The sequence below is a fragment of the Bubalus kerabau genome, chromosome 17, assembly GCF_029407905.1.
Source record: "Bubalus kerabau isolate K-KA32 ecotype Philippines breed swamp buffalo chromosome 17, PCC_UOA_SB_1v2, whole genome shotgun sequence".
Lineage (NCBI taxonomy): Eukaryota > Metazoa > Chordata > Mammalia > Artiodactyla > Bovidae > Bubalus > Bubalus kerabau.
The window spans coordinates 4,603,770-4,873,326 of record NC_073640.1 but is presented as its reverse complement, the minus strand read 5'-3'; the positions used below and the strand labels follow the sequence as shown (position 1 = coordinate 4,873,326).

The following is a 269,557-nucleotide window of genomic DNA, read 5'->3' as shown; positions in this document are numbered from 1 at the left end:
GAAAAGGACTACCCACTCCAGTATTCTTGGACTTCCATGTGGCTCAGCTGGTGAAGAATCCACCAGCAATGTGGATTTGATCCCTGGGTTGGGAAGATCCCCTGGAGAAGGGAAAGGCTACCCACTCCAGTATTCTGGCCTGGAGAATTTCATGGACTGTCTAGCCCATGGGGTCACAAAGAGTCAGACGTGACTGAATGACTTTCACTTTGCACATGAGCCTGAAAGATGTCCCAGTCCTTAGCCTTTAGCATTCTCTTCAAAGCTGGTAAGGTTTTCTGTTCCAAAGGGGAGTTGTAGGGTATACCTGGTACTACTCCCCAAACTATGGATGCAAGCCAGGGGTTGAGATCTCAAACCTCTAGGATAGGGTCAGCTCTGTAGAATCCTCTGCTTCCAGGTGTTCTATGACCTATAACAGGCTAGGGGATTGAGAGGTGAGAAGGTGGATTCTTGACTTGTCAGGTATCTGAAAGTGACTCTCACACCACACCTACCTGGGTAGACCCTTAACCACTTGCTATCCTGATGTTCTGGGAGCTATAGAAGTCCAAGAGGAAACTTGGTGACCTTCACTCTCCGGCACGATCTCAGACCCTTTCAGCTGTGAGATGATCAAGTTCTCTGCTCCACCAAACTCTAACCAGGCTCCTGTAGGCCCTCTTCTCCAATATGTCTCAAGCTTGGCCTATAAAAACTATACACTTGGTTAGGACTCCACTGGTCCACTGCAGTTCAGTCCCTAGTCAGGGAACTAAGATCACATCCCACATGCCACACAGCACAGCCACAAAACCACCCCCCACCCAAAACCAAAAAACTGTACTCTCAACACAGATGACTTTATCCACCCTTCTCCCTGGTGGTTCAGACAGTAAAGCCTCTGCCTGCAGTGCAGGAGACCAGGGTTCGATCCCTGAGTTGGGAAGATCCCCTGGAGAAGGGAATGGCTACCCACTCCAGTCTCCTTGCCTGGAGAAATCCATGGACAGAGGAGCCTTGCAGGCTACAGTCCATGGGGTCACAAAGAGTTGGACACGACTGAGGACTAAGCGACTAACACACACAACCTCCCCCCACATTAAAAGACTTAACACAGTAACATAGTTTCTAACATCTCAAGGCCGCATCCCTGGGATGGCTCTACCCACCCTAAGTGCCTGTCTGATAAAGCTCAAACATTCACTGTTTATTCTAGCCAATACCAGTTGTAAGTACCCCCCCACCCCTTCTTAGAGCGTTTACTAAAAAGGCTTACAGTTGTGACTTCTTCCTTTCCCTTTAAGGTGTGCAGTAAATGTATATGTATTATGTGTCTTTCTCAAGGACCTGAAAGCCATTCCTTTGAAATATAATTACTGGAAAGAATAGGGCCTCTGTGGGAGAGTAGAATCCTAACTTCAATACTTGCCAGCTAACAGATACAGCTGACCTAATCAGCATTTACACTGACCAACCCTTTGTACTTTTTCACTTCTTGCTCACCTGCCTCCATACTTCTTCATTCTCCCTTTAATGTGCCCAGTCACCTCTGTGTAAATCCAAGGTGCAGTGTTTATCAATAATATATTGGTTAAAATCTGTCCTTACCACTTTAACTAGTGCCTGCTTTGTCTATTTTTCGGTCAATTATAAAGATGTTTTGTTTGTTAACTATTAAGATGTTTTTGTTTATCTCTGACAAAATGGATATGAGCGGTGAGCCCTGGGGCCCCAGGCTCCAGCCTCCCTCCCATCCACCAAAGGCCAAAGGGTGAGTTATTGCTAGGTCCTTGGGCACGTAGCCCAGAGGACACCAGAGGCATTGGACCCTGACTAATGTTGACCTCTCTGGTGAATGCTTGAATGCTTTTCTGTTTTTTAGTTTTTTGATTTGCGTCCCTGTCACAGACTATAGTGCGTGCGTGCTTTGTCACGTCTGACTCTTTGCAACCCCATGGACCGTACATAGCCCGCCAGACTACTCTGTTCATGAGATTCTCCAGGCAAGAATACTGGACTGGGTTGCCATTTCCTGTTGCAGGGGATCTTCCCAACCCAGGGATCGAGCCTGCATCTCTTGCATCTCCTGCATTGGCAGGCAGATTCTTCACCGCTGCGCCACCTGGGAAGCCTGTCACAGACTACAGGGGGTTAGGTAATCCACATACAATTCCACGCTCTGCCCCTAAGCCCAGCTGCCGGCCCTTCCTGTAAGGACTTTGCCTCTGCACCTGAGTCACGTGCAACTGCGGCTTTCCCTCCCAGGCAGAAGGGAATGAGTCTTTTTGTGTTGACACCCATCACCCAAATATCTGTTAGCAGAGTACCCGGAAGATGTCATTTCATGGGCAGCGCAGGGAACCTCTCTATCCCACAACTCCCACAGGAGCTCCCATCATCACCCAACTATCTCCCAGTTAGATGTCAAATTGGTTTTTACCCATTTCCTCTTGCTAGTTGTGATTTCCTATCCTCTCCACCCATCCAAATTCTGCCTGACTGTTTGAAGTCTACCTTGAGTTTTCCTTCCTCCTCAAGGTTCTCCCCAGCTGCCTCAGCTGCACAGCCACCTGCGAACGTCACCCCTCATGTCGCACTTGAATTCGTGTCATTGACTTAAAAGCCTACCTTTGCTGTTGACCATCCACAGCAAGGGAAGCAGTGGACCAGGAAGTGAAGGACACAGGAGCCATAGGGCTTTGGAGGCAAACTGCAACTAAGTAGCAAGATGCAAAGAGGAGGTGGCTCCCTCCCTCCCCTGCTTTCTGGTTGACCCAGAAAGGTCAGCTCCCACACCTAATGGTCTGTGTGACCCCCAGCAAACTACACAGTTCTGTGATCTGTAAAATGGCGATAATAATAACAGAATGGCCATAATAAGAGACCCTTCTTGTAGAGCTGTTATAAAGAGTAAATGGAAAAAAAAATGATGTTGGATAGAAAGACTGTCAAAAGGAAATCAAGTCAATCTGGACATTTAATGCGATCACAGTACAAATACCAGCAGCATTTGTTTTGGTTTTTTTTGGAGAGGGAGGAAGAGGAGCAGGTCAGTTTATTTTAAAAATTCATTTGGAGGGCTTCCCTGATAGTCCAGTGGGTAAGAATCTGCCTTGCAATGCAGGGGACATTGATTAGATCCCTAGTCAGGGAAGATCCCACATGTTGCTGAACTAAGCACAAGCTCTACAACTGTTAAGCCAGCACTCTGCAGCCTGCAAGCCACAGCTACCGAAGCCCGCATGCCGAGAGCCGTGTTCTGCCACAAGAAAAGCCACTGCAATGAGAAGCCCGGGCACTGCAATAAAGACCCACCACAGCCAATAAATAAATCTTTCTTAAAAATTCATTTGAAAAAATAATAAGCAAGATTAGTGCCAACAATAAAAAAAAAATCAATCGTCAAATCTAAGAAAGAAATGGAAAAATCTATTTGAGTCAACCTGAGGACTGTTCTGCCCATCAGAAATCAAAGCACAATTATATAAGTTCTTGAGACAAAAGGTTATTCATCAAATGACATATTGACAGACCCCAGATGTTCACATACAAAGCAACTGGGGTGTCATCATGACCACTTACAAGATTAAGGAAGGTTATCTCCTAAGGAGGTCTGGTTTATGCAAGTACACAATACACTCTAAAGGAGAGAGAGGAGGCCCAAATGGGCAAAGAAACATGAATTTTATTTAATCATGAGTCAGGAAATTTTTGAAAGACTAATAATATGAAGTAGTGAATGTCCTCTCAGATATTAAACATATTGTAAACATACCTTTAGAATAGTGTAATAGATCAATACATAGACCTGCAAGTCTACAAATAAACTCAGATACTCACAGAAATTGACATATGGTAAAGATACATTTCAAATAAGGGAGAGGAAAGATGAATTATTCTATAAATGGTATAGGGACAGTTGGAGAACCATCTGCTCAAATATTAACTTAGCTCTGGATCTAGTAAAAAAAAATCACCAATGGCTACCAATATGAAAAATGAAGACAGATAATGGACCCCTGATGGAAGTAAAATATTCAGAAAGTAGTGGTGAAAAAATAAATCACCCCAAATCTGACAACTACCAATGTACAGAAAGTACAGGTATTTGAGAGGAATGTTTTATTTGGAACTATGGGGATGCAATCTAAAAAATTCAGTGAGAAACTCTATAGGACAAATGACACAATTTCTTCAATGAATACATTGAAAAAAATTTTAAGACAGAGGAGAATCTGTAAATTAAAACAAGCTATATTAACCAATTGCAATGTGTGGACTTTGACTCATAATTCCAACAAACTGAAAAAAATTGCATGAGAAGAGGGGAAGTTTGAACACAAACCATTGGATATTGAATAATTATTATTCGTTTTAAGTGTATTAATGGTATTATAGTTAGTTGTGTGTGTGTGTGTATGCTTAAGAGATTTCATTTAGTGATATATACTGAAATCTTATTTATGGAATGATGTCTGAGGTTTGCTTCAAAATAATTCGGGGTTGGGGTAAAGGTATAGACACAAGGCAGGCTAAAGTGGTAATTATTGAACCTGGGAGAGCAGATGGTCACTTGGACAAGTTCATTTTAACATTTTTTTTCTACTTTTTCATGTGCAGTATTTAAAGTTTCACATAATAAAATGTTTTGGGGTTTTTTTTGCTGAAGTATAGTTGATTTACAATGTGTTAGTTTCAAGTGTACAGCAAAGTGATTCAGTTATGCACACATGTGTGTGTGCTCTGCTCAGTCATGTCCAACTCTTTGCAACCCCATGGACTGTAGCCCACCAGGCTCCCCTGTCCATGGAATTTTCCAGGCAAGAATACTGGAGTGGGTCGCCATTTCCTTCTCCAGGGGATCTTTCCAACCCAGGGATTGAACCTGCATCTCTTGTGTCTCCTGCAATGACAGGCAGATTCTCTACCACCTCTCCCCTTCAGTTCAGATCAGTAGCTGAGTCGTGTCCAACTCTTTTCGACCCCATGGACTGCAGCATGCCAGGCCTCCCTGTCCATCACCAAGCTGGAGTTTACTCAAACTTATGTCCATTGAGTCAGTGATGCCATCCAACCATCGCATCCTCTGTCATCCCCTTCTCCTCCTGCCTTCAATCTTTCCCAGCATCAGGGTCTTTTCCAATGAGTCAGTTCTTCACATTAGGTGGCCAAAGTATTGGAGATTCAACTTCAGCATCAGTCCTTTCAATGAACAGTCAGGACTGATCTCCTGTAGGATGGACTAGTTGAATCTCCTTGCAGTCCAAGGGACTCTCAAGAGTCTTCTCCAACACCACAGTTCAAGAGCATCATTTCTTCCGTGTGCAGCTTTCTTTATAGTCCAGCTCTCACATCCATACATGACCACTGGAAAAACCATAGCTTTCACTAGATGGACCTCTGTCAGCAAAGTAATGTCTCTGCTTTTGAATATGCCCTCTAGGTTGGTCATAACTTTTCTTCCAAGGAGAAAGTGTCTTTAATTTCATGGCTGCAGTCACCATCCACAGTGATTATGCAGCCCCAAAAATAAAGTCAGCCACTGTTTCCACTGTTTCCCCATCTATTTGCCATGAAGTGATGGGACTGGATGCCATGATCTTAGTTTTCTGAATGTTGAGCTTTAAGCCCACTTTTTCACTGTCCTCTTTCACTTTCACCAAGAGGCTCTTTAGTTCTTTGCTTTCTGCCATAAGTGCGGTGTCATCTGCATATCTGAGGTTTTGATATTTTTCCTGGCAATCTTGATTCCAGCTTGTGCTTCCTCCAGCCCAGCGTTTCTCATGATGTACTCTGCATATAAGTTAAATAAGCAGGATGACAAAATACAGCCTTGAGTACTCCTTTGTCTATTTGGAACCAGTCTGTTGTTCCATGTCCAGTTCTAACTGTTGCTTCCTGACCTGCATACAGATTTCTCAAGAGGCAGGTCAGGTGGTCTGGTATTCCCATCTCTTTCAGAATTTTCCAGTTTCATGTGATCCACACAAAGGCTTTGGCATAGTCAATAAAGCAGAAATAGCTGTTTTTCTGGAACTCTCTTGCTTTTTCGATGATCCAACAGATGTTGGCAATTTGATCTCTGGTTCCTCTCCCTTTTCAGTTTGAACATCTGGAAGTTCACAGTTCATGTACTGTTGAAGCCTGGCCTGGAGAATTTTGAGCATTACTTTACTAAAGTGTGAGATGAGTGCAATTGTGTGGTGGTTTGAGCATTCCTTGGCATTGTCTTTCTTTGGGATTGGAATGAAGACTGACTTTCCCAGTCCTGTGGCCACTGCTGAGTTTTCCAAATTTGCTGGCATATTGAGTGCAGCACTTTCACAGCATCCTCTTTTAGGATTTGAATTACTTCAACTGGAATTCCATCACCTCCACTAGCTTTGTTCATAGTGATGCTTCCTAAGGCCCACTTGACTTCACATTCCGGTTCTAGGTGAGTGATCACACCATCATGATTATCTGGGTCATGAAGATCTTTTTTGTATACTTCTTCTGTGTATTGTATATTGTCACCCTGGTTATTTAACTTCTATGCAGAGTACATCATGAGAAACGCTGGGCTGGAAAAAGCACTTGCTGGAATCAAGATTGCCAGCAGAAATATCAATAACCTCAGATATGCAGATGACATCACCTTTATGGCAGAAAGTGAAGAGGAACTAAAAAGCCTCTTGATGAAAGTGAAAGAGGAGAGTGAAAAAGTTGGCTTAAAGCTCAACATCCAGAAAACTAAGATCATGGCATCTGGTCCCATCACTTTATGGGAAATAGATGGGGAAACAGTGTCAGACTTTATTTTTCTGGGCTCCAAAATCACTGCAGATAGTGATTGCAGCCATGAAATGAAAAGACGCTTACTCTTTGGAAGGAAAATTATGACCAACCTAGATAGCCTATTAAAAAGCAGAGACATTACTTTGTCAACAAAGGTCTGTCTAGTCAAGGCTATGGTTTTTCCTGTGGTCATGTATGGATGTGAGAGTTGGACTGTGAAGAAAGCTGAGCACTGAAGAATTGATGCTTTTGAACTGTGGTGTTGGAGAAGACTCTTGAGAGTCCCTTGGACTGCAAGGAGATCCAACCAGTCCATTCTAAAGGAGATCAATCCTGGGATTTCTTTGGAAGGACTGATGCTAAAGCTGAAACTCCAGTACTTTAGCCACCTCATGGAAGAGTTGACTCATTGGAAAAGACTCTGATGCTGGGAGGGATTGGGGGCAGGAGGAGAAGGGGACAGCAGACGATGAGATGGCTGGATGGCATCTCACCGACTGGATGGACACGAGTTTGGGTGAACTCTGGGAGTTGGTGATGGACAGGGAGGCCTGGCGTGCTGTGATTCATGGGGTGGCAAAGAGTCGGACACAACTGAGCAACTGAACTGAACTGATCTGTGTATTCTTGCCGTGTGTCTTCTTAATATCTTCTGCTTCTGTTAGGTCCATACCATTTCTGTCCTTTATTGTGACCATCTTTACATGAAATGTTTGTTCCCTTGGTATCTCTAATTTCCTTGAAGAGATCTCTAGTCTTTCCCATTCTGTTGTTTTCCTCTATTTCTTTGCATTGATCTCTGAGGAAGGCTTTCTTATCTCTCCTTGCTATTCTTTGGAACTCTGCATTCAAATGGGTATATCTTTCCTTTTCTCCTTTGCTTTTTGCTTCCCTTCTTTTCACAGCTATTTGTAAGGCCTCCTCAGACAGCCATTTTGCCTTTTTGCATTTCTCTTCCTTGGGGATGGTCTTGATCCCTGTCTCCTGTACACTGTCATGTGGGGGCTTTTTTCAGATTCTTTTCCATTAGAGGTTATTACACGATATTGAGTATAATTCCCTGTGTTATATAGCAGGTCTTTGCTGTTTACCTATTTTATGTATAGTAGTGTGTATATATTGAGGAGGAAATGGCAACCCACTCCAGTATTCTTGCCTGGAAAATTCCATAGAGAGAGGAGCCTGGCGGGCTACAGTGTACGGTCACAGAGAGTCAGACACAATGAGTGCACACATGCGCGCGCGCACACACACACACACACACACACACAATGTTAATCCCAAACTTCTAATTTATACAATGTTTTTTTAAAGTTCAGTCAGATGTGTACCAGAGAAGGCCATGGCACCCCACTCCAGTACTCTTGCCTGGAAAATCCCATGGACGGAGGAGCCTGGTAGGCTGCAGTCCATGGGGTCGCTAAGAGTCGGACACGACTGAGCAACTTCTCTTTCACTTTTCACTTTCATGCATTGGAGAAGGAAATGGCAACCCACTCCAGTGTTCTTGCCTGGAGAATCCCAGGGACTGTGGAGCCTGTTGGGCTGCCGTGTATGGTGTCGCACAGAGTCGGACACGACTGAAGCGACTTAGCAGCAGCAGCAGATGTGTACAGCATACCTAGCTGAAAACCAAAACCACAACAAAAACCAAGTCAATAGACAAGTGGAAGACAATTTTGCAATTTATATCAGGTAGAAAAGGCTAATACAAAGTGCTCTGTAAATCAGTAAAATTACCAAGGAACAATGGGACATGTGAAAAGAACACAAACAGTTCACAGAGAAGGAAGCAAATGGCTGTGACGTGAAAACATGAGTAGCTCCACCCTTTTTAAAAAAAATTAGGGTAGGGACTTCCTGGTGGTCCAGTGGTCACGGCTTCACCTTCCAGTGCAGCGGGTGCACGTTCGATCCCTGCTTGGGAAGCTAGGATCCCACATGCCCACAGCCAAAAAGCCAAAAAATAAAACAGGAGCAATACTGTAACAAATTCAATAAAGAGTTTTAAAATGATCCACATTAAAAAAATCCTTAAAAAACTGTAGTAAAATATACATAACATAAAATTTACCATCTTGACCATTTTTAAGTGTACAGTTCAGTGGCATTAAGTACATTCAAGTTGTCATATGGTAAACACTACCATTTATCTTCAGAATTTTTTGGTTTTCCCAAACTAAATCTAGGTATCCATTAAGCTATTACTCCCCACGGTTTCCTCTCCTCCCAGTCCCTGACAATCACCAGTCTACTTTCTGTCTCTATGAATTTGACTGTCAAGGCATGAAAGTATGAAGACAATATTTGTCCTTTTGTGCCTGGCTTATTTCACTTAGCATAATGTCCTCAGTGTTCATCCATGTTATGGCATGCGTCAGGATTTCCTTCTTTTTGTAGGCTGAATAATATTCTATTGTATACACTGATATGTACCACATTTTATCCATTCATCTGTTGATGGACACTTGGGTTGTTTCCATCTTTTGGCTATTGTGAACAAAGATGCTCTGAACACGGGTTTACAAATATCTCTTTGGGTTCCTGGTTTCAGTGCCTTTGGATGTATACCAAAAGTGAAATTCCTGGATCATATGATAATTCCGCCTTTAATTTTTTGAGCAACCATCATAATGTTTTCCATAGTAGCTGTACCATTTTATATTCCCACCAGCAGTATACAAGGATTCCAGTTCTTCCACATTCTGACACTTATTTTCTGAGTTTCACTTGTAATAATAAAAGAAATGCAAATTACAACCACACCGAGATATCATTTTTCACCTATCAGATTGGCAAAGATCAAAAACCTTGATAGCTATCTTGGAAAGAGTACGGGGAACAAGGATTGTCGTACACTGCCAATGTGGTTGGAAATCCATATGGCCTCTGCGAAGAGCAACTTGGTAATGTCTTCAAATTACACACGCACACACTATTTGACCTAGTAATTTCTAAGGAGGTATCCTATCTGCACATGTTCTTAATTACATATAGAGATGGATATTTGTTAAAGCATTGTAAGAAAAAAGATTAAAGATGATCTAAATGTTGTTGATCCAGATTAAAGATTAAATGAATGGAACTGGGGAAGCTTCAATTGATGGTGTCAATTGTTATCGCTCCTGCTTACGCACTTCAGTTATCTCCAACTCTTTGCAACCCTATAAACTGTAGCCCGCCAGGCTCCTTTGTCCACTGGACTTCCCTGGCAAGAATACTGCAGTGGTTTGCTATGCCCTCCTCCAAGGGGATCTTCCTGACCCAGGGAATGAACCCATGTCTCCTGCATTGCAAGAGGATTCTTTACCACTAAGTCACCAGGCGAAGCCCTTTTGTTATCATTACTTCACTAGATAACAGACTTTTGGAGAGTAGAGGAGGGGCTTTTGTAGGTCCAAACAGACCTTCCAGAAATACTGATCAGATTAACTATTTCTTGGCCTCTGGCAGAACTAGATCGGCAGACAGCTCAACAAGATAATGTGGTTTATCCAAAGTCATCCACAGAATGTCTGCTACACATTATGTACAAAGCACATTGGCAGGCATTGTGAAAATGACTGAAATTGAAGAACTGAACCCTGTCTTCTTGGAGCTTGAGACCTTGTGAAGCACTCTGACAGACCTTAAAAGTATTTAACTTTTTAAAAAGTGTACTGTCAATTATATCCATGGAGACCATTGATCTGGCATATAAACTAAGGCTCAGCTCAGAGAAACTATATATAAACAGTCCCAGGGATTGAGACTCTAAGCTTTCACTGCCAAGGCTCAGTCCCTGGTCGGGGAACTAAGATTCCCACAGCCACAGGCATGGCCTGAAAAAAGGATTCCTTAACATGTTTGTGAAATGCTTTATAGCTTAGCCTAGAGGTTCCCCATGCATATAGGAATTGTTTTTCCCTAGCTCTGTACCTGTCCACTGAGAAGACCTGGGAGCAATGACACCCCATTAGCAACAAGCACACTAAACGTGTCATTGTTTGTTTGATTGTTTTAACATTTTCTGGCTGTGCGGCATGTAGGATCTTAGTTCCCCAAGCAGGGATCAAACCCATGACCCCTGCACTGAAAATGCAGAGTCTTAACCACTGGACTTCCACGGAAGTCCCTCAGTGCTGTTTTGTTTAAATTGAGGTGAAATTCACAGAACATAAAATTAACTATGATAAAGCATACAATTCAGCGTATTTAGTGCATTCACAATGTCTAGAAACCAGTACCTCTAGTTCCAAAACCTTTTATTCACCTCACAAGAAAACCCTGTACCCATTAAGCGATCACTCCCCATTCTTCCCACCCCCAACCCCTGGCAACTGAGCTTGCTTTCTGTCTCTATGGATTTAACTATTTTGAACACTTCATATAAATGGAATCATAAAATATTTAGTAGTTTTTGCCTGAGTTCTTTCATTTTGCATATTTTCAATTCATCCGTGTTGCAGTATGCATTAATATCTCATTATTTTATGATTGAGTAGTATTTCATTGTATGCATATATATATACATATATACACACACACACACACACACACACACATATACACATTTTGCTTACTCACTCTGTTTATTTTAAAGTTGTGGGGATAAAATAAACCCGTTTACCTTTATTTAGTGGATCTGTAGCTCTTCTGAAGCAACACTTGTTAACATCCTGTGTTGTTGTTTAGTTGCTAAATCGTGTCTGACTCTTGGTGACTCCATGGATTATAGTCCACCAGGTTCCTCTGTCCATGGGACTTCCCAGGCAAGAATCCTGGAGTGGGTTGCCATCCTACTATATCCTACTATTAATATATAACCACATCCTATAGAATATATATACATATATATGTATATATGTACATCCTATAGCATGTATATAGATATATACACATCCTATAGCAGCACTCTTTGGAAAATGCTGCATAAGATATTTGGAAAAGGCAAGTCAGGCTTTGGGGAAGATGGCCACTTAATGATAAAGTACACTTAATAGCTCTCCAGAAAGGGTTACCTATTTTGTTATCCTATCAGGTCTGGATTTCGATTATTTAAAACCATACCAGAGACTTCCCTGTCAGTCCAGTGGTTAGGACGCCACGTTTCCACTGCAGCGGCACAGGTTCCGTTCCTGGTCAGGGAACTAAGGTCCCGTAAGTCACATGGAATGGCAAGGAAAAAAAGAAGAAAAAATAATCAGCTGTTTCAATTTCTCCTTGAAAGGCTGGTAGGAGAGTTTATTATCCTCTCCTCATTTTCATCATCTAGCTCCCATCTCTTCAGCAGTTCCCCTGCAGTAAATGCTCTTGGTTATACGCTTTCACAGGGATGAACCACCCATTCTCCAGCTGTCATGAGTGCTGGCTGAAGCATCTCATAGCTGACTCCTTCTCCGGAGAATTGTTATCAGTCCCTGTGAACTGCTTTGCCTGGAGATGCCCAGGAAATTTTGCTCCTCTTTTCCCTACCTCCCCCTGGCCCACCCATAGCCCAAACGACTGATGTGGGGTACAAAGTCCAGATCCCTTGTTTCTAAAATAAGCCCTGTGGTGCATTTTATGCTCCTGAGATCTCCAGAGGATGAGACTGAGGCTCAGTCAGTCAGTTCAGTCGCTCAGTCGTGTCCAACTCTTTGCAACCCCATGAATCTCAGCACGCCAGGCCTCCCTGTCCATCACCAACTCCCAGAGTTCACCCAGACCCACGTCCATCGAGTCAATGATGCCATCCAGCCATCTCATCCTCTGTCATCCCCTTCTCCTCCTGCCTCCAATCCCTCCCAGCATCAGAATCTTTTCTAATGAGTCAACTCTTCGCATGAGGTGGCCAAAGTACTGGAGTTTCAGCTTTAGCATCATTCCTTCCAAAGAACACCCAGGGCTGATCTCCTTCAGAATGGACTGGTTGGATCTCCTTGCAGTCCAAGGGACTCTCAAGAGTCTTCTCCAACACCACAGTTCAAAAGCATCAATTCTTCGGTGCTCATCTTTCTTCACAGTCCAACTCTCACATCCATACATGACCACTGGAAAAACCATAGCCTTGACTAGACGGCCCTTTGTTGGCAAAGTAATGTCTCTGCTTTTCAATATGCTATCTAGGTTGGTCATAACTTTTCTTCCAAGGAGTAAGCGTCTTTTCATTTCATGGCTGCAGTCACCATCTGCAGTGATTTTGGAGCCCAGAAAAATAAAGTCTGACACTGTTTCCACTGTTTCCCCATCTATTTCCCATGAAGTGATGGGACCAGATGCCATGATCTTAGTTTTCTGAATGTTGAGCTTTAAGCCAACTTTTTCACTCTCCACTTTCACTTTCATCAAGAGGCTTTTGAGTTCCTCTTCACTTTCTGCCATAAAGGTGGTGTCATCTGCATATCTGAGGTTATTGAGATTTCTCCAGGCAATCTTGATTCCAGCTTGTGCTTCTTCCAGCCCAGCGGAGGCTGCTGCTGCTGCTGCTGCTAAGTTGCTTCAGTCGTGTCCGACTTAACCATCTTTGCTTGGCTTCTTCCTCTGCCTTATTCTATCTCCCTTACTACCCTAAAAAATCACTCCCACAAGAATCCCTTTGTCTGGTTCTGCATCTAGGGAACTCAGCCTAAGATATCCCTGGGTAGCCCTGACTCCCAGAGGGATTTCCTGCCACCAGCAGCAGCCACTCATCTCATGCAGAAGTCCTGCAGATTGCAACTCCTCCAAGAAGGCTTCCAGTCTTGCACCCTCACGCTCTAGCAACATGTTTAATAAGGAAGTGGGATGCCTACTTGGACTACCCTCATAGCTCAGTTGGTAAACTATCTGCTTACAATGCAGGACAACCCAGTTTGATTACTGGGTCAGGAAGATCCCCTGGAGAAGGGAAAGGCTACCCACTCCAGTATTCTGGCCTAAAGAATGCCATGGACTGTATAGTCCCCAGGGTCGCAAAGAGTCAGACACAACTGAGCGACTTTCACTTCACTTCACTTCTGGGTGCCTACTCTGTGCCAGGGACTGTGCCAGACCGTTAGGCAAATACTATTGTATTCTTACAGAGGAAGAAACTGAAGCTCAAAGAATTTGAGTGGTTTGCTCACACGGTCAGAAAGTGATGAGAACTGGGGAGGATTTGTCTGATTTCAAACCCTAGAATCTATCCTATATTATAACATCAGAATTTTTTTTTTTTTAATGGCTCTGTCTACCCCAGATCATGGGGGTAGAGAGCTACACGTTTTTGTGTCTGCTGCTGACAAGCTGCACTGAGGACTTGAGCTCATTAAAAAAACCTCTGTGAATATCTTTACTAGTGGCCTTGGAGCCCGACCCAGCGAGCCTGCCCGCCCTAGGATGTAGGGGGAAGCCCTTGGCCTCTGACCTCCTTGGAACTCCCTGTTTTCCTTGAGCCACCCCCAGGGCTGCAGCTGCAGGCACCCCTTCCTTCTCCTCCACTGCAGAGCAGGGTCTGCAGTGCTAGGAACAGCTTTCCTGGAGGCCTCCTGGGTTCACAGGAGAAGGAGCAGGGCGCTGAGGTGAAGGAAGGAGGAGGAGACCTGGGCCAAGTGAAGAGAGGGGGTGACTGCAGGGGGAGAAAGGGGGATGGAGAGAGGTTTGGGGGAGGAAGTGGGGAAGTGGGAGCTGAGCAGGGGATTGCTCTTTATTCATTCCACCATTTAACACATTGTTTTAACCACGGATGATGTCCCAGGCATGTTCCCTTGACTGAGGATACAACAGGGAATAAACCACTGATCCAGCTGTAAGGGGGCCACGTGGGAATAACAGCAATAGTCATAACAAGGGTTAGTAATTTTGGAGCATCTACTATGAAGTCAAGAATTTATCTCATCCTCATAATAATCTCAGACATTTGATACAATTATTACCCCATTTCACAGATAAAGAGTACATGACACAAAATTGCCACGTGACTGGCCAAGGTTACAAAAAGTGAGCAGAATGTCACATTTTTTCTGAAACCCACTACTTGGGCCTCCCAGGCTCCCTATTAACGACAGCAGTTTTGTAAAGTACATTCTCCTAAGAAAAATTCAAGTAGTGCAAATGAAGTTCAAGGTCTCCCTGCCCATGCCCATTCCCGGCAGTATCCTCCTTCTGGCGCTCTCCTTCCAGTCCTGTTCCTGTCCATATGTACCATTATGTCCACAGACATTATTTCTGACATGAGTAGCTTCCCATACATAATATTCTTTAACAAAATGTCCTGAACATTTTTCCCTATTGCATATGTCGACCTAGCCCATTATCTCTGTTGCATAGTATTCCATTGTATGGATGTGCCTAATTTATTTTTCCAGTACCCTGAGCATCCGCGCGTTTCCACTTTTCCGGGATTACAAACAATGCTGCCATTCATAACTTTTCCGAAAGAGCCACACATCTTCTTTTCACTAGAGTTGTGACGTTTCTACCCGAAGGACCCACGTGACGAACCCGTGCAAGCCTGGTCAATTGCCAATCGGACGGTGGTCGCTTACGCTGGGACAACGCCTGTGGGTTGTTTCTCCGAGTTTGATTTCTGCCTCTGCGGAGCAGAGGTGCGGCCCGCTCCGCCGCACCCTCAGGACTCCCCGGCCCCGGCGTTAAACAAATGGACACATCCCAAGCCTAGAACTCGAGCCTCAGGAAACGCGTTCTGTCTTGGAGACGCCCTGGCTCCTCTGGGAGTTGTAGTTTTGCTGCCCCGCGGAGCTACCGTCTCCTCTCCACACCCCTTCTCGAAGAGATGGCTCACTGCCCTTTAGGAAGGAGTTGCTCGGACCATGTCTGAAGACCCGCGAGGTCGCTCGGAGCTGGGAATCAGGGAGGGACCACCCCGGGCGGGGAGAGCGCTGAAACTACACTTCCCAGGACGCGCAGCGAGGCATGCGCCGCCCCGCCTTGGAGAGCTGGCGGCGCGGTGCGCCGGGCGCAGGCACGTATGTGGGTGTGCGCGGACCCGGCGCCGCGCGGATTTCCCCAGCCGTTTCGCCGACCGCTGCCCACCTCTTGCGCCCTCAGGACTGAGGTGGGCCACTGGCTGCCCGTTTCCTTACAGGGAAGAGTCTCTCCGAACTCTGGCGGCGCCCCCGAGCGCCCGCTTGCTGTGGGGTGGCTGCAGGCTCCTCATCCCATTGGCCCAGGTCTTCTTACAGGAGCTCTGAGACTTGGGGACACCCAGGACAGGGACTCCAGGCGGCTGGGCCGCTGGGTGCTGGGCTGGTGACTTTCCCTTTGAGGTCACTTTTCCTGCCTCATTTTACCCCGTCGGGTCTCGTCATTATCCGCTTATCTCAACTATATTTCCTTTGTGTGATTTGCAATGTAATCTCTACTTCCATGGAGAAGGCAATGGCACCCCACTCCAGTACTCTTGCCTGGAAAATCCCATGGATGGAGGAGCCTGGAAGGCTGCAGTCCATGGGGTCGCTAAGAGTCGGACACGACTGAGCGACTTCACTTTCACTTTTCACTTCTGTGCCTTGGAGAAGGAAATGGCAACCCACTCCAGTGTTCTTGCCTGGAGAATCCCAGGGACGGGGGAGCCTGGTGGGCTGTCATCTCTGGGGTCGCACAGAGTCGGACACGACTGAAGCGACTTAGCAGCTCTACTTCCAATCACCTTCCTTTTTCCCCAGAAGGCAAATCAGATCCCTCTGTGAAACTTTTTCTCCTTTAAAATGCAAAATCACTGCCCTACTTCTCTTCAAGAAGCAAATATGAAGAGGCCTTATTTTATTCTGTCCCTGACTCCCCTTCCCTATCCTAATTTTGGGCAGCGTGTGGCTGAGGGCATTAAACACCTTTTCAACTTGACCTCAGTAGGTGAAGTTCTATTGGAAGTGTGTAGAATGTTGGAATAGAGAGGCCTTGCTATCTAAGATCTCCGTACAAATGTGAAGTATGACAGAGGACAAAGACTCCAGGAGAGAGGTCTTGTTTCTGCAGGGTGCATAAGGACATGAATCTTGGAGCTGGACACACCTGACCTGTCTGTACACGCTCTATATGACCTTCATTATCCCCATTACCTAAATAAGAATCTGAGCGACTCAGGCCCCAGTCATGACTGCAGTATCAACTAACATTTGTGAATTGGACAGAATGCTTCCCTGGCAGTGGTGTTGTGAGGATGAAAAATCAGTGTCTTAACTGTGGGTCGGAGTGAGTGGGTGAGCTGACGCTTAACAGCTGCCATCTTTAATGTCATCTGCCGGGAACCCGGCATATTGAGTGCATATTGCATATTGAGTGCAGCACTTTCCACAGCATCATCTTTCAGGATCTGGAATAGCTCAGCTGGAATTCTATCACTGCCAGGAGCCAGCGTGAGGAACTCCGCCCATGACAAAGGTCATGAGGAAGGAGGCTCGGCATACGCAAAGGTGGGATCGAGCCTCAGGAGTCCCCCTGGAAATTCTCGAGCATCTACCCCCAAAACCAGAGTCTGCCTACTTTCTGCTTTGTGCTTTCACCTACACCTCTGACTTTACGGGGGTCTGTCCCCCACTACCTCTCTCTGAAAAAAAGAGTTAGCTTACAGCTCCAGTTAATAATTCCTGGGTGTGACAGTGTTTAACCTACAAACTCCTTTGGATATCCTCTAGCCTGCCTGAATAGGTTTTTCCGGCCACATGTGATTGTTCAGAGCTTCCCAACTGTGAGAGGCAGGAGATGTTCTAAACGGTCTAAACACAGATTCCTTTGAGTAGTTAAAAGATTGATTAGAAATTGTATTGGTGAAGGGTTTTTCACTTAATGGGCCAATGTTCGCTGCTAAGTCTCCATACTCCTTACCTACTGTGTCCTTGGCAGTGTATTGATTGATATAATGGGTGTATAGAAATGTAAGTAGTGGCCTCAATGTTTGTAACCTTGGACCCTTGAGTTACTTCTTTTCTTGATTGAGCCCACCTCACCTTTGCCCTATAGGAATGCAGCTTTGTCCAGTGCTTTTTTGGAGGCTGGTGCCTGACTTTAGAATAATCACCTTTAGAGAAAAATAAGTTTCTTAAAATGTTAACAGGCCTCCTGGCCAGAAGATGATGTAATTCACCTGAACTTTTGCATACGATAAGTTTGAAAGCCTGGCTTCGATTAGGACTAGGAACTGCTGTCCTTGCATGACTCCACCCCTTCCCCCATTATCCTCTATGCATAACTTAAGGTATAAAACTACTTTGGAAAATAAAGTGCGGGCCTTGTTCACCGAAACTTGGTCTCCCCATGTTGCTCTCTTTCTCAAATTCTGGCTGAGTCTCCATCTGGAGCGCAGAACCCGCCACGCTTGCTAATTATGCTAATTATGCCTGGGCTTCTAAGATCCGACCGGGGAGGCCTCAGTGTCTCCTCTCCGTCGGGAGAACGGAAGGATGCCTGCGGCCTACGTAAGTGGTGCAAACTTCTTGTCTTGAAGTTTTATTGGTCTCCCGCGTAAACCAAGCTACTCAGCCTCTTTTCTCCACTGAATTTTCCTACTGAGCTATCCTCATTCTATTACTCTTTATATCTTTGATAAATATTTATAAATAAATAGGTCGCCTATGCCGTCTCTCCTTCGAATACCCTGGATCAGCCGGGGCTGGACCCTGGCAGTCATCCTTGATTCATTGTCACCTTGTATTGGGCACTTTACATATATTTGGTACTTTTGTTCTATTTTCAGTCCTACAAAGCAGGTTTGGTGTAGTGGTAAAGAGAATGGACTTTGGGAAAAAGGTGTCTGGGTTCAGATTTGGCTTTACCGCTTGCTAGCTGTGTGAGTTTGGGCAAGTCAATCTCTCTGTGTCTCAGTTTCTTCGTCTTTAAGGATCAAGCGAGTACTTCCCAGATATTTAGAGGTTCTTAGAGCAATTTTTCCTTTGATGGTGCTGATAGGAAAATGATGTACTTGCCATATTGGTTCAGGTCCTCAGAAAAGCAGACAACAGGATGAGATTAAACTTGCAAGAGATTTATTGGGGGAGGAAGGAAGGGGAGGGACCTGGAGGAAGCTGGGAGAGCTGTCTGTCTGCATTCCAGGTCCAGTTCCTGTGACAGAACACTGGAAGGAAGACGGGGGTATGCCCAGAAGCTCTCAGACTGCAGTGTGATTCTGAGACAGCTTCTGTTGGGTTGAATGGGGCGTTCTGGCACTAAGGAGGCCTCCCAGGTGATCCCCATCTTGTCTGAGCGGGTCTGTCTTCTTCCAGTCGTTGGTTGATGGGTTGCCGGGCCTCCATGTGAACGAGATGGGGGGCATCTGCCATTATGCTTCCTACCACCGGAGGCCAGAGCCAGTTAGGGGGTGCCAGAGGTCACACAGGGAGTTGGTGGCCAGCCTGGAATCCCCAGCCACACCCTTCACTGGGAAGGCCTGATGGGTAACCTAGGGAATGCCTCTGACCTCAGATCCCTGGCCAAGATCTCCTGCTCGGAGTTCCCTCTGGATTCCCCTCCTGAGCTGGGTGGGGAGCCAAGCAGTTTCTGTTAGTGGCAGAGGCTTTCCCTGGAAGCTTGTGGGAGTGTGGGTGTTGCTAAGTGGCAGTATCTGTCAGCCTGAACCACGGCTTGTGGCAGCAGAGTCTGACACAGGAAGAAATGGACTGAGGTTCAGGTTCCTGTTGGCTCCGACTGGAATGCGGGTGGACTGCGGACGGAGGTGTGCTCAGGGCACCTCTGGGGGATCACACAGCTCGCCCCACTGGCCCTCCCCATGCTGAGCTTTGGGGGCTGCTGCGTGGGACCACCGCTGGCAGCACACTTCTAAGGACCCGCTATGGAGGTCTTGGGGAGGCCGAGCCTTGGCAGTCAGACCGTTTTCTTACGTGGCAGGACAGGAGTGTTGCGGGGATAGGAGTGGGTGAAGCTGTGGCTTTGGCCTCACCTTTCCCCCACTGCTCAGAGTGCTCTGGAGGAAGGTGACTGACAGGTGGGGTTGCAGCCCCATCTGGCTTGGAGTCTTTGAGAGGGGACGTCCCCTCCGAGGGCCCTGTAGTGGGTGCTGTGGGCACACTGCCCTTGAACAGACTGGTGCATCCCTCCCAGAGCTTCCCTCTTTGCAGGGAATTGCCCGCACCCTCAGGAGCCTGGACATAGAGCCTCCCTCCCCAGCCTCAGCTCACAGCCAGCGATTGGGTGATGAGGGGCCTGCGATACAGAAAGGGTGGCCCCGTGCTTTAAGCAGGGGGCCGCTGTCAACGCCACCCCCTCTCCTTTCTTCCTCTCCTGAGGAAATCTCATGTACCCAAACTGATAAAGTCAAAGATACACTGATCACGTGATCCAGTAATCCCACACCTCGGTGTCCACCTGGAGAGATGTCTTATGTTCACGTTAAATCTACACGTGAATGTTAACAGCAGTTCTATTCATGATTACCAAAACCTGGAAGCAGCCCAGATATCCTTCCTTTAGTGGGTGGGTGGAGAAACAGACTGTGGAATGTCCAGGCGATGGAGCACTGCTTGGCAAAAAAGGAGAAAGAGCTACAGCTATGCTTAGCCAACTCAGATGGATCTCAGAGGCGCTGTGTTGAGTGAAAGAAGACAATCTCAAAAGAGTGCATTCCAGCTATAGCTCTGGAGAACGGATGGCTGGTTGTCCGAGGTGCCGCATGGAGGAGGGTGTGACTGTAAAGGGTTGAGGAGTAGTTCTTTGAGATGCAGATGGAGGTAGTGACCACAAGAATCTATATGTGTGTTAAAACTCATAAAACTATTTACAACCAGAAAAATCAAGTTTAGGATATGATAATTTAAACACATTCACATATCTCTGTATCTCTGCCCAGAAAACCGTTCAACTTTGGCCAGAATGGAGCAGCCGAAGGGGGTTGATTGGACGGTCATCATCCTGACGTGTCAGTACAAGGACAGCGTTGAGGTCTTCCAGAGAGGTAGTTGACCCTCCCTCTGCATGCTGCCCCTGGTGTAGAACCCACTCCCTGATCCTTGCCACATATCCCTGGAGCCCTGGGAGCCAGGCACTCCCAGGTTCAAACCCAGATTCTGCTGCTTCCTTGCCATGTGACCTCAGACACATGTCAGTTCACTGAGACTTGGTTTTCTCATCTGTGAAGTGGGAGTAACTGTCCTTACCTCACTGAGTTGGGAAAAGATCTAATGAGCTACTAGATGAAAAGGGGCTAAGTCAAAGAAGAGAAAATAATGGCGGTTGGGAGGTTTGCTCTAGGTGCTCGGGACTGGGGGGTGGGGTGCTGGGGGGCAGGTCCCAGCCGTGTTCTGACTGCAGAGCTGGAAATACGGCAGAAGCGAGAGCAGATCCCTGCCGGAACGCTGCTGCTGGTTGTGGAGGACCCTGAGGTTCACGTGGGCAGTGGAGGAGCCACCCTCAATGCCCTGCTGGTGGCTGCTGAGCACCTGAGCGCCCGTGCAGGCTTCACCGTGAGTGGTCCTGACGTCCCCTCCTCAGCACGGCGGGGCGGGGGCTTCAAGCAGAGCTTTCCCTGGTCCCCGCTCCTCGGGCCGCACTGCCCTGCCCCATTCAGGGTCAGCATCGTGTTTGCGTCTGTAGATTGGGCAGACTCACCCAGGTGAGGGCCAAACACAGGGCCAGCCTTTGGTAGTAGTTCAGAGCCAGTGTCAGAACTCTTGAAAAATCCGTCTTGCCACCCTGGGCTCTCCTTCCCACATGGCAGTGGTTTGCTGGAGCTGGGATGCAGCAGCCCCCGAGGGTAGGGCACCAGCCCACGTCCCGCACACACCCAGTCACTTCAGTCGGTCACCCTGCTGGCGTGGCGCCCTGGCACAGGGAGGGAGGGTAGCTGCAGCTGTGGATGCAGCCTGGCACTGGGAGTGGTGCCAGCGAGCCGGGGGACCACTGTGTGGCTGCCAGCCAGCCCCACGCTGTCGTCTGCAAGCTTCCCTACAAGTGGGGCAGGGGGTGGCCCCACCGCCGGGCCGCTTTGTCCCCTCATCCCAGAGGGGCCAGGGCTGCCTTGTGCCCGCCTCTGGCCATTGGCCTTACCTGTTATTGCTTTGCTACTTGTGTGGACTGGTGCTGGGGTTTCTCCCTGGAGGGGAGGCTGCCATCCTTGGCTGCCATCTATCCAGACCTCTGTCAACAAGGCTCTCCCGCTTCTGATAGGTGGTCACGTCAGATGTTCTGCACTCAGCCTGGATCCTCATCCTGCACATGGTTAGTAGAACGCCCGGCAGGGCCCACGCAGGATGGAGCTGTTGATTCTTGGGGCTGGACGGGACTTTAGAGGGCGTCTTCCTTTGTGTGCAAGGTGTCCATCGTGCACATTCAGAAGCGTCAGGATCAGAATTGATCCAGGTGTCAAAATGGGGAACTGGGTAAATAAAAACAGCATATCCTCCTGGAGGAATATTAGACAGTGATTAGAAGGTCCATTTAACTCTCTGCACTCACCTGTGCATTGACTGACTCTGTGACCTGGCGCAGTGGTCACGTGATCATTTCTAGGCCTCGGTTAGCACTTCCTCCTCCATGTGGAAGTGTTGAGATGGCCCATTAAATGTTTAAATTGGGGCGGGGCCTGGCTCACTGTGAGCGTCAGTGAATGTATTTTCATTATTTAGTGAAAAAGGCAAGTCACACAAGTTTGAATAGAATGATCTTGGCTTTTTTAATTGAAAATTTGGTTGAGATCATTATAGATGCACATATAAGAAATAGTCCAGAGAGAAACCTCTGTAAACCTTGCCTCGATCAAAAACAAGCAAACAAACAAACAAACAAACAAATCTTGCCTAGATCCCTGCAATGGTCATATTTTCCAAAACTATAGTATAGTCACAGCCAGGATATTGATATTGATGTGGTTCCCAATCTTATTTCTCAAAGTAAGTCAAAGTAAGTTTGACTTACACTCCTATGTGTGTGTGTGAAGTTCTATTTTCTCCACCTTTTAAATTTTTGTAAAAACATAGTCTGCATATGAGGTATATGAAAGGATATACCTCAAAAATGAGGGCAATGGTTATTATCCCTGAGGGGTTCTTTTTCCTTTTGTGTATCTGCATTGTCTAATGTTTTACCATAGTCATTTCAAAAATTACATGGAGAAGTTATATGAGAAAAACCCTTGTCAAAGTCCAGAGCCTGGTGGCTTTCCACTCCGGCCCTCTGCCCCAGGCTCCTCTGCCTGTCCCCGCTCCCCCAGGGCCGAGACTTCCCCTTCGATGACTGTGGCCGGGCCTTCACCTGCCTCCCTGTGGAGAACCCCCAGGCCCCTGTGGAGGCCGTGGTCTGCAACCTGGACTGCCTGCTGGACATCATGAGCCATCGGGTGAGACCGGGCCCTTGTCCTGGTCCCCGCTGTGCCCCAGCCATGGTCTTTGCTGGCTGAGACAGGGGACGCCAGAACAATGGCTTTGGGAGCCCGCATTTAGTTACCAACAATGGCTTTGGGTGCCGGCTTTTAGTGGGCGCTTCAGGAGAGTAGTGTGCCGCCCTGGGGGAGGCGTGGCCCCAGAAGTAGGTGGGAGGGTGGGCATGGGCACCGCAGGTCAGGGGACCCCGTCCCCTCAGCATCCTGGTCCCCCGGAACAGGCGGAGGCCGTGCCTGTGGGCAGGGCTGGGCCCAGCCAGCTGTCTCTCTCCCCAGCTGGGCCCGGGCTCCCCGCCGGGCGTGTGGGTCTGCAGCACGGACATGCTGCTCTCGGTGCCTCTGGACCCAGGTGAGCTTTCGGAGGTTTGCGGCTGCCTTCCCTAGGCGCCGCTGTGCCCTCTCTGCCTCTCCTCCCTCCCCCACCCACCATCTCGGCCTGGCCCGCTGCCCCTGCCGCTGCCCCTGCGGAAGGGATGCTCTGAGGTTTTCGGGATGGAGCCTAGAGCAGGAGGCAGGCCTCTCCCGCCGCACCTCCCTCTCCTGTCCGTGGGACGGAGACACCCAGTCTGTCCCTTTGGCCCCCAAGGGCTCTGGGGACAAGCTTGGGGGTGGGGGGTAAGGTGCTGTCATTCTCCCAGAGGAATGCCCATGTTGGAAACCATGGAAACGTCCTTTCTCTAGAGGTGCCTGCACAGGCCTGCCCTGAGTACATGCCTCCTGGCAGGGCCCCCCCACCACCCCGCCACTGCCCTTGCCTTGGGTTGGGGTCCCTGGAGAGCCTCCTGACTCCCCCACCCGCAGGCATCAGCTGGGACGGCTTCCGGGGAGCCAGAGGGATAGCCCTTCCGGGGAGCATGGCCTACGCCCGGAGCCATGGTGTCTACCTGACCGACTCCGAGGTAGGGCCCTGGGCCCGCGGTCTGTGCAGCCTGGTCCTGACTCCTGGCTGGCCTGGGTTTGAGGTTTTCCCCATGGCAGCAGCTCCTGTGCTCACTTAGTCTTTTGCCAAATGCGAGTTGCTCCCGATCCTGTGCCAGGCTCTGTGCTTGCACTTTGGGCCGTGGAGACATTCAAAGCCATGGAGACGGTCTGCCGTGGGGCTGGGGGAGGTCTTGGGCACTGGTGTCTGGGGAGTGTCCCAGCCCTCTCAGACTGCATCAGAGGTTTGCATCTGGAGAGCGCCCTCCCTCTCGGTCTCTTTGCCTCCTTTCCTAACTCTGTCTCCTCCTCCCACCTAGGGCTTCGTTCTGGACATTTACTACCAGGGCACTGAGGCAGAGATACAACGATGCGCCAGGCCCGATGGGCGGGTGCCGCTGGTACGGCTGCCAGCCCCCAGGGTGGGGGGCTTGGAGACTTTATGGGATGGGAGAGGGAGGGGTTGCCTTCCTGCCCAGGGCAGAGCCCCCCTCCTTCCAGGAAGGCTAGAACCAGAATCTGAGGCAGATCTGGAACAGGTATTCAGGGGAGCAGGTGGCGCCAGAACCTAAGGACAGGGTTAGCCTTGGCATTCAGTCTTGTCCTGAATGAGAAGGGCCAGAAGCAGGCTCGAGGGATCTTTCTAGAAGGAAGGACAGAGATGTAAGAGGTGCATAAGAGTCTGGGACTAGGCCATAGGGAAGACGGAGGAGCCCTGAAAATTGAGGGGTCCCCAGAAGGTGCCTGTTGAGGGGCCCTTGGTGGGGAGCTGCCTCCAGTCAGCCTGGAGTCCCGGTGCTACAGTGGCCCAGAAGATGAAGACCCTGTCCAGTGTGGCCTGGGGGGCCCGTCTGCCCCCGCCCTCCCCAGCTCAGGCACACGCCTGGCCCCGGGGTCTCCTCCCTGACCTTTGTGGGGGTCCCTGCAGGTGTCCGGGGTTGTCTTCTTCTCTGTGGAAACTGCTGAGTGCCTCCTGGCCACCCACGTGAGCCCGCCTCTGGACGCCTGCACCTACATGGGCTTGGACTCTGGAGCCCGGCCTGGCCAGGTGCCCGGGTCTGGGGACCGGGAGGCCTTGGCCTGGGCGAGAGGCCCTGACGCTACTGGTCTGGCTGTGGGGCCTCCAGCCAGTCTGTTCCCCTCTGTGTGTCTGCGTCTCTGGGGGGGAGCGGGCCCCACTCAGCCGGAGAGCCCACTGACAGCAGCGCCCACCCCTGTCCCAGCTGTCTCTGTTTTTTGACATCCTGCTCTGCATGGCCCGGAACGTGCAAATGGAGGACTTCCTGGTGGGGCGGCCCCCGGAGATGGGGCAAGGTGACGCGGACGTCGCGGGCTATCTGCACGGCGCCCGGGCTGAGCTATGGAGGCAGCTCCGCGGTCAGCTGCTCACAGTGGGTGGGTCCTGCCTTTCCGCGCTCTGGGTAGGGAAGCCTTGGGAATGGGGACCCCAGGGGAGGCTCCTGGGCCTCTGGACCCCTAGGCCAGGCTGGCCTCATGAGCACCTGCGCGGGACAGCTACCTTCTCCCAGTCCCGAGTCCCCTGGGCTGACATACCGCTTCCCTTCTTTCTTTGTCTCATTCCTGGGCTCCCGTCCTGGTCTTGCTGCTTTGTAGCTGGGTGACTTTGGGCAGGTTGCCGAGCCTCTCTGGATCTCAGCTTCCCCATCAGCACAGTGGGCTCGTTTTCACGTCTGCCCTCCCAGGCCCTGATGAGGCTGTGTTTTCTGGTGGCCCAGCCTGGTGTCAGAGCCGCAGGAGGCAGGGCGTTGAGGCCAGTACTTGTGTCCCTACAGCCTATGTCCCTGATGGCAGCTACAGCTATATGACCAACTCAGCCAGTGAGTTCCTGCACAGTCTCACATCCCCAGGGGCTCTGGGGGCCCAGGTCATACACTCCCAGGTGGAGGTAAGACCTGCCTGGAGGTGAGGCCCGCAGAGGTGCCTACAGGGTGCTTGGTGGCCATGGGGGCTGCAGGGAGGGGCGGGAACAGCATGCTTGGGACAGACTATGAGCGTAGGTGTTATTACCTCATTTCACACAGGAGTCACTGGAGGCTCAGGGAGGTTAAGTAACTTGCTTAAGGCCACAGAGCCAGTAGTAGCCAAGTCAGGATTCTACATCCCAGTCTGACTGATTGAGAAGCTAGAGAAGAGTGCCCCCTAACCCTTTCTGAAGAGTCTGCTCAGGGAGTCAGGCAAATTCATGGTGAGGGGCAGGTAGAGTGCAGAGGCAGCACTCAGGGTGGCCGGGGTTGGACTGGCTGGACAGGTGGGAGTTTTCTGGAGGGCTGTCATCTGGTGGGACCCCCATTTCTGGGTTCAGGTTTGCTCTGGAGGGGAGCATGCCCCTGGCGGAACAGCAGGAACCAAGATGGGATGGGAGTTGGCCTAAGGTTGGGGCCAGGGAGGTGCAGAGAGGGATCTGGCTGGCAGACAGGCGTGGGGAGCGGCAGGAGTTCTGGCTGGGGCCGGGCTGTGGAGGAGGATTGGGGCCGCCCCTGCCGGGGCCTCACAGCTTTCTCCCGGGTCCGCAGGAGCGGCCGCTGCTGGGGGCCGGGAGCGCTGTGGTCAGCTGCCTGCTGGAGGGCCCCGTGCGGCTGGGCCCCGGGAGTGTCCTGCAGCACTGCCACCTACAGGTGAGGCCGGGCGTGCGGTGCGGAAACCCGCTCTGGGGCGCGCCTGGGCTCCGCTGAGCACGCAGACCCCATCCTCTCCCCGCCAGGGCCCCATTCACATCGGCACTGGCTGCTTCGTGAGTGGCCTGGACGTGGCCCAGTCCCAGGCGCTGCACGGCGTGGAGCTGCGTGACCTCGTCCTGCGGGGACACCATGTGCAGCTGCACGGTGCACCCAGCCGGGCCTTCACCCTCGTGGGCCGCCTGGACAGCTGGGAGGTAGGTGCTCAGCAACCTCCCCTCACCCCCATTTTTAGGCCTTGGGCAGCCCCAGTGTCCTCAGCGCAGCGCCCACTCCGCTGCGGGGCTCTGCGAGCGCTCACCTGGGGGATACAGGCTGTGAGGAGGATGTGGCTGGTAGGGCCTCAGCAGGCCTTTCCCTCCCTGCTCCTGGCTGGCTGGGGACTCCTACTCCCATTTTTCAGGCCGAGACTGAGGTTCAGAGAAGGAAGCAACCCGCCTTGGCTGCAGAGCCAGTTGCGGTGGGTCAGGCCAGGGGCCAGCATTTTGCTCCGGGTCCCAGGCCCCCGGGCAGGCACCTGGAGGTGCCAGGGCTTGTCGCTGGTTCGGGACCTGCTTGCCCGTGTGCGCCCATCTCTCTCCCTGCGACCCCAGTCCCCTGGCCTTATTTTCCCTAACCCCTTCCTGTGGCCCCATCAGCCCTGACTGCTTCCTTCTCTTCTCCCAGAGACAGGGGACAGGAACATATCTCAACATGTCTTGGAGTAAATTCTTCCAGAAGACGGGCATCCGGTAGGGTGGATGGCCCCATGGGGCTCTGTGGACCTTGGCAGCCGGGGTGGCAGTTGCCTGGAGGCTCAGGGCCCACCTCCCTCAATCCCTGGGGCCTGGGGTAGTTTTGAGCAGCCTCATCTGCCCTAGCATCTTCCCCCTGGGCTGTTCCAAATTCTTGACCGTGCCCAGGCTCTGGGATTTTGTTCAGCGGCCTGGGAAAGGAGGCAGGGCAGCTGGGCCTCCCGCCCTGAATTGCTCGCTTGTGCCGTCTCTGGAGGGCTTGGTCCTGTCCCCAGGAAGGAGCCAGGCCCCCGCTGACAGGTGGTCGGGGCTGGGGGACCGTGCTCTCTTCCTGCTGATGCGGCTTCTCCCCACCTCAGGGACTGGGACCTGTGGGACCCAGACATGCCCCCTGCTGAGCGCTGCCTCCTCAGTGCCCGTCTCTTCCCCGTGCTCCACCCCTCGAGGGCCCCGGGGCCCAGGGATCTGCTGTGGATGCTGGATCCCCAGGAGGACGGGGGCCAGGCCCTGCGGGCTTGGCGGGCTTGCTGGCGTCTGTCCTGGGAGCAGCTGCAGCCGTGCCTGGACCGGGGCGCCACGCTGGCTGCCCGCCGGGACCTGTTCTTCCGCCAGGCCCTGCACAAGGCGCGGCACGTGCTGGAGGCCCGGCAGGACCTCAGCCTGCGCCCGCTGACCTGGGCTGCCGTCCACGAGGGCTGTCCTGGGCCCCTGCTGGCCACGCTGGACCAGGGTGAGTGTGCTGGGCACCCAGCTGGGAAGCCAGACCCCGCATCACCTGCCCTATCTGCCCTCTGGGTCGTCAACCTCGGGCATTAGGGAGACATGAGACTCTCAAGCAGGGGGCAGACACAAGTGGAGTTAACCGTCTGGGTGCTAGGAAGCTCCATCCGAGTCATTGAAGGGTTTGGGGAGAGCTGGGGGCCTGGGGCTGAGCCTCTGGGTCCCATGAGCATCGGCAGAGCGTGCATTCTGTGCTGGGGGCCGGATGGGGTGAAGCGCTCCAGCAAGGGGCTCAGGCAGCGCCTTGTTCCCTGTTTACGGTGTTCACTCAGCCACCCAGGGGGACTGAGGATGAACTCAGGTGGTTTGCCTCCCGAGGCTGAGCTCTTACTCACTAAGGGTGTCCTGGGCTGGGACTCGCCAGGATGAGAACTTTGCCAGGCAGAGAACTGGGGGGCACTCTCAGGCCAGGATACAGGTGGGGCCACAGAGCAGAGGTGTGAGGGGTCTGGGGTGTTTGAGGGGAGAGGGCCTTGGGGACGGGCTCCTCAGCAGCTGCCCGCCTCCTGGTCCGTCAGTGGCAGCTGGTGCGGAAGACCCTGGTGTGGCCGCCCGCGCCCTGGCCTGTGTGGCAGACGTCCTGGGCTGCATGGCGGAGGGCCGAGGTGGCTTGCGCAGTGGGCCGGCAGCCAACCCCGAGTGGGTGTCGCCCTTCTCCTTCCTGGAGCGTGGAGACCTGGCGCGGGGCGTGGAGGGGCTCACCCGGGAGCGGGCCAGGTGGCTGAGCAGGTAGGCTGAGAGCGCCGGAGCCCCTGGAGGAGCCCCTGCCGGCCTTGGAGGTGGGAGCCCAGAGGGGCGGGGTGGCCCCAGGGCCCCGGGACAGTCGGGACCCAGGCCCCCCCTTCCCTCCTGCAGGCCAGCCTTGCTGGTGCGGGCTGCTCGCCACTACGAGGGGGCCGGACAGCTGCTGATACGCCGGGCTGTGATGTCCGCCCAGCGCTTCGTCTGCTCCATGACGGTGGAGCTGCCGGCGCCCGGGCAGTGGGTGGTGGCGGAGTGCCCGGCGCGGGTGGACTTCTCTGGTGAGCCCGTGGAGGAGCGTGGGGTGGGGGTCGGCACCCCAGAGCTGAGCTGGCAGCCCCCCGAGACCAGTTGGGTCTCTTTCTGTTGCCATAGGGGGCTGGAGTGACACGCCGCCCCTGGCCTACGAGCTCGGTGGGGCCGTGCTGGGCCTGGCTGTGCGAGTGGACGGCCGCCGGCCCATTGGGGCCAGGGCTCGCCGCATCCCGGAGCCCGAGCTGCGGCTGGCGGTGGGGTCCCGGCAGGACCAGATGGCCGTGAAGATTGTGTGTTGCAACCTGGACGACATGCGGGGTTACTGCCAGCCCCAGGCCCCAGGTCAGCGCGCCTGCGACGTGCGCGGCGGGGCGTGGGGGCGGAGCCTCAGAGCCTGCAGGCCACAGCGGCCGGGCCTGAGGGGCGCCCTGCCGTCACCCCCACAGCCCACACGGGTGCAGGAGGGAGAGCGGCCCGCGGGCTGTTGCCCAGAGCCCGCAGGGCCTGTCGTGACTGGGGAGGGGGTGTGCACTGCTGCTGGGCTGAGCCCCTGGCCGCGCTGAGACGGGTTGGGGTCTGTTTCCGCCCTGGAGACCAAATGCCCAGCTGGGGGCTGCTCCCTACGCAGGGGCGCTGCTGAAGGCAGCCTTCGTCTGCGCGGGTATCGTCAGTGTCTCCTCCGAGCTCTCGCTGAGGGAGCAGCTGCTCCGTGCCTTCGGGGGCGGCTTCGAGCTGCACACCTGGTCTGAGCTGCCCCACGGGTCTGGCCTTGGTAAGTGGGTCCACCCCCTGCTGCACACCGGCCCCGTCACCCCTTCAGCCTCGCTCTGGCCCCCTCGCCGGGCCCTGCCTCGTGGACCGGGAGTGGGTGGGGCAGGACGGGCTGGCGGAGCGGCTTCATGCCGGCCCTCTCCCCCGCCCGGCAGGCACCAGCAGCATCCTGGCGGGGGCCGCCCTGGCCGCGGTGCAGCGGGCCGCAGGCCGCGTGGTGGGCGCGGAGGCCCTGATCCACGCAGTCCTGCACCTGGAGCAGGTGCTCACCACAGGTAGGGGGCTGCCCCGGGGCAGGACTGGGGTCATCAGAAACGGGCTCCTCTGGACCTGCAGAGCGCCCACAGCTGCGCCGGGCTGCACAGTGATTAAGAGTTGCCTTCTTATCCCTCTGACACTCTCTCTGGTGCTTTCAAGATGAGCTATTTCTACCTCAAAGGACTTGATGTAGAAACGGATACTCTTAAAGAGTCCGTGCAACACCTTTCCTGTTAGGTATTCCTTCAGTCTGTGTTCCTAAGGGCTGTCCCTCAGGGCGGGACTGGGTTTGGAGTAGGGGACAGGCCTCTCAGCCTGCTTTTCAGCACCTTGTCCCTCCCCTGGCTGGGGCCCCCACCACCTGAGGGGGCGCCCAGCGCAGGGCCATGGTCATACAGAACGTCTAGCACCAGGCTTCTCACCGTGGTGGCCCCTTAGTGTCCACACAGTAGAGAGCAGTGAGGCCTGTCGGGCTCCAGGGTGCTCTCACCTCGGGATGCCGAGCCTCCCCTCCAGCACAGCCCTGGGAAGGAAGCTGCCACAGAGACACACAGATGCCTGATGATGGTCTCTTCCCTGGCGGCCGTGTAGCCCAACTCCTCCTCTCACTGTATTGACTCACATCCTGTAATAGGTGGGCATACCACAAAGGCCCTATGGAGAAGCCTTTGAGTTTTCTCGGAGTGTACCATTCATATCCTTCATTTGGTCAAATGACAACTGTTTATCAGATACCCACTCTGTATTGGGCCCTGGGGACAGAATGAACAAAACCAGGGTCCTTGCCATCAGAAGTCATATGGGCTGTTGGAGACGAACATTAATCAATAACCACTCAAATGAACGTATAATTACAAGCTATGTCAGGTGCCCTGGAGAGGACGAGTGCCATTAAGGAGTTCTCAGTGTTCCAGGCCTTGACACTAACCACGTTTTGGCCGAAGCGTTCCAGATGCCTCCTGCCATTTGCGTTTCATACTCGAAACCCTTGCAGGCCCTTCTCCAGATATCAAAGACCTGTGGTTTTGACATTTTTATATAGCTGCCAGAAGAAAAGAGATCCATACCTTTCATTACTGAAGCAGAATGTGAACAAGCTATTTTATATAAAGTTTGATAAGATATGCCGCAAAGCTTATTTCTACCATCAACACCCTTTATCAGGCAAGCCGGGGTGCAGGAACTGTTAGGCTGTAGGGAGAGTCCTGTGTCATCCTGCCCTGGGGGAAAGGTTAGGGTAAGGTCTTAATCCTTTGATGTGGTTTACCCCAGTTCCAAGAACACATTAGGTCTGCAGCAAACCTCAGGCTTTGGGTTAGGTTCTAAGCTTGGGCTCTGGAATGAAGCCCCTTCCCCTGGGCTTGTCTTGCACCCAGGGCTGGGGCGGAAGCTGTACAGCTCAGCTGACTCAGCGTTGGTGAGGGAAGCTGTCTTCCCAGCCTGGTCCCAGCCAGGGCCGCAAGGCTAGGAGCCTGGACTGGGAGAGGGAAGCTTGGCCAGGGAGGCCCCAGCGGTGATGGGGCTGGGGTTCTCGTAGGAGGCGGCTGGCAGGACCAGGTGGGTGGCCTTATGCCCGGCATCAAGGTGGGGCGCTCCCAGGCTCAGCTGCCACTGAAGGTGGAAGTGGAGGAGGTCGCTGTGCCTGAGGGCTTTGTCCAGAAGCTCAATGACCACCTGCTGCTGGTGTACACTGGGAAGACCCGCCTGGCTCGGAATCTGCTCCAGGTGAGCCCTGGCCCCAGGAGGGAGGAGGTGGACTGCTCAGCAAGGCTTGGCCTCACGGTTCCTGCGCTCCCTGCAGGATGTGCTGAGGAGCTGGTACGCCCGGCTGCCTGCCGTTGTGCAGAACGCCCGCCGCCTGGTGCAGCAGACCGAGGAGTGTGCAGAAGCCTTCCGCCAAGGTGAGGCGCTTGCCCACTGGAGTTCAGAAGCCCAGAGTGAGTGCCTGCTGCCGCTCGTGGGCCTGAGGCCAGGGGGCTCTGCAGGGCTTGGCACCGCCCTCGGTACGAGGCCCCTGGGGACAGAGGCCTACAATCTGTCCTCTGCAGGGTCCGACACTTAAGTGCGAATCGTGTCTCAGGACAGCACTTGCATCCTGGGGAAGGCCTCCAGCCCACCTACTGGGAAGCAGATGGGGGAAGAGGCTTGGCTTCACAGCTGGGGTTCCAGGGAGTCAGAGCTGATCAGGGCCACACAGTTAAATGATCACTGTGCTGGGTACCACGCCAGCTGCTCTGTGCTCAAACAACTCCTTGAGGGGGTTTTACAGCTCCTGTTTGCAGCCAGTACTGGACCCAGGTTCTGAACCAGGACGCCGGTTAAGCAGTGCCTCTGGGCGCCCCATCCAGCCTACAGATGACCCCCTTTCTGCCCCCACCCCAGGGAGTCTGCCTCTGCTGGGCCAGTGCCTGACATCATACTGGGAGCAGAAGAAGCTCATGGCTCCAGGCTGTGAGCCCCTGCTCGTGCGGCTTTTGATGGATGTCCTGGCCCCCCACGTGCACGGCCAGAGCCTGGCAGGGGCAGGGGGTGGAGGCTTTCTCTGTCTACTGACCAAGGAGCCGCGGCAGAAGGAGGCTCTGGAGGCCGTGCTGGCCAAGACAGAGGTACCGGGTGGTTGGAGTATGCTAACTGGCGGGGACAGGAGCCCTCCCTGTGGCCCACCAGTTAACCAGGGCTACAGCTGTAAGCCCCCTTGGCCCTGCAGCTCCAGTCCAGCCTCCTGAGAGCCTGAAACCCACGCAGAGCCCCCTAACACCTCCCATCCTTTGCTCCTAGGGCCTCGGGAACTACAGCATCCACCTGGTAGAAGTGGACACTCAGGGCCTGAGCCTGCAGCTGCTGGGGACTGAGACCTCTACCTGAGGCCCCTTCTCTTGAGGCTTGTCCCTCTGCAAGAGGAGAAAGCCTGCAGCTACAGCAGCCCCTGCTGTCCTTCCTCAGGGGAGCGTTCAGTCTTCTCTCCACCCACTTCTCTGTGAATATGCTTCCAAAGGAAAGCGACCCAAGCTCTGGCCCGGCCCTTTCTAAAACCTGGTGTAGCAGAGACGGTGCTTGGGAACAGGACTGAGACCTCCTGGTTGACAGCGGCCTAGGCTTAGCCTGTGCTCCATCTGGACCTAGGAAAGTCCCAAGCTAAGCGTCTCCTATGGCCTTGACAAATCCAATGGCCCTGCTTGGGCCTTGGCCTTCTCACTCTCCACCAGGGCCTGAAAGAAGGGAATGACAACCAGCCTTGGCAGACCGCTGGGGTCCCTTGGTAAGGCCGACCTTGAAGAGGCCTTTGGGGGCATTTCCTGTGGCCTTCCTTAGAGGTGCAGCTTTTGCCTGGGTAGACTTCCTGTTCAACACTCCCTCCCAGGCTGACTCAATGGAGGAGTGGGAACATGTCTGTGGCAGACAGCCAGTGGAGTCCTGCAGCAAGCTGCTGCTAGCTGAGGCCTTAACCAGCAGCGCTGCAGCTCTACCACGTACCTGTGGGTTCTCAGTCTTCCTGAATAAATGCACTCTGCATTCCAGGCTGTCCTCACGAAGATCCTTTCTGTTCCCGCTAGGAGTGTGGGAACCTGCCCCCGGGATGATCCGGCTTCTGGTGCCAAGGGCCAAGAGGGGATGAGGGTCTGGGACTGGGTGAGGCCCCTGTTGTCATGTGCCGCTCTGGGCACCAGAGGAGGCTGAGGAGTCAGACTTCTGCCTTCACATTTCAGTGCAGCTCGTGGACCTGTCTTGCCCTGTGGCATCCAGCCCTTCCTGGAAACAGCACACTGGCCTCTCTTCAAGGAGCCTGTTTATTCAGGGCGATCATAAACATCACAGCCTCTCCTTGGAGTAAACCTCAGGTCCCCAGATCAAGCCAAGTCCTTCGGGACCAGCAGGGAGGCAGCTCATGTGCTGCCACATCCAAGGACGAGGGGATGGCCCTCTGTGTGGAAGGCTGGCCTGCCCTGGTGTTCCCATCTAGTTAGGAGCCAAGGCGGACCTACCTCTCTCTATGGGGAGACACTGTTCCATAAAGCACCCCCACAGGTCTGAGAACAGAGAACAGCCAGAATCGAGGCCTTGTTTCCCCGCTGCCAGCAGGGGAACCGGCTGGGCTCGTGCGGCAGCTACAGGCGCAACCTCTTGATGTCCTCGCTGCGGAAGTCTATGCGCAGGGCCAGCACCTGGCGCACTTCAGCAGGCGTGAGGCGCCACGTCAGCGGGCCCGAGTTGGCGCCCCAGTAATCTAGGATCTCAGTCACCTGTGGGAAGAGCAGAGAGAGTCAGCAAGGAGGGGCCAGCCCGAGGGAAGGCCGGGGAACTCCACCAGAGGCAGTGCAGGGGCGCTCAGGAAGGAGGCGGCCTGCAGGGCTGGGCTGCCACTGGAGACCCACATTTCGTCTCTGCGTCTCCTGAGTCATCTTTCTCTGGCAAGGCCAGGGGAGCCCCACATACCCGCTCCAGATTGAGGATCGTGGCCATCTGGGAGAGCCGGGCAAACTTGTCTCGGATGGTCCAGGTGGTCACCGTGGTGAGGTAGGCAATGAGTGACCTCAGCTCCTTGTCAAACTGCAGACCGCCCAGCTGCATGGGAACATGAGTTCAAGGCCTGGCCCTCCAGCCCAGCAGCACCGGCCCCCAGCTTTGCTCAGTGCTTGGCTGCAAGGCCAGCGGGGACTCGGATGATGCCTCAGTTGGCTCTGCCGCCTCAGGGCAGCACTGAGCCTAGATGCACAGGGCCTGGGGTAGCCAGGAGGGGACAGCCTGGTCCTCCTTAGGGAAAACAGTAGGGCAGAGGCCTGCACTCTCTTCACGTTACCCGATTGAAGGTGGACTTCAGCACCACTTTCTCCAACTCAACTGCGACAAGGCTGGTCATGAGGCTGGTCAGGCTGTCGTAGATGACTGGGGACAGGCCGGCCTGCACACAGAGACTGGACGTCAGTGGGGGTCCCACCTTGCCCCTCTGCCTCCATACAAGCCGTCGGGAGTGCTTCCACAGCCTGGGGCTTGGAAGGGCATCCAGGGCTCCCAGCAGTAGTGCGATGAGAAGCCTCAGGGCTGCTGATTTGGGCAGAGGTGGCTAATTCTACAGACTGGTCCTGAGAGCCCTTGCTCACCTTGAACTCTGCCATTTGCTGCTCCAGATTAAGGATGAACTGTTGAACCCAAGGATCGTTGGCCTCATAGTCACTGAATTCCTCCTACGTCAGGAAGCAAGGTGGGTCAGCAGGGACTTCTCCAAGGACCATTCTCCCCCACCCGACTTCCACTCCTGTAGGGAAACACTTCTGTAGCTTATGACTCATCCAGCCTAAAGCCAGCTTAAAACCAGGCTGGCAGAAACTGCTGTTTCTGCATCATACTTCTGACCAGCAACTGAAGCAGTGGCCCAAACAACGTGGTAAACCTCCTGGCAGTTCACTCCCTCTTGTATCTCGTGTTCTATAGGAATGAAAAGATTGTGTATACACGCTCAGTTGTGTTTGACTCTTTTGTGACCCCCTGGACTATAGCTCGCCAGGCTCTGTCCATGGGATTTCTCAGGCAAGAATACTGGAGTGGGTTGCCATTTCCTCTTCCAGGGGATCTTCCTCACTCAGGGATCGAATATGTGTCTCCTGCATTGGCATGCAGGTTCTTTACCAACTGCATCAGCTGGGAAGCCATGAAAAGATAAAGCTAGAAAAAAAAGGTCCTAAGATGTGGGGCAAAAAGAGCCTCAATGAAAGAGAATACATCAAGGCAAACTCCTTTTAGATGTCTTTTGAAGCCCTCTGACTGCAAGAACAACCTGTTACTGGGAGGAAGCTAGCCTTCGAGGGTGAGGGAAATGAGCCTGAGAAATACGTAAGGTACAATCTGTAAGACAGCTCCACTGCCGGGGGCCGGGGAATGCGGGGCAAGCCTGGGCTTGACGGCTGCCTGTGGTCAGGCTGACCTCCTCGATATTGTGGGAGACAGAGAGGAAGGTGTTGATCCAAGGCTGCACCTGCGGCTTGATGGCTGTGCTGCTCAGCTCTGTGAGCCCTTCCTGCAGGACAAGGCAGAGACGCGTCAGACACGGGAGGCACGTGCCCCATCCCTTCCCTTTCTCCGCTCCGTCCACCCTTTGTCTGCCAGGGCATCCTCAGCTTGGAGCCTTTTCTGCAGGCCCTCTGTGAAATCTAGCAGAGATAAAACTGATCCAGGAGGTCAGGAACAACCTGTTCCTTTCGAAATCTATCCTGAATCAGGTCCAGGCCAGAGATGCGGCCATGAGGTTGGTCTGATTTCTGAGCGCCTGGTACCAGGCAGTGCCTTCAGCTAAGGCCACGCAGGTCTGCGTACCTATGTGGTTCCATTTCTTCTGAGCACCTTCCTGAGGGCTCCGGGCACTGTGGAGGCCGAGTGGAGATTCTAGAGGACCATGCTGCCAGCTTGTCAACATGGCAGCAGCACTGCTAAAAACCTTGAGTCTTCAAGGGACTCGCACAAGTTCAGTGGCGGGCACTCTGCTCCCTCACGCCTCCTCCCCACCACGCCCATTTCCTTATATGTGTGGAACCCATGATGAGCCAGTAATGAGAGTCTCAGAGCAAGACACAAGCCCAGGACTGGGGCTTACCTGCAAGAGGTCTCGGAATTTGCCGGACACGGCAGCCAAGTCAGAAAGGCAGCTGTCAAACTTGGCCTGGGCCTGCTCCCCTCCAATGCCCTGGCTGAACAGCTTGGTGCAGTCACTCTAGGAGAGAACACCCAGCCATCAGGCTTCTGAGCCCAGGGAATATCATCACGACCACAGCTAAGATTTAAGTGCTTACTGTGTGCCAGGCCCAGTTTCAAGCATTTTACTTTTAATTAAGTACTTTTCTTATGAAGTAAGTACTATTATTATTTCCATTGTATAGATGAGGAAACTAACGCACAGAGAAGTTAGTAATTGGCCTAAAGTCACACAGCACTGTCACGAAGCCAGGGATTACAGCTCCAGAGCACCTATTCATGAACTCCACACTGAGGCTGAGTAGCAGAGAACGCACAGGGACGCTGCTCCGGGTTGCCAGGAGCTGCCTGCGTTTCCTGTAGCCTCCTCAGAGTTTGTGCTGTTTTGGCTCCAGCAGGAGCCAGCAGTGAGGAAGAGCTGCTAAGGGACCAAAATCCAGCAGGCTAATTAATGTTAAAGAAAAGTCAGGAGCACAATTTAACGTGCCATGACGTAAACACAACAGACAACCACCTTGTTGAATACTTATGATGTGAGAGACTCTATGGTACTGGTCCTTTGTGACTATCGCTCTTATTTTATTCCATTTTAAGACCTTTTTGGGGTGAATTTCTAAGCTGGTCCAGTTTACAGCAGCCTCCCGAGCCTCCCTCAGGAAGCCCACCAGCGCAGAGGCCCTCTCCTCGTGTCTGCTCCTGGCCGCCTCAGGCAGCTCAGCCCTAAGGCCAGCGCTCAGCACCAGCCTCAGCGCAGAGCCCCGTGCTTTTGCAGCAAAGCGCCTTCACAGGTACCGGTGCCTGCGGGGAGGCAGGACCCTGGCTCCTCTCCTCTCCCAGAGGCAGCGTTCAGGAGTGGAGGGGAGCTGGGCTCCTTGTTTTCTGGTATTTAACAAAGTAAATGCTGCATGCTGTTGTGTGTAACTACTAATACAATCATTAACCACCCCTGCATGCTGCTCATGTACCAGGCGCTTTATATTCTTGTTTAATTCTCACAACAAACCTGCGGGGCAGAGACCATCCTTCCTGTTTACAAGAGAGAAAACTGAGGCTCAGAGAGGTTAGAGAACTTGCCTCAGGCCCCACAGCTGGCCAGTGCTCAAATGGAGATGTGAACTCAGGGGTATCTCACTTCCAAGCGCAAGTAACTTCCACTGTTATATGGCCTTCCTTTAAAAAACGATGACAACAACTGGCTCTCTACAGGGTTAGGTGAACCCTATATTGTATTTTTTTTGGCTGTGCCACTCAGCTTGTGGGATCTTAGTTCCCTAATCAGAGACTGAACCCACGCCCTCACAGTGAAAGTGCAGAGTCCTAACCACTGGACTGCCAGTGAATTCCCCTCAGAATCATTTTTATCTCAAAATTTATGGGAGACTTTATTATTTTTATTAAGTGCTTTCAATCCTGTTTTTCTTTTTTCTTTTTTTTTTTTTTAACCAGGCTACCCAACAAACCAAGAGCAGGGCCCCATGGAGATCTGTATTTCATTTCATTGATGAGAGAAGTGACACTCAGGGATTTGCCCAAGGTCACAGGCCAAGTGTGTGCTGAAAGAGCTAGCCTGAATTCTGATCTCCCAGCTCATAGGCCATAATCTTCTGTAGTTCAGAGATGCGCTGCTACCATCTCAATCACTCATGAATCTCCTCAAGTGCTCTGAGGAAGAGCTGGCTCAATGCCAGGAATGCCACGGCCCCAGCAGGAGAAGCGCACAGGGTCACTCTCGACAGGAGGCATGGGAAGGCTGCAGAGAGCCGACAGCCAGGGTCCCCTTTACCTCCAGCGTCTTTTTCAAAGTGGAGATGTTTTCGCTGCAGACTTCCACGTTGTTCAGCGTCACCTGGGAGACAGGACAGAAGAATGTCACTTCCTGCTCACTGCTGTTGGTACCCATTCCTGAGGCTCAAGGCAGCTAAGGACCACCTTCAGCACTGTCACCAGGCAGGGGGCTCAGGTCTCAGCCAGACAGCATGGTGAACTAGGCTCGCCCTATCTCCAGGGCCTGACACAAAGAGGCAGAGAAGCTGTCTGACCTCAGAGGTAGGGATCCAGGCTTTCAGGTCTTTTTGTTCTGTGTGTAGGCATACAAGTCTGGGAGAAGTCCTGGGGCTCCAAACCTCCAAGCCAAGGTCAGTGATGCAAAGGCTGTCACTGATTTAAGAAATGCTTCCTGAGAGCCTGTTACCTATCAAGTATTTTCTCAACCATTAGGTCTGCGGCTCGGCCAAATACCTTCTGCAAAACAAGTACAGCTGACCCTTGAACAACACTGGGGATAGGGGCACAGTAAAAAGTCAGCATATAACTTATAGCTGGCCCTCCATGTCTACATCTGTGCGTGCGTGCTAAGTCACTTCAGTCGTGTCTGACTCTTTTAGACCCTACGGACTGTAGCCCACCAGGCTCCTCTGTCCATGGGATTCTCCAGACAAGAATACTGGAGTGGCTTGCCATTTCTTTTTCCAGAGGATCTTCCCAAACCAGGGACTGAACCTGCGTCTCTTATGCCTCCTGCATTGGTGGGCAGGTTCTTTACCACTAGCGCCACCTGGGAAGCCCACCTGCATCCGTGCATCTGCATCCATAGATTCAACCGTGAATCATAGAGCTGTAGTATTTACCATTGAAAAAAATCCATGTATAAGTGGATCTGTGCAGTTCAAACCCATGTTGATAATACAGTCAACTGTATTATCAAGCCAGCTCGCAGGTGGAAACAAGACACCTAAGCGGGTGAAATGACTCAACAAGGTCAGTCAACTCTTGATTCAGAAAATATTTAAAGTGCCCACTATGTGCCAGGCACTTAGAAGGTACTGGGAATAAAATGGTTAACAGAAAAACTTCAGCCCCTTGTAGAGTATACATTCCTGAAGCGAAGTTGATAATAAATGTCAGGGAGTGATAAGTGCCACAAGGAAACATAAAGCAGAGGAGGATAGTGATTCAGTGAACGACAGGCCACAACGCTAGAGCCAGGGTTGGAATTTAGGTCTCCCCACTCCAGGTCAAGGGCTCCTTCCTTTGTAATTCAACTCTGTATAAGCCTGATGCATAAACACCAATCATAAAAAGCAGTGTGTGACAAAAATGATAATTAAGGTAGAAACTGCGATGGTCATTTAGAGGAAAGAAACCATATCTTGGTCTAAGGCACAACAGGAAGCTCCATGGCAGAGCTGGTACCTGAGAGGGACTTAGGAGGCTAGGAGATAATTCTGGAGAGAAAGGCGAGTGCATTTCTCCACCTCCACCAGCTTCCGCTAGTCCACTGCCCTGTTTGATATTATCGTAATGGTACTTAGGATTATCTGATATTGTCTTATTTGTTTCTTGTTTGCCTTTCCCACTAGAATGACAGCTCCACGAAGGCAGGGATCTAGTTTGTCCAAGAGAACTTTCTTGATGATGGCAATGTTCTAAATCTGAATTGTCCAGTACAGTAGCAATAATCATGTGTGGCTACTGAGCACTTGAAATGTGGCTGGTGCAACTCTGCAACTGGATTTTTAGCTTCAAGTTAAATAGCCACAGCATACTGGGCAGTGCAGCTCAAAAACCTATAACAGTGCCTGATATATAGACGTTTCTCAATAAATATTTGTTGAATGAATGAATGACTATTTTCTGGAGAAAGGATAATAAAGGCAAATGCAGAGTGGCAGAAAATCCCAAAACATATCTGGAGACCAGGAGAGTCGGGGTAGACGTGCAGGGAAATGACAGGAGGTGGGGCTGCAGAGACGGGTGACGTCAGCCTGGGGCGCGGGTGCTATGCGGTCCTGACACCGGGGTGGGGCTGAGGAATATGTAAATTGGGTGAACACTATATGAGCACAGCTGTGGTTTGGGAATACTGATCTGGAAGCCACTGTGCGGGAGAAATTAGAGTTTGAGATAATCATGCTGCCCTTGAACGGGTGTGCCAGTGCCGTGACCAGGAAGGCCGAGGTGAGGGGAGAGCAGCTGAGGTTTCAAGAGGTGAGTCAGAAACTTCAGGATTTCTGGGTGAAAGAGGCTCAGAACCCCAGGGGCTGAGATTAGGATGTCCCTTTTGTCTTTCACAAGAACATTGCCCTTGTCAGCACCCTGCAGCCAGTGCTGGAAGGTCATGCTGCTGACGGTGCTGCTGAGGCTGCTTGCACGGTGGAGGGTGACACTCGAGGCGCCCCTTCTGCGTGTCACAACGCCGGGCCACCAACACCACAGGCGCGACACAAGGCCACAAGCATCACCGGCCTCCGGAGAAGCACTGCACTGGCACAACAGCTCAAGGATGGAAGCCGTAACCTAAATGTTTCCAGGGCATTTGAGGGCATAACAAAAATCGGTCATGGGAAAATGGATTTGGGTTCAAATGGTATTGATTTCAAAGTTTCCTTGTCCTGACAGTCCTTGTAAGCACGGATTCACTGGGCTTACCCCAGCTCACAGTGACTGATATATCAGCACCGTCGGGGAATTCATATTGACAGCCAAATAAATCAAGGTGACATAAGAAATAGGCCCTGTGGTGGGAGTGATGACATTTTAAGTACTCGGCGTCAGGAAAACTAGAAAACTGTCACCAGGCATTTAGTATCACCTTTTCTTGTCGGCCTTATCTTCTGGGCCTCAAACAATGGAGCTGTCTGAATGGGAGCAGCAAATGTGTGAACACACAGCAGCCAGCCTACTGGGGACTTGTGGAGCCAAGGGATGGAAAACAGGACTAGAGGGACAGATGTGTCAGAATCAGGAGGCCTTCAGCAAAATGCCCAGGCAAAGGTGTCTACTTTTGATGTGGTAGGTAGTAGGGAGTCGTTTCTGAGCAGAGAAATGAAAGAATGAAAGTAAGTTCTGTGAAGAATGAAATAGAATGCAAATAAAAATGAAAAACTAAAGTCAGTTCATGATTATATGAAGCTGGTTGCCAGAAATGCTGGCAAAGTTCTCTAAAGGTACAGAAGCAATAATTTCTTGGACAGAATCCTGTTTTTTTTGGCAACAACCATGACATCCTAAATCGACAGGACCCGTGCTCAGGGAAAATATTTTCAATGACAAGGAGAAAGTAGAACTGCCTGAATAGACTTCATTGGATCTGTCTGAGGACTGGTTACTGTGGTTTTCCCTTGCACAGGGACAAGGTAAAAATTAGCATGTTTAGGCTTCTGTCTCTGAAAGCAACATCTCAACTTTTTTGGTGTCATAGTTCCCTTTAAGAATAATAAAAGCTTAAGAACCTTGCTTCCAGAAAAAAACACATATACATTTTTGCATCCCCTGCAGGGTGGTGTTCAGGACTCCATCTGTGGACCGCTGTCGACTGAGAGGTCCACTGTCGGATGTTTCCTTCAGGTCTCTGAACCCCAGGAGCCGAGAAGAGTCTGGCCAATGCAGGGAGGGCAGAACAGCCTCTAATAGCACCGTACCCACGCATGCCAAGACAGCAGGTGCCAGAAATGCCTGACCACAGGCCCAGCACTCATCTGCATTCTTTTGGGCTCATCACAAGTTGGTTGTTGCCTGGTATGAACCCTTTCATCCCCCCGTACTTCCTCCCCAGCTGCCACACAGCTGTCATGCTGGGTAGCAGCGCTTGAAGAAGCTCACCTTCCTGAGGAGGCTGAACGCCTAAGTGTGCCAGAAAGCAGTCTGGTAGGCCTAGTGGGTCAGCCCCCTCCCCCACTGCGGGCTGTCCTCAGAGAAGCAGTCTGGGGGCTGGCACAGATGTTATCCAAGCCTGGTACTCAGTGGAGCCCTCAACAGCTGGGGGTGCTCCCGGGAATGGGCACTGGGGAGCTCTGAGGCGCCCAGCCTTCTTGGCAGGAACATGTCCTGGCTCAGGCTGCTCTGAAAGAGGTCCCTGGGTTAAAATGGTTTCAGAACCTCTAGAACGAGCCTTCCTTAAAGGAGGAATTTTCCATCTCTGCAGACACTGGAGAAGTCTCCAGTTGATGGCTGGTTAACCGTGGCTCAGCCCAGCTCCCACGTGTGGGGCCGCCTACCAGAAAGGACAGCTTGGCCTCGTCGGTGCTCTCGATGCCTTTGGTGTCGAACTTGCCCTGCTGGAGGCTGCTGTGCATGATGCTCACGGCACTGGTCACTCCGCGCTGGATGTCCTGCAGGGTAGTGGCTGGGAAGCCCATCCGCAGCTTGTGACACAGGACGTCCCTGGGGCAGAAGGGCACACGGGGACTGGCAGCATGCAACCTGTCCTCCAGGATGGGTGCACCAGCCGGCTCACCACCCCGAGCCAGCAGCGTGACCTGCTCTTCCCAGGGAACAGGAGGCCCTGAGCAGTCAGGGCATGAGAGGCCGCACCCCCTCAAAGGCACTGCTGTGGCGAGCACACACAAAGAAGACTGGCCGGCTCCTGACTCCCTGGGCGGCTGTCACTGAGCGGCGCTGAGCTCCAACATGCTCAGGAGGAAGCACAGCTCGGTGAAGGCAGCGCCGTGTGAGAGTGGAGACCTCAGCTTGTGAAGGTCAGGCTCCACTCCGTGTTCTACCACTTATGAGATGTGTGATCTCCCTGGGCCCCGGGTTCCTCATCTACAGAAGACAGCCAGTGGCTCCCACCTCATAGGGTCACTGTTAGGACTGAAGGGGAGCAGGAAATCAGCACAGTGCCTGCCTTGTAGCAGAGGTAAGTATCACTGTTAACAGTTCCCTTTCCTCAGTCTGAGGGCCAGAAAGAATCCAGTCCAGGGAATACAGATTTGGCCTATAAGGTATCTGGGTGCTGTACAACTGCCTGGAGTTAAGGATGTGGTGCTATGGATAGGAGCTTATAGCCTATATAGAGCTGAACTTGAATCATAAGGGAAAAAAAGGAAGAAGCAAAATGGGCCCCAGGAATCCAACAGGAGGACCTTTCCGCCTCCCAGAGAGTGGAAAGGGTGGCGGCTGTACCTGAAGTCAGACTCCAGCTCTGTGGTGGCGAGGTTGATCATGGCGCAGAGGCAGTCGATGCTGGAGCTAGACAGGGCCCGCCCGATGCACTTCTTAACAATGTAGAAGACGTCATCCACCATGCTGGATGTCAACTGGCCCTTCTCGTAAGTGTCCAGGGCCACAGCCTACCCCAAAGGCAGATTGCCCAGTAAGGGCCCCAGTTCTGTCACGGTTCTAGATGGTTCTGTACTTTGTCTGTGCTTTTCCTAAAATAGCTTGTTCTGGTCACAGCTTGGAGTGGCTCCTCCTTGCTAAAACAGTTAACTTCCCTACTGATCACCAGGGTTAGGAAACTAAGTAGTTAGGGCGTCTGCCTTGAGAATATCTGGTATGCGGGATACAAGACACCAGGGGAGGCCCATCTTCTCCACGGCCCCTCACTCACACACTGCTATGGAGGCGGGGGACAGAGAGGTTCCCGAGGAGCTGAGGTGCTCTTCTATGACCCTTGGGGAAGAAGTCCCAGCTGGGTCCATGAAGAGCCCGATCACCCCAAAGATGCCCTCTGACCATTCAAAGCAGTACACTTAGTCAGCATGCCAGGGTATTCTCAAAGCAGGACCGAGAAATACGACATGCCTCGGCCATGGCTGTCAGCCTGGCTTCCTGGACAGGATGCCCCGTCTCCAAGGGGGGTTTCCTCTGTCCTACCTTGTTGACAGTCTCCCTCATGAAGTACTCCTCCATGGTGATATATAGACCAATGAGCTCCTGCATGGTGCAGCTCAGTAGGCAGTTATTGAGGAGTTTGTCCAAGCACTTCTGGTGCTCTAGGAGACAGCCAAGAAAGGAATACTCACTCTTCTTCCCCAAAGGAAATAGATCTTTTTTTTTTTTAGGTCCCTTTCTAGTCTCTGTTCAAATCTGTACATAATTTACATGGTTACAATCACAGTACCGATACAATTCTGTTATCCTGCTTACAAATTACATCATAAATATTTCACTGTTTCTGTGTAGTTTAGTTTTTCTTCTCTGTAGCTTACTGATCTTTAACGGCTGTGTGATATCTTATGTATAGTCCATATTTTTTTAAATTACTATTTTTAGACAACTGTGTTATTTCCAAACATTTTGGCATTATTAGAGATAACTGGAAATCACAGTAATTGGAGATTGCAGTTTTTAGATTTTTTATTCTATAAAAAGTGTTGACCAACAAAATTTTCTATGATGATAGAAATGTTCTGTATCTGCTGCCTAATGTAGTCGCCACTATTAAGTACTTGGAATGTGCTTAATATGATTGAGGAACTGAATTTTTAATTTTATTTAATTTTGTGACAGGTGAAAGTATTAGTTGTTCAGTCCTGTCTGACTCTTTGTGACTCTATGGACTGTATGTAGCCCGCCAGGCTCTTCCTTCCATGGAATTCTCCAGGCAAGAATACTGGAGTCGCTAGCCCTTTCCTTCTCCAGGAGATCTTCCTGACTGAGAGATTGAACCTGCAACTCTTGCATTGCAGGCAGAGTCTTTATCATCCTGAGCCACCAGGGAAGCCCTTATAATTTAAATAGTTACCTGTGGCTTGTGGCTACTGTATTAAACAGCACAACTCTGAACATACATGGTCATTATTAACAGCAATAAGTACCAAACTCCAAATGAGCTCAAATCCTCCTTTAAACACCAATTCAGGGACTTTACTGGTGGTCCAGTGGTCAGGATTCTGTGCTCCCACTGCAGGAGGCATGGGTTTGATCTCTGACGGGGAAACATGATCCCACAAATCTTGTAGCAATGCCCAAAACAAATAAAAAAACCAAACCACCAGGTCATATAAATAATTCCCTTGCTATGCATTATTGGTACAAGCCATGCAGATTGCCACAGATGCTGGGTGAGTTTCAGGTCTCCAGTTAAGAGAATTCTGCATATACTCAACCAGCAGGGATTAAACAGTCTTCTTAAAAACCTGGAGTAAGTGTGTCAGTAAAATAAGACAGTGGCACACCTTTTTAGTCAACATATTTATTCCTTCAAAAATTGTGACTGAGGGAACGGGGAGACTGAGGAAGGGAGTGAAAGGTTTTCTCAATATTATACTTCAATACTACATGAGGTGTAATTCACATACCATAAAATTCAACCATTGTATATGGTTGAATTCAATTTTTTTTCAGTAACTTTATATTTTGTAACAATAGCCACAATCCAGTTTTAGAATATTCTTATTACTCTTTAAAGTTCCCTCATGAAATTATGTATATTTTTTTGTTCTATCAACCTACCTATCTACAATGTGCACATATTGCCTACTTAAACACCACTCCTGAAATCTGAGCTGGTGAGGACACAGGGCGTGGGGAAGAGAGCAGGAGACTCACTGAACCATTCTTGCATTTAGCCATTTTCAGCTGTACAGTGATTAGATGGCCTGAAAGACCCAGTCTAATTCTAAAATCTGGAAAGTCCAGATTTCCACCTGAGAGTCAATTTGTCCACAGATCTCCCCCAGAGACTAATAAGCCCCAATTATTTCCTCATTAAAAGAATCTGTGACGTAACTAGTACAAAACAGAGCCAACTATCCCCCAACCCATCCCAGGGAACATAGGCAACACCTTTTACCTTGTTTGACTTCTTCTGAGGCCATGGAGTCCCCCACCTCAAAATCTGAGCTGATCCTTTTCCTGAGGAAGCGCAGGTACAGCTCACTGCGGGCATTCATCAGGGTGACCTCAGTCAGGATGGGGTCCAGTTCCCTAAGACACGTGGAGCAGAAAGCATAAGCAGGACACTGGATTCCTTCAGATATAAGAGCTACAGGACAAATAAGAGTACAAAGTCCCCCTCCCCCAGGCCCAGGAGGGTCAGCTCTGCCAAGTGGTCCTTCTGGCTCTGCTGGCCTAGTTGTGATCAGACACGGTGGTCAACCACATGTCCCATTTACATGTTTCACCTGAATTATTCACCCCCTAAAAATTCTGCCAGAGTTACATAAGAGATTGGGAGATGTATTTTTATTTTTAGTGTAATATGCTCAATCATGTCCGACTCTTTGCAACCCCATGGACTGTAGCCTGTCAGGCTCCTCTGTTCATGGGATTCTCCAGGCAAGAATACTGGACTGGGTTGCTGTTTCCTTCCCCAGGGGATCTTCCCGACCTAAGAATTGAACCTGTGTCTCCTGCATTGGCAGACAGATTCTTTACCATTGAGCCACAAGGGAAGCCCGTATTTTTGTTAGTGGCTCGAGTAAAAATGATCTATTTTTCATGTAAAACAAATCATGCTTCCCTAACCCCTCATGTAGCTCTGGTGGAAGTTTTTAGGGTACATCCTTAAACTATGTCCCACACCCATCACCTATCTAGATAAAAAGCCAAATCAATCTTGGAAAAAAAGTGTTGGTGGACTCACACTTTCCAATTTTAAAACTTATCACAAAGCTAACAGCAAACAAGGCAGTGTGGTTTTACTGACATAAGAACAGACATACAGATTAATAAGAGTCCAGATATCTTGACATTTATGGTCAACTGATTTGCAACAAGAATGCTAAGACAATTCAATGAAGAAAGAATATAGTCTTTTCAACAAACTACTGGGATAACAAATAGCCACTTGTTAGGAATGAAGTTGATCCCCTCCCTCACATTTTAGACAAAATTAACTCATTTTCCACACTGACATCCAAGAGACCTTTTCAGGACGTAAATCCGGTCATATCGTAATCATGAGTTTTCCACAGCTCTTGGGATACAAACACCAAACGGCCTGACCGACAACCTCGCTGGACTCACCTCATGGCAGACTCTCTCCAACTCCCTGCACTTCAGCTGTACTGGCCTTCTTTGGGTTTTCAATAGACGGAGTCTTTGCACATTTTCCCTCTCCTCTACCTGGAACACATTTCACCTCTTCTTCCTATTTATTCTTTTATCTTTTTGGCTGTGCCACACAGCATGTGGAATCTCAGAGACTGAACTCATGCCCCTGCACTGGGAGCACAGAGTCTTAACCACTGGATCACCAGGGGGGTTCCTCTACTTAACTCATTAAAAAAATAAAAGAAAACTTTTTATTTCTTTTTTGTAAGGGTATAGCCAATTAACAATGTTGTGATAGTTTCGGGTGAACAGTGAAGGGACTCAGCCATACGTATACACTTATCCATTATCCCCTTCTATTTACTCTTAAAGCCTCAGATGTGAGATCACGTCCTCAGGCTTCCTTCCCTTGCACTGCATCAGCCTAGGTTATATCCCTTTATTCATGCCTCCCTGTACTCCATGCTCAGTACACTGTAATGATTAACTGCACCAACTCTAGACCCAGACTGCAGCACTGGTAATGATCTAGTGTTCTTGACAAAACACAAACATGTTATACATATGCTTTTGTTTGTACGCTATATTCCATTCTAAAAAAAGAGTCAAAGACAAAGTATTTTTAAAATGTAAACCACACTAAGAGAGCAGCCTCTGAATGATACTTGATTACCGATTCAAACTTCCATGGGGTGAAGAAAAGAGGATTATTACCTTGGCTCTATTTTTTCTGATGTAGAATTTCTCATCAAGTTGCTCTGGACATGCCGAAACTGCAATATACCACAGAAATGAGAATACTCTTCCCCTCCCTCCTTCTATCTGCTTCCTGCTGGTCCCTCCAGACTTCTGGTATAAGAATGTTTAGATTTAGTTTGTTTAACAGGCAAGCTAAAAGGAGGCTCTCAACGTGAGGTGCCAAAGATTTACTTTTGATTTATATGCTAATGTTCACCTCTATTATTGTACTTAAAAGTGATGCTAGTGGTATTCCAATGAACTAATGTCTAGTCTCCTAGAGTTCTAGAAATTAAACTATATGAAGTTATTCCTATTTCTAAGTTCTATTCTTATTTTATCTGCTTAAAGGAATGGAGAAACAAAGTTCTGAAGAAACATATGTTACCTTCAGCCCTTACTTTGTCAACAAAGGTCTGTCTAGTTAAAGCTATGGTTTTTCCAGTGGTCATGTATGGATGTGAGAGTTGGACTATAAAGAAAGCTGAGAGCCAAAGAATTGATGCTTTCAAACTGTGGTGTTGGAGAAGACTCTTGAGAGTCCCTTGGACTGCAAGGAGATCAAACCAGTCCATTCTAAAGGAAATCAGTCCTGAATGTTCATTGGAAGGACTGATGCTGAAGCTGAAGCTCCAATACTTTTGGCCTCCTGATATGAAGAACTGACTCATTGGAAAAGACCCTGATGCTGGGAAAGATTGAAGGCAGGAGGAAAAGGGGATGACAGAGGATGAGATGGTTGGATGGCATCACTGACTTGATGGACATGAAGTCTGAGTAAACTCTGGGAGTTGATGATGGACAGGGAAGCCTGGTGTGCTGCAGTCCATGGGGTCGCAAAGAGTCAGACACAACTGAGTGACTGAACTGAACTGATTCTTATTTTATCTGCTCAAAGAAATGGAGAAACCTAAAGTTCTGAAAAAGCAAATGTTACCTTTAGCCCTTAAGGAATAAAGGAGAAATCTGAGACAAAATTATTTAACATTGAATAAGACCTTAGGAAATAAAATTCTCAGTCACCAGATGGCAATGCTAGACATTCTGTGATTGACAAGTGGTTTAATGTTTCTGTTGTGTTCCTTTTAGGAAGCCCTTTCTATTTCCTTCTCAGCCTTGTACTGAGGCCATCATCACCTTGACAACACCTTGCGTCCAAAGTAAGCTGGGGAGTGGCAAGATGCAGGCCAGTCTGCATTTGGCATTTTTCTCCTACTTGTATCTTTTTTGCACTCCCCACCCCCTTAGCCTCCCTGCCCCTGATTTATTCTATTCAGTGTTGTTGGCTAATGCTGCTTCCAAACCCCCTGTAAGCTACCCCTGCTCACCTGCTGTCGATAGTCCCTCTGCTTGATGAACTTGTCGACCACCTTCTCTACCTGTCTGTCACATTCCACCTGCAGGTATTTTATCAGGGTATAAAGTCTGCCTGGCCCATAGTATGTTTCCACTATTGGCTGATGGGTCTCCACAATTCGGGCAATTCCTGGAAGGGAGAAAGGGAGAGGGCTGGATTCCAAACGTTCTTCCCACAGATACACTCCTTTCTTCTATCCACGACTGACCTGGGGTCTAACTCAACCCTTTCTGGCTGTTTTACTTCCCAAAATGAACATAAATGGTTCTTATTGGTGTCAGGAATTGCTAAGCAAATCTGTTACCTATGCATAGTGCTTGGTAAACAGCAGGCGTTTGATAAATTATACTGACAGTTTCTACAGGAGCATCTTTGGAAATGAGCATCACTCTCTCCCCTGTCGTTTTTTAGTTAAATCCACTCTTGGAGTTTTATTCTCAAGGACTAGGGAGAATAAAACATCTGAGAGACTCTAATCTTTGAGAATCAGATACTGAAATGGGATGTTAATTCTCCAATAAGCCAGTATATAGCAAACCACAGGATTAAAGTAAAGGCATCAGGCTGGTGAGGAGAAAAGAAAAGCTAGGATACAGGTGCTGGAAGTGTCTTCAGTGGAGAAAGAGGCTTGCCTTCAAACAGAAGAGTCAGTGTATCTGCAAAGATGACTGCAGCTCTTCGATCACTCATGTCTGTGCCTAAAACCAACAGGAGGTTCTCCTCAGCTTTACTGGCCACCTGAAAAAGTAGAAAATCCACATATATTTCTTAGACCAAAAGTTAGCCTCAGTTTTCCTAAAAGACCTCCCAGTGGCTTTTCCCCCCATGTTTCCCTTGATGCTAGAAAGCCTATATGGCACAGAGGAGCGTCCCTTGGGGGCTGTGGGCTGTCCAAACCTCAGGCAAGACAAAGAACCTAACATGGTAGTTAACTCTTCTTCCATTCAGAGGGATTAATGATGTTTTCCTTTTCCTTGATAATATCTACAGCTGTTAAACTGGGGAGAGAGTAAGTTACAATAATTGTTTCAAAGAATAACTCAAGAGTTATTATTAATGGTGCTCTGTTGAGTAGGGGACAGAATCTGGGTACTTCTAAGGGAATTTTAAGGGATTAATAGTAGAAGCCCTTTCCAGGTTTCAGATAACAAAATACTGATAAAAAAACGTATTGATAGAAAAGTACCATAAAGCAGTTACATTTCATTTCTTGTTAATTTTTAGAATGGGTAAAACACTCTTAAACATTCAAAAGGAACAAAGGACTGTTGGATGAAAAGTAATTCTTTCTCTTATCTGTGTTTCTTGGTCTCCTAAGTTTCCTCCTGAGAGGTGGCCACTGCTAACTGTCCCCCACATACCCCATGTTTATGTAACATACAATCTTTACAGCCGCTCTCTCCAATTTCAACATGAATGATGGCACGCTGTTGTTTAACTTAGTCAGTCACATGTTAGGGAGTAAACTGTGTCTGCACATATGGAACTGTTGCATTTTCCTGAATGGCAAAATAATATTCCACTACACAGAACTGGCGGATGGGGACAGGATGCACTGTGACACACACTTAAAAAAATAACAACTCTGTGCTCACATGTCTACTGTTTGCTTCTCCCCAATCTGAGGCTCCAGGGGAAGGTGAGCGGAGACTAAACTGAAGCGTTTCTTTTTCAGTTTTAACCTGCTTCATCTCAATTTTTGAGCTGCAAGCCTGGGGCTTTTTTCCCCTCCAAGTCTTATTTTGAGACTCAAGCCTGGTTGGTGTTGTTCGGTCGCTAAGTTGTGTCCAGCTCTTTAGTGACCGTATGGACTGTAGCCCACCAAGTTCCTCTGTCCATGATTTTTCAGGCAAGAATACTGGAGTGAGTTGCCATTTCCTTTTCCAGGGCATCTTCCTGACCTAGGAATTAAACCTGCGACTCCTGCATTGGCAGGCGGATTCTTTACCACTGAGCCATCAGGGGAGCCCTCAAGGCTGGTTACGAGTCTAAAAACCACTAACCAACATCTCTGAATGCTCTTACAAGAAGCCAGTCCCTGGTTGACAGCTTGGAAAAGGTGATTCAACTTGTCAGAGAAATTGCATTTTAATTTTCTTATGCTTTCACTTGGTCTGTTGGAATACATCAGTAGATGTCCAGGCCATGCCTGGTACAAAGTAGACTGGTAAGAGTAAGTGCTGAATGAATGCATGTATCCAGTCCTGCCAGGATGCAGAAGAAAAGGGGATTCAAATCCAGAGGTAAAAAGTATCCACAGAAAATGGATCCATCCAGTGCCCCAGTTTGCAGGCTGAGAACTGTACCATTGTCCTGCCAAGCAATCAGGAGCCATACCTGCTTGCAAAGATATTCTGAGAACTTGCTTAATCCCTCCTCATGCAAACCCAGCAGCGGGAAGATCTTGAAGAAGCGCTCCACCTGGGGCAGATCCCCTTCCTTTGTGGCAACGGCAAACTTCTCTGTGACAATGGCTTTGAGACGCTGCTCAGCTTCCTGCAGCAGTTTCAGGTTGGCATCAATCATGCTGCCTGCACAATGGAAGAACATGAGAACTAATGTAGAGAACGGTACTGTGTTAGGTTTAGGCCACTTTGTCTGTGCATTCCAAAAACAGGTATTGAGCACTAAGTGTGTGCAAGACGCTGAACTAGCAATACAGATGGTGAAGAGCTGAGTCAGCTGCACCTCCACTGCCACAGGAGTCACCATCATCTTCAAGAAATGAGGTCTGTGCACAAATGACTGTAATAAAATCCAGTGTATGACAAGTGTCATGAGAAAGGTGCCCACAAGTCACATTTCTGGTTGAAGTAATCAGAAAAGGCTTCCCAGAGATGATACTTTGTTTCTCAAAGATGGGCAAGATTTTGATTTCTCAGTATGGGGTACATACATTCTAGGCAAGGGGAATGAAAACAGCAAAGCACTGGACACAGAAAGATGAAGAGTATTTGCAGAGAACTGCAAGCAGTATCGGAGAAGGCAATGGCACCCCACTCCAGTACTCTTGCCTGGAAAATCCCATGGATGGAGGAGCCTGGTGGGCTGCCATCTATGGGGTCGCACAGAGTCGGACACAACTGAGCGACTTCACTTTTACTTTTCACTTTCATGCATTGGAGAAGGAAATGGCAACCCACTCCAGTATTCTTGCCTGGAAAATCCCAGGGATGGGGGAGCCTGGTGGGCTGCCGTCTATGGGGTCGCACAGAGTTGGACACGATTGAAGCGACTTAGCAGCAGCAGCAGCAAGCAGTATATACCCTGGTTTAAAGAGGAGCTCAACAAACGTGTACAATGAATGGATGTATGAGCGAATAGCATGAAAAAAGGCTAGAAAGACAAGAGTGGGTGGAGGGTCATGGACAGTCCAGAACAGAAAGCTAAAAATTTAATTTTAATTGTATAAACAGGCAATATTGTCCAGTGTAAAGAACCCACTGGTCAGAGGAACAGTGGATCTGGATTGTTTTCTTTTCCATAAGGTAGGAATAACAACCTTTGCCCTGGGATGGTCTAGGACCTATACTGTGTCTAGTACCAGACAAGAAAATTTCCTGATTTTCCTTTTCCTGATTGAGACTGCCGAGTTCAGATTACAGATGCTTGTAACCAAACTAGGAAGCAGCAGTTTGGGATGCCAACCTTCTTTGCCCTGTCGGCTGAGCTCGATGACTGACTTGTCCAGGCACAAGTAGCGATGAATGTGGGCTGCAGCCTGCTCGTAATCTTCATTTCTCAAAGCAGTCTGAACTCCATCCATGCAGAACTTCAGGTCCAAGATGTCATCAGCTCTCTGAATGGCTTGATAGAGGCGATTCTGCAAAAAGATTTGTTGCTTAGAAACAACATCCTATTCTTTCAGAAGCATCTTTCCAGAAGGTAGGGAGTTTCAGGGGCTGAAGCCAAGTAACCAGAGATCCTTTACAGCCTTCACTGGTAAACTAAAAAACATTACCACTACCACTCACAAAACTTGTGGGTTGATGGTCAATACTACTGACAAGCATCAGACAATTTTATTTATGTGACCAGTCATGTACTTTAATAAGGCAGTAGTGGAGATAATCCATATTTATATTTGGCTTATATTGTTAAATTTATAACATAATCACAGTGTATTTGACATTTTGGGAACATGACATTGCAATCCAATTAATAATGTATGCATGTTGAGGTCTGGTAGAAACCAATCCAAAGCAATTATTCTTCAATTAAAAATAAATAAAATAATGTATGCAAAATATATGGAAAGTATTTTTGTTCAAATAAGCAAGAATGAGGAATTCCCTGGCCAGCCAATCCTTAGGACTCCACACGTTCACTGCTGAGGATGAGGTTCAGTCCCTGGTTAGTGAACTAAGATCCCACAAGCCACACAGCCAAAAAACAAACAAACAAACCAAAACTCACAACCCAGATCCTGTGTTGTTCAATACAGTAGCCACTCTCCACCTGTGACTACTGAGCACTTCAAATGTGACTAATCCAAATTAAGGTGTATATGCGTAAAATACACACTGGATTTCAAACTTAGCACAAAAATAAATAAGGTAAAAATGTCCCATTAATACCATTTAATAGTAATTTCTGAAATAATGGGTTAAACAAATGTTTCTAAATTGTGAAAATTATTTTCACCTGTTCTGCTTTTTAAAAAACAGTCACTGGGAAGCTTTTTAAAAAACAGTGGTTCATATTAGACTTTTTCTTTTCCCACCTAAATGACTTTTATTTCACTTTCTTGCCTAACTTCTCTGGCTAGAACCTCTAGTACAATGTTGAAAAGCAGGAGCAAGAGCTAACATCCTTGTTTTGTTCCTGATCTTTTGTGGGAAGCAACTAGTTTTTCCCCAGTAAGTATGATGTTAGCCCATCTTTAACATCATAAAGATGCCCTTTATCAGGTCGAGGGAGTTCCTTCTCTTCCAAGTTTGTTGAGTGTTTTCATCAAAACAGGTGTTTAGTTTTGTCAAATGTCTTGAGTCTATGAGATGATCATGTGGTTTTTGTCCTTTATTCTATCGATTTGGTATATTACATTAATTGATAGTCTAAAGCAGCCTTGCATGACTGGGATAAATTTTACTTGCTCATAGTATAGTCTTTTTTAATACATTGCTGGATATGATTTACTACTGTTGTTGAGGATCTGTATGTCTATATTCATAACAGCTATTGGTCTGGCATTTTTCTGTGATATCTTTATCTTGTTTTGGTATCTTGCATTACGTTTCTATTGGATGGTCCTGCTCTAATTTCTAACGTGGTGGCTTCTCTACTGCCCTCTACTAACTCAAATATCAAAAGCTCAATGGGATTACCTTGGCCAGGTCAAGCTGACGGACTTTGCTTGACACATTCTCAGCTAGGTTGCAGGTAAAGGTGATCATTCCAGCCAGCTGCTTTGCATCTCCTTCAATCAACTGTAGATTTGGACTGGAGACACACATTGTCAGTATACATATCCATAGGAGTAGATGGTAAAAGAAATGAAAAAACTTTTTTGCAGATGGAGACTATGTCTTCTATTAATACTTCTTTTGCTTGAGCATGCTTGCTTAGTCACTTCAGTCATGTCCAACTCTTTGAGATCCTATGGACTGTAAGCCTGCCAGGCTCCTCTGTCCATGGGATTCTCAAGGCAAGAATACTAGAATGGATTGCCATGCCCTCCTCCAGGGGATCTTCCCGACCCAGAGATCAAACCCATGACTCCTGCATTGCAGGCGGATTCTTTACCCACTGAGCCACCTGGGAAGTCATACTTCTTTTGTATCTCCCCACAACTCTTTGCTCCATTCACTCTATTCATAGCTTTTTCTCAAGTGCGTTTTACTGAAAACTTAGGAGAAGGCAATGGCACCCCACTCCAGTACTCTTGCCTGGAAAATCCCATGGATGGAGGATCCTGGTAGGCTACAGTCCATGGGGTCACACAGAGTCGGACACGACTGAAGTGACTTAGCAGCAGCAGCAGAAGCAGCAGGCTTATATTGAATAATAACTTAATTTAAATAAATACAAAAGACAGCCCTAAATAAGTACTGCCAAAGAACTAGAGTGCAGAATCTCCCCATTGCTAAATGAGCATAAAATGCACTAACCAACACTCTAAGAGGATGATGAAATCAAGATAATTTTTATGACTAGCGAATATACAGAATACACAAAACGGGGGCTCTCAAACTTGAGCCATACATCAGAATCACTTGACATGCAGGTTAAGCTAGAGATTCTAGAGCCCTACCCCCAGAGCTTCTGGTATAGTAGGTCTGGGGTGAGGCCTCAGAATCTGCATTTCTAACAAGTTTCCAGACAATGTTGATACTTGCTGGCCCAAGGACACTTTGAGAACAACCTAACCACACCAGTGGGTATTCACTTTACCTGGAGGTAATTCTCCTTTCCAATTTAAACTCAACTGTCACTGTATAACACAAAGTTAGGAAAAATAATAACTTATCCAGTGGACCCCGATGAAATTTAAAATAGCTCTTGCTGAACTGAAGACTCACCCCATCCGGTGGAGGGTGACCATTTTACTTTCAATGGTATTTTGCTGCTCCAAAAGAGCATCCAACTCTCTCTCCACCACTTTCTGAAACAAAGACACATCCTGTCATTAGCATGGTCAGAAGGAACCTTAAGAGTTATCTAATCTAACTACTTAGCTGAAGAGTAAATCCCATTTCAAATGTCTTCTTACCTGTCATTAAGCTCCCTAGGGCTTTAACAAATAATACTTCACTGTTGCTGTTATCACATTACATAATAACCGATAGCCTAGGCATATCTCATTCCAGCTAGGAGGTGAACACAACAAAGAGACGAAATAAACTTTTATTCAATTTCATTAGCATAGTGCCTAACACAGGGAGGCATTTAAAATATAAAGGCTCAAATAAAGAAAGGAAACTTCTAAACTGGCAGTTATAAATAGTCTCTTCTAGTGTATAAGCCCCACCAGGGGCTTCCCTGGTGGCTCAGACGGAAAAGCGTCTGTCTGCAATGCAGGAGACCCGGGTTCGATTCCTGGGTTGGGAAGATCTCCTGGAGAAGGAAATGGCAGCCCACTCCAGTATTCTTGCCTGGAAAATCCCATGGACGGCAGAGCCTGGTAGGCTACTGTCCATGGGGTCGCAAAGAGTCGGACATGACTGAGCGAAGGGAAGAAGTGTATAATCAGTACCCAGAAGCAATAAATAGAATTCTCTCTCACCCAAGTCAATTTTTGAGTTACTTTAACTAATGTAATATTCTTATGCTTGGGTTTCTTCATCTGCAAAATAGGGATAGTACTATATACCCCTTACAGATGTTAGGTAAGCCCAACAATAACATACATAAATACAGACACAAAACCAATATTATTCTGTCTGTAAGACTGACTTAATCTTTCCCCCCAAAGTATTGATTAACTCAATGAATGCAAGCTTAGTACTGAACTTTACAAAGCACATCTTGCTGAAAAACATATTAAAAACTGCTGGAGCTGTTGTAAGTCAATATTTGAAAATTCTCAAAGATACCAATGACCATCCCTGCTCCAGGCCGAAGCTGCTTTCTGTGCTCAACCTTCACAAAAGTTTGGTTTAGGGAACAGCTACTAAACTATTAGATCACAGCTTAGATCTTTCTGCTGACTGGCAAGGAAGCCGGCTGGCAGTCAAAAATGTATTCACATCAAGTCACACAGAAAAGTAAAGAAGGCTGCAAGGAATGTTAGAAAGCATAAAGCTCACACTCCTCATTTGGCATCAGGCAGGGCTAAGTACAGCTTCCCTGGTGGCTCAGTGGTAAAGAATCTGCCTGCAAATGCAGAAGATAGGGGTCAGATCCCCTGTCCAGGAAGATATCACAGGAAACAGAGCAACTAAGCCCATGCACCACAATCACTGAGCCTGTGCTCTAGGGCCTGGGAGCCTCAACTACAGAGCCCACCGCCCGGCAACTACTCAAACCCTCCAGCCCTAGAGTTGTGCTCTGCAACAAGAGAAGCTACCACAATGAGAAACTCCTGTCTCCACAACTAGAGAAAGCCCAGGCAGCAACTTAAGACCTAATACAGCCAAAAATAATCCTCCTGCCAATGCAGGAGATAGGGGTTCGATCACTGGATAGGGAAGATAATCTGGAGAAAACAGTAACCCATTCCAGTATTCTTGCCTGGGAAATCCCATGGATAGAGGAGCCTGGCAGGCTACAGTCCGCAGGGCTGCAAAAGAGTCTGACACGATTTAGCGACTAAACAACAGGAGCTAAGCACAAGGGATGAAGCGACTTGTCCAAGATCAGACAGTTGTGTCTGAATCTTAAAATCTTAAATTTCTATAAAGCCCTGAATTAACCTGAAACACTAAAATTACACTCTTAAATCATTCCCAACAGAAGGAAGTCTTAAAACGCTTCGAGTTTATTTACAATGATTTCCCGCCTAAATGAGATAACGAGGTAAAAGCATTTCAAAATTTTTAAACTGTTAAGTCGTTGCAAGAGAGCCTTTCTTCCTATTTTGAAAAGCAAGCAAGTCGGCTTACACTCCTCAAGTCTAACTTTACTCTGGCGGAGAAATCTGGCGATTAAGGGCCAGGGAAATCAATGGATGAGTGGGGGCAGATCGCCTAGGTAACAGGAAAGCATGCTTGGGGGCGTGCAAACGAGTAAACAGAGACGTCAGGTCGCTACTGCTGCTGCTGCTATTAAGTCGCTTCAGTCGCGTCCGATTCTGCGACCCCATAGACGGCAGCCCAGGCTCCCCCATCCCTGGGATTCTCCAGGCAAGAATACTGGAGTGGGTTGCCATTTCCTCCTCCAATGCATTGAAGTGAAAAGTGAAAGTGAAGTCGCTCAGTGGCTCCGACTCTTAGCGACCCCATGGACTGCAGCCTACCAGGCTCCTATGTCCATGGGATTTTCCAGGCAAGAGTACTGGAGTGGGTTGCCATTGCCTTCTCCACAGGTCGCCCCACCTACACTCAACAACACGCCTGCATCTCGCGTAGGTGCTTTTTTGGTTCCTTGGCAAGAATAGAACGTCCCACAGCCCAAATTTCCCACGGCTCCTAGGCCCACTGCCTCTGCGTCCTTCCAGAAAAAGCAGCTCAGCTCCCCCACCTCCTCGCCGCAGAGCCGTTCGTACACAGCCTCCAGCTCCTGCAGCTCGGTCAGGGAGCGAATGAGCTCGGTGGAGATTTCTGAGCAACTGCCTCCTCCCATCCCGTCAGGCGGCCGAGGCACGCCTGACAGCTTCTGAGGGGAATCGAAGTCTGCCATCTTCGTCCCAATTCCTCGCTTCCGGCCCCGCGAGGCCCCGTCCTCGTTGGCGCAACACGTCTTTGGGGCTGTCCACGGAAGTGCCTAATGAATTTGTAGATTTTTTCTTTTTTAACTGTCTACTTTAGAAAGTCAATTCATTCCATATTCTGGAAAAAATAACGGCCATAAAGAATATTTACAATGCGATGTGGAAGCAAGACAGAAGCAGTTAAAAAAATTATATATACATTCTTCAGGCGCCCGCGGGGACCTTTATCCGTCGCGCGCCAACCGGAAGGTCCCTATCTTCGGAGGTAATGGCGGACGCCGGCGGCTCGGCGTTGTCTGTAGCTTAGGCCTTCAAGGAAACTGAGGATCTGTTGGATATCTACGCCATCCTCCCTGCTACAAGGTAAGGAAGCAGCTTCCTGACCTCCTTGAATCCGGGGAGAGGGAGAGCTGCTAGGTAGGGAGCTGGGCCGAGCCTTTGGTAGGGGTTTCCGAGGCAGCTTAGGCCCGAGAGGTAAGGGCAAAGGACGAGGAGGTGGCGGAGGGGGAATGCTCGGCTCGGCTTTAGGGAATCGCCTCCCGCTTGCGTTCGCAGTGTGGGAACTAGGCCTGGCTCAAAATGAGCTTTCTAGAGACCGTACCTTTTAGGCACTGGAAAAGGTGAGAATGGCAGGAGGGACGTCTCCCCCTTGCGAAAGTAAATACGACACACAGAAATGGAAAGGTCGGCGGAATGGAAAGGTCTTGGGCATTAAAAGTGTAAATAATGGAAACAGCCTTTGAAATCAAGACTGTGTCGTGTTTATGCTTTGGCACTTGGGCAGCTTGTTTCCTTCCGTGATCTCATGCAGTGATGTTTTGGCACATGGAAAAGGGGTGGAGGGAGCAATCACAGGCTCATCTCCTCGTGTTTACAGACAGCATTCCCGGATATCAGTTTAGTATGGGAAATAAAAATATACCAAGGTTGGGCCGTTAGTGGCTCCTGGTATATTATTTTGGCTGAACTTCCTCCATTACCCAAGATAACAATCGTTGGGGAACGTGATTCCTAAAGATAGTCATGGATGGCATCAGTTGTAAAGCAACTAGAAAACAGGCCGAGTTCCTCAGTGAGCTATGAAGAATGAAAGGTAGCCTGGGGGGAGCTTTTCCAGGTTTCAGAAATGGCCCCTGGTTTCCTCTACTTGTTTTCGAAAAAATTTCATATTTTAAATTAAGTCAGTCAATCCTACCACATGAATCATATTGACAACATGATAGGGGTTTCATTATGAATTCTGTTGTTGATAACTGGAATTTTGAAATTATTTGAACCATGGTAAGATGCAAGAGAAGTTGTATCTGAGAATCACGTTTCCTTTTTTTTTAAACTTTTTATTGAAGGATGATTGCTCAAGAGAATTTTGCTGTTTTCTGTCAAACCTCAACATGAATCAGCCATAGGTGTACATATGTCCTCTCCTTTTAAACCTCCCTCTGCATCCCACACCTTTAGGTTGATACAGAGCCCCTGTTTGAGTTTCCTGAGCCACACAGCAAATTCCCCATTGGCTATCTATTTTACATATGGTAATACATTTACTACTTTTTGATAGCAATTGCAACATGTTCTCTATTTTCCACCCAGACCTTTAGCTGAGCACAACTTCCCTTGGAACTTTCTCAGTGTCTAAGCCCTTCTGAGTGTGTGTATCTATGTCTTTGTGTCTATAGTTTTTTTTCTCTTTGTAGGTCATTTTTCAACTCTGTTATTCCACCTCAGGCCTTTTCCTTTTTTCCCTACCATCCTCGGACAATAAAGATGTTCCTTGGTTTCAAGTAGGAAAATGTGTGTTTCTCAGGACCTGTTTCTAGACTGGAGTGTCTGTCTTTTCCTCTCTTTGGTAGCCCAGAGAGACAAGAGCCCTTGCTCTTGCCCAGCCCAGAAATGGTTATTATTTGTGAGGATGTTTATTCATAATTCTCTTTTCTCATTTAACAAAACCAAACTCATATGTTGTTGTTTTTTTTCCCAAACTCATGTGTTAATTACACAGCGATCACTTTGAATTTCTCTAGATCCCTTGCTTTTGTCTCTGAGTGAGGAAAAATAGGTCAGTTTATTTTCTAGCAGCAGGTGTGTATAGATGTAGTTTTTGGTGATTCTTTTATGGTAGAGGTACATCAGTTTGCGGTTTTGAGTTCTATCTGATGAGAATCCTTTTCTGTGATTGTGTACTCCTTTGGAGAGGCTTCCTCCTGAAGTGACAGTTCAGTTTTTAGTTTTTTGGTGGTCAGTAGGTTTAAATGTAAAAATTGGCATTACCGACTCAAAGGACATGAGTTTGAGCAAACTCCAGAAGATAGGGAAGGACAGGGAGGCCTGGTGTGCTGCAGTCCACCGGGTCCCGAAGAGTGGGACACGACTTGGCCACTAAACAATAGATTTAAGTTTCTAGTATTGTAAATACAGAGCTCTATAAGAGATGTAGGTGAAGTACTTTGATCTATTAGATTAGCAAAAGTCTGGTTGTAGAAAATTAGGAACTCAGGTTGCTGGGGATGTAAATTGTCAGAGTTTCTTTGAAAGGCAGTTTGTCAATATGTATCAAAATTGCAAATGTGTAAGTCCCTCAGTCCAGCAATTGCACTTCTAGGAATTAATCTTAGAAATACAGTCATGCACATATGAATGGCTTATATATGAAGATTTTTCTTTGCAGCAGTATTCATATTAGCAAGAGGTTGGGAAGAACACAATGTTCATCAGTAGGGTTTTAGCTAAGTGAATTCTTATATACCCATTCGATGGAATACTTATCCTTGTATTAATACATAGCTGTAAAAAAAAACCGAGAAAGTCTTGTTTGTCGCTCTGTCCAAGATAGGTAAAATTATTAAAAACAAAATCAGTTGCGCTATAATGTGAGTGTACAATGATCTTTAGTTTAAAATGAAGACATAGTATACAGTATTAATATGTTTCTTCTTGTGCATACAGAAAATATCTGGAAAGACATGATATAACTTGGTGAAATTGATTCCTCCAAGAAGGAAAACTGAATAGCTAGGGAATGGGTGGAGTGAGCTTTTTCCTGTGCTTTTGAATTCTGAACCATGTGAAAGTAGAAGTTATTCAAATAGAAGTAAATGTAGACCTAGTTTGTTTCCATGACAGTAAAGTTAAATAAACATTGTTGCATTAATGGTACAGAGTACAGCTCCCTAATGTTTTTAACTACATGTGACCTCAAGCAATTTATTTTCTTAGCCTAATTTTCTTACTTGTAAAATTAGTGTAATATCATGAACTTTGTATATTTCTTGTGAGGTTAGAAGCAAAGTGTATAGTAGCATAGTGCCTGCATGTAGAAAGCACTCTTAATTATTATGTTGTTACTCAGTAAGCCTTACTCTACTGGTTCTGCTGTCTTCACTAGACGTTCCCATACAGAAATATCTGTTAACAATTTCACAGCTGATATTTTTCTGCTTTTATGTGCTCTTAGCTTGCTTTGACTTGGTATAACCAAGGTCTGAATTGTGGAGTTGTGGGTGGCTCACCGTTACTGCTGCCATGTTCCTGTACAACTTGACCTTGCAGCGAGCCACTGGCATCAGCTTTGCCATTCATGGCAACTTCTCTGGTAAGTTCCTCTAAAGTTTTGTGGGGTTTTTTTTTTTTTTTTACTACACCTCTTGGGTTGCTGAATCTTATTTCCCTGACCAGGAATTGAACCTGTGCCCCCTGCAGTGGATGTGAGGAGTCCTAACCACTGGACTTCCAGGGAATTCCTCACATTTTAAATATTAATAGTTTTATGCTTCAGATTGGTTTTTCAACATCAAACCTTTTTGTAAAAAACAAATTATGAAAAAAAATTTAATTGTTAAAGAACATTGTAACTTATGTAATGCTTTACAGTTTCTAAAGTAATTGATCTTATCTCCTTTGCAAAGAACTTTTAGAAAGTAAGGTGTCTTGATAAGTGATTGGGCATTGAGCAAATGGTAATGGATTGGGATAGGTAGACGTGGTATATCAGGTAGAATGGGAGGCCATTTAGGCATTAGATAGTGAAGACCTGTGCTGGGGCAGTGAGGATAGATAGAAGAATATGAGTTTGCATCCTGGGTGGCAGAGAAAATGACAGTAACATTCATAGCAGGTTACTTGAGATCAGAGAGTGTGAGAAAGGAGGAAATTGGTTATTCTCAACATTTGAAGGTGATGACAGCTCATTAGGGTGGAGATGAGTAGCAGGGAGAGATGGGTTCAAGTTGGCTGTTTATGCATCTGGAGGTGTTGATTGCAATTTTGAAAGCAAGTGAGGTTTTAGAAATAAACAGCATATATTAGATAGCAATTTTGAAAGTTCTTTGGGACACTACATCTAACTGCACAAAAAGTTAATATGATTTCTTAGAAACGTAGCCTTAAAAATGGATTAGAAAGAGCCTTTGGAAATTTTTAATTTTACAAAGCTAAATGTTATATGTTAATATCATTTGTAGACAACTCCCAATTATGCTTATTGATGGCAAATCTTAGAAAAATTAAAAGAAGTTTTTAAAAAAGCTTGCATGATCATTTATGAAAAGCTTTTCTTTGATACCACTTTTGTTAAATGTTTTAAATTCTAGGAAAAGGACCTTTTACAGTAGAATAAATTAAAATACTAAGCCTCTAACTCATTTAGTTGTATTTATGTGTCGTAGCATTTTGATCGATGAAGGTTACTTTTTGGATTAGTTCTTATTGTTCATGATCTTTATTTTGTGTGTTTTTCAGGAACCAAACAACAGGAAATTGTTGTTTCCCGAGGAAAGATCTTGGAGCTGCTTCGCCCTGATCCCAACACTGGCAAAGTGCACACTCTACTAACTGTGGAAGTATTTGGTGTCATCCGGTCGCTCATGGCCTTTAGGTTGACGGGTGGCACAAAAGACTACATTGTGGTTGGCAGTGACTCAGGTCGGATTGTTATCCTGGAATACCAGCCATCTAAGAATATGTTTGAGAAGATTCACCAAGAAACCTTTGGCAAGAGTGGATGCCGCCGCATTGTTCCCGGCCAGTTCTTAGCTGTGGATCCCAAAGGGCGAGCTGTTATGATTAGTGCGTGACTTACTCTGTTGGCTTTTTGATTCTTAAAGAAGCTCAGTTCAGAATAGCAGTGCTGTGATCTTGGTAGCATACCAAGAAATCACTCACCTGAGTAAAATTTGTATCATTTTGGGTGTTTAAAGTTGCTTTCTCTTTTAAAACAATGGGGAAAATTGTAACACGCCTTTTCTACTTCTTATCTAGTTGGAAATGGGTCTTTTTTGGTTTCTTTGACTGTACCAAAAAGACTATGCTGAAAGTTTTCACATTATTAGGCAAAGAGTATGGTTGCTTTCATCAGCCTGAAATGATGATTTACATTCATGTCTCTTCTCTGATAAATCTCTTGAAGAAAACTCTGCATATCTGATCAGGCTTCCAGAGGGCAACCTTCTGTGAACAGTCACAAAATTATTAGATCTAATTCAGAGAACAAAGCTGGCAATTTTATGAATTTTTGTTTAGTTTGTCATAAAAATTTTTGGAAAGTTAGTGGGATGTTAAGATCCCTATTATGGGGACGTCCCTGGTAGTCCAGTGGCTAAGACTCCGAGCTCCCAGTGCAGACTTGGGTTCATTCCCTGGTCAGGGAAATAGATCCCACATGTCACAACTAAGAGTTCACATGCCACAACTAAAGAGGGCCCTCTTACTGCAGCGAAGATCTTGAATATTGTAACTAAGACTCAGCACTGCTAAATAAAAAAAAAAAAAAAATCTCTATTAGAACAAGAAGGGTAAAATTTTGCTCCTTTCTATTTTAGTGTTAGCAAAATCTTAATGCACTTGTAGAGTTTAAAGGGTTGGACACGACTGAGTGACTGATCTGATCTGATCATTTAGAAAATAATTGTGATGTAAATCTAGCTGTTCTGTAGCTTGTCTTTTCATTATCGGGAGTTTTTTTATGTTTTGTCTCCATCCACAGGTGCCATTGAGAAACAGAAATTGGTGTATATCTTGAACAGAGATGCTGCAGCCCGACTTACCATCTCATCTCCACTGGAGGCTCACAAAGCAAACACTTTAGTGTATCACGTAGTTGGAGTAGATGTGGGATTTGAAAATCCAATGTTTGCTTGTCTGGAAATGGATTATGAGGTATATCTTACTTGGTCACAATTTTTTTATTACTGTTATACTCCAAATTCCTTTCTGAAACACTTGGGAGCATCTCAGCATTTACCTGACCACATGTTAGCGCCTTTGCTCTGGTTTGAACAGTCCCCCTGTGTAAACAGGGATTTGTTGGGGAAACGCCCTGAAAAAAAGAGGTGAGGTGGTGTTTTGGATATTTTTTCATTGGGAGATAGTGAAAGATGGGACATACCATTCTTTCCCTTGAGAGGAAGGCAGTGTTTTCTGGTTCCAGAAGTAGAAAACTTGGGTTCTTGCTCCCATTCTGCCATTTTTTAGTGTCAATTTTGGCAAAGCATTTGGCATCTGTGGACCTCTGTTTCCTGGTTTGTGAAATGGAAGAATCTTGATGCCCTTTTCAACTTTGTTTGTTCATTTATTTAAATAATTTTTACTGGAGTATAGTTGATTTACAGTGTTGTATTACTGTCAGGCGTACAGCAAAGTGAATCAATTATACATATACATATATCCACTCTTCTACTTTCCATCTTTGAAAGCTTGATTTTATGGTACTGATTAGTCTTTGTGCCACTGTTACCTAGGAAGCAGACAATGATCCAACTGGGGAAGCAGCAGCTAATACCCAGCAGACGCTTACTTTCTATGAATTAGACCTTGGTTTAAATCACGTAGTCCGAAAATACAGTGAGCCTTTGGAGGAACATGGAAACTTCCTAATTACAGGTACTTTTTTCTTCGATGTGCTTTGTACCATTTTGCTTGGTCCATTTTATGCCCAAACTTAGGAGTGTTTACTTAATAGGATTTGGAAACTATAATCTATTCATAGTAAACCTGAGTGCCTTGTCTATGTTTTGGGGAGGTTAGAGATTCATGTGGTGGTTAACTCGTACCCTCTAATGGGGGAGAGAAAAAAAGAGCAGTCAGCTTGGAGTCTTGATTTCTGTTGGTTGCTCTGCTTTTGACTGTGGTCAATCTTTCACTCTCATTACAAAAATCAAAATCTGGCTCTATGAAAAGACAGATGTTATGGATGAAACAAGATAAAACTGTCCTTCAGTTTGAAAGCCTAGATGAAATAGAAATATTTTTGAAAACTGTCACCAAACTTGATAGAAGATGAAATTAAGAACCTGAGTAGACCAACATTTGTTTAAAAATGGGGCAATAATCAAAAGTTTCTTTTCCTCAGAAGATTTAAGGTTCAGAATTTTTAGGGACCTTAAATTTCTTGAGAGATCAGAAAAAGAATAAAAACCATTGTACCACTTTAAGAGCTTAATATACCTTCATACCAAAACTGGGGAAGGACAGTAATAAGAAACATTTACAGCCTAGTTATCCTTTGATGGTAGATGCAAAAATCTTAAATTTTAGCAAATCAGATTCAACAGTGTTTTCTGTGCATCATAGCAAAGTAAGATTTTTGTAGGAGCTCAAAGAGGTTCACCATGAAGAATCAATATTAGTTTAATTCATTATATTAAAAGACTAAAGGACAGCTATATTTGTGGTATCTAAATTGTATCAGGCTCATCTAAGATGGTGATCCAGTCCTTTCTGTTTTGAGTCATTTGCATTTGATGTCTAAAATGAAGTATGTCTGTTGTTGGGTAGGATTTTAGAGAAGAAAAATATAAAATAGCACTTGTCTTTGAGTGTTAAATCTTAGGAAGAGACTATATATTAAGCAGAAGCATTTTTAAAAATAGGTTATATTAATTACTTGTTATACTGTATTATGATACTTCTCATTTACAAGGGTTTCATTCATTAAACAAATGTTTACTGAACCTCTATGATCACTGTGTGCAAAGTCAATCTGCTGAGACTGCATGGTGAAAAATTTGTTGTGGTGTCTCCTTTTATACAAGATTGAGTATAATGGTGAATACATACTAGTAACACAAAATTTACCAGAGTGTGCCACATGCCATGACAGTGTGGAGGAGGGGTTCCTAACCAGGAGAAGGAAGGCAGTGCATTAGAGAAAGCTTTCAGAAGTGCTCTCAGCTGAGGACTAAGGAGTAGTTAGGAGTTAGGTACAGTGAGGGTGGAGGAGGAGTTTCTGTTGTGAGCAGAGGAACCAGAATACACAAAAGCCCAAATGCAGGAAAAAAACATGGTTCATTGAAAACTGAAAGCCCATTGTGGTTGGATCATTGGAGGTAAAGAGCTGGGGTGGAGGAAGCAGAATAATGATCTATTAAAGGTGAATGTTTTAGAAAGATCACTTGATTACATTTTGGTAATGGAATGGAAGGTAGTAAGATCAGGAAGCATTTCCATTAAACCAAAAGAGATTTGCCGCATGAGGACTGCTGAAGAGGTAGAACCAATGTGGGAGAGGAGAGAACTGAAGGATGGCATCCTTTTAGCTGGTTTGGTCAATTGGTTGATGGCAGTGTTCTCTAAGGTTGAGAACCCAGGAGATGGTTTGGTAAGGAACTTGGCAGTGGTTTATGAATGCATTCATTTTTAACCTGCTGTGGAATATCCATGTAAGAGTGTCCAGTAGGCAGTTGGATTATAGGTCCAAAGCTGAGAACTGAGTTCTGGGCTTGGAGCTAAACTTTCAGATGCCTTATTAGATATCTGGACAGGCTGAGATCACCCAAACGGTGCTCCATCCTCGTCTAGTGTAACTCTCAGGGAAAAGAAACACATTGAATGTTTAGCACCTTCAGGCACCTTTAAGTTGTGCTGAAGGAGAGAAGGAATTGAAGGTTAAATTCATAGTTGTGTCAAATCATTGCTGGTTTTTGTTTTCTCTTTTGACAGTTCCAGGGGGATCAGATGGTCCAAGTGGAGTGCTGATTTGCTCCGAAAACTACATTACCTATAAGAACTTTGGTGACCAACCGGATATCCGCTGTCCAATTCCCAGGAGACGGGTAGGTCTTTGTTTACCATAAGAGAAAATATATTTATGTTGTGAAATGAACCTAATTTTTGTTAAGTGTTTTTAATAAAGTCAGTAAGTATTTTAGCACAACAAAATCTGAGAAAGAAAATTGAAAACCAGCACAGCTCTGGGTTGTGCACCTGAAACTAGCCTGATTCTGTAAGTCAGTTGTGCTTCAGTTTTTAAAAAAGCAGATACAGTTTCATTCTTGAAGAGCCTATGAACAGTATCCATTTGAAATTCCTGAAGTTTCTAGTTTGAAGAATCCAGGTGTATTCATTGGAGATAAATTGCCTTTCATTCTCCCCTACCCCACCCTGTTCCAGCATAGAAAAAATCTAAAAGGAGCAAACAGTGAATCCTGTACACTTTTCACTTAGATTCACTTATTAGTACTGCTTTGCTACATTGGCCTTTTCTTTCTTTTGTATTTGTGGTTTTTAGGCAAGACCATTCGAAGATAAGTTGTAGGGATCATGACACTTTGTGACAGTTCCTTGTACTACCCTGTTTTAGTTAAGAGATTTGGGTATCCGTGAATTTTGGTATCTGGGGGCTCCTCAAACTAGTCCCGTGCAGATGTTGAGGGATGATTATAATGAAGTTCTGTGTACCCAGCCTCAGTTATCAGCAGCACATGGGTAATCGTCATTGATTTCTGCTTCCTCAAACTCTCTTTTCACCCCAAATTATTTATCTTTTTAATACTAATTTATAGGTCCTGGGGTTAAATCTTTTTAAGACATAGTTTATCTAGTACATGGTATTTGAGTAAGACTCCATCAATTTTAGAAAATTTGGTAAGATTAGCAAGTTAAATTTTTGGAGTGGTGTTAAGTAATTAAGTTTAGTTGATCAGAAATTTATTAAGCACCTGATTGCCAGGTGCTGTACTTGACTTTGGGACTACAAAGAAATATAAAACATGTTTTGCCTTTGAGAGAAATACAAAATGTTGGAAATTAAAAAGAAACAAACCAGCTGAGGGGGATGCCTTTTGGGATTCGGGCAAGTTGATAAAGACAGAAGAGGGATGATGTTGGTGGTTTGGGTAGTACTGTGAACGGGTAAGTCTTATTCACAGCCTGAAATGATGATTCTTTAAATTTCATGTCTCTTCTCTGACATTTTTCTCTGGAGATAGTTTTTGCCTTATTAATCTGATCAGGCTGTAGAGTGGAATTGTGGCTTTTTTTTTAACCTAAGCTTTATTATGTATTTATAGTAGACAAGAATTTCTGTTTATTGTGTTACATAATCCTGTGGCTGGCAAGCTGCTCTGGGTCACAGCTTGCATGGAGAGACTCCAGGTGCCTCTAGGCGTTTGGTGGCCTGTTTGATCCTTATTGGTAAGGTGCTGAATTCCAGAAAAGAAATCCTAATTTCTAAGATGTTGATTGTGTATTTGACTTTGCTAGAATGACCTGGATGACCCTGAAAGAGGAATGATTTTTGTCTGCTCTGCCACCCATAAGACCAAATCAATGTTTTTCTTTTTGGCTCAAACTGAGCAGGGAGATATCTTTAAGATCACTTTGGAGACAGACGAAGATATGGTAAGTAGAGCATGGAGGAGGGAGGAAAAAATGAAAAAGTATGTTAGCTGTTATTAGTCTAATTTGATAAAACTTGCTACAATTTCATCCTAATTTTAGTTAAATAACCTTATTTTGAAAACTGATGGGGGAAGGGAGAAAAAAAGAAAAAGAAAACTGATGGTTGTCTAAGGTTTACAGAGTGGTGTTATAAGCCATTTGTTCATTTCAACTACTCTGAGATAGAAAGGATAGTTACAAGTTTAAAAAACAGGAGCCGAATGCCTTAAAAAGTAGTTGCTTAAGGTGTTAAAGCTTTTAAAGTTTGGAATTGGAATATGAATGTAAATTTTCTCCCCCTGGTTAACAGATTTTTGGTCTGGTTACATATAATGTGAGAATGGGTAATGCCGCTTCTAGTGAATGACAAGAGAAGGCTCTCTGTCACCTGAAAACTGGCAATATGCGAGACCTGTCACTTTTATCCCATGGAGGAGCATTGAGCACTGGGCAATTTCTTAGATGCTGGTTTAGTTCAAGAGTTGGCAAGTTCTTTGTGTTTTTATTTTTTCTTTTTAAGGCCAGGTAGTGAACATTTTCAGCTTTTGTGGGCCGTGTGGTCCCTGTTTCCACTACTTAGCTCCACCGTTGGGGCATAGAAGCAGCCACTGGGAGTATGTGAACTGCATGGCTAGCCTGCGGGCTGTAGTTTTCTGACTCCTGGTGTGGATGTGAAGGACAGGATTTTTTTTTTGCCACTTTGTTTTATTACATTGTCTTATTATACTGCACTGTCTTCCATGTTGTGGCTTAATTTGCCTGCACGCTAGAATCTTTCTCTTTCCATTCCAGGTTACTGAGATCCGGCTCAAGTATTTTGATACTGTGCCTGTTGCTGCTGCCATGTGTGTGCTTAAAACAGGCTTCCTTTTTGTAGCATCAGAATTTGGAAACCAGTGAGTAGTCCTTTTATTATCCCATTTCACCCTGGTTACTATAAAAGTTGGTGAAAGAGAGGTAGTTTCAAGGCCTTGTAGCTTTTCCTGAGAATGTTTTACGTCCTTCAGAACAAAAGTTTTGCCCTCTTCCTTTTATGTTCTTTCTCTTGATGACTTTCTCTATTTTAGTGGCTTAAATCAATACCTGTGGATAGCTGCAAAAAGTAGCTTTAGAAGTGATCTCCTGAACTTTTTGTTGGGCATTCCTGCTGAACTACTTAGTATTAAATAGATGTTCCATAGACATGTCACTTGTACAAGTCTGAAGTTGAAACTCATTAGTACCTACAGCAGCTTCCCAGCCATATCACCAGTCTTTCCAACCTTACTATTTCTTTTTTTTTTAAACATTCTTTTTTTTTTTTAATGTTCTTTTCCATTATGGTTTATTTTAGGATGTTGAATTTTGTTCTCTGTGCTAGGACCTTTGTTGTTTATCCTTTCTGTTTCATAGATAGGTTCATTTGTGTCATATTTTCAGATTCCACATAAATGCTACCATATGGCATTTGTCTTTCTCCTTTTGACTTCACTTAGTATGATCATCTCTAGTTGCATCCATGTTGCTGCAAATGGCTTATTTTGTTCTTTTTTATGGCTGAGTAGTAGTCTGTTGTGTATATATACCACATCTTTATGCGTTCGTCTGACGATGGACATTTAGGTAGTTTCCTTGTCTTGGTTTTGCCGTCCTTACTATTTCTGTTAATGTCTTATGGGCCAATTCCAGCAACTTGAGTGTAAAGTCTCGATTTTTGTGGTACTACTCTGAATTAGTTCTCTAGTTCCTTATTGTAGTTCATTGTCTTGTAAAACTCAACCTTTATAGAGGGTCATCTCTTTAAGCAAACAAGACACAACCCTGATGAAATGATTTCCTCATCCCTATGGTACAGTCTTTGATGGCTTTTCATAGACAAATGGGAGAAGGTGATGGCACCGCATTCCAGTACTCTTGCCTGGAAAATCCCATGGACAGAGGAGCCTGCGTGGTAGGCTGCAGTCCATGGGGTCGCTAAGAGTCGGACACGACTGAGCGACTTCACTTTCGTGCATTGGAGAAGGAAATGGCAACCCACTCCAGTATTCTTGCCTGGAGAATCCCAGGGACGGGGGAGCCTGGTGGGCTGCCGTCTATGGGGTCGCACAGAGTCGGACATGACTGAAGCGACTTAGCAGCAGCAGCAGCATAGACAAATGAGTTAAATAAGTCTGAACTCTACTCTGGCCTTGAATTTAAAACCAGTATTGAAGACTCCAGATTGCTTATGAAATGAGATGCCATGGTCTTGCTTTCTAGTTCAGGTTTTGCCAGCACGTGCAGAAGACTTATCTAATGCTATTTCTGTGTGATGAAAATGAAAATGTCGTCTAAAATTCTGTGATTCTATTCCAGTTTTGCCGTTTCTTCAGTTGTTCTCCCTTTCTTTATGTCCTTAACTCATCCTCATGGAGCTTATTCCAACTGTCTTTTTATTATTCCTTTTCCCAGTTTATACCTGTTTTGTCTCACTTTTTACAACCTAGCCTATTGTTATATTTTCACCCATTTCTAATTTTTTAGTTTTCTTAACAAGGAATTTCCATTTTAGAAAAGTTAGGAAAGTGCATGTAAGCAAAAATGTCTCTTGTAATTCTGCCCAAAGATACCATTTTTGTGTGTGTGTAGCCTTCCTGTGTTATATATTTAAATCTTTGTATAAAAATGATAATGTATAGTGTTTTGTAAGTTATGTATTTTTATATAGTAGTGAATAATAATAAATATTTTTCTTTATCAATAAATAGGTCTTAAACATTCCTATTTTTTAGCACCCATTATCTCTTTTTGTAGTAAAATATGTATAACAAAATTCGTCATTTTAACATGTTCAATTTGGTGGCATTAATTACATTTGCAGTGTTGTATAACCGTTGCTACTATTTTTCCAAACTTTCTTTTATCACTCCAGACTGAACCCGTATGCCCATTAAGGAGTCTCTCCTCATGGCCCTCAGCACTGGGGACCTGAGTGCACTCACACGTTCACCCTTCTGCCTGGCTCATTTCATGTAGCATAGTTTCAGAGTTCATGTGTCAGCTCTATATTCTTATCTATGAATAATAACCCACTATATGTATGTACCACGTATTATTTACCTGTTAATGGACACCTGGGTTCTTTCCACCTTTTGGCTGTTGAGAGTAATGCAGTATTGGATGCTGGCGTGCAAATATTGGGTATGTACCCTGTTCTTAAAGATGCAGAAAACCCTAGTCAATAAGCAGAGATCTCAAACTGTAGATGCCAACTCAATATTAAAGTGATTTATGAGCATTATGTTGATGGCAGACATCTTCAGAAAAAGTACTTTTTAAATGCTTATTAGCTTTTTTTTCTTCCAGTTTTACAGAGATAAAATTGAAATACAGCACTGTATAAGTTTAAGGTGTGCAGCATAATGATTTGACTTACATACATCATGAAATGGTTATCACAGTTAATCTCATTTGGTTCATGTATAACATGTGGAAGTGTTAATTATATTTATAATGTACATCAGACAGAAAATATTTTACATGAAATCTTTGCTTCTCCCTAGTTACTTATATCAAATCGCACATCTTGGAGATGATGATGAAGAACCTGAGTTTTCATCTGCCATGCCTCTAGAAGAAGGAGACACATTCTTCTTTCAGCCAAGACCACTGAAAAACCTTGTGTTGGTTGATGAATTGGACAGCCTCTCTCCCATTTTGTTTTGCCAGGTGCAGGTCTTTCCAGTCACTCCATAATGAGCAGTGCTAACCAACTGTTTTTGAGTATGAATGAGTTTAAAGTTTTAATCCAGATTAACCTCATAGTCTAAAGAGGTTCAGCAGCATGTCTGTGGACTCGCCAGGGTATGAGGGTGAAGCAGCTGAAGGCAGTTGGGGGGTTAAAAACTTTACATAAATCCTTGGGCTTAAAGTGGTTAAGACTCTACATTTCTACTGCAGGGGGCACAAGTTCCATCCCTGTTCAGGGAACTAAGATCCCATGTGCTGTGTCACCAAAACAAAGAACTGATAAAAGCTTTTTTTGGTTGTAAAACTTGCTGCTTCAAACTGCTTGCTTTTTGGGACATTGGGTCTTTTTTTCACTCCATGTGCCCAGGGCCTGTAGTAATATTTAAGCCTAATAAACTAAAAAAGTGGTTTGTCCCCCTGAGAATAATCAAGTTTGTGTGTGGGAAAGTAGCACAAGTAGACATTTCCCCCCCTTTTCTTTGTGCAGATAGCTGATCTGGCCAACGAAGACACTCCCCAGCTATATGTGGCCTGTGGTAGGGGACCGCGGTCATCTCTGAGAGTCTTAAGGCATGGACTTGAGGTAAGATGGGAATTTCTAGATCATATGCAGGGTTGGAGGGAAGTGCTAGCAAAGCAGCCTAAGGCTTTATTCTGATATCAAAGATGTATTCAATGTTTATATGAAACAAAAATGTTTTCCTCTTTACCTGTTTCCATAAAGTTTACAGTTTAAATTTCCTAGTCTTTAACATGTTAACACAATAGGCACTTTAAAAATTTGGCAAAGGGGAAAAATACTGATTAATTCCAGGTTCACTCGCCACAATGTGTAGGTTGAGAAGTCTGCATGGCACATTTTACTGCATCTCATTTTAGTCTTGATCTTTCTGCATAGTTTTTAGATACTTAAGTTTTTAACTATGTTAAATACAGTATATATATATATATATATCACCAAGTTTATTTCTTATTACTGTGTGCTTTTAAGTCGTACAATTTTTAATGTTTTTGCAGTATACCTCCACAGTGGGTGTATCAGAATTTATTTAATGAATCCTTTATTGTTGGACATTTTAGGTGAAATGGACACTCAAAATTATCTTCTCAAATCCCATATCCTTTTCTCATCATGGTTCTTGTGTTGATGCATTTTAGCAAGCCCTGGACTTGATTTTGTTAGGAATAAAATAAATCTTCCTATGGCAGTTACTTTTAGCAGTTGGGGTTGGCAAACTCCAGGCTCTTAGAGGCCCACTGCCTGTTTTTTGTAAATTTTTATTGGAACACAGGCAAGGTGACCTTTGTTTTGAATTTTGGCTTTGCTTAATAGCTGTTACTAAGCTTTTGTTTCCTCTTCTGTAAAATGGGCTTACTAGCATCTGCCTTAAGGATTGCTGTATGAATTAAATGAGAATGCAAATGAAGCACTTGGTCAAGTTCTGGCTTATAGTAACTGTTCAATAAACGTTAGCTATTAATAGCGCTATCTCAGGGGATTTAAAAAGTTTTGACTGCCTGAATATTCATCAAGTCACCAAAATTTCAATGACTTGAACCTAATTTAGACCAATAGTTCTTGATAAGTTACTTGCTGCTCATTGGATCGCAGCGGTCATCTGGTGAAAGTAAGCACTCACACACAAAAAATGCATACATGCATTAACAAAACTTTGTGTACGGTGTTGGGAGATAAAGAACCTGATGAAGAATCATTGTTTTTGAGTCCTCTGCGGCCTCCTAATTTTTTCTATTTTTAAAAATCTGTTATGCAAAAATATTTTTTAAATTGCTGGACATTGCTTTTGTTCCTGTGTATCTGTTGAATCTTGTTCAGCTAGATTATGGTCTCAGTTGAGCAGAGTCACTGTCAGATAGTGTAGCGTACTTGACATTAGGGTTTTATTGATTGTGAAGTTTCCTGAGATTGTCCTGTACCATGATCAGGTATTCCTGCTACCATTACATAGATAAACAAACAAAAGGATAAAATAAAATGCCTTTCATATATATTCTTGAGTTCTTTCTGTAAAATGTAGTTCCACTGTTAAATTGCACATTATGATAGGCTGCCTTGCTTTTTATTTCTAGATCATTTAAAAATATTTAATAAAATTTTTATCTTAGGTGGTCTTAGATTTACAGAAGAATTGCAAGGATATTATAGACAGTTAATGTTTAGTCCACACCTTGTTTTCTCCTCTAGATCATTTTGAGTTTATCTTACATATTTTATTTATTCTCATTTGAAAGTTTATACGACATTCAGAGAAGTCTTGACTCTGACATTAAGGGGCATAAAAATCAAGTAGAAGGGACAAAACAGTTCCTCAGATTACTTTCAGATAAGTGTCCTAAGCGGTGATGATTGTGATTCCTCTGAAAACTTACAGGAGGGAGAGATGACTGCCAGCTCAGAAAATAAGGGAAGATTTTTTTCTAAAGGATGTGGCATTTGAGTTGTTTGGTGAAGAGATGTGGAATTTCGCCTTAAGGGAGCAAAGGAAAGGAATGGATGCTAATTGAGATGGACTGTTTCATTCCCACATGCTTGCTTGTTGTGGAGGATGCAGGCATGTTATACTTAAAAGGAAGCAATTTGGCCTGGCTGCAGCAGCTATCCTAGATGTTCCATCACTGCTTGCTGAAGTCAGTTTTGACAGTACCTCTGGCCTTTTGGTTCTTAATGTTCTGTTTGACTAGCTGGTTCCAGTGTTTTAATCCAGTGTACACGGAGAGCGCTGCTGTATTATAGGGACTGTATTATCCAGTGTGATTGTAAGCAAGGAGCTGGGTTTCACGCTCAGTGGGTCTGTGGTTTGTCTCCTTTCCTGTCAGGTATCAGAAATGGCTGTCTCCGAGCTTCCCGGTAACCCCAACGCTGTCTGGACAGTGCGTCGGCACATTGAAGGTAAGCAGCCCTTTCCCAGACGTCTGAATGAGGGTCCAGGTGCCACTGACAGTAGAAGCTGAAGAGGCTGCATTCATAATACTTGTATGTCATTTCATATACTAGAGACTTTTTTTGACTCAACACCATGTTTTTGAGGCTCCCAATCACAATGCTTTGACATACTACATTTTGTACACATGGGTAAGAGGCATACAGGGTGGCTGTTCACACTCAGTACATACACACTTCAGTATCATAGAGCTGTCTGTCATATGTCGGTTCTTTGACTATATTCATCATTAAGGTACTCTTTCCATATGTGTTAGAGGTATGATGTAAGGAAAAGTTTTTGCTTCTTCTGTGATGTTTTCTCCTGTTGTGTTGAAATCACAGTGAAATTGAAGGTATTCTGGATATTAAGAGGTTTGTTACTGTTCTGTTCAATAGGTGTAGTAGTTGTGTTTAAGGGAAGTGGAGGTTGATTGAAGCAGAATTTTAGGGTGAGTGGAAAAGGAGGGATGGAAGAAAGAGGAAGTCTGAGCTCCTGAATAAAAATGGTCACCTCATCCTAAAACTTTGAAAGTTATGTGAAAATGCATATTAATACAATAGCAGAAAAGTCTTGTGACAACGGAGTTTCAGTCCCTCAGAAATAAAACTCAGTTCTCATTTTCCCTTTGATTCTTTGGGGTTGTAGGTCATTTCTATTCCTAGACCTCATTTTCCTCTTGTTCCCTCAGGAATGTGAAACTGGCCAGAATACAAAGCTTTTTCAAGAAAACAGCTGGAAATTTTCCTGCTTTTTAGATGTTTTGGTTGTATGGAACAAGTTTAAGGGAGCTGGGAAATGTGTAGGAGGGAAACCTCTTTCTATTAATAGAATACACAGTGAATTTTATCTTCATGTGGGCATTGGAATCCTATCTGAGTAGAAAGAAAAAAGTTAATAGGAAATCAGTAGGTTCATTTTAGCTGAGAAGGTATTTATTGGATGATTGGTTTTAAAAGATTTCCCCAGTTTTGGTATTGTCTTCATAAAGTGGTCATAAACTGGTCAGAGTTGATATTTACCTTTGGCTTGGGGGCTGGTTGATATGAAGGCTCTTGAAAATTGCCTAGACTGTTTGAATTAGAAAGAGCCTTTATGATAAAACCTAGTGTGCTCCTTTTTTCGGTCTGTTTTTTGTTTTAACTTATTAAACTTTATTGTAAAATCGATGTAGATTTGCAGGAAAGTTACTCCTCATTTTTTTGAAAAAGGCTGAAAATCACAGTTGTTGACTGTCTCAAGATAGAGCACATAGGTAAGAGAGACTGAAAGCTTTGTCTCTCGAATCTCAGCCCAGTGTTCATTTGACTTGAGTCTGGGTCATTTTGGTTTCCTAGGACAAGTTCAGTATTCTCATCCTGCTGCCTTGTAATTAAGATAGGATTCTATTCTCAGAGCATGTGCCATCTAAAAAATAAGTATACAAAACTATTGTGTGTTCTGATACAGTGAAAGGCATGTGTGTGTTGCCAGGCTGGGTTAGAGGAGAGGGAAGAGGCATGTGTTTGAGAATCAGGAAAGGCTTTGGGGGTGATGTTTGATAAGTTAGTGATAAGTGGTATATTGCATGGAGGAACTTGTAGCTAAAATGTTTTCTCCTCTAAATACCAAAATCTAGGAAATTATTAAATCCTGATAAATTTTACTCTTTAGGAACTATAATTTGGGTTTTCACCCATAAAAGAGGTCAAGTTCTCGGTTCATTCTCTTTCCAGATTTCCTACATTACTATTCCACATGTCCACACATGTGGACATGGCATGTAGTCTTCCAGGCAACTACTAACCTTGGCTGGTACTTGGTGATGCACACTACCAATACCAAGCCTTTTTTTCTCTTCCACAGGTGGCTGGTGAAGGTGCTGATCACCACAGGTGTGTACCTATCGCTAGGGTCTACCGTGGGGTCTTAGAGTTTACCCAGGGAGAGGGAGTTGCACAAAATACTGAGGCTGCCCTCCTAGCATCTCTCAGGGGGTAACTTTGCAGTTTGCTGTCCATGTGCACTGTGGTAGTGCACACCCATCTGCCAGTGTGCTGAACAGTCTGAGGCAGGAGTCACTTTCTCCCACAGAATGTAGAACATAGGATTAATTTGCTTCCCATTAAGCCAAAAGGGCCTATAGCTAGAAAATCTTAACTTCATACTCTCCCTTGATGTTTTTATATGTTCCATGTGTAACTGAAAGACTGGGCCCTGGAGCAAGCCCCCACTTTTTTCTTTTGAGTCTAGTGAGGCCTGTGCTGAGGCAAGACAAATACTGAGTAGTCTGAATATGGAGTGAGAATGAGATGTTGAAGGCCTCGGTCATCTCGGTGGTCACTCAGTCTTCTCTTGGAGTGGGCTTTGTTGAGCCTGAGACACTAGGACAAGAGAAAAAAGGGCACATCCCCTCTTCTGTGGGCTGCTTCCACAGTGCTGAGACAGAAGTCTCACTTAACCTGAGACAGAGATGCAGTCTAATACTGAAATAGATTCTTCAGTGAGAAAGGAACTAATAGTGCTTTATACGAAACTTGAAACCTCTGAAAGAAGGCAACATAGCCTTTATAGTTCATTGGCGTTTGCCTTGACTGAATCTTTATTTTGTTCTCAAGTCCAACTTTTAACCTAAAACCTGCCTAGGACCCAAGAGCTGCTATCTACTTCTGGTTCTCCTGGTCGTAGGATGGAAAGGATAGACGTCTCAGTGTGCTTAATGTTCATAGGGAAGTGGATTTTTGCAGCTTTCAGATAGCAGTCATTGCTCTGCTGCTTGTTGAACTGCCCAGCAAACATAAGACCCAGACCACCGAGCATCTCTTTGTTTTTATACCTGAGCAGTCTGGGGCCTTGAGTCAGAGGGGGGAGGATAAGGACGCAGGCTGCTGCTTTTCGTCACTCCCCTCAGTCTCTGCATGTAGGTTAAAAATGTGTGGTTTCTTTTCTGGAGACCCTCCTCCCTTGACTGAAGGAAGAAGCTGAAATCCTGCCCAGTTTTAGCCCTTTATTGTTTGGCTTTAATTTGCTCTGGCATAGCTTTTGAGATAGAAGGTTTCAGTGTTGAGAACGTGGGAAAGGACACTATTTATATAATGTTAAAATTAAGCAATTCCTGTTAACTTTCACACCAGAGATTTCCAGTTTAAAAATGGAGCTGGAGTAAAGCTTTCAAGTTTGGTGTTGCTTAGAGACTGATGGTGGTTTTATTGTAAGCTGTTAAGACATCCACTTCAGGGATGGCCATGTCTGTGCTCAGTATTTTAAGATGATGAACAGTACAGTTTTACAGAGCAATTTTATAAGGTGTCGCAGGCATGTGAAATAATCTAAAACCAGTTACCTGCTTGTCCAGTGTTACTTCATGTGATTTGGAAATTGAACCATTCCTCTGGATTCCTGGTGTAGCCATTAAGATTATACCCATTGGGAAAGATCTTTGATTCTTGCCTTTCAGCCACTCATTCAGTGCACACGTGTTATTAATTGAAGCAAACATTTTGCAGGACAGTACTCAACCCTTAACAAATTATAAATTATATTTATTTCTATATGTTTATATTTTAAAATGCTGATTGCCATCTACTAGATTGATTTTCAGTTCAGTTCAGTTCACTCACTCAGTCGTGTCTGACTCTTTGCGACCCCATGAATTTGCAGCACGCCAGGCCTCCCTGTCCATCACCAACTCCCAGAGATCACTCAAACTCATGTCCGTTGAGTCGGTGATGCCATCCAGCCATCTCATCCTCTGTCGTCCCCTGCTCCTCCTGCCCCTAATCCCTCCCAGCATCAGGGTCTTTTCAAATGAGTCAGCTCTTCGCACCAGGTGGCCAAAGTATTGGAGTTTCAGCTTCAGCATCAGTCCTTCCAATGAATACCCAGGACTGATCTCCTTTAGGATGGACTGGTTGGATCTCCTTGCAGTCCAAGGGACTCTCAAGAGTCTTCTCCAACACCACGGTTCAAAAACATCAATTCTGGAACCGTGAACTTCCAGATGTTCAAGCTGTTTTTAGAAAAGGCAGAGGAACCAGAGATCAAATTGCCAACATCTGCTGGATCATCGAAAAAGCAAGAGAGTTCCAGAAAAACATCTATTTCTGCTTTATTGACTATGCCAAAGCCTTTGACCGTGTGGATCACAATAAACTGTGGAAAATTCTGAAAGAGATGGAAATACCAGACCACCTGACCTGCCTCCTGAGAAACCTATATGCAGGTCAGGAAGCAACAGTTAGAACTGGACATGGAACAACAGACTGGTTCCAAATAGGAAAAGGAGTATGTCAAGGCCGTATATTGTCACCCTGCTTATTTAACTTATATGCATAGTAGAGATTGATTTTACATCCTGCTAATTCAGAATGCTACTATAGGTCACACCAGTAATACTAGGTTGGTCAAAAGTTTGTTCAGATTTTTCTGTAAGATATTACTGAAAAACCTGAATGAATTTTTTTGGCCAATTCATTTGCAATTCATATGCAATTCATTTGCATATGGCCTCTTTTGTAAAGAACACTATTCTGCTGAACTTACTGAGTAATCTTAGTTAAGCAGAACCACCTTTGGAGCAATCAGAATCCAAACTGTGTCCTTGATGTGAGTGGGATGGACCAGGCATATGGTGTTGGGCTCTGACAAGGGCTCCAGCAAGTTTTCACTGCTGCTGAGAGTGAGTTAGCCACCCCAGTCTACTACCTTGCCTACTTGGCATTCTGTCCCTCACTTGCCTGTTTTCTGTGTGAAGGGGGCAGGAAGAGGGAAATTGAACAGAAAATTGAAGAGAAAATGTAGGAAAATCTCAATTCATCTTTCAAAAAAATGAACGTACATTTATTCAGCATTTATCAAGCTTTATGCCAAACACTGTTCTAGATATGGGAGACACACACGGAAATTGTTTTATGTTGTAGGGTGGAATGTGTAGGAAATAGCTTTTAACTGTGGGATGTACATGAGAAACTTTTGGGGTTGCTTATATGCCTCTGACCTCTTTTCAAAACTGATTGGTGTTTATTTATCCAAATACATTTTATTAAATGGAAAGCAGATTCTAATTGGTTGCTTGTGAACACTGAACCATTAGGATTTTAAATATGAAAAGCTAGAGAGGTCAAGGGCTGATGATATAAGCTACCTCCCCCCACCACCACCCCTCTTCCTGGTTATCCAGTGTTCTTACATCATTCCTATTGGGGCATCTTAGGATTCTCAGTTTATAACTCCGTATCCGAGAATGATTCAGTCTCATGGAGGCTAAAATAGTCACTGTTTTATTCGTTAGGTCTTATGTTCCTGTGTAAGATTCTTTCAGAAAAAAAGGGAGACCTTTTTTGGTTATAGGAAGTATTTAATGGATTGTGACTGGCATCTGAAAGAAGCTCTACCTTCAATACATATTGAATTGAATACAAAGAAATTGTGAATGCAAAAATATTGTAGTATTCAAAATTTCCTCTTACTTGGTCCTTTTGCATTTTTCTAGCAAAGTTCTCAGGAAAATATTAGTTTGCAAGGTATTAGATGTGGGCATGTGTACCCTATTAACTGTTCAGCCATTTAAGGAAGCAAAGTATATCTGTAGGCCGTTATGACCATTAATTATCTTTCGGATCACCCTACGCTGTTTGCCACATGAGTGTGATGACTCCACATGGAAGAAATGCCTTGGAAGGCTTCTGAAGAGAGCGCTTAGTGTGTCTCATCTGGCTTTGTAGCTAATGAATTCTTAGCTAACCAACTTCTTTCTTCTTTCTGCTTTTCAGATGAGTTTGATGCCTACATCATTGTGTCCTTCGTGAATGCCACACTGGTGTTGTCCATCGGAGAGACTGTAGAAGAAGTGACAGACTCGGGGTTTCTGGGCACCACCCCTACCTTGTCCTGCTCCTTGCTAGGAGATGATGCCTTGGTGCAGGTGAGGATTCTCAGAGAGCCACTTACCTGCTTCCCGTACTTTGTCCTTTCTCTGAGTTCATTGTGGTGTTGGTTGCTGGCTTCACATTAATGAGCTTTGAACTTCTTTGAAATTAATGCTGCGAAACATGAACTTTTTTGAAGTTAACTTTGCCTGGGACTCCTAAACTCACATTGACTCAACTGGTGCTTCAAATGCAGTCCCTTTAGAGCTGACAGATCCGATGGTGTGAGGGTCATGCTTGTGATCACTGATCACTAAATGGCTAAAGTTGGGGTTTTTTCTTTTACTGCCTCTAGGTGTACCCTGATGGGATTCGGCACATCCGAGCAGACAAGCGAGTCAATGAGTGGAAGACTCCTGGGAAGAAAACAATTGTGAAATGTGCGGTCAACCAGCGACAAGTGGTGATCGCCCTAACAGGAGGAGAGCTGGTCTATTTTGAAATGGATCCCGTATGTTATTTTACCGTTCACTGTGGGACTTAGTGTAGGGTTCAGAGGTGAAGATGGGAGCTGCAGTCCAGGTGTCTAGATTACATATTCACAAGAAAGAGAAATGAGGAGGGAAAGGCCTTTACTGGGAGTTGGAGGGGATACATCTTCATGTCTTTAATTCTTAAAGTGGAGTTATGAAATGCCGTCTCAGCAATGAAATGCTTTTTCTGACCTTCACACTATTTTCTACCAGATATTTGCTGTGTGTTTAATTTCTGTAATCTGATTCAGTTTCAGAAATTTTTGTTTTACTTTTATATATGGAAGGATAGGTATATTTAATTATACTCTCAAGAAATCTCTGGATGTGACCAACTTGTATAATGTAACTGTACCTATGATTGAAATGTTTTGTCTCTAACTGCCACATTTGAATTCTGTTTCACCCATGAGTCTTTTTATGAACAGATAAACAGTGATATATTTTCATTTCCTGAAGCTAGGTTGGCTTAAGAAATTTGTGGTGCATCATACTCGTCAAAGGTCTCTTGATTATCTTGTCAGTAATTTTGCTTGCCATTAGCCTGTAGAGTTCAGTCTTGGAACCTCAAGTAGAGAAATTTTTGGTCATCGGTTATAGTAAGAAGAGTGAGAGGAAGCAAAAAAGAACTTATTTAGCAAGCCCCCTTTCTTCTTCGGGCTCAAGAGTTGGGGGTGGGTGGCGTGGTCTGTGATCTCTCTCTGTCTTCAATCCTGTAGTCAGGACAGCTGAACGAGTACACGGAGCGGAAGGAGATGTCAGCAGATGTGGTGTGCATGAGTCTGGCCAATGTGCCCCCTGGAGAGCAGCGGTCTCGCTTTCTGGCTGTGGGGCTGGTGGACAACACTGTCAGGATCATCTCCTTGGACCCCTCAGTGAGTGTCACCCTCAATTTGAAGGATCTTGCAGTTGGAACCTGAGCGCCTGGCCCATTCTTGATGCCCCTGTCTGAGAGCAGCTGGGCTGGGCCCTGAAGCGGCACGTCTGCCGCTTCTGAGCACTGTAGCAGCACACCGCAGGGGTCTTCTGCTTTAAAATGACTCGTCCAAGACTGCTGAGTGTTTCTTTGGCTTAAGTCCTGATTCTCTTTTTTAGTTTAAACAAACAAAAACAAAATCCAAGACTATGTTTACAGAAAAGAGCCTTAGATGACTTTAAAGAGGTACCCTTTGCTTATTTAGTTTTACCATTATCCACTTCTACAAAAAAGAGAAAGCCCAAGCCTCTCCAGAGCTTGTTTTAAGGTTTAGTTCTCTAGTGATCCCATACCTGTTGAGAACTCATTCTTCAGGTTTTCTGTGTCCACAAAAAAGAGCTTTTCTTCACTTCTAAGAATTAGATTTTTCTGGGTAGGTTTTTTTCCAAAGTTGGTCACTTGCCGTATTTTATTTTCTCCTTCCTCTTTAGGACTGTTTGCAGCCTTTGAGCATGCAGGCTCTCCCGGCCCAGCCTGAGTCCTTGTGTATTGTGGAAATGGGTGGGACTGAGAAGCAGGATGAGCTGGGGGAGAGAGGCTCTATTGGCTTCCTGTACCTGAATATTGGACTCCAGGTAAGAGATCCAGAAACTCACTCCTGGGGTCAGAGCGTCTTTTCTTCATGATGCTTTGTTTAATGCAGGTGTTTTCTGTGCCTGTGTTTTAGTTACCCACCTTATGAAAAAGGATCAGTTTTGCTCTCTGTTCCACTTGTTTTAGCTCTAATTTAGAAGAAATCAAGCCTGGAAAAAAGTATTTTATAGAGTCTGGTAAAATTGCTTAGCAGTGACTGTTTTGGGGCAGAACTATATTGCCTCTGGTTTTCACAGTTTGCAGTTTGTGAGACTATAATCCAGTTGTCCCTCAGTGTCCTTGGGGTTGGTTCCAGAATCTCCCTTGGATACCAAAATCAGAGGATACTCAAGTCCCTTATGTAAAATGGCATAATGTGTGTATTTTTTTTTTTTTTTTTTCGTAACCTTTAATTAAATCATCTCTAGATTACTTAATTACCTAATATAAGGTAAATGCTATATAAATAGTTGCTGTACATGTGTGGCCAATTCAGGTTTAGTTTTTGGGAATTTTCTGCTTTTTTTCCCCCTGAAATATTTTTGATCTGTGGTTGGTTGAATTGTGGATTCAGAATCCAAGGATACAGAGGGCCTCACAGTTCATGATGGGCTCCATTAGCAATAAAGGGCTCCTCGATGTTCCCTGTTGTCAAAGCACCTGGGCTCTTCATGGCATGAAAGGCACGAACCCAAGAATCAGAGAGTGTCAGGGGTTTTGACCATATCTTTTTTTTTTTTTTTTTTTTTTTTTTTGCCTAGCCCAGGAGACTGTTTGCTTTTTAATTTTACTTCCTAATTTAGAAATTCTCAAACATGCCCAGGAGTTAGACTAATGAAATGAACCTCCATGTACACATCACCAGTTACCATTTTGCCTTTCCCTTTTCTTCTCGTTTAAGGCAGATCCAATATAGTGTCATCTGTAAGGACTTGAGAATGTAGCTATAACAGAGGAGTGTGTGTGTGTATTTTGAAGCTTTAATATTATGCTTAACAGAATTTAAGTTCCTTAATATCATCTGATACCCTCATTTTCTCCCTTTTTTTTTCTGTTCTGAAAAATGTGTTTACTTTTGGTTCTACTCAGAATCTGCATAAAACTGTCAGTTTTTATCTGCTTAATCTTCTCACATTATTTTATTTCATTATTTATTTGACTGGGTCAGGTCTTAGTTGAAGCATGTGGGATCTTGTTCCCTGACCAGGGATTGAAACTGGGCCCCCTGTGTCGGGAGCACAGTCTCAGCCACTGGACCACCAGAGAAGTCCTCACGTTTCTTTTAATAACTGGCTCAACTTGTTAAAAAGAAACCAGATCATTTTTCTTGGGGACCTTCCTACTTGCCATCCTACTCATGTGCTGGCCTCCCGGAAAATCACAGCGCAATTCTTCCTGGTCCCCAGGGCAGAGTGCGTGTTTCTGATTCTGGATGGTGCATCCAGTTTACTACCACCGCCGTGGGGACTGCATCACGGCCTTCAAACCCGAGTTCTTGGATAAATACTTCACTTTTCCCCCTTTGTTCGCTATTTTTAGAGTAAGAGGTTGGTGCCATAGCAATCTCCAGTGAAGACTGATGAGATGTTTGTTTTTATTTTAATTTTAGATAACATTTGCAGATTTTTATATTTACATCAAACTATCACAGTTCTTTTAGATGCTAAGTTGCCACAATTTAGAAAAGTGGGAATTTTCCTTCTGAAGTTGCCTCCTTTGTCCAATTAACAGGTGCCCACTATCTTTGGGGGCTTCCTCCTGGCATAAGAAAGTGCGCCACACACATCTGGAACATTCTTGCTTCAGATTGGAATAAGGCATTTCTCTCAGGATTCTTAATTTTTATTAAGGGAAGTGGTATTTAGAGACCACAATAGGCATGGGTATGTTAAACTGTACATGTATCTTAACATTGTAAAGGGTCTAACATAAAGGGTAAAAAATTTTAAGGATATACGGTGAAAGGAAACTGCTTTTCACTTAGTAAATGCTCAGTAACTATTTGAGTGAGTGGTTTAGGAAAATGAATGAATGGTTGGCTGATGACTATATATTTAAACCACCTAGTCATTTTCTTCCAACTGAGATAGGGTAGCTAAAGAAGCTTCCATTATGGGTAGGCCTTAACCACCTCTCTCATTTTTATTAGAACGGTGTGCTGCTGAGAACTGTCCTGGACCCTGTCACTGGGGACCTGTCTGACACCCGCACTAGGTACCTGGGGTCCCGTCCTGTGAAGCTCTTTCGTGTCCGGATGCAAGGCCAGGAGGCAGTAAGTAACGAAAGGGGCAGAGAGTGTTTCTGGATGTTAGTGTCATCACCTGAGCCCTGTGGCCTGAATCTTGCTGTCAGTAATTCACCAGTGTTGTAGTTAGTTGGACATTAGCTTTATCTTGATTGGGTTCCTTCATGCAGGAAATCTTGAGTCCTTTAACCTAGAGCTTCTTAACTGAGGTTCCATGGCACTGCCATGATTAGGTTGTAGGTGAGTTAGAATATTGATCCCTTCAGCCCTGAGGCTGAGCAAATGGAGTGAACTGAGAGTTAGCTGGAAACCTCCCATGTAGGATACCACTACCTAGGAGTAAACTGGTATAGGTATTGTGACTTACTGTGTAATGTGAAAGAGGCCAGCAAACATTGTGTTCTTTGTAGTTAAGAACATCAGTGTTGCTGAGGGACCTGCTGGTTCTTGTTACTGCAGTTGAATCCTTGCAGCTCTCCAGCTTTGTGTTAGTATTCTCACTTCACACGCGTGGAGCCCGGGGCTCGGAGATTGAATGATTGCTGTGTCATCTGGCTAGTAGCCAGCACTTGTAGCAAATACTAAGCTGTACTAACTCTTCTCTAGACCTCTTTTTCTTAAGGTAGCCTTTTAGGTTTCTAAAATTCCTTGGGATATTTCACACGCTGAAATCTGGGGACAGGGTAATTGTGTTAGTATACCGTGTTTGTTTGGGCTTTCCCCCAGCTCATTGGAGATGTTTTTCTTTCCTCAGGTGCTGGCCATGTCAAGCCGCTCATGGTTGAGCTATTCTTACCAGTCTCGTTTCCATCTCACGCCCCTGTCTTATGAGACCCTGGAGTTTGCCTCTGGCTTCGCCTCTGAACAGTGCCCTGAAGGCATTGTGGCCATCTCCACCAACACCCTGAGGTGAGAGAGTCCCTCCGCTGAAGCCCTGTTAGAGGCTGGCGGAGAGCCAACTCTGTCCTGGAGCTGGCGTGTGGTAATTGAGACCTTCATGGGCTCAGGATTTGAGTACCTGGTAGCCACGTTTCAGTGTGTGGGAGTTTCAGCTTCTGTTAAGACTGGGACCATGTTTTCATATTTGGCAATGTAGTTCAGTCTCTGAGATGTAAGATCCTTGTTTTCCAGGCCCATGCTGTTGAATCAGTGTTATAGCAGGCGTTGTTGAATCACTGATTGTCTTTTCTCACTGTGTCTTGCATTTGCAGTGTTATATCTTATATATTAAGCTCAAAATTAATTTAGACCTTTTGCTGGTTGACAGATTATTTATACTGATCACATTGGAGTGAGCACTGTCTATATTGCAAAATGGAAGATAACCTAGTCAGTTTTGACTTGGTCAAATTTTGGTGGTTGGTTTTGTTTTCTTTTTTAAACCTTTAATGTGGTTTACCAGTGTCATTCACATGTTCTAGTTACAACTATTGGTGTTTACAATGGAACTCTGGCCTCTTGGTATATGAATCACTTATTACTTAGTCAGGTGAACTCCCAGATTTGTTTGCAGAAGCTTTCAGGAACTTTATCATCACCGTTCTCTCTGTTTTTAAGCTTCAGCATCTTTGGGTACCTTTTTTTTCAGCAGAATTGTTCTCCCTGCACACTTCCATATGTTCTTCCTAGTTTGTTATCTCTGCACTTGTTCTTGGAATGCTTCTCACACACATTTCTGCCTGTTAAGCCTTAGCTATATCCATGGGTTCCTTAGTTGTTTTATTGACATGTGCGATCTCCTGGGTTCCTATCAGTTTTGACAGTGCCACAGATTTTCACACTTTTCTTTTTAAAGCAGCAGAGCATTTCCCCCCAGAACAAAATCAGGGAAGGCTGCTGTGTGCTGTGTGTCTTGTATGTGAAACATGTAAGCAGAATTCTCGGGAACACAGTTTAAACACCACTGGTTGTCGTACTTACTGTCAGAACCACTCACTTCCACTGTTGACTATTATGAGTAATGCTGCTGTGAACACTCCTATACAAGGGTCTATTTGTGTGTGTGTTTTCTTTTTTCTTGGGTGTATACCTGCAAGAATGGAATTGCTAGTAACTGTTTTAACTTTTTGAGGAACTGCTACGCTGCTTTCCCAAGTGGCTACACCATTTTATATTTTCATCAGTGAGGTATATTGGGTTATTATTATATATATTGGTCTTTTTATTATGGAATTATAAGAGTTCTTTTATATTCTGTATACAGTTGTCTTATGAGATAACATGATTTGCAGATATTTTCTTTTTTTTCTTGCAGAATGACAGTCTTTACTGTTTAGCAGTTGATTTTTTTTTTTTTTTTAACCCACACACGTTGGTAAGTTGTTCAGTTTAGTCGCTCAGTCGTATCCAACTCTTTGCAACCCCATGAACCACAGCACGTCAGGCCTCCCTGTCCATCACCAACTCCCAAAGGTTACCCAGACTCATATCCATTGAGTCGGTGATGCCATCCAACCATCTTATCCTCTGTCATCCCCTTCTCCTCCTGCCTTCAATCTTTCCCAACATCAGAGTCTTTTCAAATGAGTCAGCTCTTTGCATCAGGTGGCCAAAGTATTGAAGTTTCAGCTTCAGCATCAGTCCTTCCAATGAACACCCAGGACTGATCTCCTTTAGGATGGACTGGATGGATCTCCTTGCAGTCCAAGGGACTCTCAAGAGTCTTCTCCAACACCACAATTCAAAAGCATCAGTTTTTTGGTGCTCAGCTTTCTTTATAGTCCAATTCTCACATCCATACATGACCACTGGAAAAACCATAGCCTTGACTAGATGGACCTTTGTTGGCAAAGTAATGTCTCTGCTTTTTAATATGCTGACTGAGCGACTTCACTTTCACTGTTCACTTTCATGCATTGGAGAAGGAAATGGCAACCCACTCCAGTGCTCTTGCCTGGAGAATCCCAGGGACGGGGGAGCCTGGTGGGGTGCCGTCTATGGGGTCGCACAGAGTTGGACACGACTGAAGCGACTTAGCAGCAGCAGCAGGTTGGTCATAATTTTCCTTCCAAGGAGTGAGCATCTTTTAATTTCATGGCTGCAGTCACCATCTGCAGTGATTTTGGAGCCCCCAAAAATAAAGTCAGCCACTGTTTCCACTGTTTCCCCATCTATTTGCCATGAAGTGATGGGACTGGATGCCATGATCTTCGTTTTCTGAATGTTGAGCTTTAAGCCAACTTTTTCACTCTCTACTTTCACTTTCATCAAGAGGCTTTTTAGTTCCTCTTAATTTTCTGCCATAAGGGTGGTGTCATCTGCATATCTGAGGTTATTGAGATTTCTCCATGCAATCTTGATTCCAGCTTGTGCTTCTTCCAGCCCAGAGTTTCTCACAATGTACTCTGCATATAAGTCAAATAAGCAGGGTGACAATATACAGCCTTGACATACTCCTTTTCCTATTTGGAACCAGTCTGTTCCCATGTCCAGTTCTAACTGTTGCTTCCTGACCTGCATACAGATTTCTCAAGAAGCAGGTCAGGTGGTCTGGTATTCCCATCTATTGAAGAATTTCCCACCGTTTATTGTGATCCACACAGTCAAAGGCTTTGGCATAGTCAATAAAGCAAAAATAGATGTTTTTCTGGAATTCTATTGCTTTTTCCATGATCCAACGGATGTTGGCAATTTGATCTCTGGTTCCTCTGCCTTTTCTAAAACCAGCTTGAACATCTGGAAATTCACAGTTCACGTATTGCTGAAGCCTGGCTTGGAGAATTTTGAGCATTACTTTACTAGCGTGTGAGATGAGTGCAATTGTGCGGTAGCTTGAGCATTCTTTGGCATTGCCTTTCTTTGGGATTGGGATGAAAACTGACCTTTTCCAGTCGTGTGGCCACTGCTGAGTTTTCCAAATTTGCTGACGTAGTGAGTGTAGCACTTTCACAGCATCATCTTTGAGGATTTGAAATAGCTCAACTGGAATTCCATCACCTCCACTAGCTTTGTTTGTAGTGATGCTTCCTAAGGCCCACTTGACTTCACATTCCAGGATGTCTGACTCTAGGTGAGTGATCACACCATCGTGATTATCTGGGTCATGAAGATGTTTTTTCTATAGTTCTTCTGTGTATTCTTGCCACCTCTTCTTAATATCTTCTGCTTCTGTTAGGTCCATACCATTTCTGTCCTTTATCGAGCCCATCTTTGCATGAAATGTTCCCTTGGTATCTCTAATTTTCTTGAAGAGATCTCTAGTCTTTCCCATTCTATTGTTTTCCTCTATTTCTTTGCACTGATCACTGAGGAAGGCTTTCTTATCTCTCCTTGCTATTCTTTGGAACTCTGCATTCAAATGGGTATATCTTTCCTTTTCTCCTTTGCTTTTCACTTCTCTTCTTTTCACAGCTATTTGTAAGGCCTCCTCAGACAGCCATTTTGCTTTTTTGCATTTCTTTTTCTTGGGGATGGTCTTGATCCCTGCCTCCTGTACAATGTCATGAACCTCCGTCCATAGTTCTTCAGGCACTCTGTCTATCAGATCTAGTCCCTTAAATCTATTTCTCACTTCCACTGTATAATCATAAGGGATTTTATTTAGGTCATAGCTGAATGGTCTAGTGGTTTCCCCCACTGTCTTCAATTTAAGTCTGAATTTGGTAAAGTATTTGATTTATGTCTTCAAAGAAATGAACCTTGCTCATTACCCTCTCATAGTATTTTGGGTATTTATGGGAGTGGAATGTTGTTTAGTTGCTAAGTCGTGTCCAACTCTTTTGTGACCCCATGGACTATAGCCTGCCAGACTCCTCTGTCCATGGGATTTCCCAGGCAAGAATACTAGAGTGGGTTGTCATTTTCTTCTCCAGGGAATCTTCCTGACCACAGGGTTCAAACCCATGTCTCTTGCATTGGTAGGTAGGTTCTTTACCACTGACCCACCAGATAAGCTCTGGAATGTGTTAATTGTAGTCTTTTAGAAAATGTTCTGGTTTTTATAATGTACTCTTTTAAAATGATTCTTAATTAGTTGTTTTTTCTTTCTGCACTTTGAAGTGTCTGTATGTTTAAGAGCATCTGGGTTCTGCTTGTTTTGCACATAATTTGACTTATAAACATTTCTTTCCACTTGACAAAGGTTGTAGATCTCATAGTTGCCATGTCTTTCTGCATTGTGTAGGTTTCCTAAAGCCAAGGTGATTTTCGTTCAGGATGACATTCACTTTATTCTATGGAACACTGTCACACAAATACCACATACATATGTTTGGGTAACTGCAGTGCAAGAAGAGATTTTAATTTTTTACTATCGCTTTATCATTGGAGGCATAAAACAAATCTTTGAGGGTTCTAATGGAAATTTTACTGGGGGTAACTGGAATCACTGTGAGCAGTGATGGCTGTTGCTGAAGTAAAGGCCCTTCTCAGATCTCCTGGCTCTTGTGCATAATCTTCTAGATGAGAAAGGTATTGTTTCATGTTCCCCAGTGCTGATATTAGAGCTGTGACTGCTTACTGACCCTTTCAACACCAGTTTCTCGGCCGTGAGTGGGTGACCTATTAACTCCTTGCCTTTTGCCATAGGATTTTGGCGTTGGAGAAGCTGGGTGCTGTCTTCAATCAAGTAGCCTTTCCACTGCAGTACACACCCAGGAAATTCGTCATCCACCCTGAAAGTAACAACCTTATCATCATCGAGACTGACCACAATGCCTACACTGAGGCCACTAAAGCTCAGAGGAAGCAGCAGATGGCAGAGGTAATGCAGTTGATCTTCAGGGTTCAGTAAAAAGGCAGTCTTGTGAAATCGTGTTTAAGCCTCTGTGTAATTGATGTCTAATGCCTTTGTTGTATTTAAAGATCCAGAGTCTTTTCAGGCCCTTCAAACAGAGCCCTTTGCCACAGTTCTTTGTGTTTTAGGGGCTTTTTTATGACTTAGGACAAAAATGTTAACCTGGATTTATTCAGTATTGAGCTACTTCTCTGGAACAGTTCTTCTGTCCTGGAACTTCCAAAATAGCTTGTGTTATATCTTTCCTGGATTTGGGCCCAAAGAAGACAACTTTTGTATTCCTCACACCACCATCTCCTTCCAGAAATAATTTCCCAGCAAAAAACAAATAGTCCCCTCTATGTAAAACTGTATCTGGTCCAGAAGAGAGGAAGCAGTCAGTCTTCATGTTTCTCAAGTGTTCGCCACAGCTGATGTCCCCTTGTTTGTACACCTCTCCCTTTGATCTTCATTTTGGGGGATAATGATTTTGGTGGACCGGCTTTGCTGCTTTGTATATTGTGAACACCCCCTGAAGGTGTTCTTGTTTGTCTACGTGTCCACTTCTCACCCAGCACCCACCTCTGAACACACCAACTCTTCCTTGGTTCTTTGGATTTAGGAAATGGTAGAAGCAGCAGGGGAGGATGAGCGAGAGCTGGCCGCAGAGATGGCAGCAGCATTCCTCAATGAAAACCTCCCTGAGTCCATTTTTGGGGCTCCTAAGGCCGGCAATGGGCAGTGGGCCTCTGTGATCCGAGTGATGAATCCTATTCAGGGGAACACATTGGATCTTGTCCAGCTGGAACAGAATGAAGCCGCTTTTAGGTAAGGGGCCCTGACCATGCAGAGTTTTAAAGACTGGAATGGGAATTCTCTGGGCTGTGCCTAATGCCTGACTCCTGATTCTTTCTTTGAAAATGCAGCGTGGCTGTGTGCCGGTTCTCCAACACTGGTGATGACTGGCATGTGCTGGTGGGTGTGGCTAAAGACCTGATACTGAACCCCCGATCTGTCGCTGGGGGCTTTGTCTATACCTACAAGCTCGTGAACAATGGGGAAAAACTGGAGTTTTTGCACAAGGTAGGAACCAGACAGTGGCTTTCCTGGATCTTAAGTCCTACTTCTTGTTGTTTAGTCTCTAAGTTGTGACCAACTCCTGCGACCCCACGGACTGTAGCCTACCAGGCTCCTCTGTCTATGGGTTTTTCCAGGCAAGAATCCTGGAGTAGGTAGTCATTTCCTTTTCCAGGGGATCTTTCCGACCAAAAGATTGAACCCGCGTTTCCACATTGGCAGGCAGACTGTTTACCACTGAGCTACCTGAGAAGCCCATAAGTCCTTTAGACCTAACCAGCTTTGTATCAGTCGTGGATCAGGTCTTTCTGACCCATCTCTTAGTGGCACGTGGAAAATCTCCAGTGAAGCTCCACTGCCTGCTGGTCCCACTGGGGCCTGTGTGCTAACACCCTCTAAGGGGAACAGATGCATAATGAATGAGCCCTGTATTTTCATGTCTTACTAAGTAGGTGGCCATTTGTGACCAAAATCCAGCAGTTGTACAGAATTAAGGTCATGTTATGTGCTTTGTTTTCCATCTGTCTTCTACACTGGCAGCACATGAATGTGATTTCTCTTGGCCTCCCACAAGGGGCATGTTACTGTAGGAAATAACTATTTCACAGAGCCTTCTTTGTGCTAAAGTCACTGTGTCTCCTTTACAGCCAAGATGTGACTTGTCTCTAGCACTGCTTTCCCCTCCCTCCACACGCCCCAGTCACTTCTCTGATACTAAGGCTTCACTTTCAGTTAATGGTGCCACCTCAGTTAGCATCGGCTCTGGGGCAGTGTTCATCAGGTACCGGGACTTCTTCTCACCTGTGGCATTCATTGATCCACTTGCCGAAATGGAGTGTTTCTGATCTGTTTACCCAAACACCTGGTTTCATAGGGACTGTTGGTTATATGTGTGGGTTTATTTTCTCTGATGAGCAGAAGATGATCGCTCATTGTCTGTCTTCCTCACAGATGCCTCTAAAAGTCATTTGGGGATGGGGAAGTGTGGCTGTGTCTGTTGAAAACAGCTGCATCACCTGTGCTTCCTCCCACAGACTCCGGTGGAAGAGGTCCCTGCTGCTATTGCCCCTTTCCAAGGGAGAGTGTTGATTGGTGTGGGAAAACTTCTGCGAGTCTATGACCTCGGAAAGAAGAAGTTACTCCGCAAGTGTGAGAATAAGGTAACTGCGCTGGTGGAGGGTTCAGATCCAGCTTTTGAGGAAGGAGGCCCAGGCGGGGTGGTGGACAGCAGCTGCTGGAACCGTGTCTTTATCCGGACCGTCTTCTGTCTTCCTGGGCTAACGGTTAGGCTCTTGAGAAGGGGAAGCGTAGGTAGGTTTCTTGACTTCTTTACTTCAAGAGCCAGATTTCTGTCCTGCTTGTGTCTGTAAGGAGTTTAACTGACAATTAAGCATATTTTTCCACCACGTTAAAACCAGTTAGCTCTTTCTCCCACCTTCTATGAATTTCTTGCTGACGGCTATTCTTTGGTGCGTGCTGTTCCCTATGTATGTTGCAGTCAGGGTAACCTGGACTTTTCCTATTGATTCTGCACCCCACGGTTATACCTTGCTGTCCTTGTTTTTCCCAGCATATCGCCAACTACATCTCTGGGATCCAGACAATTGGACACAGGGTAATTGTATCTGATGTCCAAGAAAGTTTCATCTGGGTTCGCTACAAGCGTAATGAGAACCAGCTCATCATCTTTGCTGATGATACCTACCCCCGATGGGTGACCACAGCTAGTCTCCTCGACTACGATACTGTGGCTGGGGCAGACAAGTTTGGCAACATTTGTGTGGTAAGTTGATGTTTACTTGGGTTACAGGGATGTATGAAAAAAATGGCCCAATTTGTGGTAATACTGTAATCTCTAACTTGGAAAGTAAAAATGGGTATACAATTCTTTTAGCTTCCTCTGCCCCCATCCTGCTGTTCACCGCCTTCTTCCCCATGCCAGATGACTTAATAATGATAGATTTAGTTTGAGCTGAGGACTGATACTCTCACTCTTTGCCAGAAGTTGGGGTTATCTTTGTATTTAATTTTTTAATTGGAAGAAGATTGCTTTACAGTGTTGTGTGGGTTTCTGCCGTACAAACGAATTGCCATAATTATACATATTGTCTTCTCCCTCTTGAGCTTCTCTCCTCACCCTTGGCTTATCTTTTAAAGCCCAGTCTGGATTTTCTTGAATAGCTCTGGAGTTTCTCCCTCATTGGCCACCAGAACAGGTGCTGGCTCAGGTCTGCCAGATGCGGTGCCCCAAGGTTTGCTTGCAGGGACCTGGGGCAGACGTGCTGCTTGGTGACCAGGGTCAGTACATGCAGAACCCAGCTCTGTGATTTGTGTCTCTTCATTTTAGGTGCGGCTCCCACCCAACACCAATGATGAAGTGGACGAGGATCCCACTGGAAACAAAGCCCTGTGGGACCGGGGCTTGCTCAACGGGGCCTCTCAGAAGGTAGGCTTGCAGAAGCGGCCCCAAGGAGGGGCATCAGCCTGCGCGGTCCGTTCGTCAGGACCTTCACCAAGGACACATCTCTTTAGTGTTTCATCCACAGTGCACACGACTATGTGTGCAGGGTGGCTTTGACACAAGATAAGCAAGTTACTTCCCCATTTTTATGATAGAACAAATTTTTCTGAGACATTTTAGCATTGTAAATTTCTTCGGTGCATAGTGGGTTCCTTGGAAAGGGTGGTTGCACAGGTTCACTCAGGATACTAACCAGCTTTTCTCTGCAGTATGTCCTGGGCTTTCCTCTTTTGTAGCTCTGAACTTTAAAAATAGATCCATTTTACTTTAGAAGGCAAGCCTACAGATTGCAGTTTTTTAAACTTTCCTTGTTTCTTCCTTTTTTGCAAACTTGATATTTAACAAAAATGTTTTTCAGCTATAAATCAGAAAATATCTACCTTCAGCATGTTTGTGAAGGTATTAAATTCTATGCTAAGAACGATCCAAAGTACGTTTAAATTTTAATAATTTATGAAATTATCAAGGTGGTGAAATCTGCCCTTTGGAAGTGCCGTTTGCTCTTGGGAATCTAGAACAGTCTCCTGAGGGCACACATCGTGACTAGTCTGGTTTTGACTCGCAGGCAGAAGTGATAATGAACTATCACGTGGGCGAGACAGTGCTCTCCTTACAGAAGACCACACTGATCCCTGGAGGCTCAGAGTCGCTTGTCTACACCACCTTGTCAGGAGGCATTGGCATCCTTGTCCCATTCACATCCCATGAGGTAACATCTTCCACAGTCCTCTGGCTTTTCATTCCTCGGGTTGTTCCTTAGTGTTAAATTGGCCTAAGAGGGCAGTCCAGTTTGTGTCCATATGCAACTAGGAGTGTTGTGGAATTTTTGTAAGGTAACAGGAGTATCTGGGAGAAAGGAATCTTGACTTTTTTCCCTTGGGGAAAGCCATAATTTATACCATGCCAGGGTTTGGTTAGTTTTCTGATATGACTATAGGGTAGTCAGGGCTTGAAGCCCCAGAGCCACACCAGATGGGGTGGTGTGGACTGGGTACTTAATGCTTCCTAGGGTCAACTCTGGGATTGGCTAAATTTGGTGTATGTGGTTGTAGCCAAGGAAGATGGGATTAGGAATCTGACTTCACAAACCACTCTGCATATGGTGTTTTCTCTTATATTCTGCAAATACAAAGGGGTTTTCATCTGTGGTCATGAGGAACAGTTATTTCACATCTGCTTGGGTGATAAAAATCAATGGCCTGTTTGTTCACTGTGCTTTTGGAAACCGTAGACTAGTAGTTGAAATCTTTTTTCTTTAGTGATCGATTCTTTGTTTTTTTCCGCCAGGACCATGACTTCTTCCAGCATGTAGAAATGCACCTCCGGTCCGAGCACCCCCCTCTCTGTGGGCGAGACCACCTCAGCTTTCGTTCCTACTATTTCCCTGTTAAGGTAGGTCTTTCTTGGAAACTCTGGTTGCAAAGGGGGATTCTCAGCCCATTTAACCAGTCTTGTCTTTGGGCCTCCCACCCTTAAAAATCAGCAGAGTCTTTAATGAAGGAGCATTGAGAGGATGGATTTATGGAGGCAGTAATGGGGGAGGAATAGTTAGTGATAGTCAGAGACCTCTTCCCTTAGGACAGAGCATAGCCAGAGAAGAGCTCTCACCCAGTTTTGCTCAGTCAATTTTGAATAGTGTTCCTGGCTCTGTAACTGGAGTTCAGATATCTGAGGGGGAAAAAAACCTTTCCTGGCAGTTGCTGCTTTTGGCATGTGCCATTTTCTTTGGGCATCTCACCTTTTTCTTCCTCTCTTGTCTTTCCTTGTCTTAGAATGTGATTGATGGAGATCTCTGTGAACAGTTCAACTCCATGGAGCCCAACAAACAAAAGAATGTGTCTGAAGAACTGGACCGAACCCCACCTGAGGTGTCCAAGAAGCTTGAGGACATACGGACTCGCTATGCCTTCTGAGCTCTTTTCCTGTGGGGTTTATCAGAGACTTTATTTCCCTCACCACGTGACTGTGAATCTCTGTGACAGAAGGGTGGTGATAATTAATACTTTGTAATGTTAAAGCTCTTAGCTCTTCCCATCCACTCTTTTCCTGGAGTGACAGGTTTCCGCTAAAATTGGCACTGAGATTTGCTACACTTCTCCTTGCCTGGTACATAATCCACTGCCCCCAGGTTCTGGTGTGGAATACAGTGTCCCTTTTCCCAAAGCTTTCTTGCATTGATATTTTTGGCTATCCTGCCTACTTTTGTACACACCTTTAATTTTTAACTGGTTTACCTGTAAATACAGTTTTGTATGATGTTGTCTTTGTGGGGCTTAACTGAGGTGGGGACCAGGTTGGTTATAGTACAGCTCCGGAGTTCTGCCACTTTGGAACCTAACCAGGAATACAAACCTAGCTTTTGAGGTGGCTGGCGTCCGTGTGTCTGTTCTGGGGTGAGAATTTAGGTGGAAGATGGAGCCTGAGTTGGAAAACAGTATCCTGCTTCCGACCAACTTGGACTTCTGCTGCCCTGTGGCCTCGCACTCCCTGCTCTGTGCCGGCGTTTGGACTTCTCTAGTCTTCGCTGCGATGCAGATGAAGCATGGAATCAATGATAATCATGTTGTCGTCCATACCTCTTCCCATTGGATAGTTAGGAAGGGGTCTGGTGTCTTCTTCCATTTTGCCTCCCTTCTACTTTGAGGCCATAGAGTGAAGGAGTTGGTCTGAATTCCAGCTGCCTCATCTCTTAGAAGATGCTCCTTTTACTTCCACAGTTCTTGAAATAATCATTTGTCATCTGTCTACTGGGAAAGATCAGTAAGTACAGAAGAACCTGCCCTTGGGAATAAAGTCAGTACATGTAGTCACTTTTAAAAGAAAGGCACATGGGTAATGGGCTGGAGGGGGGCTGTCTTCAACATAGCTCCGAAAGGCCCTCAGGACGCGGAGTTGTGGCTGGAAGTGACCCAGACTCAAATGTTCCAGCTCACACTTAAGAATTCCGCTGTCAAGCCTTGCCACTGTCGAGCTGTATGGGAAGCCTTAACATTCCAGGCAGTCCCTTAACTTCACTGAGGCCCAAGTCACATTCTTTCCGAGTGCTTCATAGAGTAACACGATTCTCTGTGTGTGCTCAGTACTTCAGTGGGACAGATCTTCTGGCAGGCGCGGATTAGAGTCAGGAGTGAGTGTGGTTCCATAGAACCTTTGACCTCCAACAGCTGGCATTCCACAGTGCAGAGTGTTCCTGATGCCAACCCTGGAACTGTGTATCTTCAGTCATAGCTTGATAGGAGACTGTCAGTAGAGACCTCATTTTGCCAGGCATTGAATCCCTAACGGACACTTTTTCTTTTTCACTTAGCTCATGGGTGTGCTTAGTAGACCGCACTTTGGAATTACATCTGCATAGCCTGATTCCAGGGCTCATTTCCCCGTGGCCCGCACTCATTCCATGTCTCTTGTCAGACTGTGTGGCATTGATGTGCAGTAGTATGGGAAACGGCATAGATGTTTGAGCGATAGCTCCTTGTTCCCAGCCTCTCTCCTTTTCTTCCTACAATAGTAGGCAGTTATGTAAGAAAGGAAAAAAAAATTTTTCCCAAACTTTAAACTCCTTATTTTGTATTGGTATAGCCAGTTAACAATGATAGTTTCAGGTGAATAGCCAAGGGACTTAACCATACATATTTACGTATCCATTCTCCTCCAAACTCCCCTCCCATCCAGGCTGGCACGTAACACTGAACAGTGTTCCAAGGAAAGGAAAACGATAGAATCAGGAATTGCCACCCTTTTGTTGTTCTGACCATGTAGACAGCAGTTTATTGGTCCAGCCCAGGGGAGGGAGAAACCATGTATACTTAGGGATACTGCAGGCTATGCAAGACAACAGGGATTGCACTCAGGAACCCAGTAAACAATGGGGGGCTTTGGGAGGCTTTGGAATATCAGGAAAGGGCAATTCCTAGTTCCTTTGGGAAGTTGTGATTGGCTTGTTGGAATAAACCCACAGACTGCTAGCCAGAGGTGGGCAGGAACTGTGCCTGGTCCTTTGACATGGAGGATTATTTAGCAAGGGAACCTCATTCATGAAAACAGAGTGGGGAGGGAAATTTGGGATTAGGCCATTTGAAGCCCTTCTGATTTTATAGCATATGATAACTGAATCTTAATTTTAGATCTTATCCAACTGGGAATGTATATGGTCATGTGATTAGTGCCCCACCCGAGAGCTGCCTTGAAGGCCAGGCGAGGGTGAATTTCACATTGGATCATCCTGTGCTTCCAGTATGTTACAAGGCTCTCCTGTGTTCCTGGGAAGATGGTACACGCTCAGTGGAATCGTCAGAGAAATATGGGTGTGTACTGGGAAATGTTAACATGACAACAGATTATGAGCTAATATTCTGAGCGTTGTGCTAAGCATGTGAGAAATCAGGGCTCGTTCAGCTGGACTTGACATTTTCGTAGGGGAGAGAAGCCTACACGTGTGAAGTAATCAGGCAACAAGTTCGCTCTGGTTAGGTCGAATAACTGCCAAGTGAGCTTGGGCAACCCGTTTGACAATTTGGAGGCTTGGCTCCCCCGCCGTAGAAAGAAGGGAGAGATGCAGTATATGCTGCTCGGGAGTCCCGAAGAACGTAGTCACGTCTTAGTTCCTCTGAATTACAGCGCTAAGCAGCACATCAGTGACTCGGTATCTTGGGAGTACAAACTATGTTTATTTTTCCCCCCAAATTTCCTAATCATGAAAATCATCCCTTAGGCCACTCACAGGCCTGAGTTCCATCAGGTCTCTGCCTCTGATTAGATTCATGATTTTGGTCAGGCCATTGACTTCTCATGCATAACGGGGAGATAAACAGTTTGATGTCAGTAAAATGCGGGCATAGACTTCAAACACCCAGCAGTCCGCCCAGCACATTATAGGTTCTTCCTGATCCACATGTGAGCTCTCACTATGTGGGCCTAGATAAGCATGGTTAAGTCCTCCATTTTCCTCCAGGAGCTAACGAGAGTGTGGATCCCCTTCCCTTCCCACCCCTGACAAATCACAGTGATGTTCTCTTCCCCTCACACTGCCTCACGATCGCTGTCTCTGTCACCCTTGTCAGATGGGTGCTGAATAAGATCAAGAGCTTTGGAGGATGCTCAGACAGCATTTCAGCGCCATAATTGAGGGACGTTCTCTGGGCTTGATTCTTCATGAATTCTCACAGCTGGAAAGATTTTCTTTTCTCCAGTTTTGATCTAATTCACATACATCATTGTGTTTGTTTAAGGTGTACATCATAATGGTTTGATATATATAGTCTAATTCATCATCTCTTGAAAAGGCAAAATGAGAAGATTTCTGAAGAGAATTCTTAGGATTTATTGTTACCAACTATATCACATAGCAGTGTTTAGTCATCATGTTGTACACTATATTCCTAGTACTTTTTTCTCTTTTAACTGGAAGTTCTATCTTTTGACCTCTTTGTTATAGTGTCCTGTCCCCCTGTTCTCCCTTCCGCTCCTTCCCTTACAAATCTGGTCTTTTTCTATAAGTTATTTGGTTTTATAGATTCTGTATCTAAGTGAAGTTACAGGGTAATTTGTCGTCTTGTTTCTAGGTTATTTCACTTTAGCATATGGCACCCCACTCCAGTACTCTTGACTAGAAAATCCCATGGACGGAGGAGCCTGGTAGGCTGCAGTCCATGGGGTCGCTAGGAGTTGGACACGACTTCATTTTCACTTTTCATTTTCGTGCATTGGAGAAGGAAATGGCAACCCACTCCAGTGTTCTTGCCTGGAGAATCCCAGGGACGGGGGAGCCTGGTGGGCTGCCGTCTATGGGGTCGCACAGAGTCGGACAAGGCTGCAGCGACTTAGCAGCAGCAGCAATGCCCTCAAGATTTATCCAATCCTGCGAATGGCAGGATTTCCTTCTTTATGACTGAATAATATTTTACTATACATATACACACACCACATTTTCTTTTTTTTTTTTTTTTCACATTTTCAAGTTTTTGAGAGTTGTCTGTACTGTGCCAGTGGCTGTACCAGTTTACAGTCCCACCAGCAGTGCGCGAGGGCCCCCTTTTCCTCACATCCTCAGCACCATTTATCACTTGTTTTCCTCATGCTGGTTCTAACAGGTGAGAACTGATTTAGCATATTGTGGTTTGATTTGCATTTTTCTAATGACTAGTTTTGTTGAGCAACTTTTCACATACCTGTTGGCCATTCATGTATCTTTCAAAGAAAAAAGCCTGTTCAGGTCCTTTGCCTATTTTTTAATTGGATTTTTTTGTTTTTGCTGTTGAGTTCTCTGAGTTCTTTATGTTTTTGGATGTTAGCCCTTTATCAGACACCTGGCTTGCAAATAATTTCCCCCATTCCATAGGATGTCTTTGACTTTGTTTCTTTTGCTGTATGCTATGCTAAGTCACTTCAGTCGTGTCCGACTCTGTGCGACCCCATAGACGGCAGCCCACCAGGCTCCCCCCGTCCCTGGGATTCTCCAGGCAAGAACACTGGAGTGGGTTGCCATTGCCTTCTCCAATGCATGAAAGTGAAGTCGCTCAGTCGTGTCTGACCCTCAGCAACCCATGGACTAGCCTTCCAGGCTCCTCCATCCATGGGATTTTCCAGGCAAGAGCACTGGAGTGGGTGCCATTGCCTTCTCCAATGCATGAAAGTGAAGTCACTCAGTCGTGTCCGACCCTCAGCGACCCATGGGCTAGCCCTCCAGGCTCCTCCACCCACGGGATTCTCCAGGCAAGAGCACTGGAGTGGGCGCCATTGCCTTCTCCGTTTGCTGTATGGTAGTCTAATTGAGTCCCACGTGCTCATTTTTTTATTTTGTTGCTTGAGTTTTTAGGTGTCATATCCAGGAATTGTCACCATTGAGCTCCCTCTGCATGACCGTGAGTTTGCTCGTTCTCTGCAAAACAGGGACTCTGACAAATGGAAGTTTAGGATCCCAGACACAAGGAATTAGGCTTGAATATGTTGAGACCAGTCTTGTCTAGTTCAGAGTTTCTGCTGTAGGACCTAGAGAAAGTTTTTAGTAAAATGTAGTGATTGGATGAGGCTACATTGCAAACTCCATCTGTGTTAAGGGGACCACATCAACTCCTTTGGTTTAGTTGTGTAACCCGTTAAGTGGAGAACTCTGCTGCTGTGCAGAACACACATTAGAGGCTGCAACGGAACAGGAGTGTCACCCCACCAAGGCATTTGCCCTTGCTTATTAGGATTGCTCTTTTTCTGCTGCCTTTAAGTCTCTGCAACTTGGGTCTGAAAAAAGGACTCAAAAAGTTTTAACTGCCTCAGCGTTTCCCTGACCTCACGAGTAGAGGTTCCACAGATGTTGTTTCATTTGGAAGATCTTTTGCTAGGAATAGCATTCCTTGGGGGGAGGGGGTTCAAGTTGGACTGTGGGTGGAATGTCAGCTTTTATCTGTTTTTTTTTTTTAATGTATTGCTAGCAAGACAGCTGCTGGGACTGGAAAAGGCTCTTGAGGTTCACTTACTCATAGGGAAAGCTCTCATCTCCAGAACTCATGCTGCTCTCACGACTGCAGCCCCTTTTGAGGTTGTTGGTGGGAAGCCAGAAACGTTTGGAGAGTTCTGCAGATGAATCAACCTGGCTTTCAGCTTTAATTCCTAAATTCTGTTTCTATTCAAAGTAGAAATGGCATGGGTTTGTGTGAATCATCCACTTGCTCATTTGCATGTTAATATTTTATGTGAATATTTTTAAGTTTATTGCACCCTTAAAATATCTTTAAGGGCCATATACAGAGCTCTGGTGCTGAAGTGAAATGTTCAAAAAAACAATGTAGGGATACAGATGACTGGTATATGTAGGTAGGACTCAACACCTCTGCTGTCAGTGGCTGATTTATATTTGGGGATCTGATAACCCACTATGGACCTTGTATGAAGTCTGAACTGAAGTCAGTGGATGTGGACTCCACAGCACTCAGGAAAATCCCCTTCACCACTCTGCATCAACATAACCAAGAGCTGTTTCTATAGAGGCTTTAGAAGTCAACATCAAGAGACATGCCTAATCCACTAGAAGATGGTGCTACATTCATTTATTCCACCAGCGTTGCCTGAGCACCTACGGTGTGCCAGCTCCTCGAATGTCTGCTCTACTGCACCCAGGAGTCCTTATAACAGAGTAGTTTCTGTCCCTCTGAGTCTGGTGGTGAGGTGAATCTGCCAGCAAGCCTAAGGCCCATGTCACTAGTTTCCTCAGATAAAACAGTCACAGCATTGGGACTTCTGGGGGAAATCAGAGACAGCCAAAGATTTTAGCTCAGGGAACCTGTTGCAGTGGCAACATCTGTTCTGCCCCAAATTAGTCTGCTAGGGATGACTGGGCATCTGTCTGTTTTGCAATCTGGTAATAATCAGACCTGGAAATCACTAGGTGGCCTCCAGGTGACTGAGGGAACATGGCTTCTTGTTAAAAATGAAGCAAAAGAAATCAGAACACCAAGTTTCCCCTAGAGGACAAAGCTAAAGAGTCCGTACCACCTCACCCTCTAAATGCAGCAGTTCAGTCAGTACCCAGTCAGGTTTGGCTGTGATCCCTGAGTCAAAGTCACCTCAGTTCCCCACCTCTGTCTTTTAGAGTCTGGTCCTCAAAATTTTATCCCACAGGCCCACCCAGCAGAATTTACCCTTTTCTATAAAGCAAAATCTCTGGGAATGAGACCTGCTTTTGATTAGGTCATTTCAAGACAGTTTTCAAAGTTAATAATTTGGGGTCATGAGTGAAATGTGTGTGAGCTAGTGTGACGTGATGGTGAAGAGAAGTGTCAGCATTCACTGTGAGTCCCTGGGGGTGGGTGCATGCAGTGCTGTAAACACGGCCCACTGAGGAGTCTCTCGCCTTTAAGGAGCTGACGCTGCAGCCGGAGAGGGACTTCACATAAGTCAGTCTGAAACCAGATCCCATCTGCCACGTGTAAAGTGGGAGTGAAGTCCATTGCAGAACGCTGGATGCGAAGTCACATGACCTGGCTTCACCAGTCTCTAAGCTGGGCCTCAGCTTCCTTTCTGTAAAAGACCAACCTCTAGGGGTTATCATAGGAACAGTAAAGTACTTTCCACTGAGCTTCTGGGGATCTGAGGAGGTTTGGCCACTGAACTTGGGTCCAAAAGCCTTGGGAGACCTGGAGCCACCCCTATCTTGAACTGCAGTCGTATATGTGATGCCTTGAAAGAAAGGGATATCCCTCTAAGCCACGAGGTCCCAGAGAGGGCACAGAGGAGTTTTGTTCAGACTTCTGCAGGGCCCCATCCTGTGCTGTACCCCATCACTTCCACCCCATCTGTCCTCCCATGGGCTACTCAACTGCTCCACTCAGCTGGGCACAAATACAGCAAGACCTTGCTGAGGGTGTGGCCGGCGCCGTCACTGGCTTGCAGATGGGAGCAGGGAGTTAGCCATAGTTTTGGGTTGGCCAAAAAGTTGGTTCCGGTTTTTCTGTAACATGGAAGAATCCTAACGAGCTTCTTGGCCAACCCAGTACATTCCAAATGTAGGCATTATTGTCTTACTGCAAGTCCAGGGCCAAACCAGAAATCCGGTTTTGTCAGTCCAATTGAGAAACCATTTCTTGAGAAATTTTTTGAACAAGTACTTGTGCCAAGCATTAACATTCAGAATAAGACATGCTCATATCTAGGCCAGCATTTCCCAAACCAGGTGCTGTGGAATCCTAAATGTTAAATAAAGGACCTCTTAGTGAAGGATCCTGTGCTTGTATCAGGGAAACCTGCAAACTATCTTGGATAGTTTGATGCTTTGAACACAGCCCTTCCCTGATCCCTTGCTCTTTACTTGTCCACTGGTAGAGAAGCTGAAGGATTCCTTGAGGGAAATTCCGGGCAGTTCAGTGGCTAGGACTTGGCGCTTTCACTGTCATGGCCTGGGTTCAATCCTGGCCGGGGAACTAAGATCCTGCAAGGCTCCCTTGGGGAATTGGCCCACCCCTAAGCACTCCGAATATGGTCTAAGTACGTAAGACCTTGCTCTGAAAACTAGGTAGAGATGGAGCTCCCCCTTCGGTGGCCACAGAACTGCTGGCAGAACTGTTCTCAGCTCTCATTCTGACCCAGGCAAAGTGAGAGTGCTCCTTGTCCTTGGAGATGGGCTTGAGCATCTGTTGTGTCACCAGGCACTCCCACAGACACTGTGCCACACCACGCATTACACCAGGACAGGCCTGGAGACATGGAAAGAAGGAAGCCCTCTGGCTGTGTGATCTTGGTTTAGATACTTCCTCTCTCTGGGCTCATGTCTCCATCTGTAGGCTGGGTATTGATTGGTCCTCAACACTGATGATATTTATCAAAGGCCTTTTCTTCCTCTGATGTTTGTTCCCCTGTGTACACGTGCAGTCCAGACAGTACTACATCACTACGGTTAAGTTTTGTGGAAGGGTTCTTGTTGGAATAAATGTGCGAGGGAGAGGAGTTGGCATAGCCCCCTAAAACAGCCCATCCTGCCTAGGAGCCAAGACTTGGTCTGGGGACTTCCACCGTTAACTTGCCTGGCGCACTTGGTCAGAAGAGTTCCTGGCTGATCCTCTGGGCTTGTGGCCCCCTCCTACTCCACTCTCCGAGGCAGGCTGGGGCCACGTGGCCCTGCCCCGCCCTTGCTGGCTCCAGTTTCTGAATCAGTTGCAGTGGCCTGCTTTCCCCGCCCTTCCCATCAGTCGGGAAGCCTGGACTGTGCACTGGGGGAAGCCACAGCCTTTCCCACCTGGCACCCACTGCCCCCTGCCCTTGGTACCTGTTCCAAGCCCTGAAGCCCTTTAAAGCTGCCAGTGAAGCCCTAGAAGACTGTATCTTGGTACTAGAACAGGTAAGAAAGTGGTTGATTTTCTCTCATGTAGTTTTCTTTGCCTGACTTGTTCAAAACCCAACTTAGCTGCTTCCTTCACAGATCACAGCAAGAGGGATTTGAGCTAGACTTGAAAAACAGTCCCAGCAAGAAGCTCTGAATTACGTCTTAGAAAAATGGTGTGAATTCTCTGCTCTGCATTCTTCTTTAAACCTTTGCTTTCATCAGCTTTGCAGGAGAAAAGCAGTCCAAAGAGCTATAAAGCAAGTTACTTCTCTACGCATTCCCTTCTGAGTTTTGTAAATCAACAAACCCACATTCTTAAATGGTTGTCATGGGTTACTGAGGGCTCTTCCACCGGATATTGCTTTGGTTTTTAGATCTTAATGTATTACTGTGTGCGTGAGTTATGGACATGAATTACCTTATCAGAAATTGACTTAAAATTCTCTAAAGGAAAGGAAAAAATAAAATGGCATAAGTTAGGCTTCTTCCTTCAGATGGTTTTGTTGCAACAGTATTCTGAAATTAAAATGAAGTGTTCTGCTTTTGCACTTTGCATGGAAACCAACTAACTGGTTTTTAAGTCCATGTGGTGTCCTCCAGGATATGCATCCTTTGTCCCTTAGTTGTGAGGTTTAGATCGCTTCCAGGTGTTTCGTGATTAATAATTCGGCTTTTATGGACAACTCTGTGGAAATAACTTCTTTTAGATTTTTTTTTTCTGTTAATCTCTCTTTTGGATTTTATTCTCCATCCAGAATAAATACTTGGGATAAAGGGCAAGAACATTTTTGTAGCTCAGCTCATGTTACACGTGGGGTCAGCTCATTCATAAGATTTTCAGGACCGTGATGGCATGAGGGAGTGGGTGGGGAACTTGTTTTCTCTAAATTTTTCAGGAAGTGGGCTGGAGGCAGTTTAGTACAGTGGTTAAGACTTGGCCTTTGAAGGCAGGAGAGCCTGGGCTTGTATGAATAGCTGCCTGACCTTGAACCCTCACCTAATGACTTCAGTTAGTTCACATGTAGAATACAGACTTTAAAACTCCTTAGCGGTACAGGAAAGGCAGAGAGAGTATTTGTAAAACAGTGTTGGTGCATAATAAGCACCCTGGAAGGCTCTTTCAAACCTGGGGCTTCCTCTGGGCCGTTTCAGACGCGAGGCAGAATTGAGACAGTCACCTCAGGGGCATTTTTTGACCTCTTCCCCCCTTCTAATTTAGCCTCCTGTTAGAGATGTTATTTGTTTGTTTAACTTTGCCCCAATCCGTGCTAAGGCTGGTGAACTGGGCACTGGGGAACCAGCAGTTCAAATCAGCCTCTTTCTGAAGGTCACCCAGACTCTCGGCCACCAGCTATCAGACCTGAATGCCACCAGTCCCATCTCTTAGCCACCCTCCTCAGAGGTCAGGTCTCAGGGATCACTTGACAGAGTGGAGGGTTCCTCCAAAGCCTGTGGACCCACCTTTGTCCTCTACCCTGGTAGATCCCTGGGAGGCCACATCGAGGCACGGAGAAATGCACCCAGGCTGGGTTCTAATACCGGCCATACCAATTCCTGGTCAATGGACTCCTCTGAGTGTCAGTTTCCCCATCTGTAAAATGGGAATGTTAATACCTGCGCTAGAGAATTACATGAAATTATAGAGCCCGAGCGGCTGGCACTTAGTGGCCCATTACTGTGGAAGGTCAAGACCATGTTCCAGAGCCTTTGGGAAAGTACCAGAATTAGCCATAAAAGATAGGCAGAAGACTCACGTTCATTGTCAGTCAACAAACACTCATCATTCATGGTGCTGGACGCTCGGGAGAGATGTATAACACAGGCTCCCTGCTCTTGGTACAGGTGTACAGCCCATCCCAAGGGACAGAGGAAACAGTGGCTGCCTGGGCCCTGCAAGATACCCCGCTTGAAAGGGAAGAATAATCTGTGAGGCAGAGATGGGGGGCAAGGAGGACAAGATAAGCTGGTGTGGGGGAGCCTGGCTTGCGAGTTGGGCCCCAGGGCTCTGGGGCTCTGGTCCAGCTCTGCCATCCTCAGAGCCAGGGTCTTCTCTCCAGCCTCCAGTGAGATTTAAGGCACTCAGGTTTCTTCCAGCTCCTTTCTTCTGGGCGTCTGCAAAGTGTCTCTGGAGGCCACACTCCCCACCCCTGTAACACTGTCTGTCCATGGTAGCTGTCCGGGACCCAGCCTTGGTCTTGGGAGGAAGAGGCATCCTGTCTGAAGTGGACAGTCTGACTCTGTGACCCAGAGAGGCTCCACGGCAGTCTGAGAACGGCGGCCTCTAAGTCTGTGAGAATCCTGGAGCTTCTGGGCTCTGACTACTCTGCACACTTTTGTCTGACAGCCGTGTCCCACAACTGGGGAGTAGTGTACCCCGGAACAGGGTTGCAGTCATCCTGGGAATGTACTCTGGAGCTTCCCAGCAGCTGCCAAGAGTTCTGTCTGTGCATCTCAGCCAGGAAGGCTCAATAGCCACGCCTGGAGAACTAGCTAGGACTTCCCGTTTGGGGCCATCTTGTGGGTGAAGAGGTAGATGAGTGGGGATGTAGCTACAGTGAGCAAGGCTGAGGTCAGGGCGATGAGTCTAAAAGGCCAAAGAGATGTGGACTTGCTACTGTGGCCAGCTGCTCAGAAAGGTCAGGCCCTGCTCGTCAAGCTTGCTGGGTGCCTCTGGTCTCTTGTAGCATGAGAATGCCCACGTTCTGGCTCAGGATTCTCTCACCACATCCAAGCTTTATCACCCACAGGCCTCCTCAATCTTCCCCTCAAGGAAGGGAATTTGGAGCATGCTATGACATGGGTGAACCTTGAGGATATTAAGCAAAATAAGCTAGACAAAGAAAGACAGATTCTGTATGATCGCACTTATGGGAGGCAACTAAAAGGAGTCAAATGTGTAGAAGCAGTAAGTAGAATAGCAGTTGCCAGGAGCTGGGGGAAGGAAGGAATGGGGAAGTTATCGTTCAGTGGGTTTAGAGTTTCAGTTTTGGAAGATGAAATACTTCTAGAGACAGACGGTGGTAATGGTTGCACAACAAAGTAAATGTACTTAATACCACTGACATGGACAGTTAGAAATGGTTAAGATTTGCTGTTATGTGTATAGCACTACTGTTTAAAACTTGGTGTGGGGGGATAAGTAGTATATGCCTCATAGGGATTAAGAATTGAATGAAGCAAGTGAACTGAATTATTATTAATGTCAGGTTCTGGACACATCCAAGACTTTTTGCCTCACAGACCCAGCACTGGAGAAGATTCGTGTGTCCCTGTGGGGAGTGGCTGTGCTGTTCTGCATGAGATGTTCAGGATGAGGTTCAGGGGAGACTTCCTTAAGGAATGACTGAGGCCCTGCCCAGAGGGCTCCTGGCATTTGTGGGATGAGTAGGTTCCAGACACTGGAAAGTCCCTGGTAAAAAAAAAAAAATCACTCCCACTAAGGGACAGTTTGAAAGGGAGGAGATTTTAGATCCACCTGAAGAACTTGTGATCAGAGCTGTTTGAATGTGGAATGGGCTGTCTTATGGAGTGCTGAGCTCCCCGTTAGTAGAGGCATGTAAGGAGAGTTTGGGCAAGTTGTAGATGAGACTCTTGCATGAGGCAAGGGTAGGGCAGAGGGTTTCCTAGGCTCTGTGCCTCTGTGATGTGATCCAGTCCAAGCCTGTGTAAAGATGCGACCCAAGTCAGAGGAAGGGGACAGGCAGGGGGAAGGCATGCTGCCAGCCTTCCCCTAAATAACAGTAATGACAGCTGCTGCCATTCTGGGTGGAGACCGTGTTAAATGCTGAACCGGCTTCATCTGAGATCCTCACAAGCCCAGATGGTGGGTGCTACTATCGTCTCCATTTTACAGCCGGGAGCTGAGGCCCCGCTGCCAGTTCCCAGGCTTAAGTCTCCCGCCCAAGGTCAGCCAGTAGGCCACAGAGCTGGAGTTAGAACACAAGCAGCCTGGCGCTAGCCCTCTGCCTCTGCAAGCTGGCTGCTCCCTGCTCCCCTGCCCCGGTGGCAGTCTCCCTGGGTGTTGACACTCTCACGAGGCAGGGATCTAGCAGCTGCCCCACTCCCTCCATCTGGTTTTTCTATGGAGCCAGGCCCCACCTGCTTGGCTCCAGGGTTCAAGGTTAACCCTAGGCAGACAACACTGGCCTGAATTAAGAGCCAGGCTCCTGGTCACTCAACATCCCCCTTCGCCTTCTGGTAAACAGGACCCGGCTTGACAATTCTCTTCAAGGTTCCAAGTCTTTTCCATAGCTGTTGAGTGAGTTCATTCTGTCTTCTTTTGCAACTGTGTTTTTTCCAACGCAGCTGTTTGGGTGCCAAGACCTAGTCTGCATGATTCAATTTGTCCAAGTTCCCAGGCTTAGCACCCACAAGTCAATAGATGCCATCCCTAACAGTGGCAGTACCATGGCCTCCTGTGTCCTCAGAGTTATAGAGGGAGCCCTGGCCGGGGTGGTGGCCTTACAGAATGACCCAGTTCGTGGGGCTGGCCTTGACACCTTATGAAGGTGCAGGCAGCTACCATGTAAAGACATCTCTGGACTTCCCTGGGGCTCAGTGGGTAAGTCTTCGTGCTCCTGCTGCAGACTGGTTCCCCAACCAGTCTTCGATCCCTGGTTGGGGAACTAAGATTTTACACATGACCAAAAAAATTTTTTTTAAATAAAGATAAAGGCATCTTCATGCCAGTTGGTCACTATTTCACCCAATCCATACAGATCCTGGGATTCTCCCATATTACAGATGAGGTGACTGAGGCTTGGAGAGGTGAATTCATGTGTTTAGAAATCAGGAGTCTTTCTCTCTCCCCTTGGGGTCTTGGAGGCTTCACACTGGTAGCTGATCTGACAGCAGTAGAAACAGTGCCACTTGCTGTTTGGCTGCATAACGTACCCTTAAGATTTCTCCCCCACTGCCTCCTGGTCCCCCACTGCCTCCTGGCCCCTCGCTGCCACCCTGGGAGCGGGCCCGGGCAGTGCTGTTTCACGGATGAAGAAGGTGATCTGGGGCTTCCCAGGGCCTCACAGAGGAGGGGGTACACCAGGGCAGGGTGGTGACCCTTCTGGTCCTCCTTGCTCTGCAGGCCCCGCCCTGCACTGGTGTCAGGCTGTGGAGCCCTCCTGCTGGCCTCCTTGGAGGCTCTGTCCCGGGCCCCAGTGAAGCGAGTTAGGCACAGAGGCCAGCAGACCAGCTGGCCCAGAAGAGGCTGGGCTGGGGCCAGGTACTTTCCAATGTCCTCCCGCAGCTGGGAAACCTTTCTTGGATGACAAGGTGCCTCCGGGTCTTGCTTGCCCTGGTCTGCCTCCCAGCCCAGAGAAGACTCCTCTTCTCCCTGTCCACGGAAGTCACATAGGCAACATAATCAGCGATGGTGTTCTGGAACCTGTGAGCCTATGAAGCGTGACCGTTAACCCCAGAGGAGGAAGCTGAGGCTGGTTTAGAATCTGGGACTTAAACTATCTGCTCTCTGCTGGCAAAATCCATAACATTGGATGAATCATTTTCACTGTATACTTTTTCAGTTTTCAGTAATAATTGGTGTTTTTTTTTAAGGACGGTTTTAATTTACAGAACAGTTGAGGCGAAAGTGTAGAGAGCTCCATATAGCCACACCACCACAGATACACAGTGCCGCACATTACTAATATGGGTTATTAATGTGATGTTTGGTACAGTTGATGAATTATCATTAATACATTATTATTATACTGGGAAGGATTGGAGGGATTGGGGGCAGGAGGAGAAGGGGACAACAGACGATGAGATGGCTGGATGGCATCACCGACTCGATGGACGTGAGTTTGAGTGAACTCCAGGAGTTGGTGATGGACAGGGAGGCCTGGCATGCTGTGATTCATGGGATCGCAAAGAGTCAGACACGACTGAGTGACTGAACTGAACTGAACTGACTGAATACATTACTAAAATTCATAGTCTCCATTAGGGTTCACTCCGGTGTTACACATTTACAGGTTTATTTATTTTTGGCTCTGCCGGGTCTTCATTGCTGTGTGTGGGCTTTCTCTGATTGTGGCAAGCAGGGACTACTCTTAGCTGAGGCTCGCAGGTTTGCTGGGCACATGGGCTCAGTGGTTGCAGTGAACAGGCTTGGTTGCTCTGTGGCACGTGGGATCTTCCTGTACCAGGGGTCGGACCCATGTCTTCTGCATTGCCAGGCGGATTCCCAACCTATGAACCACCAGGGAATTCCCTATATGGTGATTTTTTAAAAAAAAATATTTATTTGGCTGTGCTGGCTCTTAGTTGCGGCATGCAAACTCTTAGTTGTTCTACATGGGATCTAGTTCCCTGGCCAGGGATCGAACCCTGGCCCCCTGCATTGGGATCACAGAGCCACTGGACCACCAGGTAAGACCCACTTATGTGGTGATTGACAATCTGTACAAATATAGGCAATGTGTTCTTCAGCCCTTGCATCTAATAAGTGGTACCAGTTTTACTGAGTAGGGGATGGTTCTTCATATAGCTGTACCTCCTGGGAATAGAGCAGGCAAATGCCCAGTTGGCCCAGGCCCTGTAGGAACAATTCTGTAAAGAGTCTGGGAGTCCTTTCCCTCAAGGCATGGCTTAGACCTCCTGCAAGAACTGTTCCCCAGGCCCTTTCAGGCATGTGATCCTCCATTACAGACCTCTCAGAGGTCACCTTCCTTCATCACGGGGCTTAGAGGAACGGTTGCTGTCCTGGCTTCTGCCTCCAGCTCATCTTGCACAACAGTGTTCCCTGAGTGTGTTCACCAGGTTACTCCCCTGCTCACAACCTGTGCTGGCTCCGTGATGCCTGGCACACGGAGAGGTGCGTGGCACTGAGGGCCTTCTGTAGTCTGGCGTTGTCCTGCCTGTCCAGTGTGCACTCCCGTGACACCCCGATGCTGCTCCTCAGCTCTGGACAAAGGACCTTCTCTGCTGTCCCGAGCACTTGCCCTGTAGCCTCATCTCCATTCCATGCTCCCTTTATCCCCACTTCTCCCTCCTCCGTAACGTCTCTTGTCCCCGTTTTCCATCTTCATCTTCTGGCTTGAGTCTCCTTCTCCCCGCCATGAAGCCTACTTGGACCACTTTGGCTGAATTTGATCCATCCTTTTTCAAGCACTTATTACATTTACTGTCCACACCATACAGACTAGCCTTGAATCATTCTGTACATGTTCTCTGGGCCTGCCTCCCAAGATCACCAACTAGCCTGTGATTTCCATAAGAGCAAAGAACTGAATACCCAAGAGCCTATGGTGGTTCTGGGCATATAGTGCCTGCTTACTAGCCATTAACAACAAGACACTGCATATGGAAATGGTCTGTAACTCTCAGGTAAGATAGCAAGATGCTCAACAAGGCTCTTAGTGTTACCATATTCCACTGATTCTAAAACACACCTTTCTCCCACTCCCTGCATTTTAACATCTCCTCTGAAATCAGGATCAACGGCAAATCACAATTTAACTGACAGGTTTTTTTTCCTCTTTCGCAGTGTCACATATAATTTTTGTGCCTTTTATAACCAGTTGTGCATTAGACTTAAGGAGATGAGGTGTTACTGGTTGATGTGAGAATGTGTTTCTGGAATGGACCTGCTGATAAAGCTTCTGGGAGAAATGTGGGGAGTCTAGGAAAGGTGAAGGGAAACTGGGTGAAGAGAGGATGCTGGGGGAGATGACAGACGCTGGGAGAAGCGGGGGATACTAGAAAAGGATGGGAGGGCACCCGACTGAGCCCAGAAGCTTTTCCAATAACTCTGAGTTGATTCAGCTATTCCTTCTTTTCATATTCCCATCGTCTGTGCGTATGCTACTTCAGAGGCTGATTCCCAGAGGCAACCTCTGGGTCCCTCTCTGAAGTTGCAGGGTGCTCAGGAGAAGGCAATGGCACCCCACTCCAGTACTCTTGCCTGGAAAATCCCATGGATAGAGGAGCCTGGTGGGCTGTAGTCCATGGGGTCGCTAAGAGTCGGACACAACTGAGCGACTTCACTTTCAATTTTCACTTTCATGCATTGGAGAAGGAAATGGCAAGCCACTCCAGTGTTATTGCCTGGAGAATCCCAGGGGCGGGGGAGCCTGGTGGGCTGCCATCCATTGGGGTCGCACAGAGTCGGACATGACTGAAGCGACTTAGCAGCAGCAGGTTACCCCTCCAGCTTCAGATTCTTTGGGGCTTCATCTCATATGCTGGGCCTCCCTTAGCTTCACAGTCACATTCTAGCTGCATAAAGCTGCTGGGTGGGAGAGTGTGGTCTTCTTTTGCCTTCAGACTGCCCTCTAATGTGGCATTATCAGCAAGGGCTCTGGGGTAAGACATATTCAAATTTAATACTTGCTGTCCCATTTGTTAGCTGTGTGAGTTTTGGTAGCTTGTAAAACTTTCTGAGCTTTGGTTTCCTCATCTTTAAAGTGAGGGTGAGAGAATTCCCTAGAGGTCCAGTGGTTAGGACTCTGCACTCTCACTGCTGAGGGTGCAGGTTCAGTCCCTGGTCAGGGAGCTAAGATCCTGCAAGTCGCAAAGCACAGCCAAAAAAAAAAAAAAAAAAAGGATGAGAATTTCTAACTCTGGTATTGATGTGCATGTGTAGTGGTGGAAAGGAGATTAAATGACATTAAATGATTCACATTAGCTCTTATTGTGTTGCTGCTTATCATCACTGTCCTTTTAGTCTTTTTATTCAAGCTGAGGTAGCCCTTTCAGCCCCTGAGGTAGCTTCTCACGGACACTGCCGACATTATCAATCCAGATTTTACGGGCCCCAAACACCCCTGAAGCAGAGGGAGCACCGTCTCCCTGGCCATCCCCAGCGCTGACTGGGAGCTCTGACTCTTTTCCCTCTTTCTGTTAGTTTCCTCTGAGCACCTGGCTGTTGCCTGCTGATCACCAGAGCTCTAGTTTCATTAGAGAAATAAAGAAAAAGGCCGTGTAAGGTTATAGCTAAAACCAACATAAGGAAAAAGAAGTGTAAGTGAGGCTCCTTTTCAATGAGATGTAAGATTTGATAGTTTTTCAGGGAAACTACAAAAAGATCCAGAAATTCAGGATACAAAACAATCAGCACTTTTTTTATGCATAGCTGAGCTGCATGGATGGCCCCTGGACAAGACAGTAAAGGAAGCTGGGAGGGAGCAAGGCTGCTTTGCCTTCCCTGAGGGCCCTTCACTGGTCTGGATAACCCAGGGAAGTAGACTGGAATAGCCACAGAGACTAGGGCCAAAGTTTTGAGCCTACATGAAGCAGGGAGGTAGAAATGAGAACCCCACATACAGCTGAGACTCTCAAGGGTTTAAGCCTCTTTTAAGTGAAGTAAGGCCAGAAAAAATTCAGCCACTAAGGCAGAGGAGGAAGCTTTTCTAACCTGGACTGGGTCTGGTTGGAGACGAGGAAGGCCTCTTGTTAGAAATGTATAATCACATCTGCCCTCTTTTGGATTTGCGATTATATTTACACTACTCATGTGATCCTAGAGTCTCTAGGCCAGGAAGTGATCATAAAAACTACTCCCAGCTGGAAAATTCATAGAGAAAGAAAGTAGAATGCTGGTGGGCAGGATGTGGCCAGTGCGGAGGAGGCGGGAGGAAAGGGAGTTGCTGAATGGATATAGAGTTTCCCTTTTGCAACATGAAGAGTCCTGGAGATTGTACAATAACATGAAAATATTTAGCACTCTTGAACTGTATGCTAAATTTTATGTTATGTATATTTTACCACAATAAAAAAAAAAACTGCAAAAAAAGATTTGGAGGGATTTCCCTTAAGGATTTTATTCTTGAGTGAGAAAAGTAAGAAATGGAGATGGGTGTTAATATGATCCCCTTTTGGCAAAGTGACTCCAAATAAAGCCAAACTTGACCCCAAACCCCACACTTGTATTTGCCTGTGAAGTTCTGTATAAACACACAGGAGCATGAAGAAGGTAGTGAAGGCTTCCCATCAGGGTTGCTTGTGTAGGCTGCAGATGAAGAAAGAGAAGGAAAATAAAAAGATTTTGGTGCAATTGAAAATATCTACAATACCCAGCCTTTACTCTGTCTGCTCTGACCCTGTTTATGAAAGAGGATATCTGATTGTGAGTGCTTGCCTCCATGGGATAAAAAATTAGATTGCGGACTTGCAGATATGCCCTCTGTGCCAATGGAGAAGAAAGCAAGTTATATGGATCTGGTGATCTTACTTTATTTACACAAATAAGCAAACGTCAGTTCTATGTGTGTATACACCCTCATGTATTGGTGTGAGCATGGAAAAGATGTGGAAAGACAGGTGTCGGCAACTAACGCAAAGCCAGACACTGCTGTAAAAGCAAGGCACATGACATACAGCCGGGAACGTGACGGAAAGCCAGGGCACGTGACATAAAGCTGGGAACGTGACGGAAAGGCAGGGCACCTGACGGAAAGCCTTGGCACCGGAGAAAGCCAGGGCACGTGACGTGAAGCCAGACACGTGATGTGAACCCAGGGAACGTGACCGAAAGGCAGGGCACCTGAAGAAAGTGAGGGAATGTACGGAAAGGCAGGGCACCTGACGGAAAGCCTTGGCACCTGGGAAAACCAGGGCACGTGACGTGAAGCCGGACACGTGATGTGAACCCAGGGAACGTGACGGAAAGACTCTGCACCTGACAGAAAGCCAAGACACGTGACGTGAAGCCGGACACGTGACGTAAACCCAGGGCACACGGGGGAAAGACAGAGCACCCGCCATAAAGCTGGGCACCTGACGTCAAGTCGGACACGTCACACGCCCCCGACGTTTTGTCGCTTACGGTTCTGGAAGCTGGAAGTCTAACACCAAGGCCACGCTCGCTCTGAAGGTTCCAGCGGGCTCCGGCCTCACCTCTGCCCAGGCTCGAGGCCGGCCGGGGTTTGAGGCGCGCTGAGGGAAAGTCGGGGGAGGGGAGTGGGGGTGGGGTGGAGCCCGAGGGTGCCCACCACTGTGCCGTGGAGAGAGGGACCCGCCTGGCAGCTGCGGGCCCCGCGTCCGGGCCCACAGACGTTTCTGGAAGATCTTGAAGAACCGCCCTTTCCTTGAGCAGTTTCTCGCCTGTTAGGCGGGTTTTGAAGCCCCGCCCCCTCCCAGCCTGCGTCCTCCGCCCCTCCTTCCTCCTCGGCCACCTGCTCCATGATCTGGCCTCCCTGTCAGCTGGGCTTGCAGCTTTTTGTCTTCGTGTGCCAGTCCCCGGCACGTGGGAGAGGCTTGGATCAGGAACACATGTAGAGCAGAATTTAACTGTGACCCCTCTAAGTTTCAGGGGGCGTGGGCAAGAGTAGGGGTCGTGGTGAAATCAGGGAGGGTCCTGGGTCAGACTGATGTGTGTGATGAGGGCCGGGTCGGGGGAGGTTGGTGACTGATTCCTTCTGGCCCCCGACCTCTTGGTTCCAAGTGGCTTGGGAACAGGGGACTGCCTCTGATTCTACCTTAGCTGCGATACTGATGCCTGTTACAGACAGACGAGGCCTCCCTTGTGGGTCTCTCTGCATTAATTAACACGGTGATTGAATTCTCCTCATGGTAGGCACTGAGCTAGGAATTCAGTGGGGCTTATGTTCCAGAGGGGTGGGAGATTCAAAACCACTAATGCATAGTTGTTTAATTACAGCTATGATAGCTTTTATGAAACACAGGCCCCATTGCCCTTGGAAGGTGTAACAAAGCAAGTTTGATGATGAGCCAGAACAGAGCCTGTGTGCCAGGGCCTGTGTTCCTGCCAATGGTCTTATTAGAGCAGGGCTTGAACCCAAACTCAACAAGTGTGAGGCCAAACCTTTGCGGGAAGTTGTGCCTTGTGTGACCAATACACTCCCCATAGCGGGGACCTCTGCAAACACCCCCATTTCCCTTCCACCACTCCTTCCCGACTCAGTTCAAACAGCAGTTTCTCAAACTCCATTTTTCAGATGGGTGAAGTGAGGCCTTATAGAAAGGAACTGATTTGCTCTCTAGGTCCCAAATTAGTAAGAAGCCAAAGCCAGGCTCCCTGGCACCATGCTCAGCCTGCCCGAGTCCCCACAGTCCATCCTCTGTGATGAGCCAAAAAATGAAAAACAAAGCTGCTCTGTTCACCCAGATTTCTGTTTTCTTCATTGTTCTCCACTAGGGACATTCCTGAATTGGTAAAGAAGGGACTGGCTCAGCCTCTCCTGGCAGTTGATCGGCTATGCTGTGCCTAACCAGAATTGAAAAGTCAGGAGACAGAGTTAGAAGAAGTTTGAGACTTTGAGGACCTCCCAACTAGAACAGAGACAGTGACCTCCCACCTGGCTCAGGACCCTGTGATCAGGTCAAAGGAAGAGGGGCACTGCAGGGGTGGGGTGCGCGTGTTATGGGGTGGGGATGGAAGGCATACAGAGAGACAGCTCCCTTGGAAAGGGAGCAGCTGGAGCAAACTGGATCTTCTGTGGGTCCAGGGCAGCACATGAAAGTGTCTGGGAGGGTGTGGGTGAGGGGAAGGGGAGATGGGAGGAGAGAGAATTAGGCTGGCAGGGGATGGGGGAAGGGCTTTATGCTCAGGGAACAGCAAGTGCAAAGGCATTGAGGCCAGTCAATCATCATGTGAGGGGAGGGGTGGACTCCAGGGATGAGAGCCTGACCCCTTGGTGATCCTGGCTCCATGGAGCAAAGAAAGGATCATGAGAGTCTTGTCCTGTGAGAGGAGACAGTTGTCTTTTCTCTGCCTTAGGCTGAGAAAAGCAGACAACCCTCCTCTTTCTCCGAAAATGCACATCTGCAATATTTTTTTAGTTTTTGCTTTTTAAAATTGTGGTAAAATATACATAACATAGGGCTTCCTTGGTGGCTCAGATGGTAAAGAATCTTACTTGCAAGGCAGGAGACCCAGGTTTGACCCCTGAGTCGGGAAAGATCCCCTAGAGAAGGGAATGGCTACCCACTCCAGTATTCTTATCTGGAGAAATCATGGACAGAGGAGCCTGGTGGGCTGTACAATCCATGGGGTCATAAAGAGTCAGACATGACCGAGCGACTAATACACACACACACACACACCATAAAATGTACCATTTTTAAAAAGAGGTTTTTTTTTTTTATGTGGATGATTTTTAAAGTCTTTATTGAATTTGTCATAGTATTGCCTCTGTTGTTTATGTTCTGGTTTCTGGCCTGTAGGATTTTAGTATTCCCCCCTCTCAATCCCGAATTGGAAGTCAAAGTCTTAACTACTGGACTGCCAGGCCATCCTTAAAAACTACCATTTTAAACATTTTTAAGTGTGTGGCTCATTGATATTAAGCACATTTACAATGTTGCATAACCATTATCACTATTTATAGAACTTTTTCATTATCTCAAACAGAAACTCTGTACACATTAAACAACTCTTTATCCCTCTCTCCATCCCCTGGTAACCTCTATTATACTTTCTAGCTCTAGATTTTGCCTGTTCTACATCCCTCAATATATATGAAATTTTTAAAGAATGAGTTTATTGTGGTAAAATTGACATGCAATAAACTGCACAAAAGTGCACAACTTGCTAAATTTTGATTATGCATTTGTTGTTGTTTGGTCACTAAGTTGTGTCCCACTCTTTTCAAACCCATGGACTACAGCATGCCAGGCCCCCCTGTCCTTCACTGTCTCCTGGAGTTTGCTCAGATTCATGTTCATTGAGTCAGTGATGGTATCTAATCATCTCATTCTCTGCCTCCCACTTCCCCTTTTGCCTTCAGTCTTTCCCAGCATTAGGATCTTTTCCAATGAGTTGGCTTTTTGCATCAGGTAGCCAAAGTGTTGGAGCTTGAGATTCAGCATCAGTCCTTCCAATGAATATACAGGGTTAATTTCCTTTAGGACTGACTGGTTTGATCTCCTTGCAGTCCTGGGGACTCTCAAGAGTCTTCTTGCTTACTTCAGCAGCACATATACTAAAATTGGAACAGTGCAGAGATTAGCATGGCCCCTGTGCAAGGATGATATGCAAATTCATGAAGTGATCCATATGAAAAAAAAAGTCTTCTTCAGCACCACAATTCAAAAGCATCAATTCTTTAGTGCTCAGCCTTCTTTTTGGTCCAACTCTCAACATCTGTACATGACTACTGGAAAAAACCATAGCTTTGACTCTTACAGACCTTTGTCAACAAAGTGATATCTATGCTTTTTAATACACTGTCTAGGTTTGTCAAACCTAGACATAGCTTTCCTTCCAAGCAGCAAGCGTCCTTTAATTTCATGGCTGCAGTCACTGTCCACAGTGATTTTGGAGTGCAAGAAAATAAAATCTGTCACTGTTTCCACTTTTTTCCATTTAATTTGCCCTGAATTGATGGGACTGGATGCCATGATCTTAGTTTTTTGAATGCTGAGTTTTCAGCCAGCTTTTTCACTCTCTTCTCTCACTCTCATCAAGAGGCTCTTTAGTTCCTCATCACTTTCTGCCATTAGAGTGGTATCATCTGCATATCTGAGGTTGTTGATGTTTTTCCTGGCATTCTTGATTCCAGCTTATGATTCGTCTAGCCTGGCATTTTGCATGATCTACTCTGCATATAAGTTAAAAAAGTAGGGTGACAATATATAGCCTTGACGTACTCCTTTCCTAATTTTGAACAGTCAGTTGTTCCATGTCCGGGTCTAACTGTTGCTTCTTGACCTGAATACAGGTTTCTCAGGAGACAGGTAGGGTGGTCTGGTATATTCTCATCTCTTTCAGAATTTTCCATTTTGTTGTGGTCCACACAGTCAAAGGCTTTAGCATAGTCAATGAAGCAGAAGTAGATGTTTTTCTGGAATCCCCTTACTTTCTCTGTGATCCAGTGAATGTTGGCAATTTGATCTCTGGTTCCTCTGCCTTTTCCAAACCCAGCTTGTACATCTGGAAATTCTTTGTTCATGTACTGCTGAAGCCCTAGCTTGAAGGATTTTGAGCATAACCTTACTAGCTTGTGAAATGAACACAATTGTATGGTAACTTTGAACATTTTTTGGCATTGCCCTTTTGGATTGGTATGAAAACTGATGTTTTCCAGTCCTGTGGCCACTGCTGAGTTTTCCAAATTTGCTGGCGTGTTGAGTGCAGCACTTTAACAGCATCATCTTTTAGGATTTGAAATAGCTCAGCTGGAATTCCATCACCTCCACTAGCTTTGTTCGTAGTGATGCTTCCTAAGCCCCACTTGACTTCACACTCCAGGATGTCTGTCTCTAAGTGAGTGACCACACCATCCTGGCTATCCAGGTCATTAAGACTACTTTTGTGGAGCTCTTCTGTGTATTCTTGCCACCTCTTCTTAATCTGTTCTGCTTCTGTTAGGTCCTTAGTGTTTCTGTCCTTTATCTTGCCTATCCTTGCATGAAATGTTCCCTGATATCTCCAGTTTTCTTAAAGAGATCTCTAGTCCTTTGTGTTCTATTGTTTTCCTCTATTTCTTTGCACTCTTCATTTAAGACGGCCTTCTTCTCTCTCCTTGTTATTCTCTGGAATTCTGCATTCATTTGGGTGTATCTTTCCCTTTCTCCCTCACTTCTCTTCTTTCCTCAGCTGTTTGTAAAGCCTCCTCAGACAGCCCTTTTGCCTTCTTGCATTTCTTTTTCTTTGAGATGGTTTTGGTCACTGCCCCCTGTACAGTGTTACAAACCTCCGTCGTGGTTCTTCAGGTGCTCTGTGTACCAGGTCTAATCCTTTGAATCTGTTTGTCACCTCCATGACGTAAGGGATTTGATTTAGGTCATACCTGAATGGCCCAGTTCTTCCCTGGTGGCTCAGATGGTAGAGAACTCATCTGCAATCCAGGAGACCATGATGCATCCCTGGTCAAAAAGATTTCCTGGTGAAGGGAATGGCAACCCTCTCTAGTATTCTTGGCTGGAGAATTACATGGACAAAGGAGCCTGGCAGGCTACAGTCCGTGGGCTCACAAAGAGTCAGAACAACTAACACTTTCACTGAATAGCTTAATGGTTTTCCCTACTTCTTGATCATGCATGCAGTAAGCCAAATAATGCCTATACCAGCCACTGCCTAAATTTCCTTGTGCCCTTTTAAATTCCTTTCTCCCCAGTAAACTACTGTCTGCTTTCCGTCCCTGTGGATTAGTTTGGATTTTCTTGAGTTTTAAGTACATGGAATGACACAGTTCATCCTCTTTCTTCTGGGTGGTTTGGTTTCTTTCAGCATAATTGTTTTGAGATTCAGTCATTCACGCTGTTGGGTGCCTCAGTAGTTCATTCTTCTCATAGCTGAGTAGTATTCCATTGTGTGATCTACCATAATCGTTTATCCGTTCACCTGCTGATGAACATTGAGATTGTTTCTAGCTTTTGGCGCACGTAAATAGAAATTCAGTGGATTTTTGTATGTAGATTGTGTCCTGCAGGCTTCCCTGGTGGCTCAGCTGGTAAAGAATCCTCCTGCAATGCCGGAGACCTGGGTTCGATCCCTGGGTTGGGAAGATCCCCTGCAGGAGGGAACAGCCACCCACTCCAGTATTCTGGCCTGGCGAATTCCATGGACTGAATATCCATGGGGTCACAAAGAGTCAGACATGACTGAGCAAGTTTCACTTCACTTCACTTGGGTCCTGCAACCTTGCTGAGCTCTTTTATTAGCTCATCTTGTTCTCAGTTTTAGGGACAGAGCATTCAGTGTTCATCATATAAGTTTCTCATAGACGCCCTTTTGCAACTTGAGAAAATTCCCTTCTCTTCATAGTTTGCTGAGAGATTCCTCGGGAGTGGAATGCTGGATTTTGTCAGAGGGACAAAATCTATGGCATCTGCTAAAGTAATCATTGGTTTTTCTTTTTAGTTTGCTAATGGTGGTGGGGGCGGAATTCACAACGCTTGATTTTCAAATGTGAAACCAACCCTTCATTCCTGGTACTGCCTGTGAGATTAGAGTAGGACGTGGGAATTGGTGCCTCTGGAGAATCAGGGGCCTTGTCCCTCAAGGAGACCAGGTTCTGTGCCCAGGCATGGGGAGAGGGAGGGAGGGTGCAAAGGGCAAGGGCGGGGAGAACCCGAACGTCAGACATAGCTGCCTGCACCTGCCACCGCAGGGGAGCCGCCCCAGGAGCGCCAGCGCCCCAGTCAGCCATCGGCAGCTCCCCACGGGGTGTGCGCGTGAGGCGTGTGCGTGCGGCTTGGGCGGTCCCGCTCGCAGCCTCTTTGCCGGATCTCCTGCACCGCACTTGCCTCTCCGGGAACTCTCGGCCTCTGTAAAACGGAGCCGGTGACGGCTGGGCAGCCGGAGCGCAGGGACCAGACCCAGGAGGCCAGTCTGCATTCCCGAGTGTCGTGGAAACGACCTAGCAGGCCGCGAGCTCCTTGGCACTTCCCGTCTCCGTGAAATGAAGGTAATGGTGCTTCCTCCCAGGGCTGCTCTCTTCAGTGAGCCCATGGTGACAGACCACTTAAATAAGTCGGATAAAAGTGGCCAATGGACGATGTTCCAAGCCAATGCCCCTTACTCACCAGCTGCCGCCGGTGGCTGACTCTCTCAGCCTTAATCTCCTCACTTAGAAAATGGAGATAACATTTTTACGAGATGTGGGCACTGATGACAATTCAGTGTCATCAGGCAAACGGATGAGTGAGCACCTGGCGCAGTTCCTGGCACGTGGGAAAAGCTGGGTAACGTGCAGGCGTCTCAGGCACCCAGAGCCGGGGTGGCTGCAATGGAGCCTGTCCTGGAGCTGGAGGAGCCACAGAGGCAGCCAGGGGCAGGAGGGTACCCTGGCCTGGTTTAAGTGTGCAGTGCTGTGCACTTGAGTGATGCTGTGCCATGGAGTGGCACTCTCAGTACCCCTGCCAGACTGGCATGATCCTTGTGCCCCACCCAAGTACCAGCAGGAAGGGGGAGACTCAGAGCTAGAATTGGAATCCGGATTCCCTTGGTCGTTTGGGAGGTTTGTGCCCATCTAAAAGGGGAAGGATCTCCCCAGGGCTGGTGCTAACTCTGGTCCCACGTTGAGGGAACTGGGAGAGGAGAAAGGAATCGAGTAGCCAAGGAAACCCTTGGTGGATTCTCTCCTTCCCCATCTTGGCCTTGGGCTGGGTTTTTCCTCCAGCTTCTTAGGCTGAGTGTTTAGCTGACCTAGTTCTTCTCTATTGGCATTTCAGCATCTGACCCAAATGCCCTACTCACATAGATGTTGTTCATCAGATGTTACCATCTTCTGGGTGCATTAGGCTCTGGGGACACAGTGATGAGGTCAGAACAATGCTCATTCTTATGATTACAAGATAACACCCATGTGAACACAGTTAAAATGGTGGCAGAGACCAGTGCCCTGCAGAAGTGCCACAGAGAGTGTGACGGGGAACGACCTGGGCTGGTCAGAGAAGTGTACAGTGCTGTGCACTTGGTGTACCTGTGATGTTTCAGTTGAATAAAGGAGTCAGCTGGGCAAAATTCTGGGGTGGGGCATTCTAGGCAGAGGGAATAGGCAAAGTCCTTAAGGAGGAGTCAGTCTGACCAGTAACTGGCAGACAGTGCGTGGATGGTGGGTGGAGCTAGGGGAGGGGTCACCTTGCAGTGTGGGGCGGGGGAGGGAGCTGTGAGGACTTACTCTAAGTACAGATTCTGGGATTCTTCTGAAAATGAAAAAAAATGCTTGTATTCTTTTCTTATATTCTGTCTTTTGTGATTTAGAGGGCCTCTTGTTTGGAAAGATATTTGAGAGTCTCTCAGAACTGGAAGTATTGGCGCCCATCAGGTTGCCTTTAGCCACTGTTATTTCTACTCCTGAACTGCCATGGACAGTAGACCTCATGATGTTCTCTAAGCCACCTTGCCAGAGTTACATGATGGGGTCATATCCCCTGGCAAACGGTATGAAAGCCCAGCCTTCTCGCCCTAGGCTGGGAGGACTCTGATGTTATTTTAAAATGCTTTAGACCTTCAAGACATGCCCGTCCCTATCCTCTCCCCTTGCTCCTTCACCTAAAGGTTTCTCTAGAAAGCTTGGCCTCAAAAATTCATGTAGAACTGAACCCCCGTCTCAGGTTCTCCTTCTGGGGAAACCAAACTTAAGCCACCAGGGACCATGTGTTTTTTGGACTTGAAATTGAGCTTCTGGGATTAGAACCTTCCAGCTCTGAAAGTCTTTAGAACTGTGTGACTTACTCAATCACACAATAGGTGATTGGCAGAGCCAGACCCAGGAAGGCATCGGGGTGGGGGTGGGGCCTGCTGGTGAATGTGGTGCAGAGCCAAGGTCGCAGCTGTGGTTTACCAGTAGCTGTGCTCTCTGCCTTAATTGCTCCGGAGACTTTATGTCCAGAATTCCACCTGCTTCCTCCTATGTTAGAGTAATTCACCCTGAAGTATGAAAGATTGGCAGCTCAGAGACAATGCATTTTGAAAAGAAGATGCTTGTAATAAATCTGTAATTCAGTGAACTTTTTGTCAGGGTGATAGAGTGAGTTTAGTCAGCTCAGTCTTTCAGTCATGTCGGACTCTTTGTGACCCCATGGACTGCAGCATGCCAGGCTTCCCTGCCCATCACCAGCTCCTGGAGTATACTCAAACTCATGTCCATTGAGTCAGTGATGTCATCTAACCGTCTCATCCTCTGTCGTCCCCTTCTCCTCCTGCATTCAGTCTTTCCCAGCATCAGGGTCTTTTCAAATGAGTCAGCTCTTCACATCAGGTGGCCAAAGTATTGGAGCTTCAGATTCAGTATCATTCCTTCCAATGAATATTCAGGACTGAATTCCTTTAGGATGGACTCATTGGATCTCCTTGCAATCTGAGGGACTCTCAAGAGTCTTCTCCAACACCACAGTTCAAAAGCGTCAATTCTTCGGTGCTCAGCTTTCTTTAATAGTCCAACTCTAACATCCATACATGACTACTGGAAAAACCATAGCTTTGACTAGACGGACTTTTGTTAGCAAAATAATGTCTCTGGTTTTTAATATGCTGTCTAGGTTGGTCATAACTTTTCTTTTTAGCATAATTCTGTTGGTTTGAGGTCATAAGTGAAAGTGAAAGTGTCCGACTCTTTGCAACCCCATGGACTGTAGCCTACTAGGCTCCTCTGTCCATGGGATTTTCCAGGCAAGAATACTGGAAATGGGTTGCCATTTCCTTCTCTAGGAGATCTTCCCGACCCAGGGATTGAACCCGTGTCTCCCGCATTGTAGGCAGACACTTTACCAGGGAAGTTCATTTGAGGTCATATGTGTGTGTGTGTGTGTTAGTCACTCACTTGTGTCTGACTCTTTGTGACCCCATGGACTGTAGCCCACCAGGCTTCTCTGTCCGTGGAATTCTTCAGGCAAGAACAGTGGAGTGGATTGCCATTTCCTTCTCCATTTGAGGTCATAAGGGAGCCATATATCAGGAAATTCCTCAGCTTTTCCAAGGATCAGCTTCCCCACCCCATATCTACTTCTCCTCACCCTCTTCTCCCCACAGTCAGACCACACATGTTGAGAAGCACTCTGTGGCTTCTTCAAGTTTCAATTGCAAGGCCTCTCAAAGGTTTGAGTCGATGGAGGGGAAGGTGACTCAGCTAAAGAAATAATTTGGCCAAAAGTGCATTTTGGAAAAGAACAGACTGGTGATTTGAGCTAAGCTCCCTGGCAAGTGATTGGTTTCTCAGAAGCGTAGAGGGCTGTGTATGATGTAGTAAATTTCCATACCGTTATCTAAAGGGCTGGTGTCCATTGCTGGCTGAGGCAGGCTTATGATATAGGTCTGGGGATGGCAGGTAAGGCTGCCATCCTGAGGAATGGCAGCCCCCCTGGCAGGGTTTCACTTTTCTGTCCAAGTGGCCTTGGGTAAGTCATTTACTTTTTCCCATACAGTTTCCTTGTCTAAACAAGTAGAGCTGGATAGTCCACAGTCTTGGTCCTCAAAGTGTAGTCTGCTGACCAGGAGCATTTACAACACCTGGGAGCTTGTTAGAAATGCAGAGTCCTGGGAATTCCCTGCCAGTCCAGCGGTTAGGACTCTGCACTTTCACTAGCAAGGGCCTGGATTCAAACCCCTGGATGGGAAAGTGAGATCCCGTAAGCTTCATGGCATGCCCCGCTACCCCACCAAAAAAAAAAAAAAAAAAAGAAATGTAGAGTTCTGGGAATTTTCTGGTTGTTCAGTGGTTAAGACTCCGTGCTTTCACTAGTCTGGGAGAATTTCTGGTTGGGAAACCACGATCCTGCAAGCCACATGGTATGGCCAGAAAAGAAAAAAAAGAAATGCTGAGTTCTGGGTCTCACCCTAGATCTTATAAATCTGTATTTTAAGAAGATTCCCAGGTCATTTGTATACACATCTCAGTTTGAAGAGCCCTGCTCTGGAACAGACCACTCAAATGTGGTCCTTAAACTAGCGTATCAGCATCACCAGAGCTTGTTAGAAATGCTAGTTCATGGGCCCCAGACCTACTGAACAACAGCTCAGGGTGGGGCCCAGGAGCCTCTGTTTTAACAGCCTCTCCAGGTGATTGTTAGGCACACTGACCTTTGATAAGTGCCCTTTCTCAGGTCACATTGATTCTAGCAGAGGTTTGGCTGTTGTATGTGTGTGTGCTAAGTTGCTTCAGTCGTGTGACTCTCTGCGACCCCATGGACTGCAGTCACCAGACTCCTCTGTCCACGGGATTCTCCAGGCGAGAACCCTGGAGTGGGCCTCCATGCCCCTCTCCTTAGCTGTTGTACATACAGGGCTTGTTTGGTGCCATTTTGTGGTTCTGGAAACACTCACATACCCGTACTCCATGGCATTTCTGGGGTGTCTTTAGCTTTGCTTTGCCAAAGAGAAAACTGAAGTTTAAGGGAGGTTAAGTGAGTTGCCCAAGATCTTTCTATCTCACAATGTTTTTCGATAGTATTATTGACACAAGATGTTTCTGGCGATGTGAGTTAGCTATTAACACGGTAATAAAACTCCTTGTGAATATTAAACATTACCTGTTGATAAATGACAGAGGCTGTTTTCTTATTGGAGTATAGTTGTTTACAATGTTGTGTTAGTTTCTGCTGTACAACAAAGTGAATCAGCTATATATAATACATATATCCCCTCCCTCCCACAGCCCCCAACCCCGCCACCAGATAGACGCTCTTGGAACATGAGCTGGAAAAGATTTTGTGGGTCTTGATCAAGTTTTTGGAGCTCGTGAACTGCAGCTCTTCTTTTGTTGTTTCTTGTTTTGAATAGTAATACGTTCACATGGTTTAAACATCATATGACTTTTAATAAATTAAAAGACGCTTACTCCTTGGAAGGAAAGTTATGACCAACCTAGATGGCATATTCAAAAGCAGAGACATTACTTTGCCAACAAAGGTCCGTCTAGTCAAGGCTATGGTTTTTCCTGTGGTCATGTATGGATGTGAGAGTTGGACTGTGAAGAAGGCTGAGCGCCGAAGAATTGATGCTTTTGAACTGTGGTGTTGGAGAAGACTCTTGAGAGTCCCTTGGACTGCAAGGAGATCCAACCAGTCCATTCTGAAGGAGATCAGCCCTGGGATTTCTTTGGAAGGAATGATGCTAAAGCTGAAATGCCAGTACTTTGGCCACCTCATGTGAAGAGTTGACTCATTGGAAAAGACTCTGATGCTGGGAGGGATTGGGGGCAAGAGGAGAAGGGGACGACAGAGGATGAGATGGCTGGATGGCATCACTGACTCGATGGACGTGAGTCTGGGTGAACTCCGGGCGTTGGTGGTGGACAGGGAGCCTAGCGTGCTGTGATTCATGGGGTTGCAAAGAGTCGGACATGACTGAGCAACTAAACTGAATAAAGGACTGCTGCTGCTGCTGCTAAGTCGCTTCAGTCGTGTCCGACTCTGTGCAACCCCATAGACAGCAGCCCACCAGGCTCCCCCGTCCCTGGGATTCTCCAGGCAAGAACACTGGAGTGGGTTCCCATTTCCTTCTCCAATGAGTGAAAGTGAAAAGTGAACGTGAAGTCACTCCTCCGTCCATGGGATTTTCTAGGCAAGAGTACTGTAGTGGCTTGCCATTGCCTTTTTCGTAATAAAGGACTATAGTCAAAGTTTTTCTGTCACTCTTGTTCCATAGCCACCCAGTACCCTCCTCCCCTAGAGAATGGTTTTTAGTTTATTGGATATAACCTAATTAATGCTGATCCTTTACAAAGCTTTGGAATCTCCTGATATAAGGCTACCCTCATGACCCCCCAAATCTCTGGACTTGCAGTATATGCATTTTCCCAGTTCACTTTATCATCCTGACAAAAAGTCCATCAAATTGGTTAACAAGCATCTTCTCTTAAGGATACACCATCTTGAAGAGGTTCTGAGCTGCTGCTCTTGGATGCTTGTGTGTATATTATTCTAATACAGTATTTCTTTATGCAAATACAAACGTACATAGATATATATGTGTGTTATATATAGCATATATTAGCTGTGAAATAGCGTCCGTATCTATGTCTGTATAATGCTCTGTCACCTCTGCCAACACAATTTACAAAATAGAATACACGGCACTGTTCTGAGCCGTGCTTGTTTCACTGAATATATTATGCAGCTCTGTTGTGTGATAACAGTTTCCACTCTGCTATCACAGACACTGCTGTATATGTGGCATTTTGCCGGTGCTTATTCTATATGCAGGATAAATTCCCAGAAATGAGGTTGCTAGGTGTCTGTATTTGTAGTTCCAAGAGATACTGCCAACTTGCCCTCCTTAAGCTGGTGCCAGTTTGCACCTCGACCAGCTTTGGATGAGAAGCTACTGTTTTCTCACATCTTCACCAGCTTGTTAAGTTGTCACATCGCTGGATTTTTACCAATCTGATAGGTGAAAAGCAGTGACTCATTTGAGTCTTCATTAACCTAGAATATGTTTACAGGCCATTTCTATTTCTTTTTCTGTGATTGTTAATACTCTTTGCTTGTTTTAAAAATTGGATTGTTGCCTTTTTGTTTCTAGGAACTGATTATTTATTAGGGAAGGATGGCCTTTTGCCTTTGATAAAAGTTGTATCCAATTTACTGTTTCTCTTTTATTGATGGTTTGTTGGTTCTGTTTACATATATTTTCATTTTTTGCAGTCAGATTTATCAGTCATTTCTTTTATGGTTTCTCGGTGTTGAATCATAGGTACAAAGGTCTTCCCCACTTCAAGATAGCATGTTCTTTATTTTCTTCTATGATTTTACATTCAAATTTTGATCCATTTGGAATTTATTTTGATGTATGCTGTGAGGTATAAATCAACTTTTTTTTCCAGATGGCTATCTCTTTTCTGCTGAATTGAGAAGCTATTTTAATCATAAACTGTTTATCATAAGCTTATTTTCTCATATATATGTAAGTCTATTTCAGAACTTGCTTCTCTTTTTCATTGGTTTCTTTGACTATTCATGTTCACTCATGTTCACACTATTTTGCTTGCCATGGTTTATAATATTTAAAAATATCTTTTAGTATATTGAAGGGCTGCTCCCCTTATTTTTAGATCTCTTTCAGGCTGTTCTTATTCATTTTTCTATTTGAACTTTAAAATCTGTTATATAATTCATTCCCAAGTGTTGGTGTTTTTACTGGATTTGCTTTAATAAAAACTGAAGTATAACACACATACAGAAAAGGGGACTGATTGTAAGTATGCGGCTTGATGAACTATCACACAGAAAAGCGAACCATGCTGGAGCAGTACCGGCACAGAGAAGCCCCACGCTGGCCTCCAGGCAGTTACTGCCTCACCCTCTTACAAAAGGTAGTTATCATTCTCATTTCTTATGTCATTCTTCTGGTTTTGATTAAAAAAAAAAAAACTTTATGTAAATGGATTCTTTTGTATTTGGCTTCTTTTGCTCAATTTGTGAGTTTTTTAAAATCTCTTCTCCTGATGATGGACATTTAAGTTGTTTCCCAGTTTTTGGCTATCATGAATAAAGTTGCCTTGAATATTGTAACATACTGCTTTTGGTGTCTATGCATGTATGTGTCTGTATATATATACAATTCTGTTGGGTATTTGCTTAGGAGAACTTGTGCATGGGATATGCACGTGTTTCAACTTCAGAAAATACTGCCAAACAGTTTTCCAAATAGATATGTAACCATTTACCCTCCTTCCAGTAGTGTCTGAGAATTCCAGTTATTTCGAGTTCCTGCAACACTTGATTTTGTTGGTCGTTTGGATTTTACTTACTTTGGTGGTAATTTAGTGTGGATTTAATTTCCTAAAGTAGCAATGAGACTGTGTGTGTGCTCAGTTGCTCAGTCATGTTAAGCACTTTAAAATATGAGTTTGTTGGCCATTTAAATATTTTGTTTCATAAAATATATTGGGATTGTTTTAAATGTATACATTAACTTTAGAGAATGGACATATTGATGATGTTGAATGTTCTTATCCAGGTACATGGTGTAGCTTTCCATTTGTTTAAATCTCCTGTGTCCTTTAGTATTGTTTACAGTTTTTTTTTTATGTATCTTGCACCTTTTTTGATAGGTTTATTCATAGATACTTATTTTTTGTGGAGTCTTTTCTAACTGGCTGTTGTTTGTAGTAGTTTCTTAGTTGATTCTTGTAGCCATTTTAGGCTTATAATTATTTCATCTATAAATAGAAATAATTTTATCTCCTCCCATCCAGTTCTTTTTTAGTTTTTTATTGAGATATAATTGACATATAACATTGTATTCATTTTAGGATACAAACATAATGATCTGATATATGTATATCAATGAAGTGATTACCACAATAAGTTAGTTAGCATCACAACAAGTAGCTGTAATTTTTTCTATAACAAGAACTTTTAAAGATTTATTCTTTTAGCAACTTTCACATAAACAGTACAGTATTGTTAATTAGAGTCACCATGCCATCCATTGTATCCCCTCATCCAATTATTTTCTCTCTCGTTTCTTTAGCGTGTCTAGTTGCAGTGGTGAGGACCTCCTGCACAGTGATAGTGCACACAGATGTATTATTTCTCTCTTTAGTTGGAATGTGTCTGTTGTTTTCTAGTTAAATAGAATGCTGGCTTATAACTGAGGTTTATATATTTTATCATATTAAGGAATTATCCACTGAATCCTACTTAAGGATTTTTAATCAGGATAATGTGTTTTTGTTAAATGCTTATTCAACATTTATGGATTTCCTGGGGTCTATCGTTATGTTAAGTTTCTGAGAGCTCCTTGGTGGGTTAGTAGTTAGGATTCTGAACTTTGACAGCCATGGCCCAGATCCAACCCTTGGTCAGGATCGCCCTGGACCACAGCAGTGGAAGTGTTGAGTCCTAACCACTGGACTTCCAGGGAATTCCCTCCTTTTGGTCTTTTAATGTGCGTGCCAGCCTACTGGAGAATCTTCTTTGAGTCAACAGCTACTGTGGACTCCTCTGGAGAGGATCTCTGGACATGTACAGCGTCAGGACATGTGGTACATGTGGGCTGAAGTGTCCTTTTCTAAGGACTTCCCTGGTGGCTCAGATAGTAAAGAATCCACCTGCAAAGTAAGGAACCCTTTGTTTGATTCTCTTTTAGGAGACCCAGCTCCAGATTCCTTCCTGGCATAATGGACAATAGGAACTGGGCTTTGGGGAATCCCCTAGTGGCCTGGTGCTTTCACTGCCCTGTGCAGGGGTTTGGTCCTGGTCGGGGAACTAGGGTTGTGCAAGCTGCATAATGCCACCAAAAGAAAAAAGTAAAAAAAAAAAGCAACTGGTTTTTCATCAAGTTGGGAAAAAATGCCTGATTCTGATCTTAGTATTTTTCAGTTTAGCTCTGTAGTTATTTAGTTAGCTTTCATCTCAAAATAAAACAAAACATTCCAAACCCCCCAAAACAAAATTAAACAACCTTAATCCTGTTCCACTCAGTTCTGTTTATATAGTGCTTTAGAGGATGTCCCAATGGACCTTGGGACTCACTGCTCTAATGGTTCTCAAGAAGGGGAAAAAAGCTGAAGGAGCTCTGGATCTATAACAAACCTTTGGGTTCTCAGTCGCTGGGGAATGCAGTGCCCAATCCAAAGAAGAGGCATCCACTTGGCAGTGTGGCCCGGTGGCTAAAGATTTCCAGGCCAGTTCGTCTGGGCCCAGATCCTTCCTCTGTGTACTACTGTGTGACCTCAGACAAGTTACATCACCCCTCTGGTCCTCAGTTTCTGCAAACAAAAAATAAAGATAATAGTGATTCTATCTCTAGCCTTGTTGTGTGGAATCAGTGAGCCCATGCCTGGCAAATTCTGCGGCCATAAATATGGGGAAGCCGGAATGGGTATTAGAGCATCCAGTGGGGATTGGACCAGGTGGTCTTTACATTCAGTGATCTACCTGACCTTTGCTGACCCCAATCCTCATGCAGATATCTGCTGGTGTCCTTAGACAAGTGAAAAGTTCTCAGGGTCAGGGTCTTCTAAGATGAAGCAAAATAATGAAATAAAAAGTCCCATTTTCTAAGTCTGGGCTACAGAAAGCAAAGCAATCAAAGATTCTTAAAGGTTGGCATTCTAGATAATAAATTTGTGAGTTACTGAAAAGTTGGGTTAAGGCGCTTGGCCCCTAACCAGGCTTTTCTGCAGCCTTTAATTCTGAGGCTTGGCACTCCCTAAGAAGCGGGTTGGTTCATTTTTGAATGGGGCATCTGCACGGTGGCTCTCCTGGGTAGTACTGCCTATAGTACCCAAATATTTGTGTTTGAGAGAGTGAAAGAGGCATTTTGCTGTGGGCAGAGGAAACAGATGCAGATAGTGGTTGATTGTAAAAGGAAGAGCCACTGGGAGGGAGGGACCCCTTGGGCAGTGCCTGGCTTCTCTCATTAAATGTGGATTCTGAGCAGCAGGGTCTCGCTCTCCTTCAGGTATTCTGTCTAATATGGTGAAACAGAAGCTAGGTTGGAACCCTCATCACCAACTTGCTGTTTCCAATGAGTTATTTGCAATTTTTAAAGCTATAGTAAAATTACTTAAAAGGCACAGACTTTAAACATTGTTTGATGGTCTGTTAGTTTCCTAGGGCTACTGTAACAAAGTACCACAAATTTGGTGGCTTTAAGAGTTTTCTCTCATGGGTCTGGAAGCTGGAAACCCAGAATCAAGGTGTTCCTTGACCTTTCACTGCCTCTTCCTGGCTCCTGGTGGTTGCTCGCAGCCACCGTGGCTTGTGGACCTATTTTTCTGATCTCTGTCTCAGTCACCACGTTGTATTCGCCTTGTGTGTCTCTGTTTCCTCTTCTTATAAGGACATCAGTCCTTGGACGAGGGCCTTCTGTAACCTGGTATGGACTCACTCTAATTTAACTAATTACAGCTGCAAAGACCCTATTTCCAAATAAGGTCACATTCTAAGATTCTGATGGACATGAATTTTTGGGGGACACTTTTCCTCCCAGTGCAGATGGCTTTTGACAATTGTGTATACCCAGGTGACCACCACCCCAGTCAAGAACCAGGATATTTTCATCACTATGAATTTGCTCATGCCCCTTTCTGTCCTGACTCTGTAATTGTAGATTATTCTTGCATTCAAATAAATGGAATTATGTAGCGTGTGCTCTTTGGTGTCTGTCGTCTTTTACTGGCAGTGTTTTTGAGAGCCATCCATGTTGTCGCATGGATCAGTATTTTGTTCCTTTTTCTTGCTGAGCAGTCTTCCGCTGTGTGATATACCAGATGTGTATATCCGTTCTGTTGACGAACATTTGAATTGTTTCAACTTTTGGGACTGCGTATAATTCATGATACCAATATAGTAGCAATGCATATTCTTTTTGTTGTTGTTTTTGAGCACATAGCTTTTGATTTTTCTAGGTTGATACTAGGAGTAGAATTGCTGCTTCATACAGCAGGTATATAGCTCATTTTATTAGAATTGCCAGTCTTCCAGAATGACTGTAGGCCCTCAAGGGTAGTGTGTCAGAGCTCCAGTTGCTCCATATTCTCATGATCTTGGTTACTTTCTTGGCAGTATTTTCTTTGGTGCATAGAGAGAGTAGACCTCTGCACAAGTTTCTATCCATGAGCTGTAGAGCTCAAGGCCCTCCAGCTAATGATCCGCTTCACTCCTTTCGTTTTCTTTTTTGTCGTGTTGCTCCAAGGAAGCTTTTGGGCACTAAGGTCTGCTGGAGTCCCTTTGTCAACGGTCACTTTTTTCCGAGAATAGCAGAAGTATGAGCCCTCCACACTCTGTTCTTTCACCCTTGAGTCTCTTTGCTCATCGGAGGTCAGAGTTTGAAGGTCAGAGGTTGGAGTCCTTCAGAAGGACATCAGCAGCTTTCAGGAGCTGTTCAGAATGTTCAGGGGTCCCATGTGACTAGTTCCACACTGGATTTCTTTCTTTCTTTCTTTCACAATCAAGTATTTTCCTCACAGATCTCTATTGATGGTGCTAAAGCAATAGCAATAAAGGGAATAATTCAAGAACAAAAGAAAAAGCTTTAGTTTTCCAAGACACATCTTTGCTGCCTTTTGTAATAGTGAATAATAATTATTATAGTAAGTACTGAGCTCCTGGATACCATCCCATGTTCTAAGTTTTCTATATATGGAAACTTGGTAAATACTCCCATAACCCTTTGAGGTCAGAGTTTTGTTTCAAGGCCATTCTACAGATGAGGAGTCTGAAGGAAGACAAGAACGCCCATGTTGCCCAAGGTAAGATGGCGCCCATGTTGCCCAAGGTAAGATGGAGCCAGAATTTGAACACAAGATTCTAGCTTCAGAGTCAGTATCTTACCTGCACATTTTTTTCCTTAGGGTCATTCACATTTTGGAAGCCTAGACACATTTATTTAAAAGGGAAGCATTATATCACTACCACAAATGGGAGCTCCATATCACTTGCCATAGTAGATGATAACTATAAAAACAGATACTCTGATAACAGCATTATGCTAACTTATTCCTGTTATCCTCACCCACAGCACCATTTTTTTTAATGGTTTGCGCTTTTGAGTCAAATATAAGAAAATTTTGCCCAATTCAAAGTCACAAATATTTTCTCCTAGAATTTATTTAGTTTTAAGTTTTACAATTACATCTATGATCCATTTCAAGTTATTGTATGCATAGTGTGAGGTAAAGGCTATGCTTAATTTTCTTTTTTAGGGTTATGCTTATTTTTTTAAAAAAAATAAGGATTTCCGGGACTTCCTTGGTGGTCCAGTGACTAAGACTCTGTGTTCCCAATGCTGGGGCCCTAAGTTCGATCCCTGGATAGGAAACTAGATCCCATATGCCACAACCAAGAGTTTGTATGCTGCAATGAAGACCTGACACAGCCAAATAAGTAAATATATATATATATTTAAAATAAGAATTTCCGGTAGTTTCTACAGCATTGGTTGAAAAGACTCACTTTTCCTGCCTTCTCTGAGTCTGGCTTTTCTCAGGGAATGGGAAGATTAATTCTCGAAGTTGCTACAAGGAGAGAAAGGTATAATCATTTTGCTACACAGGATGTAAACTCATTGGCACATGGTCAGGACTCAATAAACAGCAGTTAGTTCTCAGATTATGCTAAGTGCTTTCCTGTTGTTTGGCATTTAGATTGTTTCCAGTTTTCTTTCTTGAAGTGTAAACAGCAATGCAGTGGATATTCCACGTGTGCTTTTTTTTTTCTTTAAAATTACTTTAGAGTATATTTACAAATCTTAATCCATTCTACAGTTAGTGTCAGAAGCATATACCCCTACCAGAAGCCAGAAGCCATGCAATGCTTTTGAATTAGCTCTGCTTCTAACCAGACGGAGCTCCTTGGGAGGGTTAAGAACTGAAATCATCGCCTTCTCTAGCAATGAAGGGAATAATTCAAGAACAAAAGAAAAAGCTTTAGTTTTCCAAGATACATCTTTGCTGCCTTTTGTAATAGTGAATAATAATTATTATAGTAAGTACCTCACCGCACCCCCCACCACCAGTTGGTGGTTTTTCATCTTCCCTTTAGCTGAACACACTCTTCAGTGATACTGTTCTCTACTCTTTTGTTTACCTGTTTGCCTTCCCCACTGGCCTGCATCCGTCTTACTGGAATCACTCCTTGCCAGCTCCCAGCACAGCGCCGGCATATACTAGGTTCTTGGTGAATGTTGGCTGTAAGAGCAGCACGCAGTGCAGCGCGACCCAGCGGCTGGGTCTGCGGACTTGCCTCCGTTTTCTGACAGCAGCGTTCTTTTAGCAGTAGTGCTGTGGTTCCAAGGCGTTGCGTCATTTAGATAGCTTTCTCTAAGTGTGGGTTGGTGCCATTAGTTAATGTTGGATGGTGTAACAGGGTACTTGTATCCTACATTAAACAACATTGAATTTCAGAGTGAGGACATTTCTTTTCAGTTCTTTTTCAACTCTTCTTCTCTAGGACAAGATTTCTCAGTCTCAGAACTATTGACGTATGGGGGCTGAAAAATTCTTTGTTGTAGGGCGGCTGCCTTGCGCATGGTAGAATGTTTACAGCAGCCTGGCCTCCACCCATTACTAGGTGCCAATAGCGCCCCCACTCCCACCTGTGACAACCAGAGTTATCTCTAGACGTTGCCAAATGTCACCTCCAGGTTGAGAACGACTGCTCTGGGAAAAAGACTCATTCTGGTGCTATTGTATTTCGAACACCTCTACAACCCTTGCCAGGGATCTCCCTGGAGGTCTAGTGGACTGGACCAGTGGACTTAAGACTCTGCTTTCACTGCTTAGAGCCCAGGTTCAATACCTGGGTTGGGAAACTGAGATCTCACAAGCCTCACGGCCAAAAACAAACAAACAGAAATCCTTGCTGATACTTCCTTTCCAAAAAAGAGAGCACTTCCCTAGCTCAGCAGGCAATGCTTTCTCACTTGAACTTATGTTCTTTTACTTTCCTTGATGTTAGCTTCTCATTTTGGCGAGTGAGAACTGTTTTTCTCTCAGTGTTAAGTGTTGTGGAGTTTTCTTTACAAATCAATTTAAGTAAAAAGTTGAATGAATATAGAGAAACATACCTCAAATATGTAGATATGACCCAAATAGTGCTGTGCTAGATACCTGCTTCTAAGGAAACGCTGAGTCATGCATCTTCCTGTTTCAGAGCTTCTGTCGGCAGGCAGGTTTTCGTGTTTTGCTTCACCTAAGACAATACTCCAGCTTGGGAGATGCCCTAGGGATCTGGTGTAGTGCCAAGCTTCCCAGATGTGCTGACACGGATCATATACATGCAGCACCTATCAGAAGTGTACCGCCTGCTCCAAGCATTTGATCTGTGGACCCAGGAGTGAGTCTCAGTTGATAAAATCATTCAGGTGCTTTGGATCACAAGGGTAAAGGCCGTGCATGTCTGGTTGCCAGCCAATCCTTTTCTGAGAAGCCGGTATTTGAAAACAAACCACACAAGGCTGGAGACTTTCTGATTTAATAGAGATCAGATGTGGGAAGAAAGCACAATATGTCATATTGTGACATATCATATTTCATTTCAGACATCTTGGCAAAGCTGCCAAGCTGCTACTGACTCTGCTTCCCTCATGGGAAAAGGCTTGATCAGATGGCAGTGTGAGTGAGAATATCACACTTAGCAACCCTTGATGAATTAATGAGTCTAGACATTAAGCATCAGTGGCTACCAACATCAGAGAAGAGTGGACCTGGCACCACCTGTAGTTGTGACAAAGGATTTAAACTTTGTCTGATCCAGTCCGCAATGTGCAAAAGCACAGGATGGAGGGATGTGTTGGATTGCACCATGAATGCACAACCAGCAAAGCTAGACTGGGGGCGCTCTTGGACATGTATCCTGGGTTCTTTTTTTTTTTTTTTTTTTTAATTTTAAAAAATTTATTTGGCTGTGCCAGGTCTTCGTTGCTGCATGTGGGATCGAATTCCCTGACCAGGAATTGAACCCAGGTCCCCTGCAGTAGCAGCTTGGTGTCTTACCCAGTCTTACACCAGGGAAGTTTCTATCCTGGCTCCTTTAGCAGATGAATTGTAAAGGGAAGAATGGAATGGAGGAGAAATCCTGTGGGTTAAAAGAGGATTCAAAGATATATGAATTTTAAAAATGGGCAAAGCTAAAACCTTTACTGTCTAGGGAAGCACGCTTGGTTGATAAAACCAGAAAGAAACCTGACAAATGTTTCTGTAGTAGTCAGGATGGTGGTTACTTTTTGGTAATTGAGATGGGACTCATGGAGAGCCTTCTGGAGTGGCCTACTAGGTTCTATTCCTTGATTTCATGGTAGATATAAGATTTGATTATCTTATAATAATTCATTAAACTATACATTTTTTTCTGTTACTTCTATATTTTATTTTAAAATAGTTTTAAAAAAGCAAGATGTGAGAGGGGACATATGAATACCTATGGCTGCTTCATGTTGAGGTATGGCAGAAACCAACACAATATTGAAAGGCAATTATCCTTCAATTAAAAATACATACATTAAAAAAAATGCAGGGTGCAAAGGAATATGGGTAAAATGCCACCTTTGTAGGCAAAGAGAGGAAATATGAAAAATATGCTTGTTTTTTAAAAATGTAACCAATGTAAGGATAAACCAAAAACTAATGAAATTGTTTTATCAGGGAGGGAGAAATAAGAGGGGAGAAAGAACTTTCTGAATATGACTTTTATCATTTAGTTTTTACTTTGAAATGATGGCATCACCGACTTGATGGACGTGAGTTTGAGTAAGCTCAGGGAGTTGGTGATAGACAGGGAAGCCTGGCCTGCTGCAGTCCATGGGGTTACAAAGAATTGGACACAACTGAGTGACTGAACTGACTGACTGAACCTGACTTTAATGGATTGAAATACAAAAATTTAAAAATTAATGAACTCAAGGTGATAACTGAAAAATCATCATTAATTACCTTTGGAAGATGTTAGGCAACAACTCATTCTGAAAGCTGGTAAGTAAAGACAAAGAATCATGCTTTTTTAAAAGTGTTATAAATATTTATTTGTCAAAATATTTTTTTAAGAAAGTGGAGTAAGGCAAGGCTGAATTTCAGCTAATGTTATGCCACAATCACAGGTCACATAAAAAGAACAACAGCAACAACCAAAACCCCAATTGTCCTAGCAATTTCAGAGGATAAGCTTCAGTGTTCGAGTCCAGAGCTAACATAGAAGAGTAAAAGGTTGCTTGCCTCTACATGTCATTTTAAAGGGAAAGGAGATGTTGCAGGTAGACAGGGAGAAGGCTTCAACAGCTAAGGAAAGCAAGATAAGAGGGATTCTACTGTATGGGAGAAAGGGGATGCCAGCAAAATCCTTACCTAGGGCTGTTCAAAGGCTGAGAATATAAGGGTCAGAATATAAAGGCTACAGAGACTGGTATCAGGAGGAAAGAAAAAAGTCAACTTAGAAGAATTAAAGAGAAAACAAAGAGACTTCCCTGGTGGTCCAGTGGTTAAGAATCCGCCTGCCAATGCAGGGGACCCAGGTTCCTTCTGGTCTGGGAAGATTCCACATGCCACCGCAGAGCAGCTAAGCCCCTGAACCACAGCTCCTGGGCCTGTGCTCTGGAGCCCACAAGCCACTACTGTTGAAGTCTGCACTCCAGAGCCCATGCTCCACAACAAGAGAAGCCGCTGCAATGAGAAGCCCGCACGCCACAACGAAGCGGAGCCCCTGCCCGCCACAGCTAGAGAAAACCCACACGGCAACGAAGACCCAGGGAAGCCGAAATAAACAACAAAAAAAGCTTTTTTAAAAAAGAAAACATGGTTGGTCACAAACTCTTCTGTTTACTGAGACATGAAGCAGTGGAACCATGTCAGCAAGGGGGACCATGTGGAGCAAGTTCTCCTATGTGGGACCACAGTGTGAGGATCTGCAGTCTGCAGTTATCCTACCTCCCGTCTTTCAAAGGCAGTACCCAGCTCAGTGCGCATACTGCTCCGGTTCGTACTGGGCCATGTCACAGAACCGCATGCTGTAGCCTGCGACAGCTCACTCTCTAGCCCGTAACCGTAGCCCTCTCCACCTGTGGGGCGCACAGCCCTGCTGCACGATGCAGGGGCTCCGTCCCCTCCATCACAGGAGGGAGTGGTGGCAGTGGCAGCAGCAGCGCCTGAGTTTGGCAACAGCTGTTTGTCCGTCGGAATCAGCAGAAGTGGAGCTGAGGAGGCGGGCCACAGCTGTGTTCTGGACTTGAGGGGGATGGGACATGGTCTGCTCTGCGTAGTCGTGTGCAGACGCTGCTGCTGCCAGTACTGCCTCGTGAAAGTGAGCTCGGGAACGCTTACAGTAGTCGAGCGCTCTGTAGGATAGCATGACTGTAATAAATGTAGCCTGTGGTGTAAGGTGTGTGCACCGCTCCATACTGTTCATTATAACTGCTTGGTAAGTCCACCACACGACCCGTACGATCTGCTGGGCACTCTTTTGACCAGTGCCCCTCTTTCTCACACTGACAGCAGCCGCTCCCGTCTCCCATCCCAGGGGCAGTCCAGAGCAGCTGGTGGACACCTGCACATGCATTCTTTTGCCTGGAAACTTGATAGTTTCCCCTGTCAGCCTCCACTGCATCCTCTGCCCACTCCATGTGTACAAAGGCATAATCTTTCACAATGTCATCGTATTTGATGACTGGACCGTACTCCTCAAACTTGGCTGAGGCCTTGCTCTTACGCTTGCTGACCTCACTTTGATGCTCCCCGCATGCAGCCAGTGCTGCTGGTGCTGCGTGGCACCCTCAGCCCTCTTGTCCTCTGCATGCAGAAGGCCACAGGTCTTAACGCGCTCACATTCCAGCACCTTCCAACACTGCTCAACGAGCGAGCGGGCCTCCTGCCCTGTGGCCTCCCAGGGCAGGTTCCCAGTGAACAGCTTCATCATCTGACGAGAGCCTCCTGGTGGCAATAGCGGTGGGTCCCGCATCACAGAGAACTCTGCATAATGGCGAGCGCCACGCGTGGCTCGGTGCCACCGGGTCAAGAGTCAAGCTTTTATCCTGGGTTTTCTACCCAGACCAAATCTTAAGAAAATAGATGAGGAAAGAATGTTCTACTTCATAAAAGAATCACAGTAATATATATAGAAGAGAAGATAGAAAGTCACCACCTAAGAAAACAGTGGATCAAGGCCGTCATCCTGAGTATGTGATGAAAGGTAAAATGTTGATGGAAAACTTTATAATGGATGGATCATGGAGAAACAACAAAACATTCGCTCTTTAAAGTGGGACAAACAGAACTTCTGTGTCTCCTGATATAATGCGACACCTCCTATGAAAATTGTGCCTGAGCCCAGTGAAGCATCCTGATCTAAATATTATAATTACAGAGACAAATATGTTAAATGACATTACAGGGGTGCAATTATCCAAATCCAGAATGTGGGAAGTCTACAGGACAAGTGACTCAGTTTCTTCAATAAAAACAGAAAGAGAAAAATAAGTTACTATAGATTAAAATGTCTTAAAAGTGTTCAGAATATACCATAAAGCTACAGAAATCAAGACAGAGTGGTTTTTGGCATAAAGATATAAATATAGGGGGTTCTCTGGCTCTCCAAGGGTTAGGACTTGACTCTTTCACTGCCGGAGTCAGGTTCAGTCCTAGGTCAGAGAACTAAGATACCACAAGCTGTGTGGCATGACCAAAAAAAAAAAAAAAAGATAGATATACATAATAGATCAGTGGAATAGAATTGAGAGTCCAGAAATAAATCCATATCTACCCATGTATTTGTGGTCAACTGAAATATAGGAAGGGTGCTGAGACTATTCAGTGAGGAAAGAATCATCTTCTAAAAACTAGTGCTGGGAGTGCTGGATAGCAATAGGCAAAAGAGTGAAGTTGGGCTCTTGCCTCACACCATATACGAAAACCAATTCCAAATGGATCAAAGACCTAAATGCAAGAGCTAAAACTATAAAAGTCTTAGAATAAACCATGTATATCTTTGTGCCCTTGGGTTAGATAGACACTTGTTTCTTAGATATGACACCAAAGGCACAAGCAACCAAAAAAAAAAAAGGTAAATTGGGCTTCCTCAAATTTAAAAAGTTTTGTGCCTCAGGGGACATTGTCAGGAAAGTGATATTAACAAGTGTTTGTGAGGATACAGAGAAATCAAAACCCTTATACATTGCTGGTGGGAATATAAAATGGTAGAGCTGTTTTGGAAAGCTGACTGACATTTCCTCAAAAAGTTAACCATGAGTAGCCATATGACCCAACAACTACATTCCTACAAATATACCCAGGAGAACTGAAAACATACACCAACACAAAAACTTGTACACAAGTATTCATAGCAGTATAACTCATAGAAGTAAAAAAAAAAAAAAAGAAAACAACCGAAATATCCATCAACTGATGAATGGATAAAGAAGATGTGGTTTATCAATACATTTTGGAATATTATATGACAACAAAAAGGAATGAAGTTACTGGTCCTGGTGGTAAGATGGTGACCACTACTGAGTGCGATGTGGGAAGAGCAGTGAATGAGCCAGAACTGTTCAACCACAAAGAAACTAAGAGGGAAGCAGAGTCTTTCAAGGAGCAAGGAGGTGCATACCATGTCAAGAAAGATTACAGTGATGCTTATAGCTATTATACATAGATATGTTTCCTTAAAAAGGCTAGCTGATATGGGAGTTGGGCAGTCATCTAGATGATGATCAAAGGGTTCCAGAAAGCTCTTGGAGATGAACAGCAGTGAGTGAGGTTGTATGACAGTTCCGCCCAGGGACTTCTATGAGAGGGCAAATACCACCTATCTCTAGGGAATGCCTTGGTGGCACCTTGCGGTTTCTGGCGAGCACTAGAACTTGACTATGAATATGCTCAGGCACAATAGAAGTTCAGGATTGCTAATGCAGTCACAGAATATGAGAAAACAGCAGGAACAGATTTTGAGAATCGGGATTTTTGGAAGTTTGTTTCCTGTATGGACTGTGCCCTAGAATTTGCCCCTGCCTGCCACTGCTTCAGAATCATCAAAGAATATTTAGCAGTCTGAGTGGTTATCCAGAAGCCCAGTATGTGACAAGTAACATTTTGCAAATGGATCCCACCTTTGCAGCTGCTCTGTATGTATGAGGTCTTTGCCTTTATTATGAAGGTTGTATTGAGGTGGTTTGGTTTTTTGTACAGCCTCTCAGGATGGCTCCTGACCATGAGGAGACCTGCATTGTCTGTAGAAATGCCAAAGAGCACACATGAAAAAGGATGGGAATACAACATTTAAAGAAGGAAACTACAAACTAGCACATGAACTGTGCAGAGAAACTCTGGGGATAGATCCAAAAATATAAAAACATAACATAACATGTTATAAACATAACATGTTCAAAGCAACAAATGTCCAAAAACATACAAATAGTTCATACAGCTAAAAAAAACAACAACCAAAAAACCCAATCAAAAAATGGGCAAAAGACCTACATAGACATTTCTCCAAATAAGATATACAGATGGACAATAGACATATGTAAAGATGCTTAACATCACTAATTATTAGAGAAATGTAGATCAAAACTGCAATGAGGTATCACTTGACACCTGTCAGAATAGTCATCATTAAAAAGTCTATGAATAACAGATGTTGAAAAGAGTGTAGAAAAAAGGGAACCCTCCTACACAGTTGGTGAGAATGTAAATTGGTGTACCCGCTAGAAAAACAGTGTAGAGATTCCTCAAAAAACTGAAAATGGGGACTTGGTTGGTGGTGCACTGGTTAAGAATCCACCTGCCAATTCAGGGGACACAGGTTCTACCCCTGGCCTGGGAAGATCCCCGTGCACCACAACTATGAGTCTGAGCTGGAGTCTGTGAGCTACAACTACTGAGCCCATGAGCCTAGAACCCATGTTCCACCACAGGAGAAGCCTCCGTGCACTGCAGCTGGAGAGTAGCCCCCACTCGCCACAACTAGAGAAAGCCTGCTTGCAGCAATGAAGACCCAGCACAGCCATAAATAAATAAATAGAATTTTTAAGAAGGAAAAAAAGAACTAAAAATAGAACTATCATATGATCCAGCAATCCCACTCCTGGGCACATACCCAGAGAAAACTCTAATTCAAAAAGATACATGCACCCCCCAGTGTTCATAGCAGCACTGTTTACAATAGCCAAAGCATGAAAGCAGCCTGAATGTCCATTGACGGATGAATGGGGAAAGAAGATATATCACATATAGACTAAAGACTGCAGGTAGGGGAGGAAGACATAGAGTGAACAGGGAGATTGCTTGTGAACTTTAGTTTTATATATATATATATATATATATATATGTATACAATGGAATGATATATAAAATGATCTATAATGGAATACTACTCAGCCATAAAAATGAAATAATACTATCTTCAGCAACTGGATGGACCTAAAGATTATCATACTAAATGAAGTAAATCAGAAAGAGAAAGACAAATACCATATGATATCACATATATGTGGAATCTAAAATATGATATGAATGAACTTATTTACGAAGTAGAAACAGACTCACAAACATAGAAAACAAACATGGTTACCTAAAGAGGGTGGGGGGTATAAATTCGGAGTTTGGGAGTTCAAGGCATTCTTTGGTGGTCCTGGGAGCTTTGAAACTTCTGGTCCAGGGATTTTTTTTTTTTTTTTCAGTTTGACTAATGAAACTGTTTGGGACCCAGAAAATGCAGGCTTTCCCAGTTTTACCTGGAATGTGGACATAGGTCACCTCCTTCCTTCATCATGTCTCCATGTACTTAGCATAGTTTGTTTTCTTAGTTGGATACCCTGTGCCTGTGTGAGAAGGGTGACAGAAAGGGAGCCAGACTAAGCACTGCAGGTAGGGGAGGGAAAAGTGAAGTTGCTCCCTTTCAAAGAGTCGGGTCTGACTCTTTGCGACCCCATGGACTGTAGCCTACCAGGCTCCTCTGTCCATGGGATTTCCCAGGCAAGAGTAGTGGAGTGGATTGCCATTTCCTTCTCCAAGGGATATTCCTGACCCAGGGATCAAACCCAGGTCTCCCGCATTGTAGGCAGATGCTTTACCATCTGAGGAGGGAGGCAGAGAGTAAACAGGGAGACTGCATGTGAATTTTTGTTTTACTATTTAAATTTATTAAACATTTAAGAGAATAAAATGTTTTACCCTTATTTAAAAAAAATGATTTAAAGTACTGTCTTAGCCTACTCAGGCTGCCATAATAAAATACCATAGACTGGGTGGCTTAAATAACAGAAATTTATTTTCTCACAGTTCTGGGGGTTGAAGTCCAAGATTAGGGTACCGGCATGGTTGGTTTCTGGTGAGGACTCTCCCTTTGGGTTGCAGACAGCCACCTTCTGGATGTGTGCTCATGTGACTGCCTCTTTATGGGTTCATGGAGAGAGAGAGAGAGCAAGCTCTCTGGTTTCTTTTCAGGGCACTAATCCTATCATGAGGGCCCCACCTTCATGATCTCATCCAACCCTGATTATCTCACTAAGATGCATTTCCAAATACCATCACAATGGGGGTTAGAGCATCAACATAGGAATTTGCGGGGGAGAGGGACACAAACATTCGGTTTACAAGATTAATGAACCCTGAAAATATGCTAAGTGAAGGAAGCTGGTCACAGAGGATCACATAAGATTTTATTTGCATGAAATGTCCAGAATATGCAAATCCACCAACTCCAGGAGCTTACTCAAATTCGTGTCCAGTGAGTCCGTGATGCCACCCAACCATCTCATCCTGTCGTCCCCTTCTCCTCTTGCCTTCAGTCTTTCCCAGCATCAGGGTCTTTTCCACTGAATCAGTTCTTCTCACCAGGTGGTCAAAGTATTGGAGCTTCAGCTTCAGCATCAGTCCTTCCAATGAATATTCAGAACTGATTTCCTTTAGGAGTGACTGGTTGGACTCCTTGCAGACTACAAGGAGATATATCTTAATATTTTTTTAAAAAAAAGAAAGGAAAAAGACGTAGAGACACATCAGTCAGTGGGCCAAAATACCGGGCTCTTGATTCAAACAAAGCAACTTTTAAAAAAATGTATTCTAATTGGAGGCTAATTACTTTACAATATTGTGGTGGGTTTTGCCATACATTCACATGAACAAAGCAACCTTTTAAAGGTTTTAATTTTGAATTGTAGGATAATTGCTTTACAACATTGTGTTAGTTTCTGCCATATATCAGCATGAATCAGGTGTAGGTGTACCTATATCCCACCCGTCTAGGTGGTCACAGAGCATCGGATTTGAGCTCCCTGTGTCATACAGCAAAGTCTCGCTGGCTTTCTATTTTACATATGGCAATATACATGTTTCAGTGTTATAAAACAACTTTTAAAAAGACATTTTTTAAATAGCTAAGGAAAATTGAATATGGATTCTTTTTTTAAATTGATCTTTTTATTGCAGTAACATTGACATATGAGTATATGTTTCATGTGTGCAACATTATATTTCTACTTCTATAGACACCACAGCCTGCTCACCACCAAAAATTGAGTTTCACTCCATCACCAGTTACCAGCCATACAGTTACACCATAGGTCACTCATTTTGCCCTTCTCGCCCTCTCCCCTCTGGTAACCACTACTCTGTTTTCTGTATCTACATGTTTGGTTTTGTTTGTTTTTGTTTCTCCACTTGTTTTTTAAATTCAACGTGAGCAAAATCATATAGTATATTTCTTTGACTTATTTCATTTAGCATGATGCCCTGAAGGTGCATTTATGTTGTCACGATGACAAGATTTTATTTTTTTAATTTTTTGGCTGTGTTTTCAGGCTTGCAGAATCTTAGTTCCCTGACCAGAGATTGAACCCATGTCCCCTGCATTGGAAGCACAGAATCCCAACGACTGGACTACCAGGGAATTCCCCAAGATTTAATGGCTGAGTAGTATTCCATTATATATATATATATATATATATATATATATATATATACACACACACACACACCACATTTTCTTTATCCATTCATCCATGGATAGTCACTTAGGTTATTTCTGTATCTTGGCTATTTAAAATAATGGTGTGATGGACATAGGGGTGTATGTATCTTTTCAAAGTAATGTTTTCATATTCTTTGGATAAATACCCAGAAGTGAAATAGTTAGGTCATGTGGTAGTTCTGTTCTTAGTATTTTGAGAAACGTCTCTACTGTTTCCCATACTGGCTGCACTACTTTACAATTCCATTAACAGTATATGAGGGGTTTTTTCCACAACCTCCCCAAGGCTTGTTATTTCTTGCCTACTTGATGATAGCAGTTCTGACAGGTGTGAGATGGTATCTTACTGTGGTTTTGATATCTTTTCATGTGTCTGTTGGCCATCTGTATGTCTTCCTTGAAAAAATGTCTATTCAGCTCCTCTGCCCATTTTTTTTTTTTAATTCTGGCTGCACTGGGCAGCATGCAGAGTTTTTGTCCCCCTACTAGGAGATAACCCAACTCCCTATGCAATGGGAGTACACAGCCCTAATGACTGAGCAGCCAGGGAGGTCCCATCCTACTAGGGAACAACCCTACTCCCCATGCAATGGGAGTACAGAGCCCTAATGACTGAGCAGCCAGGGAGGTCCCATCCTACTAGGGGACAACCCCACTCCCCATGCAACGGGAGTACAGAGTCCTAATGACTGAGCAGCCAGGGAGGTCCCATCCTCTGCCTAGTTTTTAATCAGGTTGTTTAACTGTTGTTCAGTCATATGCATTCTGTGTAATAAATATTAACCCCTTAGTGGATATGCAATTTACAAATATCTTCTCCTATTAGGCAAGTTGTCTTTTTATTTTGTTGGTGGTTTCATTTGCTGTATGGAAGCTTTTTAGTTTGGCACAGTGCCATTTGTTTATTTTTTGCTTTTATTTCCCTTGCCTGGGGAGACATATCTAGAAGATATTGTGAAGACTGTTTTCAAAGGGTATACTGACAGGACTTACCTGGTGGTACAGTGGTTAAGAATCTGAGTTCCAGTGTAGGAGACTCAGGTTCAACCCTGGTCAGGGAGCTAAGATCCCGCCTGCCATGGGGCAGCTAAGTCTGCTCACTGCACCTACTGAGCCCGCTGTAACAAAAGATCCAGCCTGCTGCAGTGACAGCCCATGTGCCACAACTGAGATCTGATGCACCAAATAAATAAATAGATTAAAATATATATATATACTACTTATAGTTTATTCTAGGAGTTTTATGGTTTCAGGTCTTACATTCAAATCTTTAATCCATTTTGGGCTGACTTTTGTGAATGCTGTGAAATAGTAGTGTAGTTTCTCTCTCTCTCTCTCTTTTTTTTTTTTTTTTTTGCATGTGGCTGTCCAGTTTTCCCAGCTCCATTTATTTATTTCTTTTAAAAAAATTTATTTATTTGGCTGCGTTGGGTCTTAGTTGCGGCATGTGGGATCTTTCATTGTGGCACTCAGGCTTAGTTGCCGCATGTGGGAGCTTAGTTCCCCGACCAGGGATCAAACTCGAGTCTCCTGCATTGCAGGACAGATTCCTGACCACTGGATCACCAGGGTAGTCCCCTCAGCTCCATTTATTGAAGAGACTATCCTTTCTCTATTGTATGTTCTTTGCACCTTTGTAGTAAATTAACTGTGGGGTTTATACGTGTGCATTTACTTGAACATGGATTCTGTGTTAGATGGTAAGGGATTGTGCATGCATGATAAGTAGCTTCAGTTGTGTCTGACTCTTTGTCACCTGATGGACTGTAGCCCATCAGGCTCCTCTGTCCATGGGATTCTGCAGGCAAGAATATTGGAGTTGGTTGCATGCCCTCCTCCAGGGGATCTTCCTGATTCAGGGATCAAACCTGTGTCTCTCATGTTTCCAGCACTGGCAGCCAGGTTCTTTATCAGTAGCATCACCTGGGAAGCCCAGTATAAGAGATTATTGGTTTGGAAATGTGCAATAATAGTAATTTTTTTTAATCTTAACATACTGGTAAAATGGCATGTCTGGGATTTGTTTTAAAATACTCTAGGGCAAAATTTAGAGGATGGGTAAAATGGGAATGACAGAGTATTGATAATTTTAGAAGCTGAATAATGGCTATATGGGGCTTCCCTGGTGGCTCAGTTGGTAAAGAAGCCTCCTGCAATGCGGGAGGCCTGAGTTTGATTCCTGAGTTGGGAAGATCCCCTGGAGAAGGGAACGGCTACCCACTCCAGTATTCTGGCCTGGAGAATTCCATGGACAGAGGAGCCTGGCAGGCTACAGTCCACGGAGTCTCAAAGAGTCAGACATGACTGAGCGACTTTCACAATGGCTGTATGAGGGTCCATTATACTATTCTATTCTACCTTGTTTGGTTTGTTTAACAAAGCTGTAATACTGTTTCAAAAACTACATCAAATATAGCACAGGGACAAAAGTATTGATTAGTACAGAATTCCAGAGATTCATCTTCCAATAGAAGATTCTGAGCTGGGCCCTAGGGCAGTGAAAGCACAGCCTTCTGGGTTCATTCAGAGGAGAGGAACCACGGGAACCACTCCCAGAAGACGCTTTGGATTCGACTTGATGGGGTTTTTACAGAACATTTGCAGAGATGATGCACTTCCAGACTTTATCAATTGTCTTTTGTTGTGTAACAAACTACCCCCAAGCTTAGTGGTTGAAAATAAACAAACATTGACTATTTCTCACGATTCTGTGGGGTGGCTACTATTCTGGGCTGACTTGACTGGGGCCAGATGGACTAGTTTAGGATGGTCTCATTCAGATGCCTGGGGCCCCCTGTAGGAAGCTAACCTGTAATTGTTTACATGATGTGAACCCCTCCGAGCAGCAAGAGAGGACAAGCCTGAAGCCCAGGCACATCCCACTGATCAGAGCAAGTCACCTGGCCCAGCCCAGACCAAAGCAGGTAGAAATAGAGCCTCCCTTGCAGATGGGACTTGTAGTTACTGAACAGGGAATGGGAGACAAGGGGCCAGGCAGGGTCTGACTCAGCCCACATCTCTGGATGGCACTGACTACTCAGATGTGGCCAAGAGTGGATCCTGTGTAATTCATGCGCCCTGGTTCTAGAACCCTTACTCTATGGATAGAACAGAGGTGGTGGATGAAATATTATTCAGAAATATAAACCCTGGGCTAACAGAAGAAAATCATTCCTATTTCTGCTTTTGTTTATCTTTTTTTTTTCCCCCCTGTGGCCTAAACTCAGTCATGTTTTTCTTCTTCCTCCTTAAATTGAGCATGTGTGACTCACTGCTCAGGACTGCTAGTTGCTGTAATGTCCCTCCCCACATTCTCAAAGGGCAAAGTGGCTTGATTCACAGGAGGAGGTGGGGCTGGGTATTAGTCTTGGGACAGCTCCCTGCACCAGCCCTGTTTCTTCATATCTAGATGAGGGGGTTGCATGGCATGTCTCTGAGGCACTTGTGGCCCTGCCCTGCCTACAGAGATGTGGCAGGTGGTCCAGTGCTCCATGCCCTGGGTCTTAGGTCAGGCCTGGCCTCTTTGGGAAGAAGGATGCTCTGTGTTGGTGTAATAGACTTGCTGCAAAAGTGGCCCTAATTTTTCACACGCACCCCCATTCATATCTTGTTCTGCTTTTAAATTGAAGTACAGTTGATTTACAATGTTGTATTACTCTCAGGTACACAGCAAAGTGATTCAGTTACACATATGGAGAAAGGACAGACTACCCACTCCAGGATTCTGGCCTGGAGAATTCCACGGACTGTAAGAGTCGGACATGACTGAGCGCCTTTCACTTTCACATGCTCATCTTGCTCCTCTGTCTGAGGCACTATCTGTTGACTTCCCCCTCAGTGAACGTGTGGCTGCCTGTCACTGCCTCCCTCCCCTCCCCACACATACGCACCCTCCCCCAGCCCTTTGTCCTTCCACGATCCATAAGTCATGGTTCTGTTAAATTAGCATTCACTTTTGACTTGCTACTGTGACTTTGAAAATGCTGCTACTGCTAAGTTGCTTCAGTTGTGTCCGACTCTGTGCGACCCCATAGACGGCAGCCCATCAGGCTCCCCCGTCCCTGGGATTCTCCAGGCAAGGACACTGGAGTGGGTTGCCATTTCCTTCTCCAATTTGAAAATGTTATTTGTTATTGAACTATGTAAAATAATACTCCAGCTTTTGCTTTCTTGTCCAAGTTCTCTCTGCACCAGGTTCCATAGGACTGTTTTAAGCCCCTGGGTAGAGTGGGTCTGGGGAGGCAGAGGCGATTCTCAACTCCCCCTGCCTGCTTCCTCACCAGAGAGAGGCAGACGGACAGACAGACACCCCTGAACTTTCCCAGGGTTCAGCAAGGCTACTCTCTTAGGTGATTTCCTCCGCGCCGCCCTCCCCCTCCCAGAGAAGGGTCCGGCTTCTGTGTCATCAGGCAGCCCCCGCTTTGCACCTTCCTTGGCTTCCACATGTCTCTCCCATTTCCGTGGGTGGCACCCAGGGTCAGGGCTCTGTGGTGTGGCCTGAAGGTGACCATGACCCCTTCTCTCACTTTCTCAGCTTCTCCATCCCAGCCTGATGGCCCAGGGTGCATGGAAGAAGTCTTTCTGAGAGATACTTAGTGAGGAGCTGGCCGGGAGAGTTTTGGGGCGTTGGATGGGGTGCATGTAGGAGGTCTGGATCCGCAGATGTTCCGGTGGTGGGAGCAGGACAGGAGCAGGAAGCGCTGTCCAGGCCCCAGTGCACAGGACTCAGGGCTGAGGTATCTGAAGGGCTGCCGGACCGCCAGGTTACAGCGCGGGCCTGCAGAAATGGAAGTTCCATCTGTACCAAAACCTGTCCACGTCAAAAATTGGAAACAAGCCAGCTGCCTTTCAACTGGTGAATAGAGTCTACATAGTGGAGTACTACTCAGCAAGGAAAAGGAACAAATGACCAACACAGGCAGCATCCTGGCTAAACCCCAGAAGGCAGTCTGCTAAGGGAAAGGACAGAAGACCGCGCTCTATGATTGTATTTATAAGGTGTTCTGGAAACAAAACTGCTGGCCGAATGAGCAGGGGTGGTTCATTCCCACCCTGGGGCCAGGGCGGGAGGACTGGTTGACTGCAGGCTGGCAGGAGGGAACGTTCTGGGTGGATGGAGGTGTTTTACATCTTGATTATTGTAGTGGCTATGTGGCTCTGTGCATTTGTCAAAATCCATAGAATTGTATGCTAGGAAAAGGTGAATTTTGCTATGGGTAGTTATTACCTCATTAAACCTAAATAAAGCAAACACAATGACCACAAAAAGTTTCAGCCAGGTCAGTGTTTGTGGTAATACTGTAGCAGCAGAAAGGTTACCAATGTGGGTCGCAGGAGGAGGAAGTTCAGGGGCGCTCTCACACAAGGGGTGGACGCCTGTGTTCCCTCATGAGGCCCTGCCTGCCTCCTGGGAAACCACGGGTAAGAGTCGGCCCATCCATCATTCTGTGGAGGAGCCGTGGATGTCACAATGGAGAAGACTCCCAGATCATACCTACTCTCCCCTCATGCCAACCACCTGTGGCCATTCCAGAGGGAGAGAGCAAGACAATGGAACAGAACTGAATCAGAGGCTGAATTTCAGAGCCGGCTCTGTCACTTGCCAACTCAGCGTCTTAGAGCCTCAGTTTCCTCATCTGCAAAATGGGTACAACAACCCATGCCTCACAGAGCCGGATGAGGGATAAATGATGGCGACTGTATGAAAGCCCCGAGCCCCATGCCCAGCTGTAACTCATTAGCCAGCTGTAGTTGAATTCCTGTTGCTCTTCTTACAAGCTGTGTGGCCTTGGACAAGTGTCTTAACCTTTCTGGGTTTGAGTTCCTCATTGATAAAATGAAGTTTTATGGCCCCAAAAGGTTGTTGTGAGGATTTAATGATTATAAAGGCCTTAGCTGTGGGCCTACCAGATAGTGAACACTCAGAAAAAGTCTCAGCATTTTTATAATAGGGTTGCCAAATTTAGCAAATGAAGATACAGGATTCCCAGTTAATTTGGAATTTCAGATAAACAGTGAATATTTTTGTAGCATAAGTATGTCCCGTGCAATATATGGGATATACTTATACTAAAAAAAGTATTCATATGTGATGTGCTGTGCTTTAGTCTTTCAGCTGTGTCTGACTCTTTGCCACCTGATGGACTGTAGCCCGCCAGGCCCCTCTGTCCATGGGGCTTCTCCAGGCAAGAATACTGGAGTGGGTTGCCATGCCCTCCTCCTGGGGATCTTCCCAACCCAGTAATCAAACCAGGGTCTCCTGCATTGCAGGTGGATTCTTTACCAGTTGAGCTAACAGAGAAGCCCCATTCATGACATAATTATACTAAAAAAAAATTTGTATCATTTATCTGAAATTCAAATTTAACTGGGTACTCCATACTTGGGGAGGCAGATTTGGAAGGTGAGAATGGAACTAAGCCTGAAAGTGAGTAGAGTGGTGAATGATCTGCTTTAAAAAAAAAAAAATCTCCCTGCAGTCCAAGTCATTCATCTAGTTTATCTATGATCTCCCCTCAGGAAGCTCCCCGGGTTTAACCCACACAGCCCATTCATTCCTTGGTCCTGCTTTGGTTTTGGCCCCGGGCTGTCCGCCTGTATCCTTTGAACTCGCCCCTGGACTGAGGCTGCCCTGTGGATGCCCTGTGGTCCTGCGTCCGAGTGGTGCGCCTCTGGCCTTCCTGTGGGCCCAGCCGGCCGTGGCTGCTGCCTGCACGGTAGGCTCTGCGTGCCTGTGGCCGGGGGCTGAGTGGCAGTACCACGCTTACATAATCGGTTTTTCTCCTCCTTTCTCTTTCCAGAGCCAGGTTTCACACTGAGCAGCTGCAGACGGAGAAATCAGAGAAAGCACAAGCCAGCCACAGATTCCGAGGCCTGCAGGGGACTCTGTCCTCCCGCTCTGAAGAAAGACTCCGAGGCAGCCGTCTCAGGCCAGGTCTTGCTGCCATGGGGCCCACGGCCGCCGCCCGCTGGCTGCCGCCTGCACTGTCAGGCAGATAAGGGGGAGCCCTGCCAGGGGCACCTGCCGCCCCGCCCGGCCACTCCCCCGAGGCCAGCCCTTCCTCACTCCCGGCTCCCTCTGCTGACCGGGGCCATGCAGGCCCTCCTCTGGCCTCTGTGAGCAGACATACCTCTGGGGACGCGCGTCAGTGCTCTGCAAGACCCAGCGCACCACCATGCCCCAGGGACTCGCCTGGCTGCGCTGTGAGTACCCAGCAGGGCTGGGGGGTCCGTGGGGACTGCCCGGGGAGGCCTTGGCCCACAGCCGGGCTCTGCTGTAACCACGGCAACCAGGGCATTCTTCCTGGGGAGAAGTTGAGATGCTTCCCAGCTTAATGGCAGGCACCCTCAGGGACTCCCACGCTGTCTGCCCTGTCTCCAGCTCAGACAGGCATGGTGACTGTGAGCCTTGGAGTGAGTGTGCACAGTCAGTGGGTCATGGGGACAAGGCAGGCACTGGGGGTGGGAGGCAGGGTCTCACCTGCCCAGGCTCACTGGTGCTGGGAAGTACGGTGGAGAGATTTCTGGCTTCCCTCGGGGTGGCCAGTCCTGGGTGGGGGCTTATGAAACTGTTTGGCCCCCGAGACACATGAGAGGAGTGCAGGCTGTTCCCTCTGCCTCTCCCTCCGTAAAGAGCTACATCAAAAGGCAGGAAGAGAACAGTGTTGTTGGGAAAAAGAAAAATAGTTGAAATAAGGACAGAAAAGAAAAAGAATCTAGAAGCCTCTCGAGCCTGCTGGTGGGAGGCCAGACCAAGCTCCCTTCAGACTCCAGGATTCAATTTAATTGACTCAAATTCAACATATTTTTTCTGGTGCCACCCACATGCCCACTGGAGAGGCACTGCCATGGTGACAAGGACCTGGGCTATCTCGTGCGTCTCTAATACCTGGCATGGAGTTAGGTGCTGGGAACCCTGCGCTGTTTATATGAGGTCTGGGGTCTGATCCTCCGAGGGATGCGCTGAGGAGCTGGGTCCTCCCCGGCCCTTGCGGAGGGCACTGCAAAGGGTCAGGATGTTCAGAATGGGTGGGAGGGCCCAGACTTGGTGTTCTGGAATTTTCCAAGTCGTGAGGGGCAGGGGGAACAGGAGAAACAGCAGAGTGAGGTGCCACTTGGAATGGTCTCAGAGGTGGGTGGGTCTGCATCCATAGATCTGGGGAGGTGAGGACAGTGCTCCTTCCAGGGAGGGGGAACAGCGTGAGCAAACCTCAGCAGGGGGAGTGAGAGGCCAGGCTGGACATCGGTTTGGGCTCGGGTGGCTGAGGCCGTGGAAGCCAGGGTGAAGGGCGACTGACTGATGAGATAGCAGGGAGCCCTGGAAGATGCATGGTCTGGGGTGGGGGCTGGGATTGGGAGTCCCTCTGCTTTGGGGAGAGTCTCTATTCCAGCCTTCCGGGCAGGAGGTGATGAGGGTCCCTTCTGAAGATGGAGGTGAAAATGAAGAGTCCTGGCAGATAGGCACAGTGCATGAGGCGGAGCGCAGGGGTGGCGGCCTGGCTGTGGTGGGGGGCTGCGGATCAGGAGCTCAGGAGGGACTGGGTGCTGGAGAAGGAGCAGCTGCCCCAAAGAATTGCCGCAAACTTGGCTAAACAGCAGAAATGCACTCTGTCACAGTTTGGGAGGTCAGAGGTCTGAAATCAAGCTGTCAGAGCTCTGCTCCCTCCGAAGGCTCTGCTGGAGGGTCCTTGCTGCCTCTTGCAGCCTCTGGCGGCTCCTGGTGTTCCTTGGCTTGTGCCTGCATTGCCCCAGGCTGCCCTGCTCTGTGAGGCCACGCGAAGGGTCTTGCCCTACACGTCTCTGTGTCCTTTCCTCGTCCTAAAAAGACACAGTCATGGGTATTAGGGCCTACCCTAAATTCAGGATGAGTTCACCTGGAGATTCTTAACAACAGTTGCCGAGACCCTGCTCTTGGAAGGCAGATAGGCAGTGAGGCTGCGGCTCTGCTGTCCCTGCCTGCTCACCTGTGTGCTGCCCTGTTTTTCAGAGCTGAGGCAGCAGGAAAGGAGCTTAACATTGGAAATGGTAGTTGGGCTGCAGGGTTGGAGGAAGTCTAAGTCTGGAAGAAGACAGGTCATCTGGGCAGGGTTTCCGGGGGCACCCACAGCTGCCAGTCTGGGAAGCATGGGGGCTCTGCAAGTCCCTGCTGCATGCCTCATTACCAGGCCCTGAAGGCTCCAGACTGGGACTCGGATGAGGGCAGGGGTGTGCCACTTGGGGGTGGAGTGGGCAGCCAGGGGGTGCCAGCCACATTGGAAAGAAAATTCAGTGTGGACAGACACACGAAAGAAAAGACAGAAATTTGGATTTTTATGTGGCATCTCTGTGAACCAGAGTGTGGCCCCGAGGACACAAATCTGTGTCCTGTCACTTTCTGTCAAGCACAGTTGCCAGACCAGCAGCATCAGCTTGATTTCGGAATCTGTTAGAAATGTCGATTCTCTGCCCCCCACCCCACCGCCTACCTGCTGAATCAGATACTGTGGGTGGGGCCTGGCACTCTGGGCCTTTACCAGCTTCTGCAGGAGAAGGCAATGGCACCCCACTCCAGTACTCTTGCCTGGAAAATCCCATGGACGGAGGAGCCTGGTAGGCTGCAGTCCATGGGGTTGCGAAGAGTCGGACATGACTGAGCGACTTCACTTTCACTTTTCACTTTCATGCATTGGAGAAGGAAATGGCAACCCACTCCAGTGTTCTTGCCTGGAGAATCCCGGGGACAGGGGAGCCTACTGGGCTGCCGTCTCTGGGGTCACACAGAGTCGGACACGACTGAAGTGACTTAGCAGCAGCAGCAGCGGCAGGAAACCCAGATGCCTGCTCCCAGTTTCCTAAAGTGCTGAGTAACATGACCTTGCTGGGGTTCAGAGCACTGAGCATCCACACACTGGGAGCTGCCTTGTCTGCTCAAGACAGTGAGTGAATTGGACAGATGGTGCTAGAGACAGAGGCTGGTTCAGGCGGGGGAGACCCTGGGGAGGGAAGGAGTCTTGGGCTTACAGTGGGAGAGGACGCCCAGGGCAGGGGCAGTGTGTGGGCCAAAACCCCAAGGCAGGAGTGATCTTGACAGGCAGGAGCGCCCAGCTGAGGGGGCAAATGATGTAGAGACAAGGTAGGGAGCAAGCGGAAACACTGGTTTGTCTGTTCCTTGGTCTAAATATTGGTACAAGAACATGGAAAGGGAGAGAGAGACAGAAAGTGCCAGATGGATTACAAATTTGCAAGTCTGTGGAAAACGTGGGGTCAGACTTCTACGACGGGAAGGGCTGGTGGGCTGCAGCCCATAAGGGGCACAGGCTTGAGCAGACCTGAGTTCCTGGACTGGCAGGGACACAGCATTGAGCAGGCGGAGGTGGGGGGTTGGGGGGGGTAGGGGGCTGGGGCGGACAGTGAGGCCCGCAGCTCAGGCCCAGGAGTGTGTAGGAACAGAAGTGTTCCCAAGTGCCAGGAAGGTGAGTGGGGAAAGTCCGGTCAGTAATTCCTGCTTACAACCAAGAGGTGACTCAGCCTGCCTGGCTAATTTGGGGGGAAAGAAAGAAAGAAAAGGAAAAAGCACTGCTTTTGACTATAACAATAATAGATAGTAATTGTAGAATAGACCCTACAACATATAAAGAAGAACATAACAATATCCCATAGAGGTTTGGTGCATTTCTTTCTGTTGCATTTTTCTATGAACGCACACACACACACATATATAGTTAACGAATTCAAGTAATGCTTTATACTCAATGTATTGCATCATGCTTTTTTAAACTTCACTCAGAGGTTAAAGCCGAGAAGACAATGGCAGCCCACTCCAGTACTCTTGCCTGGAAAATCCCATGGATGGAGGAGCCTGGTGGGCTGCAGTCCATGGGGTCGCTAAAAGTCGGAGACGACTGAACGACTTCACTTTCACTTTTCGCTTTCATGCACTGGAGAAGGAAATGGCAACCCACTCCAGTGTTCTTGCCTGGAGAATCCCAGGGATGGGGGAGCCTGGTGGGCTGCCGTCTATGGGGTCGCACAGAGTCGGACAAGACTGAAGCGACTTAGCAGCAGCAGCAGCAGCAGAGGTTAAAGCGTCTGCCTGCAATGCAGGAGACCTGGATTCAATCCCTGGGTTGGGAAGATCCCCTGGAGAAGGAAATGACAACCCACTCCACTATTCTTGCCTGGAGAATCCCATGGGTGGAGGAGCCTGGTGGGCTATAGTCCATGGGGTCACAAAGAATCAGACACGACTGAGCGACTTCACTTCACTTCACTTAAGCATATCAAAAGTATTTTTCTTGTCATGAAAGCATATCATAAGTATTCTTTAACAATGTGATTTTTATTGACTGCATTCATTATTAATGAACATCCAGGGCGCTTATAGATGTTCGCTATTATAAAATAATACTGCGGTGGAAGTCTTTGTGTCTCTCTTTTGTTTTCCTTCACATTTATTTCCTATCACATCATTCCTAGATCACATCCTATCACATTCATTCCTAGAGATGAGTTTAATGGGTCAAAAGGTATGGACAGTTTTAAAGTTTAGTGGGTTGAAATGTGAACATTTTAAAGTCCATCAATAACAAGAACTGCCAAAGTGCTTTACAAGATGAGAGCATTTGCCTCACTACTTCACCAGCACTTTAATAATTTTGTTCTATTAAAATAAAGCAACAGCAACAACAACAAAAAAACTCAGTTTCTATTTGGTAGGTGAAACATGGATCTGATTGTTTTAGTGTGAATTTATTAATGAGGTTCATTTTCAGATATGTCCCTTGCATATCCATATTTTGTTCTTTCTGCTCTGATCCATTGAACTCTTGTTCTTATTTGTTGCAAATTCTCTCAGATACGTTTTCTAAGTCTGTTCAGTTATGCAGAAATCACAGTTTTTAAAGTCACAGTGACCCACAGTGGTGAAGGCGGGTAATGTTCGGATTGTTTGTATGGAAAGAGAAACAGCCTGAGTGAGGCTCAGACAGCATCCTAGAAGGACCACACCAGAAGGGCCGCTACACACCTGCCGGTACCAACACCTGAGAGGCATGTCAGAGTCAAACAGAGCAGGGAAGACAGTGGCGCGGGTCGCCCTGGAGTCACTGGAAGAGTTCTGACTAGAATCCACAGTTCCAGAGTCTCTACGTGGAAAATGCAGCAAAAGGCTTGGAAAACTCCTTGGCTCCAGACAAACGGCAGAGGTTGCCCTGGAAAGGAGGGTGCCTGCCCCCAGAGCAGGAGTAGGCAGGAGGCTGGTGACCAACCCCAGGGCGTAGATCTGGGGGCTCTGCCAGGCCGAGGTGGGACTGGCTGCGCTGGACCGCATGTGCTTGTCTGAGTTGCCCTGGAGCCCCCGCCCCAGAAAAAGGCTTCCCAGTGCTAGGACGGCCTCCTGGGGGCCCAGCTCCCCCACCCTGGCCTGTGAAGACATGTCCCCTCGTAAAGGGAGGCGCATGCTCGCTCTGCACACAGCTGCGTGAAGGGACGCGCGGGCTCGCTCTGCACACAGCTGCGGGAAGGGAGGCGCGTGCTCACGGCACACCCTCAGGAGCAGTGTGAAGCAGCAGGTGCTCACGTGTTCTTGCTGGGTGCGGCCCGCAGATCTTGGGATCCTCCTCGGCATGGCCTTGGGAAATGAGGGCTTGGAGCCGTGGCCCTTGACCCGGAGCGACGAGTGCGCCATCACTGGCTTCCTGCGGGACAAGCTGCAGTACCGGAACCGCCTTCAGTACATGGTACGCACGGGCCCTCGCCGTGTCCTCTGCCCGAGCCTGCCTGGCCCCCGGCCCCTCGCACACACCCTGGGCCCGGGCTGCACTGCCTGTCCCTGCTCCTGCCAGCCGTCCGCAGACCCTCCCCGCCTCTCATCTGACCCTTGATCCCACCTCCACGTGGCCCTCTCCAGGGGAGAAGGGATTGCAGGAAACCTCGGGGGAATCCCAGACACGTATTATTAACAAGGGTGATAAGGACCTGGAAATTATAATGTTTGATTCTTTTATTAGGGTGAATCATGTGGCATGTGGCTCTATAGGTCTTTTTTTTAACAGCTTTGAAGACATATTGACACATAATTCACATACCACACGATTTATGTACTTAAGTGTACATTCAGTGGTTTTTAGTGCATTCTCAAAGTTATGAAACCATCACTATGATAAGTTTCAGAGCAATCTTTTAAAGTTATCTTCCTCACCCCCCAAAGGAGATGGTTTTCCCAGAGTAGTAAGCCTCTCATCCTACATCTTGGCCTGAGACTAGGCCTGGTCAGGACCTATCCTTTCCTGTGTCCCGGAGGAAAGAGCTGTCTTTGTCCCAGCCGGGGGCCAAGCACATATTTTCTGTGGAGGAGTACTGCTATGACCTCTGCCTTAAGGGCCAGTGCTGGGTTCTTCCCCTGCATCAGATTCCTCTGGGAGGCTGGGGGAATCTGAGCCGTTTCTGACTCTGACCTCATCCTTTGTTCTTATATCTTCCTAGAAACACTATTTCCCCATCAACTACAGGGTCAGTGTGCCTTATGAGGGGGTGCTCCGAACAGCCAACGTCACCAGGCTGGTGAGAATCCCCTCCTCTGGAGTGGGGAGCCCCCTGCCTCCCGGGACACCCTGGGCGCCCTGCCTGGGAAGCACCAGGAGGCTTTCCTGGCCCCTCAGGCAAGCCCACCCTTGGCTCAGGCCCAAGCTTGCCCCCCACCCCTGGGGGCTGCCGTGGTCTCCCCCCTGTGCAGGTCAAATCTGGGAGGATGTTGGATCTGGGGGCAGGGGTAAGGGCCCAGAGGCCCCTTTCCCGGGCTTCAGTAGTTTCTCTGTTCCTGCAGCAGCGGGCCCGGGTGAGCCAGCAGGAGCTGCGGTATCTGTGGGTCCTGGTGAGTCTCAGTGCTACTGAGTGGGTGCAGGAGGTGCTGCTCGACGGCCACCCATCCTGGAAGTACCTGGAGGAGGTGCACACACTACTGCTGGACGTCAAGCAGGGCCTGGGGGTGAGCACTGCGGGGGTGCGGGCGGGGGTGTGAGTGTGCGTGTGTGTGCCTGCGGGTGAGCACTGTGGGGGTGCGGACAGGCGGGGCTGGGCGGGTGCGTGTGAGTGTGTGTGTGTGTGCGTGTGCGCGCCTGTGGGTGAGCGCTGCGGGGGTGCGGGCTGGCGCGTGCGTGCGTGTGTGTGTGCCTGCAGGTGAGCGCTGCAGGGGTGTGGGCGGGCAGGGCCGGTGTGTGTGTGTATGTGTGTGTGTGTGTGTGTGCCTGCAGGTGAGCGCTGTGGGGGTGCGGCAGGCAGGGGGGGTGTGTGTGTGTGTGTGTGTGTGCCTGTGTGTGTGCATGGCCAGAAGCGATCAAAGGAGGAGGTAAACGCGTGGAAAGTCCTGGCTTGTCCTGGAGGGTGCGGGAGAAGTGGGGGTCAGGGTGATGGACTGGGCTTTGGGGGGCAAGTGATGCAACTGAGACCCTCTTAGGCTCTGCAAACCTGGGTGAGTCATTGACCCCCCTCACTGTTTTCGCATCTAAGGAACAAGGGAAAGGCAGGAGGATAAGTGGGTGGAGCACAGGGGCTTAGGGTGATGGAAATCTTCTGCGTGATGCTGTAATTCCACTTGTCAGAGCCCACTAATGTACAGCAGAAAGACTGAACCCTAATATAAACAGACTAATTAAGAATGATAATAACAGAGGTCCATGATTGCTGCCTGTTCAGCAGTGTTGGTCTGAGGCCTGGGGTATATGTCTTCCAAAAAGCCTGAGGAGTAAGGTGACAAGATCACTGTGTTTGTGCAGGCTGTGTGTGTGCCGTGGGATCCCCTCCCCACACCCCCACTTGCCCTCCTTAGGACCCCGGTAAACACTTGCCAGGCCCCCAGCTGCTGCCCAGCAGGAACAGCTGACAGGGCGCCGACTGTGAGCTCCTGCTGACCCCAGGGCGTGGGGCCAGCGCCTGCTTTTGCAGCTGCCTGGAACTTTGTGGAGGCTCTGTTTTCCGGCAGAGGCCAGAGGGTTAGGCCGTGTCCTTGGTGGCTCTCTTGTGCCTGTGGGCAGGGTAGGTGGGGGCTGACCTGGGGAATGGACTGTGCTTCATTCTCAGTTTTCCTCGGGAGTGTCTCTGGCTCCTGGAGCTCCAGGGAGCTGCTCTGGGGGCTGGGAAGGAGACATGGGTAGGCTGAGGCCCTGCCCACCTGGGCTGTTCACAGTGAGCCAGCTTTAATGTCTCCTTTCTCAGTGGTGGTGGCCGAGGGCCCCTAACAGGTGACCCGCGTCTCTGGGGCAGTGGGTCCTCCCAGGGTGAGCCCCTTGGCTCTCCTCTCACCCTCACTGCTCTCTCTAAGCCTTTGTATGTTAGCTTTCTGGGACTGCCGTCACAGATCACTACTAACTGACCACTTAAATCCGAGCCTGCGCCTCCCCTCTGCCAGTCGCTTGGGGCTTCCCAGGTGGCACTTCTGGTAAAGAACCTGACTATCAATGCAGGAGACATAAGAGACGTGGGTTTGATCCCTGAGTCAGGAAGATCCCCTAGAGGAGGGCATTGAAACCCACTCCAGTGTTCTTGCCTGGAGAGTCCCATAGACAGAGATACTTGAGGGCTACAGTCCATGGGGTCGCACAGGGTCGGACGCCACTGAGGCAATTTAGCACACACAGTGGCTTAAAACAACAAAAATTATTGTCATGGTTCTGGAGAGCAGAAGTCTGAGATCACGGGGGCATCAGTGCCATGCTCCCCCAAAGGCTCCCAAGGACGCTCCTTCCCAGCTCTTCCAGCTTCTGGAGCTGGTGGTTCTGGTTCTGGGCTTGTGGCACGTCACTGCAGCCTCTGCCTGTCTTCACACGGCCTTTCCCTCTGTGTCCCATGTCCTTTCTCCTGTCTCCCAGTCATCGGATTTAGGGCCCACCCTAAACCCAAATGGATCTCATCTGGAGGTCCCTGACTTTACACCTGCAAAGACCCTGTTTCCTCACATTCACAGGCTCCAGGGATAAGGACTTGGTTCAGCTTCCCTTGTGGCTCAGTGGTAAAGAATCTGCCTTTAAAACGGGAGACCCGGCTTCGACCCCTGGGTTGGGAAGATCCCCTGGAGAAGGGTATGGCAACCCACTCCAGGATTCTTGCCTGGAGAGCCCCATGGACAGAGGGTACTGGCGGCTACAATTCAAGGTGTTGCAAAGAGTTGGACAAGACTGAGCGACCAACACTTTTCACCTTTTCACAGCTTTTTTAGGGGGACGTGGGGCAGAGGAGCACACAACTCCACCCAGCACACATCACTCTGAGGAAGGGCCTTGCCCAGCTCAGGCCCCACAGCCCCCCTGCTCCGTGTCTGCTCCTGCGGCTCCAGGCCCTGCTCCATCCTGAGCACGGTGCCCGTGCCCCCACACCGGGCCCCTTAGAGCAAGTGCGGTTCAGAGGAGCCCACCTGCTTGGAGCTGGAGACCCAGCCCTGTTGGCCTGCCTTGGCCTCACGATAAGACCGACCCTCCTGCGGGTCCTGCTTCCTCTTCCTGGAGTGGGTGTGGGTCTCTGCACCTGAAGGGGAGTGTCCCTGGGACGGGGACTCCTCATGCAGGGGCGGGCAGGCCTGCGCTGGAGCAGCGAGGATGCCCCCACCTCCTCCCAGTCTGGCCGCCCCCAGGAGGAAAAAGAGAAGTCTCTGTGTGTTGTGCTCGAGTGACGGGCATTGAGGGAGCCCCTCCCAGGAAAAATGGCGCCCACAGGAAGGAGAGAAGTTACTCTCGGGTGTTCTGGTCACCTCTTTCCAGGCAGGATGAGTTTGCCCACCCCGCCCTCACCCCCGCCAGCTCTCCTGGGATCTCTGCATGGGCTGAGGGTGGCATCTGTGGTCCTAAAGGTTTCCTCCCTTCCAGGGCGTGGAGGTCAGCCCCCAGGTGGAAGCAGTGTTGAACCTCCTGAGTGCACCGGGAAGCCTGAAGCTGGTGCGGCCCAAAGCGCTGCTGGACAACTGCTTCCGGGTCATGCAGCTGCTCTACTGCCCTTGCTGTGAGGAGCTCTGAGGGGCTGGGGCTGGGGCTGGGGTACCGCTGTCTGAGCCAGGTCACTGGGTAGAGCTGGGGCCCTCCTCAGCACGTCCTCTGCTCCCCAGGGCCACAGGCCATTTCTGGAAGCGGAGATGGACTTGGGTACACGGAGAGCAGTGCGGCTCGGTTGGGGTGAGGGGCTGCTGACCAGTCCTGCAGCCTCATTTGTGTGTCTGTGTGTGTCCCCGCAGGTAAAGAAAGCTCTGTGCTAAACTGGCAGGACTGTGAGGCACCTCAGCCTCAGCCTCGCAGCCCAGCCTCGGCACAGTGTGAGGCCGCCCAGCTGTACCCTCTGCCCCAGCCGCCCTCCACCTCCCTGCCCCGCGTCCTGGGACCCTCGGCTGGCCCCCCAACTCAGTGAAGCTGCTGAGGGCACAGGGTGAAGGCTTCCTTCCCGGAGGAGCCTAGGGTGACCTGGGGGGCAGCTGGAGGAGCCCCTGCAAGAGACGGACTGGGCCTGAGACTTCGGGTGGCAGTGGGGAGCGCCTCCTGGAGAGGAGGCCCCGGCAGTTTTCCTTTGAGGGACACAGAGCCTGAGAAGGGCGCAGCACCCCCTCCTGTGGTCTCGCCTGGAGTGGCGAGGGCTGGGGCACCTGAAGGTCCTGAAGGCAGAGCCTCTGGCTGCTCCTGGCACTGCCTGGGCTGACCCCTTCTCTGAAGGCTGTGCAGACCTTCTCCTGAGTCAGGCGGTGGGAGCTGTACCAGGTGGGCTTGGGGGGAGCCCAACAAACCAAGGCCGGGGAGGGGGCAGCAAAGCTGGGACAAGGGCATGGTAGCCAAATGCCACGTCTTGCCATAGTTTATTTTTTCTATTAAACACCCGCTTTGTTTTGGTTTGCTTGCATCTTTGAGGGTGAACCTGGAGAAGGCTGCTTTCCCCTCCTGCCAAGTGCAGGAGGCAGGAACGGGGGGCGGGCTGGTCTGGCGCAGGGGCCTGGGGCTGAGGATTGAGTTGGAATGGTCAGGGCCTTCGCCAGGGTCCCGGAATGGGGGATATTTGAGGGACTGAGTTCCTTCTAGCCCCGCCCCAGCCCATGAAGCCTCAGCAAGCCTGACGGAGCAACGGTGTTGGGCTCATCTCCCACAGCGTGTCCTGGACACTGCCTTCTCCCCCTCCAGCTGGCAGCTCCAAGACCACCCCCAGCAGGGACGTAACAGGCATTCAAACACATGGGTCCTGGCACGAGCCCTGGCCACTCCAGCCCCGCCCGCACGGAGCCCCCTGCCCCTCGGCCGGGTCTGGGACGGTGGGGGCGGGGTGCAGGGGGTGCGGGTGCTGGCTGCAGGCGCTGGAGGAAGCCAGGAGACAGTGGCGTTAATTACAGTACAACTTTATTAATACTGGGATCTTCACAGTGCATTTGTTACTTGTAGCAGTGACTATTTAAATCAAGGGAAGGTGGGCTGCAGGAGGTGGGTGGGGGGGAAGGAAAGGATAATTTATCCAAAACAGACAGAAAGAAGAGAAACAAAATGGTTTAGATGGCATGGGGGCTGGGGGCGGGTGGTAGAGGGGAGACAAAGTGAGTGGGAACCAGAAGGGGAGGCCTAAGGAGGGGAAATAAATTAAAAAAAGGAACAAGTTAACAACAGCACCAGAAAAGTTACTTCAGTCAAAAGACGCTTCGAATAGAATATTTCTCTGTACAAAAAGAAAAAAATGAAACAAACGTAAAGAAGTTCCCCAAACCAAAGTTTGTGACATGGGATGGTTGGCTCGGATCCTGAAGGGGCGGGCCTACTTGGCGATCACTAGAGGGATGAGGCGGTCAAGGGGGTGGAGGAGCTATGTACAGCCCTGGGGGTAGTCTGGAGGGGGGCCCCTGAAGTCTAGGTGAGGGGTGCCTGTGCCATGCCCACCCCCTCCCCCCGGGTCCCCGAGGCCACACCCCTCCTCAGGGCAAGCTCTTCCTCATGGGGACCCGGGTACCCCCCCCCCCCCCCCACTGCCCCTTACCCTGCTCACATCAGATAACCTGCGTTTTACACCAGCCCACCTGGGCAAACCCTGGCGGGGCGGGGGGCAGTGTACACTCTGCCCCCAAGCCTCCGAGTGCAGGCCATCTGCTCCCCTGGCCCTCCTCCAGGTGTGGTGAGCTCAGCTCAGTGAGGCTCCTTTCTCCGACCTAGCGACTTACAGGTACCGTCCTTCACCCACCTCTGGGGAGCCCCTCAGAGGAATCCCTGGTTCCCCACACCCTCCTGGCGGCTGTGCCTAGACCCGTTTCCGGCACAAGAACTACCAGGAGCCCTGGGTCCATCCAGACCAGGAAGAGCCAGCTCTCCTGACCCCAGGAGCCCCTGCCCTGTGACCCTGCTAGCATGGCTGCTGTCGGCGGGCCTGCGGGTCACAGGAAGCCCTCCGCTTGCCCTTGGCACACGTGCTTTTACCTGCTTAGAGTTGGCGCAACGTGCTGTGTGGGTGGAGGGGTGCACTCCCTCCACCTCAGTCCTGCCACCCGGGACCACCCTGGGATGGCATTGCCTCTGACAACAGTCAGGGCCAATCTCCCCCAGCAGCCCTCCCCTCCTTGGCCTGCAGCAAATGGGTGGGAGGCCCAGCCCCCGGCCCCTTCCCAGCGCATTGTGGCTTTGCTCTGGATGCTGCAGAGAACACCGACCCCGGCCCCTGGCCCCCAGGAGCCGTGCAGACCCTCCTCTTCCTCCCACGGGCCATCAGGCCACCGCGGGGCCCTCTGTCCCTCAGGCACTCTTGGACACACCCTGTATCGTCTACCCTGTCCCCACACGCAGTCCTTGTCCGGTCAGCTCACTTTATTATATATTCATAAAAGAACCCACCCCCCACCCTCTCCAGTTTCAGTCCCTGACCCAAAGGTAGCTGAAACTGTCACTAAAGTTAAAGTCCCCACGTGCCCGGATGACGATGGGATCTGAGCAGCTCCTGGGAGGCCGGTAGGCCGACAGCCTGGCCTCCGCATGCCTTCCCTGTTGCCCCGCCCCAGTCGCATCTGCAGGCAGGCAAGCTGTCTCAGGGTCCCCACCCTCTGCTGGGCAGGCACCCTGCACGTCCTCCCCAAGAGACTCGACTTGGGCCCCAGGCCCCCGTCCCCAGTGGGTGGGCTGGCTCCTAACTTCACTGGCCCCCCAAACGGCCAGCCGCTCTGTGGAGCCTCTGATTAACCCAGACACTGTAGCCCTCGCCCCTCCATGGCCCCCCCGCCTCCCTGATGGAGGAGAGCCTGGGAGAGGCAGAGATGAGGGGGGTGACAGGGGGTGACGGAGAGGGATGTGGGGGGGGTGCCTTGGCCAGGGGTGGGGGGGCCACCGTCCCCAGGGAGACGGGGAGGCGCTGGGCCGGGCTGCCTGAGCTGTGCACTGCGGGCCCTGCCAGGTGGGTAGGCCCCTCTGCTGGGGGCACGGGGCATAGCTCTGTGGCTCGCCCTTGTGTGGAAAGGGCAGGGCCTGGCAGGAGGGAGAGGAGGGGCAGAATAGGCAAGAAAAGGTTGAAACAGGCTTCAAATCCAGTTCAAGGCCCGCAGGCTCCGTCCTGGCACGGTCTAAGAAGTCACTTGCTGTTTAAACCATGAAATCCAAGCTGGGTTTCTCCTCCCAGTAAAGTGGCTTTGAATCGTGTGACTTAAAAAAAAGAAAAAAAGCTCGCCTGGCTCTGCTCACTCCTGACTGTGCCTCTGCTCTGAGCCTCCGCGGCCCACCGGCCCGGCCCCCTGCCTTGCCGGGCCAGGGAGGGGGGCGGGAGGCGCCATCACAAGATGCGGGGCGCCGACCTGTCGTTGGTGACGGTCCTGCGGAGCCGCACCCCGCGACGGATGGCCACCAGCATGTCTTCAGCCGGGGGCTCGCCGGGGGCGGCGGGGGGTGGGGCGGGCGTCCCCTCCGCGGGGGCGGCCGACAAGGCGGAGGGGAAGGGGAACTGGCCCTCGGCCAGCGCGTGGGCGCCCGCCACCAGTTCCCCGAGCTTCTCCACCAGGCTGTGCCGGTTGGCGGCCAGCTGCTGCTGCTGCTCCTCGTCGTCCTGGGCCGCCAGCCCCGCGTAGCCGGCCGCCTCTGGGGATGGGCTGCCCCAGGCCGTGTTGGGCAGGCTGAGCCTCTTTGGGGAGGCCTTGGCCAGGTCCGGCGCCAGGGCCGCGGCGGCCTCGTCGGTGTAGAAGACGCATTCCTCGCTGCCCGCCCGCGTGGGCCCCACGTAGCCGGGGGAGTCAGGCACTGTGGGCGTCTTCACCGGCACGATGGGCGGCCGGATGGGGATGGGCCCAGCGCTGGAGAGGGCGCGGCGCACGGTGGGCTTGGTGGACGGGGTGCGGCGGATGGTGGCCACGCCGGGGGGCGCCCCTGAGGCAGTGGGCAGCCCCGCGGTGGAGGCCGGACGCTTGGTCTGGATCAGGCGGCGGTAGTTCTGGGCGATGTTGCTGTTGCGAGGGATGGTGGACGACTTGTCGAATTCGGGGGGCCCCTCGCCGTCTGCGTCCCCGTTCACGGAGTAGCAGTCGTAGTCAGAGCCTAGGGTGGGGTGGGGCATGGGACGCAGTGGGCCCAGAGCCTCGGGGCCGAGAAGGCGCGGCCCCGGCCCAAGCCCCCCGGGCCTACCTTGGGAGGGGATGGTGTCCTCGGAGCACGAGGGCGTGGTGGTCTGCGTGCTGTAGCCGCTCGAGTACTGCAGGGAGTCCCGGCTGCTCTTCTGGTGCTCTAGGCTCAGGCCGCGGGTCAGCACCATGGCCAGGTCGCTGGCCGCAGGGGACACCTCCTCCCCGTGCTGAGGGCAGGAAGACCGCAAGCTGAAGCCTCACTCCCGCTTCTCGCTCTGCCCGGCCAGGAAGGCAGTCCCCCAAGGTGTTCCGGGCTGGCCCCGTGACCACCTGCCGGGCCTTAGAGCTGGCCTGGGAGACAGCGGGGCCCAGCCGGGCCATCCCGGGAGCGGCCCTCACCTTGGCTGCGATGGTGGCGGGGGACATGCGGGGTCGTGGGGCCTCCTCTCCACTGGGGCCCGGGGCGCCCCCGCCAGCCGGGCCCGGCTCCGGGTCTCGCAGGAGCTCCACACGGTCCTTCCTCCGCTGCAGTGCGGTGCCTGCGGGCTGCTCGTGGGGGCCGGCCTTGGCCCAGTCCTGTAAGGCAAGGCGGGCGGGTCAGGAGGCCCCTGCGCCCTGCTCCTCATGGCCGAGGGCAGAGCACAGAGGACACTGTGACTCCCCAGCCCCTCCTGGGCTCCTTATCCATCAGAAGGGAGGAGGTGAGCGTTTGGGGAACGGCTGCAGTGGGTGCCCAGGAGGTTTCTTTTGTGCGGAGCGGGTGCATACGCATACCCCTCTGGTCGAACCTGGACCCTCCCTGAGTGCCTGGGCAGGTGGGGGTTACTGACCGAGGTCGGGGAGCTGCACTCGCTAACGGACTGGCAGGTCTCCGAGGCCTCAGAGGACGCGGAGCTGGAGGACTTCTGCATGCGGAGGCGAGCGGGCAGGAGACGGGGCAGGGCGGCAGGAAGGTGGGGAGAGAACACATCCGGTCACGGCGCCAGCACGTGGGGGGCCCTGACTCAGTCCTCCCCGGCCTCCCCGCCCACACCACGCCCTGCGCCGCGAGCGCCTGCGCAGAAAGCAGCACCCAGAGCGCACCCCACCACCCCCACCGCAGATCCACCCCACCGCAGCCCAAGAACCACATTTCTCTAAGAATTAACAAGACTACTGCTGGCCTGCATGTGGCGAGCAGGGAAAGAGCGATGCTAAGGTCGGCAGTGGGGTGCTGGCTTGAGCTGCGGGGGGATTTGTCACCGTTCTCTCGGAAGGGCAGGCCTGGGGGGAACGGAGTCCAGGGTTCCATCCTGCGAGTGTTAGGTGGGGCTGCCTGTTAGGTGTCTAAGCCCAGGTGCAGTGCCGGCAACTGTATTTAACAATCTGGAGTTTAGGGAGAAGTCAGGTTTGGAGCCACAGATCCAGCAGCGTGAGACAGAACCAGGTGACGCAGGCAGTCAGGATGAGGGTGGTTAGAGAAGGGGTTCAGGGATGCCAGGCTGCCCTCAGTGCCTGGGAAGGAGAGGACGGCCCAGTAAAGAGTGACAGGACCTGCGAGCAGTGTGGGAGGAAGACCGCGAACAGGTGCCTGTCACAGAAACCGGGGAAGAGCCCTGTGCGCCAAGGAGGGAGGGCCAGTGGTATGGGGGCTGCTGGGGGTCCGGCAGATGGGCCAGAGGGGTGTCCATGGAGACCCCCAGAACTGAAGACAGGACCGAGGATGCCTGGAGGCTCCTGCTCTGGACAGTGGCAGGGACCAGGTACCCTGGGAGGCCCCCAACTGAAAATAAGAGAAAGGCTGAAGAAAAAGGAAGCAAGGGCAAAGCAGGACCATGAAGGTCCCCAGGGCAAAGGCAGCCTCAGCACTGCGGTTGAGAGACTGGGTAAGCGCCAGGTGGAGAGCCCGCCCGACTGCCGCCCGGAATTAAACCTGGAAGGGGACTGGTTAGGTGCAGCTCTGCATGTCCTGTGCCCACCAGGGCACAGTCTCTAAAGCATCCTGATTTCAACTCCCAGACTTTTTTAGTTTATGATGAGCCAAGATGACCAAAAGAAAACTAAACTGTGTAAGTAAGGATTCAAAGAAAATAATAAATACATTGAGAGTTTTACCAATATAATCGCTAAAACAAAAAAAGAAAAAAATGTTTGGAAAACTCAATGGAAAAATTCAACACCCATTCGTGGAAAACACACTAGTGATAGAAAGGAACTTTGTTCATCTGATAGCGTTATTTACAAAAATATCAATTCTTTTCTTTCTGAGGCTGGAGAAAGATAAAGATGCTCACCATCACCATTTCTATTAAGTACTGGAAGTCCTAGCAGTGCAATAGAGCATGAAAAAGAAGTAAAAAGGAGTAAAAAGCAAAAGGACTGGAAAAAAAGAAACTGTAAAAGGCCTGATTGTGTATGCAGAATATTCATTCTATGATTATCAGAACTAACAAGTGTTTTTAATGAGGTTATTGGATACAAGATCAACATACAAAAAAAAAAAATTTCTAAATATCAGCAGCTGAAAAACAAGTAAGAGACTCTGAAAAAGCCAAAATAATTTAAAATAGCATCAACAAATATCAAATACCCAGGGGGGAAAAAGCCAGTGGTAGATGTGCAAGATTCTCACATGAAAATTGCAAAATATTATTGAAAGAAGGTAAAACCATAATAAAATGGAGAGACATATGTAATCCCAGGCAGAATCCCAGGGATTGCTTCTTTTAAAGTGGAAAATAACAAGCTAATATTACAATTTATAAGGAAATGCAAAGGGCCCCAAACAGGTAATATTGAAGAGTAACATACCTAGAGGACTTTTATTACCAGGTGTCAGGATTCTGTATAAAGTTACTATAATTAAGACGGTGTCCTACTGGTACAAGAACAGACAGATCAACCAGTGGAACAGAATACAAACTCCAGAAACAGCTACACATTCAGACACCTGTTTTATGACGAAGGTAACACACTACAGTGCAGTAGAGGAAAAAGATGGTCTTTGCAATAAACTGTTCATTAGATATCCATATGGAAAAAAATGACTCCTGCAGTTCAGTCGCTCAGTCGTATCCAACTCTTTGTGACCCCATGGACTGCAGCCCGCCAGGCTTCCCTGTCCATCTCTCATACTAACACACCACACACACAGTCAATTCCAGATGACCTGCAGATCTGAGTGAAAAAAGGTAAAAGAAAAAGGCTTTGCAGGGAATTCCCTGGTGGTCCAGTGGTTGGGACTCCACACTTCCATGCTGAAGGCCCACCTTCAATCTCTGCTGGTTGGGGAACTACGATCCCACAAGCTGAGCAGCAGAGCCAAAAAAAAAAAAAAAGCTTTTGGAAGAAAACATCTTTGTGACCCTGGAGTACACAAAAATACTGCTAACAGGACAGAAAAAGCACTAACAATTGGAAAAAATGGATAAATTAGACATACATTAAGAACTTTAGAATTTTACATTTCATGCAAAGATGGGCTCGATAAAGGACAGAAATGGCATGGACCTAACAGAAGCAGAAGATATTAAGAAGAGATGGCAAGAATACACAGAAGAACTGTACAAAAAAGAGCTTCACGACCCAGATAATCATGATGCTGTGATCACTGATCTAGAGCCAGACATCCTGGAATGTGAAGTCAAGTGGGCCTTAGAAAGCATCACTATGAACAAAGCTAGTGGAGGTGATGGAATTCCAGTTGAGCTTTTTCAAACCCTGAAAGATGATGCTGTGAAAGTGCTGCACTCAATATGCCAGCAAATTTGGAAAACTCAGCAGTGGCCACAGGACTGGAAAAGGTCAGTTTTCATTCCAATCCCAAAGAAAGGCAATGCCAAAGAATGCTCAAACGACTGCACAATTGCACTCATCTCACATGCTAGTAAAGTAATGCTCAAAATTCTCCAAGCCAGGCTTCAGCAATATGTGAACTGTGAACTTCCTGATGTGCAAGCTGGTTTTAGAAAAGGCCGAGGAACCAGAGATCAAATTGCCAACATCTGCTGGATCATCGAAAAAGCAAGAGAGTTCCAGAAAAACATCTACTTCTGCTTTATTGACTATGCCAAAGCCTTTGACTGTGTGGTTCACAATAAACTGTGGAAAATTCTGAAAGAGATGGGAATACCAGACCACCTGACCTGCCTCTTGAGAAACCTATATGCAGGTCAGGAAGCAGCAGTTAGAACTGGACATGGAACAACAGACTGGTTCCAAATAGGAAAAGGAGTTCATCAAGGCTGTATATTATCACCCTGCTTATTTAACTTATATGCAGAGTACATCATGAGAAACGCTGGACTGGAAGAAGCACAAGCTGGAATCAAGATTGCCGGGAGAAATCTCAATAACCTCAGATATGCAGATGACACCACTCTTATGACAGAAAGTGAAGAGGAACTAAAAAGCCTCTTGATGAAAGTGAAAGTGGAGAGTGAAAAAGTTGGCTTAAAGCTCAACATTCAGAAAACGAAGATCATGGCATCCAGTCCCATCACTTCATGGGAAATAGATGGGGAAACAGTGGAAACAGTGTCAGACTTTATTTTTTGGGCTCCAAAATCACTGCAGATGGTGACTGCAGCCATGAAATTAAAAGACGCTTACTCCTTGGAAGGAAAGTTATGACCAACCTAGATAGCATATTCAAAAGCAGAGACATTACTTTGCCAACAAAGGTCCGTCTAGTCAAGGCTATGGTTTTTCCTGTGGTCATGTATGGATGTGAGAGTTGGACTGTGAAGAAGGCTGAGCGCCGAAGAATTGATGCTTTTGAACTGTGGTGTTGGAGAAGACTCTTGAGAGTCCCTTGGACTGCAGGGAGATCCATCCAGTCCCTTCTGAAGGAGATCAGCCCTGGGATTTCTTTAGAAGGAATGATGCTAAAGCTGAAACTCCAGTACTTTGGCCACCTCATGCGAAGAGTTGACTCACTGGAAAAGACTCTGATGCTGGGAGGGATTGGGGGCAGGAGGAGAAGGGGATGACAGAGGATGAAATGGCTGGATGGCATCACGGACTCGTTGGACGTGAGTCTGGGTGAACTCCGGGAGTTGGTGATGGACAGGGAGGCCTGGCGTGCTGAGATTCATGGGGTCTCGAAGAGTCGGACACGACTGAGCGACTGAACTGAACTGAACTGAAGGGAGTAAAACAGCAACCCACAGACTCAAGATTATCAGATGAAAAGACTTGTAGCCACAGTGTATAAGAAGTTCTACAAATCAACAAGAAAAAGACATACAACCTAGTAGAGAAAAAGAAACAAAAGATCTGAACATTTCCTTCATAAAAAGAAGATATGGCCTTTAAACGTATGAAAAAACATACAATCTCATTAGTCATTAGGGGAATGCAAATTCAAAACACTGGGCACTATTACCATAACACCCACCAGAACGGCTAACATGAAAAGAATGTCGGACACTGCAGGCTGACGAGGCAGTGGAACAGCAATAAATCAACTGCTGTGCTCCTCCTGTGCTTCTGACTACGGGAAGGCATGAGACACACCCAAAACAAGTGACATTCTACAGAACACATGGCCAGTATTCAAAAGCCATGGAGGAGGGACCAAGGAGCCATCGCAGACCGGAGAAGCCTAAGGAGACACAGTGATAAAACACAGCGCAGGGTCCTGTGTCAGAACCTGGACTCCTGGACCGGGAAAAGGATGCCAGTGAGAAAGCCGGCAACATGTGAAAAAGAGTCTGTCAGCGAGTTAACAGTGTTGTGCAGTGCTAATTTCCTGGTTTTAAAACTGCTGATAGTTACATGGGTTGCTAACATCAGGGGAGACAGTGCAGAGGCCGGGTGGGAACTCTGCTCTTTTTAGAGATTGTCTATAAGGCTAGAGTTATTTCACGATAATAAAAATAAACCTTAATGGATAGGTTAAATTGCTGTAAAATAGAGAAAAGGTAATTGGAAGACAGACCTGAAGAGATGATCCAGGGAAACAAGGAAGATGAGAGACGTGAGAGGAGAGAGACACGGAGACCAGACAGGAGCGAGCAGAGTGGGAGTGAGAATAAGGACAGAATGCTCGCAAACTCCTGGAACGGGTGAAAAACCTGAATGCGCAGACAGAGGAACACAAACACACCAAGGGAGATTAAATGAGCACAAATCCACCACCAGACATGCTGCAGAAAAACTCAAGTGACCAGAGAGAGAAGTCAGGTCACTCACAAAGGCACGGCAGCGACGGACAGCAGAACTCTCAGCCGGCAACAGAAGCCAGAACACGGGGAAATACCCTCGGAGAACACATTCTCCTCGGAGTGTGGAGACAAAGCAACTGGCACCCAGCGCTGCATCCCTGGCAAAACTAGCTTTCAAGGAAGAGGAAAAAAAATGAAGCATGTTTACAGAAGAACAAAACCTGAGTTTACTGCTACAGACCCATTCTAAAAGAACTTTAAAGGATGTATTTTACTGCAGAAAGAAGCAAAATGACCTTAAAAGGAGAACAAAAAAAGTATAAACACATATGGGTAAATCTAACAGATACTTACGTATAAGATAATGATGACATTAAGAAGAAAAATGTCAATTGTAGGGATGATAAAAAAAAAGGAGAGAATAGCATAAAATAGCTTATAAGGGGAGGGGGTAGGTGACCAAAGTTAAAATATATGTTAAGGTCCTTGAATGATTCAGGAGCCTGGGTTAGGACTTTGCTAAGGATGCATGGTAAAATTTCAAGGTAACCTGTATAAGAAAGGAAAGAAGTATAACTTAAAATCCAGTAGAAGGAAATAATGGGGGAAGAAAAAACAAACAAAAAGCAAGAGAAGAAACAAAAGAAGCACAGATAAAGCAGAATGAACAGAAATAAAAAAGAAGTCTAAGTATGCCGGTAATATCGATAACTGTGAAAGGACTTAAAAATGTCAGTTAAGAGAGAGAGATTGTCAGCCTGGATAAGAAAAGAAAACCTAGGCATATGCTGTTTACGAGAGACTCATCTAAAACATAAGGACATAGTGAGTTTAAAAACTAAGAGATAGGAAATGATAACGTAAATGTTGAGCTGAAGTAGCTGCAGTAAAATCAAACAAAACAGACTCACTCTACGCTAGAAAATGTACATGCAACAGAGGGTCAGCTACACCACGTGGGGAGACTCAGTTCACTGCGAGTTAACATTTTAAAGCTGTATGGACCTAACAGTCTCAAAAGCGTACGCACACATGGATAAAGGACACAGGAGAATGAATTATTCTAGCTTTTCTTTTAAGGAAAGCTGACGCAGACAGGACTGAGTAGGGAATGAGATGGAGGCGGTCAGTGTGGACAAGTGTCCTGAGCAGTGTTGCTGTGAAGGAGAGAAGAGGCAGCTGGAGGAGACTGTGGAGGAAGGGAGGCCTTTTAGACGGACGGTACCGGAGCATGTGTCTGTGTGCCGACAGGAATGAGCCTGCTGAGGAGGGCAGTCTGGGCATGCTGTGGGCACATCCTGGGCAAGAGGGCAGACTACAGAATGCTGGGCTCAGAGGGCCGGGCCACGGTGGGCACCTGGGTACGCGGCCTGACCTCCCTGTCTTCTGCTCTAGCTCCTCCGGTCCCTTTCACAGAGCCTGAGGATCTGAGCCTGCCTCTGAGGGTCTGAGCCTGCCTCTGAAGGGGTTCTCACGTTCAGGGTGAGAGTGGGGGAAGATGCCTGCAGATCCTGGGGCTCCTACGGACGCCTCCGTGGGGCACCCACCCCATCACAGCCAGCCCTGGCATGGGGGGTCCCAGGGTCTGGAGCTGGCAGGCTCCTCGAGACCTTCCCCCGCCCTGCCCTGGGGCAGTGGGCTCAGGCTGGTCCTGGACGCGGTGGTCCTGGGGGCCTGCAGGCCGCTCTCAGCCCCGGCACGGGGGTCACGGGGTCCGGAGCTGGCAGGCTCCTCCAGACCTTCCCCTCCCCTGCCCTGGGGCAGTGAGCTCAGGCTGGTCCGGGGACGCGGTGGTCCTGGGGGCCTTCAGGCCACGCTCAGCACCTGTAGGGGCCCCGCCCCACAGTGTGGATGGCCTGGGGCTGGCATGAGCTCAGCAGACGCCCCTCACCTGGCTGGTGATGTCTGAAGGCATGGGCGAGGGGGGCTTGGAGTAGGTGGCTTCCTGGGAGACGAAGCCGGAGTCGTGGGAGGAGACGCTGGAGAGGCAGGCGGCGGGGGCGGGCTGCGCCAGGCTGCGGTAGCGACAGGCGGGGCCGGGTGAGCACGTTTGGGCGCCCCCGGGCCAGGGGGCTCCACCACCCTTGGCGCTGCTCCCGCTGCTGGGGGCACTGGGGAGGGAGGGGGCATGGCGGCCGGACAGGGAGACACAGGGCGCGTTTGGGAGGCAGGGGGACACACGAGGGTGGGCAGAGAGGAGGGGTGGGGGAGGAAAGACAGGGTCAGACCAGGCCCTGAGGCCACGGGCCAGAGCAGCGGGGTCCCCGACTGCGGGCTGGGGGGCGGGCCCCCACTGCCCCAGGAGCCTCCGCCAGGCACCCCGAGCCAAGGCAGCCTATCTGCCTCCCGAACCGCCATTATGAAGCGGAAACAGCCTGATGAGGAGGAACGGAGTCAGTTAGGCTACAACTAGACACGAGTCTGATCCTGATCATCTTCTCCAAATCTGGTATTTGCCATCAGATCCTGACTGAATGTCTAGCGTGGGGTGCTGGTCAGCACGGGTCCTAAACTCACCATCACCCTCCCCCGCTTCACTTCTGTAGCTCATCCTCTCTGCATCCGTGTCCAGGCTGGGCAACGCTCCTGGCAGTGAAGGTCACTATCCTCCTGAGCGTGACCCGGGAGGCCCCTGGCCCCTACCCTTGGCACGGGTGACCCCTGGGATCAACCTCCCTCCTGCGTCGGTCACCCACCCGGGGTCTGAAGAGCCTCCAGCTGCTGTGGACCATTCTCTCCCTGCAGGAGCAGCAATAACTCTGCCTGGGTCACTGCCCATGGCCTGAGTGCCCAGCCAAGCTGGTTCTAGAGAAAGAGTGCCTGGTACAGAGGGGTCTCCCCACCAGTAACCTGCTCTGTGCTCAAAGCCCCCGCCGCAGGAAGCCTTGAATCCAGACCCCTCCCAGGAAGCGCCCCTGACCCCGAGCCTGCCTGCTGGTCAGGCAGGACCCCGGCCCCGCCCTGGCCCTTCACGGCCCCCAGGGCCAGCTTGGGCTGAGGGTTGGCCCTGTGGCAGCTGCCCAGGCGCAGCTCTCAGGAACCAGCCAGGCTGCAGTGCCCATAGGTAAGCTTAGAGCCTCTGCATACGCTCCTGAAAACCTCCATGGCCTTCCCCACCTCAGATTCTTCCTGCTGCCCAGACTGTGCTGGGCTTGGCTGAGCTGAGAGGTTAATGCTGGATTCTGTACCTCAGCTTCCCCCTCCATGGAACAGAGACAACATCATACCGGATAGAGTGGTGTTAGGATTCAATGAGGAAAATGCAGAAAGCATTGAACGGGCAGCCGGCACGCCCTCTGCTGCTGCTGCCGCCCCGCAGCCTGTCCCTACGCCTGCGCTAGCAGCGGTCGTGCAGTGCGAGTGTATTTTCCCTGGATTCCTTGATGATGCAGCAGTTGCATGAATTCTGGGGCCAAAAGCAATTCCTGATCCACTTCTGGGCAGGGCTTCCCCCATTCCTTTTCCCTGCCCCCTGCCCAGTCCCCCACTGACCTGCACATGCTGGACTTCCGGGAGCTGGAGCTGCTAGGCGATGAGGGTGGGGTCTGGTATGACCAGCTGTAGTCTGAGCCCTTCAGGTCTGTGATCACCTGGACAGGGACATGGATGGGGTCACTGGGGGCAGCCCAGCCCCGCAGAAAGCCTCATCACTTTCCTGAGTCTCCCTCCAGAGGACTGGCAGGGTCTTCCCAATTGAGAACCAGGCCCCAGAGGAGATCTTGGGGATATGGAAGCCCTCTGTGTTCCAGCCTTTTCCTAATGCCAGCTCCTCACTCAGGGACAAGAGGTGGGGCTGCTAGAAAGTCCGGGAATGTTGGGGAGGTTGTGCCCTCTCTGCTTCTCAGGGATGCTGGCCCAGCCAGGACACAGAGGAACCTGGTGCTCCCGAGGACTCCTTGGGGCTGGCAGAGGAGTCAGACCAGAGTGGCCGTGCAAGACCATGGGGTCCAACCCTGGCTCTGCTCTGCCCTCAGGCAAGCCGCTGCTTCTCTCTGAGCCTCAGTTTTCTCCTGGGAAATGCAGCTGATCCTTCCTGTCTTAGAGGGTGTGGAGGTGACTGAACTAGGTGACCCGTGGGAAGGGCTCGGCATAGGGCTGGGTGCACAGTAAGGCCGAGTGAGAGGAGCACCACGGTGCTGTCAGCGAGGACTGCCCCTGGTGCGGTGGGAGCGTGGTGCTGAGAGGTGGGCAGGGTGGCTACGGGGGCAGCTGCATGTGTGTGCATGGGGCTGGCGGGTGTGGGCATGGAGGCTGGAGGCACCATCAGGACTGGCTTGCTCGGAGCCTGGCCCTGTGAATCCGGGACGTCCAGCCGTCTGCTCTGTGTGAGGCCCCGCTGGGTCCCGGGCACACACCCTGCTCGTGTGGGCAGGTGCCCCTAGAACTCACGGGGGTGGACTTCTGTGCCCAGCTGATCCCCCCAACGTTTTCCCATTGCCTCCTCCGTTGTCCCCATCCAAGGCCAGCGGTCCCCGGGGCTGGCCGCACCTGCTCGCTGGCGGGGGGCAGCTTGTGCGGCTCCGCAGTCAGCACCACCAGGTCGTCGATGATGCCCTGCAGGTGGGTGATCTCCCCCAGCATGGTCAGCTCGCCGTTCTGACGGGGCAGTGAGTCAGCCTCCGGGGCCTCCCTGCCCGGCACACCCTCCCCTGCCCTTCCCCCCAGCCCACGTGGCTTGGGCCATGGTCCTCTGGACCTCTCGGGATTCGTGAGGGCCCCTCAACTGGCCCAGTCGTGGAGATGCTAAGAAGGCCTCTGTGTCCCCACGGGACCCACCACCACGGGCTGCAGGAACGTGATGAAGGTACAGAAGCGGCCGCGCTCCTCAATCAGGGCCCGGCGCACCGCCTGCTTCTCAGTCTCCTCCAGCAGCAGGTACATGTCGTTCACATCCTGCAGGGCGCTGTCCAGCTGGGGCTGCAGGTCTCCTTTCCCTAGGGGGTGGGGAGGAGAGGCCGCGCTGGGGACGCGGGCCTGGCTTGCTGCATCCAAGGCTCAGGCCCTGAGGTGGGATCCCTGGCCGTGAGGCTGGGCACTTCCAGGGGGGCCTGGGGACCGGGGAGGGCAGCTGGGATGCCAGGGCTCGTGGAAAGGCTGGTCCCCAGCGCAGGCAGAGAGGACAGACAGGCACACAGGAAAGACACCAAAGCTGCAAAGCCACCCAGTTCTGGGGAGAGCAGAACCCTGGGCAGCCCTGGGGCCACCCGGAGCAGCTGTGCTCAGTGGAGTCAGGCGGAAGGAAGCCTCCGGGAGAGCAGAAGCTTCTGCCCCCAGGGACACCCTCACTGCCTGTGGGGTGAGGCGCCTCCCCTCCCGGGCTCAGGGAGGGGGCGTGGAAGCTGAACAGAGTAGAACATGGGGCAGGGCTGCAGGCCAGGCCACGACGGAGGCGGGGTCCAGGAGCGCTGGGGCTGGGCCCAGGGCATGGGAAAGGGGGTGTCTCATGGGGGTCCCCACTTGGCTCAGGAATAATGCACAAGAACAGCAGGAGTGACACAAAGATGCAGCGAAAGAACCACAGAGAGCGAGAAGAGAATGGAGAGGAGACAGCGAGAAGGGCGTGGGGGGCGGGGCGGAGCAGGAGGGAAGGGCCCGGGGACTGCGGGGCTGGGGCAGCCGAGGCCTGGCCCCCCACCCTGCCCACCCGCCCTCCTGGCCTGGCAAACCGACCCAGCACGGCCTGGCCTCAGCCCCGGACCGGAGGACTGTGCCCCAGCCCCTCCCTTGCGGACCGACCACCTTCCTCGCTCCTCCTCGGCCTGAAGAGGCTCCTCCAATGGCCCTGAGCTGGGGGAGACAGACAAATGCGACAGGGACGACAGGGAGGGAGAGCAGCTCAGGGGACGGGCATCTGACTTACCAAGTAGCTCTACAGGAGGGGTGGGGAGAGGAGAGGAGAGGAGAGACAGAGAGAGAGACCGTGTGAAAGACAGCCGGATGGACAGAGCCGCTCCTGGGGGCGGGGCCTCCTGCAGCCTCCCGAGGAGGGGGCCAGTCAGGTGGCAGGCACCCCCTCTGCCCACCCCAGAGGTTGGGGGCCCTGTGTCCAGCACGGGGTGCCTCAGGTCGGACGCTGCCCTGGGCGACCCCACGGCCGTCGGGGACACAGCGCGGGGCTGTGCAGGGGCCCGCGGGGCTGCGCTTCTGCAGCCGCTCGGGGCTCACCTTTGCGTGCTTTCTTCTGCAGCTTCAGCGTGTCCGAAGACTTCTTCTTGATCTCGTGCCGCGCTCGTTTGTACTCTGTGCAGAGGGAGAGAGAGCGGCGCTATGACAGGGTTTCCGCCAGTGGGGAGCTGGAGGGCGCGGCCAGGCGGGACCCACCTTTTGCGTGATCCTTGTCCAGCTGGTTGGCCGACTTCTTCCAGTCCTCGATGCGCTCCTGCAGCGGGTTGATGAGGCTCTCCAGCAGTGCGCTGAGGGCAACGGCAACGGAGGGCAGGTCAGGGCCGCCCTGGGATCTTCCCTCGACCCCCGCCCCCAGCGCGGACGCACTCACTTGGTGAACTGCCGCAGCTTGGTCTCGATGCTGCGGTGGCGCATGCACATGCGCGTGAGCGCCGAGCCGATGTCCCGCGTGGCCCCTGGGGGCAAGCGCCACGTGGGCGGGGCCGCCGGGCTCCTGCAGGCCCGGCCCGGGCCACGCGGGGGCGCGTCTGGCCCAAGAGCCGAGCTCGCAGCCCGCCGGCCCTGAAGTCCCTGTCCTGCGGCCCCGCTGCCGCCGCCGCCGTGCCCCTCCCGGCATCCCCATCCCGCTGATCCCTCCTGCGACCCCGCCGGCCCCTCTCCGAGGGGTCAGGTCAGGATCTGTCCTCGTAACCCCAGAGGGGAGAGGCCCACACCAAAGATGGTTCAAGGAGCCAACAGAACCCCTCCCTCCCAGAACCCCCTCCAGATGCGCCCAGATGCAGGCGTGAGGGTGCCCGTCGCCTTGGTCTCACCAGCCAAGGAGGCAGGAGCTCCAGGTCCCACTGCTCGGACCGGAAGGCCGCAGAGCCAAGGCCAGCAAGGGAACCTTCCCCTGCCCCGTGCCCCCAGAAGGGCAGATGGGGAGAGAAGCCACAGACTCACCTACGGAGTGTGAACACCGTGGCTGAGAGGTCAACCCAGCTACCTGGCAGCGAGACAGAGCCCCCTCGCACTCTCCCCCCCGCCCCCAACATCCCTGTCGTCTGTCACCCGTTCCTGCCCTGAGAGGCTCCCTCTCTCCAGAAAGCCTGCTCCATGAGCCAGCAGGACCCAAGGTCCCGTCTCTGGCCCCGGGTCCTCTCCGGCTCACACCCACTCAGCTGTTTGGAGTGCAAGTCCAAGCTGGGCCGCGTGCCCTCCCCACCTCGGGTGTTGGTGGCCATGTCGGCCACTTTCTGGAAGGCGTCCAGGAAGGCCACAGCAGCCAGCACGGTGGTCCTGGGGAGATGGGCGGGGGGCGGTCAGTCGGGGGGTGGCTTTGCGCCCCATCTCCTCCCCAGCTGGGGCACCCTCACCTCAGCTGGGAATGCAGTTTCGTGGCCTTGGAGTTGAAGTCCTCCCAGATGGGGTAGGAGCTCTGCGGAGGGGATGGGAGAGGCAGTGAGCCGCCATGAGGGCTCCCCCTGGGCCGGGGACCCTCATGCCTGGTCTAGACCCCAGGCTGTGTCTAAGAGAGCAGCCTCACCCCTGTGGAGAGGGGGCTTCCGGGGTTCCTCTGGGGGCAGACACGGGCATGAAGAAGGCCTGGCCCCAGAAACAGGCACCTCTGCCCGCCCCGCGCTCCCTAACAGTCGGAACCCCGGCCACTGTGAGCAGTGGTAGCCCACATCCTCAAGGGGGACGGAGACTGGGAGCTGCAGGCCGCGTCTCCTTGCAGGTAGGAGGGCCTAGGGGGGACCGGGTTGGCCACACTAGGGGCACTGTGTCCCCCGGACACAGCCCTGGATGGTCCACATGGCCTGGGGGAAGAGGCACAGTGAGCCGTGGTGGAGCTTGAGACACTGGGTCTGAATGAGGGCCTCGTGACCCGGAAGCTGCTGCCAGCCGATCTGCCCATCACAGACCAGCGGCCGGGGCTCCCAGGCCCAGGGGGACCGCGGCTGCTGCGGGGCCTGGCCAGCCTGCCCGGGACAGTCAGGCCCAGGCTGAATGGGGCCTTGTGCAGCCAACAGAGCCACCTTTCTCCACCCCCGGCTCCCCGCCCCTCCTGGGGACACAGTGTGGCCTTTATCCCAGCCTGGCCCAAAGCTCTGAGCTGGCAGGGGGTTTCCCAGTAGTGAGGCCGGGCTCCTGGCGATCAAGTTGTCCAATGTGATCAGCGGGCTTTTCTGGCTAATGGGCCTCCCATGGCTGTTGGGTCCCGGCCCAATGGCCCTGTGGAAGGAAGCCTTGATCCTTGAAAAAGAGCCCCAGGTCAGTGAAGCCCCAAGGTTCTTCTGACCTTCCCTTCCATGTGGGATGGGGTGCTGGGAGCCAGGGCTTTTCCAGTGGGAAGGGGGAAGGCGGAGACCCCAGTTCCCAAGGCCTCAGAGAGAGGCTCTGCCAGGCTGGAACCCCAGGGAGGCCAGTCTGCTGCAGTGGAAAGCACAGGGCAGCTTCTGGGATCCTCAGAAGCACCCTCCCCTCCCAGCCCAGCCCAGCCAGTGCCCAGGGAAAGCAAATATTTGTGAAGTTCACACGCTGGAGCAGGAAGGCAAAAGCGGTGGGTGGGCTGTCTGCGCGGCACGGCCTGGGGTGAAGGAGCCTGGGTCTCCCCTGGCACTCCTGAGGACTTGGCACCACCCTGCTCTGCACCCCAGCCCTAGGCCGTGCTGAGACCTTGAGGAGATAACGCCATGGGGGCAGGGGTGCAGAGGCAGCGGTCCTGGCCCCTGGCGTTTCAGCCCCTCAGCAGCCTCTATCTGAAAGCTAGGGGCTGGGGGAAGTGGGGGAGACAGATCTGTACCCTGCTGTGGGTGAGACAGGTCTGTGTACTGAAGTCACACCCTCACAGCCTCCGCCCCGAGGCTCACTCCATCCCTGGCCCTCCCAGTCTCGGTCCTCCTTGGGCAGAGGGGACAGGGTGGGGGTTGGGGGGCCAGGCCCAGCCCCTCCTCAGCAGGTGGACAGGAGCTCCTGGCCTGTAAGGGCCCACTGGTAAGTCATGACGACCCCAGAGGCGAGCTTGAGGGGCCAGCGCCCAGGAGCATGTCTCCGCCCGGGCCTGTGCCCTCAGGCAGGTTGCACCCAGCTGTCAGGCAGGCTTGAAGCCTCTGGACTCGTGGTCTTGATAGTGACGGGGACTGCGATTGGGGGTCAAGAGTGTGGTGGGCCAGGCGCCTGGCTGAGCGCTCTCACTGTGGGGTCACACTGAGTCCTTACAGCAACCCTGTGAGGCGAATACCGCTGCCACCACCCCCATTCTACAGATGAGGAAACTGAGGCTCAGAGACATTAACCCGCTTGTCCATGGCTACCGAGTGTGGGGTTCAGGCTCTGATCCCAAGTCTGACTGGTCACTGCATGGCAGGGACACCCCCTCTACTTCAGGGTCTGGAAGGTGAGTATCTGGGTACCCAGGGTGGGGAGGGGCGGGGACTGCAGAACTGGGAGAGCAGCGGGCGGCTCTGGGGGGGCAGTCACACGCTCGTCACAGGGGGTGCTCAGGTGGGCGGGCCCTGGGCTGTACAGGTGAGTGGCCCAGGCTGCACCCCGGGAGAGGGGCTCTGTGGGAGGCTCCTCTCTGAGCCTGCTTGTTCCCCTGTGAGATGAGGGCAGGAGCAGGCTGGTGTGGAGATGCCTGGGAAGCACTAGGTCAGGACCTGGCACACAGAGAGCGCTCAGCTAACGCTGCGGACAGAGCGAACAGGCGGTCTCTGGGTCTGCGTGACACTCCCCACTCTCGGGGGCAGGCAGATTGTGACCCCATTTCTGGAAGGTGCAGGCTGAGCCCCGGACCCCCTCCCAGCCCTGTCATTCCCGGACAAGTTCCTGATCTTCTCTGAGCTTCGGGGGGTATCTGGGCCGCTTAAATGAGGCAGGGCAGGCAGGGAACGCTCCCGGGGCCCCCCGCCCTGAGTCGGTGCCCCTCCAGGCCCCAGGGGCAGCCCCCCTCCCCTCCTCGGCCACCCCCATGCCAGGCTCTGGACCTGCAGCCCTGGGTGGGCTGTCATGGGGCCTCGCAGGCAAGTTCAGTCTCCTCACCCTGGCCACCTTCCTCTGTGGAAACCCTGCTGCTTCTGTGGCTCAAGCCACTGAGCGAAACAGCCGGAAGCTGTCCCCCAATTCTAGATGACTGGCCTCCAGGCGGTCCGCGTCCCTGCCCTGTCCCTGGCCCAGACACAAGCCTGTGTCACAGGCTGGGGACTGGTGGGGCTCGGCATTACGCCAGGTGAAACCTCTCCCAGTTTGCCTCCCCACGTCAGAAAATCCTGAGCCGCTTGCTACAATCTGGGCCCATCTCCTTCGTCTCATCCCCAAGTTCCTTGCAAATTGCCTGGAGACGGGGGAAGGCGGTCCTGCCCGCTTCTCTGAGCGAAAGCGGAAAGCGGCTGCGGAGGCAGTGTGTGTGGTGAGGATGCCAGCGGGACAAGGTGCGGGAAGGAGCCGCTCCACCAGCCCCGGGAGTGGTTGGGGGAGGGTGGTCTGGAATGGGAACCTGGTGCCAAGGCTGCGATGCTCATGGGGCAGGAAGGGCTGCTGAAGGCAGCGGGAAGCCAGCACTCGGGGGCCAGCAGAAGGGCTTGGAGGTGGAGCTGGGGGGACGGGGTCTCAGGGGAGCACCCTGTGTGGGGCACCGAGGGGCACCTATGCACGCTGCCAACCCTGCAGTTCTGGGGAGGGTGGCCCCGGGCCTCCTGGGGGTGGGGGGCACAAGGATCTGGCGGCCCCCGAAGGCCTGCCTGGGCGCTGTGGTGTCCCTCCCCGGGGTCTGCGATGTCACTGTAGGATGCCAGGCTGTGTACCAGGGAGGGTGAGACAGGCAGGGGGCTCTGAGGAGTTCCATGTTCCCCCTAGCCTGGCCACACTGCTCCAGAGCAGAAGGGGAGAGGCACGGCCTGCCTGCCCCCGGCCTGTCATTGCGGCCGGCCCTCCTCTCTGCCCAGTCAGCTGGGCCACCCCGCCAAGCCCCAGCCTCTTTAGGGGCGAGGATCCCCTCACTCCCCGGATCAACAGTGACAGGTGAGGTCATGGGCTGGTCCAACAGTCTCCTTAGTGACCTTGAGCCATTCCCAGCCTCGGTTTCCCCACCTGGTGAGCCAGAGTGGGCCAGGAGTTGGTGGCCCGCTGAAGCCTGACCTTGGGCCATCCGGGAGAGGGGCTGGAGCTGAGAGCCTGGAGCAGCCGGCAGCCTCCCCGGGGGCTGCTCCCTCAGGCCCACCTTCGCCCTCCTACCCCAAAGGCAGGTCAGAGGCCTTGGGGCCGGGGCCACTCCTCACACAGACCGTGGAGTCCTGGAGCTGCTTTGGGGTGCGGGCAGCGGGCGCAGAGGCAAGGCTGGCAGGGAAGGAGTTAACGGTTCCCTGCTTTATTATTTTTCGCTTCTTTGGCGGTGACAGCATTGTCTGGGCTCCGGGGCCGTCGGAGTCGGGGAAGGGGGCCCCGGGGGTGGTAGAGGGTGGAGGCCGGAGAGACCCAGGACCCTTTAAAGGGCCCTGAGTCGCCCCCGGAGTCAAACCCCCATTCATGGTTTGGGGGTATGGGGCGCGGGAAGCCCGCGTGTGCGCAGACTCAGGTCGGGACCCCAAGGGGGCGCTGCGACCTGGGCGACCAGGGGCATGGACCTGGGTATCGCACGGACACCCAGACACATGAGTGCCCACACCCACCACGACGGGCGCCCGGAGACCAGGGCGCACGGCAGACGCAGGCCAGACGCGCTCAGACAAGGGCACACAGACGCGGGGCCTCACCGACACGGCGGGACGCGGCTACCCGCCGCCACGCGTCCCCAAAGGGGACACGCACCCGCGCCGCATCCGCGCCCGTTACCTTCATGTCGTTGACGATGGCCTGGAAGAGCCCGCCCAGGGCGCCGCACTCCTTCTCCGCCGTCTCCATGCTCGGGCCGGGCGGCGGCGCAGGCAGGGAGCTGGGACCCGCACCGCGGCGGCTGTCGCTCCGAGGCCGGGCCGGGCCTGCCGCCTCCGGGCCGCGCTCAGCGGCCGGCCGCGCCGCGCTCGGGGGTCGCGGGCCGCCGCGGGGCGGCGCGGGCCATGTCGCGGCGGGGCTGGCGGGAGGCGCTGGGGGCGCGGCGCGGGCGGCGGGCGGCGCAGCCTCGGCGCGGGGACTGGCGCGGCGGCCGTAACCCGAGCGCGGAGGCCGGGGCGTCACGTGGGCGCGGGGGGCGGGCCGCGGGGAGGGGTCTGCAGGGAGGCCGGGCGGGCGCCGGCCCATTCACCGCCCCTAGCCCGGGCTTTGAAATCCGAGCCCGGGCGCGGCCAGACGGGCAGTCAGAACAGGCCTGACGGGCGCAGGCGCCGCCGCGGGGGCGGTGCTGCCTGGCTTCCCCGCGGGGGTGGGGCCGGCCGTTTGGTGCCGCCCCGTAAAGGGGCTCACCACCACCCTCCAGCCTTTGGTCTGGGGATGTCTGTGTCTCCCCGCGTTTTCAGAAGAGGGGAGCAAGCTGAGATCCTGGGGCGCATCCCGTGTGATGGACCCACCCACACGTAGCAGGGGCGTACGGTGTTCCGGAGGCCGCCCGCCTTGGGACATTTTATCCCAGGCACAGGAGTTTGGACCCTCCTCCAGTTCTCTGGCTCCTTTTCCAAGCAGGGCCCGTGCTGATGTCACCTGCATGGGGTGCCCCAGGCCGGACCTCTGGGGATGGTGGGGTCCGGTCCTCAGGGTTTGGGGCCGAGCGGGACCAGCAGAGCAGAGGCAGATGTGTGATCTGTGTGATCTTATCCCCTCTCTGATGCCTGGGTACATACATAGGAGGATGCGTGTGTGCACGTGGGCCATGGTGAGTTCAGCCTGTCTTCCTGTCCTGGAGACTCCAGACAGGGAAACCCACCCTCCCAGGCCTATGCTGGGGCTCTGGGGAAAAGCCCACCCAAGGCCTTTCTCTGCTACTCCAGGGACCCACAAGAGCCACTGGGAGATCAGTGGGCCTATCTGAGGCTCCCCAAAGCCTGGGGGCATGAGAACAGGTCTCTAGGACCAGCAGCAGGGTCCCAGGGCTGCTGAGCATCGGTGGGGCGGGCACCGTGGGAAGGAGCAGGCCAGGCGTGGGTGGAGGGTTTTCTGTCACTTCTTTATTGGGGAGGGGTGCGTCCTTCGTATGGATCTCTGTGCTGGTCCCTATGTGCACACAGATGGTTTACATGTATGTACACACATCTGCACGAGGTCAGAGCTCTGGTGGGCTTGGGGCGTCAAGCTCTTTACAAGAGGGCGTTAGAAAGAACCCGATTCCAGAAAATGGGGATGTCTGAGCTTGCGGCCCCACCCTGGTGGGAAGCCAGCTCTGTCTGATCCCCAGTGCAGCTGACTATGCTGGGGGCCCGGGGCTGGGCTGTGAGAGCAGTGCGGCGGTCAGCGCCTCCAGCCCACTACCCTGCCCCGCGCTGGTGGCCAGGCCCAGCCTTGCCCTCGAGGCAGACCCTTGGGCTCTGCGGGGAGGAAGCCTGAAGACCCCCAGTATGCCATGGCACCACTCCGTGGACCCGTCTCCACGCCAGGCTGTCAGAGGACCACCCTCCGGTCCAGGTGATCCCCACGCCCACTCCGCTGGTGCCTCACTTCCAGGTGCTTCTTCTGGACCCGCTCGAAGTGCTGTAGCAGCTCCGCGTAGTCGATGCTTGGCGAGTCTGCTTTCTGCGACTTGGGTGCCGCCTTCAGACCGTCTCTGTGGAAGGGAGCAGAAGGGCTCAGCGTCAGGGCCTGAGTGCACGTGGGGATGCTGGAGGGGGAAGCACCAGCCACAGGCTGGTGGAGCGCGACCTCGGGACATGTGTTCACCTCAGGCCCGGGAAACCCCTAACTGTTGGCCCCATAGAGGGCAGCGCTCCGGAGCACCCCCTCCCCCACAGCGAGTGGGACCAGTCAACACTGCCGCTTGGATAAGGCCCTCAGCCTGTGGGCTGGCAACGGTGCCCAGAGCAGGCATCACACCGGGAAGCATTTCCTGTTTATGAGTGGCTCCCTTTGGGGTGAAAGCCAGGGCCAGCAGCCAGCCAGGAAGCCAGCTGGGGCTTGGAACAGGGTCCAGGGAGAAGGGGGAGGAGGGGCAGGGCTGAGGCCAGGGACCACAGGGATGGCCGAGGTCTACCGGCCCTCCACTTGGCAGGACCTCTGTTTTTGAGCTCTGGGGCTCAGAGGTCCGCAGTCACTCTGTGTCCCTGGGGAAGGAAAGCTGGTTTTGCTACTGGGCAGCTGACGCCTCTCAGAACTCCTCTTGTTAGCACCCTCCTAGCTGCTCTGCGCCGTAGCACAGGTTGTGCACCGCACAGCTGCAATACGAGACACGACAGGAGGAACTTGCCCTGGTGTCCAATCCCAGCCTAGGTGCCCAATGGGTGGCCACTGAGGCTACAACCATGTCCCTTTGAGGCCCAGCAGCTCACTCCGCTTGGGGGAATCACAACAGTGCTTCACGCAAATGGAACCCTCACCGATGAACCTGGCTCCTGGTGGGGCACAGCCCACCAGTGGTCAGAGCCTGGAAGGCACCTCTCAAAAAACACCAGGACCAGGGGCAGCAGGAACTCTTCCCATGGTTGGGATACCATCTGGAGCAGCCCCGTACCCCTGCTCAGCCTGTTCCCTTCCTGACAAAGGTACACGACCTGTAAACACCTTGGAGTGTGGCTATGGCCGCTTCTTTCCTGGGCCCAGTGGCCCAAAGATTCTCTGCCTAGCTGATCAGCCCACAGTTGTCAAGAGAGCCCTTCACCAGGGCCTCCAGGCTTCAGAGTCCAGAAGCAGATCCTTTCTGGACCACATGGATCTGCCTCCAGCGAGACCAAAATGAGGGAGAAAAATAAAGTCTTTGCAGGACTCTCTGCTGGGGTGAACTATTAATTCACCTCACCTGGGCCTCGGGCAACACTGGTTCAGCAACTCACAAGGAGCTGGGCTGGGTTCACTCTTGGGGGCCAGACCGCGGGCAGCATTCCGGGCTCCCCTGGGAAAGCGGAAGGGACATCCCCGGCGTAGTACTCCTGGGGCCTAGTGTCACTGCCACAAGGGAGCAGCTCCCCCTTCTGAGGAGGCTGAGGGACACCCTGGAGCCCTGGCCCCAGGGGGTGGCCAGATGCCACGCCATCCACGTAGACGGAAGAAGGGGAGACATGCAGGCTAGAGATGATGGTGAAGTGCGTCGTCTGAGGCCGGCACCCACGGTCTGCGTGTTCCTCCCCCCAGCACTCTTTGCATTAGACACAGAGGGGCTGAGATTAGGGGTTGCCAGGGAGATGCCAGTGACGGCGGTAAATCCCGGGTGCTGTGCACAGATGTGGCCGGGCGGGCGAGGGTGGGGGGCTGGGCGTCCCCTTGCTCCCGCGCCCGAAGGCAGCAAGTCCTGCCCCTCACGTGACTCAGCCCCCTGTGGGCAGGCCCTTCCCCGCCCAGGGTCTTGGGGGCAGGGAGGGCTGTGTTTCAGGGTGGGGGGGCTCCTCCGACATGGAGGCTGGGAATGAGGCTCGCCCCCGCCCCCAGTCGCCCGCTGCCAGTCCAGGGTGTGGCCGCTGCTCAGCCCTTCGTGTTCCCTGTATGTTTACGACCCTCAGGCCATGAGTGGCTGGGGGACACCTGGCCAGCAGCACAGGGCTGGGATTCCAGAACCCAAGGCCAGCCCTCTCCTCCACTACCACGCACCTGTCACCCGGCTCCTGGCTGCTAAGTGTCACCAGCTTCTGCTTCAGAGGGTCCCTCTTACCTCACAGAGGAAACAATGGCCCAGAAGCCTGAACCGGTGGCCAGGGTCCCTGAGCCCTCGGTGGGGTGCGGGGGGGGCAAGGAGCAGAGGCTCCTCCAGCTGGTTCCTGCTCATGGGCCTGCTGGGCAGCCTGCCGCTGTCTTCCCGCCACTGCCCTGTGCAGGGCTGCCTCTCCAGGGTGGAGCTGTCTCTAAGCCTAAGCCGGCAAGCGGCCGCCCACCCACAGCTGGCCCTGAGGGCCCCCTCCTCACCCGCTCTTCCCTGCCTTCTTCCAGGGCAGCTCTTCTTGGGTCCCTGCAAGGAGAGCCTGGGAACCCAGTGCCGTGAGGGCTGGGCAGACCCTCATGGATCCATTTAGTCCAGTGCTCACTTACTGATGGAAGACATCGAGAGCCCTGAGAAACCATGGGGCTGGCCTGAGGCCACATAGCAAACCCTCAGCAGAGCGTGGACCAGACCCTAGTCCAGGCCTGCGAGCCACCTATCAGCCAGAGGCCCCAGACGTGCTGACGCTAACCACGGGAGACCAGGGGCGAGCCTCCTTTTCCCAGCTTTCACCTGCAGACCTGCCTTACCCTGGCTTGGGGAGGGCTCCAACTGATCTGAGCCTTCCTTCCTTTTCATAGAATGCTCCCTATGCGAGGAGATGTAGCGGACAGAGCTCTTAGGAGGCACCGGCCTTTAGCAGCACAGGGGCTGCGGCCTGGCCCAGAGGTCACAGGCAAGCAGCCTTTCCTGCCTCCTTCTCACCTTCCCTCCTAAGTGGCTGCCAGGGCGACCCTAACACCCATCAGGTACTGGTGGCCAGCAGAGGCCAGGCCAACAAAGCATAGTACAGGTCCTGGGCCTTTCTGAGTCCCAGCAGCCAGAGGCACTCCAGCTGAGGGAATAAAACCCACACCTAACCCTGTGGCTGTCCCTGCCCCCCAGGGCACCCTGAGCGCTGAGTGCCCCTTCCTGAGGATCACCCAGCAGCGTCATGAGCAGCTGGGGCAGCACCCAGCCCTCCCTGCTGCTGTCCGGGGAGGGGGGCATGGTGCACAGGAGCTGGGCCTTGGCCTGGGGGCTCCACCCCCCCGAATGGCCTGGGGCAGGCAGAAAGCCCATTGGGGACCACATGTCCAGCCCCTGGACAGATCAGGTCAGGTGAGGGAGGGGTGGTGCCCCAGGCCCTGCAGGACAGAGGGCACAGGGGCATCTCAAGGCTGCCTGTGTCCACCACAAGGGCAAAGGCCTGAGTCCTCTTGTGGGCGCGAGGCGCCCAGCCTGCTGAGGGGCTTGCACAGCCTGGGAGGGAATTCTAGACGCACAGGGCATCTGGTGCAAGCTGGGTGCGCTCCATTCAGCGTAAATCTTCTCAGTGGCTCTGCTTGTTTCCATGGCGACCTGACAAGTGAAATTTTCCATCTCGGATGCCAAATGCCTGTGGATGAGGCAAAGCCTCCAAGGGTTACCAAATATAGACATGACCCAACAGGCTCCGGGGGCCGGGCCAGCAGTGGGTTCAGGGTGGGGGTCTGGATGCCCCCAGAGGCTGGCATGCAGGGCCTCTCCAGGCAGCCAGCCTGGGACCTGTGCTGCCTGTGGATGGGTCGAGAGCAGGGTGGCCACGGTGCGCCCTTGTCTCCCACCCCACTTGGCGATGGGGAGGGTCCGTGGCGACCCGGGACACGCCGTGGCCCAGGGCTGTCTCTCTGCTGCACGTGGGGGGAGGGCTGTCTGTGCCTGGGAGGGACCCCCTGCGGCCCTTCCACCACATGCCCCAGGCGACACAGTCTCCAAAACAGGACACAAATTCCTCACCCTGCACTTTCTGTTTGGGTCACTCCAGCACCCGCTCAAACTTTTAATAAACTCAACCCAACTACCTACCACCTTGTGAACAGGGCCAGGTCTCCCAGCCAGGGCTCTGATGTGGAAACGGGAGGCCTACAGGCAAGAGGCCGTGAGGCGAACAGTGTCCGCAGTGACAGGAGGTGTGAGGGGGAGGTCAGGGAGGGCCCAGGTCACCCCTTTCATGCCCCAACGCGCCAGGCCGTGTCCCCGAGCTGGGCACTCACTCGGTCTGCAGCAGCTCAGGGTTGGGCACGCACTGCAGCCGGTGTGACAGCAGCTGGAAAGCACTGCTCTGCGGCAGCAGCATGAGCAGGCCGTACAGGGCCTTGATCAGGTACGGGTTGCTCTTCACGTCCAGCAGCTGCAGGCGCAGGTCTGCGGGAGGGCAGAGGCAGGGGTCAAGGAAGGCGGAGGGCAGGGGTCGGGGAGGGCAGAGGCGGGGGTCAGGGAGGGCAGAGGGCCGGGGTCAGGGAGGGCGGAGGTCAAGGCTGAGGCCGGAGGTGGGGGTCAGGACGGCTCTGATGGCACCGCAGCCTGGCCAGGAGGGCCAGCGGGGTGGCTGGGCTCCTCGCAGCCTGCCCCCTCCAGCGGCGTCTGAGCCGTCCCCGTGATCACACGAGATCAGCCTCCCCTGCCGTCCAACCTTCCTGACAGTTACCTCAGCCTGGTGACCCCAGCCAGCCGCCGGGCCTTGCACACACCCACTGCTCCCTGGCACTGAGGGGCCCCAGCTGGAGCATGACAGATCCCTGGGCCCGCTCCACACATGGGCACAGAGCACTGTAAACAGGGTGAGCCAGAGAGAGGCTGGGCCAGGGCAGCTTTAAGGGAGGGCAGGTTCTTCGCTGTGTGACTGAACACACCGAGCCAGGAGCGTCTGGTGGACACTTTTGGACATCGGCCTCAGATACCAGCCCTGCTCACACTGTGCCAGACGGGAGGGATGCACCTGGGCCCTGCCCAGCATGGTCCCAACTAGACGGGACCACGCGGCTCTCCTGAGCCCTTCCAGGGAATCACTTGTTTCTTTCTTGTGTCTAAGGCCCCATCTCGAGAATCTATGGTGGAGGACAAGCCACACAGCCCTGAAGAGGCCATGTCACCCAGGAGCTCCACGCGGGCCTTGGGGCGGGCTGCGGCAGGAGGCAGGGGTCTCAAGCAGCAGCCCCTCCCCTCACCCCAGGCCCAGCGGCGCCGGTTCCAAACCCCGTCCCTGCTCTGGCCCTGGGTGAGCTGGGCTGGGGGCCAAGCTAGTCACCACAGGGCTCGAGGCCACCGAGGGTGTGAACAGGGCTAGGCAGGGCCAGCTGTGGACCACTCTGCTGTGGTCCTCGCATGAAAGCCCTGGGCCTAGAGAGATGTTTGCGGCTTCTCTAGGGTTGGGCTGGACCTGCCGTCAGGGGAGCACAAGCCAGGCTGCTCCAGGAGACCTCTGAGAAAGTGAAATGTCAGTCCAAGGACCGTCTGGGGTACGCTCTGACGCCCTCCGCTGGGAACAGGGTCTCCCTCCTGCTCGTGGGCCTGTCACCATGACGGTGGCTGTGTGGAGAAGCTGCCTTCTCTTTGGATGGGGGGGCAGCCCGCGGCCCCTGAGTCGCCTTTGGGCTCCAGGGCTTGGCCTGGGTAGGCCAGGGGTGCTGCCCAAGCAAGGGGCTTGGGTGCTGGGCTCAGGAGGAAGCTGGCTGTCAGCAGGGCTGCCGCCCGGCTTCACTTCCACACCGTAAGCACAAGGGCTGCGTTCCGAGCCGCCCGCTTTGGGGAGCAGGCACTGGATGAGGTTAAGGCGCCAAGAGCTGCGCTTGGCTCGGCCAGCCGCCACCCCGCACACTTAGCCCAGGTGTTACACTCAGGGCCTGCCGTCAGCTCCTGGCGGATTCCAGCTCTGCTCTGCAGGGACGAGGGGCTGGCTCCTAGGTGCCTGGGAAAGCACCCCCGATGGCCGCCCCGCTTACCCCAGGTGGGTTTTGCCAGCGCATAGGCAGGTTCTGATGCCCTGTTCCAGCCCGCCGCCTGAGCCCCGTCCTCCCATTCTCACATTCCTGATGTTCCAGAAGCGCCCCTGGGTGCCCGCCTGCCCCACTTCCCTCCCCAGGGGCAGAGAGCCGCTCTCCGAGTCTGGCTCCGCAGCCTCCCAGCAGGACGGCGCACGCTCACATGTGAAGATGGGGCACTCGATCAACTGCACCAGCTTGTCCACCTCTGTGAGAAAATCCACGGTGACTTCCAGGTCCCCGCTGGGAGGGCGGTCAAGGAAGCCTCATTGCTGGCCAGGGCAGCCTGCCTACCTGAGGGGTTAGGGTGGGGGTGCTGGGGGCAGCCTGCTCTCTGAGGAGCTGGGCTGGGGGCGTTGGGGGCAGCCCACTCTCTGAGGAGCTGGGCTAGGGGCATTTGGGGCAGCCTGCTCTCTGAGGAGCTGGGCTGGGGGCGCGGGGGCCCCGGGGCAGCCCGCTCTTTTGAGGAGCTGGGCTGGGGGCATTGGGGACAGCCTGCTCTCTAGGGGGCTGGGCTGGGGGCGCAGAGGCACTGGCCCAGGGCTGGCCTGGCTGCACCGAACATGCAGCCCCTGCCTCAGGCCCTGGCTCCCAGGCTCAGGCCATGTTTCCGCCTGAGCAGTATTGGGACACAAAGCACAGCCTCAGCGGCCTGTTCCCTCTGCCTTTCTGCCCCTCTAGACCGAGCCAGAGGGCAGCCCCGTGCTTCCTCTGCTCCTCTCCTCTGCGCCCACCAGGCCCTGAGGGCTCTTATCTCGGGCCTGCAGCCCACGGGGGGCTGGGGCAGGCAGGGCCCCGTTCCCGCCTGAGTGACTGAGGGCAGACGGAGGTGTGATGGCGCGTGGGCGCCTCAGGGAGCCAGGCAAGGCCGCGGCGGACCCTTAGTGGAGGTGCCGCAGGGCCCCTCTTTCCTTAGCCCAGCTCTCCGCCCTCAGAGGAGAAGGCCCATTCTGCCTCCTACGTAGCTGTCTGATCCAGGTCAGACACCACGCAGAGAAAGCTGGTTTGCTTCACAGTGTTCCAAACAAAACCTGACCGTGGATGCCTTCCTCTGAGACAGGCCCCGACGGGCGCTGGGGCCCTCCCTCGTCCCGAGGCCCCACTGCTGCTCCGCTTCTCCCGGGCACGTCCTCTGCGAGGCTCAGCGGCCCCTGAAGGCCCCTGGGCTCAACTCCTCCTGCCATTCAACCGCCCCGTCCCCGCGCCAGCACTGGGCTGAGGACACCCTGCCTCTCTCCCGGGGGACCCTCACGTAAGCACGCACCCTTCCCGACCTCCGGTTCGCGAGATGACCCTGGTTCCTCAGCTGCGTCCCTCACTGGGCCTCACGGGCCTTAAAGCCACAGGCCCGGAGGGGAGCCTTGGAGGGGAGTCCGCTGGGACCGGCCTCCATCGCCGGAGGCTGGGTGGCAGGATGGTGAGCGAAGGATACAACTTCTGGATGAGGTCGTAGGCGTGCCGGTAGTTCTGGGTGAGGAAGCAGAGGGACACCGTGGTGACGGGGTTGTGGCACCAGGAGCGGTACAGGCAGCAGAACAGGTTCCGGCTCTCCTGCGGGATGAGGGGGTGTGCGCTGTCAACAGAGCCCACCCGGGCCCCGCCCCCGCACCCCGCCGCGGGCCACGCCCCCGCCCCCCCGCCGCGGGCCACGCCCCTCCCCCACCGGGCCCCGCCCCCGACCCCCGCCGCGGGCCCCAGCTGTGCCGCCCCTTCCCCCAACGGGCGCCTCGTGGGGCACTAGGGGCCGGCCGGCCTCGGGGCTGTTTGGCAGCCCAGCCGGAAGGAGCCGTCACAAAGGAAACGCTGACAGCTCCTCCTCAGACCCTGTCATTACTCGCGCAGAGCCACGTGCTGTGGCTGCGAGGCCCGCCGGCAGCGAGCCTAGCCTGGGCGCTGGCGCTCCCAACTCGGCAGGTAACAGCAGTCACCCTCCCAGCCCTCCACGGCAGGGCCTAGGGGTCCGCGAGGGCGCTGGGTGCGGGCGGGGAGGAAGCCTGCTCAGGGCCTTGCCTCCTCTCCTGGGCAGCGCCTTCCTGTCATCCTCAAAGCCACCTCTTCCTTCCTCTGCAGCTCACCTTGCACTTGAAACCACGCCTGGAGCTGAGCCCACCCTAGGGAGCGCCCCTGCCCTGAGGAACATCCTACAGGAGGGAGGCAGGGGTGTGGCCTGGCTCATTCCCAGAGGCCAGGCCCCAATGCTCCCAGGCACAGGCCTAGACGTCCTGGAGACCCCAGAGACGGGCCAGTGCAGGGTCTGAGCTGGGAGGATGATGAGCACAGCCCAGATGGAAGCCCCGGAGCCGCCAGGCCAGCCTGTCCTGTATGACAGCCAACCCAGGGACCCTCCACAGCTCAGTCTGAATGAGGCCTTTGACCCACATCCCCCAGAGCGGTTTGGCAGAATGGTGAGCGCCTCCCTGCTCTCTCTGACCGGCCCTGGTGGGTCCTCACTCAAAACTCCTGGGCCAGACAGCACCGTTGACACCCTGGCTGACACAGACATGTCCCTCTGAGGGAGAGGGGGGCCCAGGCTAAGGAGGAGGGTCAGGGGAGCGGTGACACCCGACCGTGGTGGGGTTGTATCCACAGGCCCGACCCTGACCAGCTGGCACAGCCCAGTAAGCACGATTCAACCAGGCCTGCAATGGGGGCTCAGAACCGAGCCGCTCTGTGTGGGGTGGGGTGTCAGGGAGGGCACATGGACCCCAGAGCAGGGTCCCCAGTCTTCTGTGGGCAGAGCCCTTCGTGGCGGGCTGCTCCAAGGAAACTCATGCCCGTGGCTAGCACTCACATACAGCCCACCCAAAGGGACCCATATTTGACAGTGGACCGGGAAGCCTCGGGTCACATCCTTGTCTCCTCCCCGCCAATCTCTGGGGACCGAGGGGCAGGCTGGCACGGCCGTGCCCCGTGCACACACGAACGACGCTGGCTGGAGCTTGCGGGTGAGGAGTACCGGGGTCTTTAGGTCCTTGAGCTGGTTTCGCAGCTGGAAGAGCTCAGTGGAGGTCAGCAGGATGGTGTTGAGGGTGTGGACCATGGTTGAGGCGAACGTGAGGTCCTCCTCCCGGAGCAAGATGTCCGCCATCGAGTGGAAGATGCTCTCCGCGTGCAGCAGGAGGCAGAGCTGCCTGGGGGGGGGCGAGGGGGAAGATGCTCTCCATGTGCAGCAGGAGGCAGAGCCTTCTGGACCTGTGGCAGGACCCCCGGCTCCTGGGCCTCTGGGGGGCCAAGGGGGCCACTCACAGTAGAGCTGGGTCCATGGCTCCCGGGCACTCCAGAGTCCCACAGGCTGTGTTTATCCCGCCACCCCAGGCCAGAATGTGAAATCCCAAGAAAGACAGCTTGGGGGATAAGGCGCGGGCTTTCTGGGAAGGAGTCTCCATTTTATAAAAGGGAAAACTGGGAACCCAGAGAACAGAGGAAGAAAGCAGTTTCCCCCGGGTCTCTGGACCAAGGTGATGTCAACAGTGACACCAGGTCTCAAGGACAGGGCTCGGGGAAGCCTATTGACCTCCCTGGTTTGCCAGCTGCCCACAGAAGCCTGGCCTTGTGGGGACAAGCAGGCCTTTCTGTCGGGAGTCGAGGAATCTCACGGCTTCTGGAAGTGAGAAGAGCAAACCCAGGAGTTGGCAAAGGCTGGTAAGAAGGGTGGGGTGTGGCCCCTGAGCCCTGCCTGTTGGGGGCCGGTGCCAGCATGGTGCCCCCTTTCCTGTCTCTCATCCAGGGTCAGTGTCTGTTTGCCTGACTCCTGGTCTTTTCTCAGGCCTCAGGCTTGTGTGAACAGGGGTCTGAGGCCTCAAAGGTGCTGAACAAAATGTGCCCCACTTGGAGCCAATGAGCCTCTAACATCTCTGCTTCTGGCCACTGAACATACACTAAACTCAGCATTATCAGGGTCTGGCTTCCTGCTTCCTTCCGAATACCAGCCACGCCCTGGGCCCAGACTGGAGAAGATTCTTCTCCGCCCCTGGCTCCAGAAAAATCCCAGAGCATTTGGTAACAGAGAGGCCAAACCACGAAGTGTAAAGAGCAGGCAGGCTGTCTCCAGCCTAGGCCCAGCTGGAACCAGCAGGCTGGGGCCAGAAACCACCAAAGAAATGGAAACAAAGCTGTTGGGGGGACGGGCCAGAGGGTGGGATGGGGAGGGCTCCGCCATCGTGGGGGCAGGTGGAGCGGGTGGAGGATGGGCCATGGCTCCGAGCCTAGGGCTCCTGATTCCTGACCAGCTGTGTGACCCAGTGTGTCTGTGGACAATTTCTCTACCTTCTAATTGGGGGTGACGTCTACCTGCACTGTTGGGGCGATTCGGAGGGCAGCTACCCAGACTCCTGACAGCCTGTGTGACGCGTGGTGCGTGGCGGACGGGACCCCTGGTTGGGTCCCGCGTTGGTACCACGGGTGGCCCTTTGGCAGAGCACTGACAGCGCTTCTGTCTCCTCGGGGCCCTCCCAGTCCGAGATGCGCCCCTCTCCAGGGCCATGGGAGAGAAGCAGGATAGGAGGGCAGGCCGGGAGGAAGGAGTGCTTTCTGACAAATGGTCACAAGTGACCGTCGTCCGCAGCTGCCGCCGTCTCCATGACGGGGGCCGACAGCTGAGGCTGCTGCCAGGCAGCGCTCCCCAGGGACCACGGGCCCAGGGGGGCCTGTGGCAGCCAGAGGATGGCCAGGGCAGGTGCAGAGAGACCAGTGAGGGGGTGGCGAGGAGTGGAGGCAGGGACCACGGCCTCCTGGCATCCCTAAGAAGCTGCGAGCGCAAGGAGGCCTCAGAAGGTCAGGACAGCAGAGTGCTGAGTACGTCCACGTCACCACCACGCCCTCCTCCTTGGGGCTTTCAGTCGCCTTCGGCTCCCTTTCTGGCTGGCACCCTTGGTGGCCGTGTCTGGCCCCGCGGATGTCTTCAAAGCTATTTCTAGATGAGCAGCTCCCACACACACCTCTCAAGCCCTGGTGGCCTCTGGATGGGCACTGCTCGCCTGGTGGCTGCCCTGCCTGCTTGACCAATAGGCCCTTCAGGCTTGGCGGGGCCACAGCACACCTCTTAGTTTCCCCCTCGACTCAGGCCCCCAGCCTTCAGGGGACATCACTGCCCATGCAGCTGCTGCAGCCCAAACCACTGAGTCCTCCGTGACCCTCAGGGGCCCTCTCACCAGGGCTCTGCCTTCAGCGCACGCCTACCTCCTGGCCCGTCTCAGCCATCCTGCCCAGGGCCACCGCTCAGCCCTCTCTTGCCTGCTCAATTCCAAGCCACCTTCTAATCAGACTCCCTGCTTCTTTTTTCACCCTCCGTGCCACTACTGGGGTGCTTCTTAAAAAGTGCTAAATTATGGACCTCCCTGGTGCTGCAGTGAATAAGAATCTGCCTGCCGATGCAGGGGACACAGGTTCAATCCCCAGTCCGGGAAGATTCCACATGCCGCAGACAGCTAGGCCCGTGCGCCACAACTACCAAAGCCAGCACGCTCTAGCGCCCTCAAGACACAAGTGCCCCTGGGTGGCAACTTCTGAAGTCCATGCACCAAGAGTCTGCTCCACAATAAGAGAAGCCATCGCTATGAGAAGCCTGCGCACTGCAACTAGAGAGTAGCCCCGTTCTCTGCAACTAGAGAAGACCTGCATGCAGCAATGAAGACCCAGCATGACCAAAAATAAGGGGCCATTTTGCACAAAACCTGAGTTTGTGGTGTGACCCACACAGGCAGCCCAGCCTCCCTGACCTGGCCCCAGGCTCCCCCCGTGGGATCTGCTGAGCCAGCACCCCATGCACGCAGAGGGGCCTGGCCACACCTGCAGGGGAGGAGGGGCGGCTTCAGACCCAGGGACCAAGCTCCCTTCCCCACTCTGCCTCCTAGGAGCCCGTAGTGAGCGGGCCCGGCCGTCCCTCAGCGGGCCTGGCAGATGGCGGCCTCACAGGGCTGCTGCGTCATCACTTCTCCGTGGAGCCCCCACCTGCTTGTGCTGCCTGCCGGGCCCTCAAGCAGAGCATCAATAATGGAACACAGCTTGTGAGCATTAAACATTTGCCCGTATTTTTTAATACCCACATTAACATGCTATTCATGATGAGAAAATAGCTTGGAAAATACTTGGGGACAAGGCAGAGAGGTGGGGTGGGAGGGAGCCTGGGTGGGGTCTGGGAGGCCACAACCTGGAGGCCCCCTTAGGCCCGAGGAGAGCAGGGGTCCGCCTGCACTTGCCCCAGGGCGGCCCGCACTTGCCCTGGGGTGGCCTGCAGCGTGCGCACTGCCCCCTCTCCTCCAGCTGCCCACTGCGGCACGGACCGCTGTCCTGTGCTTCCAGGTCCAAGTTCCCGCGGGGGACCCTGTGTCACTCACAGGAGCTCTCAGGGGAGCACCCTACCTTCCGTCGGCTCTGAAACCCCTGGACACAAGAGGGACAGCCACTTTCCCTAAAGCACAGACAGAGGGGCGGCCTCAAAAGGCCAAGCCGGACGCCGGGCTGGGAAGGCTCAGGACCAGAGCTCGCCCGCCAGGGCCACACCACGCTTGCCGGGCTGGTGTGAGCCTTCTCACTGTCCCCCAAGCACAAACACCGGCCAAGCACCTGCCAGACTCTGCCCCTGAATGGCCCCAGCCATGGTGGGAGGTGCTGCCCTCGGTCCAGCCTGGCGCCCACCTACAGCCCCTGCTTCAGGTGACCATGGGCCAGAGTGGGCAGGAGGAAGACCTCAACTGGCCTGGCAGGGGCTGGAGAGGGCAGGTAGTGCCCCGAGGCCACGGGTCCTCGCTCTGTCCTGGTGTGGGAAGATCCCATGCGCCGCTTCTTTTCTAGGGACCGGGACCAAGCTGGGCAAGGCCAAGTCCTGGTGTGGGGACCAAGACCCTTCCCTGCCGGGCCGTGTGCAGAGAACGTGAGAAGAGGCCCTGCTCTTCCGGGGCTCATCCTGCAGGCCTGGGGGGGTGCATGGGGCAGGGTGCCTGGGGGAGGCCATCTTGGTAGTGGGGGTGCTGAAGGAGGGGGCCCAGTCCTTTTGGGATAGAGGGGGCTGGGGGCAGGCATGGGCTGGCACAGAGGAGGGGGGCATGGATGGTGGGGAAGCTGGGGGCCAGGCCCATGTGGAGGGGCAGGGGACCAGAGTAGCTCTTGTGGGGCAGGGGCCCAAGCATGGGCACTTTTCCTGAGGGAAGCATCCTGCTGCTTTTCCTGCTGGGAAATCTGAAGTCAGCCATGTGGCTTTGGGAGAAGACGGGAGACTTCTTCCCATGACCCCACTCCCCTGTGCCCTCCAAAAACAGGACCAGCGAAGTCACACTTCCCCCACCCATGCTGTCAGCCAAGCCTTCCCAGGTCCCCGGGCTCCCTTCTGGTCTCCGTGGCGCCTGTCGCCAAGTCAGGGCATGTCGACGCCCCCGGCACCCAGCCCTGCCGGTTCTGACACCAAGCCTATTGCCCAGAGCTGGCTGGGAAGTGAAGTGAGCTCATCCTTTCTCAAGGGGTGCTGGGGGCGGCTGCCCGGCCCTCCCCTCCCTACTCCTTGCTCAGGCCTGGCTTTTTGTAGAAAAGCTGAAGCAGACAGTATGTTTGATCCATGAAGAGAGGGTGCTGGGTGAGCAAGCAGCCTGTAGGGCCCAGGAGTATCCCCCACCCAGGCTGACAGTGCCAGCTTTGGGACCAGCTGGTGGGCACAACTCATCCCACTGGCGAGTCAGCCCGGTTACTGGTAGGGGGACGTAGAACTGGCATCAGGTGGATTCAAGAGAAGTTTAAGGGGAAATGGAGGCTGGAGGGCTTTCCCACTCTTGACTGTCCCGAGTTACTAGCTACCCCCACTGACAGGATGGCCACCAGCACATGGCACCAAAGAGCTGGCCTGGAGGGGAGACTCTGGACTCACCCCACTTGAGCAGAAGGGGACGCTGCTGCTGAGATGGGCATAATCGCGGGGGCTGCCTCCCACTCCCCCAGCCTTCCCCAGTCACCACTAATACAGTCTGTTCCTGCTTCAACCCTCGCTCGCCTCCCTGCTCACTGCCCCACGACGAAGAGAGAACTCAAAACGAGCCTCAGCTGCCAGGCCCTGGGCCCAGCGGGTGTGCCACCGCTCCCTAGGGCCCCTACCTCCCGAGGAGTCAGGGGACCAGTCCTTCCCAGGCCCCTCCAGACCTCGAGGAATCGTGCTGTGTTAGTGCCACACGGGGGACAGGTGATGCCAGTGACTTCGTTCGGTGCCTCCTGTCTGGCTGGGCCCAACCAATGGTGTCCGATGCGGGCAGGTCTGTCCGCTGTCTCTGAGGCTGCCCTGAATGCTCACGGAGTCATCCTCTGCGTCCTCCGCCAGTGCTGCCCGCCGGGTCCATCACGCCTCCGTCTCCAGCCGGCCATCCAGCCCACCCGGCACCCTGTGAGGGACTGGGCTGGGGGACCGCCCCTGTGAGCTCGGCTCTTCAGGGGGTGGTGTGGCCTGTGGCGGGCGGGGGGCGCGTTGGGCTGCGGGAGGTGAGCGGACAGGCGTCCTGAGTCAGGCTCCCTGTGAGGCTGCATGTGGAGCCCGCCTTGGAGGAGCACTCAGGGCTGGCCAGTGGGCTTCGGGCAGACTGTCTCCCCAGAGCGCCCGCCTTCTCCCTCTAGCCTGGGTCCCCCTCTGATCTCCATCCCCAGCTGCTAGCACCCTGCATGGAGGGCTGGGTCCTCACTTCCTCTCCCTTTTGGCCCTAGGCCGTGTCCATGGCCCCTCGGCCCCAAGGCCAACGAAACAGGCTTTTGCCAGGAGCCCCACAGCCGTAACTCTGAAGCGCGGCCTAATGTCGAGCACAGGGAACTCGGGGCCCAGAGTCATTCCCACAGGAAAGGGCCCTCCCGCCTGGTCCCTGCCCCTTGTCCCAACAGCTGGGATCCTTTAAGAATTTAAAGAGAAAGTGGCTCTCAGGTCACTGAGACATTCAGATGGGGGAGGAGGCCATGGGCTCCCTTCTGAAGTTTAGAGAGCTCCCTGCCTCCTCCCTTACAGCCCCCGGCTTCTCTTCCCTTCCAGCTCTTTGCTTCCCAAGTATGAAAGTTGTAAATCTGTTTTATTTATTTCAATCAATCCTCAGCAGTGTGCCCCTCAGGGCAGAGGCAGCCATGGTAACCCTGCCAACTCATGCCTTAAAAATTCATCGTGTCTAATGCAGCCAATGTGTCTGATACACTGAGAAGTTTTTTTGGGGGGGGTGTGTGGTGGGAGGAGAGGGTATGAGGACTTGTTTTTCTGGGTCTTGCTGGGAGTCGGTGCAGTAGAGGTGAAGACAGAGGCAGATGGGGAGAGGCAGAGGGATGGGAAGGAAGGGGCTTTGGCCCACGCAGCTCGTTTGACCCTGTTCCAGAGGGTGTGGCAGGCTCTGGGGGCAGACGCCTGAACGGGGCTCATCCAGGGACCTTCTGAGAAGGCCTCCTTAGGGTGGGAGGGGCTGAGAAAACCAAGTGGTCTCCTGGAAGCGCCCAGGGCCTCTCTGGAGGCTCGGAGTTTGCTCCAGGGACCAGAGAGGGAGGGGCAGAGCCGGGAGAAGTCTGTCTGTCACTCAGTCGTGTCCAACTCTTGCACACCCATGGACTGCAGCCTGCCAGGCTCCTCTGTCCATGGGATTCTCCAGGCAAGAATATTGGGGTGGGTTGCCATTTCCTTCTCCAGGGGATCTTCCCAACCCAGGAATCGAACCCAGGTCTCCTGCACTGCACGTAGATTTTTTACCAACTGAGCTATGAGGGAAGCCCGGGAGAGGTGACCCCCATTCCCTCCTTCCTGCCCATCCCCAGGAGGGCAGCCAGTGCCACAAGACCCACTGGCCTGTTTCTCATGTGCCGCGGCAGCCTGCTCAAGCCAGGCCCCCATGTGCTCTAAGCGCCTCTGGCCCCCCCGACAGGCCTGTGCCGGCCCCTCCCCTGCCCGCCCGGCCTGTCCCACCATCTGCCTGCACCCCCAGGGCGCCGGGCCCCTGCCACTCCCTGAAGACGTCTCCTTTCTTGACCTCAGCTTCCTGAGGGAAGAAGCCCCATCGGGCAGGGCCGCTGGGGGCCATGGGGAGATGGGTACTTGCGGGCCAGAAGTTAACTGACAGGAGGGCAGGATGGTCTGGGTCACTTTGGTGTGGCGTTCAGCTGGCACTGGGAACTGCGTGCTTGGGCACCCAGGGAGTCAGGCGGGCTGTGAACCACGTAGGGCTGACTTACAGACAACGTCCGAGTTTGTGTCCTAGAAAGGAGGCTGCACCTCGGTCCCATAGGGAGCTTGCCCTGAACATGGCTGGAGGCACGTCAGGTGGCAGGTGTGTGACCCCCTGCCGGAGGCTCTGGGGACACCACAGAAGGACGAGGAAGCCTCTGGGGGCTCTCTCTCCAGGCTCCAAGCCTCAAACCCTGGGAGATGAAGCCCATGGCTTCAGGACATTTCATATTTTGAGCCGTCCCGGGAAAAGAAAAGAAAGGGAAGGGCCGACGTGGGAAATCCTGTGGTCTCCATGACAATCAACTGCAGCCAGCCCTTGAGAGGGGCCTGGGCTCTGCCTCTCCCATCACAGGGATTCCCTTCAAGCTGAGTCACGGCTTCCTCAGCGTTGGCCCCACAGGACAGACGTCTGTGAGTGCTTCCTCCATATTAGGCCTGTCAGGTACCTAAAGCCCCTTTCACATGGGCCAGGAGTGGCTTTAGCCGTCCTCATCTGCGGAAAACGAGGGTGAGGGCCAGAGTCTTGCTGAGGTCCTATCTGGTTGGCCCCCCCTGGTGCCTGAGTGCTTTGCTGCTGCTTCGCCATTCACCTGGCTCACCCAGGGGCTCTGATGGGCTTTTTCTGGAAGACGGGATGGTTTTGTGGGAAGATGGAGGGCACCTTGGCTACAGGTATCACTAGGCCTTCTGATGGACTGGAGCCTGGTTTTCTCCAGAACCTTTCTGTGGCAGTTTACCAGCAAACCAGCTCCTCCCACTGCACCCCACCCTTGAGCTGCCTCAGCAGGTGGTGGGCACCTAGCAGCCACACGGCCATTCCCGGCCCGCGGTGACCTGCGCCCACACTGAGTCTGCTCTGCTGGGGTGGTGGCCCGTCTCCAAGGGGTGGGGCAGGAGGCAGAGCTAAGGACCCCAGCGGGGATGAGGAAGGAACTCATGGGGGTGACCCTACCAGCAGGGCCCAGACCAGCTGCTGCCTGAGGTCCGGGAGGAGCAGGGGTCTCAGTCCGACAACTCCCATGCTCTGAGTCCAGGCGGAGTTGCTGGGGAAACAACCCTGAGTCCTGCAGGCCTGGGGGTCCCACGGGTGGACTGTCAAGAGAATTGCACAGGATGGTCCTCCCCTCTGAAGCCCTGCAAGCTCCTGCCCTTGTCAGGGGGCTCCCTCTGGACACATGGAGCCTCCCACTGAGGAGGGTCCCGCCTGGAAGAGGCTGCAGGCGCCTCAAGGTCAGCGCCCATCCAGCCTGGCATACTGCTTCCTGGCCCAGACCTGGCTGCCATCCACGCCCTGCCAGTGTCTAGCCAGGCTCACGGAGGCCCTCAGAGACCAAGCGCTCCAAGAAACCGAAACCCAGGGCTGGTCCAAGCTGCACTGCCGGGGCCACGGTGCAGTCGAATCCCTGACCCAGAGTTCACGTTTCCTTCCGCCGGACAGTCAACTGGGTGTCACCTGCAGGACAGACCTCTCCTCCTGGGCTAGGCCCTCTTTCCACCTGAGGGCTCCAGCTCCCTGTGACCAGAATGCCTAAGGCACATAGACCTCATGACACGTGCCCTTAATCGTCAGGGCCCCTTGAGGTGGAGGGAATAGGTAAGGGAAGGCGTTGCTGAATCGCTGACACTTTTCCCCTCAAACGGTGGGGGCGACCTTCTGAGCAGTGAGGCAGCAGGTACAGAAGTGCTGGGAGTTGGGGGCCCGAAGGCCCGCTCCATTGTCCCCAGGGAATGGCTTTGGGCGCCCCCTGCCCCACCAGCCTTCCTGTTAGCAAGCTGCTCTGTTCACACTTTCCTCTACTCCATCCCGTTCTTCCCAAACTAGTCCTTCGCTCCAGGCTGAGGATCACTCCCTGTTGCTTGGTGAGGCGACCACAAGCACCTACAGACAGCAAGCGCCTCCTTTCCCCCTTAGTCACCCTGGGCCGGGACACAGAGGCCTGAGTGTCCCCCTACGCTGCCCCTCTCAACGCCGCCACCAGACTTGGGCCCAGCAGCCCGGTGCCCACACGGTCACCCCACCCAGGCCAGAATGTCCCCCTCCTTAAATTCTTCACCCGAACGGGCTGCCCTCGTGGTGTGGGTCCCAGGCAACCACAGTGATCCACTTGTATCTCACATTCCCATGGTGATCCTCTAAGGATGTGCCTTGAAGGGTTCCCATCTTCCCTGGTGGCAGCCTCAGTGTCCGGCCCGTGGGCGCCATATGTACCTCCTGTCTCAGTGTCCTGGCCCAGCCAGAAGGTCACACAGTGACCCTCCAGAACCAGGAGGCCCTCCATGTCAGAAACAGCCCCTTACTGAGAGAGCCCTGAACCCGGCTGCACACTGGAGTCACCCAAAGACCGTCCGGGACTCCAGGAGTAGGTGATGTGCATCCCTAACAGGCTTCCCGGTGAGGACTGAGAACCGTCGCCCTGAACTGCTGCCAGCCCGGCGATGCTGCTCTCCGTGGGTAGTTGTTTCACGGCCCCGGCAAAGGGCTGCAGAGCCTGGGCCTGGCTCAGAGCTTTGGCTGCTCTCCTTCTCCGACTGCTCCCCACCCATTCAGGGCCTGCGTCCTAGCTTCCCCTGAGTTTCTGCCTTGTCCCCGCCTTAGGGTCCCAGGTCCTATGTGCACAGCCCTGACTTGCTCCATTGGAAGGGTGCAAGGGAGCTAAGCCCTCTGGCCTGGACAGCGCGGCCTGCCCTCAGTCCCAGCCTGGCAGCCCCGGGGATGGGTGTGGGGGAAGCACAGTGCTCCCCTGGGTCCCCGCCTGGCAGCCCTGGGGATTGGGGTCGGGGGAGGCACAGCGCTCCCCTGGGTCCCAGCCTCAGAGGCCCCGGAGGGAAGCACAGCGCTCCTCTTCCCCGCATGCACCTCTCCCGCCTTCCTGGCCACATCTGGCTTCCGCAGGAGAGAAGCTTCTCCAAGGAGCTGGAACCTTTAGTGCCTTTCTGGCCTTCCAATCTTTCGTCTGGGAGTTTTACGGAATTTTACGATCTGAGATCATTTTCTGTAGCTCTTCACAAGTGCCCACTTAAAGGGCACTGAGATAAACGTCAGAACAGACTGGGAAGTGAAACGCTAATACCCACTGCTGGTAACAAAGAGCAAATATCAGAGCAGACTTGGCGCTTGAGTCTCTTGGACAATGTGAAGAGATCAGAGTGAAAGGGCTGGGAGGATGGCAGGGTCACAGCCGAAGGGATGGGACAAAGAGAGTGTGGAGGGGACTGCTTCAGTTCTCTGTGGCCAAATGCAAAGGGGGTTTCTCTTCCCCCCTCCACCCGCTGTCAGGAGGCTGCAAAAATTTCTTTTGTGATCAGTCATTTTCAGGGAAATTTAAGATGCATGAAATAGGCTTTTCATCCGAATGTCCCTTTCCAGCCTAGGAGATCTTTATGGGATTAAGCACATGAGAATGAGAAAGGGCTCCAGACAGGACGGTGTCCTGCAGGTGCCTGAGGAGTCCCAGGTCTCGGGTACAGAAGAGACAGCCCCATGCCTTCCCCCGCAGTGTGTCAGCCAAGGGGTCTGCCTCATCACAACACTGCCCACAGACCACAGTCTGGAAGCTGCACAGAAAAACGGGCGATGGAGTTCAACCCCGAAATGGCAGCCTTGATCAGGGAGAGGTGACCCTGAGCCGGCCCGCTGCGGCCTGAAGAAGAGAGGGCAGTGTCCTGAAGAGTTCGGGATCTGGATGGATTCGCTTGTCAAATGACGGCTGATGTGTCAGGGAACACAGGGCAAGCTGCAGAACGACTCTGAGTCTGGAACCCTCTGCCAGAAAACCACAACTTTCACCACAGCCAAACAGAATCACACGTTTGTAAACGCAAAGGCAAGTTTTGGGAGGAGGTACATGAAACAGAAAGCAGAGGCTACTTGTGGGGAAGGAAGGAGTGGGGAGGGTCTCTCACATTTCACACTACATTCTTCTGCGTTATTTCCATTTTTATCTTACATGAGTTAAAATGTCTTTTAAAACAATACAGAAATCACTTAGAAACCTACATGTTTGGGGATCGTCGTGGACCCCCTCGTGGAGATCTTGGAGGCGGAGCAGTGAGATTTAACAATGGAAACAAGCACAGCACAGATGAGAGGATCAACAGCCGGGAAATGGTATTTTTAGCCACGGTGGCTCTTTGCTTCAAAGGCGTAGGTTTCATATAAAACCAGGCAAACCTCCTACATAGTCTGCCTGTTTGCAAGGAGTGATTAGCATAATACTCCTCGCATGAGAAGACGCCTGGCTCCACTCTGAGGCAGGAGTGCCTACTACGGGGTGGCTTCTCCTGAAATAGAGTCTGAGCAGAAGAGCAAAGTCTTATCAACGGAGACGAAGGCCCAGCCTCCCACCAACACTGGAAAGCCGCCTCCACCCCAGGGCCTGGGGCTGGTGGGTGAGATGCAGCCAGGTCAGGGGAGATCTGAGACTGCAGCCTTGCATGGGAGCCTCCCTCCTGTGCGGCTATTTAAGTCACGTGTGCCTCGTGTAAGCACCTTCCGATTTCAAGAATGGAAGGTCTGGGGACCGCCTTTCTAGATGCCCCTTCCGAGGGGGAGGCCAGAGCCAGGTCAGGGCTGCGGAAGGCGGGGGGGCTGAGGAGACGGCCAGCAGGGGCCGGGGCCCAGGGCACTCACGCCTGTCCAGGCCCATCCATCCTGCTTCCCTCTCTGGCCTCTCCTCCCCGAGCCAGGCGCCCCACTCTGCAGCCACTATGCCTGGCCTGTAGGCGCATCTTTGATGGCTGTCTTTCCTCTCCTAGGAGCCCCCCCGCTGGCTCAGAAAGACTAAGCATGTAAAGGGATGCCTGAATGTTTCTCCCAACACCACAAAAATGAAACAGAAGCTGTGACCTTCCCAGACCTCTGGAATCACAGATCCCCGTCTCGGGATCTGGGCTGGGGATGGGTATCATCGGGCAGCTGCCCTATGCCAGCAGGCCAGGCACCCCATCCTGGGGGGAGTGTGCCCTCGGACCGCGTGACGGGGCTGGGGCAGGACGTGGCACTGCTGCTGCTACCGCAGGCGCCGCTGGCAGGAGACAGGGCAGAGGACCGCAGGGGAGGGGATGGGGGCACAGTCCTTTCTCCCTCCTGCTCCCCGCAGGGTCTTCCTGCAGAGGGTCAGGGGACTGGGAAATACTCACAGGCGGGGTGCACAGCTGAAGACCTGAGAAAGCAATTACCATGCTACTTGGGGGTGCCAGGAGAAGCAGAAGGAACTGGATTAGGGTGGTGGCTCAGGCTTGAAGGGTAGGAAGGAAGTGAGGTAATCCCAGGAACCTGCCAACTGCTCAGGCCAGGGGCTACTGGCAGAGAGGGGCGGGAGGCCCCTCGGGAGTGGGCTCGAAGGAGGCAGGCCAGTCTGTCAGGAAGGGGATCAGCTCCCGTAGGAGGCAGGGAGAGGCTGACTCCTCTCTGGGGACAGATAAGGCAAGCTGGCTGAGCTCACAGACACCTGGGACTAGCTGCCTGACAGAGCCGCACGCGTCACGGCAGGGACGTCTGGGTATCAAGAAGGTCTGAGACTCAGTTCAGGTTATTTGCTCACACTGCCGGCCCCAGGACCACTGAACCTTCCAGAACGGTGTAACGGCCATGTCCCTTGTCAAGCAAGCTTCCTGAGCCGCTCCTTAACCACCCTCTGGTGTCTGAGGGTGCCAACGGTGCAGCTGGAGATGGACAGTGAGCGTCCCCATCACCGCGAGCCCTGGGCCCCACTTCCCTGCCGTTCACGGAAGCGTGGGGAGTGGGGCTCTGGGAACTCAGGCAGTCCCCCGGCTCTGTGCCACCCACCCCAGCGTGGCCATATGTCGGGGTGTCTCTCAGCACTTGCGCACACCCACAGCAGGTGCAGAGGGCCTTCTGAGCCTGCCCGGGGCCCCACGGGGGCCCATGCTCTGGCCCTGGGCTTCTGAGCACACTTTTCCTACACAGCACCTTCTCCTACCACCTCCCCGCCATCGAGTGCCTTATTTTCCATGGCTCAGGGACGCCGCCTCTCTTTCCAGAAACTTCCCTGGACCCCTCCCTCCATGCTGGGCACCCCCCCCCACCATGTGCTCCCACAGAGCATCACTGCTGCTCAAGTTTGGGGCCCCCCGGGAGGGCACTGGGACCCCGTCTCTGAGGCCTGCTCGGTGATGAGTGGAGGCTGGCACAGCAGCAGCAGCCCCTCCGGAGCGGGGCGGGGAGCTGAGGACTCTGATCCACGCTCACGGGGGGCGGGGGGGATGCGAGCGCTTGCTCCCGGCAGTCCATTCAGAGATGAGGACTCTTGCCTGGCCTGACAGCTGTGGCCTAATTTCCAGGGCTCTACCCGGCTCCTTAATTTTACCCACTTGGTATTTTCATTCCTGAAGCGCTGGGGGATGGAGAGGGAGTGGGGTGGGGGAGGCGTGGAGAGCGGAAGGGCTGAGCGCCTGGGGCCGGCGGACTCGGGCACGGGGGGCAGTTCAGGGGGGAAGCACGGGGTGAGGAGGGCCAAAGCGCTGGCTTTTTTTTTTTTAATTTTCAAAAGGAGAAACAACAACAACAAAAAGCCAGCTCCCAAATCCTGCCCCGATTTTCCTCAGTAAGCGCTTTCAGCAAGGTCGCAAATGCACTGGCTCCAAGCCACCTCTCAGGCAGCCCTAAAAGCTAGCTCTTGCCGCAGCTTCAGCTGAGCCTGAGCACAGGGACAGCTAGGGCAGTTTTATGCTCCGAGAAAACATAAGATCCAGGTCGCAGCTTCTTGGCTCTGCTGGAGTTGCCGGGCACCACCTCCCCGCAGGCCCAGACCTGTGGGCCCCATCGAGCCTGCCGTTTCCTCCAGAGCAGGAGCCACGGCACTGGGGTTCATATTTCTTAGTCACTCGTCTGCTGTGTCACTGGACTGCCACCTGGGTGAAGGCAGGAGCGTGTTCCCAGGGCTGGCTCGGGGGCTGGTACGCTGAGGTCGCCCCAGGACCAGCCCCGGAAGAAGGCGTGCACCTGTGACCCTGCCGCCACCTGGGTGAGCCTGTGCTCCTCCCTGCCCGTCCCACAACGCTCCTGCCCACCACGACCCGAGGGTGCCCCCCCGTGGACCACGGGGGCTGGGTCTGTAGCGGCCTAGCCCGGGCGTGGCGCAGGGCAGAGCCCGAGTCCCCTCCTGTGTGAGAGGCCTTGGTTGGCCCTCAAGGCCCCTCCTGGGCGCCAAACTGAGCCCCAAGACCAAACTGAGGTGCCCCTCGTCCCCTGAGTCGTGGCCTGGGGCCAGCACGCTGGGGCCCAGGTGGGGAGCAGCATGAGCAGCCTTGCTGGGGGCAGGGCTGGGTCTGAGTCAGGGACACAGCAGCACACGGCAGACAGGCCAGCCTCTGGCCCTGCAGCGCTGCGAATGCGGCCACAGAAAAGGGGCCAGACCAGCTGGAGGCGCGACCCGCCCCCGCCCACCTGCCCCCCATGGTGGTCTCCAGGAAGGTCAAAGGGACACAGACGGCTCCCCACCCCCACGGCTGCGCAATTAGGCTGCAGGCAGAGGGGAGGGGGTCCCTTCTTCCACCGCCGCCCTGGAGGGCCCTCGGTGTCGCCTGCTTCATACACCTTTCCAGGAAGCACTGAGGCTGACCACAGAGCGGACGCCGGCTGGGTCTCCTGTCCACAGCCTGGGGTTCTGGTTCCAGAACCAATTTTCCACAAGCAGCAGCCCCTCTTCCCCATGGGAGTGGGGCACAGGCCCGGGTCCTGAGACCCCAGCCCGGCATGGGGCTGATGGGGAGGAGAGGCCTAGGCCTGAGGAGGGCCAGGGGACGCCTGCTTCGGGCTTGCCAGTCTGTGTCCCGACTGCAACCGAGTCCCGACGGGCAAGGCGTGGGGGTGGGGACAGAGGAGGGGAGGCCACTGGGGGACAAGTCTTAGTCTTAGTCTGCTCAGCAGCTTTCTTGCCTACGCTTCTCTAGAAAACAAGAGACAGCGACAGTCAGCCACAGAGCGCCTGCTTTCCAGGAGCCAAGCCCAAGGGAGCAGCCGCGGATGGCACTGGAGGAGCCAGGGGCTGGGAACGGGGGAGCGGGAGTGCCAGGCCCCCAGCCCCGGCTCCTTGATGGACATGCAGAGAGGAAGGGAGCTTCATCGCAAGGACCCTCACTGTCACCACCAGGACCTCCCGCACAATCACCAGGTACAAGACACTCCCCGGAGCACCGTCTTGTGGGGACACGTAACCTCCCAGGAACTGGCAGGAGACCATGGTGGCCACTATCTCCACTTTCACATAGGAGAATGATGCTCAGCTGAGCAGCGGCAGGCCCTTTCCTCTGGACAGCGTTCCGCTCTGCTCCGCCCCACCCAGGGGCCCATGACCCTGCAGGGCACAGCCAGCAGATGGAGTGAGACACAGAGGCCACCTCCCTGCCAACAAGTGAGACCAACGCAGAGAGGCTGAGAGGAGAGATGGCACCACAGGGAGACGCCACGTTCCCGGGCCTTGCAGCCCGCGCCTCGGCCGGACTCTAAGGGCCAGGCAAGGCCCCTTGTCGTACTGGTGCTGTGACCCCAAGAGTGCCGCCGACTGTAGTTACGTGTAAGTGGCTCCACCCGGAAGCCCTGGGGTCCAGCTGACGGGGGGACGGAAAGAAGGTGGCCTCCGAGACCCTGTCCAGCGCGCAGCTCTAATGCCTCTGGGCTTTAGGCGGATTGTACTCGGAGTCCAGCGCGCTGGGAATGCTTACCAGACACGGGCAGCTCCAGGGTTGGTTCTCACGAGCTCCTAATCCCCTGAGAAAAGCACCACAAACCGTAAAAAGTGCTGAGAAGCAAAACGTGTCACCTGAACTACATTAGAAATAAAGAACTTCTGTTCATCAGAGACACTTTTAAGGGGGCGATAAGGCAAACCGCAAAGCAGGAGATAATTACAGTACACACGCTGGAGAGAGACTTGAATTCAGAACGTATAAAGAATTTCCACAAATCAATAAGAAACTCACCAGAAACCCAACGGGGAAATGATTTAAACAGGCTCATTGCAAAAGAGGATATCCAGAAGGCAAAAAAGTGATGAGAAGTTCTTTAGCTTCATTGGTCTTCAGGGAAATGAAAATTAAAAGCACAAGGTGAGGGGAATTCCCTGGTGGTCCACGGGTTAGGACTCTGCGCTTCCAGTGAAGGGACCACTGGATTCAACCCCTGGTGGGGGAACTAAGATGCTGCAAGCCAAGCAGTATGGCCAAAAGCCAAACAAACGAAAGCCCATCAGGTGATACCACCACAAGCCTATCAGCACGGCTAAAAGCAAAATGATGATACAAGTGTTGGTGAGGATGTGAGCAACAAAAGCTCTCACATATCCTGGATACAAGCGGAGACCGGTGCAGCTAGGACAGCTATCTGTCAGAGCTAAACACGTGTATGGCCCTGCTCCGGCAAACCCCAGGCATTGTCTAAGAGAAACGTGCACGTGTGCCTACCAGAAGACATGGGAAGGGATGCCCAAGGCAGCATTATCCACAGCAGTGCCAAAGAAGACAGCCCAGATGCCCAGCTGCCCATGGCAGCAGGACGGGCAAGTGAGCCCCTGCTCTCACACAGGGGGGACGAGACAGACGTGTGAACTGCTGCTATGTGGACACAGTGCCTCTCACAAACACGCGGTGGGCCAACAAAAAGCTTATAAAAGAGCACAGATTGTATGATTCTGTTTATATATAGCTCAAAAAATCAGGTTAACAACAACAAAAAACCCTCCAAAAACAAAAACAAAAAAATCAGGTACACGAATGTACAGTTAGAAGTCAGGTCAGTGCCTACTTGGGGGAGGAAGAGTAGGGAGGAGACGCGAGAGGGACCTCTGGGTGCTAGAAACGCTCTGCTTGATTTCATCACTGGTTACCTGGATACAGGGACCCGGCAAAAACTAGCCAAGCTGTAGGACACTTACGATTCACGTACCTTTATATGGTATGGTGTTATTTAATGAAAAATTTACATTAAAAAAAAAAAGGCATTGTGGAAATTGAGCCACAGAGGGAGGAGAGGCCGCCACGGTGGCCTGACCAGGAGGAGACGGACGTGTGGCACAGAAGCCAAACGTGTCATCGTCACGTGGTGAAGAAAAGAGGGCTTTGCCAGAGAGACAGCAAAATGGCAGAGAAAACAAGGCAGAACTGGGGACACAGGAGGCTCCGAGTCTGCCGATGACAAGGCTGCGGGTGCAGACGGGAGCTCCGTTATCTGGCTAGAGTGGCAGCTCTCTGGCGGAATGAAACGAGGAGGCTCAGACGGCCCCACATTCAGGAAAGGTGGTCACGGGCGAGAGCAGGAGCTGGGGCGTTGGACCGCGACTGCAGCCCCGATGGGCATGCGGCCAGTGGAGAGGGACAAACCTCACACCCAGGAAAGCAGTGTCGGAAGGGAAAGAGTCACAGGCATGGCTGGAGACAGATGCTTGACAGAGGGCTGGAGAAAAACGAGATGCCTCAGGACTGCACTTGAAATCTGTCTCAGCTCAGCTTCAAAGAGAGAGAGAGAGGCCAATGTAGGTGATGTGAGCAACTGTGATAAACCAGAGGAAAAACAAACGAGCTGGGAGGAGAGAGGGGTTGAGACTTGTTCTTCTGAGCAAGAATCAAAACGGAGATTTAGACCAAGACAGTCAGTCCCTGTCCGAGAGCCAGGCAGTTCCTGTGAGATGATGTCATCTAAATACAGACCGGAAACAGGCCAGCGTGGCGGGCGGGCAGGAGTCTGGAGGCCCGGGGCCTGAGGGAGACGGGGAGGGACTTGCAGTCTCATCCTCGGTCCCCCTCCGAGTGGGGACAGGCAGAGGCTGAGAGCCGGGAGAGGGTGGCGAGGGGGTGGCCACAGAAGTGTTCCCTGTGGGTCAGCGATGCCTGGAGAGGCCCCTTCCAGCCAGGCTGAGGAAAAGCAAGTCCAGGCTGGACGCTGGGCGGTTTTCCCGCACAGCCTCCAGCACCCAGAAGACAGCTAAGGCTCTGGGCTCTGGGCTCCATGGTGGGTGCACAGCGCCCCTGGAGGTGCCCTGAGACAAGGGTGAGGGGCAGGCACAGGGGCTCCTGGGCCGCAGGGAGACTCGAGGGTGAAGGCAAAGGCCCAGTGCCCACGCTCTCCTGGGAGCCAAGCTGCCCGCTTGTAAGGAGACTCCCACTGTCCGCCCCGGACCCCATGAGCGTGCAGCCGGGCTTACAAAGCCCCCTCCCCGCGTGCTGTGCTCTGTCACGTGGCCGGGTGCCTGCCGTCTGAGCCTGCATTTGGCGCCAAGACTCCCCCAGGCCAGGGCCCTTCCGACGCATCTGCTCAGAGACGGGAGCTCTCCTTCCACGTGGAAGGGGCAGCTGGTCTGACACCTTTTCCAAACAGCACGTGATGGAAACCCTTCAGCGTGTTTTACTGAAGATGAGTATGAGTGTGTGTATGTGATCTCTGTGGCCACCTGCTAGAAGAATATGCTTGTGGGGAGAAGGGAGGACCACACAGGCGCCTCCCAGAGCAGCCTACTCTAGGAAAGCCAAGGTGAAAAGGCGCAGAGGCAGAGATTCCCAAGAGCCGGGCACAGCGCACCACCGGACACTGGCCTCTGCAGTTGCTGTTCCCGGAGCTTCAGAGCACACTTAGCCCGAGGACTCCCACTCGTCTCTCCTGGCGCAGGTGCAGCCCTCCTCCAGGGAGGCAGAGGATGAAAGTGACCTCTGGGGGCCAATTCCAAACCTGCTGATATTCTGTTCAGTTGCTCCACTGTGATCCCCGGCAGCTACTTCCTAATTAACCGAGCTGTCTGGCTTCCCAAGGTCAAAGCTTTGCTAGTTTCCTGGCGTCCTGAGGTAAGGTATAAACAGATCCAGAGACAACTACAGGTTCCACAACCTCTCAAGCTTCAGAGGGAAATTCACTGTCTAGTTCCCAGCCTTTGGCTACAGTGCAGGGAGCCGACACTTCGCAGGTGTGTGGACTACAAAGCAAGCACTTTTAACTGGAGGCTGGGACGGCCCAGCAGGTGCCGCCACCCATATGATGAGTCTCTGGAGGCCTTTTAAGGCATCCCATGCGGTGGGCTCGAGGTGGCTCCGGAGTCCTTCCCCTCCACAGGCGCTCCTGGATGTGGGGCAAACCGCTGGCTCCATGGATCACATGGCCTCCCTCTGCTAAGTCCACCCATTACCTCTAACCTTCCAGCAGCCCTGTTCAAAGCCTCCTTCGATCCCCTGCTTCCATCAGTGGCCCCCTCAAGGATCCAGGAGGACCCTCGGAATGTGGGGCCACTTCCCTCTAGAACTCCCCAGACTCCCAGAGCACACTGCACAGGGCTGTCTCTGGCCAGCACGTCCTCTCCTCCCCTACACTCCTGCCTGCACCTAATTAATCCCAGCCTGACCCAGCAAGGCCCATCGCATGTGGTTTCCATACTCCAGAAGAAAAGACGTCACTTCTTGCAGGGAACTCCAAAGTGCACGAGAGTGGGTTCTACATGGAGGACAGCATGCGGACTGCCTAGGGGAGGCCCTGGGTTGCAGATGGTTCTGCGAGGTGCTGGATGCTGGCATTTTGCCAAGGACGAGAGAGCAGTGGAAATGGACTGGGCTGGGCTCTCTGCATTTTTGCCCCTTCCAGGGACGTCTTTTCACCTTTGCGGGCAGGGCTTTCTTGCAGGCAATCTCTGGCATGTCGGCTTGGGCCACCCTGCATTCACAAGCCCTCAGCGTCGTTCCGCTTAGGAGATGAAAGTCAGGAGCTGGCTGTGCAAAGCAGCTTCTGCCACACACTCCCTGTGCTGTCCTGCGTCTCATCTCACAGACGCACCCTGGCCCCTGGAGAGGAGTGATGGGGGAAGGCTCCAGAAGGTTCCCACAGGCAGCTGGGCAGGCTGACTGAACACTGACAGAGAGAGGAGCTGCTCCTGAGAGGGATGGAGCGATCCCCTGGAGAAAGCCCCCAGCCCTGCTCAGTGTCCCGTCCCCTTCCCCTCGGCAGAGGACCCATCAACACGGACAACTGACGGAAGACGCCAATCCTCCTGCAGCCCAGGGAGGTGACTTGGGACCTGCTTCTGCAGACAAACCCAGGGGCGCGCGTGTCTGTCACAGCAGTTTGTTTTTACTGTGAGCACATGCCGTTAAAGGGGCGCGAGGGAGAGCTGAGCTGGGCCTCCCAGCAGCTTCCCTGCAGGCTGGGGGCCGCGGGAAAAGCTGCTTTCTGCACCGCTCTGTGAACAGGGTCTGGCCAGGTCCCGCGATTTATCTTTCATTCTCACCAGCACAATGGGCTCTGGGGGCCAACCAATGACCCCGGCAGGTAAGGTGGCATGCAGAAAGGGACAGGGAAACGGGGTGCCACCGATGCTGAGTGAGCTCCAAAGGTCCGGGGGATGCAGACGGCGAGTGGGGGCCGGGTCGGGAGGGCGGGCCCATGCTGTGGGCTGCCCGGGCCACAGGGCCGCCTGTCCCCAGGGAGGAGTGCACGAGGACAGCACAGCGGAATTTCCCAATTACGGCGTGAAAACAGAGCTCCTCTTGCACCACCACGCCCCCTCCCGCCCCACAATTAAAAACCAGTCCAGTTTCCAGTGGCTTCCTAGCCCGGACTCCGGCCCCACCACCCACCTCAGTGGCCAGTTTCCCACTCCACCCGCCCCCAACACGGGGCTCTTCTGCAGAGCCCGGGGGCGGCGGTAAGGGGGAACAGGATTAGCAGGGGACGTATTAGGGACACTGGGCCTCGGCTGCACTGGATGAGCTGCCAGGCATGTCTGTGTCGAAGGAGGGCCAGAATGAACCAGAAGCTGTACCCAGTGGGGCTTCTCGGGGTCCGGGTCTCATGGAAGAAAGCCTCGTGACAGCTCCCCCCGCCAGACTTGGGCCCCTTCCCAATGCCTCATCTTGGGGGCTTCCCTTTCTCCCGGGACAGGGCTTGGGACCTCAGCCACCATGGACGGAGCTGGCTGGGGCTGCAGCCCTGAGTTCACAGCACAGTCACTGGCTGAAAAGAAAGCATTCTCCGGCTAGCCCTCTTTGCAAGGCAGCAGGGAGGAAGGGGGGTGGGGGAGGCACAGCTGATTAGGCCCAGGCCGCCGGAGGGCTGAGCTGGCCGGGGGTGAGCGTGCTCAGCCGCGCAGGCTCCGCACAGAAGCAAGCCTTGTCAGGATCACAGCTGTTGGGCTGCGCTGGAGTTCATGTTGCAGTTTATCAAAGAGGCTGCGTTTTCTCCCTCCTCTCCTCTTCTCTGGAATATAGTGGGACGGTTCGTGGGAAAACAAGCCCTGTGCTTGTTCCGTCTGCACTGGCTGGGGGGGTGGGACGGGCCAGAGGAAATGTACACACACACCCACTCGGGGCCGGGCCGGGCCGCTGGTGGCGCCCTGGGAGCCAGCGCTCGGCACAGAAGGTTGGTTCTCTCACCCTCTGCCGGGCCCAGTCTCCCCTCCCCACAGACCATGGGGTGGGGGAGGAGGCCGAGGCCGCGTCCTGAGGCCAACAGCGGCGCCCCCTAGCTGTCTGTGGGCACCAAACGCACAGCATCTGCTGCACCTTGCTCTGCAGATCGACAGGGCAGGTGCAACGACTGTGTCTTACACTCAGAGCAAACTGGGCTTGGAGACGGTCCACAAGCTAAAAACTGGAGGAACTGGGATTCGAACCCAAGGTCGTTTGACTTGAGAAGCCCCCTCTTCAACTGGCTCCCAAGTGCCTGTGGCATCTGCCTGACCACCGTGGAGCCCTGGGGCGGGGGCTGGTGTGGGCAGGGCTGGCGCTCACACCACCTGTGCTCAGCATCTGCCCACCCTGAGTCCCTGCAGCCTGAAGAAGGGCCTGGGGCGGGGCACAGCAAGCCCCGCTGAGATCAGGTTTTGGAATCCCTGGCCTCCCCAAACCCAACATACCTCTACACAGTTACGCCCACCCGATAACAAGGCCACGTGGACACGGAGCAGATGTCCGACCCCTGCAGGGGCTCCGTTCCCGACCCCCACGGAGGGGCAGCCTGGGAAGGCCAGGCGGGTGGGGAACTGCTCCCCAGCCTGTGGAGGGTCTTGCCTCTTCCTCAAGGCCAAGACCCACAGCCAAATGTCTGTCCTCAAGAACTCCGGACGCCTCTGTCCTTCCAGTCGCCGTCCCTGGACCCTGAGCTAAACGCACCACTGCAGGAACAATGGCCACTTATCTGCAAAAAGAGTCTCTTTCCTTTCTTTGCTCAATGTTGGGGGTTGAGGGGAGCAACTTATAGTTGGCTGAACACAACAAAGAGCAGGTTAAGAAATATCCACTGTCTCTTATCAGACCTGCGGCTTCACCTCAGCCGTCTGCGTGCATCACTAGCGTGCACTTCTTTAAAGCCGCCAGCAGAAAGTAAGGAAATGAGTCGGAAGACAGGTGGGCAGGCTGACCTTCCCAGGAGCGGGCCCCAGCGAAGCTCTGCTGAAGGACCTCAACCCCGTCTGGCCACGAGGAAGAGGGTACATGGCTTCAGGCCTCCTCCACGTGGGGGGCGGGGCACACTGGTCAGCCTCCCAGGGCTAGCCTGGCCCCGAGGAAGCTGTGACTGGACATGACAAGGGCTGCTGCTATTTCGGGGGGTGGGCGGGATGGCAGGAGGGATAACATATGTGAGCGGCCCAGTGACAGGGCCTTCCGTCCTGCCGCAGAGCTCTCCACCTGGGGCTGGGAGAGCACGCTGGCTAAGCGGGCTGGGAGTGAGCTGTGCCCTGGGGGCAGGCACCGTGTCCACGGAGGCCCCAGTGTGGTCCTCGAGGGACGTGAGCCCCAGAGCAGCAAGTAACTGCTGTGCTGGATGGACTCGGCCCCAGAAGGCCGAGGGGCGAGGACCCTCTGGGGAGCTAGGTGCTGGGAGGTCCTGGCGTGCAGGGTGGGGAGACCCCTCAGGGACCCGGCTCAACCCTCTCTCACAGACGGGACAGAGGGCCAGCTACAAAGTCAGAGGAGTGCAGGGGTCTGCAGCCCAGCTCCAACCGAGCCAGGTGGGCACGTGACCTCCTCTCATTCCCCTCCTGCAGCAACGAGGATTCCCAGCAGCCCGGGACGCCTGGGAGACCCCCCAGAGTAAGCGAAGCCTCGCCACCCTGAAGGCTCTGCACAGGACCACGGGGACGCAGGACCACCAGCTCTGCAAACCCTCGGTGCTGATGGGACAGGGAACGCCCCTGCACACGCCCACGCGCACCCACTCCGTGCTGTCTGGGGAGGTCGGCGACCCCCAGCACCCTCTCCCCAGGCCCCACTGGGGCCTGCCAGGCTGATGGAGGCTGGAAAAACCCAATGCGGTGGGGCTCTCCAGAGAGGAAACTAGCTATAAACTCCTTTTTCAAAGGCCCCTCTCTCCACTGGTTTCCTGAAAGTCTTCCAGGCAAGGAAGACTCATCAAAAGAGCCAACACCTCTGCAATTTGGAATGCCACATGAAGCTAGCTGTCAGTCATGTGGGGAGTGTCTGTCATTTTCCTGGTGGGGGGGCTCCTTTCAGTCCCCAACTCGATGAGAAAAAACAAACACGGAAACCTTCCGCTTTTGGCCAGTGAGGTTCAGAATCCACTTCTGCCCTCTGTAACTGTGACTGTCACCTGGGATCACTCTGTCCCCCAGGGGCCCTTGGCGCTGTCTGGGGACACTTCTGACTGTCCCGACAGGGGCGGTGATGGTGCTCCTAGCCCCTAGGGGGTCAGGGCGGGGGGTGCTGCTCAATACCCCAGAGGGCGCAGAACACCCCCGCCACTGAGAGTTAACCAGCCCCAGATGCCAGCGTGCTAAAGCGGACAAGCCCTGCCCTCCTCAAGCTCAGGAAAGCAGGGGGTGGCGACACCCACCACCACCAGGAAGCCCTGCGTGGTCCTTCCCAACAGGCAGGGACTGTGCCGTCCTGTTCTTTGCCCTTCCGTTTCCTCCTGAGAATCAATCCTTTGACCACCCCCAGGGTGGCCACTCTCCCCCTGGGGCTCCCCCGTTTCCTTGCTTGCCACTCCCCGCCCACTCCCAGCAGCACTCAGCAGGCTCCTCCCTGCCTCCTGCCCCTCAAGGCTTCCTGCGTCCCCCTCTCTCCTCGGCTTCTTTCTGCCTCTCAGGCCCCTCTTCTCAGCCTCCTCTCCCGGCTTCTCCCTCTTTCTGCAACCATCACACACTGGACGAGCAGAGAGCCCATGGCTGCCTCGACCCCTTGCACGACGTGAGGATGAAACTCGAGGCTGTGGGAGAAGGGACGCTCCCGGAACTGACCTGATGATGAAGGCGCCTCTGACCTCCAGGAGCTTCCGCTCACTGCTGAACCTCTTGAGAAGGTTGATCATGAACTTGTAAAAGTAGGAGTTCATGGTCGGGGTGGAAGGAGAACACTCCAAGCCTTTGGTACCTACAGAGGAAGGGACAGAACAGGGTTTATTCTGCATGTCCACAGAAAGGAAACAGTTATCGATGCCAAAAAGGTGGGGAGAGTCCCTGTGCAACCAGATGAGGAAACACCATCCATCAAGGGCCACGCTGGCAGCAAAAAAGCAAGGACCAAACACATGTGCTCAAGCTGATACAACCCTGCTCGCTATAAACGCACCCATTCCCCTGGCCACCCCTCCAGTGGACACTCCATCACTTAGTGAAGACTTCCTACTTGAGACTAGGCGCTAGGTGCCAGGTGCTTCTGAAAAAACAGAACACATTTTTAACTCATCCCAATAAATAAAATACGCCTGGGCTTTGGTGGGTTAAGAACAGATGGCAAGTCATAGAGAAGAGGGAAGGCAGGCACAGCCCCAGTGGTTGATAAAGCCGACAGACCCCCAGAGGCAGAGGCCACACTCCTTTCCCACTGCTGCTCAAGGAGAAATAAGAGACGGCACACGCTGGCAAAACGTGACCAGGCGTTTTCATCTGCACCCAATGTTCTGAAATCAGACATTCTTCATCTTCAGGCAAAGATGCTCTATCAGAGGAGCACCCTGAAGACCTCGAGGTGGCTTTACAACCAGAAGCACACTCCAGGCCTCCCCCTTATGTGCTCGGGTGCTCAGTCGTGTCCGACTCTGTGTGACCCCACGGACAGTAGCCCGCCGGGCTCCTCTGTCCATGGGATTCTCCAGGCAAGAGTACTGGAGTGGGTTGCCATTTCCTCCTCCACTCCCTTACGCATCCCAGCTGAAAATACACGGAAGGCCAGAAACAGCACCCCCTGCCCCACCCCCCGCCCCCGGCCCTGTGGAAGGCATCCAGCGCAGAGGGGACTAGGGTGGGGCCGCTGTGCTGCGGCCGACCGACCCTGTGCGTTCACACACGCCTGGGGTCGCCCCGTCCTTGCTTTCTAGCGCGTGCTGACCTCAGCACAAGAGCAGTGGTGGTGAGGGCAGGACTCCTCAAGTCCACCTGCCTGACGCACGAATAGGGCATCTGATTGTTTCTGGTAACAATTTAATCGTGATGCAACTCATATACTATCAAGGTCACCCTTTTAAAGGGTGCCGTTCAGTGAAACAGGCAGGGAGTGGGGTCTCTGGGAATCAAGTTTGGCTGTGCGAGGGGATATCAGCTCCCAGAAGCGTCAACCCAAAGCACGAGTGTGTGGAACCGTCGCCCAGAGCATAAGCAAGCCTTACAGAGGAGCCCTGGCAGGCCGACTTCAGCAGGTGCAGGGGCCAGGAGGCAGCAGTGAAACCTTCTCCCAGGAGGTCTATCATTTTGCTGAACTCAGACTTCCTTAAATCCTCGCAAGGTCCTTACAGGGAAGTGGCTGGGAACTGGAAAAGGTGTTTCCTGATTTTTTTTTCCCCTGGCTGTGAACTCGTCTGTGAGGATGCCTCACCAGGAGCCACACCTTCAAACTACTGTCCTCTCTCTGGAACCTCCTGGACAGCTCCTGTGAATCGTGCCTGGGGCGAGCCCTTCGTGAGAAGCCAGTTCAAGGACAGGCCTCACGGCACTTCTTGTCTGCAGTGTGTTGTTCTGGGTCCCTTTCCAGAAGAGCCTGGCCCAGGGCCGTCCTGAGTGTCTCTGGAATGGCAAATAGTCTGCTCTCTGCCCCCGAGGGGCTGTTTGCAGAATCGAGTGTCACATTCTTACAGATCGAGTTACTCCAGGCCCAGCTGGGGCTGACTCTGAAGAGATGGCTGTGGATACAGTTGTGAGGAGCCCCGTGTCCCTGCCCCCACACTTGAGGACATGAATTCTGCTGCCCCCATGGAGGCCTGGCTGGAGGGCATAGGCTACCCCCACCCGTGGAAGTACTTGTGGCTTGGGGTCGAGCTCCTTGCAGCCTTCTGGGTGCTGGGTGACCACGGGTCCTTATGTCCCTGTCCCCTCCCACCTTCTGGAGGTGCGTCCCTGTCCCATCCATTAGCAGGCTTAGATTCCACAGTATTCCAAAGGACAAAGGGATCAAAACAGCGACTGACCATGAAGAAATCCTCCCCACCCGGGGCCACAGTCTCCAGCTCCTGGGGACTGGGTGACTTGAGCAAGCGCTGGGGCGAGGTCCTGGGTGGCTCGGTTCTTACAGAGGCAGTGGGTGTTTCTTGGCTGCACCGTGTGGCATGTGGGATCTTCAATCCCCGACCTCTGTCCCCTATATTGGATGGTAGATTCTTAACCACCAGACCACGAGGGAAGTCCCAAACATGGTGTTTAGAGATTGGCTTGGGAGTCCACCACACCTGAGATCAGATCTTCACTCAACCCCCGACTAGTTGTGCAACTTTGGACAGATCTCTTAACCCCTCTAAGCCTCAGTTTTCTCATCTGTAAGATGGGGGCAATGAGAGCCCACAATAAATGAGACAGAGGATGTAATGTACCAAGCCTGGGGCTTCCTACATAGTCTGTACTCAAACAAGAGGGGGTGCTACCACCAGCAAACCTGCCCTAACCAGGAGCACTGCCTGAGGCGAATGGGTCCCATCTCCTGAGCCACGGCCGCCTCTGGGGACCACAGTCAACTCTGGAGTTCCAGGCCCACATGGTGGACCCTGGAGCTGAGGAGGCCCTTAGGAGGGAGGGGTGGGGCAGAGTCACATGTGGGAGACGCCGTGTTGAGAGGGTCCTGTTCTCACAGCGCAGTGGTTACCGTGGAAGCTTCCCACTTACTTCAAAGAGCAGGAGGCTGGGTGCAACCTAAGTGGGCACTGGGTGCCTTCCGAGGCTGCCGGGAGAGACCGTGGAGCTGCCCGAGGCCCGTGGCCCTTCCGGCTCCACATGCCAGAGCAGACTCCAGTCAAGGCCACTGCCCCAGGAGAGAAGGCCCTGCAAGAGCCGGCAGGGAGCCTTGGGGAGCCCCGGGGAGGGCAACATGGGCTGGACTGGCTGGGCAAGGGCGGCCGCCTCTCCTGACCACCAAGGATGGGGTGGGGGCCACCTCGCTCCCCCCCAGCCTCCTTTCTCCCTGGCCCACCAGCCACTGCTCTGACTGACCAGCCGGCTGGAGGTGGAACTGGAGACAGGGTTCTGGGCAGTGCTGCAGGCCTGGGAGGGGAAGAGGGGTGGAGAGAGAAGGAAGTCTCCAGGAGTCCTCCCACGGGGAGTGCCAGGCCTCTCTCAGCTGAACTCATCTCTGCCTGACCGCAGCCTGCTCCTCCCCGTGGGGCGCCCGCCTCTGGCTTGTCTGCACGCGCAACTGGATTGGCCTCTTTTCTCACCAGCTGAGAAGAACCCGGGGCGAGGGGCTACAGCCCCCAGGACGGGGCGGTCAGGGCCCGCCCCCCCCACATGCGCTTGAGGGTCTGCTGGGTGGACAGGCCAGGGCGAGGGGCTGCGGCCCCGAGGACGGGGCGATCAGGGCCCGCCCCCCAACACATGCTCGAGGGTCTGCAGGGAGGACAGGCTGGGAGGCCTGTACCAGGAGGGATGGCGGGTGCTGGTCAGAGGTGAGGGGAGGGCTGGGAGCAGCCTGGTGTCAGGAGGAGGCACCCTTCGGGGCGAGGAGAGCAGGACTCCTTCTGCCTCCGGCTGAGGACCGCTGGCCTGGCCTCTGTTGCAGAGACGCGGGCTCGGGCAGGAGGCTCACGTGAGCACCGCTGGCCCAGGGCAGGCAGATGCCGCCAGGAGCACCGGGTGTGCAGGGTCTGGCCGGGGGCGGGCAGCCAGCGAGCCGGCACTGCAGATGTTCCTAAGTGAAACCTGATGTGGCGACAGGAGACTCTGCAGAACGCCGACAAACAGCCTCCCTGGGATGTTTTGGATCGAGCTCTGTGGCTGTGACGTGCGCGCGCCTCACATGTCAGGATAAAAATAGCTCTGGCCTCAATACACCATGCGCTACAGTTCAACAAAACCAGATGCGAGAGCGTCACTGCCCCGCCTGGGGGAGGCGGGGAAGGGCCCACGGATGCCCAGGGCAGGTCCAGCTGCCGCCTGGGGGTGGGCGCCTGCAGGGCAACACCTCTGGGCTGGTCTTGGCAGGAGCCTCACAGGCTCCAGGAGCCCACGGCCCAGCCCGCAATGGACGTGCCCTGAGGGCAGGGCTGGGATGGGGAGGCTGGTGCGGATCGAGAGCCTGCGCTCAGAGGAAAGGGGCTGGGACGGGGGTCTCAGGGGGTGGGGAGCCCCCATGTCAGAGGGCCCAGCCCCCTCTGCAGTGAGAACTGATCTAACATGCAGTCGCTTTGGTCTCTGTGCAAAGGCCAGCGAGCCCTCTGCCCTGGGCAGTCCCCCAACTGCAGGAGGCTGTCCAGCTGCCTGCTTCAGAGCAAGAGAGAAGAGAAGGGGTGCAGCAGGGCCTGGGACCACCCCCGGCTGGTGGGGGGAGGGGGGCCGCAGGAAGGTGAAGGAAGTAGGCTCCTGGGCCAGCACTCTCCTCAAAAGACAGGCTGACCCACGGGGAGGGTCCAATGAACTGACATGGAGAAAGTGCCAAAAACACAGCCCAGACCCAAACAAGAGCTCAGCACATCAGAGTCACCGCTGTCTTCGGGAGCTGCCAGGGATGGCTTTCTGGGTTTCCTTTAGAGTTTATCTCTGCATTTGGTCATACCAGGCTGGGCCATAAGCAATGAAACTGAATCAGAACACTCATCTTCGCCTACGTGTTTGGAGCTGGGAGCAGACAGCCTTGCGCAATGACTTGAGCAGTTTCATCCCAAGAACAGGCCGGAAAGGAAGGTCAGGAAGGCTGGGTTTGGGGGCAAACATCCATCCCAGGGGACTTGGTCGCAGGTCACCACACGGCTGTGTGGGGCCCAGCTTCCTCCCCTCCCGCAGCAGGGCCTCGACCCTGAGCCCTCCTCCCTGCAGGCCTTCTCCTAGGAGTCTGGCAGGGCTCCAGCCGTGTGGAGCAAGCAGAGGAGGCACAAACACTGCCAAGTCACAGGGGGACCCAAGTGCGCTTTCATGTCATTTCACGGAAGCCCAACTTAGGGAGACGGAGCCCTCCACCAGCTTCCCTCAGGGCCACCCACCCGGGCAGCTCGCGGTCCTCCTGGATGCCCTAGCAGCGGCCCCCTCCCCAGCCCAAGGCTCTGCTGGGGCCAGGAGTGAAGAGGGTTGGGCAGAAGGGAGACCACCGCCTCCGCCCACACCGCTCTGCACCGCAGGCAGGGCTGTCCCTGCCAGGCCAGGCAAGAGCACCGGCCCCGGTGGGCAACGCGGCCTGCAGCCCCGGGCACCGCTGTGCTGACACCGAGGCCAGCACGGCAGCTGTCCAGGCAGGTGACGGCCCACCGACACACTCGGTCTGCACGGTCTGAGTTTACGGCCTGACGTGCAGGCTTGGTGCCACTGGTCTCATCTTTGCTAGGCTCCCTGCCGCCTTAGTTTCCCGAATTCCCTTGGTAGGGGTGGCAGGGCGGGTGATCTGTCTTACAGAGATGCAGCCCTGCACCTGCAAGTTCTCAGAGCCGTGCCCTGGTGGGCCAGGGGAAGGCAGGTCCAAACCGGAAGATGGTCCACCTTGCAGCCTGTGTGTGACCAGCCGGAAGCAGACAGAAGAACCCCCCACGTGCAGAGATGCCGTGGGAGAAAGGACGGAATGTGTGCACGTCTGCGGGTGCCCTCTGACCTGTGTCCTACGCCAGCATATTCAGCGCCCACCTCCTGCCCTCCCCAAGGTGGCCGAGGCGGACGGCAACAGGGCATAGCCCTACTTCTGGTTACTGCCGTGAGCTTGACCTATGAGAACCACGGCCTGCCTGACAGGCCTGCTGCCAGCCATGGACCGCACGCTGGGTGGATGCCACCCGCTGACAGGGCACGCACGGTGCCGTGAAACCCCCGCAGTGGGGAGTCTCATTGGCTGCGGGCACTTCCGTGGTGCTCTTTCCAGGATGGAATTTCTTCTCGTCTGGCACACTTAGCTGTTTTCTATGAATTCAGGGCGAGGCCCTGGCTGATGTGAGCCAGTCTGACAGCCTTGGGAGCTGGGGCAAGTCTTCATCACCTCGGCCTCCCCGGCGGCCCAGGCGTCTTGACAGGAACAGAAGCTGGGGCGCAGAGCTCTTTGCCACCCAAGCCCCTCCAGCTCCCGCTCCAAGCAGTGGAGGGCATGCTCACGGAGTTCCCCAGGCCGGGCCCTGCAGCCTGGGGCCCCCACCCTGCCCCTCCAGGGCGGGCTGTGCACAGCTGCTTTTCGGCCCATGCCTCTACCAGCCAGGAAGCGCTTCAGTCATCTACGTCTCCGTGCCCTTCTCTGTCCCTAGGAGGGGCAGATCAGACAGCCCGGGAGGAGAGGGTGCGTGCCCCCTGCCCGGGGCTGTCACCACAGCCTCTCCCCGAGGACGTGCGGTCTCAGTTTCCTGGGCAGGGAGTTCTGGGGGCCACCCCCACCCTCAGGAAACCTCCTCTCAGCTGCTGGCCCCGCTGCCTCTCAGTGAGCCCCCCACCCAGCCTCTAGCAGCCCTGCCACCTGTCTGGAGACTGCAGGTTGGCGCCCAAGTGCTGATATGGGGACCTAGCATGGAGAACAGAGGGGAGCACTCGCATCCACAGTCAGGATGTCCAGAGGAAGCGATGCGTGGACCCGGAAACCGCTGCATCCTGCGGAACCAGGGAAGGACGCTGGGCTGCTGCAAGAGCCCCTGACTCCTTCCTGCCTTCAGTCAGAAGCAGCTGGAAACGAGAGCAGCTGCAGGCAGAGCGTGCACTGGTGGCAGCCTGGGCCCTATGGGGCACCCCTTGGCCGGGGCTTGACTTCAGGTGTCACTAGGGAGATGTCTTCCCTGGTGGCTCAGCTGGTAAAGAATCTGTCTGCAATGAGGGAGACCCGGGTTCGATCCCTGGGTTGGGAAGATCCCCTGGAGATGGGAAAGGCTACCCACTCCAGTATTCTAGCCTGGAGAATTCCATGGACTGTATAGTCAGTCCATGGGGTCACAAAGAGTGGGACACGACTGAGTGATTTTCATTCACTTTTTGACGCACAGGCCTTCTGGGATTGGCTGGCAGCCCTGGCGCCCACTTCCACTGAGCAGGTGCCCTCAGGGCCAAGTACTGGGACACCTTTGGGGACGGTGTGGTGGGGCTGTGGCGGGGAAGCCACCACTGAAAAGGCCCCAGATGTATCTGACTCTTGGCTTTTCCATCAGAGGAGGTCTAAGACCTCGTATCTGGATGTCAAGAGCCGCTCAGGGGACAGAGACACCTCAGGCAAACACCTAAGATTCGCTAGGTACGCTCCTTTCAAGCTGCCTCCCTGGGCATTTTCCAGGATTGTGTCGCTGGAAGGCAGTGGCATCTGCCTGCGAGGGAGGACCCGGAGTCACGCTGGCCCCAGGAGAAGAGCCACCTGGGCTGGAGGGACCCCGAGGTGGGGGCTCCAGGGGTGCCACGGCCAGCTTCACGTGCGAGGACTGCCCGGGAACACCCTGTCTGAGTTACCCACTCTCCGGCCTGGGCTGCCCGCCCTGTTACTTTCAGCTTCTCGACGATGTCTTCCACCCATGAGACCCAAGCTCTGCGCTCCCTGACTTCTGACCAGTGACGGCGCCCCAGGGGAAGAGACCATCGCTGACTTGGATGGTTTCACATTTAGCCAGTGGCTCAAAGGGCCGAGAGTGGCAGGGAGATGAGGGAAAGGGCTGTGAGGGTCTCCTGCGAGGGTGGGGGCTGCTGCAGTGGGAGGCGGGAGGGTCAGGCTGCCTGCCGCCTGCAGAGCGGCACATCGCTGGCCCTCACCCCCGGGAGCTCCTGGGCTTAGGAGGGTGGCCCATGTGCAGCCAGTCCCAGACAAGACTGAGCAGCGCCGTGCCCAGGGTCCCCGAGGCCACAACCATCCAGGAAGGGAAGACTCACCAGGTGTGTTCAGCAGGCCGGCTCTGCCGGGGGTGGGCGCCTGGAGCTCTGAGTGGCTGACCCGGAGGTCAGGGCCATCGAGGGGGCCTGGGTCATCCGTCTGGCCTGCAGGGGAAGAAGCAATTTCTGCCAGCACCTCCAGATCCTTTAGGATAACCTGGGGAGAGAAGAAGAGAATGATGGACAAGGACCCCCACACTGTGCCGTGACTGTGGACAGAGAGCTGCCTTCAGGGGCACCAGGCTGCTGAGGGACGCCCAGATTATGGCTCTGAGTGCTCACAGACTGCTGCAAAGGATATGGACTCAGGAGAACAGAGGCAGACGGCAGACGGCAGGAAGTGGGGGAGAGAAGGCGGGGTCAACTCTTCCAATGCTCACTGCTCTCTGGTCCCCAGGAGACGAGGGTCTCAGGCCCAGGGCCCAGCCTGTGCACTGGGGGCCCCGGGCTGGCCAGGCCTCGATGTCAACCAGCACTCAGCCAGATGCTGACCCTACCAGGGCCACAATGACCCACACCAGTTCCAGTGGGTTATTTCCCTATTGGGAAATACACTTGGGGAGCCAGCACACCTGAGAGGCCTGGCCAGTGAGACGTCCGTACCCTGAGTGGCCCCGTGAAGGAGGGGGAGGCCAGAGAAGGCAGCTGTTCCGGCTCTGAGCCGGAGGGGAGCCCTTGCCTGTCCTTGGTCTCGCCTATAGGCGCCTCCTCAAGGAGCATGAGGCTCCACTTCAGAACTAGCTCTCGTCCATGAGCGGAGCTCAGTGCTCACAGTCCTGGCTTCACTCTCGACCCTGACATCAGTCGCCTGACTCTGGAACAGTGAACTCACCACACCCACACCCCCCAGCTTCTGCTGAGCGGTGCCTGCTGGGGGCCGGGCCCGCACTGGTGGGAGGAGAGGCAAGGCCACAGGGCCCTGGGCGTTGTCCCCATGAGAGTGACCCAGGGGAGACAGGCAGCCCACAAGCTCTGCGACCGCAGTGCCTATGCTCCTGAGGCCAGCAGCATGGTCTGAGGGGGGCTGCCAGGCCTCGGAAGTGCTGAGCCCAGGTCTGCCAGGGAACCGGGGGTACAGGGAGGCACGCAGAGCATTCTCTTAACCAGCAGAAGCTTTTCACGGACGCGGGACCAGACCCAAAGGCACATTCCTGGAACCCAAGCCGCAGCCCAGCCCCGGAGTGGGGTGTGCGGTGGGGGCGGACACGAGGCAGGGCAGGTCATCAAGGACCGTCGCCCGGACTCAGGGGCGGTCTGAGCGCGGCTTTGTGGTGGGCTGGGGGGCTCAGGCTCCTCCTGTGTGCCCTGGGGACTCGCCCTCTCCAGGGCACTGTGCCGATCTCAGGAGTTGCTTCCTGCACGACTTCTACGCAGGGATCTTGGGGCCAAGCCTGCTGGCGGCCCTGCACGGGGACAGGGCAGGGACAGCGGCACACATCCAGGCCTCCAGCCTCACCTCTGCACCAGGAGCATCTGCGTCACTCGTCTCCGCACGCATCCTCCCCCCGCAGGGCCGCACGGCCAGCAGAGCTGTGCTTCATATTCCGCATTCTCTCGTTTTATATAAAGTTTAACGTCAACCCACAAATTAATGCAAACCACACACTTCTTTTGTACTATTACAGTCGGAAATGTTGTCTACAGGTTCCTTTAGCAATCCTGGCCATCCCTCTCATGCCTACATATCAAAAGATTTGTCTCTGGTCCCCTGGGGGCTGAAGACAACAGACAGGTCAGCTTGGAGCAAAACCATGTCCTTGTGTACACGCACACTGTGGAAGCCCCCTAAGTGGGAGCTGGAGAACAGCAACACTGTCTCCTTCAGCCTCCAGAGCCAAGGACTGGAGAGGGGCTGCCAAGACGGAGGGCAAGGAATGGCGAGGAGAGTGGGGAGTTGGTGGGGAGCCACTTCGGGGTTCTCAGTCCAGCCCATCAAGTTCAGCCACTGACTCTCCCCCAGTGGACCGGGAAAACCACAGTCCACGCTGAACAAGGGTATGGGTAACCACCATCCTGAGGCAGGCCCAGGCCAGGACTCTGCCTCTGTGTGGGGAGCGGGGGGCGGCCCCGGGGGGCGGTGTGTCAATGGGGAGCCTGGGACAGCAGCGGGGACCACAAGGAGCTGCCCTCCACTGGACCTGGCTCTGGTCTCTGTGCCGGCAAGGCTGTCAGCGCTCCTCGTCCCTGAAGACCTCACGGCCCTCGGCAAGGACATGGTGGTCTCAGCGGCCTCGGTCACACTCAGGGCCTGGACACAAGGGGAGAAATGCCCCACGCAGCCTCAGGACACGCAGAGCCAGTCCCCCTGGCAGCGTGCAGGCCGGCTGGGCTCATGCCGGCGCTGGCCTGCGGTCCTGGCCCCGAGGATGGGAAAGGCTCACAGAAAGCGGGAGGAAGCCACGCCAATTAGTATGCGCTACACAGCTTTTTGCAGAATGAATATAAAACACTTGTGCTTTCTTTTTGTGTGAGAGAAAGAAGGGGGGAAGGAGAGGGAGGGAAAAAGGTTACAAGAAAGCAATATTCTGCAGGAGCAGGAGGGCCTGCGGTTACCACGGCAACGGGCTGGGGGGCGGGGGGGGAAGGCACATCAGCTGGTCCCTGAGCGAGCTGGCCACTGATGGAGAGAAAAGGTCAGCGGCAACTGGGGAAGAAAGCATCTGACAAAGCAGTTCCAGGAGGAAGGCGGCTGGGGTGAGGGGCATGGGGTGTCACACCCTCCATGGCTTGGGGAGCAAAGTGAGGAAGGCCTTCCTTCTAGGAGGCGACCGGACAGCAGCAAAGGGCACGTTCAGCATGGGAGGGGAGTCACTGTCTGGATGGGCCGCAACAGGCTGTCAGCCCCTGCCCTCCAGTGGGCCAAGGACAGTCTCCTGGACAGCAGCTGTTTCCACCCCCCATTGACTGGTGCATCCAGGCACTCTGTCCCCGCAGCGTGTCCACAGACCAGCCCTGGAAAACCCCTTGCTGCGGGAGGTGCCCTTCTGTCTCCTGGAAATGCTCCTGCCTGCCCCTTCATCACCTCGGGACCAGGGGAGACCCAGAGCTTGGCAAGGCTAAGCCTGCAGGCCTGTCCTCTCTTCCCACCCAGACCTCTGGACACGGAGTCCCAGGCGAGGCACCCGGCGGCTGCAGAGCTGGGCAGGAAACGGAAGATGGATGGTTCTGGAGAGCTTCTGCCAAGGGATGGCTGGAAAAACCTTCCATTTCTCTACCCACATGTCTCTGAGGAACAGTCCAGAGTCTGGCTAGGCCCCTGATCAGCTGACCAGGCCCCAGATGTCAACAGGCTCAACCTTCCAGTCCCACAAGCAGGGAAGGAACTCCCTGGGATGGGCCCTCTGCAGTCCTGGCCAGCAAGAAGCCGCATGAGTTTCCGAGGGCTGCGTCGGGGCTGGCGGGGAAGGGGACGCAGGCTGGAAGCCCAAGGCCGAGGTCTGCGGGCACCGCCCAGGCCTAGCTGATGCCTCTGCCCAGAACAGGGAGGCTGCAGGGCCATAGCTGAGATCCCGGGAAGGTTGGATTACCCCTTATTCTTGGGGAGCGGAGCTGAGCGCAAACAAAGGCTGGATGCCCAAGGCCGGGCCTGCACGGGAAGCCTTGTGGCCTCCTGCCTCCTTCCGCACAGGAGCCTGTCCCCTTCCTTCACAAGGGCTGCAGCCCAGGGGATCAGGCCTCTCGTGCCCCAATGCCTGGTGGACTCATCTGGAGAACCCAGTCCAGGAGGCCGGGCCGCCAGCCCAGGAGGGGCGCCCAGGGAGCCGGGAGTCGGGGGGAGGATGTCCGCGGGCCCCGGCACAGCTCCTGTGTGCCCGAGCCCCTGTACTGCTCTGGGGGGGCGGCAGCTGGCACCCACCGGCCCTTGACACAGCAGACCCGGGCTGGAGAAAGCAGAGATCAGCCCCGGCCTGGCCTGAGCGGGCAGTGTTCTCAGAACAGCTTCCCACTAAGGGGGCGGGCGCAGGCCGGGCCCAGCACCCCGGGGAGGCGGCCCGCAGCCTTGCCTTCTACACCACCGGAGCAGCTCTGCCAAAAAGACTCCCAGATCTGGGGGCTGGAGCAAGGGCACTGCTCAGCCTTAGACCTATTTTCCCACTGAGGAAACTACCCTGATTAAGCCCTTGTACGCCTCGGTAAAGCAAAAAACAACTTGAATAAAAGGAACAAGAATTCTGTCTTGGTTTGTTGCCTGACTTTGAACGCACGCCCTTAGGAATCAGGAGCGGTTTTCTTTTCTTTTTCTTCTGTTCAAGTGGACTCAGAAGTCCTTCCAAGGCGCCAGTTCCGTGCCATACTGCCAAAGGCCAGCACCTGATGCTTATTAAGTTCCTCGGTGACAGCAAGTGCGGGTTCTGGCAGCTGGAACCGACCAGCCGCCGCCCCGGAGGGCAGAGGGGGACGAGGCCAGCCCGGGTGAGCTGGCGTGGAGACAGGCCCCCCAACTTCCCAGGGTGAGACGGCGTGGAGACAGGCTCCCCAACTTCCCGGGGTGAGACAGGCCCCCAACTTCCTGGGGTGAGCCGGCTTGGAGACAGGCCCCCCTTGCCTCCCACCCGAGGGCTTCCTGTCGAAGCCCTCTCTCACTCGCAGCTCTGACTGGCAGGTGCCCCTGCAGGAGGTGAACTCTCCCTGTGAGCGGGCAGGGACTGGAGGGGCCTCTGCACGGGGCAGCCTGGGGCAGCGCGGGCACCGTTACAGCTCGGTCACCAGGCGATGGGCCGAGGGGCCGCTGTCTCCAGGGCTGGGCCCGCGACGACCAGGACAGCAGCGTGGCCTCCCGCCCGCCACCGGGTCTCTGCTCAACCCCAGCCCCGTGTGAGTCCTACTCAGCTCTGTCGAAGTGGGCAGGCCCAGGCCCCCACGAGCAAGGAAGCGGGCAGAACGGGCCCCAGCGCGCTCTGCTGCCACCTGCCCGCCTCCTGCTTATGCACGCATCACGAGACGCGTCTGGGGGCGCCGGGTGCTGCAGTGACACAGACGGGGACCCGGCCGGCCCGGAGGGGCAGAGGGGCGGGCGCTGTGCTGCCCTTCAGGGATTCACGGGCGTCAGGCCGAGATCCCGACCTAGCTACCTCACTTCTCTGAGCCGGTTTCTGCTTGGTGAGGGGTGGACACAGCAGAGCGCACGCCTGAAGGGCTGCTGTGGAGACGGTGAGGCCCGCTGTGGGCTGGGAGCCGAACGAGCACCCAGCGCACTCCTGTCCGCAGCATCTTTAGCAGCTCCCTGCCCCGGTGGTGGGTCTCGCAAACTGCCAACAGGAAAACGTGAGGGAAACGCAACCAACTCTGCTTTGGCTATCTCCGAAGGAGGAAAAACGGACACACGTCCTGGGAGAGATCTTGGCTGCTGCTGATGTCCCAAGTGAGGCGGGGTGGGGTGTGCGTGTGAAAAAAAGGGCCCTTGGCGATGGCAGAGAGAGAGGGCGCTGGAACTGATAGACAGGGGCCTGGCCCCCAGGCTCCCGACAGGAACTGGGGTGGGTCCACACCAAGGTTCTCAGTCAGAGACGAGCATCAGTCACTGGGGGCCTGTGGGGAACCCAGGCCATAAGGCCCCACCGGAGAGAGCAGTTTACGGAGGTCCAGGCTGCAGCCCAGGCAGCTGGGTGTTGAAGAGCTCCGGGGGATTGACGGCGGCCCTGGCATGTGTGGCTCCCTTGGGGCACTCTGTAGGGCTGCTGGACGTGGCCTTTCTAGGTGAGACGCCTGATCACTTGAGTCAGGGAGAGACGCGCTGGGGAAGGTGGCCGGCTCCTCCCGGGAGCCCCAGCCCTGTCCAGGGGAAGGTGGTTCCTACCCCCTCCCCTTTGTGACTCCTCTCTGGGCCCTACTTTTCCTGCTTTGGGAAATAAGCCACCCCTCTGGGGAGCCTTCTGCCCTGAGCTCCAGTTATGGTGCAGCTCTGGGTCCTCACCTTCCCAAGAGTGGAGGGAATTCAGACAGAGATAAAGACTGAAAACCCTCCCAGCACAAACCTGTCTTCCTAGAGCAGGTGATAGGAGCCAACGGGGGGTACTGAGGGCCCCTCCTCACCCCAAGGAGGTGCCTCCCAGCGCAATGCTGGGCCTGAGACCGCAGGGCCCCGTCCGTGCACGGTAGCAGTCCGCTGCCAAGGGCTCCCCAGTGCTGATGGCTGGGGCCTCTGCTGGGCCATGTGGCTGCAGGCCTGGTCTCTCCTTGCTGGCCACAGGTCCTCTCCCTGCTCATCTGTCCCTGCCCCTCATTTTCTCTCCCAAGCCCTGCAGGAAGCTGTGGGGTCCACCTGAGAGAGCAGAGGACAAGCCCTGAGGCCTGTGGCGGGAGGGCCCGCACGTCCTCACCTGGCCATCGAGCGGCAGCCCGGCTCACCCCTCCACGTGGGGCGGGCCCTCCGCAGTCGGAACCAAGCTCTTGGCCGCCACTGTCTCGCCCTTTGGTGCTCCGGGCTGGCACCCGACCTGACCGTGTGATCTGACTGTACAGAAACATTCAGAATTGAAGCGCGGGGTGGCGGGGTTGTTTTTGTTTGTTTTGGAGAGTGGATGGAATGAAAATGGAGCAAAATAAAAACTGAGGCAAGGATATGAGAAGGAAAAACAAGCCCCATTCTTACGGAAGACTGTCCACTTTTGAGCAGGCCGCATTAGTATTCTGGGCAGTGGAGTCAGGACCACACAGAGTCAGGGCTGGAAGGGACTTAACACGATCCAGCCTGACCGCGTTTTAGGGAGGAAAACGGAGGTGACATGTAACTGGTTCCAAACTGGGAAAAGAGTACGTCAAGGCTGTATATTGTCACCCTGCCTATTTAACTTATATGCACAGTACATCATGAGAAATGCCGGGCTGAATGAAGCATAAGCTGGAATCAAGACTGCAGGGAGAAATATCAATAACCTCATATATGCAGATGACACTACCCTTATAGCAAAAAGCAAAGAGGAACTAAAGAGCCTCTTGATCAAAGTGAAAGAGGAGAGTGAAAAAGTTGGCTTAAAACTCAACATTCAGAAAACTAAGATCATGGCATCCGGTCTCATCACTTCATGGCAAATAGATGGGGAAACAATGGAAACAGTGACAGACTTTATTTTCTTGGGCTCCAAAATCACTGGAAAATCCCATGGATGGAGGAGCCTGGAAGGCTGCAGTCCATGGGGTTGCTGAGGGTCGGGCACAACTGAGTGACTTCACTTTCACTTTTCACTTTCATGCATTGGAGAACGAAATGGCAACCCATCCAGTGTTCTTGCCTGGAGAATCCCAGGGATGGCGGAGCCTGGTGGGCTGCCATCTATGGGGTCGCACAGAGTCGGACACAACTGAAGCAGTAGCAAAATCACTGCAGATGGTGATTGCAGCCATGAAATTAAAAGACGCTTACTCCTTGGAAGAAAAGCTATGACCAACCCAGATAACATATTAAAAAGCAGAGACATTACTTTGCCGACAAAGGTCCGTCTAGCCAAGGCTATGGTTTTTCCAGTAGTCATGTATGGATGTGAGAGTTGGACCTTAAAGAAAGCTGAGTGCTGAAGAATTGATGCTTTTGAACTGTGGTGTTGAAGAAGACTCTTGAGAGTCCCTTGGACTGCAAGGAGATCCAACCAGTCCATCCTAAAGGAGGTCAGTTCTGGGTGTTCACCAGAAGGACTGATGTTGAAGCTGAAACTCCAATACTTTGGCCACCTGATGTGAAGAGCTGACTCATTTGAAAAGACTCTGATGCTGGGAAAGACTGAAGGCGGGAGGAGAAGGGGATGACAGATGAGATGGTTGGATGGCATCACTGACTCAACAGATACGAGTTTGAGTAAGCTCCCGGAGTTGGTGATGGACAGGGAAGCGTAGCATGCTGCAGTCCATGAGGTCGCAAAGAGTCGGACACCACTGAGCTACAGAACTGAACAGAGCCTGAGCATGTTCCGGGGAGGAGAGCAGAGGTGGGGAGGTGCCTCAGCCTTACCATACAGTGGGGGCAGCATGGGGCAGAGGTTGTCCTGCTCTCCACTGGGCAGCTGCCACACCACCCTCAGCCATCCCTGGCACGGCTCACTGCTTTGGGGTGGGGCCCGGGAGGCTCAGCAGACCTGGGGCAGCCCGGGGGGGCAGGTCAGAGCCAAGTGCATCCAGCCTGGATAGAGCAGTACCCCTCCCTGCAGCACTCTCACTGAGGTGAGTGACGGCAGACCTCGTGTGGGGTTTAGATGATCTGGGATCTGACAGACCCAGCTTCCAAGGCTGGCTTCTGGCAAGTTATCCCCCTCATGCCTGAGCTTCCTCTCATGTCAAACGGAGGACAATGAAACTACTCCTGGACCACCAGGCAGATTCCTGAAGACAAAGGGTACGATGTACTCTGACCAGGGCCATGACTCCATAAACTGGTTTCCGCCTCTCCTTCTCCCAGACACGGGGTTCAGCACATAGCACCCCCAAGGTTTCCAAAGGAAGCCAGCACGAGGGGTGTCAGGCTACCCCCGCTTCTCTAAGCTGCTCTCAGATGTAGGCAACAAGGGGAAGCCCTTGTTTCTGGGGCGGACATGGAGGGACGGCCCATTTCCAGCAGCAGGCCTTCCCTCCTGGGGGCACAATTTGCCCCTAAAGAATCTGAGGGTGATGGACAGGTTGTTAGGAAGGGTCAGGCTCAGACGGGGAGCCTTCCTCGGCCTCCTGAAACAGCAGTCGGCGGGGCACATGGAGACACCCTGCCTCCTGACCTCCATGCAGGTCGGAGCAGTCAGGCTCCTGGCCCAGGTCCCTGGGGAGGAGGGGCACCTGACCATCCTTCCAGACCTCTTCTGAAACTTTAGACTTTTTTTTTTATCCTACATATTTCTGTTTAAAATAGATTTTCGATTTTTAGAGCAGTTTTAGGTTTGCAGCAATACTGAGCAGAAGGTAACAGAGGTTTCGCACGCAACTCCCGGCCCTGCAGGCACACAGCCTCCCCCTCACAGGTCTTCCTCACCACGGCAGTGCGCCTGTTACAATCAGTGTGCCTGCACCGAGACACATCTCCTCTGAAGCCCACAGCTGACGCCGGGGTTCGCTCTGGGCATGTGTGTGATGACGCGTACCTGCTGTGACCCGCAGAGGATCTGAAATGCAGTGGGGAGGCAGCTGTGCTTGAGGCAGGGGTGGGGATGGGAACCACCAAGGCCCCTCCGGGCTGGCCACGCCATGGGAAACGTGGAGAGGACCTGTCTGTCGTCCGGGGGCTCATGGGCAGAACCCGCCCGGGCAGCTGCGGGCTCGGGAGGTGGCCGATGCTGGCACCTTCGGGCAGGGAAAGAGCGGCCCCGCCTCCCGCGGGTCCTGCAGGAAGCTCTGCGGATGTGCCTCGCCTTCCAGACTGTGGGATCAGGGTCGCATTTTCACTTAAAAACAAATCATTGGATCGCTAGCTGATGAGAGAATTTCTACTCCAGTGCCAAGAATATTAGACACCTGCAAAATTCTGACAAAAGGGATTTTCAGATCAAGGCTGCGAGGAGCAGGCGGTACTGAGGGAGCAGCCACTTATCCTGAATTAGGAGAAGCAAAGACAACCGAGGATCCCAGAGGGGTGTGGACTGCTGAGCTGTCCCTGGAAGGGGCAGGGGAGGCGGGCAGAGAAACAAGGGCCCGTGAGACACCCATGAGGCCACATGCCCGGGGGCTGGGGAATGTGGCGGCAGAGCTGGGGCTCTGAGGCTCGGCCTCTCCCTGCGCCTAGCTCTTGCATCATGGACACCTGGTACACTCTGTCCCCCGGGGCCAGTGCCTCTCCCCATACCGCAAACCTGACGGGTATGCGGGTTTATCATCTTCACACTGGGAGAGGAAAACATGTGCGACATAGACCATAGATGGGATGTCCCGGATAAACAGAGCTGTAAATCAATGGAAAAGTGGACGACGGGTCAGGGTGCTGAGGGAGAGCTTTTTCCAAAGCCCCACAGCCCTCTCCACACCAGACTAGACAGTCTTCTCGAGAACATGCGGAACAAGAGAAAAAGGCCAGATGATGGGGATGATGATACAATGACTAAGCACAAGCTTGGGGGCCACACATGGTAAAACACAGGCACGGAGGCTCAGCGACTGAGCGCTCTGGGGACAGACAGACTTGGTTTTGGCCCCACCATTCCCTAGTCGGGTGCCAGCTACTTCACCTCCCCAGCCTTATTTCCTGAATTGCCAAATGGAAATAATAACATTATTCTCCCGCAGAAGAACTGTTGAGGGTTCTCTGGACACTACAGGGAAGGTGTCTAAGGACATTCCCTGACACTGGGATGACTTCAGACAAGCTGGCGGTTATTAAAGGGCTAACCCAGGTGTTGAGGCACCTAGGCTGAGTGTACGGCCCTACGTGGGGTAGGCCATGGTTACGTTCTATTAGCGAGGGGCCTCCCCCCACTCCACTCTGGCTGCGGGCCGATCTGACTCAATGGGTTTTCAGGGTCTCGCACCTCCGGAGCTCCAATCTGAGACGAGGGCCGTGCCTGAAAATAACTGGGGAAACCTTGCAGAGGGCACTTTCTGGATGCCCTGGAACGGAAGCTCGCACCAGGAGAAGAGGGACTTTGTCTTGTTCATGGCCGCATTTCCACTGCCAAGTACCCAGGACGCCCACAAGGTCATCGGATTCAGCAGGGGCTACTTAGGGACAGGATTCTGGAGAAGAACCAGGACGTGGCAGGATCACGACTCAGCAGCAATATGGGTTCCCAAGTCCCTCCCCGGGAGGGTGAAGGGAGGCGCAGATGCTGAACTGCTGCTAACCGCAGCGCTGCCTGCCCGCCCCGCCCCCGGCAACTGTCCCCAAGAGCAGCGGCAGCCTCCTCCCCGCCGGAGGCCCACAAAATGCACCCCAAAACCCGACAACATCTGGCATCTCAGCAAATCAAGTTTCCACAGCCGGAACCTGAACAGAGCTGTTTAATGGACTGTATCTCCTCCGGCTCCCTTTAAATGCACACGCACACAAAAACCAACCGCGGGTGAAGAAGGCTGGATGGGATTAAACAACTCAATTTAAAGGACTGAAAACTCAGCTGCTTCCACTAACGTCCTGGGGAAGGAACCAATCAGCAAAGTTCTTCTCTCCCTTTCTGTACTGAAATGAGGGCCGTGAGTGTGCAGTGAGTCAGTTCTAATTCACGCAGAACCGGGCCATGGCCACCTGGGCCTTGCATTGCAGTGGCATGGGGGGAGGCAGGGGGTGTGTGTGTGTGGGCGTGTGGGCCTTGCATTGCAGTGGGGCGGGGGGGAGGCGGGGTTTGTGTGTGTGTGTGTGTGTGTGTGTGTGGTGGACAGGTGGGAGGGGACCTGAGCAGAGGCCCAGACCATCTGCTCTGAGTCTTCAGGAAATGCGGAGGACCTGATGGGACCTGGAGGCAGACACTTGCCTGTCTGAATCTCTCTGTGGCCCAGGGTCAGGGAGCAAAGTCAGGCTGCAGGCTGGCTGCCCAGGACTCCACACAAGCCAGGGGCCAGCCCAGGAGAGACCGAGGCACCTCCTGCACGGGAAGCAATGGGCCGGGTCCCGCTCCCTTCTTCCCCAGCCCGTTCCCTCCTGCTCGGCGCTGGGAGGTCTGCAGATGCGAGCGCCTGCTGCCTCACGGGGCCCAGAGGAGGGCAGGCGAGGGGCGGGTCAGGGCCTGGGCCACCAGCATCCAGCACGAAGCCCAGAGCGGGCATGGGCGGAGGGCAGGGATGCCCCCCAGGCAGAAGGCGATGCCCGGCTGCAAGCCCCGCCCCTCGGCCAGGAGGCGGGGCGTCTGACCAAGAAGGTCCCTGAGCAGGACACCGCTGGCATGGTGCGGGGAGGCTCAGGGTGCAGCCCTTGCCCACCCGACTCTGGGGTCTCCACACTTGGGGCGCTGCCTGAGAGGGGGCCAGCCTCTCCCTTTAGCTTGCGGTGACCCCCAACAAAAGCGAAGACTCAGGGTCCAAGTTCAAATTGGAGGCCAGGAAGAAGTCCAGCTGAAAGGAATCACAAATGATGCTCCGAGGGCTCGGCCGCTGCCCGGCACAGCACTTGGCGTGTTTGGAGACATTTCTCACACCCCTCCGCGCTGTCACTACCCCACTGGATGGAGAAAGGAAACTGAGACGCAGGGTTTCCTGTCGCCCCTCCCCACGGCCTCCTGGGGACCAGGGGCTCCCTGTCGGACTGGCTTCCTCACCACCGAGACCCGGCGCTCATCAGAAGGGCCTGCAGAGCAAGAGCCTTTACTCTCCAGAGGACAGGAGACACAGCTTTCTCCCTGACGGCCGCTCCTCACCACACAGGAGCAACAGGGCCACTTTAGGGGTGCTGGCTTAAGAGAACAGCAGCAAAATAGCCCCTCTGAGCTACACCGTGCCCTCAGCAGGGGAGGCTGGCGGCCAGGGCCCGGAGGAAGGTGGGGACCTACCTCGTCAGACTCGTCCGACAGCGTCTGCAGGAGCACAGGGAACAGGCTGTCCGTGTGCCGCGACATCTGTGGAGAGGGGCTGTGTGAGTGCCCGCGCCACCCGGGCCCACGGCAGGGGCCTCCCACCCCAGGACCGTGCCACGCTCCTGCCGCTCAGGGCTTCCCCAGAACGGGAACGACCAGGACCCTGCCAGGCGTGGGCAGGCCATGCAGACCACCCCGGAGCGCTGCCCCAGCCCGAGGGCTCACCTTGCGGGGGGTCTTGATGTACAGGTGGTAGAGCCACTTGAGGACGGCGATCCTGGTCATCATGCCGATGGCCGTGTCGCTGAGGTGGCAGTTCAGCACCTGCACGATCCCGTCCAGGTGGAGGGTAACCGGGGCCCTCTCCGTGCTGCGGGCGAGACCAGGAGGGAGTGGGGCTGAGGCCCACTCCCCAGCCGCGCCCTGGCCCTGCACCCCCCACATGGGGCGCCGGGGTGCTGCTCTGCCAGGCGGGAGCGCAGACACCCTCGCAGCGGCAGGAGGGCCAGTCCGCTGGGCAGCCACCCGCGGCCCCCTTTCTACCAGCGGGCTGCGCCAGAGAAGGTGCAGAAGGGCGGACACCTCTGATGTCAAGAAGCTCAGGACCAGTGGACCTCACGGCTGAAAGGCAGTTCAGCACCCTCAGCGCATTACGTCCAGAGCCTGTCGATGAAACAAAACCTCCCTGTCCAAAGAGTCCAGGGAAAGGCCCCAGGGACACTCCTAAGTAACACAGGCCCTGCCCCAGGCACCCGAAGCCCACTTCTCCAACGAGGACCCATGGCGCTTCACCTGGTCACACACAGGGCCCTCGGCACAGTGGCCGGCCTGGGTGAGGGGCCCTCAGAGCCACCTCTGAAGTTGTTAATTTTCTCATCTGAGGCAGGAAGGAGGTGACAGGCTCAGCCTGTAGATTGGAGCTTGCTCAGAATGCCTGTGCTCTAGGATGGGGTACAGGCTCCCTGCTCCCCTGGCCCGAAGCCTTGCTGGTCTCCAGGCAGAGAAAAGTCCTGTCAAGCAGCCCCAGGAAGGCTGGGTGCCGCCAGAACAGACCCAAGTGGGGGCCCCAGACAGAGGCCGGGGCTCTCCGGGATGGGGCTGGCGAGGACAGGGGGCCTTAGGGTGTCGGGAGGGGCTCCCTTCCCCTCTGACGCAGGACACCATCGCCTGCCTGTACAAAACGGTCTTCCGTGGTATTTCCAGATTGCTCAATTATTCATTTGCGTCAGGAACTCAATGCCTGTGCTTTCCCAATCTGCCTGCAGCCTCTCTGAAGCTCGTTTGATGTGAACTCCTAAAGGGCAGGGTTCTGAGCTCTGTTAAGTGCTAAATGGAAGTGCTATTTAACATGGTTTGATGATTCCCCATGGAGCTCGTTTTGGGGGCACGAGCGGGCACTTCTAGCCTCTGGTGGCCGGGGGGCTGGGTATGTGAGGGATGCCGCCCAGCAGACCAAGCTTTGGGGAGGGGCTGCTGCTGAGGCTCCCCAAGAGCCATGTGGCCGCAAGTGCTGGGGTCTTCCGAGGACAGCCAAGCATCTGGGTTCTTCAGCAGCCTGGACAGATGGGGAAATTCACGCACAGACAAGTCCAGGGTGGCAAAGGCGGGCTCCCAGACAGTCTCAGCCACCCAGGAACCTGCTGCTCTTCACCTCTCTCTCTTTCTCACTGTCTATTAGAAATATAATGCAAGTCACGTATGGAATTTTATGTTTTTTGGTTTTATATTAAAAAGTATAAAGAAACAGGTGAAATTAAATTTAACAATATATTTTAAGTAACCCAATATACCCCAAGGGCTTCGCAGGTGGTGCAGTGGTAAAGCATCTGCCTGCCAATGCAGGAGGTGCAGCAGACGCAGGTTCAATCCCTGGGTCGGGAAGATCTTCCGGGGGAGAAAATGGCAACCCATTCCAGTATTCCTGCCTGGGAAATCCCATGGACAGAGGAGCCTGGAGGGCTACAGTCTATGGGGTTGCAAAGAGTCGGACGCAACTGAGCGGCTGAGCATCCACTCATGCAATATGCCCCAAATGTCATTTCAACACGTGATCAATATAAAAGTCAACACAGAGGTTAGTAACAGACTGTGTCACACTCTTCGCAGTGTCCTGAGTCTTTTAACCCACGTGTCTCCCGCCCTCAGCGTCCTTGGCTCAGACTGGCCGCGGTGTGCGCAGCGGTCACAAGGGGCAGAGGCGCCCAGTGTGGACAGCACGGCTCGGCAGTGGCCGTCCAGGGCTGCCCATGCATTTCGTCTTCTTCTCTGACAATTAACTGACATCCCCCTCCCTGTCCGATCTTCCGGTCCTGCTTTGCCCCATTGCAGTAGCCTCCTCCTGGGCTCCTCCTGGCACACTCTGTAAGCTCTCCTTGCGTGGGCAGGATCCCACAGCTGGAGACACTACAGACACTTTCCTGGAGCCCAAGGTCTTAACGAAATGAGCTCGGAAAGCAGTGGGGAATGACCGGAAGCCCCTTCCTGACCCTGTGAGCCGAGGGCCCCTGGGAATCCCTCTCCACAGCAGGAGCTGCCACGAGGGCCGTAAGCCCGGCAGGTCACTGCCGCTTCCTGGCTGGAACAGCCCTCGGGGGGAGGCCTGGAGGGTCCTTGGGACCTGGCACAGGGGGTGGGAGGCAGTGCCGAACCCAGCTCCCAGCTCCACCTGCAGGCCAGGCCCCGTAGGGTGTACGGACCTTGGGGGTCAGGCTCTAACACTGAGCAGGGAGGACAGTGCTGGCGCTGGAAACGAGTGCTCAGGTTCTGGGTAAGCACCCTGTGCTGGACTCCGTGCTGAGCTGTGTGCCCGCACAGCCCTGCTTATGTCCCCCCAGGGCCCTGTGCCTACAGCCGTGTGACTCCCAGTCTGGAGACGAGGCAATCAGAGCACGGAGGCACTAAGTAACCCGGGCATACCACGTGCCTGGGAAGTGTGGAGCCGGCAGTTTGCACGCGGCGTCTGGGTCCAGGGTGGCCCTGCCCACCGCACGGCTCTGCTTCCCAACGCGCTGCACTCAAGCACTCCGGCACCACTGTTTCCCAGGGAAGGGGACACCGAGGAAGCTGCTGCTCATCTCCGGGGGCGCGGTGGGCCAAATCCCAGTGGCCCCAGGAAGCTAGGCCAGACAGTTCCTCGGGCAGCCGGGCTTCTTAACTGACAACAATCCCGAGGTGCTGCGGGCCAGCTAATCGTGTCTTACTGAGCACAGACACTGAGGGCCAGCCTGTGACTGGCGCTGCCCTGGGGCCAGACACAGAAGGAAGGGTGTCACGGAGCCGGCGTGAGAGTGGGCAGCACCCTGGGTGCCCACAGCGGCCCTCCCCAGACACGGGGCACCCCAGATGGACAGTGAGGTGGGCGTTGGCTTCAACCAGCCAATAGGCCCCCGGTCACATGAAGCAGTTCCTTTGGTGCACAGATGGGACACTACAGGACCTGCCCGAGGCCAGGAGGCCTGGTGCGTTCCTCCCTCAGCCGGGGGTGCTCTCCCGGGCTCCCACGTCCCTTGGCTGGCTGGAGGCGAAGGGCACAGGAGGCTGAACAGCCCAGGGTGCCGGGGACAGGGAGAGTGGACGATCCTGCCTCTGAGGGGCTGCTTTCAGCTACCCCACTGGAGGGGCCGGCTGCACTGTCTGGGCTTGGCGTGCGCTCCGTGCGAAGCTGGGGCTCTGGAACCTGAGCTCTTCCTAGCGTGGCACGCTGCACCCGGTGTTCAGCTCCTGAGCTGCTTGCTGGTCTGGAGCCAGAGGTGTGCACCCTCCACCCTGGCTCACCCTACCCAGAGAACGGAACAGAGCTCACTCACAGCTTAGAACACATTTCTGTACCAGTTCTAGAGAGTCTAGTTACTCCTGGGGGCTTGTGAGTTATTTCATGGTGTCTGCAAAACCCTATTCTCACCATATACTTTCTCTTAAGGCATCTCATAACGAAGATCATACGTGCACATGTACTATGACTTCCAAATGCGTGGTGCTACTGTGACTATTAAAATACTGACTTCAGGAATAAGGGTTCTGATATTACTAACACATCCTGATAAAGCCCAGCGCTTCTCCGTGGGAAGCAGCACTTTATTTCTGTAACATCTAACCCTTTATGGCACTCCTATGTTACAGCTCTAATCAAATTAGAACAAAAGTAAGTCTAAAAAAGGAACTGTTTCTGAATTCAGAGCTGTTCTTTTTTTTTTTTTTAATAAAAGATCTTTATCACATCTTTCAGCAGGTACTAAAAGTTGGGAAGCATTGATTTCTAGATCTTTCTGCTTGCCTGCAGCAGCCAGCTATACCAGGAGACCTATACTGAATGCCCCCGATGACACTGGTCCTCTAAAACCACATCTAGTCTCGTGTACAGGGACAGACCCCAGAGCTTTCACCAGACTGTCACCTCGCTGACCATGTCCGCCAGGCGGGGATGCTCCTCTGTCACGGGAGGGGTCCCCCCCGGGCCACTACCCTCAGTGGGCCTGGATGCGGTGGGAGCGGCCTGCCTGCGCAGGCAGTGCCCGGGGTGAGCGTGCGTCAGAGCCCTGCAGCCCGAGTTACGCTGCCCGGGGACCCTGCGAAAGGCCAGCTTCGGGCAGCACCAACCGGCACAGCAGGCACCCCAGCCTCCGTCCTCGGCTGCTGCCTCCAGCGGGAGGGGCTGGGATCAGGTTCCCAGCTCTGGGGCCGCCCCCCTCTCTGGCATAGCCAGTGACTCAGATTGGCAGCTGCCACAAGGAAACCTCCGTCTGAGGGAAACAAAGCACCAGATAGCGTGTTCTCCGTTGGCTTTTTAATTTGAAAGGCTGGTTCAGCATTTGCTGCTGAACGACGGGTATAAAGCAAGGCTTGGTTCCAGGCAGGGGATCCCAGCCACAGCGCAGGAATCAGGGCCTCCTCTGGGCAAAGGAACTGCCGTCTCCCCAGTGAGGAGGGGGAGCCGTGCCCCCTGCACAGGGCTGTCAGTCATGGCCGATCTCTGGTCCTCCTGGACCGCCCCCTCCCCATGGCCTAGATAGATTAGTGATGAGGCTGCGCCAGGCCTTCCTGCCGCCAGCTTTGCCCCCCACCTGCATCTGTCCTCTCTCATACTGCCGGAGGGGCCTTGAGACCACACGGCTCTCCCTGCCAGGGCCCTCCGATTCCCAGAGCAGATCCTCCGCAGGGCGGGCAAGCCTGCCTGCATCTCCATCGAGACCTCTCCCCTGAGTTCCAGCATCCCACATCCACACCAACCTCCTGACCCGCTCCAGCGGGATGCCCAGAGCTGCCCTGAACTCTGCTCTCGACGGGCCCACTCACACCCGTTCCTCCTCCTGCTCAGCTTGGGAAACGAAACCAGGATGCCCTGAGCTGGCTCAACCCCGAATCTAGAAGTCCCCCCTCCTCATTCCCCACCCCCAACTCCATTCCATCCGTTGGCCAATTCTACCTTCAAAACATCTCCAGCCTATCAACTTTCTCCATATCCTGCCGCCTCTTCAGTTTGAGCCTCCGCCTTGTCTAAACGGACGTGGCAGTGACCCTGACTGGTCTGCGCCCACCTCAGACCCTCCTAAACCCAGTCTCTGCAGCAGCCCCGACCTCCCATCCCTCCTCAGCCCTGACGTGGAGACAGCACCGCTGCTGAGCTTGTGGGTCTAAACGTAAACATCGGCAGAGCCCGCCAACGCGACGGAGTGCGGGGCGTGGCCGGGCCCAGGAAGGCCTCCCCGAGCGCTCGAGGTTGGCAGCTGGTGCTCCAGCGGGCCTCAGCAGGGCACCAGCGCTGCCCCAATGCCCTCGGAGCCCCCGCACAACGGTCACCGCCCTTTCCCATAACGTCCTGCTTACGTCTCCGCCCCCACACTGGAAAACCTCAAAGTCGGGGACCACGTCTTTTTCTTGGAAACTGCAGGGTTGAACACAGGCTCTGGATGTGTGACAACAAACTAAAAACAAATAAATGAATGGTGCTGGTTGGCTTGCTCCAACAATGTGGGAGAGATCCTAGGAAGAGTCCATATTTACAGTCAGTACTCTGAAAACACCCCCAAGGTCCTGAGAAAGAGTCAGTGAGAAAACGATGTGAACGGAGAAAAGAGCCTCAGGGTCTGCGGAGAAGAGTCTCCTGGGGATGAGTATACCTTTTCTCTTGTGAGTGACCTGTGCCCCCAGGGCCCATGCTCAGGGTTGGATTCAGAGGGAAGAACCCCCTACAGGAGGACCTCCATCCGCTCCAGCCCCGTAGCCAGCTGTGCCAGACAAAGTGGGGCCGAGGGCCAGTCCAGGGGCTCAGGCTGGGACAGGGCGGTAACACTCCCTCCCCGGACCATCATCGGCCTACAGAGCACAGAGCGTGCAGAGCGCGGAGCGGCTGCCCGGGGATCGTCATCCGCCTGCAGAGCGCAGAGCGGCTGCCCAGGGCGGCCATCTCCCTGCCTGGCCTGCACTGCCCCCGCGTGGATGGCAGCGCCACTGCAGCCAGCCTGGGAGGACAGCTCGCGCACCTCCTCCGCCTGTGCACGCTCCAGCTCAGTCAATCACAAGGTGTGCTCTGAGCTCCTTGAATGGGCTTCCTCAGAGAGCTACATCGGCCACACATTATCCTGGACAAGCAAACAGGGCTGGGCAAAAGCGCCTGCAAGGTCCCCCTGTGGTCACCATGCATGACCTACACTCTTCTTGTTGTCTAGTCTCTTAAGTCCTATCTGACTCTTTGTGACCCCATGGACTGTATCCTGCCAGGCTCCTCTGTCCATGGGATTTCCTAGGCAAGAATACTGGAGTGGGTTGCCATTTCCTTTCCCAGGGGATCTTCCTGACCCAGGGCTTGAAGCTGGGTGTCCTGCACTGGCAGGCGGATTCTTCACCTTGAGTCACCTAGAGCTACACTCTTACACCTTGTATTTACTGATCTCTCACAGCCTCCAGTCCTCCCAAGACGCCATATGTCCCCCAGAACCAGGTGGGGTGGGCTCTTTGGTGTCCTCCGGACTCCCTCATCAGACAGTCTGTGTCCCGCAAGTGCTGGCCCTGAGCACAGTCAGCCTCAGGGTTTGCTGCGGTCTCCCGTGCCCAGAAAAGATGTAGGTTGCTAGCTCTCCACAAACAGCTCTGGCCATAACAAACCACTTACCTGGCTGGAGTGAAGACACCGATGCCACTACTGAAGCTAGAGTCGCAAGAACCATCAGGCCCTCCTGGGGAGAGAAAGAGGATGAGGCATCACAATAAAGGTCACTGGGGCCTTTAGAAGAGCTAGGCCCCTGTTCAGAAGGACACACAGCCTCTAGTCTCCCACACCTTGATTCTGGCTCTTGGAGAGGAATGTGGCTTTGGGGCCCTGAAGACCCAATGCCTAGCGGTTCCCTGAAGCTTCTGGATGGTATGCGTGCTTGTAGGTTCTCAGGCACAGTGACCTCACAAGCAGGGTCTATCAGTGCTAAACGCATCTGGGAAATCTCAGAAGGGGCTGCTGGCTAAAGGGCAACAGATGTTAAAAGTGACTTCTTGAATACTCAACATCACAAGCCACCAGGGAGACGTAAATCAAAACTGCAATGAGATGCCATTTCACACCCATTAAATAAAAGGCATATTGATAGCAAGTGATGGTGAGGAGGTGGAGAAACTGGAAGCTTATACACTGCTGGTAGAAATGGGAAATGGTGCAGCTGCTTCAGGAAAAAGTCCAATTACCTGAACAGGCCTGGGGGAAGGTGAGGCCGACACCTGGGGCAGTCTGGGTGGGCCCGCCAGGAACAGCTCTGGGGCTTCCAGCTCTGGGGCTTCCAGCCCTGGGGGCCTCCCTCCCTCCCGCCTGCTGGGAAGGCGTTTATGGATGAACCGATACAATGTTAAAAACTGGCTGCAGATGAATTTCCGTTGTTTCCTATTTTCACTCTGAGACCTCGCCTCTGCTTCCTTTTGCACAAGTGTGGGCACTTCCCCAGGACCCCGTTAGAGGGGGCTGCTGAGCAGGAGGGTCAGACCCCGGCGGCTTGACCAGACCTCGCCAGGCTGGCCTTTAGGAAGGGTCACATACACGCCAGCAGTTGTTCAGCCCACCCTCCACCTTGGAAGCCGTGGGATACTAGTGATCTTTACAGTATTTGCCAAATCGATGAGTAAAAATGAGACTGTTTTACTTTGTGATTCTGGGGTTCCCAGTGAAGCTGAGCATCTTCAGTTGCCCTTTTGTTTCAATCTCCAGACTCAGGAGCCCCTGGGCCGGGGTCTCAGTTTGACTCCCCTGCTTCCTCACTGTGTGACTTCTGGGTAGGTCACCTGCTTTCACCCCACTGCCTCACCTGTGTAATGTGCTGAGGCCAGGGCCTCCCCGGAATCTTGTGAGAACAATAAAGGAGCCAATGTGTGTTCAGGGGTTAAGACGGAAAACCTGACCCATGTCTCTGTTTCCTGAGGATAAATTTTTAAGTGTTCTGGTACATGCTGCCATACGTACTGATATCTACCAAACAATGAACGTATTTAAGGTGTTTACTCTTCACCTTCCCCCAGTAGGAGCGTCTGGTTGTTCCAAAATCTCTCTAGGGAATGTGCATTTCTCTTGTGATCAGAGGGAAAAATGAGGGTGGTAAAGGAGAGTTGAAGGGAATGAGAAAGAAGAGATTTAGTTCAAATACCCTCCACGAAGCCTGGCTGGGTGCCCCAAGTCCTGTGACCACGCTCAATGTCCTGTGATCACTCATCTAAGGATCCAACCCTGAGCTCTCTGCAGGCAGGTCCTGGATCTGAGTCACTTAGATCGGCAGTGCTGATAACACCCAATCCCATCAAAGCTTTGCAAATGTGTGGACTCCATTTCATGCTCACCCACGGAGGTCACCGGTCCTCCACTGGAAATTGTATTTATAGCTGTGCTCCTCACTCACTGCTTGAACTTTCATCCCTAAACCACTACAGTCCCTCATTTAGGACCCATCAGAGGCCCATTACCACCTGGGAAAAGCTAATGCTAAAAGGCAAGGGAGCCAAAGTCCTGCCCTGTCAGGGCACCACTCTTGCTAAGTGGTGGGTCTCATTATAAACAGACCTTAAACAACTTGACACGGAAGCACCTGTTACTGGGAATGTGTGACCCACGCCACGCACTAAGAGCTCTACATGCAAAAAATCTCCGAAACTCATAGCCACACCATAGGTTCCCTACTATCACTGTTGCTCCAGTCAATGAATAAGAAATCTGAAGGACAGAAAGGCCAAGTGGCTTGTCCAAGGGCAAGAGATGAAGTCAGCAGGGCAGGACACACAGGCAGGCAGGTCTGACCGCAGAGTGTAGACTGTGATGCCCGAGACAATCAGGAAATGTCATGGGGGGACAGGGAGGATGCACCAAGTGCCTGGGAGCTCAGGATCAGAGAAAGGACCCTGCGCTGTGGATTCCTCAGGCAGAAGGGTCGGGGGAGGGAGCCAGGGCAAGCAGAGGGGGCTGGGGGCAGCCAACTGAACAAGAGCCACCCTGACCGGAGCCCTGTGGGGAGGGGCGAAGGAGAAGCACGTGCATGTGAGAGCGAGGGTGTGCGTGTCTGTGAGTGTGCGCGGACTCGCGTGCAGAGGATCTGGCTGCCAGGCCTCACTGGGGGGCTCGCCCAGGATGTGCTGTGGGGCGCAGGCTGGGTGGGGATGGGCACCAAGTGAGAGAGACCAGGCAGGAAGCTGCTGCCTTCGCTGGGTTGGAAGAGATGGGCAGTGAGCGTTAGCGTCAGCGCTGGTTGAAGCTGGGGACTGAGGAAAGAAGTGCTGACTCTTTGGGATTGCTGGCACCTTCTGCTGGCACGCTGGGAAAGCGGTGGTTGGTGACCAGCTGAGTGGGTCTGGAGTGGCTGTGGAGCCCCAGAATTCGTCAGTGCCATTTCTGGGAACTACTATAAAGTGAGCTCTGCGTCTGCTGAAGTGCTGTTTACGAGGCAGTAAAATCTGGAGCCAAGCTGCCTGAATGTGTCCTGATTTAGGACCAAGATTCTCCTGAGCAGGGAGCTGTTTGACGAAGACTTAGGAAAGCTGTTGAAAAGGTTAAGGGAGCTGCATTGGCCGGGAATCGAACCCGGGCCTCCCGCGTGGCAGGCGAGAATTCTACCACTGAACCACCAATGCTCCAGCTGAGCACTCCTCTTCCCCAGCTGTTCTGCTGCGCTGGCTCGCGGTGACGTGGGCACGGCTGTAACCTGACACCTGCGATGGTCCAGCACTCAGTGCTGCTCCGTTCTAGAAGGCCAGTCCCCTAAGGACGCCCACAGGACACGCGTGCCTGCCATTCTGCTCTGAGGTTCAAGAGAAACCAAAGGGACAAAATGCTTTGGGGACTCTTTTGGCTCCTGGGGGGCAAGTTCCAGACCTCAGTCTGTTAGCCTTAAAGATTTCAGTAGGTTCTGCATCAGTTTAGTCTTTGGCTGATTTTGCAAAGGAGAACATCATCCCAGAGCTGATCAGGGACCTCTCGGTGAGGACAGAGTTGGAGAGATGGAAAAAAGTCTCAGAGTTCTACATTTAGAGAGTCCAACTCTAGACTCCAATAGGCATAAAAGCGGTTTTCTTCATGTGAAGGATAAACAAGACATTAACATTAAAGGAGAGAAGCAGAATTTCCAAGGACTGAATAAACCACAGCTGGGTTGGTCTGAACCCCCATCCCTGAGAATGAGTGGCAGAGGAAAGGCAGGCGGTTCCTGAGTCACTGGATGTCCACCCCTGAGACTCAGCTGAGCCTGCAGACTCAATGGCCCTTCTGCCAGGCTCCACACCTCTCTACCTGGGCTGCAGCTGAGCTCAGAACAAGGCTAAGGAAAGAATGAATGCTCTCTGGGGCAGAAAGGGCTCAGAGCTACGGTTCTGGAGGCCAGCTGCTGGGTTCAAACACCTCCTGCCCCTGGGAGCTGCTGGATGCTGGTGGTAGGACTCCTCTACCCTGTGCCCACCTGCTGGAGGAAGGCAGCAGTTCCCACCTGCCGGGCTGTTCCCAGAGCTAGGGGCTGAGACTCGGAAACAGCCCTGGCTGGCTGAGGGAGACCCCATGTCAAGTTCTCCAACTTCTGGGCCCCGGGGGCCCTCACTGGGAGGTGGAGGCGGGAGGCAGAGCCCACTCACCGCTGGCTGCCCCCTCCTGCTTTACTGTGCAGTCCTCGGGGCTGGGGCCTGCCTGCTTTTGCACCACTGGCCTGGGCTCATCGGGCTCATCATCCTCGGGGGTGACCAGCTTCATCAGGCTCTGGTTGCAGACGTTAGCCACCTCCTTGATGTCTGAGTGCACCGATGTAAGGAGCGGCTGCAGCCAGGCTGGACTGACAGCCCGCTCTGCTGCCCCGAGGGGCTGCCCTGTCGCCTCCCTTCCTGGGGGACCCCTCACCCCAGAGGGGAGCAGAGACTCGGCAGCCTGGGCCTGGGCGAGCTGCTTAGATCTCTGAGGACGCGGCTGAGGCCCGGGCACGCGGTGCCAGCCCCATCCCGGGCCACCTGGGCTCTCCCAGGGCACGCTCTGCTCCACCTCCTGCTCCAGGGCTGTCTGCAGGCATGGCGGGTCCTGGGCCCCCTCCCCACCCAGGGTGACCTCGCGCCCCTCAGGGCTGCCCTTGTCTCTGCTCTCCGGGCTGAAGGATACTCCTCTTGCGGTCGTCGTAGGCCAGGCAAGGCAGGACGGCGGTCAGGATCCCTGAGGAGTAGGGCAGCATCACGCGGCCGGCCAGCTGGATGAACTCCCGCAGCCAGCACATGGCCGTCAGCTGGATCAGGTCGTCTGTGGGGACGGGGTTCCGGGGTGAGTGCGGCGGTGCCCCCCCGACATGCCCACGGGTGCTGGAGACCTGCAGCGGGGCTGAGGCCTGGCACAGCTCCCAGCCCCCCGGGACTCCTACGCTCTCGCCCTTTCCTTCCGTGGGCACCAGGGGGACACGGATGATAGTCCTATGGCCGCCCATGAGAGTAGCCATGGCTCTCTGCCCTCTTGTGTCCACTCCCCACAGTGGGGTGCAGCTCCTCTCATCAGGAGCGGGAGTTTATTCCCCAACTCCTGGTCTGGGGCTGGCCTTGCGACATTGGCCAACAGAAGGTGGGAGAAAGGATGGTTCAAGCCTCGGCCTCGCTGACATCTCTCCTGTCTCTTGGAATCCACTGAATTCACATGAACGCACCCAGGCTAGCCCATCTGGGCACCAGGGGCCGGGTGATGAGATGCTTGCAATGACTGTCACCGCTGGCCACAGGTGACAGCTAGACAGCCAGACACAAGTCACACGACGGGCCATCGGCCTCAGCCCACCCTCCAGAGGACTGGCGGCACGGGACTCCCCGCTAGCCCTGGCCTGGCACAGGGGAGCAGGGCTGCCCAGCTGACCTGAAGCCTGAGGTCAGTCACAAGGGACTGCGACGGGAAGGAGTTATATTTGGTGGTGGTTTGCTACTCAATAGAAACAGTTACGTGACCCCAGCCTCCAAGCGTTTCAATTCACGGTGCTGATGCCAAGCCTGCCAGCAAGGCCTCCAGATCTTCCCCCATCTAGGGCCCCCAAGTGAAAAGGCCTCCATGCTGACAGAACCAGAATCTCTTCCGCAAGGCCCCGGGCCCGGGACCTGCCGTCACACTGCCGCCCACTCCCACCAGGACTCTGTCCAGGACGGGGAGAGGGGGCTTCTGAGGAGGAGGGGGTCTGCAGGGCTGCCACGTGCTCACCTGTGGTCTGGCAGTGGATCACCAGGATGTTGGCCATCTCAGCAAACTTAACACTCGAGGGGTTCTTTTTCGTTTCCTTCAGGAACTCCCCAAGGACCACCTCACACCTGCAGTGAATGAAGGAGAAGTGAAATACCCCTGCCACCCGGGCCGGGGAGCCTCCCCAATGCTGTTTCTGCTCTGCTTGGCACGAGCATCCGGGTCAGAGGGACGACTTCAGAGGCTGGGGGAGGAGGCGCTCTTGGCGTCCCAAAGCGGGAAGCTCACACGCCAAGAAGGGAGTAAATCTCACGTCCTTCTGGAGCCTGTGGGTGTGTGTGGGGGACATGTATGCAGCTCCGTGCTCCCCTCCTCACTCACATTTTCCGGATTTCTTTGCCATTGTCGCCCAGGATTTGGAAGAGCCCATCCAGGATCTCTGGCAGATAGTCCAGGAGGTTAATGTCGGGCACGGACTCCAGCACTAGGATCTGACCCAGGAAGGAGACTGTCAGAGAAGGTCACGGCCCGAGCACCTGCCTCCTTGGACCCTGGGGAGGAGGCACCCTGGGGTGTCCCAAGGGGGAGGGCGTGCCGGCTGCAGTTGCTTTTGTTCAGCGTGCAGGGAAGCAGCGCTCTCACCCCCAGGCAGCTCAGATGCCCTAAGGAGAAGGGAACCCATGGGAAAGACAGGCAACTAGCAGGAGAGGTTGACTTCAAAGAGAAATCTGGGTGTTTCCGGAGACGAGGAAGGAGTCCCATCTGCTTCAGAGGCAAACGTGACGGGCTCTGGGGGCAGAGCTGAGGAAACGTGTTTTGGGATCATGTGCCATCGTGGCTCCTGGAGGGGCAACAGCGAGGCACCTCCACAGCCTTGGGACACGTCCAGGTGGGCCAGAGGGCAGGCTCACAGGCAGCCAAAAACAGCATCAGGGCCAGATCTTACCCAGGAGATGATGAACTGCCGGGCGTACTGGTTGTTGGAGTAAATCCTCTCCCGCAACAAGGGGATGAAGCCCACCAGGTCAAACTTGTTGCTCTCCGTCACGATGTCCTGGGGGTCAAAGGCGTATGAGCTGCTGGGGGCTGAGGAGCCTGACCTGGCCGAGTGCCTGACTTCAGGGGTCAGGTGGCCACAGAGGAGGAGGACAGGGCCTGTGTCAGGCAGGCCGAGGGACAAGCAAGGATGGACTGAAAGTGGGAATCAAGGGGAAATGATGCAATGAAAAGGCAAAGCCCTTCCTACATCTCTGCGGTCTGGACTGAATGCCCAGTGAGCTGAGCATGCACTGCCCCACACGGGGGGCAGGGTGGGCCAGCTCGTGGGAACACTAGGGGCGATGACGGCTCTGTATTTTGATCCTGCTGCTGACGTAACTCTATATACTCAGAACTGTATATTATCTCACCTACTGTATGTAAATATTTTTTTTAATTAGGAAGAACATCCCAATGATAGAGTTTCAAAGCGCCACAGACAGATGGAAGAAAGAAATGCTAGAAGTGGGGACCAAGCACTAATACCTTTAAGAGGCGGTCTAGGAGCTCAGATCCGCTTTTCACATTGGGGTCTGGGTCAGCAGCCAACTATAGGAGACACAGAGGTGGAAAAAGGATCATAGTCAATTTATTAAGGCAAAGAATTCACTGGAACCCTATAGCAAGGCCTTGGGGGAGCCTGTTCACAGATGGAAGGAAGGTAGGGGAGGCAGGGAGGCAGCGCGGAACTGGGGCAGGCGCAGAGACGCGCTCGGGGGCCCTGCTCTGCTTAGGAGCCTGCAGGGCCTGCTGCCGCCGGCCGCGTGGCTGCTTCCCGCTGGCGTTCCCCAGGGCGTTCCAGCCTAACAACGCCGGCTCCTCTCCCCACTCCTGGAGGAGGGGCCGGAGCAGTTTCGAGGCTGATTCTCTAGAAATGACTTCATGGAGGGAAACTCGGTGATGCTGAGAGGCACTGAGGAGCTAAGAGGGACCCCAGAGCCATTCTAAGCGGAGCTTTTTCCAGAGTTTCCAGGCTACGCTCGCCTCACAGGGGAAATCAGTCTGCACGACGGAAGAGGAGGCTGGCAGGCTGTAGTCCATGGGGTCGCAGGAGAGTCGCACACAGCTGTGCAACGAGCAGTACAGAATCGCCACCTTCGCCTTCTACCAGGGAGGTCAGTGCTCTCAAATGACTGTTTTCCCCCCAACTTGTGGTGGACTGATGCTTTTGTAAAATGCAGTAAAATCAAATTAATAGAGATGTGGGGGGGAGCAAACATAAATACAAGCTCATTTTAAAAATGTATCATCAGATTCAACATACAAGGAGCGTCCCTGGCAGCATGTGCTTATCTGCTCCCCTGCCTCTGGGGAGAGGCAGCCGGCACTCAAGGCCCTGAGGGTCAGGCCCGGGAGGCAGGGGGCGAGCTCAGAGCAGCCGGAGCGCGGAGGGCTCACCTTGCTCAGCCCATCGAAGAGCACGTTGAAGTGGGGCAGCACGGCGCCTCGGGCCACCTTGACGATGTTATAGAGGGCCTCACAGGCGTAGTAGCGCAGCCTGCTGTCGGCGTCGTTGAAGCAGGTGAGCACCGGCTCGATCAGCTCCTTCAGGTACAGCCCCGAGTCCTGTGATGGGGCGGGAGCACAAGTGTTACTCAGAAAGAGTCGGATCTCGGGATCCCAGCCCCCGGCTCCCTCGGAGATGCTCAGACCTTCCGGCTGGGCTCAAAGGCTCTTTGCAAGTCGGCCTCTCGGGTTAGGGGCCATGCCCAGGAACCAGGGAGCAGGCTGCAGAGCCAGCCTTACTGGCCTGGGGTGTGCAGAGAATGGCAATGGAAAACACGGGTCTGCAAACCCCTGTTGGGTTCAGGGGCAGAGTCAAGGCCACGGCTGGTGTGTGCGTTCCTCCAGGAGAAAGGCGTACCTTGCCCAGTGCGATGGAGCAGGCGGCCAGGCCGATGAGCCCACCTTTCCGGCTGTGGGGGTGCTGAGACAGGGCAAACTCCTGAGACAAGGTCTGGATCACATGCTTGATCTGCACCGTGTTGTTCTGGGCCACGAACTCTCGGACCAGCCTGGAGAGAGAGAAGAGAGGGTCTTAGGCCAGTGGGATCAGGCTGCTCCTGCTCCTGCTGCTGGCCCCAGGGCCTGGCACTGGGATGAGGGGTGCAGAGGACCTGCTCAGAAAGAGCAATCGGAGTCACGGGTCCTGCCCTAGTTCTGCTGCTGACTGGGGGAGGCTGGCTTTCCCTTCCCCTTTTCTGGTCTCCATTTCCCCTTATTGAGGATGGAACAAAGAACAGTGACCAACCCCAATTCTGAGAAGGCAGCAAATGTTGTGCTGGGGACCAAAACCTGCAGTGATCCACCGCCTTCATTCAACCTATTGCTCAGCCCTCCATTCAGGCACTCAGGCGGTTCTCTGTCATTATTTTCAGGGACGGGGCTGAACCGGGCCCACGTCCAACAGGCAGGATCCACACACAACAAGTAGGTGTAGCCACAGCACACAAGCGTCACCACAGAAGCCAGATGCTGCAGGTAAGTCTCCCTGGGCGGCCAGGGCGGTGACAACTGAGTCGGACTTTAGAGTCAGGAGCTGGCATTTTCCAGGTGAAGAAAGGAAGGCTGGGCACCTTAGGCACAGGGAAGAGCCTGGCTAATGGCAGGGGCCCTGAAAACACACGGTGCACTTAGAGGAGGGTGAGGAGCCCAGGGTGTGGGAGGAGCAGCTGAAGACAGATCAAAGGACAGGAGCTGGTCAAAGGTTTACAGTGATGGGGTGGCGTCTGCAGGCCTCTGTTTGGACCTGGAGAGGCTGCACCGCATGGGAGGGGGCTGGTTTGACAGAAGGAGAGTACCCCAGCACTTTAGTCCAAAATAGGGGGCTTAAACATGGCGGAGGCAGTGGGAAGGAGCAGGGAGGGATAGTTTTAAACTAAACAGAAAAGCATTAGGATCCCCTGTAATAAGGGAGAGAACAAGGAGTGTAGAGACGCTTGTGTTTTAAGACGCCATGAGATGGATGGGAGGGGAGGAGACTGTTCCCTCATCAGGTGAGAGGGACTAGCAGAGATGGGGTGCCAGGAAAAGGCTGCATGAATGGCCCGTGGGGGGCCTCCTGCTTTGCCCGTTATAGCGTGTGATTCCACCAAGCCCCCACCCTCCCCGCCCCTGGGGCCTGAGGGCTGTGGACGAACCAAGGGCCTTGGGAGGAAGGCAGTTCCATAGGTGTCCATACTTCCTAAGCAGTGCAATAAACCTGCTGGATTCCCAAACAGTACTCCAGCCAGAGAAGTCTCAGTGATGTCAGAGCTCTCTGAGTGTCCACAGACAACAGCCCCTTGAGAAAGGCCCTGCAGGTGAACCAGAGAGCAGTGGAGCATTGGTGGTTCAGTGGTAGAATTCTCGCCTGCCACGCGGGAGGCCCGGGTTCGATTCCCGGCCAATGCAGGGCTGCTTTTTTGGCCTCTTCCAGGCAGACTCCCTCAGAGATCCTGCTACAGGAGCCAGCTCCTCAACCACACCCGGCCTGCTGCAGCCAAGTCTGCTGTGAAACCAGGCGCACCTCCCTGTCCGGTGAGCATGACCAGCAGCTGGATTCTCCAACATGCGCCACTTCCTGGCTGCGGGGCCAAGGCCCGCGTGCCCTGCAGCCGTCAGGGGACTCCTGTGCACCCCCAGCCCCGGCCAGTCTCCAGCAGGAAGCTGTGATGAAGCCTGTGAGCTGTGAAACAGTTCTACACACCACGTGGACTGGGGAGTGGGGACCACACTCAGAAAGGAAGCCCCCAGAGTCTCATTGGGCTTCTTGTTACTGAGAAGGAAGGATATGAGCTGGTTTCTGCCCTGATGGATGAAGGCAAATCAAAGACACACACACCCCCTCCTGCTCTGGAGCCTAAGCTTCTGTTTCTGCAGCGGTGCTGATGTGGCAGCCTCAGAGTGTGGCCTCGGATTCTGGAAATCAGCATGTGGACAAGGAGGCTGGTCCTGGGGTTAAAGGGAGATGCTCACACAGCTGCTGACAGCTGGAGCATTGGTGGTTCAGTGGTAGAATTCTCGCCTGCCACGCGGGAGGCCCGGGTTCGATTCCCGGCCAATGCAGCAGCAAACATTTTTAAAAAAAATCATTAAAAAAAAAAAAACCCAAGAGACTGGATTTGAGATTTCACACCACTCACAGCATTGGTGACACACTCTGAAAACCTGAGAATGACTTTTTCTAGCTTGATTTTCCACACCTGTCTCCTACATTCCACAAAGATCTAGCTCGTTGTCTTCTCATTCCTGAGGAGTCCAGGAGGTAGGGGTCACCAAAGCCACTGCAAGCAGCTGTCCTCCCACTCCCGCCCAGACGGGCTGCCTGTGGCCTCTGCCTCTGAGGCTCCCGGGGAACCAGGCCAAGCTTCCGCTCAGCCCACGCAAGCGCAACCCTGGGACATGGAGTAACGCCCTCCATGAGGCTCTAGCAGGGCAGCCACAGAAGACTCAGCCCGGCCGGCAGCACAGCCCCTCCTGGAACCACCTCCTGGCCCATCTCCTTGTTTCAGGTCACAAACGGTCCCTGAGCCACTGGAAAGGGTCCCCCAGCCCACTGGAGAGCCAGCAGACGGCGCATTCCCTGCCTGAGGGGCTTCTGCTAGAATCCGGTGGGTGGGAAACGAGAGGCCATGAGGACTTTCACGCAAAAGAGGAAAGAAATCTGGTGAGGACCGTGCAGGGTGAGGAGGGGCCAGGAGAGAAAGAGCGTGAAGCATCTCTGGTGCGGAGGGGATCTGATGTGGTTTCACGAGGGGCAGCTTTTGAGATGGGTTCTGAGGGATGAGTAGATGTTCGTGCGAGGAGGAAGCTCAGACAGAGGAAAGCTCATGAGTGAAGGCTCACAGGAAGGACAGGGGCACTCGGTTTGGCAGCTTGAAAGGACAGAGGTGGGGGAGAGGCTGCGCCCGCTCACGGGCTTGGCAGAGGAGGTGGCCTTTGCTCTGTGAGCAGCCACAAACGGTAGGGACGGTCAGCAGCGGCGGGCGGTGGGGTCTGACCTGCACTGAGGGAGTGCTGAAGACTGGAAAGGCTGCAGAGACGGGGCGCTGGGAGAGCATGAGGAACAGGCGCCGATGTCAGGGCAGGCTGGCAAGGGCAACGGGGCCTCCGGAAGCGGGAGCAGACGGACAACACCCCCTGACCCCACTGTTTGCTCCACACCAGCTGGAAGGCCCCTCACCCTGAATCCCACCAGGACGTAGCTCACGCACCTCAGGTCACTACAGACACAACGGCCCCTTCAAGTTTCAAGGCTCTGCTATCTGCACCCCTGCACTTGAGGGGAGAATAGTGTCCACAGCCAGGAAAACAAGACAAAAATGGTTTCTTCTGGAAGGCAAACCCTGAGAAGATGGAGAAGGCAATGGCACCCCACTCCAGTACTCTTGGCTGGAAAATCCCATGGACGGAGGAGCCTGGTGGGCTGCAGTCCATGGGGTCGCGAAGAGTCGGACATGACTGAGCGACTTCACTTTGACTTTTCACGTTCGTGCACTGGAAAAGGAAATGGCAACCCACTCCAGTATTCTTGTCTAGAGAATCCCAGGGATGGGGGAGCCTGGTGGGCTGCCGTCTATGGGGTCACAGAGAGTCGGACACAACTGAAGCGACTTAGCAGCATCCATCCGCCTGTAGAGCACTGGGCTGGGCCCCTGGGGTCAGCCCAGGGCCACAGCAGGAAGACCTGCCCCACGAATCAGGCCCACACTCTCTACCTGACACACAGGGGGTCAACACAGGGCCAGCTACCTCTCCAATCTGTAGCCGGGCTACACGTGCAACCTCCCTGCAGCCAGACCCAGCTTCCTACTGCGCCTGCTAGTCTACTCCACGGACACTTCCTGTCCAGGCCACCCCACAGACAAGCTCCTGTCTCGTTTGACAGCCTAGCCAGGTCTCAAACGCCAGCTCCAATCCACCCCTGCTTCTGCTGACCATCTCAGGAAGGACCACTCGTCCTCTGGACGCTGCATTCTGTGCTCACCACCGCATCATCCAATGTCATGAATTCTTTCTCACATGTTTCACATTCCCAGCTCCACAAGCCAAAGGCAATGTCAAACACTAAACAAACCCCATTAAAGACAAAATCCTTCCAGCACAGCCTACAGAGTGACAGCACTTACACAGGATGTGCTGGAAGCAACAACAAGGCTGAGATGAACACCTCTATTCAAGGACCCAACCAATGACTCAAGCTATGAAAATAGCAAACATTTCTGAGAGGTAGAGCGGGTGATAGACAAAACCGGTGTCACTGTACCTTCAGCCAATAAAACCACAGACATGGAGCCAAGTCTGTACATCAGTTCTGAGTCTCCTACTCATCAGAGCAATACTCATCAGTACAATTTGCTGGCAATGGCAAGAGCTAGGGCAACAACAAGCAGCGGTGGGGAGAGACGGCTCTCAAGAAAGGGGTGCTTGATGAGAGAAGCGTGGTTCTGGACATGCTGAATCTTAGAGCTGAACGGGAGGGTCATCTTGGCAAAATCCAAACCCTTTAGTGGAGGAGGAAACTGAAACCAAAGCAGTTAAAGCAGTGGTTCTCAACTGGGGTGATTCTGCATCCCCAGGGAACATTTGGCAACTGTCTGGAGGCATTTTTGGTTGTACTAGTGATGGAAAGCTACTGATGTCTAGGGGGTAAAGATGAGAGATGCTGCTAAAAACCCTATCATCTACAAGACAGTCCACCACAGCCAAGAGTTACCTGTTCAAAAATATCAAAAGCACTGAGGTTAAGAAACCCTGAGTTAAGGAATTTGCCAGCGGTCACAGAATGAGCATCACACAACAGACTATACTAGGCCCTTACAAAGCTTTCTGCAGTGATGGAATTGTTCGAAAATCTGTGCTGTCCATTATGGCAGCCGACAGCCGCATGTGGCTACGTGAGATACAGGCAGAATGACTGAGGAACTATATTAAAATTTTTTATTTTATCTTCAATAATTTAAATGTAAACAGTCACCCATGGCCAGTGGCTACCTTACTGGACAGGGGAGAACTAAACCCTCTATTTCCTGATGCTTAAACTGGCATTCTTTCTGTTTCACAGCCTGCCTCTTTCCACTCTTCTGAAATTACCTACCCACCTGACTTTGTCACAAAGATTTGGCTGGAAAAAAAAAATACACGTGTAAAATAACAGCAGAAAAATCTCAATGTTCCCAGTTAAACGCCTTGCTTTGTAATAAAAATAACTAAGCAAAATGTCAGGTCATGGTTACACATACAGTGGAATGCCATATCCACAGTTTCAGATACCAACGGTCAACAGCAGTTCAGAAAATATCAAATGGAAAATCCAAAAATAAACAATCCATAAGCTTTAAACTATATGCTGTTCTGAGTGTTGAGATGAAATCTCGTGATGTTCCACCAGGACATGAATCACCCCTTCCTCCTGTATATTCATGCTGTATATGATACGCACCCACTTAGTAACTGTCTGAGTTATCAGATTGACTCTCTGGTATGGTAGTGCTTACGTTCAAATAACCCTTATTTTACTTAATAATAGCCCTAAAGTGCAACAGTAGTGACGCTGACAGGATATTCTCTTACTGTGCCGAATTATAAGTCATAAATTAAACTTTATCATACATCTGTATGTATAGGAGAAAATATAGCATATATAGAGTTTGGTGCCATCCAAGGGGTTTCAGGCGTCCACTGCGAGTCTGGGGACATATGCCCCACTGACAAGAGAGCGCTACTCCACATGTAATTAAGACTGCAGAAACAAAAAATCATTCCTACTTCCACTTTTGGAGAAGGGTGATATGACAGAGATAAAACAATCAGCCCTCTGAGCCTTGAGATTTTGGACCTGACTTCTTCATTTGGTCAACTTATCGTCTTTTCACTTCTCAGAAAGTGGGTAAGAAATGAGGCAGGTCAACATCCATAGTAAATTCTCACGCTTCCCACCTCCTTCCCATCGGAGATCACTCTCGGATTTGCTCGTCTTGGCAGAAACCACACTGAGGACGCATCATGCGCCAGGCACTGGGCTAAGCACCGTACATACACAATAGCGCTTCACTCTCACCACAGCCCCTTTGAGATACCAGGTTAAATAACATGGCCCAGATCACACAGTACTGCCCATCTCCTGCTGCTAAGCACGGCACTGAGGGCCTAAAGCTTGGGGCAGCAACACCGGCTGCAAAAGCCTGAGCAGCTGCCCGGAGGAGCGGATAGCGCAACAGCCAGGACGGAGCCCCGGCTCCCGGAGGAGCGGACCCCGTAACAGCCAGGACGGAGCCCCGGCCCCACTCCCCGGGCCCGGGCCCGCAGCTCTTACTTCTCGATCTCCAGGGCAGCCACCTTCCGCTTTTCGTAAAGCTTGTCGTTGAGGGCGCGCACGATGTTGGGCGTGAGCGGCGCGAAATCCTTCTCCGGGTTCATGGTAGCAGCGCAGGCTCGCCTCCCGAAGCCCCGCGGCTCCTCAGCCCGCGGCAGCCGGGGCCGCGCCGGGGCCAGGGGCGTCTGCGGCTCCGCGCTGCCTCCGGCGCCGGCTCATGGGCCACGCCGCCCCAGCCCGAGTCTCGCGGGGCCGCGCGCCGCCTCGGAGCCCCGGCGTGAACCTCGTCTCCGTCCCCCTGCCCCGGGCCAACCAGCAGCTCACGGGAGCAGTGCCTGCTGAGCGTCAGGGGCGGCGGCCATGTTTCCCGGGTCAGGTGACCTCAGGCAGCTTCCGCCTTCCGCCACTGGGCCCGCCCCTCGCCGGCCACACCCCCGGTGGGTCGGCCACGCCCCCGCAAGGCTGCACTCCCCGCTCCCACTCTGGCCTGCAGCCCCCCACAGTATGGCCCGTGTTTGAAGCCTGCTTAGAGCGGCACGTGTACCATGTACTCCACTGCCTGCACATAATAGGCTTGGCACCTGGTGGGCTTCTGCAGACGTTCCTGAAAACGAAGGGGCTCTTGAATCGCTTGGCATAATTTATTCCACACCTACTGGATCTCCTAGTTCATTCACTACTTTAGTCATTAGTCAATTTCTTATATGCCAATGTTACAAATTAGAGTAACGCCCTCTTGATTTTCGCTATATCCTAGTCACTTGTCAGATCAGATCAGTCGCTCAGTCGTGTCCGACTCTTTGCGACCCCATGAATTGCAGCATGCCAGGCCTCCCTGTCCATCACCAACTCCCGGAGTTCACCCAGACCCACGTCCATCGAGTCCGTGATGCCATCCAGCCATCTCATCCTCTGTCCTCCCCTTCTCCTCTTGCCCCCAATTCCTCCCAGCATCAGAGTCTTTTCCAATGAGTCAACTCTTCGCATGAGGTGGCCAAAGTACTGGAGTTTCAGCTTCAGCATCATTCCTTCCAAAGAAATCCCAGGGCTGACCTTCAAAATGGACTGGTTGGATCTCCCTGCAGTCCAAGGGACTCTCAAGAGTCTTCTCCAACACCACAGTTCAAAAGCATCAATTCTTCGGTGCTCAGCCTTCTTCACAGACCAACTCTCACATCCATACATGACTACAGGGAAAACCATAGCCTTGACTAGACGAACCTTTGTTGGCAAAGTAATGTCTCTGCTTTTGAATATGCTATCTAGGTTGGTCATAACTTTCCTTCCAAGGAGTAAGCGTCTTTTAATTTCATGGCTGCAGTCACCATCTGCACTGATTTTGGAGCCCAGAAAAATAAAGTCTGACACTGTTTCTACTGTTTCCCCGTCTATTTCCCATGAAGTGATGGGACCAGATGCCATGGTCTTCGTTTTCTGAATGTTGAGCTTTAAGCCAACCTTCTCACTCTCCACGTTCACCCTCATCAAGAGGCTTTTCAGTTCCTCTTCACTTTCTGCCGTAAGGGTGGTGTCATCTGCATATCTGAGGTTATTGATATTTCTCCTGGCAATCTTGATTCCAGCTTGTGTTTCTTCCAGTCCAGCGTTTCTCATGATGTACTCTGCATATAAGTTAAATAAACAGGGTGACAATATACAGCCTTGACGTACTCCTTTTCCTATTTGGAACCAGTCTGTTGTTCCATGTCTAGTTCTAACTGTTGCTTCCCGACCTGCATACAAATTTCTCAAGAGGCAGATCAGGTGGTCTGGTATTCCCATCTCTTTCAGAATTTTCCACAGTTTATTGTGATCCACACAGTCAAAGGCTTTGGCATAGACAATAAAGCAGAAATAGATGTTTTTCTGGAACTCTCTTGCTTTTTCCCTGATCCAACGGATGTTGGCAATTTGATCTCTGGTTCCTCTGCCTTTTCTAAAACCAGCTTGAACATCTGGAAGTTCATGGTTCACATATTAATGAAGCCTGGCTTGGAGAATTTTGAGCATTACTTTACTAGCATGTGAGATGAGTGCAATTGTGCGGTAGTTTGAGCATTCTTTGGCATTGCCTTTCTTTGGGATTGGAATGAAAACTGACCTTTTTCCAGTCCTGTGGCCACTGCTGAGTTTTCCAAATGTGCTGGCATACTGAGTGCAGCACTTTCACAGCATCATCTTCCAGGATTTGGAATAGCTCAACTGGAATTCTATCACCTCCACTAGCTTTATTCGTAGGGATGCTTTCTAAGGCCCACTTGACTTCACATTCCAGGATGTCTGGCTCTAGGTCAGTGATCACACCATCGTGATTATCTGGGTCGTGAAGCTCTTTTTTGTACAGTTCTTCTGTGTATTCTTGCCACCTCTTCTTAATATCTTCTGCTTCTGCTAGGTCCATACCATTTCTGTCCTTTATCGAGCCCATCTTTGCATGAAATGCTCTCTTGGTATCTCTGATTTTCTTGAAGAGATCTCTAGTCTTTCCCATTCTGTTGTTTTCCTCTATTTCTTTGCATTGATCGCTGAAGAAGGCTTTCTTATCTCATCTTGCTATTCTTTGGAACTCTGCATTCAGATGTTTATATCTTTCCTTTTGTCCTTTGCTTTTCACTTCTCTTCTTTTCACAGCTATTTGTAAGGCCTCCCCAGACAGCCATTTTGCCCTTTTGCATTTCTTTTCCATGGGGATGGTCTTGATCCCTATCTCCTGTACAATGTCACAAACCTCATTCCATAGTTCATCAGGGACTCTGTCTATCAGATCTAGGCCCTTAAATCTATTTCTCACTTCCACTGTATAATCATAAGGGATTTGATTTAGGTCATACCTGAATGGTTTAGTGGTTTTCCCTACTTTCTTCAATTTAAGCCTGAATTTGGCAATAAGGAGTTCATGGTCTGAGCCACAGTCAGCTCCTGGTCTTGTTTTTGATGACTGTATAGAGCTTCTCCATCTTTGGCTGCAAAGAATATAATCAATCTGATTTCGGTGTTGACCATCTGGTGATGTCCAGGTGTAGAGTCTTCTCTTGTGTTGTTGGAAGAGGGTGTTTGCTATGACCGGTGCATTTTCTTGGCAAAACTCTATTAGTCTTTGCCCTGCTTCATTCTGTATTCCAAGGCCAAATTTGCCTGTTACTCCAGGTGTTTCTTGACTTCCTACTTTTGCATTCCAGTCCCCTGTGATGAAAAGGACATCTTTTTTGGGTGTTAGTTCTAAAAGGTCTTGTAGGTCTTCATAGAACCATTCAACTTCAGCTTCTTCAGTGTTACTGGTTGGGGCATAGACTTGGATTACCGTTGATATTGAATGGTTTGCCTTGGAAACGAACAGAGATCATTCTGTCATTTTTGAGATTGCATCCAAGTACTGCATTTCGGACTCTTTTGTTGACCATGATGGCTACTCCGTTTCTTCTGAGGGATTCCTGCCCGCAGTAGTAGACATAATGGTCATCTGAGTTAAATTCACCCATTCCAGTCCATTTCAGTTCGCTGATTCCTAGAATGTCGACATTCACTCTTGCCATCTCTTGTTTGACCACTTCCAATTTGCCTTGATTCATACAGGTTCCTATGCAATATTGCTCTTTACAGCATTGGACCTTGCTTCTATCACCAGTCACATCCACAGCTGGGTATTCTTTTCGCTTTAGCTCCATCCCTTCATTCTTTCTGGAGTTATTTCTCCACTGATCTCCAGTAGCATGTTGGGCACCTACTGACCTGGGGAGTTTCTCTTTCAGTATCCTATCATTTTGCTTTTTCGTACTGTTCATGGGGTTCTCAAGGCAAGAATACTGAAGTGGTTTGCCATTCCCTTCTCCAGTGGACCGCATTCTGTCAGATCTCTCCACCATGACCTGCCTGTCTTGTGTTGCCCCACGGGCATGGCTTAGTTTCATTGAGTTAGACAAGGCTGTGGTCCTAGTGTGATTAGATTGACTAGTTTTCTGTGAGTATGGTTTCAGTCTTACTTGGGTTTCTCTTACCTTGGGCGTGGGGTATCTCTTCACGGCTGCTCCAGCAAAGCGCAGCCATTGCTCCTTACCTTGGATGAGGGGTATCTCCTCATCGCCGCTCTTCCTGACCTTCAACGTGGGATAGCTCCTCTAGGCCCTCCTGCGCCCGCACAGCCACCGCTCCCTGGACGTGGGGTTGGTCCTCCCGGCCACCGCCCCTGGCCTCGGGCATGGGGTTGCT

The 269,557-nt window shown here is 51.5% G+C and overlaps 7 protein-coding genes, 6 non-coding genes and 2 pseudogenes across 21 annotated transcripts; 9 read left to right on the top strand and 6 right to left on the bottom strand.

The window, feature by feature from the left end:
* The first annotated feature begins 15,618 nt into the window (after nucleotides 1–15,618).
* On the top strand, nucleotides 15,619–33,694 carry FCSK (fucose kinase). 2 transcript variants are annotated; one of them, XM_055553532.1, is made up of 24 exons: nucleotides 15,619–15,754; nucleotides 20,498–20,602; nucleotides 20,959–21,110; nucleotides 21,814–21,864; nucleotides 22,856–22,981; nucleotides 23,300–23,372; nucleotides 23,825–23,922; nucleotides 24,262–24,342; nucleotides 24,870–24,989; nucleotides 25,165–25,336; nucleotides 25,735–25,847; nucleotides 26,476–26,577; nucleotides 26,664–26,834; nucleotides 27,304–27,368; nucleotides 27,731–28,101; nucleotides 28,670–28,880; nucleotides 29,007–29,173; nucleotides 29,268–29,489; nucleotides 29,776–29,919; nucleotides 30,074–30,193; nucleotides 31,714–31,901; nucleotides 31,978–32,077; nucleotides 32,559–32,782; nucleotides 32,955–33,694. In XM_055553532.1, the coding sequence occupies exons 2-24, from the start codon at nucleotides 20,521–20,523 to the stop codon at nucleotides 33,039–33,041; spliced, it is 3,240 nt and encodes a 1,079-aa protein (XP_055409507.1). In that variant the 5' UTR covers nucleotides 15,619–15,754; nucleotides 20,498–20,520; the 3' UTR covers nucleotides 33,042–33,694. The 2 variants fall into 2 exon arrangements, with proteins under 2 accessions (XP_055409507.1, XP_055409506.1); XM_055553531.1 differs by lacking the exon at nucleotides 15,619–15,754 and adding an exon at nucleotides 17,013–18,113.
* Nucleotides 31,245–59,000, bottom strand: COG4 (component of oligomeric golgi complex 4). 2 transcript variants are annotated; one of them, XM_055553533.1, is made up of 19 exons: nucleotides 58,795–59,000; nucleotides 56,196–56,278; nucleotides 55,002–55,116; nucleotides 53,323–53,497; nucleotides 52,012–52,205; nucleotides 50,307–50,412; nucleotides 49,646–49,803; nucleotides 48,294–48,352; nucleotides 46,378–46,511; nucleotides 44,457–44,575; nucleotides 43,764–43,930; nucleotides 42,857–43,022; nucleotides 38,644–38,706; nucleotides 36,763–36,879; nucleotides 36,097–36,189; nucleotides 35,276–35,359; nucleotides 34,975–35,076; nucleotides 34,611–34,739; nucleotides 31,245–34,417 (listed from the first exon to the last, which is right to left on the bottom strand). In XM_055553533.1, exons 1-19 carry the CDS (start codon nucleotides 58,951–58,953, stop codon nucleotides 34,283–34,285), a joined length of 2,358 nt encoding a protein of 785 aa, XP_055409508.1. In that variant the 5' UTR covers nucleotides 58,954–59,000; the 3' UTR covers nucleotides 31,245–34,282. The 2 variants fall into 2 exon arrangements, with proteins under 2 accessions (XP_055409508.1, XP_055409509.1); XM_055553534.1 differs by lacking the exon at nucleotides 56,196–56,278 and having other exon boundaries at nucleotides 58,795–58,928.
* Nucleotides 59,001–59,206: 206 nt separating this feature from the next.
* On the top strand, nucleotides 59,207–98,135 carry SF3B3 (splicing factor 3b subunit 3). The gene is made up of 26 exons (XM_055553530.1): nucleotides 59,207–59,347; nucleotides 62,436–62,573; nucleotides 63,719–64,045; nucleotides 64,962–65,134; nucleotides 65,716–65,857; nucleotides 67,916–68,028; nucleotides 69,458–69,595; nucleotides 70,427–70,530; nucleotides 73,156–73,321; nucleotides 73,830–73,925; nucleotides 76,181–76,253; nucleotides 82,035–82,186; nucleotides 82,486–82,641; nucleotides 83,383–83,538; nucleotides 84,071–84,214; nucleotides 86,362–86,484; nucleotides 87,212–87,366; nucleotides 91,984–92,158; nucleotides 92,793–92,998; nucleotides 93,097–93,253; nucleotides 94,282–94,407; nucleotides 94,818–95,030; nucleotides 95,595–95,693; nucleotides 96,334–96,477; nucleotides 97,056–97,160; nucleotides 97,541–98,135. Exons 2-26 carry the CDS (start codon nucleotides 62,504–62,506, stop codon nucleotides 97,679–97,681), a joined length of 3,654 nt encoding a protein of 1,217 aa, XP_055409505.1. The 5' UTR covers nucleotides 59,207–59,347; nucleotides 62,436–62,503; the 3' UTR covers nucleotides 97,682–98,135.
* LOC129632632 (small nucleolar RNA SNORD111) lies at nucleotides 64,332–64,411 on the top strand. Its single transcript, XR_008704622.1, has one exon. It is a non-coding gene; the product is annotated as a small nucleolar RNA SNORD111 (small nucleolar RNA).
* LOC129632631 (small nucleolar RNA SNORD111) lies at nucleotides 69,121–69,211 on the top strand. Its single transcript, XR_008704621.1, has one exon. It is a non-coding gene; the product is annotated as a small nucleolar RNA SNORD111 (small nucleolar RNA).
* Nucleotides 98,136–106,121: 7,986 nt separating the features above from the next.
* Nucleotides 106,122–166,827, top strand: IL34 (interleukin 34). 5 transcript variants are annotated; one of them, XM_055551566.1, is made up of 8 exons: nucleotides 106,127–106,590; nucleotides 118,673–118,855; nucleotides 155,127–155,529; nucleotides 160,909–161,042; nucleotides 161,788–161,865; nucleotides 162,128–162,289; nucleotides 165,159–165,291; nucleotides 165,521–166,827. In XM_055551566.1, exons 3-8 carry the CDS (start codon nucleotides 155,502–155,504, stop codon nucleotides 165,688–165,690), a joined length of 705 nt encoding a protein of 234 aa, XP_055407541.1. In that variant the 5' UTR covers nucleotides 106,127–106,590; nucleotides 118,673–118,855; nucleotides 155,127–155,501; the 3' UTR covers nucleotides 165,691–166,827. The 5 variants fall into 5 exon arrangements, with proteins under 5 accessions (XP_055407542.1, XP_055407543.1, XP_055407541.1 ...); XM_055551567.1 differs by lacking the exon at nucleotides 118,673–118,855 and having other exon boundaries at nucleotides 106,122–106,590; nucleotides 162,131–162,289; XM_055551563.1 differs by lacking the exon at nucleotides 118,673–118,855.
* Nucleotides 110,530–123,931, bottom strand: LOC129632090 (uncharacterized). The gene is made up of 4 exons (XM_055553517.1): nucleotides 123,586–123,931; nucleotides 117,341–117,618; nucleotides 111,409–111,907; nucleotides 110,530–110,702 (listed from the first exon to the last, which is right to left on the bottom strand). The coding sequence occupies exons 1-4, from the start codon at nucleotides 123,929–123,931 to the stop codon at nucleotides 110,530–110,532; spliced, it is 1,296 nt and encodes a 431-aa protein (XP_055409492.1).
* On the top strand, nucleotides 120,435–120,538 carry LOC129632661 (U6 spliceosomal RNA). Its single transcript, XR_008704648.1, has one exon. It is a non-coding gene; the product is annotated as a U6 spliceosomal RNA (small nuclear RNA).
* On the bottom strand, nucleotides 141,319–142,275 carry LOC129632089 (RNA-binding protein 4B-like; annotated as a pseudogene).
* On the top strand, nucleotides 143,959–145,282 carry LOC129630943 (dnaJ homolog subfamily C member 7-like; annotated as a pseudogene).
* A 1,882-nt stretch (nucleotides 166,828–168,709) lies between the features above and the next one.
* MTSS2 (MTSS I-BAR domain containing 2) lies at nucleotides 168,710–188,131 on the bottom strand. Of its 2 annotated transcripts, none has more exons than XM_055551561.1 (14): nucleotides 187,921–188,131; nucleotides 183,465–183,526; nucleotides 183,314–183,387; nucleotides 182,480–182,564; nucleotides 182,305–182,396; nucleotides 182,149–182,223; nucleotides 180,760–180,917; nucleotides 180,472–180,579; nucleotides 179,476–179,573; nucleotides 177,875–178,094; nucleotides 170,668–170,742; nucleotides 170,237–170,413; nucleotides 169,899–170,064; nucleotides 168,710–169,811 (listed from the first exon to the last, which is right to left on the bottom strand). In XM_055551561.1, the coding sequence occupies exons 1-14, from the start codon at nucleotides 187,987–187,989 to the stop codon at nucleotides 169,057–169,059; spliced, it is 2,214 nt and encodes a 737-aa protein (XP_055407536.1). In that variant the 5' UTR covers nucleotides 187,990–188,131; the 3' UTR covers nucleotides 168,710–169,056. The 2 variants fall into 2 exon arrangements, with proteins under 2 accessions (XP_055407536.1, XP_055407537.1); XM_055551562.1 differs by having other exon boundaries at nucleotides 177,875–177,998.
* A 1,000-nt stretch (nucleotides 188,132–189,131) lies between these two features.
* Nucleotides 189,132–265,722, bottom strand: VAC14 (VAC14 component of PIKFYVE complex). 2 transcript variants are annotated; one of them, XM_055554373.1, is made up of 19 exons: nucleotides 265,352–265,722; nucleotides 258,920–259,070; nucleotides 258,454–258,621; nucleotides 257,542–257,604; nucleotides 256,964–257,071; nucleotides 256,399–256,508; nucleotides 256,039–256,145; nucleotides 254,971–255,105; nucleotides 254,460–254,612; nucleotides 250,489–250,552; nucleotides 243,606–243,750; nucleotides 243,357–243,422; nucleotides 230,971–231,127; nucleotides 222,988–223,120; nucleotides 198,593–198,767; nucleotides 197,069–197,187; nucleotides 195,800–195,879; nucleotides 193,870–194,020; nucleotides 189,132–189,778 (listed from the first exon to the last, which is right to left on the bottom strand). In XM_055554373.1, the coding sequence occupies exons 1-19, from the start codon at nucleotides 265,453–265,455 to the stop codon at nucleotides 189,616–189,618; spliced, it is 2,352 nt and encodes a 783-aa protein (XP_055410348.1). In that variant the 5' UTR covers nucleotides 265,456–265,722; the 3' UTR covers nucleotides 189,132–189,615. The 2 variants fall into 2 exon arrangements, with proteins under 2 accessions (XP_055410348.1, XP_055410347.1); XM_055554372.1 differs by lacking the exon at nucleotides 189,132–189,778 and adding an exon at nucleotides 192,776–193,195.
* On the bottom strand, nucleotides 253,399–253,469 carry TRNAG-GCC (transfer RNA glycine (anticodon GCC)). Its single transcript has one exon. It is a non-coding gene; the product is annotated as a tRNA-Gly (tRNA).
* On the top strand, nucleotides 260,378–260,448 carry TRNAG-GCC (transfer RNA glycine (anticodon GCC)). The gene has a single exon. It is a non-coding gene; the product is annotated as a tRNA-Gly (tRNA).
* On the top strand, nucleotides 261,032–261,102 carry TRNAG-GCC (transfer RNA glycine (anticodon GCC)). Its single transcript has one exon. It is a non-coding gene; the product is annotated as a tRNA-Gly (tRNA).
* Nucleotides 265,723–269,557: the final 3,835 nt, after the last annotated feature.

Bases quoted from the DNA above. Each gene is read 5' to 3' on its own strand.
- VAC14 (XM_055554372.1), bottom strand. From the start codon at position 265,455: ATGAACCCGGAGAAGGATTTCGCGCCGCTCACGCCCAACATCGTGCGC. The intron at 258,622-258,919 runs GTACGCCTTTCT...GCCCCATCACAG, and splicing joins GCTCCATCGCACTGGGCAAG to GACTCGGGGCTGTACCTGAA. The intron at 256,509-256,963 runs GTAAGATCTGGC...TTCCTGGGTCAG, and splicing joins GGCAGTTCATCATCTCCTGG to ATCCTAGTGCTGGAGTCCGT.
- IL34 (XM_055551563.1), top strand. From the start codon at position 155,502: ATGCCCCAGGGACTCGCCTGGCTGCGCT. The intron at 155,530-160,908 runs GTGAGTACCCAG...TGCGGCCCGCAG, and splicing joins GGGACTCGCCTGGCTGCGCT to ATCTTGGGATCCTCCTCGGC. The intron at 162,290-165,158 runs GTGAGCACTGCG...CCTCCCTTCCAG, and splicing joins ACGTCAAGCAGGGCCTGGGG to GGCGTGGAGGTCAGCCCCCA.
- LOC129632090 (XM_055553517.1), bottom strand. From the start codon at position 123,931: ATGGGCTCACTGAAGAGAGCAGCCCTGGGAGGAAGCACCATTACCTTC. The intron at 111,908-117,340 runs GTAAGCGACAAA...TTCCGTGGACAG, and splicing joins GACTTCCAGCTTCCAGAACC to GGAGAAGAGGAGTCTTCTCT. The intron at 110,703-111,408 runs GTGTGAAGCCTC...TTGTCTGCCTAG, and splicing joins TGCTGTCAGATCAGCTACCA to GGTTAACCTTGAACCCTGGA.
- FCSK (XM_055553531.1), top strand. From the start codon at position 18,023: ATGCTAATTATGCCTGGGCTTCTAAGATCCGACCGGGGAGGCCTCAGT. The intron at 22,982-23,299 runs GTGAGACCGGGC...CTCTCTCCCCAG, and splicing joins TGGACATCATGAGCCATCGG to CTGGGCCCGGGCTCCCCGCC. The intron at 32,783-32,954 runs GTACCGGGTGGT...CTTTGCTCCTAG, and splicing joins CCGTGCTGGCCAAGACAGAG to GGCCTCGGGAACTACAGCAT.
- COG4 (XM_055553533.1), bottom strand. From the start codon at position 58,953: ATGGCAGACTTCGATTCCCCTCAGAAGCTGTCAGGCGTGCCTCGGCCG. The intron at 38,707-42,856 runs GTAGGCGGCCCC...CCTGTCTCCCAG, and splicing joins AGGCCAAGCTGTCCTTTCTG to GTGACGCTGAACAACGTGGA. The intron at 36,880-38,643 runs GTAAAGGGGACC...GTTCTCTCCTAG, and splicing joins CTTTGAAAAAGACGCTGGAG to AGTGACTGCACCAAGCTGTT.
- MTSS2 (XM_055551561.1), bottom strand. From the start codon at position 187,989: ATGGAGACGGCGGAGAAGGAGTGCGGCGCCCTGGGCGGGCTCTTCCAG. The intron at 182,224-182,304 runs GTGGGTCCCGCC...CCCTCTGCACAG, and splicing joins GGACAAGGATCACGCAAAAG to AGTACAAACGAGCGCGGCAC. The intron at 170,065-170,236 runs GTGAGGGCCGCT...TCCTGCCCTCAG, and splicing joins CCGCCACCATCGCAGCCAAG to CACGGGGAGGAGGTGTCCCC.
- SF3B3 (XM_055553530.1), top strand. From the start codon at position 62,504: ATGTTCCTGTACAACTTGACCTTGCAGCGAGCCACTGGCATCAGCTTT. The intron at 94,408-94,817 runs GTAACTGCGCTG...TGTTTTTCCCAG, and splicing joins TCCGCAAGTGTGAGAATAAG to CATATCGCCAACTACATCTC. The intron at 95,694-96,333 runs GTAGGCTTGCAG...TTTGACTCGCAG, and splicing joins TCAACGGGGCCTCTCAGAAG to GCAGAAGTGATAATGAACTA.